General features: G+C 41.8%; 1 protein-coding gene and 4 long non-coding RNA genes across 6 annotated transcripts; 2 read left to right on the plus strand and 3 right to left on the minus strand.

The window, feature by feature from the left end:
• Positions 1-30855: 30855 nt before the first annotated feature.
• LOC118495408 lies at positions 30856-45092 on the minus strand. The gene is made up of 3 exons (XR_004897802.1): positions 44940-45092; positions 42877-42883; positions 30856-30865 (listed from the first exon to the last, which is right to left on the minus strand). It is a non-coding gene; the product is annotated as an uncharacterized LOC118495408 (long non-coding RNA).
• LOC116043532 lies at positions 39994-40757 on the plus strand. The gene is made up of 2 exons (XR_004103496.2): positions 39994-40183; positions 40683-40757. It is a non-coding gene; the product is annotated as an uncharacterized LOC116043532 (long non-coding RNA).
• Positions 45093-45998: 906 nt separating the features above from the next.
• LOC116043538 lies at positions 45999-46970 on the minus strand. Its single transcript, XR_004103498.2, has 2 exons — positions 46635-46970; positions 45999-46073 (listed from the first exon to the last, which is right to left on the minus strand). It is a non-coding gene; the product is annotated as an uncharacterized LOC116043538 (long non-coding RNA).
• A 12020-nt stretch (positions 46971-58990) lies between these two features.
• On the minus strand, positions 58991-145484 carry LOC116043505 (synaptotagmin-9-like). Its single transcript, XM_036003585.1, has 7 exons — positions 145257-145484; positions 141563-141780; positions 140754-141294; positions 90431-90551; positions 81555-81726; positions 77426-77555; positions 58991-60174 (listed from the first exon to the last, which is right to left on the minus strand). The coding sequence occupies exons 1-7, from the start codon at positions 145482-145484 to the stop codon at positions 60097-60099; spliced, it is 1488 nt and encodes a 495-aa protein (XP_035859478.1). The 3' UTR covers positions 58991-60096.
• Positions 99339-101347, plus strand: LOC116043531. 2 transcript variants are annotated; one of them, XR_004897796.1, is made up of 5 exons: positions 99339-99351; positions 100200-100262; positions 100507-100539; positions 100666-100767; positions 101334-101347. It is a non-coding gene; the product is annotated as an uncharacterized LOC116043531 (long non-coding RNA). The 2 variants fall into 2 exon arrangements; XR_004897797.1 differs by lacking the exon at positions 101334-101347 and adding an exon at positions 100864-100893.
• Positions 145485-210000: the final 64516 nt, after the last annotated feature.

The raw sequence follows: 210000 nt of genomic DNA on the forward strand, positions 1-210000 counted from the left end.
ACACACAGAACATTGAGAGGGCATGGCAGACCTACAAGAAGGAGGTATGGCGGTTGCGTGGAAACCGAACAGAAAAGTCTCTGAAAAGGCAGCTCTGCTTCATAGAATGGACCTACTGGTTGGGCAAAAGACATAAACATGGAATCCTTGGTAGACTTTTTAAGGACATAAGATATTCATGAATGGAGACACATTGTAGATATTAGCCATGGTAAAGTTTATACTCTCCTCCTCTTTTACTAACCTCTCCTAACCCCCAAATGTGACTTGTAGAACACATGCAGTTGTTGAGTATCTATATATATATATATATATATATATATATATATTTATGTTACTGATACACTACAAATGTGCTGTTTCAAGCAGTTGTATATCTATAGATATATAGATTATCACAATAAAAAGTGTTGAAAGTTTGTAGATCATCTACAGATTAATTGTTGAATGTCTACAGATATTCAGTTATTAAAGTAGTTTGTAGATCATCTACAGATTAATTGTTGAATGTCTGCTGTTACAGCTCGTGAATGTTGATAAAAACAAAAAGTTTAAATAGAGAGAGTAATGGAGAAAGAAATCAGGCCGTAAAAATCTAGTCCTTGTAAAATGGTTGGGATGGCCCGAGAAATTCAACTCATGGATACCTGAAAAAGATATAGTCGATGTGCAATAAAAGGCATGTGTAAAGCCCCATACGCTGTTCAATTTAACTTGGCTGTGCTCAGTGGTGGAACAATGGTTAAAAATGGGTTCTTTGCCATGTTACCTAGTAATGATTCAAAGTCAGTATATCCAAATAATAAGATTTGGCATTTCAGGATGAAACTGGCTAAACCGATCATATTAAGACAGCCATATGAAGTAGGAGTTATCAAGCTATAATACCCTAGGTTTTGGAATAGAGCAGAACAGAACAGATAGAACATAGAACAGATGATGCTGATGTGATAATCTATGACTCAAAAAAAAACAGTCATATACTATATCCCTATTTGTGGTTTGTTATAATTCATATTTTCCATTCCAGCAAATTAAGAAAATGTATTCATCGGTCAGATACCAAAATATATTATCGTTTTCTTTGTCGATAATGAAGGAAGCTATGCCCACAACCCATTCATTTTGGACACTATGATGCAGAGTTTATTTGTCTGTATGCATACAGGCAGCTGTACCCTGCTAGACCTTTTCAACCCCATTTCCAGAGAGGTCAATACACAAGAGAATATTACCAACTGATTGAATCAACAGGATGCCATTTAAAAGACAGATCCATCGCTATAACCTGGTCAGATTTTGGGGCAGGCTACGCTCTGTTCTGTTTCAAGGTGCAAAATAATTATTTTATGACAATTATTGATAATATATGGGAAGAGGAATTTCCTGACCAAAATTCAAAAGTCAACGAAATTGTTGTACAGACGGAGACAGGAAACAGAGTATTTTTCTTCATATGGTCTTTTGTAATGGTATTGTGTATTATTTTACTTATAAAATTACTGTCCAACTAAATTTTTTGTCATCATTATTCGAGATCTCATTGTGTGGGTTTTACTAAGAACCAGCCTTTTACGAATAGTAAAGGGTTTCAGGCTGAAATAAGATCATTAATTACAAAAAGTGTGAATTTCAACCAGAAGGGTTTTCGTGAAGTTTTTCCAAAGAAAGAAACTAAGACTTATAGTGACGAGTATATTTTAAAATAAAAGTACTTTATCCACGCCAAGATGGGTGGCAAGCAGAGTAACCCACACATCCCAGAGAGACCAATAGTGGATATGATGACAAAAAAATATGGGCCGGAATGTCTTGACTGTCTGGGATATTGGTCATCCAACTCTGGATTTCCTGAGAATGGTTCACTGAGTACAATAAAATTAAAAAAGTTACGACAAGATTTAGAGAGAAAAGAAAGGGAAGTAAAGAAAAAAAAGGGAAAATTAAAGGGAGCGATTTGCAATTCATAGAACTGAACATGAAATGTTTAAGACAGTGGCAGATGGAATGTTACTTAAGACAAAGTAAACAATTGTAAAGTAATTTGACGTGTGTTAAAGTAGAAGTATCAGAGAAGAAAAAAGAAAGTGACGACAGTAACAATCCTTCTGTCTCATTCCATGTATCCGAGTCTGACTGGTGCTGGGATCCTCTCCTCGACATGTGTCATCCAACTCCTCCACCACCACTGCCCTACCAGACGGGAGGACCAAACCCTATGCCCTCCGGGGCTCATGTTGTCCGCCCGGATACTCGCCGCACCCAAGAACAGCTAGACGCTGCCGCAGAGGCTGCACGTGTCCATCCACCCAATCCATTCATCCCCCCCTCACAGCCCAATCCATTCACCCCCAACCTGCAATCTTCCTTTGCTGATCCCGCGAGCTGGACAGGCTTAGCCGGACATGCCAGAGACTTCCTCAGTCCCGGTCCACCTCAGCCGGAATTTGATTCAGCACTCTCTGAGGCTAGTGCGTTACCTATGATCCAAGTACCAGATCCAGATGGAGATCCACATCTGGTATACTGGCCCTGGACTGATGCTGAAGTATGTGCAGCCATAACCCATTTGCTTCCAGCAAGCGCATCTGGGGCTGCATTCTCTGCAGAATTCAAGATCTTCTGCGGTCAGTTCATGCCCACAGGAACAGAAATAAGACGCATCCTGATGAAAAATTGGGTCCCACTGACTTCAGCATCTGTTCGTTGGCGACCCTAGGCCAAAACACCCAAACTTGGATCATGTGATCAACGCAGATTACAGAAACTACGTTGATGCTTTATGTGCAGGCATAACAGCGACCTTCCTAGACAAAGTTGACATGTCACTCATCAACAACACTAAACAACAACCGGGCGAGCCCGTCCATGGTTACTACCAAAGGCTGTTGGTTGTGTTCAGCCGCAACAGTGGTCTACAAAGACCAGATAATTTGGGTGCCAATTAGAGGTCGACCGATTCATCGGTTTTGCCGATTAATCGACACCGATAGTTGATTGGTGGAACTATCGTTATCGGCAAAAATCCATACCGATAGTTTTTCCTGGTTGCGTCCGTTGCTGGAGCGGCTGAGAAGCGCGCGCTGTCATTCATTACACAGTACGCGAGAGCTGAGAAGGGTCTGCTGGCATCATGCATTAGAATAGCAGCCTCTAGAGGCGAAATAAAAACTATCACTGATGCCTCATGTTTATTTTCGACACGTGTTACTGCGCGCTGCACGGAGAGCACATGCTGTGCGGAGAAGACTGACATCAGATGCGCGTTTAAAGCATCGACAGCAAAAAGGTATGTATACAGTATATTTTGTCATATCATTATGAAGTTATTAATTTGTTGAATAGATGCTGCATTAGTAGAGAAAGAACAGCACAACAGTATGTTTGTTTGCTTTCGAGGCTGAGATGACGCTAAACATTAGTAGTAGGCTAACTTACCTCAAGCGGTTAAAACACTGACAAAAATAAACGCAAGTCCGACCCAAATGTCAGAATCAGAACCCTAAAGGATTGTCCACGATCCCAAACGGCACCTCTGATTCATATTTAGATAATTTAATAACAGTTAAACGTAGATACTTACTGATTGCTGCAACTAAAAGCTAACGAGTTAGCCGTCACGGGGGTGTCTTTCTAGCCTTTACAGGTGATTTTCTATCCAGCCTGGAACTTGTGCCTTTAGCACAAGTTAGCAAAAGCATTAAATCCAAACTGTTACATCCAAGATTTATCCACTTGATGTCCATAATTAATCACGTTTTCGGTCATTTCTGCCGCTAACTCCATGCTACCCATAGACAGTAGGTGCTACCGACAAGGGAAGCTCCCATGATTCCTTTGTTTATGTTTTCAACCAATGGGAAGGCAGGTCCGTCACACATTACACCTTATATGGGCATCCAAGTGAGAACAAAGAGTATAGTGGATAGATAGATAGATCCCTCCAGGTCAGAGATCGCCTGTTACCGTTCTAAACCGTTGTACCGAGAAGAATGGCGTCACTGTTTTGAGATTTTACATATTGGGCCTTTTTTGAAGAAATGTAAATAGTTTGTCCTTTATATGAATTATAATGCTCATTATGTTTATTTTTGAACTGGATGACTCCAAATATGTAGGAGAACTGTTTTAGACAACACACATGCTTGTGTAGCATTGCTATCAGTGTAATAACAATAAATATGACATTATTATTTTGATTATTGGCAAAAGCGTCTGGACTTTTTTTGAAACAATGAATGTATTTTGTCAACTGTATAAGTTATAAATACTATCGGTCGATTAATCGGTTATCGGCAAATACGGCCCAACCTAGCTATCGGTATCGGTAAAATCCACTATCGGTTGACCTCTAGTGCCAATGCCGGTGTGTGGGAAACACACCTCAAAAATGCGTTCCTAAATGGCCTTCTGTCCAACATCAGATGGGGTACGGAGGTTTCCTGCGTGGGCCTGGAAGATGCCCGTTTAGCAGAAGCTGTACATCACGCCACTCATATGCAAAAGACTGGAAAGAAAAAACATGAGAAGGAAGACAAAAAGAAAGCTAAGACAGCTGAAAAAGCTCAGCTCACCTTGCTCCAGCATGACTATGTACCAGCGACGGGGCGGCTACTACAGAGGCCGGTTCAGAGGCAGAGGGAGAGGCATGAAGGGCCGTTCTTTTGGGAACCAGGCTGTCTCTCGGGGTGGGCCAGCAAGTGAGAATGACGAATGCTTTGCATGCGGGGGCACAGGTCACCGGGCCAGCAATTGTCCCAACTGTCGAGAGCAGAGAGGAAGAGGAGCTGGGCGGAGACACCAGCACCACAATGATGACGCTCCTCAAGAGGCTTTTGGCTCAGACTGACAGGAAATGGGGGGGCAGGGGGGGAGAACGATGCATGTGGAGGGGAGACGGCTTCCACTCCTATGTCTCAACATAAGGGAAGTGAAACACACACACACACACACACACACACACACACCACATGCTCGCAATGAAGAACACACACACCACACGCTCGCAATGAAGAACAGCTTCCTTACACGCACACATGAGAACAATACACAGCACTACTCAGTATCATCAAACACCTTGAAAAACAGGACCAAGAAACACAAATACAGCAGCAAACACACACCTATACTCGGACGAACCTTTTAAAAGGATGCCAATTACTACTTTAGTCATAAATGGCAAACAAATTCCATTTCTGGTTGATTCGAGGGGCTACACACTCTGTAATACAGAAAAAGTTTTTTTCCAAATCAGAAAATGAGTGGTAGATATGTGTATTCTCGGGGGGCTTCTGGGATAATGGTACCTGAAAGTTTTACAACCCCTATGACATGTGTTCACACCGACAAGACTAACCATGACATCAGAGTAAAACACTTGTTTTTGCTCTCCACTTTCTGCCCAATGAATCTTTGGGGCAGAGACTTGATGTGTGTATTAGACATAGCTCTGACTCCCTCTCCTGATGGCATGCCGGTTGTCAGGCGCACAAACCTTAACTTCACGTTTTCCTCCTCACACAACACGGTCTCACGGCAGTTCGTGTTCGTTTATCTCGTTTTTTTCGTGGTGGCCAGCACGAAATGGGAACCATCTACACGGAGGTTGGGTTTAGGAAAAGATTAACAGGGAAAGCAAACGTCACCCGGGACACGATCCGCGACAACAACAACGGTACGGCAGAGGTTGGGTTTAGGAAAAAAACAACGGGGAAAGGACACCTCACACGCCGGGAGACAGCCGTGGGGGACGCGTGACAATAACGGGACAGTTGTGATTAGGAAAACAACGGGGAATCAAAACGCCACACACGGGTCGCGATCCCCGTACTCCCGGGTGAAAGTCCTGTATTGTTTGACCCATCCACCACCCCGAGCAACCTCCCTACGTGGATTTTTGGCCTTTCATACTACACACTACCGTAGTCGTGCTGTGATCACAAAATATGCTTCCCATTGAAATACATTACTTTACATTTTCGTGCTGGCCACCACGAAAAAAACGTCCCTGTGAACACGAATCAATAGATTAAATTAAAGCTGCAAGCAGCGATGGACGGGCCCTCGCGCCTCTGCGCGCGTCGGGGTTACTGGCGGATGCCCATACTTGCGACCGTGCATTTGCACGGCACTCAGACAAATCGTCACCAATGAAAAGGGAACTCCCTGCCGCGTTCAACAATGAAAAGGGGGCGTGGCTTAAGCATAGGGGGGCAGGCCAAACCATGACCAATAAATAAGAAAGTCTGCTGAGTTCAATGACACCTCAAACAAGGGTCTACATCAAATGGGTCATTAGTTATAAAAGGGGGCGTGGCTAAAGCTTAGGGGGTGGGTCAAACCATCACCAATGAATAATGATGTCTCTGCTGAGTTCAATGATACCTCACACAAGGGTCTACACCAAACGGGTCATTAGTTATAAAAGGGGGCGTGGCTAAAGCTTAGGGGGCGGGTCAAACCATCACCAATTAAAAATGAAGTCTTTGCTGAGTTCAATGGCACCTCACACAAGGGCCTACCTTAAGCGGTTCAAATGTTATGAAAGGGGGCGTGGCTTATACATAGGGGGCGGGCAAAACCATCACCAATGATTAAGGAACTCTCTGCTGAGTTCAATGACACCTCACACAAGACACTACCTTAGTGTCACCATTTATGAAAGGGGCGTGGCTAAGCACAGAGGGGCGGGCCAAACCATCACCAATGAATAAGGAAGTCTCTGCTGAGTTCAATGATACCTCACACAAGGGTCTACCTTAAACGGTTCAAATGTTATGAAAGGGTGCGTGGCTTAACCATAGGGGGTGGGCCAAACCATCACCAATGAAGAAGCAACTCTCTGCTGAGTTCAATGACACCTCACACAAGACTCTACGCCATACAGTTTATTAGCTGTGAAAGGGGGCGTGGCTTACGCACAGGGGGCGGGCCAAACCATCACCAATGAAGAAGCAACTCTCTGTTGAGTTTCGAGCGAATTGGACAATGTACACTCAAGTTACAGACACTTCCTGTTTTGGTGGTGAAACACAAAAAATGGCCGCACCGCCACGGCCATGCCCTATGACGAAACATTTTTCTTTTAACAACTTTTCATCTGTAACTTCTTAAGATGGTACTGACCAAATTTGAAGTTGATCAAATGAAATCTCTAGGAGGAGTTCGTTAAAGTACGACATGTGGAAGTGGCCAAAATCGCATTAATTTCGAACTTTCAATTCAAAATGGCGGACTTCCTGTTAGGTTTAGGATATGGCTCCAATGACGTTTTGTGTGCGTCTTGACTTGATACACGTGAGTCTATGTTAAACGCACTGCAGGGGCTAAAGTTTTTTAACTTTGTAGGGGGGCGCTAGCGAGCCATTTTGCGCGCCTATTCCCGAAACCCTTAAAATACGTAGATTTTCACCAGACTTGATGCGACCGCCAAATTTGGTGAGTTTTTAAATATGTTAAGCCCCTCAAAAAGCCAATTCATTTGCCGGGAAAAAGAATAATAATTAAAGCTGCAAGCAGCGATGGATGGGCCCTCGCTGCTCTCAGATACGACAACGTACACTCAAGTTACAACAACTTCTTTGTTCATCGCTAAACACTCAAAATGGCCGCCACGCCACGCCCACACCGTCTGACGAAAAGTTTTTCTTTTAATAACTTTTCATCTTTAAGGTGTTGGGATGATACAGACCAAGTTTGAAGTACATCGGATGACATCTCTAGGAGGAGTTCGTTAAAGTATAGCACCTTGACTTTTAGGCCTACTTCCTGTTGCCACTAGGGGACGCTATGACTTTAAGTAAATATCGGCCTTTATTTGTCCTCAGGGTTGGACTCTTATGAATCCTGAAAAGTTTCGAGCCAATCGGACAATGTACACTCGAGTTACACCCACTTCCTGTTTCGGCGGCGAAACGCACAAAATGGCCGCCCCGCCACGGCCACGCCTTATGACGAAAAGTTTTTCTTTTAACAGCTTTTCATCTTTATTGTCTTAAGATGGCACAGACCGAATTTGAAGTTGATGGGATGAAATCTCTAGGAGGAGTTCGTTAAAGTACGACATGTGGAAATGGCCAAAATCGCACTAATTTCGAACTTTCAATTCAAAATGGCGGACTTCCTGTTGGGTTTAGGGTATGGCTCCAATGACGTTTTGTGTGCGTCTTGACATGATACATATGTGTACCAAGATTCATGAGTCTACGTTAAACGCACTGCAGGGGCTCAATTTTTTTAACATTGAAGGGGGCGCTAGCGAGCCATTTTTGCGCGCCTATTCCCGAAACCAGACTTGATGCGACCGCCAAATTTGGTGAGTTTTTGAATATGTTAAGCCCCTCAAAAAGCCAATTCATTTGCCGGGAAAATAATAATAATAATAATTAAAGCTGCAAGCAGCGATGGACGGGCCCTCGCTCCTCTGCGCGCGTCGGGGTCACCGGCGGTCGCCGCTCCTTGCGACCGTGCATTGCACTCAGACACCGCAAATCGTCACCAATGAAAAGGGAACTCCCTGCTGCGTTCAATGACACCTCACACAAGACTCTACCTTAGATGGGTCAGCATTTATGAAAGGGGGCGTGGCTTGAACATAGGGGGCGGGCCAAACCATCACCAATGAAGAAGTAACTCTCTGCTGAGTTCATTGATACCTCACACAATGGTCAACGTTAAATCGTTCAAATGTTATGAAAGGGGGCGTGGCTTAAGCATAGGGGGCGGTCCAAACCATCACCAATGAAGAAGCAACTCTCTGCTGTGTTCAATGACACCTCACACAAGACTCGTCCTTAAATGGGTCACCAGTTATAAAAAGGGGCGTGGCTAAATTATAGGGGCCGGGTCAACCCATCACCAATTAAAAAGGAAGTCTCTGCTGAGTTCAATGATACCTCACACAAGGGTCTACCTTAATCGGTTCAATTGTTATGAAAGGGGGCGTGGGTTAAGCATAGGGGGCGGGCCAAAAAATCACCAATGAAGAAGGAACTCTCTGCTGAGTTTATTGATACCTCACACAATGGTCAATCTTAAATCGTTCAAATATTATGAAAGGGGGCGTGGCTTAGCCATAGGGGGCGGGCCTAACCATCACCAATGAAGAAGCAACTCTCTGCTGAGTTCATTGATACCTCACACAATGGTCAACCTTAAATCGTTCAAATGTTATGAAAGGGGGCGTGGCTTAGCCATAGGGGGCGGGCCTAACCATCACCAATGAAGAAGCAACTCTCTGCTGAGTTCACTGATACCTCACACAATGGTCAACCTTAAATCGTTCAAATGTTATGAAAGGGGGCGTGGCTTAAGCATAGGGGGCGGGCCAAACCATCACCAATGAAGAATGAACTCTCTGCTGAGTTCAATGACACCTCACACAAGACCCTACCTTAAACGGTTCAAATTTTATGAAAGGGGGCGTGGCTTTAGCATAGGGGGCGGGCCAAACAATCACCAATGAAGAAGGAACTCTCTGCTGAGTTCAATGACACCTCACACAAGACTCTACCTTAGATGGATCAGCATTCATGAAAGGGGGCGTGGCTTAAGCATAGGGGGCGGGCCAAACCATCACCAATGAAGAAGCAACTCTCTGCTGAGTTCAATGACACCTCACACAAGACTCTACCTTAAACGGTACAAATGTTATGAAAGGGGGCGTGGCCTGAGTAAGTGGGCGTGGTTATATTATAGGGGCCGGCTCATTATCACATGTAGACCACACATTCTAAGTTTCATGTAAATCGGATGATGTTTGTCATATAAGGCGCATTTCCTGTTGCCAGCGGGGGGCGCTATGACCAAAAGTCAAATATGGCCTGTAGGTGTCCTCATGCCTGGACCCTTGTCAATCTTGAGAATTTTCGGGCAGATACGACAACGTACACTCAAGTTGCAACAATTTATTTGTTCATCGCTCAACACTCAAAATGCCCCACACCGTCAGACGAAAAGTTTTTTTTTTAATAACTTTTCATCTTTAAGGTGTTGGGATGATAAAGACAAAGTTTGAAGTACATCGGATGAAATCTCTAGGAGGAGTTCGTTAAAGTATAGCACCTTGACTTTTAGGCCTACTTCCTGTTGCCACTAGGGGGCGCTATGACTTTAAGTAAATATCGGCCTTTATTTGTCCTCAGGGTTGGACTCTTATGAATCCTGAAAAGTTTCGAGCCAATCGGACAATGTACACTCGAGTTACACCCACTTCCTGTTTCGGCGGCGAAACACACAAAATGGCCGCCCCGCCACGGCCATGCCCTATGACGAAAAGTTTTTCTTTTAACAACTTTTCATCTTGAATGTCTTAAGATGGCACAGACCGAATTTGAAGTTGATCGGATGAAATCTCTAGGAGGAGTTCGTTAAAGTACGACATGTGGAAATGGCCAAAATCGCACTAATTTCGAACTTTGAAATCAGAATGGCGGACTTCCTGTTGGGCTTAGGGTATGGCTTCAATGACGTTTTTTGTACATCTTGACATGATACATATGTGTACCAAGTTTCGTGAGTCTGCGTTAAACGCACTCCAGGGCTCAATTTTTTTTACGTTGTAGGGGGCGCTAGCGAGCCATTTTTGCGCGCCTATTCCCGAAACCCTTAAAATACGTAAATTTTCACCAGACTTGATGCGACCGCCAAATTTGGTGAGTTTTTGAATATGTTAAGCCCCTCAAAAAGCCAATTAATTTGCCGGGAAAATAATAATAATAATAATAATTAAAGCTGCAAGCAGCGATGGACGGGCCCTCGCTCCTCTGCGCACGTCGGGGTCACCGGCGGTCGCCGCTCCTTGCGACCGTGCATTTGCGCGGCACTCAGACACCGCAAATCGTCACCAATGAAAAGGGAACTCCCTGCTGCGTTCAATGATACCTCACACAAGACTCTACCTTAGATGGTTCAAATGTTATGAAAGGGGGCGTGGCTTAAGCATAGGGGGCGGGCCAAACCATCACCAATGAAGAAGGAACTCTCTGCTGAATTCATTGATACCTCACACAAGGGTCTATCTTAATCGGTTCAAATGTTATGAAAGGGGGCGTGGCTTAAGCATATGGGGCGGTCCAAACCATCACCAATGAAGAAGCAACTCTCTGCTGTGTTCAATGACACCTCACACAAGACTCTTCTTTAAATGGGTCACCAGTTATAAAAAGGGGCGTGGCTAAATTATAGGGGCCGGGTCAACCCATCACCAATTGATTCTGTTACGTTGTTGGCAGACACTGGCCCCGCTGACTCATTGTCTGTCTCCAGCCCAGCTGACCCGTCGCCTGTCTACAGCCCAGCTGACCCGTCGCCTGTCTTCTGCCCAGCTGACCCATCGCCTGTCTTCAGCCCAGCTGACCCATTGCCTGCCCGGCCCACAGAGGAGTTTCACCTTCGCCGACGGCCTCCAGAGGGGATTTGCCTTCGCGGACGGCCTTCTGACGGGTTTCGCCTTCGCGGACGACCTCCAGAGGGGATTCGCCTTCGCGGACGACCTCCAGAGGGGATTCGCCTTCGTGGACGACCTCCAGAAGGGATTCGCCTTCGTGGACGGCCTTCTGATGGGTTTCGCCTTCGCAGCCGGCCTTCAGAGGGGTTTCGCCTTCGCAGCCGGCCTTCTGAGGGGATTCGCCTTCGGCGCCGGTCTTCTGAGAGGATTCACCTTCTCCGCCGGCCTTCAGAAGGGATTCGCCTTCGCCGCCGGCCTTTAGAGGGGATTCGTCTTCGCCGCCGGTCTTTAGAGGGGATTCGCTTCACCGCCGGCCTTCAGAAGGGATTCGCCTTCGCCTCCGGCCTTCACAAGGGATTCGCCTTCGCCACCGGCCTTCAGAAGGGACTCGCCTTCGCCGCCGGCCTTCAGAAGGGACTCGCCTTCACGGACGGCCTCCAGAGGGGTTTTGCCGTCACAGATGGCCTCCAGAGGGATATCGACTTCGCTGACGGCCGCCTCGGAGTCCTCGGCGTCCTGCTTGGCCGCCTGAGGGGCTCTACCTTCGTCGACCTGTTCGGCCGCATGAGGATCTTTGCCGTCCTGCTCGACCTCCTGAAGGTCCTCGATGGCTTGTTTGGCCGCCCAAAGGGTTCTGCCTTCGCTGCTGGCTGCAGCACCTTGGTGCCGAGGCCACTCTGTCCCCTGTTACCGAGGCCTCCATGTTCCCTGTCCTGAGTGGCCACTCTCTGTTCTCTGTCCTGAGTGCCTCAGTGCTCTCCGTTCTCTGCTTCCCCAAGTGGTCCTCTCTTTCCCCCAGGCCTCTTTGCCCGCTAGTTCCCTGTGCCTTAGTGCCTAGCAGCTCTGTCCCCAGTTTGAGTACCCATGGTCCCCAGTTCCCGCTGTCCTGTTTCCTGGCCCCATATGACTCTTGTGCCTGCCCTCGCCCTCCGGGGTTGATTTATTTTTGTTCCTCCGTTTGTCCCTCCTCCGGTCCCCCTCCGCCCTCCCTGGGTTGACTTTTGTTCGGTTTTGGTTTTGGACGTCTGGGATCCATCCCTTGGAGGGGGGGTACTGTCATGATTGTGATTTTCTGTTTTGTTCTGTTTCCTGTTTTATTTTGAAGTCCGTCTTGTGTCCCTTGTCTTGTCTAGATTACTTCCTGTGTTTAGTTTTCCCTCCCTTGTGATTGCCCTAATGTGTTTCACCTGTTTGCCCAGCCTTGTGTCACCTTTCCCTTGTTAGTCCTTGTTACCTGGCTTATTTAGTTTCTATCTTGTCTTTGTCTGGTGTCGGATCATTTTATTCTGTTGCTGTGTTCTGTGAGTTTGTTTGTGTCTCGTGTCTACCCTTCATCTCTATGTTCCAGTTTTTTGAGATGGTATGTACTTCATTTTTGTTTTAATAAATCCTCTAAACTGCATTTGGGTCCAAGCCATTCCTGACAATCCGTGACAGAAACAACATTACATGTACTCTATACCAGTGGTTCTCAAAGTGGATTTGCTTTGAAAGATAAAGTTGTGCATTATCATTAAGAAATGCTTATCAATGACAATGTAATGATCTAGAATCTAGATAGAAAATCTAGATTCTAAATGCACTAATAAATTAAAACATTAACATTTAACTTTTTTGTGATTATGACTATCAAGTCAATCTGTTGTGAATCACTTGAATCACTTCACTCAGGTCATGATGAACCGTTCTTCCTGCTTCTTAGCTTGGCTTATTTGCCATTAAGATAGCTGATGAACGTGAATAAATGTTTGAGTCAGTCCACATCATTAAGTGATTCAAAATCCAAAGTTAACTAACCAAGTTACACACCAGCTAGAAAACACGGAATAGTGAACCCGGCCATAAATTCAGAGAATAGAAATGGCATCAAAGTATACAAATGGTAGCAAGCATATGCTTAATTGTTTTGATTATGAGGGTGTCCTTGGAAATTGTTCTCCCACACAAAGGGTCCTTGCCACAAACAGTTTTGAGAACCCCTGCTCTATACAACCAATATTCATGTAATGTTGTGCTGCATACTGGTGGTCTAGTAGTTAGCAATCTGGGTTTCAAAAGGGAACACTAAAAGTCCTGACACCCTTCAAAAATAATTATATTGATTGGACACACACAAAACAAAATATGATAACAAAAATACATTTTGACTGGACTCCCTCTTCATGGCCACCTATCCACCTGATCCAAACACTCTCCTCCCCCCTTGGTCGGTCTACCTGTCTCTCCCCACGGCAAATGTAGCCTTGGGGACAAACAGAAACACTCATTTGGGAATGCCACCAAAGGACATAAAATAGCCAGCCGCTCTACAGAACCTGGTCTCGGTCCTACTCCGGTAGTTATGGTTGAATCCTTTCCACTCTTTAATGCGACATTACTATCTCCCCTGTAGTAATTAAAATGCTTTTTTAAGTTGTGGCTTTGAAATAGGACACCTGGAATATAGTCTTGCTTTTAACAACACATATTTTGCACACAGCATGGCTATCACGCATGTTCTGAGTTATTTTGCCACGTCAGTCATGTACTTTCTCTAAAATTTACGCAGCGCAAGGCACTATGAGTGTGAGATGCAATATTCACATGCTAGGGGTGGTAGTGCAAGGTAGTAGCATGTTATCTACTAGGGATGAGCGAGTACAGCATTATCTGTATCTGAATCTGTTAACCATATGAATTATCTGTATCTGTATCTGTACTCGGACTGGGCGGTGCCTAACCCGGAAGTGGACGGGATTTTAACCCGAAGTGGGTCGGGTTGTCTTGAAATGGGCGGGGCTTTAACCGGTATGTTATTGTAAGCATGCAATTGATATGGGTTGATCAGAAATTGATATATTTATTATTATTATTTATTATTATACCACTACTTCCTTTATTTTTTTTTATGAAATACAGCAAGAAAGTGTCAGACACTCAGTGCGTGAAGTAAAAAAAACTGGTTAGAGCCAGCTGACGGTTTAAAAAAGAAAAAAAATCTCCGACAGGCAGAGACGCAACGCGAGTCGCATTCTACTAAGCACCACGTCTGAACAAACCCCACGTTTACCAGAACTCTACTGGTTAATAAGTAAGTACTACAAACCGAAGTAAAAAACAAACCTGAAGCTGAAGAAACCCTAAACGTTAACGGAAAAGACCCGCGAACCTGAGTGACTGAGGGAGAGACAGAGAGAGAGAGAGCTGTTCTCTTCTCAGTGTTCTGTGTGTGAGTGAGCAGAGCGGGACACAGCAACACAATAAATCTATATGTGTGTAGGGGAGGGGCGCTGTGACTAGCCTATCACAGAACGCAGACACAGTCAGCTACCCAATGAGGATTTTTATTCAATCCGAGCACAGATATTGACTCGTATTACTCGGATAATACTCGTACTCGGCAAAAGTGCTTTATCCGTACCGGATACTCGTTTCAGCTGAGTATCCGGCTCAACTCTATTATCTACTTACATAATCATGCAAGACTGGCTTTAATAGTGAGTCTGGGTCTGAATTCTGTGATCTGCCTTTAGCAGAGACAGAGACTTCAGTAACACGCATAGTGTCTAAAGCAAGGTTTTATTTACAACGTAGCAGGTTGTATATGTAAACAAATGTACATGAGCGCCTGGTCAAAAAGAAAGTCCATTCCATGCATGTCAGGCAAATGACAAAGAAATAAAAATCATATGTTACACCGATGCCATCTATGCCTACCTCTAATCCATTCACTAACAGATTAAACTTATTTTTGTAAAATTAGGTCCTTGCCCTATCACACAATATTAATGAAAGTGAAACAAATCATATTGCTTAATGAAATATGAGCATTTCTACTTACTGCAATATGGACAGAGTCCACCACTCTTCCCACATTTCTATTCTTTAGGACCCCTTCCCCCCACTTCCCGGAGCGAGTGATGAGGCGGGCGGCTGAGTTCTGGACCAGTTGGAGTCGGTTGATGTTGGTAGAGCTGATGCCGAGAAGAAGTGAGTTGCAGTAATCCAGTCAGGAGGAGATGAAGGCGTGAATGAGTCTTTCAGCAGCGGGGGGTGTGAGAGAGGGTCTGATTTTGGCGATGTTGCGGAGGTGAAAGAAGGAGGTTTTAATGACATGACGGATGTGGGGCTCAAGGGAGAGGGTGGAGTCAAAGATCACACCAAGGTTGCGGGCCTGGGGAGACGGAGAGACAATGGTGCTGTCAATGGTGAGAGTGGGGTTATTGATTTTGCTGAGTGTGGATTTGGAGCCTATGAGGAGGAATTCTGTTTTATTGCTGTTGAGTTTGAGGAAGTTGTGTTGCATCCAGGTTTTAATAGCTGACAGACAGAAGTTGATGTGGGAGAGGGGAGGATTGTGGGGGGATTTGGTGCTGAGGTAGATCTGGGTGTCATCGGCGTAACAGTGGAAGTCCAGGTTGAAGTGGCGGAGTATCTGACCAAGGGGGAGGATGTAGATGATGAAGAGGAGGGGGCCGAGTACGGAGCCTTGGGGAACACCTTGAGTGACTGTGGCTGTGGCAGAGGTGTGGTTATGGAGAGAGATGAAGTGGGATTTGTTGGAAAGGTAGGAGCGGAGCCAGCTGAGTGCAGTACCTTCGAAGTGTAGCCTTCGATACCGTGAGCCATAACATCGAAGGCTACACTCAGGTCGAGGAGGATAAGGATGTTGAGGGAACCAGTGTCAGCAGAGGTGAGGAGGTCGTTGAGGACTTTGAGGAGAGCGGTTTCTGTGCTGTGGAGGGGGCAAAAACCAGATTGGAGAGGTTCAAATTGGTTATTGGCATGAAGATGGGTTTGTAGTTGTGAGGAGACTATACGTTCCAGGGTTTTAGACAGAAAGGGGAGGTTGGATATTGGGTGGTAGTTGTTGAGGGAGGAGGGATCCAGACCAGGTTTTTTAAGGATTGGGGTGACAGCGGCAGTTTTGAAGGCAGAGGGGACAGTTCCAAGGGACAGTGAGGAGTTGAAGAGGTTAGTGAGGTAGGGGCATAGAATGGGGAGGCAGGACTTCAGGAGTGGAGTAGGGAGGGAGTCAAGAGAGCAGGTAGTGGGTTTGGAAGAGCTGATGAGTTTAGAGATTTCAGGAGTGGTGACCGAGTCAAACTGGGAGAGGAGGCAGTGTGGAGGAGGGGTCGGGAGGTCAGGAGGGATGGGGAGAAGAGGGGCCATGGTAGGTGCTGGAGTAAATCCTGGGAGGTCAGATACAGGGGATAGAGATTGGTAAATGATGTTGATTTTGTCAGCGAAAAAGTGGAGGAATGAGTTGCAGAGATGTGGGAGAGGTAGGGAGGGTGTTGGTCCGAGACTTGATGAAGTTGTTCATTGTGGAGAAGAGGGTTCTGGGGTTTTGACAGGGGTCGGTGAGGATGGTGGAGAGGTAGGCAGATTTAGCAGCAATGAGGGCGTCTTTGTAGGTGTGTACCAGGGTGAAGAGGTGTTAAAAGTGACGGTTTTTGTTTTGATGGGGGCCAGGGTGTTGAGGGATGTAGACAAGGTGGAGTTGAGGTGGTTTGTGAGGTCATCAGGTGAGGTGAGGGTTGAGTCCAGGTGGAGAGTGGTGGAGAGCAGGTCAGAGAGATGGTGGGGATCGATAGATTTAATGTTGCGGAAGGTGATTTCTCTGAGGAGGTGGGGGCGTGGGGTTGGACAAGGTATGGTGAAACATATCAGTTTGTGATCAGAGAGGGGAAAGAGGCATGGATGGAGGTCGAGCACGGAGGTTGGAGGTTGTCCCGGTTAGCAGTACGTGTGGTCGGTGGGGAGGGGGGGTATTGTAGTTGAGGGGGGATAGTGAGCGGATTTTCAAATGATTGGAGAGTAGGTGTATGTGATGGGAAAGCACTGTAGTCCAGTCCGGGTTTTCTGTGCAGCCTGACGTTCAGCCCTATGTGATCCAGTGGGGAAGGCATTCTGATGACCATTTGGTTGTATACACGAAAGAGAGGCACACACGAAGCACAATGCAATTCAGAATATGCGTCTCTAGATTGACACAGGATTATCCAGTTTAAGTACACAACAGATTGTGGCAAAGGATAGATAATCATACAGTGAAAGTGGCAGATGTAGGAGACACCCAGGCTACTCTAATCAATGTTGCCTATGGCGTTTAGTGCAAAACAAGCAATCAAAATTGATATCAACCCAGACGCCTTACATTATCACTGTTTTGGAACACAGTACAGATATCATACAGGGTAATTTAGTAGGAGCATACTTTAGTGTCCAAGTGACCTACTAATGAGAAATGTAGAACATTAAAACCACATATTGGAATATTGGACATATTGCAAAACATTAAACCACATATTAGAACATTGAACATAATGCTCTATTCCACTTTCCCTCACCTGGTTAGGTGCTTCGCAGGAGGGGCAGGGCTTGAACTTCTTTCGAGTCATTTTGAAACACACACACACACACACACACACACACACACACACACACACACACAAAACAACATCAGGTAGTCATGATATATTTTTTAACAGAGAACAGATGAAGAGATTTCACACGCAAAAAGGCTGGCATATACAAATAACACACACACATACACACACACACACACACACACACACACACACACACACACACACACACACACACACACACACACAGTAGGCAACTGCTCCAACCCAAACCATAACCTAACATTTAATACTAAAATCTATCTTTACCCATTGAACAGGCAAATTGCATAGGACAATGTTGTGGGTCAATAAGCACGTGTTAAAAGCACTTGGGGCATTCAGAATCAACAACAACACAATCTCACATATAACTGTCAATAATTATAATTATTATACCATGTTTGATTATACAACCTATGATGACGGTACCCTGTATGAAAATTAATTAGCGGCTACATGTTAGCTAGACTAACTGCATATTTCATTAGGTGCAACAAGTTATAATTCAATGTCTTGATTGATTTCATATCCAGTTAAATTCCCATAATATACTCTACATGATGCTAACAAATGCAAATATGTCTTTGCATAACTCGATTATTTCCTTAAATGCTATCTGAATTTTATTCCTACTTTCTACCAACCTAAACTGTTAGCTAAGGTTAGCAGGTTAACTGTTAGCTAAGTTAGCTTCACTGCAACAACCATGCACTTATATCAGTCTCTATCCCATGTATTTTCTACAGTGCACTTTAGACAGTGTCAACAAATACAACACAACTTATTGGCATAATTGCTTTCTACCAACACAATGAGAACGATTGAGCAGCTAACTTTAAGGTTAAATGTTAGCTAAGTTAGCTTCACTGCAACAACAACCTTGCACTTATATCAGTCTCTATCCCATGTATTTTCTACAGTGCACTTTAGACAGTGTCAACAAATACAACACAACTTATTGGCATAATTGCTTTCTACCAACACAATGAGAACGATTGAGCAGCTAACTTTAAGGTTAAATGTTAGCTAAGTTAGCTTCACTGCAACAACAACCTTGCACTTATATCAGTCTATATCCCATGTATTTTCTACAGTGCACTTTAGACATTGTCAACAAACACAACTTATTGGCATAATTGCTTTCTACCAACTCAATGAGAATGATTGAGCAGCTAACTTTAAGGTTAACTGTTAACTAAGTTAGCTTCACTGCAACAACAACAACCATGCACTTATATCAGTCTCCAGTGTTGGGAGTAACGCGTTACAAAAGTAACGCAATTACAGTAATGTATTCCTTTTTGCTGTAACGCAGTAATATAACGCATTACTAATTAAATTTTGGTAATATTATACTCGTTACAGTCTCAGTAACGCGAGTTACAACACATTTTAACGCAACATTTAGTGGTGCGTTTTTTTTAAGAATTCACCAACACCGCGACACATTTCTTCACAGGAAAAAAAAAAGCCGTATTATTTTCCTGTCGCCCCAGGTGAAAAAGAAATCTATTAAAAATATACTTTAATAAAGTGTACTAAGTATATTTTCTACATTTTGTACTTTTTTCGTCAAATCCAAGTATAGTTAAGTGTATTCAATTATGTATTAACTTCAACTTAACATATATTTGACTACACTTCAAGTGTAAATAGTATGCTAAAATTGAACAACTTTTTTCAAACTTCAAGTGCACTAAAATACACTAATGAAAATCTAGATTCATAAGCAATTAAGCACACTTACAGTACAATTGCATTATATCGCCATTCTAATGGAAATACACTTAAAAAGGCATTGCAGCTCAACTTATAGTTATGTTTAAGTACATTTTGTATATATTGTTATCATACTTGTTACTATAAACTATGTTAATTTAGTATGCCTCTGTAATATTTCAAGTGATCTACAAATGCACTTCCTAACTATATTTAGTGCTTTTAAAGTGTCCCACTATGACACTAATGTATTTGAAGTGAAGTTCAATAACAACCTAAACATCATAGGGGTCAATATATAATTGAGGGAGTTTTCATGTCCATGAGATTTATCTCGCAAACATGCTTATTAAAATAAAATTTTAAAAGTCTTCAGTGTTCTTCATGATCTTGTCTTTACAAATTCCATAGTTAATTATTATGGAAATAATCATTTATTTATAAAAATTTACTAGATATCCCTAAAATGTCAACTAAATAACCGTCCGAAATGAATTACAACCACAATCTCATTACCTAAAAAAACATTTTAAAAACTTATTCAAAAACAGTTTTAATTATATTATTTACATTAAGTTGAGGTAATTGTGAACAATGTGTCTTTTTGGGCAATATGTCACATTTTCAATAGAAATTGACAAATTGAATATGTGTCCGAGAAGTCGCTGTCATCTAAGTTACCCATAGCAAATACACCCCTCAAGGAAGAGTGTGTTTTCCAAATCACATGACCTGCTCCACATGATGTCATTTCCTCCTGAAGAGAAAACTAGCAAGACTCCAAGGTATGTTCTCCGTCCACATTTTCAGTTATTTCACCTAAAGTAGTGCTTGGGGCAAATGTGTACTTATCATATGTCAACAATGTTACTACAATGAATTCATAAATAACTTTGAATTTCAATTTTACTCAGTTGTACATATAATATTTAGAAGAACCTCTCCGTAAAATGCCATGTGGTGTCTGGTGCTAGGCAACCATTTTGATTTTATCCCTAAAAACAGCAAAAATGTCAACTAGGTTACCAGTCACCTATGTTACTCTGCAAAGGTAACTTAGTTGACCAAGAGTAACATAGTTGACATTCATGACATGTTCTTATAGTTTTCAGGAGTTCATTTAATATTCTAATTGTACAGTAACTATAAAATACTTTGCAATAAATATTATAAAAGTAAACTTGTTTTCAGGCAAATGCCACAATTATCTGCTGCAGAAAAGCAGCGCCGTTACCGTGCACGGCGAGATGCTGATCCTGCAAAAAGGGAGGCATACTTGGCAAAAGGCCGGCAGAAATGGAGAGAAAAGAGGGAGCAAGGTGCATACTATAAGCCCATATCTGAACAGAGTGAGAGGGAAAAACGTGCAAAGAGAAAGGCCTGGAGAAGAGCCCAGGAACAGAGCAGACGCAGAAAGAAACAGGCTTCTGCTATTGTTACCCCACCACTGAGTCCTGACAGCGAGGAACAACCAGTTCCACAACCAGGAAGGTTAGAAGGTTATGTAGAAAGAACCTCAAACAGAACTATGTAGGCAGGCTATGTAGAAAGTACCTTAAACAGAACAATGTCTCATGAAAAAGTACTTGTTATTATTATTATTATTATAATGTTAGATTAAAATGCAAAATTACATGGTGGCATGGTGACAATTAATTTCAAATGCTTTAAGTGACACCTGCAATGTTAAAAAATAATTTAAAAATGTCTTCATGTAATTTCAGACAGAGAATACAAGGAAGAAGGACTAGAAGAAGACGATACCAGAAAATATACATTGAGAATCGCAAACTCAAGGAAAAGCTTAAAGCTCAAACAAAAACATCAGACAAATACCGTAAGCGCTATGAACGGCTACTGTGCAGTGTCGACTCTCCTAGGAAAAGAACAAAAAGGATGCTCGGAACAAATCCAGTCAGTAATGATGTGCGGAGAACTCTGGTCTATCATCATGCACTTGTGAAAAGCCTCAAACAAAAATTTCAGCGTGCAGCAAAAGAAAAGACCAGGAACCTAATCGCCAGAATTGTATCTGGAAAAATATTGAAAAAATACAGGTTCCAGAAAATCATTCATGACACACTGGGTGTCTCAGCCAAACGATTCTGCAAGAATGTGAACACAAATGGGGACGAAATAGCCTGTTTTGCCAGGAAGAAATACATATCCACACATTCAAAACTGCAAGACCAGGTTGTTGCCTTTTACACCAGGGATGACGTAAGTCGTTCAACAGCAGGTAAAAAGCAGACCGTAACAAAGGGAAAAGTGAAAAAGCAGAAGCGGTTTATGACTGACACCATGAAAAACCTCCATAGTAAATTCCTGCTGGAAAACGTCTCTAGCAAACTTTCCTATACACTCTTCTGCCGAATGCGCCCATACTGGGTAGTCCATCCAACCATTGCAGACAGAGATACGTGTCTATGTAAGGTGCATGAAAACTTGGAATTTATCGTGGAGAAACTTCATGGACTTAAACTTCTGGAGAGAACAGAGTTGGAATCTCTTGCTGAGGAAACTTGCTGTAATCCAACATTTAAGCCATGCATGTATGCGGAATGCAAGAACTGCAAACTACAAGACCTCAAGATTCAGTCTGGCTATGATGGTCAAACCCAAGTTTCTTGTGTGCAGTGGACAACTGAAACTGTCCTCAGAGAGAAGAAAAGTGGTGACAGCAAAGAAAAGTTGCCTGTGAATATCACCGTGAAGAGGGAAATGGAGAGTTCTTTGGAGGACCTGATTGAGACTTTCCAGAAACAGCTCAAAAAGTTCAAAAGGCACTTGTTCAACATCAAGACCCAGTTTAACTACTACAGGGAATTGAAAAAGAACATGAAGAGTAATGAATGCCTCATACACATTGATTTCTCTGAAAACTACTCTTGCAAGTTTCACAAAGAGATTCAAGCTGTCCATTTTGCCTCTTCTCATCAACAAGCAACTCTTCATACAGGGGTCCTCTACATTGGTGGTGAGGAAGACCACTTGTGCTTCACAACAATTTCGCCATGCAAAGAAAAGGGTCCACCTGCCATATGGGCACACCTCTCCCCAGTACTTAACCATCTCAAGGAAACATGCCCAACAGTGTCAATTATCCACTTTTTCAGTGATGGTCCCTGCTCACAATACAGGCAGAAGGGCAACTTTTACATGTTGACAACTGAATTGTACAACCAGGGCTTCACTGCGGGCACTTGGAACTTTTTTGAGGCCAGCCACGGAAAGGGTGCCCCCGATGGGGTAGGAGGCCTTCTGAAGAGAACAGCTGACAGATTGGTGAGCCAAGGTGAAGACATTTCCACTCCTAAACATCTTTTCAATGCATTGGTAAACACCAATACAGCTGTCAAGATCTTCTACATTGAAGAGGCTACAGTGGAAAAGGCCATACAGCAGATGCCACAACGACTCCCCGCTGTACCATGCACTATGCGGATTCACCAGGTCATCACGCAAGCACCAGGGAAACTGACATACCGTGATGTGAGCTGCCTGTGTTCAACAAGGCAGATTCTGCAATGTCAGTGTTACCAAGCTCAGGCCTTTCGACTTCAAAGTCAACTCTGCTGTTCCTGCATTGCACCAAGAACAACCAGACCTTGAAGTACAGTGGGATAGGGATGACATTGTTGGTCAGTGGTGTGTCATCAGATATGACGATGAGGTTTACCCTGGAACCATTGTTGAAGTGAGTGAAACACATGTTCATGTTAAGTGTATGCACAGAGTGGGACACAATCGTTACTACTGGCCAATGCGAGAGGATGCGCTCTGGTATCCATTTGAGGATGTGCTCAGGTTGATTCCTGCCCCACAGCACGTGACAGCACGTCATGTTGAAATAAAAAGAGATGTGTGGGAAGATATTGCCAAATCATATCTTCATGGCTAAGGACATGCGCACACACACACACACACACACACACACACACACACACACACACACACACACACACACACACACACACACACACACGCTAACAAACACGTGGCACAAGCACACGGTCAAGCACACACACATATAGACACCAGACGTGTATAGTCCAGGTGCCAGAAAGTAAAAATCCTGCCATGTTTTTGGATCTGCCTCTACATCTAGAACAGGTGTTTTCACTAACGAGCTCATCTACCTGGTAGAGGAGCTGGTTTAGTGATGGTTGGGACAGCTGCTGGACTATACACCTCTGATATACACACACGCACAGATAAAGACACACACACACACACACACACACACACACACACACACACATGCACACAAACAAGCACACACACACACACACACACTCAAAGATTACTTGATTGAGCTTGACAAAGTCATTGAAAAACAAACCATAATTGGCCATGTTCTTGGGTTAGAAAATGGGGAGTGTGTTCTGTCTCCACCGGTTTCATGGGTGCCTGGAAGTTGGAGGGTATGCCAATGTTTTACTTGGGTTCTGACATATGAATGTTTTTGAGATACAACTGTTTGCACTATTAAAATTTTGATCCAAGGCAGCACACTTATTCTGTTAACCAACAGAATAAAACACTATTTGGTTATTGTTACTTATTGCAGTGTACTATTATTTTTTGTTCAATACAATGCACTACTGTATTTCATTCCACAAACAAGATTTTCAAAATGTTTACATGGTGGAATTTTTGTGTAAGTGCTGTTTTTGATACTTTTGTTGTTGTTGTTTTCTATGTTAGGATCTCTTGCTTATGATATATGTGCTTGTTAATAAAGTTGTGATTGATCCTTGTAAACTGATGTGCGTCTGTATTTCTCCTTTATGTCATGAAATATTCAACAGGTCTTGATTAAATGCAATAAAAGATTAGCTAACATATAATAATTGATATAGTTTAGGATTGTTTTTGTTAAATACATCATCCTACTTTGTCATGTCCAGTCAACTATGTTACTTTTGTCAACTATGATACTGGGCTGTCAATTAAGTTACCATTATGTTTTTAAAAAAATATATGTATTTCAATGGTTCCCTAATCTCCAAGTAAATATTTAGAAACTGAGTAGCTGTCAAATATATACCTCAGCATAATTTCATCAAGAAAATTATCATGAATCAAGCAGTTTGGAAACAAAATATACAGACCGGTTACTTCAGTACTTGAAATTTGGGGTTTCAATTGAACAAAATGTGTATTTTCTTAATTAATTGGGTATTTTAATTGAAAAGGTAGGTAAATAGACACATATTCTTCCAAGAGTAATGATTTTTTTAAATGTCTGCCATTTACTTAAAGTCAAAACTTATAGGTTTTGTCCGTAACATAGTTGACCAAATAATGAGTAAACTTCTTGTTTTTAAAACTAAATATCTGAAATCAATTATGCCTGAGCTTGGCAATGACTAAAAACAAAATATTTCAGGGATGATTTGTCAGGGAAGATAATAATATTTTGTAAATAAATATATTTTTTCCCAGAATTATTCAAACTCAAAATCTCCCACAATTATATATTGACCCATAGACACATACTTTCAGTGCAATGTCATTATAGTGTTAGCAAGAAATGAATTGTGTTTGAAGTATACTTCATCTGTACTTTTATCCCCATTTTGTTATACTTAAGCATAAATGTTGCTATTATACTACAAGTATATTATACTACAATTAATTTCAAGTGCATTACAACAACAGATTACAAATTGCATTTCAGAAAAGGATCTTTATTACTCACACAAAAGTAACACACAAAATATCCAACTCATTTGAATTAAATGTAATCAAAGTCTGTCTGTCATGGAATATTGCGCAAAAATCAGTGCACATACCATAGGACACATGTATATATACCCCAAGCCATATACAACACAAAACTCCAACATTACAAACTGGGGCAAACAAATCTGGAGAAGTAGTAAAGCCATTTCGAAGCCCGTTTTACGCTTCCAGCTCACTTCTACCCAGGTTGAGCATTACCTGCTGAGTAAAGTTGAAAGTGTTTTTCATGCACATGGGGTAGTCCAGGTGCAGGGCGTAGATCAACCCGAAACGGCTGTGTGTGTGAAACGAAAGGACACAAAAGGCCTGAGGCAGGTTGGCCAGTTCATCCATTACCACAGACCCTTCCAAGATGATCCCTACACTGAATGGGTTGATCTAGGTATTTTCTCAACCCAGGCAGAGAATTCCCACTGGAGTTTAACTGTACGAGTCCTTGTCAGTTACATCCTAATGTGAAAGAAACATAGTGAAAAGGAGAAAACATAAACATGCCAGTTAGACAATGGTGTTTTGTACACCAAAAAGAGATTTCTAAATCTTTTCAATAGAACTGGGACTGAAAGTGGGTAAGCTATCTTTGTTTGGCAATAAATAGAGACTTAACGGAGGCCCTTAAGGAGACACTGATTGCTGATCAAATCAAAATTAGTAGCACTGTTCATTAATGGCTTAAAATGAGACAAATGAGCATGCACCTGCAACATTTACAAAAAAATGATTAACTTATAGAGCATGTCTTGAAGAAGGCAGAAGAATCATCCGCCAAGATGACAGGCAGTCCCCGAAGACATAGGCACCTGATGTGTGTTGGCTCAGGGGTCTGGAAGATAATGGACACAAGAGTAAAACACATCTTGCTAAGGATAATCACATGTATCTATCAAATAAATTCCAGAAATTCCCCACAATGTTTATGTACAAGAGGACAAAAGGGGAGGAAAATGGAGAGGACAGAAAAGAAAATTAGGATATGAAGAGAGGAAAGGACAAGATTAAGGAAGGGAGATTTTATGGGAAGAAAAGGATAGAGCAGAAAAGAAACAAAAGACATAAAAAGAAAAGCGATGAACAGAGAGAGGAAAGAGAGGTAGTAGACTAATGTAGCTAGTCAAACCCACCTTTGTCTGACGTAAAGCTCAGCCAGAAGCTCGCTGGGCAGGCCTTTCTTTTTTCCTAAAGGAGGTCCATCAGCCTTGGAGAGAAACGGTCAAGTTCATCAAAGAAATTCTCTTGCAGACTTTTCCCCACCACTCTGGCGAACTCGTAACAAACCTGAAACAAAACATAACAAAAACGAACCTTTGAGAGGAGGCATAGCTGTATAAATCAGTGATTGATAGCTCACTGCGTAGAGCTGCGGACTCGGGTGTTAGCTATTATTCTACTTGGGCGGCCCGCCCAAGTAGAATAATACTGAAACAGTTGAACTGGTTATGAACTGGTTAAAACAACGGTTTAGGCAATTTAGCTGACATTAGCTAAGCCAGCAAACAGGTGGCTAACGTTGATGTCCGCCGAACTTGTTAAAACAACGTTTTTGACTAACGTTACTCACAAAAAGCCCTCCAGTGAGAAAAGTAATTTAGCTAGCTAGCTAACGGATGGCTAAATTAATGTCCATTGACATCAAACTGATTAACTTTGAATCCTCACAAACAGCCCCCCCCCCCCCACCCCAACTGAAAAAAACTTTTAAACTGTAGCTAGCTAATGTTAGCAGGTGAAAAAAGGGTGCCGACCTAGTTAAAAAATAGCTTCCCACTACTCACCAACATCCCCTTGAATCCACACACAAACACGGAAACATGAAGTTGTCTGACTCCTCAGCAGCTAGCGATAGCTAAACAATGGACAACGGGAGGGCGAGATCGTTACTTAACGTTACTTACCGTCTCTGGCGAGTGTTAGCAGCAACTGGTCTGTCCGGTGGGCGGCGGCAAAGTGACAGCTTCTCAGCCAAAAGCGGATTGCGGCAAAGTAACGGCTTTCACGTTCCCATCGTGCATTGCATTAAACAGTGGAGCGTTGTCACAGTGGCTCATGAGTAGGCCTACAGTTAGTAGCATAGACTGTGGTTAGTAGCTAGTAATTGGTGTTTTTAGACATACGGAAACAACAACAAAATGTGATTTCTCAGAAATTAAATTGAAATTTATGGAAACAACGGCCCTAACATAACCATACTTTTAGTAATATAGCCTACTTTCAGATCTTGCGGCTTCATAGCAACTTATGTAGCCTAGGTAAAGAGATGGTCAGAATTGCCACTCTAAGTATGTCAAATTTAATACACTTCTATACAAAAATAAACTTCTATACAATTTAAAATACATTAACAACAAAGTACACTTTCAAAAAGCACATTTAAAAAATAATTTGATTACTGCTAAATTAGTATACTTACTTTTTGGACTCTGAAGTTGAACTTAATTACATCTATTTTGAAGTATACTTTTAAAAAGTACATATTAAATACTCTTTAAATAAAGCACAACAAGTAGAAGCATACTTGTTTTATACTTCATGTACTTTATTCATATTTCTAATACACTAAAGTATACTACTTTTTTACCTGGGGCTGTATTCGATGGTTGAGTGAGCTATCCTGTTACGGGCAGCTCTCTCCCTGTCCTGTCTGGGGTGTTTTTTCCCGGTGTGTCTGTTTGTGTTTGTGTCTTGTCTGTGTTTGTTTCTGTGTGGAGTGCTGGAGGCGTGATCCGAGATCTAGGTCAAGGGGCGTGGCTGCTTCAACTCTGCTCAGCCGATCTCCGCAGCTGCAGCTCATCATCCACAATCACCAGCAATACTTAACCCGGGCTGATCTTCCTGTCGGCGCCAGTTCGTTAACTTCAACCCCTGTGGTAACTTGGTCCTAGCTCATAGTATTCTAGTTTGCCTTTTGTGATTCCTGCTGTAACTTACCCTGTGTCTCCCTCCTAGTCTTCGCTCAGTCCTGCTGCTAATCTCCACGGCGTCAGCGTGCGCCTAATCTCACCCGGCAGCCTTCAGTCTTCACTTCAGGAACCCACCAGTGATTCTCGCCTCAGCCTGTCTTCTCTCGTGTCCCGAAACTGCTGGACCCCTCCACGTCGGCTCGCCTCCGCCTGGGACCAGTCAGGAGCTTCCCGGCTTTGAATCCTTCGTTTGTGTGTCTCTGAGTTCCCGTAACTTCATTAAACCTTATTTAACTGCTCGACTGTATCTGTGTGTTACCTCTGCGTTCTGGGCCGAAACGGACACATAACATATCCTGTTTCTGTTCCCGTGGTCAGAGCCAGAACCAGAGACGGTACGGACAGCATGTATGTCCCAACAGGTGACGATCCATCAGCGGCTGACTGAGATATAATGGTGTCGGGAATTAATGCTGAGGCTTGCTACACGTAAATATCATTGCATTTTATCAGCCGTAGAGAGTAACTATGCCTGTAGTGGAATGGCTTCGAATGACGACCAAAAGCGCTTGTCTTTTACTGTGACCATTTACTGTTCAATATGTTGCAGTTTTACAAACAAGAAAGTGAACAACTTGAGCCTGACGGACATGTTGCATCTCAGTAAGCTAGCAAGAGTAGGCTACACAACAGACAACTTCCATGTAGCTTACTTCAAAATAAAAAGCACTTCCTGTGACGGTTCGCAATAATACTAAATTACTGTTAAATAAGGTTGTGTAGGCTACCTTTTCACAAATCAGCTGTAAATGAAGTACTGTAAATAATGTAAATAGTGAGTTTTAATCACACTATAATTGAACATTTCCTTTAGAGTGTTTTAAACTAAACAACATGAATTTCTTATTTAAGTGCTATAAACAAACATTTTACAACAATGCCGTACTTTTAATTGAGTATTTTCATTTTCTCCTATATGTTTTACTTATCTATTTTTTTATAGCTTTAGTTACTTTGCATATTTATATTAATTATACAAAATATGAATAATCTATGATGTATTAAAGTGGATTCACAAGCTAGCTGCCAAATCAAACTTCCCCTGTTATTTTGGTAAAAGTAACTCAAAAGTAACGCAAAAGTAGTGTAACGCATTACAATTCAGAGACAGTAATATTGTAATATAACTAATTACTCTCAAATGACAGTAACTAGTAATCTATAATGTATTACATTTTGGAAGTAACTTGCCCAACACTGTCAGTCTCTAACCCATGTATTTTCTACCGTGCACTTTAGACACTGTCAACAAACACAACACAACTTATTGCCATAATTCGATCATTTTTCATGTGTCATTGTTATAAACTTAGCACAAAAAGTAAGGAAATTTGTGTTTGGTAGATTATTTCTCTGTGGTAACAATGCTTTTTGGCAATAAATCTTATACCGTTGGAAAGCCTGTATTTGTGGGATGAGCAGCAGAGCTTATATGTGGGTTGCCAAATCTTCTCTGCCATTGCAAAACAGCTTATTCTGCCATTGACTTGTTTGGTGTTTGGTGGATTGGATGATTGAAGTTTGAAGAAACAAGACATATTGGCAAAAGGTACACCTCTTTGTTAACATGAATGTCTATCTGACGGACCCCCACGTCAAAAAACAACGCAAAAGGTACACCTCTTTCGTTGGAACTTGACGCCAGGGGTATGCATCAGACATTTGACGAGTAGGGAGTGAGACTGTGTTGTTTGGAGTATCTGGAGCTATTGTACACAACTTGTACCTTCTTGTACACTGTGGCATTTTTTAGATGAAACTTCTTTTTATCACGTCTGATGGTGTCTGTCACAGTGTCAGTTTTCCCTCGACTCCTCAGTGATGCTAACAATGATCTACGAGGAAGAGAACAGTTTGTTAATTTAACAATACAGCAACTATGATGCAAGTTCCCATGTTAACTACAACTAAAATATGTTATTGTCTGTACATACACTTGTTTTCTCCTTTCTTTTCACAATAGTTAAGACAAAACAAAAACTCAAAACCTAAGTGATAGACACATAACGAAAACCTAAGTAATAGACACATAACGCACTGCACAATATGTCATTTGTAAAACATACTATCATATAGATATCTATGAAATCCACAGTAAGTTACACTTTTCTTACAAAATAAAAATATGCTGAAACTCCACTGATGAACTTCCGTGTTCTTCTGTCATCTCGTGTGCAATAATAGAGAAAACCATACCGGTAGGGAATAATTGCTGGGTCTCAGATGTGGCCACTCGGCATCTCATATCTTGTGTAGCGTTTACTGATCTCTGTGAAAGATGTTTAGAAAACAATAAAAAAAAACATAATTTTACCTACATACACATAGGAAATCAGCGATCATTGTAAAGGGCTGAGTATTTGCAGTCATGAATCATTACTAAACAGACTGTGTTAATGTTTTCACACAAGTTATCAATATCTTACAATAAAGTCACTGGTAGGTGTAATTTCAAGAAGAAATACTATAAACTAAGCAGTCACCTCTAGATAGTTGTAATTGGGGGGATTTTCCTCTGTGAAGTGCTACTATACCAAAAAAGTATCAGTTCCTTGTAAGCACTAAATGTAAATGTACTTGACTTCATGTTGCTTCATCTGTTACTGTTTTGTACGGTGGCTCTGAAAGGCAAATCACGACAGCAAATAGGAAAACACGACAGCAAATATGAAAACACGACGGCAGATATGAAAACACGACGGCAAATAGGAAAACACGACGGCAAATAGGAAAACACAACGGCAAATATCAAAACACAACGGCAAATATCAAAACACGACGGCAAATAGGAAAACACGACGGCAAATATAAAAACACGACAGCAAATAGGAAAACACGACGGCAAATAGAAAAACACGGCAGCAAATAGGAAAACACGACGGCAAATATGAAAACACGACGGCAAATAGGAAAACACGACGGCAAATATAAAAACACGATGGCAAATAGGAAAACACGACGGCAAATAGGAAAACACGACGGCAAATATCAAAACACAACGGCAAATATCAAAACACGACGGCAAATAGGAAAACACGACGGCAAATATAAAAACACGACAGCAAATAGGAAAACACGACGGCAAATATAAAAACACGACAGCAAATAGGAAAACACGACGGCAAAATATGAAAACACGACGGCAAATAGGAAAACACAACAGCAAATAGGAAAACACGACGGCAAATATGAAAACACGACGGCAAATAGGAAAACACGACGGCAAATAGAAAAACACGACAGCAAATAGAAAAACACGACAGCTAATAGGAAAACACGACAGCAAATAGGAAAACACAACGGCAAAATATGAAAACACAACAGCAAATAGGAAAACACAACGGCAAATAGGAAAACACGACGGCAAATAGGAAAACACGACGGCAAATAGAAAAACACGACAGCAAATAGGAAAACACGACAGCAAATAGGAAAACACGACGGCAAAATATGAAAACACAACAGCAAATAGGAAAACACAACGGCAAATAGAAAAACACGACGGCAAATAGGAAAACACGACGGCAAATAGGAAAACACTTCAATAAATCACAAAACACAACGGCATTAACTTCTACCGGAAAAGGTAGGGCCTATCTAGCAGTGGACGGACCCTCCTGATTGGACAGACGCACTGTCTGTCTTTCGCGCTCCCAAATCACCCACAATCCTATGCGCGCGGCTTTGCCGGCTCGTTAAAAAAACAACAACAATGGCGGACCTAAGTGGGAGTTGGAGCGGCATCGCTAATGGTACAATTAACATTTAAATGTAAGTATATTTAGTGTTTGCCGTACATTTGTTATCACCGTTAATGTGTTACATCAATGTCAAGCGTTACGCATTAATGCTGGTACAAATTGCTATTATAATTAGGTAGATACACCCCGAGCTAATGTTAAGCTAACTGAACCTATCATTTAACATTAGGCTGTTAGCTAGCTAGCTGTGTTGCTGTCTTTTATGCCATTTGTGTTCGTAAAGTTTAATGTCCGGTGGCATTTTCATCTCTTTTTGTAAGCCGTTACTGTATATGCGTAATGTTAGCAGAGATTTAGAAATTGGTGTGTTTATCAGTTGTAGCTGCAGGATTGGAGGTAAAGCTGCACCTTGTTATCTTCACTAGCAACGTTAAATGAAAGCTAAAATGTATGAGTAGTTTCCCATGTAACAAGTATAACATTCCGTTATAGCATTTATAATGGTAAAGATCTTTTTCTTGTGTTTGCTGTCTTTTAACAGGGACTAAGGAACAAATGGAGGCTGCACTACAACGCTGAAGTTGGCATCCGATTCGCAGCTTCCGATTCGGCAGTTAAGGGGAAATTTAAGGGGAACTTAAAACTGTCCGATTCAGCAGGGAAACATAATTTACATCGCTAAGTGACTGATCCTCCGTTTTTTGAACCTCTTACTGTATTGAATGAGTGTTAGTCATTAAGGTAAATTATTAATTATGTCTAAAACACACTTTTAGATTTGTGAAAGCTTTATTGTCTTTATGAGAACACAATAAAGGGAGATTTCACCGTTTTTCTAAACTTGTCAAATCAGGATTACTAAATTATCCCAGAGAGTCTAAGGAGTCTTAAAAACACAGTTTGAGATTTGTGAAAGCTTTATTCTATTTGTGAAAATGCAATAAAGGGAGATTTTACTGTATTTTTCACATATAGACTACATTGGACCAGGTCCAGATCCAAAACCACAATACTTAAGACTTGTCAAATCAGGACTAAATTATCCCAGAGAGGCTAAATAAACTGTTTTATTTTATTGCCACAGCATGGCCTTTGCTAATTGACATTCAACGTACAAGTCCACGTCTCTCCATGTCATTTCTTATATCCATGAGCAGGTCTTCCTTCTCACTTCAAAAGAAAAGTAGAAAAAGTTATTTTTACCTTTTGGAAATCAATCCAAATATCGTCATAGATTTGCCAGTGGTTTAATTTACTCTTCAAATCCTTCTCCTTCAACATAAGTGTTGTTTTCTCACCTTTCCTCAGAAAAAGAGGCAGGACTGAGTATTTATTAAGATTTTTTTTAATTCATACTTTATAGGCCATTGTCTCAGGTGAGGAGCAACCCCACTTCTGGGGAACGCTGGGTCCTGATCTTCTTTGATGATGAAACCCAGCTGGACAGGATTGTGAAATACCTGTCAAACTTCCTTGACAGCTGTGACACACTCTCTGATAAAGTGTGCACCATGGTGTCTTCTGACAGGATCAAATACATCCTAAATGTGTTGCTGTCAGAGAGAGGTCCACAGCAGTTCCACATTATATTCATGAAGACATTTTTTTCTATGACTTAAAGTGGCTATATGTAACTTTCAGTTTGTGTTAATTCTAGCGGCCACTTTGGACAAAAGTGGTAGTATTTTCACCACACCTGCTGTCGTAAAGGTCTTTTCTTTACGGTGCTGTATTGCCCACTGTAGATTACCAAGTTTGCGTTACCGTGTTTACACAAGTACAGGGGAAGACCTGCTCATGGATATAATAAATGACATGGAGAGAGTGAGTTAATTCTTGTCCAGTTTTGACAAGTTTAGGTATTGTGGTTTTGGATGGTTTTGGTCTTGGTCCAATGTGGTCTACATATGCAAAAAACAGTAAAATCTCCCTTTATGGCATTTTCACAAATAGAATAAAGCTTTCACAAATCCAAAACTGTGTTTTTAAGACTCCTTAGCCTCTCTGGGATAATGTAGTCCAGATTTGACAAGTCTAGGTGGATCTAGACCTAGTCTAATGTGGTTTATATGTGAAAAAAAAACTTATTGTGTTCTCATAAAGACAATAAAGCTTTCACAAATCTAAAAGTGTGTTTTAGACATAATTATAAATTTACCTTAATGACTAACACTCATTCAATACAGTAAGAGGTTAAAAAAACAGTTTTAAGTTCCCCTTAACTGCCAAATCAGAAGCTGCGAATCGGATGCCAACTTCAGCGTCATGGCTGCACTAGCGTCACCAGAAGGGAGAGATGAGGAGGAGAGGGAAAGCAAAAGACAAGCAGGGAGACAGAGGCCAAAAGAGATGTTGAATAGATTATTTGCTATATTAGAGATTGCCATTCAAAAAATAAATGCATTAAATTAACTAGTTTGTCTGTGTCTTTTAAGTTTTTGGATGTGTATATAATATAAACTGTTTTTCAATGTTTATTTTTCCATCAAATTATGACCTGGACACAGGAAACTTCTAACTGAGTAATTATATTCAGATGCTACCTGTTTTAATAACTAGTTAGGTATACAAGCTCTAAAAAGACATTAATGAAACGTGTATCTTTATTATAACATTTATTCAAACATTACTATATACTGTACACAAGTATATTCAACATGAAGCGGCGATCAGACTCAGCTCCCGATGATGGTGTTGCTTCCGGACTGCAGACAGAAGGAGAAAGATTAGGTTAGTCCAGTAGTTATCCAACCTGTCCTGGTAAGATTAGGTTAGTCCAGTAGTTATCCAACCTGTCCTGGTAAGATTAGAATTGTATCACAAGTATATTTAAGCATACTGTAACATGAAGGTACTTCATGTAACTGTGTAGTGGTGTAGTTTCTTCATCATGGTCTTAACTGACAACTGTTGACCATTTAACACACTTACACCTACCTTTACTCTATTAGTGGGTGTTTATCAATAGAGGTATTATGACTTTTCATATGTTGGTTGTAGCCTTGTAGCTTGTGTGTTTACAGTACTATTTACCCTTTCTCACTTGCAGTTTAATGCATATCATACTGCCTGTGGTAGCTCATTAGCTGGTAGCGTTTACCTTGTAGTTGCTGATCATATTTTGCACTGCATTTGTCTGAAAGCTAGAAGCTACTGGACAATGAGCTAATGTTGCATACATGCAGTAAACTACAAGCTAATGTAAACGGTTAGCTACTGCAATTCTCCTTACCGGTAAGTGTTATGACTACTGTACAAACATGAACTCCCACGAGTTTTTAATTTATTGACATGGGATAAATAAGACAAAACGACTATTGCTTACATTAAAGCCTATCGGTGTCGGTAACGTTACCTACCTTTGCACGTTGCGAGCAAAGTTCCTGACAGAATATTCTCCTCCTGCAAGCAGACTGACGCCGATTCACCAACAGCACAGTTCATAGTTCCACATCCATTTCGTCCAGTGTTTTGAAATGAGAAACGGCTAGTCCATCTGTTAAAAGCATAGACAGTGAGGCACTTTTATTTTTTCACCTCTCCTTCCTGTCAAAAGACAGACAGTGCGTCTGTCCAATCAGGAGGGTCCGTCCTCTGCTAGATAGGCCCTACCTTTTCCGGTAGAAGTTAATGCCGTTGTGTTTTGTGATTTGTTGAAGTGTTTTCCTATTTGCCGTCGTGTTTTCCTATTTGCCGTCGTGTTTTCATATTTGCTGTCGTGTTTTCATATTTGCCGTCGTGTTTTCCTATTTGCCGTCGTGTTTTCCTATTTGCCGTCGTGTTTTCATATTTGCCGTCGTGTTTTCCTATTTGCCGTCGTGTTTTTCTATTTGCCGTCGTGTTTTCCTATTTGCCGTCGTGTTTTCATATTTGCCGTCGTGTTTTCATATTTGCCGTCGTGTTTTCCTATTTGCTGTCGTGTTTTCCTATTTGCTGTCGTGTTTTCCTATTTGCCGTCGTGTTTTCATATTTGCTGTCGTGTTTTCATTTTTTCTGTTGTGTTTTCCTATTTGCCGTTGTGTTTTATGATTTGTTGTTGCGTTTCTCTAATTGCTGTGGTGATTTGCACTTCAGGGCCACCGTAGTTTTGACTTCTGTTACAAGTGAGAGAACAAATATAGCATTAGCTAACCTAAGATGTTTACAGGTACCTATCTCCCATATTGGTTTACAAGGTTTGCGCAAAAGAAAGCAATCATGTGGTTGTTGTTACCCATTCTGTCCACTAGAGGGACTTCCAACATTAGCCTGGCCTAAAGGGGATATACGTCATGATGCATTGCATTTCTGGCCCACAGCAGTTTACATTATATTCCACCGCGAGCACACAGCAACAAACTCAAATCAACAGAGAACTCTGTAATGAAACATGATCTAACAAGTGTATTGAAGCAGATCTGTTGTGAAGGCTTACTTTACTCTGGTTAGCACAATGACATCATGTTAGAAAACACAACCGAAACGATTTGTCATAAACTAAGTAACAATAGTGTTAGCCCCAATGCTAACAGCATTGAGAAGTAAGCCAAGCGAGGCTGTGACAACTAATTTAGTGATTTAAAAGCAAACTGTTTCTAGCAGATTGGCACGTTACTGAGAATACAGCTGTTAGAAGGTAATCTATGAAGTCGACATTATAATAATGGCCGCTAACATTAACTTTAGCTGGCTCCATGAAACACCCAGCTAAGCTCCTATAACTCGCAACGCAGTTAAGAAACCAGAATGAGCTAACTGTTGATAACATAAGCATTTTGGTTCGCCGGTGGTGATCTTTTTTGACTTCATGTTATTTAATCTGTTACTGTTTTGACTTTTGTTACAAGGGAGAGAACAAATACAACATTAGCTAACCTAAGATGTTTACAGGTAACTATCTCCCATATTGGTTTATAAGGTTAGCACAAAAGAAAAGTGAAAATGTTACATTAAAAATCATGCAGCTGTGTGATTAAGTCATCTTAAATCTACTGTACATTACCTATTGAAACCAATGAATGTCTTATTATTTTATAAACTGCCCTACAATCAAATATCAGTTTGAGACAAGAAGACCGTGGTCCACTCCACACCACACACACACACACACACACACACACACACAGGAAAATCTCTCACCTCAAATGGAGTGGATGTAAAAGCCTTCATACCTTCTTCTTCTTCTTCTTCAACAATCCAGCCTGATTCACAAATCCCAGGGTATACATGGCTGTAAGTTATCCTTTTTTGCTCCAACAAGGATTTAAAAAAGTTCCTGTGGTTGTGGTAGCGATCATTTAGTGAAGAAAACCGGTCTGCTAACAATCTAGCTAACAAAGCTAGCTAACAAGCTGCTTCACGCATGTGGCCTTAAAAAACAACAACATGATATTCTGAAACTTTTGCGCATTCGTGTACACGCACGCGTGCAAAAGTGCGGTCTACTTACTACTATAGTCCAATACAAAAATTGACTAAGTGCATTGAACCAGCCTGATGACTGGATGTGCCAGAACTTTCTTAAATTAAATGAAGAAAAAACTGAGGTGGTTGTTTTTGAAGCAAAAGAGGAATGATTAAAAGTCAGCGCTCAGCTTCAAACGACAATGTTAAAAACAACAGACAAAGCCAGAAATCTTGGTGTAGTCATGGACTCTGACCTGAATTTCAACAGCCACATTAAGACAATTACAAAGTCAGCCTATTATCACCTTAAGAATATATCAAGGGTTAAAGGACTTATTTCTTAGCAGGATTTGGAAAAACTTGTCCATGCTTTTATCTTCAGTAGACTTGACTACTCGAGTCCTCACTAAGACCAAGAAAGTGGAGCTGGTTTATAAATCACTAAACGGGTTAGGGCTGAAATACATTTCTGATCTGCTACAACACTATGAACTACCCAGACCTCTCAGGTCGTCTGGGACAGGTCTGCTTGCTGTCCCCAGAGTCAGAACTAAACAGGGGGAAGCAGCGTTCAGTTTTTATGCTCCACATATCTGGAACAAACTCCCAGAAAACTGCAGGTCCGCCGCAACTCTCAGTTCTTTTAAATCAAGGCTGAAGACTTTCTTTTTTATGTTGCCTTTCTTTAAATAATTGTTAATTTCTCATGCTGCACTGTAACTTTCATTATTGTATTTTATCTGTTTTTAATTTTTTTTTAACTGCTCTTTAATGTTTTATGTAAAGCACTTTGAATTGCCCTGTTGCTGAAATATGCTGTACAAATAAAGCTGCCATGCCTTTTGGATCTCGAGCTGAAAAACTTTGGAAACCTCTACTCTTAACGGGACTTTTCTCTTGTTGATGCATGGAGATGTGCTTTTTGTCAGGGCTTAAAGTTGTGCGCTCCCCAGCGTCCAGACTTATTATGAGGATGTTACTGGTAGTTGTTATGTGGATTTAAAGTGCATTTGCATTTACAGTAATACTTGTGGTCACAATGCGTCCCTAAACACCTCCGGATGTGGTTTGGCTGACTGGATCACAGTCTGTCCTTAATGCGTTTAGGGTGCATTTACACCTGTACTTTCTATGTGGTCAAGCTGATCTGATTTCAATCCGATCACCCAAAACGCATTTTAATGCATGGTGTAAATGGGGCCTGAATGAGAAATGAGACACCTGCAAAGGCAAATAAATATGAGGTTCCGATTGTGCCAAAAATAAGGCGACATGCTATCTGTCTATGCTATGTGTCGTCTTCCATGTTCCGATTGTGCCAAAAATAAGGTAACATGCTATCTGTCTATGCTATGTGTCGTCTTCCATGTCTATGTGTCTTATTAACTGTCTATGTCTATGTCTGTCTGTCTATGCTATGTGTCGTCTTCCATGTCTATGTATCTATTAACTGTCTATGACTCAACTTTTGTCTGTGTCAACTCAACTTACTCCTGTGGTCTGTCCTTGTCATTTGACTGTCGTATTGCTGTGTCAATGCTGCATGTGTCATGACTGTGTTATTTCACTCTGTCGTTGCTATGCGCCGTTGCTATGCGTCGTTGCTATGCGTCGTTGCTATGCGTCGTTACTATGTGTCGTTTCCCTCTGTCTTTACGATGTGCCGTCTTCTCTCTCTTGCTTCGTTGCTTTGTGTTGTTGCTATGGGTCGTTGCTATGCGTCGTTTCCGTCTGTCGTTATTTTATGTTGTTTCCCTCTGTCGTTACTTTATGTTGTTGCACCCTGTCGTTAGTAAGAGCTAACGTTAGCTAGCAAGAGTTCCGGCAGTTGACGTCACGCAATCCCAGCATGCACCAGTCAATATCAAACCACCCTGTCGGTACACGATCCGTTCTGCCTGCACGATCCGTTCTGCCTGCACGATCCGTTCTGCACATGCGCAAGATAATACTGTTTTACGTATCCATACGACCTGCACGATCTGTTCCACGCTAGCCTATGGCTAGCCTCCACCGGGAAGCTAACGTTAGTTTAGCTAACAGCTAATTCGGCTAACCGCTAGCTGACAGCTAGATTCAGTCTAAAATAACGTTAACTCAAACGTAATGGGAAAAGCAGGCTACAGCTAAATTAAGACTTCACAGTAATAACAATAAAGACAAGTATTGAGTGATTGTATTTTAAATGAGCACAAGTAAAGTAGAACTGACGTAACAGCTGTTATATATGTCAACGTTTATTTTCAAGTTTTATTTTGAGGGTCTTTTAAAGTTATTACATGCTGTCTCAGCTAGCAGTTAGCCGAATTAGCTGTTAGCTAAACTAACGTTAGCTTGGCTGTCGACCGGAAGCGTGGAACAGATCGTGCAGTGTCGTAAATCCTCGTACAACCGCGCATGCGCGAACATTTTGCGCATGTGCAGAACGGATCGTGCAGGCAGAACGGATCGTGTACCGACACACCCATCGGAGCTGAGCCAGAGTTAGCTAGCTACGTTACTAGCTAGTTGCACCTATTGTAGATATATAGCTAGCTAGCTAGCAAGTTAGCTAGATAGATAGATACTTTATTGATCCCCAAGGGGAAATCATTTGCTGCCTATTTCAATAAACGCTTTGATTCAGCATGGTGGATAGCTGCTGTGCGCCGGGATGCCAGAACCATCGGAAAAAAGATCATGGGTAGCATTTTATAGGATTCCTAGCTAAAGATCCCAAGAGAAGAAGTAAATGGATTGCTTCCATAAAACATGCTAGAAGCAGACAGAACCAAACCGAGCGATGGGAGCCCACAAACAATGGATTTCGGTTATGCTGTGACCACTTCATATCAGGTAACGTAACAGAAATACCTTATCTGTGCTAGCTAGCTAGCTAGCTAGCGTTAGCTAGCAAACAGGCTAAAATGGTTTCTAACGGTTGAGGCTAGTAGGGATACAGCTGCTAGCTAGCTACGTTCCTTTTCTTTCTAGCCACAACCATTAGTTATTATGAAAAGGTAAGTTCTACTTCTGCAGTATGGCATGGATTGTGTGTGGATTACAAAGGCTAACGTTAGCTAACCTAAAAGAAGCACTGACTGATATTGCACTATTCCTTCCCTCTCTTTTGTATATTTTTTTGTAAAATTGTAAATTCTCATGTATTGTTATACTGTACACTTAACAGTATTTCTTGTTATATTTCTTACTGTCCTCTGTTTGTATTCTTTATATGTTAAGTGAGTGTTGTACTTTAGAGCAAAGATTAACCAGAGTCAAATTCCTTGTTTGTTTACTCAAACCTGGCCAATAAAGCTGATTCTCATGTTGTTTCTATGTACTTATGTTTTAGGGAAAAAGAGTGACAACTCTCTGTCACCTGACTACGTTCCTTCAATCTTCAATCATGTTCCACCCCCGGAGAAGAGAAAAAGAAGAATGAGGTTAGACGTAGTCAACAGAAGACAGAAGAACAAACTTCAAAGAATAGAGAAAGCAGCAAAGCCATCAGCTGCAGCAGTAATGGATCTAACAGATTGTCCTCAAGACAACAGCCAGCGTCCTACTGCAGACCAGGTGAAGGAATCTAACATCAACAAAGAACTTGAAAATGAAAATATTCTCACTTTTCCTGATGAAAATGACGATCCAGAAACTTCTTCATGAGAGAGTAATTTTTTTTTTAAGAAACACATTCAATCTCTTGAGTTGGAATGTCAAGCTCTGATAAATGAATATGTTGTTAAAAGAGAAAATGAATACAACTGCACTGAATGAGAATGGAATACATAAAAAAAAAAATACTGACTGTCTCCTCACCTACACCCGTTCCCGTGATCACATCACTCCCGTCCTTCAGAGCCTCCACTGGCTCCCTGTTTCCCAACGCATCCAGTTTACAGTCCTCCTCCTCACCCACAAAGCCCTCCATAACCAGGCTCCGTCCTACCTCACAGACCTGCTCCACCGCCACAATCCCCCCCATAACCTCCACTCCTCTGACACTAACCTCCTCTCCCCACCACGCAGGACCAAGCGCCGTACCTGGGGTGACAGAGCTTTCACCATTGCAGCCCCCTCCCTCTGGAACTCCCTACCCATACACATCCGTGACTGTACTGACCTGGACACATTCAAAACACACCTCTTCAGATTAGCTTTCCACATACTAATAGTCTTACATTTCTCATCTGATAGTTACTGGTTTTATTGTTTTTAATTGCTTTTAATATGCTTGTTTGATATGTTGGTTTTATTGCTTATCTTTTTTTAATGTGCTATATGTGCTGGTTTTACTGTATGCTATATAAATAAAATGTATTATTATTATATGAGTCTACAAAACAATGATAAAAAGGTTAATATCCTCACTGGTTTACAAACATATTCACTACTGACAGTGTTCATTTTGTAGCTCCCTATCTCAAATGTAAGTCCACCCTAACATTATTTCAGCAGTACATGCTGGCTTTAATTAAGATGAGAATTAATTTGTCTTTTGATTTTGGCGTTGATTTGACCGCTGTTTCAAAGCTTTTCAAACACTGTATTGACGTAATGTATTGCAGATTGGTGCCGATGTGCAATATGCTGTGTAAGCGTATAGTGAAATACTGTGGACTGTTGGTACAGTGTTGGTGAATGTAAGATGCCTAAACCAAGGAGGATTAATTGTTGTAGGGCGATAATGACTATTAGGCAATAATGACAACAAATAAGTATTACAGTAGTTATATTTATTTAAAAGCATTTCTTTTTTTATCATATCACCCCTTGATTTCTTTTCTTCTGCTGTTACAGTTCCCTGTCATGTCACCAAATGTACAACGTTTAGTCTTCTCCCGCTTGTCTTGTCTATTTTTTCTAAATAAAGATTGTGGGCCAACTCCTTTTCTAATCCTCTCACGACTAATTCTTTCTTTTTGGTGAATTGATCACTTTTGTGCAGCTACGACATATCCACTGTTTAGGAATTCTTTCAATGCAAAGGCAAGTTTGGTGAAAATACACTTGAAACTTTGAACTGAACAAAAACCTGACACACAGACCAACATGTTCCATACTCCTGGCTCACTGCAGTAGCACCACTGTTGACCATGATTTTGAAATATTGCTGCTGGTTTTGGAGCAGAAAAATACTTGGCAATTAGCTCTGAAATTATACATTTGCTTAAAAAAATCTTCTAGCCGCTGTGGCATCAGGGCTTGCCAGTGTTATCTCTTCTAAAGCAATTACACCTTGCTACATTAATAAGAGCAATCCGAATATCAGGAAAGTTGGCTAAAAGTAATCTGGGTTGATTTGAATGGGCTACAGTATAGGCTAATTATAAAATACAAGTATTAATGATGAATCTATAGCGTAGTAGTTATTCAAATTGTTTTCACAGAATACATTGAAATAATAGGTCAACAATGTTCATCATAATGTCCATTGTAACAATAGCCGCCAAAAGTCTAAATTTGTTTGTCTCATAACCAGATCTCAATAAATACAGTTTGAGGATTGTTGCCTTAAGTAGTGTTTATTCATCTTCAAAGTTTACTGTACAACTGATGCCAATTTGTTTTAAAAGTTACAGTATACAAAACCTGATTAAAAAGTACATTTGTGACTAGATTTTATTCTATTAAAAAAAAAATCTGGTCTTTGTTTTGTAACCATGCTAGGAAGTAAAGATCTCGCACACAAAAATCTGCTTTGTGAAAATAACTTCCCATGTTACACTAAAGCAGTTATGCTGTATGTATCGTGTTCAGTGAAAAATAAATATTTCAAACAGGGAGATGATTCGTATTTGTGTCAAATCTCCTGTAAGTGAAGTAAAGATGGATGGCACGGGTTATCATGCTACTTATTATCAGATTCCTGCCTTGTTCTTGTTTAAATGGTGCAACATCAATGCAACAAGTTCCTTCCCAAGGTAGCTGCTAGTAAAATCTAGATGATGTGTTTAAATGTCACATTATCAACAAAAACATTATGATAACATGCATGCCAAATATATAGGCTTTATCGAAATACACCATCTGTAAACAAAAAACAAAAAACAAAAACAGAAGTAAGCACATGTAGCAGTTTGGGAGAGCAGTAGTTTTCTTTACTTAACATACTGATGTAGTTTTCCAAAAGAAACAGCACTAAGGCACGGTACTGAATGGGGGTTTTTACATTGAGGTTTTGTTGACTGTTTTAATGACTTGTCAGATCAAAAACATTGTAGAGCTTAAAAGGTGAAGTAGGGTGGAGTGTTAGATTGTGGTCAATACACATCTGTCACTTTTTGAGTTAGTGGCAATTTCTTGTTAGTTTAGCAAAGGGTGGGTGACATCTGTTTTGGTGTGTGCGCCACCTTGGGGCCAACATGGGACTGCTTCAGTTCTGTCAGTAAATTAAGCATCTGACTGGAAAATTTATTTTTACAAAGCAGATTTTTGTGTGTGAGATCCTTACTTCCTAGCATGGTCTTTTTCCCTTCAGTGACTCATTAAGAGCCTCTCTGTAATGTGTCCTCTGCTGATATCTGTCATTCTTTACAGAACAACCCCAGATCCCCCCCCCCCCATGACTGCAATGAGAATATGTTATGAAGACCAGATTTTTTTTTAAATAAAATCTAGTCACAAATGTACTTTTTAATCAGGTTTTGTATACTGTAACTTTTAAAATAAATTGGCATCAGTTGTACAGTAAACTTTGAAGATGAATAAACACTACTTAAGGCAACAATCCTCAAACTGTATTTATTGAGATCTGGTTATGAGACAAACAAATTTAGACTTTCGGGGGCTATTGTTACAATGGACATTATTGATGAACATTGTTGACCTATTATTTCAATGTATTCTGTGAAAACAATTTGAATAACTACTATGCTATAGATTCATCATTAATACTTGTATTTTATAATTAGCCTATACTGTAGCCCATTCAAATCAACCCAGATTACTTTCAGCCAACTTTCCAACCAGCAGCAATATTTCAAAATCATGGTCAACAGTGGTGCTACTGCAGTGAGCCAGGAGTATGGAACATGTTGGTCTGTGTGTCAGGTTTTTGTTCAGTTCAAAGTTTCAAGTGTATTTTCACCAAACTTGCCTTTGCATTGAAAGAATTCCTAAACAGTGGATATGTCGTAGCTGCACAAAAGTGATCAATTCACCAAAAAGAAAGAATTAGTCGTGAGAAGATTAGAAAAGGAGTTGGCCCACAATCTTTATTTACAAAAAATAGACAAGACAAGCGGGAGAAGACTAAACGTTGTACATTTGGTGACATGACAGGGAACTGTAACAGCAGAAGAAAAGAAATCAAGGGGTGATATGATAAAAAAAAGAAAGAAATGCTATTAAATAAATATAACTAGTGTAATACTTATTTGTTGTCATTATTGCCTAATAGTCATTTTCGCCCTACAACAATTAATCCTCCTTGGTTTAGGCATCTTACATTCACCAACACTGCACCAACAGTCCACAGTATTTCACTATACGCTTACACAGCATATTGCACATCGGCACCAATCTGCAATACATTACGTCAATACAGTGTTTGAAAAGCTTTGAAACAGCGGTTAAATCAATGCCAAAATAAAAAAAATCAAAAGACATTAATTCTCATCTTAATTAAACCCAGCATGTACTGCTGAAATAATGTTAGGGTGGACTTACATTTGAGATAGGGAGCTACAAAATGAACACTGTCAGTAGTGAATATGTTTGTAAACCAGTGAGGATATTAACCTTTTTATCATTGTTTTGTAGACTCATATAATAATAATAATAATAATAATACATTTTATTTATATAGCGCTTTACATGGTACTCAGACACTTTACAGTAAAAACAGCACATATAGCACAATAAAAACAGCAATAAAACCAACCATAAAACAAGCATATTATTATTATAATTATAATTAAAAACAATAAAATCAGTAACTATCAGGTGAGAAATATAAGACTATTGTATGTGGAAAGCTAATCTGAAGAGGTGTGTTTTGATAAGTCAGTACAGTCACAGATGTGCATGGGTAGGGAATTCCAGAGGGAGGGGGCTGCAATGGTGAAAGCTATGTCACCCCAGGTATGGTGCGTGGTTCTGAGTGGTGGGGAGAGGAGGTTATGGGGGGGATTGTGGCGGTGGAGCAGGTCTGTGAGGAAGGAGCCTGGTTATGAAGGGCTTTGTGGGTGAGGAGGAGGACTGTAAACTGGATGCGTTGGGAAACAGGGAGCCAGTGGAGGTTCTGATGGACGGGAGTGATGTGATCACAGGAACGGGTGTGGGTGAGGAGACGGGCAGCAGAGTTTTGGGATGTATTCCATTCTCATTCAGTGCAGTTGTATTCATTTTCTCTTTTAACAACATATTCATTTATCAGAGCTTGGCATTCCAACTCAAGAGATTGAATGTGTTTCTTCCAATTTTTACTCTCTCATGGTGGAGTTGCTGGATCGTCATTTTCATTGGGAAAAGTCAGAATATTTTCATTTTCAAGTTCTTTGTTGATGTTAGATTCCTTCACCTGCAGTAGGACGCTGGCTGTTGTCTTGAGGACAATCCGTTACATCCATTACTGCTGCAGCTGATGGCTTTGCTGCTTTCTCTATTCTTTGAAGTTTGTTCTTCTGTCTTCTGTTGACTACGTCTAACCTCATTCTTCTTTTTCTCTTCTCCGGGGATGGAACATGATTGAAGATTGAAGGAACGTAGTCAGGTGACAGAGAGTTGTCACTCTTTTCCCCTAAAACATAAGTACATAGAAACAACATGAGAATCAGCTTTATTGGCCAGGTTTGAGTAAACAAACAAGGAATTTGACTCTGGTTAATCTTTGCTCTAAAGTACAACACTCACTTAACATATAAAGAATAAAAACAGAAAGGACAGTATGAAATATAAAAAAATACTGTTAAGTGTACAGTATAAACATATACACATATAATTTACAATTTTACAAAAAATATACAAAAGAGAGGGAAGGAATAGTGCAATATCAGTCAGTATAGTCTGAGATTTTAGGATTTAAATATGAATACAGTGCTTCTTTAGGTTAGCTAACGTTAGCCTTTGTAATCCACACACAATCCATGCCATACTGCAGAGGTAGAACTTACCTTTTCGTAATAACTAATGGTTGTGGCTAGAAAGGAAAGGAACGTAGCTAGCTAGCAGCTGTATCCCTACTAGCCTCAACCGTTAGAAACCGTTTTAGCCTGTTTGCTAGCTAACGCTAGCTAGCTAGCTACATAGATAAGCTACATACATAGCTAGCTACATAGATAAGATATTTCTGTTATGTTACCTGATATGAAGTGGTCACAGCATAACCGAAATCCATTGTTTGTGGGCTCCCATCGCTCGGTTTGGTTCTGTTTGCTTCTAGCACGTTTTATGGAAGCAATCCATTTAGCCACTTCTTCTCTCGGGATCTTTAGCTAGGAATCCTATAAAATGCTACCCATTATCTTTTTTCCGATGGTTCTGGCATCCCGGCGCACAGCAGCTATCCACCATGCTGAATCAAGGCGTTTATTGAAATAGGCAGCAAATGATTTCCCCTTGGGGATCAATAAAGTATCTATCTATCTAGCTAACTAGCTAGCTAGCTAGCTATATATCTACAATAGGTGCAACTAGCTAGTAACGTAGCTAGCTAGCTAACTCTGGCTCAGCGCCGATGGGTGTTTTGATATTGACTGGTGCATGCGGGGATTGCGTGACGTCAACTGCCGGAACTCTTGCTAGCTAACTTTAGCTCTTGCTAACGACAGGATGAAACAACATAAAGTAACGACAGAGGGAAACAACATAAAATAACGACAGAGGGAAACGACGCATAGCAACGACCCATAGCAACAACACAAAGCAACGAAGCAAGAGAGAGAAGACGACACATCGTAACTACAGAGGGAAACGACACATAGTAACGACGCATAGCAACGACGCATAGCAACGGCGCATAGCAACGACAGAGTGAAACAACACAGTCATGACACATGCAGCATTGACACAGCAATACGACAGTCAAATGACAAGGACAGACGACAGGAGTAAGTTGAGTTGACACAGACAAAAGTTGAGTCATAGACAGTTAATAGATACATAGACATGGAAGACGACACATAGCATAGACAGACAGACATAGACATAGACATTGACAGTAAGCATAGACATAGACATTGACAAATAGACATAGAATGTAAGCATGTCGAATAAATCTAGGAGTTACAGCGGGAGCTGCAAAATGTTGAGGACATGAGGAGTGTACTGCAGAAAACCAAACTAGAGGGGCACTCAGAGAGCTCAGACCTCTGACAAGGCCATACCGTAGAACCTTGCATGGGACTGTTTCCATAATCCCACTCCTGCAAAAAATATGATTTTTATATTTTTTTGCCCTCTTGGTTTTAGTACACTACACATAAATGAATCCATGCTATGTATAGAAGTATTTATTAATAACACCTAAATGGTCAATTTACAGCATTAAGTTTCTAATACATCTTGCATTTACAATTCCATTATTATCTCACAACAGAAGAGATATTTTAAAATGACTCACAGAAAAATGACACATGCACTGTACCCACAGACACATAAGAAATTATCATTGTTATTTTTGACCAATACAAATACATAAACACTGGCTTATTAAAACAACTGCAGGGTGTGGTCTAAATGAATAACATTAAGTCCCATTACAGTTGGATAGGGCTGCTGCAAGTGAGTTTTCAGAATGTATACAATCCAGTCATTTTCATGGCAAAGGAATGACTAATAATTAAAAATGATTCTGAGTGATCATCTTGTTTGTTGGATTTACGATGGCAAAGCCCCCATTAATAAGGCACAGGTCTTTAGCCACTGGTTTGATGTTAGCTATTAAACAAGGCCTTCTGAAGAGTGCAGGGGTCCGTTTCAGAAAGCAGGTTTAGTGAAAACTCTGAGTTTGTTAACCCTGAGATGAGGGAAAGTCTGGGTTTTCTGTTTCAGAAAGGGAGGTTAATCAAACCTGAGAGAGAGGGGTAACTCCAGCCCGTTTCAGAAACCTCAGAGTCAGTTACTATGGTAACTGAGCCTGTGAACCTAACCTGGTCGTGAGCAGGTTTTCTTCAGTAAACCTCGAGTTTCTCTCAGTCTCCTCCCTCTGACGCAGCACGCTTTCATTCATTCGAGTTCCACAGTATTGCAGATGAATGATGTAAAGCCTTTGAAATAAAAGATTATTTTTATAATTCTGTTAATGATGGTGCTGCAGCCTCCATAGGCTACCTAGTACTTTTTCGCCCGCAGGATTGCACCTAAATGAAATAGATTATAGGTTCAATACCATTTCACCCGTAATATTATACTTATGATTAAATATGATATTAATACACTATATTGGAACTTACGCATTTACTCTAGCAGCAATTTTCTCCCACGCAAATTCTCTCTTTTGCAGCAGCCACAAAATACATGTTCAAACTCGCTGTATGTGCGCATGAGTATTTCCGCCGACCAGTTTGTTTGTGGTTGTTACCATGGTAAATCATAGTATCATGGCTCCATTCATGCTGCATTTTTATTGTGGTGGCGCACGCGCCTAACTCCGAGTGAACCTACTCAAAGTTGATTGAACCAACTCAAATCAGCTGTTCTGAAACCGCAAACTCCCAGTTTCACATCTCCTGAGCTTCCCATCTCAGGGTAAATCAACTCAGAGATCAGGGTTAGACTCAGAGTTTGTTAAACCTCCTTGCTGAAACGGACCCCAGATCTGCCATCATCAGGAATATTCTGTTGTTGTTGTTGTTGGCTTTATTTTTCTTGGATTTGTCCATCATTTCTATCAGTTATGATAATCATGTATGTATCATGTATTCACAAGAGTACTAGCCTCTGGAAAATGTCAACATTGCTAAGAAGTCAGGTGGGGCAAAAATAACAAGCGGTCAGACTTCAGACAGGTTGTATACAAGCCAAAGGTTTATCCAGACTAAACCACTTTATTTGGAGCCCAAACCTCCAAAAGATGGTGCACCAGAAATGTATGTGGTAATGTCGCATTCCACAGAAAAACTGTGTGCACACAACTGAGGCAAGTACAGTAGGTCAAAGTTAAACAGGAAGTTAGTCTGAAACTGTTTACAACAGACAGTTTAGTTAATACATTGGGATCGCCTTTCCTCCCTAGGCCCCCAGTGGCCCTGAAAGCTCCTCTTAGTGACAAATTTCCCTAAGATTTGGTGACCAAAAACAGAACTAAAAGGAGTCGACCCGCTTACCCTTATCACTCGTAATAATGGCCAAAACTACAAATGTACATGGGTGGAAGTAACAAATGACTTTACACGCTGCGGATGGGAGAAAAACGTGCTCTGGTTTATTGGCATTTCTTTAAACCAATCACAATCGTCTTGGGCGGCGCTAAGCTAAGGAGCTGCTGCAAAATAGCCTCGTGAAGGAACTTGTTTTGGTGGAACATGTGTACATTCACAAGTTGTTTTAGTAATGCAAGAGAAAACTCAGATTGGACAGATAGTCTAGCTAGCTGTCTCAATTTACCATGCAGATATCTGAGGAGTAGTTAAACATAGTCCTCATAAATCCACCGGACTTTAAAATTCCAACACAAAGAAAGCGGAAGGAAATGGACATCGGCAAAAAGACACGCATCCGGCGGAATTTCCTGTGGCACCGGAGCAATCCAGGAAGTGGAACGTCGTGGATATAGACTATGGGGGACTTTACAAGGCTTACATAATATTCAGACAGGTTAGTACAATAACAAACTCATGGAACTCTCATTGTGACTCTCTCCAGATGAAAATGTCAACAACCACAGCGTTGCCTAACAAGGTAGTGCTTTGTATACACGCTACACAGTGTGCAAATACTGTACAGTTCCCTTTTCACTTTCATACATGTGTTTGCGGGCTGCATAAAACTAAATCTCTATATTTTCAGACTTAGTGATGCTTTATTCACCTGTTAATTCTACAAGAAATGCCAGGCGGTTCAATTTCTGTAGCTTGATATTTCTTGTTGCACCTGGCGTGGTGTCCATAGATTTTTTATTTATTGTCTGTGTTCAGTTTATTTTATTTTGTAGCCTAAAGGTGTTCATTAATTTAACAGATATGTCATATTACATTATCATCACCAATTATAATATTCAAGATGTAATAAACCAGAATGATCCTTTAACTCAGAAGCCAAGAATATCACTGAGAATCATTACTTAGAGATAAGCTTGCCACTTTCACTGCCATCACCAACACCTGGGTTTCCTTTATTTTGACCACACCCAACACAAAGTATGACAATTTAACATGCAGTTAATACAAAAACACTTTATGTTCCCTCTGTCAGCTGCTTAAAACATTCTTGGAGCAAATCCCAGTTTTACCTGTTTGCAGGAAGTGTTCCGTGAGAAAGTCGCCCATAGAGGTCAAACTAAGGCTTACACTAAGAAACTCTCCTTTGTTGAGTTTAAGCAGCACTTTCCCAATGCATTAGAAATTTAAATGTTTAACACATTAGCCAATAAAATGTCCAAGAGCTAAAAACTTTCAGGAATGCCCTCTCTGTCATTTATATTTCTGTAACCTCACCTGTCTAAAGGGGTAAACACACTGAAAGCATAATTACAGTGACATAAACATTCCTCATTTGACAAGCTTCAATTAATAGTCCTCTGGCGCACTCTGTAGGATATATTTTGTGAAAATATGTGTAAAGACTTGAAAGTCATGAATGGCCTCGTCTCTGCTCTTCCTGACTGTCTGTGAGAAAGCCATCTGGCCTGATAAGTCTGAAAGGGATTACCGGATAACCGGGAAAAATAATTAACCTGAATAAAAGACTCTCAGACCAAGAAGAGCTGACAAATAATGCAGCTGTGTGTGAGATGTGTTTCGCAATAAGTAAGAAGTAAGACTCAGGCGTGAAATGACCTTGCTATGCCCCTTTTCTGCTCTGCAGAAGATAAGCACGTACATATCTCAGACAGTACAATACCATTAAACACTGTTGAAACAGAGTATACAATTTGAGACACCTGTCTGATTAACAATAACAGAACTGTCTTCTTGCGCGTCATCATTTAACAATTTTCATGAGAAAGCCGGACCTGGACTACATCCAACTGATAAGTGAAGACACACACCATGGAGAAGGCAGAGCCTGAGATGAATAAAAGCTAGGGTTTTTAGGCTAGTCGGGACCAGTTCCTGAGGAGACTCTGTCTTCACTAAAGCTTTGATATAACTTATCTGAGCGAATCCTGTGTCTTGATTTGATTCTGGTCTACCCTTAAAACTTAAAGGTACATGGTGTAGTGACCACAAATTGGAGTCAGACAGTATCTGGCCAGACCAGAACCGGACAACGGTCACATTTTTTCCTTCATGGTTAGAACCAAAGAACCCGAAATTAAAACCGAACCAGACTTTTTTGGCGGACTTCAAAAAACTCAGACTCTGCTCTCCAAGATCCAAGGGTGGCCACCAAAAACATCAAGTAAGAGATGCCTGTTGTTTATTATGACTGAATTTCTCACATTTGGACTCAAAACTAAATCTCTGTGAGTGTCAGACATCTGGATGTAATTAAAAAATTCCAAAAATACCGTGTATGATATTGCAAGACTAGACATCTTGACTGATAAGTTTGTCTAGTGATCCCAGGGACACGTTTGAGTGATAAACTTTAATTGATTCCTTGAGTGATAAGGATGGTCTACACGTTTGAGTGATAAACGTTACTTGATTCCTTGAGTGATAAGGATGGTCTACACGTTTGAGTGATAAACGTTGGAGAAAGTGCTTCATGCATGATAAAAGTCTCTGATTTGACCGCTACCAAAAAATTGAAATTAGGAGAGATATTGCATCTACCTCTATGGTCAAAATAGCTGGGTGCTCCTTGAAATGATAAAGCAAAACATATGGTCCAGTCCTAGGTGGGATCATATTAAGCCCTACTCTCTACTGCTACCACTTTGAAATCACTGAAAGGACCACCTAGATTTACCTTCATCACACTGTAATAAGGTATTTAGGGTTGTCTGGGGGAGACAGAGCAGGCTGAGGAGTCTTAGTTTCACTGATCCGAAGTGGGGGAGGGTAGTCTGGGCTGCAAAGGGGGTCTGTGTTTTAGACTAGAAAAGTGTTATTAGTGGACTGTCTCAAACCCAGTGAAGAATATATATATATATATATATATATATATATATATAGATTGCATCCCTCAACTACATTAGAGGAAAAAGTGAACTAGACTTATCAGTAAGGAGTCTCCAACCAGAAACCCAACAAAATGGACCGCCACCGTCCATGGCATCCATTTAGACTTCAAGTACTGTGCAGTCTCAGGGGAACGATGTGTGTCCTTTCCACAGTTGCATTAATTATAGTGACACCAATAATATGGCACGACGTACAGCTACTAAGAAACAGGGAAATAGCCAAAATCAATGCTACAAATCCGAATCTGAATCTGACCACTGATCCACAACCGCGCCTACCAACTGCGCCTACCCATCACCATCGACGAGAAAAACAAAGTCACGATACAACCCACTCAATTACATTAACCATGGGCAGAACACAGTCATTTACTGTGGACCCATGTTCAGGCCAACAGTTTGTGTGCAAGGCGAAAGGGAGGGATACCGATCAAGCCTATCTCTGCACAGAATACTGTACTAATTGGGACCATGTTTTCCTACACTCAGATGCCGAGGGTTACAAAGCCGACACCGAGCAGACGTCCAGATGGACATTAATTAAAAAACTGTTGACTAAACAGTCACCTAGGTGAGATAGTATAGTGACCGTGAGGAATGTAAACAAAGCAGACCAGGGTATCTATTGGATGTGTTTAGATGTACAGTTGAGGCCAAAATTATTAGCCCCCCTTATGAAATTAGACAAAACCCTTTATTTCTCCATGGAAATGACCATTAACAAGTGTTTATAGTGTATTTGTTTCCAAAATAACAAAGACAAAATGTCCACTAAGTTTGACTAGGATATTTTATTGATATAGTGAGTTGAAACAATAAATTGTTTAGCCCCCTGGCCATTAATAGTCAATAGTGTACCCTTTCTGAGCCACAACTGACAACAACCTCTTAGAGTAGTTCTTTACTAGGTTGGCACAGGTCTCCTGAGGGATTTTGGCCCATTCTTGGATTCTGCAAATTGCTCCAGCTGGTCCAAAATGCGTGGTTTCCGAGCATGGACATTCACTTTGAGCACCCGCCACAGATTCTCAATAGGATTGAGGTCTGGGCTCTGTGCGGGCCACTCCAGGACCTTTGTTTTGGTATCCTTCAGGAACTGTTGGACCAATTTTGATGTATGCTTTGGGTCATTGTCTTGTTGGAAGACCCAGCGACAACCTAAGGCTAGACCACGAACAGATTTCTGCATATTATCCCTCAAAATTTCAACATAATTTTCTTTTTTCATGATGCCATGCACCCGAACAAGGCTCCCTGTGCCTGAGGCTGCAAAACAGCCCCACAGCATGATGCCCCCACCACCATATTTAGCTGTGGGAACTGTGTTCTTAGGGTTGAAGGCCTCTCCCTTTCTTTGCCAAACATAAGCAACATCCATGTGCCCAAACAGTTCCAGTTTAGTCTCATCAGACCAAAGCACAGACTTCCAAAACTCATCTTTACCTTTCAAATGTTCACGGGCAAACCTCAGTCTGGTTGTGCAACCCGTTCTCATTCCGAACTCGTAAAATACGGAGGTTTGGACAGTGGCTGTCAGCGTCTGATGCAACGAAAAAGGCGTCTTTCAGTGTGTTTGTGTAACAGAGCAGCAGCAGTTAGATAGGATTTAGCGAGTAGTATGTAAAGGCGAATTTCCACGTAAGGAGGTTGGTTGGGGTGGTTGATGGGTCAAACACAGGACTTTCACCCAGGAGACCGGGGTTCGCGTCCCGCTTGTCACGCTTGCTATAGTCGTTTTTTTCTTTCCGACACGTTCTTCCCGCGTGTCACAGAACCGGTTCTTCTGGGACGATGGCCCTGAAGCCCACCACGATGAAGAGCCCTCACAACTGTGTTCCTTGAAACATCAGCTCCAGAAGAGGCCAGGTCAGCAACAATCATCTTGGCAGATGGCCGGGGCATCTTGCTGACATCTGACTATTTTCCTCTCCAGAGTTCTTGAAATCTTGCGCTTACGACCATGCCCAGGTTTATTTCTTACAGAATTTGTCTCCTGTGCAATGATGCAACGTACAGCGGTTCTAGACACTGTGAAACGCTTGGAAATGGCAGTATAGGCTTCCCCTTATCATAAGCCTCCACCATCTTCTTTCTGAGCTCAAGACTGATTTCCTTTGTCTTTGGCATGGTGAGTAAAAGTAGTCCCTCTCAATAATGTGTTCAAATGCCCTGTTTTTTGGAGTCCTTTTATGCTGATTGAATGCGAAGGTGTGGTTTGAAAGCTGATTGGTTAATTAGATGTGTTTTGAAAGCAAAAATTCACATGGGGACTAATATTTTTGACCACCCCATTTTTCACTATATTTGACATAAAGCAAGCCTAAAAATGTTATATTTTATATTCCACAATGTACCAAAAGCTACTAAATAGCACTGGTGAACGTTTGATTATATCAAGTTTTATCAATGCTGCAAACATTGGGAAGATTTTTAGGAAAATGTTCCACAATTTCTGGGGGGCTAAAAGACCCATTTGAGAAAATTGCTATCCGCATACAAGAACCTCCAGTCAATGAACCCGAAACAACCTTTAATTTGCAAGATCAAATTGTCACCTAGTCCACCGATTTGGACCGTAAAGACAAAGCAGCTATGGAACAAATGCATAAGCATGCTCCACTAGGAGGCCACAGTTAGGCCCTATCCATATTGAACAACCAAAATGATGCCACAGGTTTGCAATGTGTCTTTAGTCTGTTTAGCTATGCCTTCTCTAAACCCCACACCTAAAATGGAAGAATACAAAATATTGAGTTTACTGTTTCCTTCAGTAAATACTGTCTTACCACCTGTTGCTTAAACCTTTTCCAGGTAATTACACCTGTTTCTCGAGAACAGGACGGGGAAAAAGTGTGCACTGACTGAGCTCGTATTGGTGTTGACATGACTACTGACATAGGTAACTACTTAGCCTCATGGTTTGTTAATCAAAGCACCAGTAGAGTTGATGTGTGGGGCTGTGTGGAGGCAGTTCGACGACGTACCTTCCATGCTTCACAAACAGCACCCGAACATGTCCCATACCGAGCAAGAAGGGGCACTCCTGGTAGCACTTTCAATGACAGAGTGTGCATGGGTGATAAAACTCGATGCACCCAGAGGCGTAACTACCAGATAAAGTTCAAAGCAGGCAATCAAATTGGCGCAGGGGTTGAGTCATTCTTTTCTGGTGGGCAACAGTAAACAAAATTGTATTACAACAGCGTTTTGCCAATTACACATGGGATGCGGAGAAGGACATAGCTGAACCAGCTGAGACCAACTTCTCTGATGGCTTGAAAGAATTAACTGAAAATTAAAATGTTTAATGTTATATAAATAAATAATAAATAAATTATATATATATAAAAATTAATAAATGCTTAAGTTACGTACATTATGATCCTGTAACCGACTGAATTCATGGAATATTTGGAAGATGAAAGACATGATTATGTCAGTGTTGGTCTTCATAGCTGTGTTTGCTGGCATCCTCATCTACTGTCAGAGATCTCTTCTTTGTTTCACAGCTTGCACATGGCCAGAAGTAGGCCTTTTGATTTGAACTAATGTAACCATGAGCTTAACTTGAGTTTGAAGTGTGATTTTAATTTTCAGTAGTATTGTAGCTGACTACAAGGCTTAATAGCCTTAAGCAAGACAGGTTTGAAATGTAATTTTACAATTCTAATACAAGTAGATGTCTGTTTGGAAGTTTTTGCTGTTCCACAATGTTTAGAGATTTCCACAATAATAAATGTAACCAGCAAGTATAGTCATAGAGAGAAATGTATTATGCAGCTTACACTAGCAGGTAAAAGTCTATATATAGGACACACACACCACACAGCACTGCCCTTTTAATACCAGTATTTATTTATTTTTCACTACTGTTGTTAATTGCCTTGAGCTGTACTTAGTATTTCTAGGTTAGAAAGTAGGTAGTTACACAGCGTTTGCTGTGTAATAAGAGGGATATGACATTTTCCTCATTTATTACTGTTTTACACTTATTATGGTATACACTGCATGAACAGTGTATAAAGAGGGAATTGTAGGATATATTTTGTGAAAATATGTGTTGAAAGTCATGAATGGCCTTGTCTCTGCTCTTCCTGACTGTCTGTGAGAAAGCCATCTGGCCTGATAAGTCTGAAAGGGAATACCGGACAACCGGAAAATATAATTAAGCTGAATAAAAGACCAAGAAGAGCAGACAAACAATGCAGCTGTGTGTGAGATGTGTTTCACAATAAGTAAGAAGTAAGACTCAGGCGTGAAATGACCTTGCTATGCCCCTTTTCTGTTCTGCAGAAGATAAGAACACGTACATATCTCAGACAGTACAACACCGTAAAACACTGTTGAAACAGAGTATATAATTTGAGACACCTGTCTGGTTAACAATAGCAGAACTGTCTTCTTGCGCGTCATCCTTTAACAATTTTCATGAGAAAGCCGGACCTGGACTACATCCAACTGATAAATGAAGACACACACCATGGAGAAGGCAGAGCCTGAGATGAATAAAAGCTAGGGTTTTTAGGATAGTCGGGACCAGTTCCTGAGGAGACTCTGTCTGTTGGTAGGGCGAAGGAGACTGGTCCTGAAGGAGAACTGCGTCCATATGCATATGTATTTATTTGCAATATCATTCACTAAAGCTTTGATATAACTTATCTGAGCGAATCCTGTGTCTTGATTTGATTCTGGTCTACCATTTAACAAACACTTAAAGGGGTGATAGAATCAAAGTCCCATTGACACCTCTTTCCTATGCAAATCTCACAATTTGAAACTGCTGCTGAAAACGGGCGAATCTCAACAAAGCTAAAAGTTGACGTCAACTCCTCAACTCCTACCTTATTTGGCTCTACCTTCTATCTTTGTAACGCCCCAAAATTTACATAGGCCACTGACTGATCTGGGATCAGTTTGTCTTGTGAATCTAGGTTGCGCAGATCTCAGAATTTTTATACATTGTTCGTCTGCTATTTCATCACGAAATCAACTATGTAGAGGTCAAATATGGAAAATTGATGGCTAATTGCAAATTCTGACCGACTGTGTGTCGGAGTTCAGGAGTTCAGGAGTTCCGCAGGCTAACGTGACAGCGGCCGGTGCTGCCTGGGTTGCTGCCTGGGTTGCTGCCTCAACCACCCGGCCTGTCCTCCTTCACAGACCCCGGCCCACTGTGAGCTAGATGGTGCTCCGTCATGGCCGGCAGCCCGCGGCATTCCATACCCGCGCAAAGTCACCGTTTCTGGGTTACTGGACTACCAAATGCAGAGGCCCTGATGGAGCTCCAGGGCCTGCAGCTTGCTGCTCTCCCTCCCCTCTTCCTGCTAAATGGCCAATGTGTGTGAGTGAGAGCGCGGTCAGTGAGCTTGTTACGCCCGCAATCTCTTACCACAGGTTCCAGTTAATCTTATAATGGATATGTCTGTTGAGTTATTTAAACAAACAATTGGGGAAATAAACGCCCCTTGTTCGCGAGTCTCATTGATAGAGCCCGCGGTGAGCTTGATGGAGCTCTATCAATGAGAGCTAGCTAGCCTCCTCCTAACGAGACCTCTGAAATTCACAAAAATGCATTAAATTGAAATCGGACAAAAGTGTTAGCTTTGTAAGACCTTAGGGTAGCTGTGATATAAATGCTGTGACAAAATTCAAACTTTAAATATACTATAGTTATGCCGAAAGTGTAGCGGCGATCTTTTCCCATAGGATTGAATGGGACACTAGCAGCTCCTCCTAACGCGACCCCTCTAATTCACAAAAATGCATTAAATTGAAATTGGTCAAAAGTGTTAGCTTTTAAGACCTTAGGGTAGCTGTGCTATAAATACACATACAATACAAGTAAATATACTATAGTTATGCCGAAAGTGTACCCGGGCATTGTGAAAGGACAGGCCGGACGGCGAGGCAGCAACCCAGGCAACACCAGCCGCTGTCACGTTAGCCTGTGGAGCTCCTGAATTCCGACACGTCTTACCAAATTTGCAATTAGCCATCAATTTTCGTAAAACAGCCCATATTTGAGCTTTATATAGTTGATTTCTCGCATAAAAGTCTCAGAAGTGAATTTAGTAACGAAATAGCAGACGAACAATGTACAACATTGCAGTGTCTGAAATATGAGACCTGCTGTCTCTTCTCCACTGTATGTGTATGTGCTTCGCTCAACCAATCAGCTCGCAGCTCATCTAAATATTCATGAGCATACCATATTTGGAAGAAAAGCTCTCGTTCCAAATAGAGCCATTCCACAGCGATGCATTAGGCCCCATAGAATAGCACCTGGGCCATTTTCAGCCCAACCAATGTTACATACCCTATTAGGAGACCTAAGGAACAGTGTGAAATACCCTATATAATCATTCTATCACCCCCTAAAACTTAAAGGTACATGGTGTAGTGACCACAAATTGGAGTCAGACAGTATCTGGCCATTTTAGGCCAGACCAGAACCGGTCAACAGTCACACTTTTTCCTTCAACTCCCAGCATCAGATTTGAAATGCCAACAACACAGAACCAGCAGTATTTTAGGAAAAGGGCGCTATTTAAGCAACATTTTTGTATAGCCTACTACAGATACCCCCTGACAAAATGACCTGATGACACAGATGGCTGTAACTACACTAACTCAGTCACTCACTGCCTGTCGTGTACACGGCGAGAGAGGGGAAGGAGGGAGACGCTGTGGTGCTGGGGTTATTCTCCGCATCAGTCTGGCCCAATCTAATACATCCTGTTCCGTGACTCTCCCCAGACAACCCAACCCTCCAGCTTTTTTGAAGAAACTCCTAATATCCACTAGCCTACATTTAGCTTGCCAGACTCTAGGGACGGCAGTTTCTCAAATGTTATTATTAAAAAGGTATTTAATTAAGTATTGTCCTCTGGGAAAACATCCTTACCTTTTTATTTCTTTTAGCTCTCACCAAACAGGTACTGCAGAAAAAAACTGCTTCGGTTGCTGGGTCCTCATTAGAAGCTCCAAAATGGAAAAAAGGTCGGAGTAGGCACATCACACACCTCATAATGCTTTTGGTCTGCATTATGCCATTTAAAACAAAAACACACGTGTCAGATGCTTTCAATGTGTTTGGGCCTTATCTCTTCCTACATCTATGATACCTGATCACATACATAAATCACAAGCTACAGCTTCATACATTGGCCTAAAACATAATGATTTTGGTCCACAAAAATTTGTTAAAAATAGCTTGACCTGTTAGATAATCTCAACCTTTTAATACTGTCAGTAACAACTAAAAATGACAAATCAAAGTACTAGTAGTTCAGTTGGAATGTAGTTAAGTGAGTTTTGGTTGTGAAGACAAATGAGGAGGTAAGAAGTGGGTATTAACTTTTGCAGCAGTTTTAGCACACTAAAGCCTTGTTCAGTCTAATGACATAACAGCTTGAGTAATGGCTTTTAGCTGATGCTGCTACTGTAGTTGCTTGTTAGTCACACCTTGCACCTTGTGTGTGTGTGTGTGTGTGTGTGTGTGTGTGTGTGTGTGTGTGTGTGTGTGTGTGTGTGGTCATGGGGATGGTGGTAGCTTCAGGGAATTGGTGGATCCTACTTGGCTTCCATTCCCCGTCGCTCCCTGTCCGACCCACTAGACCACAACAAAGAAGGAGAAGAAAAAGGGAGGGAGAGAAAGACCATCAGGTTAGATGCAAACAGGTTTATTTAATTTTTTATCAAAATTTGATTAACATCATATATGGAAATAATTGTTCAAATATGAGAGCCAATCTATTCAGTTAATGCAGGGATAGCAAAACTCTTTTGATTGTGTGCCATATATACAGAAAAATATAAGAAGTCAAGGGCCAAGCAACAGTAAATGCCTAGTTTCTAGACCAGAAAACCCAATGTGCCATAGAAAATTAAATTTCTTTTAAAATAACTATGCAACACTACTTGAACTTTACAGTAGTTTATGTACTGTTGAGTTTTAAAAAAGTTAAAGCAATGCTGATTTTTGATAAAGTAATTTTGGTTTAGATACATTCAATGCACACTGCAGCTGGGTGAAAAGGATTGTATAAAATACTGATTAGACCTAATTAGCATTTGTCTGCCTCACACCATCCCAAGCTTCTAAAGAATAATTACATCATGTCTGTTATTTTACATTCTGGAAGAAGCCCTATACGCTCTGTGCACAGCGTCATGACAACCGTTCGAAGTTGACAGGAAATCGGCACCTCCACTTCTGGCGAAACATCACTCAGCAAACTCAGCTAACCCTTAACCCTGTCATCGCCAAAACATGAGTGCTACTAAATTTCTTAAAACTGTAAACGGCTCAAAGGAACACTGCTGTGTGCCACTTTGTTCGGCCACAGGCTGTTATAACAGTATGCTTAGTTTCCACTGCTTCCCCAAAAACGCAAGTCTTCAGGCTAAGTGGATTCATCAAGTGCGAAGGACGGGGTTTACCGTAACCCAGCACACAAAGGTTTGCAGTCGGCACTTTAAGCCCCACGAGATGGTGCTATCCAAGAAATGAAGGCATGCTTTGGTAGCAGGTGCTGTCCCTTCATTGTTCGAGTGGAACAATTATTCAACCAAGGAACGAACCAGTGTTTGGGAGTGACGGGCAAGACCACCGAGCCCGGAGCCTGATGTCCTTGAACCAGCAGCAGCGGAGCCTATCACCATCCCTATGGTCATGGACCATGACTATGAAGCATCTCCTACTGTGTGCGTGGATAGGCAACTAAAACAAGAAATCGATGCATTTTGCGAGCAACTGAAAACATGCCATCTGTCCAAATTTGGACTGCAGCGGTTTGCCTCTTCTCCAGAAGACATACAATTTTAGACCAGGTAAGACAGCTATCTATAGCCTTCAGCAATTGTCAAAGTTGAACTGGCTTTGATGCCACATATGTTTATGTATAAAACATGTAAAGCACAGTTACTGTGTAGGCTTACGCCATTCTCCTGCTGAGAACTTACTCTATATAGGCTACAGGAGGTTAGGCTACTATAGCACATTTGTCACATAGTGTAATGGTGAAGATTACTTTCTTAGTTAGATTAACTAACTTTCAAATCATCTTAAAACCTCACAACTCTGTAGGCTTACACACTCCTCTCAAGTCAATCGATTTGTGCTACTAAACGCTATGTATGTTGTTACGCTGTATGTATGTATGTTACGCTAGTATGCTACGCTACCAAATAGACTTTCTGATTCAGTGTATTGTTGATAACTCAAAACACCACCATTTTTGTTCTTTTAATTTCATTACTATACAGTCTAAGTAGTCTTACTCTAACTGCCATACCCTATTAGGTTCCCATCCTACACGCACCTGATGGCGTTTTGGAGCGTTTTGGAGCAACATCAAAAATGATCAGTGACCAGCAGAGCCAGGAAAGCATGCGCCATGAGCACAGTCACTGAGAGCCCTATGACCAGACCAACTGTAAGTATTCCTATCCCGCCATCACGTGTACATATACAAGCACACTGAAGTTTAATTTTAAATAAATCCTTGCACTTTTCTCACCCACTAGAAACTGCTGCCAATAGATGAGCTGTTCCTTTTCTTCACTTACCTGTTCACTGGCTGTACATAAAGGGAACTGTCTCATCGCTTCAACATCCACAGAACAACAGTAGGCCGTATCATAGTCAACTTTCTGTACTCTCTGTTGGGCTCAATCTGTTTTTGGATTTCCCCTGCAGCTGTGAAGACCTGTCTACCTCCTGAGTTTGATGGCAGATACAGCAACACCCAAGTAATCGTTGACTGCACTGAACTTAGGTGTCAGACACCTTCTTCCCTCCTGCTGCAGAGTGAAGTTTTCTCAACCTACAAGTCACACTGCACCTTCAAGGCCATGGTAAGCATGTCCTCTCATGGAGCCCTTACATTTGTATCTACCTTCTTTGAGGGCTCCATGAGCGACAAGGAAGTGTTTCGCCAGTCAGGAATTACATCCCTTTTAACCCCCAAGATGGCCATTATGGTTGACAAAGAATTCCTGGTGGATGACCCGGTAACTGGGACTGTTTATCATCCAGCTTTTGTCACTCAGAGGGCCCAGATACCAGAGTAGGATGTCCTACAGACCCAATCCATAGCTCGGCTGAGGGTGCATGTAGAAAGAATGATTAGAAGAGTCAAAGAGAACAAACTTTTTGATACCACCATCCCCCTGTCCATAACCGGGAGCATTAATCAAATATTTACAGTAGCCTGTCTTCTCTCAAATTTCCAAAATGGACCCCTAGTGAAGACATGGGCAAATGAAGTTTGAAATGGTTTTTACAAATGAATTTGACATTCATGATTTTATGTGGTATCTGTTTTCAATATTGAATTTAATAATAACTTGTTTTACTTCATTAAAACAACAAGAAAGTAACAATTAATTAATTGCTGATATTTATTGTATGGGACAGACACTTTACATGCATTTTTCCATGTAAACAGAAATAAAAACGGTAAATTCTTTCTCTGATGACTTTGCATACATCACTGTCCCTGTAAATCCGCTGAATCAGCAGGTCGTCTTCAGCCGAAATGACAAAATCACACCATGTCAAACCGGTAATTAGCATCTGACCCTGTACCTGACAGTAATATGCATGTGATTTCTTTAGTTCCAAATTGCAAATTTTATTTTAAGGTAAGTACAGTCCACATAACTTTTTAGGTTGGGGCATTTCATTTCTATAAGCCCAAACTGAACTGACTCTGAAGGATCAAAAACAAGTCCGTCTGGACCAGGCAGCATCAGGGTGGATTACAAATCCACAGGGGTAGTGATTGACACGTTTTATTTGGCAGTATTCTCAAATTGCATCAGCCTCAAGCTCTAGCCCTCGCCGCATTGCTGCTCTCTGACGATTACCTTGCAGAATTCTGTGAGCAAGTCCATCTTCTGTTTTCTGTATTTTTCACTAACATGACACACCTCCCTAAACCGAGAGGCAGTCTGGGCCTTCTCAGCTGGTGCCACTCCATGCAGCTACTCTGCTCTCTTGTAGCGGACTCGTACTTGTGTGCCATGTCTCAGCTGACCTGTGGGCACTGCAAGTGGTGCTGTTCTCATTAAGTGGTGACAAAACTGCAGGCTGTTGATTCTAGGTGGTATCCCTGAAGGGATAGAGATGGACGTGGTGGGGCAACATGAAAGGAGCGGTCTCTCCTTGTTGCTGCTGGCTGCTGATAAGACAGTGGGCTTCCTCTTTTGGACCATCCCGAGGCTTGAGTTGGTGAGCAGGACGTCGCCGCTGATGGCCATACTGCAGACTATAGTGCATCAGCCGGGGGGAACTCTTTGTAGGCCTCGGTCACCTGGAGATGGACTAGTATTTTAACAATATACTGAAATACCAAGCAACTACAATTTCACATCACACATGTAGTAATAACAAAAGACCAAATTGGCTATTTCATATGGTATGGGACCCGGGTTCGATTCTGGCTTGCGGTCGTTTCCCGGTCCCATCCCGTCTCTCTCACTCCCATTTGCTTCCTCTGGTCAGTCTCTACTGTCCTGTTCATTAAAGGCATAACCCCCCCCCAAAAAAAAATACTTTAAAAACCATTATCCTTACATGTTACTCTATCCCCACTTACCTGAAGCACAGAGAGATCAGGTAAATCCCAGCTGAGGCCTTTGTACAGTGTGCTCCTGTGTGTGAAAACTTAAGTTACTTGGAAGGTCAGTAAGCAAACAGATTTAAAATTAAATATTCACTCACACATTCAAATACATCTACAATATGTGACTAACTTGACTCCCTCTGTTGTTGCTTGAGTCTTGGGTTTAGCAGAGAGTACAACCATCCTGTCCACTCGGCATGGCAACAGACAGGGCACATTAGCAACGTTAGTGTAAAAATTGATGTCAGCCAGCTGTAAAGGAACAAAAAACATGATTTATTTATTTATTTTTTAAGGGCATATTGGGTTTCAACATATCCCCAATCAGTTTGTAAAGACAGATTTAATAATAATAATAATAATAATAATAATAATAATAATAATAATAACCAAAGTTCTAGGCTTGGGCCATTGTTGTTCTCCCTCAGTGCAGCTTAAGACAGGGGGAACTGCAGACAAATTCAGCTGACTGTAATGCGCCGACTGAAACAACAATGCAACACAGTGGTTGCAAAGTGCTGCTCCCGCAATACATGAGCATCTATCCACAGGGTTTGAATCTTTCAGGACCACCTGCAAAATAAAGTTCTCTAAGTTAATACTCAGGCCTATCTAGGCTTGATCATTCACTGGGTACTTTATGAAAGAGAAAGCATAGCAAGGAAGTAAGAGAGCACTAACCCAGTGGCGATCCAGCTAAATAAACTTACCTGCCTGGCCACTGTTTCTACTAAATTTGAGTTGAGCTAAACTTGTATGAGAGAAAACTACAGTACTGTAGGCCTAGACCTAATACTTTATTTTCATGTACAAAAAATTGCACTTCTACAGTAGTATCTGAATATAAAACATAATACGTTTGTGCTTGTGTTTTATGTTCATCATCATGGACCTTAGCTGAACATTTAGGTAAAGAGATAAAGGTAAAGTAAATGTGAACAAAGTCCAGAAGGCCAGTGGGGACTGGCGAAGTAAAGTCACCAGCTATTTTCAGCCATTCAGTAGTTTATGTACAGTGTTAAGCTGAACTTTATCTGTGCTAAATCCCCGGGAACACTGGATTGTGAAAGTCAGTAACAACAACAACAGATATCTTGTCTAACGTTACCCCTATCCCTATAGCTTCACCATACACTCAAACTGTGCGCTTTCTCCAATTTCTTCATGGACCTGTGACACTGTGCCCTGATGATAACCTCTCCTGACACCTGATCTTTATTAGATACTGAGAAAAGCAATCAAATTATTTTGACATAGTACAACAGTTATAGCAAGTGAGTAAAATAAGCTAGCAGCTAGCTCTAGAGAAGATGCTACCATCAAAAACAACGTAGCTACTTACCCTCATAATTGTGGATATAGGATGAAATGTAAAATTCGAATCCTTTATTCCTCTTGGAGTTTGGAGCCATTGCACAGGAGTCGACAATCCTGTGTACGTCACCGATATTCAGACGTGGAAGGTCTTGGAGGCATCGGCTAAAAAAAAGGCCATTGTTGCTGAGTGATGTTTCGCCGGAAGTGGAGGGGCTGATTTCCTGTCAAATTCGAACGGTCGTCATGACGCTGTGCATTGAGCGTATTGTCCACACAGGAAGGTACCTTTTGTCTCAGCCTTTTCGAGCCGACACCCTGCTGGTGCGGACTAGATTGGAAACAAAGGCTTGTGTATTCCTGCAGCACGAGGGGATTGACATTCACACGTTAGAACCTTTCATCTATGACCTGGGAATTCAGAGGTGTGCCTTATCTCGGGGGACTATGGGCCAATAGAGAGTTTTCATTCAAGGAACCACCCACTACTCCAAAGGAATATATTTGTGAAACTGAGAAATGTTCAGGACTGTTTTATGTGACTCCAGATGGGAGGACCATTTTACAGTCCGCTGCAGCGTTAAACTTTTTTGTCATGTCATTTTCATCATTTTATTATTACATTTTTTTTGTTAAATCTTCATTGGACCCAAGCTTCACTCCTTCCTCAGAAAGAAAAATGCAACAGTACCCACATATTACAAAATGTATTTTTGTATCTGCTGATCTTAGCTCTTAACCATGGGGACTTGGTTTGGGAACGGGAGGGTCGCCAGTTAATCTCCAACAGGTACAGAGTGTGGAATGGTGGAACGATACGGAACCCCCTAATTGACCTATGGCTAAGCCACGCCCCCAAACGCGATGAGCCAATCACAGTGCACATAACTAACATAAGCCAATACACTCGGACATTCTCTGCTTCCACGTCCATTGAAATGCATTGCAGTTAGTCCGTTTTCATTCGTTTTTATATGTATTTTCGTGACATTTTAAGTTTAAAATGGTCAAACGGTGTGCATGGGGTACATGCAACTCCGATACTAGGTATCCCGAGAGGCTGGGCGACGAGGTCTATTTTTTACCCTTTCCAAAGCCACATCTCAACCCAGATAAGTGTCTGCTCTGGATTAAGTTATGCGGTAGACCACAACACCAACTAAACGTGAATAAAATCAACAAGGACGTCTACATCTGTTCTAAGGTAAGTCAACAACGTATTTGAACGTTATCTTTAACATCTCTAGCTAACGTAACGTTAGGCTAACGTTAGCATAACATTAGAAAACATTAGCCTAACGTTAGCTTCTAGCTGCGTTGTACATCATGTCACTTTGTTTCCTGGGAGATCATTGGCCTGTTATATAGTTTTTGTACTTTGGTACATGATTGTTAGCTGTTGTCCAAAGGGCTCTAGTTATACTAACGTTAACTTTTGGAGCTTAACTTCATTAACGTATCTGTAAATAACCGAGATAACAAATGTTAGCAATGTTGTGCTGAATGATTCATGTAAATACTGTAGCACCAAACTAACGGAGAGGTACTCTTGGTAAAGATGGTAAAAAGGCTTGTCCTGGAAACGTATGCAACTTAGACCTGTACATGTTTAATTTGATCATGAACCATTGATTTGTGCTGATTTAGTGTGAGTAATAACTCCTAATAAAATGCTATACGTTTTGTTTAAGCATTTTGTCAATGGAGGGCCCAGCACTGAGTTTCCCCATCCTCACCAAGCTACAAGGACTGGATCTACTGTAGGACAGAGGTGTCGTCCATCTCCAAAAAAGAGGTACCTCAAACGCGTGTTGGGTGCACACATACATGAACACACAGGTTCAAGTCACACTTGATCATTGATGACATAATATGAAGCTGAAGGCAAAAATCAGAAAAAGGATCTGCACACTGTTAAAAAAAAATCCCAGCAGCTTTAATAGCAGAAAACATTGGGTTTTGAGAAACAGGAAGAAACATTTTATGACATATTATGAATCCACTTAATATCGATTAATCCATAAAATAATCAAAACACATTGATAATGAAAATAATTGTTTTTTGTAGCCCTAATGATGTTATTTTTCTTTCATTTACAGGTGTGAATCAGCTCCCAGAAGGACCAAGAAGGACAGAAAAATCAGGAGAGGAGGTGAGATCTATTTCTTGGGACAAAACTTATTTACATGAAATTCATGAAGCTTTGCAATCATTGAATTGATGAACAGGACATCTTTGTGAACTCTCTCAATGTACAGATCTGCTCTTGTGTAAAGGACAAAATCACAGAAATCAAGTCCACTTAAAAGCAGCTGCCCTTGGATTTGATAGTAGCAGTTGTGGCTTTGTTGATGACATAGAAGTCTTTGATAGTAGCAGTTGTGGCTTTGTTGATGACATAGAAGTCTTTGATAGTTGAGGCAGCTTCTTCTATGGTCATGTCTCTTGATCCAAAGGGACACTTAATTTCGAGCAGTCCAGTTTCCCCATCATCACATACAATAGCATCTGGGGTTGCACCAAGAAACAGCAGCTCTGCTGTAGCATTAGGCCAGCATTGTGTACATGTCTAGATGGATATTTCTCTTGGTAGAGCTCCTTTGCCTTTGGCTCACTGGCAGTGCCATAGCTCGTTGCCTTTGAGGTGTAGGGTTTGGGGTAGTACATCGACTGGATGAATTCCTCTGAAACTTTTTTTCTTTTCAATATTTTTCCAAAGTTAGATGCTGTCAGCCTTCTCTCATGATCTTTGTGCCATTTCTCACAGGCAGCCTGCGCCTTTGTCGCCACTTGAATTTTCCTTCCTTCTTCAAGTTTGAAACTCTGATTGACTTGTTCAGTAGGTGTTGGTAGAGAGATGTCTGGGGAGAGGGGCCTGTGGATGTTGTCAGCACAGGAACAGGATACGGGCAGGGATGATGCCGGCTTGTTTAACACTGGAAGCTACAGGAAAAGGAAATTGAAGTTACGACAAATACAGAAACAGCAGAAATTACAATATACTAATAATAACAACATATGAGAGGGAGTGCTCTGTTGTGGTTATTGGCACTGGTGTGCTGCGGTCTTAAGATATGCTATTTAGTCAATTCATAGTAAATCATTCATTTTTCCTTTTTTTTTTTTCTAACACTGTTTTCTCTTCCAAATTTTAAAAGCATTTATGTTCCATGGCTACACAGTTTTCATTGTTTTGTTTCAAATATTATGTGCTCTATCAAGTGTACACTTTAGTTTGAATAATTTTACTGATATGTTGGTTGGTTTGTGACATTTGGCTTGTACCAGAACATCTTTATGTTTTCCTTCATTCATTTTAAACCATAAATTTATATTTGCAGTGCCGCTAGAGGATGAGCAACCACCCGTGCAACAGCAGCCAGAGGAAGTGCCAGAACATCTGGACCAGCATCCGCCACTGGATCTGCCCTCAAGGGAAGTGGAGCAAGAGCTGCTGACATTAAGGACTATGCTGGCCCAGAAGGATGCTGAAATTGAAGATTTAAAAAAAAATCCGACTCTAACAACACTGACACCAGAACTCCTGCACCGCAGCAATATTTCAGACTATTTCCGGTACTGCACTGGCTTCAGTTACGATCAGTTTAACAACTTGTGCACTGTGTTTGCTGTGCCAAATACTTATACAGCTCCACAAACCTTTGTACCATTAAAATATAAGAGGGTTGATCGAGAAATAAATGAAATGCCACTACGTCACCAACTTTTGCTGGTTCTCATGAAGTTGCGCCAAAATTTAGACTTAAAGGATCTGGCTTACAGATTTCAGATACCAGCACGAAGTGCAGGCACTCTTTTCAACTCATGGGTCGATTACATGTTTGATGTACTTGGTGAATTACCTGTATGGCCACATAGAGACACCATCATCTCCCAAATGCCAGATAAATATAAGATCAACTTTGGAACAACTCTAGCAATACTTGACTGCACAGAAGTAAAGATTGAGAGGCCAAGTTCGTTAGTACTGCAAAGTCAAAGTTTCTCAAACTACAAGTCAACCAACACTCTGAAATCACTGATTGCATGTGATCCAAGTGGCGCTATCATGTTTACATCGACTCTTTTTACTGGATCATTGTCTGACAAGGAAATTGTTCAGAAAAGCAACTTCCTAGAGTTGCTGAAAACACTCATGTCTCATAGCTACCTGAACAAAGGTGATGGTGTAATGGTTGACAAAGGATTTCTCATTGAGAAAGACTTGGAAGAAATTGGACTGAGAGTAAATATCCCCCCTTTTGCTCAGTCAAACAAACAGATGTCTGCCGCTGATGTACACAAAACAAAAAAGATAGCTGCTCACAGAGTTCATGTGGAGAGAGCTATTGCCAAAATAAAGAAATTCAAAATTGTATCGGGGAGAATACCCAACATCAGGTTGGGCAACATAAATCAAATTTGGTATGTTGTAAGCATGCTCTCAAATTTTCAGCCTCACATATTATAGGCTAGTTATCCTGTATTTCTCTGTGTTGAGCAAGGGATTTAAAATGTCAAAAAGATGGCTCATCTGAAATAATTTTATCGTATGTGTACATATGTGTAAAGATTTTTTTTGTGACTGGAATAGTTGTATTTGTTGATAATCTACTGTGATTAGCTGTAAGTGTTGCACATTTTGACCTCTGGGGGTCCCGCATACATCATTATGAGAAATGATGTAGAGGAATGCACATTGCTTGAATGTTTTCAAATGTAAATAAAAATAAATTGATACTATTATACTACTTATGTAGATAGATGAATATGAATATTTGAACCATCTTTCCTCCAGATACTGTGCAGTGTGCAGACTGTTAGTGTATTATTTACCTGGTTACTCAAACCACATCCGATTGGAAGTTCCTTTCGCTGTACTGTCACCCTAGCAGCTGTCTGATTGACCAGGTAACTTATTGGGGCCCCGGTCATGTTTTTTATGACATCATATACGTCTGCTCTCATACCTGACTCTTTCCTAAAAAAGGCAAGGTTGTTTTAGGTAATGTATTGCAAGACATGAGCTTCATAGTCACCTCACAATGTTACAGTCATACTTGGATAGTGTACAGTACATGCAGCATCACAAAGATGAAAACATGCTGTTTCTCTGAGTTCATGAAGAGAATATGAATGAATGAAAATAAAACACACAGACTGTTTAACTGCAGAATAAGTACTTTGCCCACCACTGTGTAGGCTACTGTACATGACATCAACCTATGATTACCTGTTTGGGTTGTAGGAGCAGATGACCGGCTTCTTTTTCCGTTTAGCCTTTGCTTTGGCAACCACCACAGACGTGATAGGTTGGCCGCTTGTGATCCGCTTGCCTCTCGGCCGATGCCACTGCTGGGCCTGACTTGTACAGGACAGCTGATCTCTCCCCCGCAGCCGGTCAACATAGTGGAATAGACCAATAATATGGGAGGAGTAACCCGGTTCCCTATGGATTCAATCCCAATGATGTGTCAGATCAATGACATGGAACTTGTTACTGTTAACAGATGTTTAGCAAAGCCTAGTATATTACAAAACGCTGCTTTAGCAGAAGAAAAATCTAGCTATGCTAATACGGAGCTTTAAGCTAGGTTTAGATGAAAAATAAGCTAGTAGCAATTACCATAGCATATTTTACAAGTCACGTCAAGTTAGATTAATAAATTGAAAGTAATAATAAATTAATAAATTGAAAGTAAATCACACTTCTTACCCTGCAGTGCATGAACAATGCTGATCCTCTATCTTGTTGTCTGAGATGGTGATGGCAACGAGATGCGGTTTATCACGTTTACACTGTGACCTGTAAATTTTTGCCTGGAGCTGAAGCTTTTTATCGACCTTCTCAACAATAAAATCATTAATATAACCCTCCAATGCATAGTTAAGGCCCTTTTGGTGACTTCGAGATGATATATAATCTTTCTGTCTCCAAAAATCATCAATTGCCTCCTGAGAAATGTCTCCTACTGTGACAGTTGCCATAGCGCCTGTCACCGAATGTTGATTGTTTGTCCGACTGAGTGGAGGGGGTGTGGCTTAGCCATAGGTCAATTGCTTGGAGCGCCATCCTGGCAGCCCCTCGCTCTGACATCTCCATGCATGGTGAATGTATATGGGTCCTGTTTATGCTTGTGTGTGTTTGTTTGCCTGAGTGACAATAAAAGTGTGAAAAAGAAATGAATTTTACTATTTTACATTTAAACTTAGTGTGTGTGTGTGTGTGTGTGTGTGTGTGTGTGTGTGTGTGTGTGTGTGTGTGTGTGTGTGTGTGTGTGTGTGGCCTCTCTTTTCTGGCTCAACAAGCCAGAGAGATGGAGGGAGAGAAAGAGAGAGAGAGAAAGCAGTGGTCGAGCAAGCTAGAGAGTGAATAAAGAGTCGCGTTGACAAGAACAAAGCAATGAATTAGAGGAATGAAATCTTATTTTCTACTTGTTTCATACTGGTTATATTCTAAAGCACAAACTAGAAGAACACTCAGAGAGTGCAAATCTCCGCCAAGGCATACTTTTGTATGAGTCTATACATAGTTTTTTAGGAAAATCCTTTTAAGTATACCTTTAAGCTTTTCACAAAATATCTTCCAAAATGGAGATCAAATGCCTTTTTGCGTCTGTCATTGCATTTTACTGGAATTTGTATGTGTGTGTGTGTGTGTGTGTGTGTGTGTGTGTGTGTGTGTGCGTGCGTGCGTGCTTGTGCTGACAAATACCATGGGTATATCCCAAGTCTCTTATTTGCATCCACGTTAACAAGGAATTGTTTTTTTTTGAGTGATGAGATGTCCTTTTCTCTGAAACGTCACGTGAAGCGACGTCCGTTTGTGATGACGGTGGCACAGCTGGATTTGCTTAAACACAACATTATATTCACAAAGAAACAATAGCCCCCACCACCTGCCCACTCTGTTTGGACACATTTACTTGTATTGACATTAATTTTACCACACTGATAGGCTAACATTACCTCCTCATTTATTCATTGTTAAGTTTTTATTGTCTGCTTGTTTCTTAGGCAATTTTTGCAGTATCTTGATTTGCAATCTATTACAAATAAAACATAAAACAGGTGTATATAAAAAATGCCTAATGATTTTTGAAATACTGTAAATAAAACTATTAATCTGTGACTGCTGATTGCCACTGACGAGCTGCACTTAGGTCGGGGTGCTACTTCTGGCTCTGGAGTTTGTGCATCTGAATTTAGTAGGGGTGCACTAGTGTGGGTCAGCAAAACAGCACTGAAAGATAGTGTAGGAGTTACGGGTCCCTAGCGTGGTCCCAGGTGAACAGATGCTGGAACACAGGTGTAAAAATGTGTAAACAATAGTAAGTGAATAAGGAACACTGTGTCATTCCTTTTCAGCAACAGTTTGCTTTCTGAGACAAAACTCTCCAGTCCCCAGAGGAACCATGGCTAAATATTATCGCCTACAAAGCTGTCACTCATCTGACGATAGCAATGTGCTTTGTGTGGATGAAGCATTAAGATGTTAAATTTGACTCATTTAGCGGCTGGCTCTCTGCGTCGTAATGTTATCTCGCAATGTTGCTCGTTTGTCTGTTACTGCAAAACCCTGCAAAACCTCACCTACTTAAATATACAGAAATGTATACGTTGCCATGCCAACTGTACACATAAAACCCATAAAACTGGCTGCAGCTCTGACCATGCTGCTACGTTGATTTGAATGGGAATGGCCTTTCTATCCATTTTATTTCTTATCTAGGCTATGGAACAGTGGTTACATAACCTTAGAAACGAGCCTTAACGTCACCATGCACGTGAATGCACGCGTGTCATAGATGCGCTCCGGTACTTAAACAAATAGCACTACACCCCTGATCACCACCCCACACTAGCTCTGTGTCCCATCTTGGCCACCCCAGTAAAAATGTCCTTGATACGCCACTAGTGTGTGTGTGTGTGTGTGTGTGTGTGTGTGTGTGTGTGTGTGTGTGTGTGTGTGTGTGTGTGTGAGAGAGGGATTATTTGTTGAAATGAAAGGGGAACTACGCCCATAAAATTCATACATGTTTTTCTATGGTATTAGATCCAAAAATATCAGTAAACATAAAAAAATCCCCAAATCCACCAACTAGAGTGATAACACTCAGATGTGTGATGCCATTAAGTATAAGTCTGAAATACTTCATAGACAATTCATTTGGAATGATTGTATAGATCACACTGAGGGCACCCAGGGAAATGTTCTGAATATACAGGCACATTTTGTTATAGAACTGAGAACATGACAATAGAATAAAGCTAATTTGGGTATAAAAGAGAAAACAATATTCTTTGGGTATACAAAATCAGTCTTCCATTAATTGTCTATGAAGCAGCTTCAGATTTTATACTTGCTACTTTATACCTGATCAGAAGTTTGACATTTGTCTGGTTTCTGGCTTTGAGAGAGTTAGATTAGATAGCTGTTAACAAAGATTGATAGAAATAATATATTGGAATACTTAATTTAGGTGATGTTCCCCTTTAATCTATTAGTTTTTATGTGGGAATACGTTGCTTGTGTGAGTTTCCCTCAGGACTTCTGTGTAAGGTCATTTAAAGAAACACAAATAAGCCATTAGTCTGGACCTCTGCTGTAGTCCAGTCTGTTGCTAATGGCCTCAGACAGGGCTACTAGAGAGTCTACCAGGACCTGTGGACTTTGTGTGTGTGTGTGTGTGTGTGTGTGTGTGTGTGTGTGTATGTGTGTGTGTGTGTGTGTGTGTGTGTGTGTGTGTGTGTGTGTGTTTTAGTGCTGTACAAATGGCCCTAGAGAAAGCAATCAAGCTTTTCTAGCTTCACCATTCACCACCATCAGGATATTGACCTCCCACCAATGCTGCAACTCATCTGGTAGATACAGTGTGACAGCTAACACTTCATTTACTTTCTGAGTGTTAAACTGGAAGAAACAGGATGCAACTAAATAAGATAATCATGTGGAATAATGGTGTAAAAAGAGCTCTAACTGCCTGCACAACCTGAATTAAAAGAACTAAATCTAGTTGATTATTAGTTTTCTGTTGCTCCTTTCACTCACACACATCGAGTACATACACAAATGAAGTGGAGACCGACCATTTACAAGTGAAGTGAAAAAAATATTCTGAAAGGAGAATACTTAAAGCTCAAGTGCATAACTTTTTATTTATTAATGAACATCCGTTACATTCAAGCCATTGCCAAATGAGTTACTACAAAGCTGATTAAGACTATGAGCTCCACAAAACTCTAACCCTAACCCTAACTGTCTGTATTTCTCAGTATGGCTATGTTTTGAAAATGGTGTCGTCCAGCGACTTTCGCGTGCAGAAACTCAAGTGAAGATACTGACCTCCTCTGAAGAGTCCATCATGTTTTTTTTAATCCTCTGTGTCCGTAAGCAATTGCGTGGAGGATTGGTGGGTGTGGTGCGCAATCACAGAAAGCATGCGTCATGTGGATGCACCGACAGTGTTGTTGTCATTACTTAGAATTCCTCATGGGGGAGACAAAAATTATACACTATAGCTTTAAGGCCTTTTTACATCAAGGGCATAGGCGCCGATACCGTGGGTGCTCCGGGGTTCGAGCACCCACGGAGAATACCGAGCACCCACTGAGCACCCATGTGTGCCAGACTGCCAGTAGGCTACATACATTTTAAAAATAAACATTGCAGTTGGTGCTAAGTGGAGCGTCTGTCATACTGTGATTGGTTATGTTGCTGTTAGTCCCCTGCTCCATATCCTATCCACCAATCACAGCCTCTCTCGGATGAAAACGCTTCTTTAGTGACCCCGCTCCCCGAGTGTTCGATAGCATAGTGGCGGTCTGCCACGGTAAAATTTCCAGCGCCATGGTAACACAAATAGGGCAGACGCACAACAGGGGTTCCGCTATGTACACCGCGCACCACCACTCCTTCAGCTGTTTATGAAAAGTCATAAAGTCGTAGCACCGTCTGCTCTACTGAACTAAAGAACTGTCATCCGCTCTCTCTCCCCCTAGGGTGAGCAGAGCAACTGGAACAGTGACAGGACGTCATCACTCGCGAAGTTATGGCAACCAAATAAACAACAGGGCGAGTACTACCTTCACTCAACAAGTGATTAACAGCGACAAAAGCCGTGACATGAAATCCGCACTCACGCCCGTGAAATATGACAGCTACAGTTTATTGGAAAATAACATTGTGGACACTGAAGTTGATGAATTTACTGTTTATCAGACCCCAGATGAGACAAGAAGCTAATGTTAGCCACGCTGCTGTTATGGCCCCTCTGCCTCGCCGCTGCAGAAGACTGTGTGTATTCCTCCGACACGCTGTAGTAACGTTACTGATTTAAAACCGTTTTCCAGGTTAGTGGGGGTGCATACCCCTCAAAACCAACATGAAAAATGTAGCTAGTAATGTTCACTCAGTGTTTTGTTTTGTTGTTAAACTGTGTGTAAAATGAGAGGTGACGTTAAATCACCCTACGGTACCGTCTATTTTCTGAATGGTTTCAAGGTAACGGTCGGTAGCTTACATTAGCAGATAAGCCCATACTCTGTCCACCCCTCCCCGCCACCGCTGAAAAAAATTCTAGAGGAAACACTGGAAATGCAAACATTTTTGGACTACTTTTTTTTTAAACGGCGTGCACCCGTGAGCACCCACAGAGGAAAACATAAATAGGCGCCTGTGATCGAGGGCAAAACAAAAATTTAAATTTGCATTCAAACCTTTCAACCAAGGCTGACACTAATATTAACGTTCCATGCGTTCCACCCAAAAGTAAAGTTTGGCACATCATGCATTGATTGATTGAATTCATTGTGGTGTTTATTATAATAAATCCACACTCAAATCTACACACTGGAGTCAGGCTCCTCCAGTATGCAATACTGTAGTGTAGAGGTCTTCACAAGTCCAAAGAATTTGTGCCAAGAAACCAGGACCGGACCCGATGATAGGAGATAGACCCGATCGGCACTGATTTTTACAGCTGATTTGCGATAGGTTAACTTCAATTTACAAGTTACCAAAACAAAACTTTGTGTCTTACCTAATGTAACACGAGTAGCCTTCTCCCCTGTGCCTGGCTGTGATGCATATAAGACAGCTCGTTTCAGCAAGAGTTTTGTCCCATCTGCAATAGTAGCCTTGAATGATCTGCCTCACTTGACACTGTTGTGAGCTGGGATGATGTATGCTTTTATTGAGATTTTGTGTACTATATAACTATCTTACTATATTTGTATGTGGCTATGTGTGTGTCTATGTGTTGTTGCTATGTGTACTGACTGTGGAAACAAATATTCCTCTGGGACAATACAGCTAAATCCTCCATGAAAGTTGGTAAAATCCATCCAGGATTTCTGTTATTCCTTTCTTACAATGCTGGTTAAATCAGCATTGCTAATCCTCTTGTTATTTCAGTTTAAAGGTCCACTTGCTGTAGTGGTGTCAGCTTTGCAGTTTTTGTTGCATCTAGCATAATAATGATAACTCTGACTGTTTGCCTCTTTGAACTACTTTAAGAATTGCTCATTACCACGCTAACTTTAGCATTGCTATATTTTTTTTAATATGCTGTAATCTGTGCTCTCAGAGTCTGACCCCTGCTCTCTGACCCTTCACCTGAGAAGGTGCATTAGTTTGTGAAGGTCATTTGGTACCATCTTGTGGCCACAGATGCACTTTGCAGTTTGCTTGCAGTTGTACTAATCACATAGCACTTTGTGTAGAAAAGTTAAAATGTGGTCGCATTTGGATTAATTTATTTTTAATTCATTCACAGGTCTTTAATTCAAGCCGTAATGGTCAGTTATGGTCAGCTTATATTTCCTGTGCTCGGTAGATTTCTCAAGGAAAGACAGTGAGCTTTTGTATGCTTCTGTAGCCAGTAATAATAATAATAATAATAATAAGTGGCCCATACCTCCATTAGCGGGTGCCAGTGTGCAATGGGTTTCCGTGGGTATGTCAGCATCTCATTCCAGTGGTCTCGCCCCAGGCTCTCAGCCTCATTGCCCACCCTGCATACCCCGATCACTTCATTATGTCCGACCCTGCAGGACAGAAAGAACAACACATGGAGACTCAAAAATGTTGCATCATTTAATGTACTGTATATTTAACCGATATATGTAGGTAGAGGTGACAGGTTATTTGGGGCAGATAAAGTTTTAGTGGTACTGAGTAACTTAAAGGTCCTATGACATGCTGCTGTTTGGATGCTTTTATATAGGCCTTAGTGGTCCCCTAATACTGTATCTGAAGTCTCTTTCCCGAAATTCAGCCTTGGTGCAGAATTACAGCCACTAGAGTTCTAGAGTTCAAATTCTCTGGGCGGGCAAAGCAGAGAAAGGGGAGGTAACTTTGCTCCTTATGACCTCATAAGGAGCAGATTCCAGATCGGCCCATCTGAGCTTTCATTTTCTCAAAGGCAGAGCAGGATACCCAGGGCTCAGTTTACACCTATTGTCATTTCTAACCATTGGGGGACCATAGGCAGGCTGGGGGAACTCATATTAATGTTAAAAAACCTCATAAAGTGAAATTTTCATGCCATGGGACCTTTAAAAATTAATATTATTAGGGGTCCAAGCCCGAGTCTGTAAGAACCGGCAATAGCAAAGCTATGCCGTTCGTACAGCAGGGCTGTAGAACCCTATTGTTTTTCTACTGATTTTTCATCATCATCATCATCATAATTATTATTCTTCTCCGCGTAAAACTCAGACTACAGCCTAAACCGTACATGGTGGGGGGTTGCCGTTTTCAGGACTAGTCCCAAACGCCGCAAGGACCTCAGGCACAAACATTCACCCTCTTCCACCACTAGGTGGCGCTATAGCAGAAAAAGCGCGTTTGGCCCTATAACTCCCACACCGTACACCTCACATTTAAAAACCATATATCCACGCGTTCCCTGGATGCAACTGAATCACGTGATATAGGCCACGCCCATTTCCGCCTAGACTTTTATGCGTGAAAAATCGCAATTTATCAAGAACCTACTTTTTCGAACTCCTCCTAGACCGTGCGACCGATCTGCACGAAACTTGGACCGTAGCATCTCCAGACCGACATGACAAAAAGTTAATAAAAAGAATTTTGATAGGACAAAAATTGCGCATATTACGCACGAACAAATTTGTGTAGCTAACTATGAAAACACCAACTTTGCCATATTTCGGCCAAAATAAATGCTATCAACGCTAAACTTTAGATTCTTGTTTGCCATGACCCTCTGGAGGTGCCCCACGCGTTTTACGAAGATTGGTCACTAGGGGACGCTACAAGTACAAAAAGTTTATATCTCATGAACGGCTCATCTGATTTTTACAAAATTTGATGGGCACCATCTAGGGACACTTCTGAGGCCATGTCTAGAGTGGGGTACTGAGGGGTCAAAGTGGGCGTGGCCTATGGGACCCAAGTCTAGATTCACCACTTACACTAATGTGAACAACTTTAAATTTACAGGGTAGATAGACAATGGGTCATGGACCACACCTACCAAAAATTACACATGTGGACCACTAGGTGGCGCTATAATGTTTTTTTGCCTTTATCTCCCACATTACACATCGCACATTAGAAAACCATACATCCACGTGTTCCTTGAATCAAGCTGAATCACATGATATAGGCCACGCCCATTTTTGCTTAAAATCTTTTTCGCAAAATCGCGCAATGCGCAAAACCAACTTTTTCGAACTCGTCCTAGGCCGTGCGACGGATCAGCTCGAAACCTGGTAGGTAGCATCTCCAGATGGACCTGACCAAAAGTTACTCAAGGAATTTTGCTACGTTAAAGTATGCGCATTTGACGACCAAACTAATTTTCATAGCTAGCTACCACACACGTATCATATCATATCTTGGCCAAATTAAAAGTTATCAGCAAGGAACTTGGGATCCTTGTTCAACATGCCACTACGACGCTCTGTACCAAATTTGGCGAAGATCGGCCTTCAGGGGGCGCTATAAGCAACGTTTATTTGTTTTGGCCAATGACTCAATGCATTTAAATGGGAAAATTTGCAATTGCAATATCTCTGCCACGGTAAAAGCAATCACCACGAAACTTGTGGTGCTCGTTCGGCATGTGGCTCTGAGGCGCTGTACCAAATTTGGCGAAGATCGGCCTTTAGGGGGCGCTATAAGCAACGTTTATTTGTTTTGGCCAATGACTCAATGCATTTAAATGGGAAAATTTGCATATGCAATATCTCTGCCACGGTAAAAGCAATCACCACGAAACTTGTGGTGCTCGTTCGGCATACGGCTCTGAGGCGCTGTACCAAATTTGGCGAAGATCGGCCATTAGGGGGCGCTATAATCAACGTAGACCAGTTTTGGCCCTTTTACTCAATTTTAATGGGATATTTGCAATGGAAATATACCACAGACCTTGCAGCTCACACTTCTTAATATTTACTGATGTTTGCCTCCTACCGTTTTTGTTTTCATTTTTGCGTGCTCCTTTGGTTTTTTACAATAAACAAACTTCTTAACCCACCTGACAAAGTTTCTACAACCTTCACAGTGGACAAATGCAACTCTTTTCTCTCACTTTTTAAATCCAATATCAACACCATTCATAGGCGGCGATACCGTGCAATTAAACATTGCAATTGGTGCTAAGTGGAGCACCTGTCGTAGCGTGATCGGTTAAGTCGGTGGCATCGATGCTTAATTTCCCACGAAGCACCCACGGAGGAAAACATAAATCGGCGCCTATGACGCCATTTACAACAACTTGACCGCCTCCCCTGCTCCTTCAACAACCACACCTGCCTCCCCCCTCCACCCTCTCGGTCACTCTCTCATTTTTCTCCGCTGTCTCCCGCGGTCAGGGGGGTTTGTTTGTTGTAGAGCATTCTTAAAGGCGGTCCGTACACGCTTGGAGGTGAACCGTCGACCGCTACATTTGCGACGGCGACGTACCGCAGACGTCGCGGCTCGCGCCTCTCGATGTTTAGCGCCGTTTGCCTCCCCGCCGCCCGGCTTCGGGTTCCGCTTCCGCGCGTTCCCCCGGGCGTCGGGGGCGACTGGCGTGGGAGGCTTGGACCCCGTCATAACTGCTTGCAGTTCTAGTTTTGAATTGTTTTTGCGCTTGGCAGAAGAGCCTGCTATGTGGTGATAGCCCCACGCTCGCAATGTCAAGTGCCCTAACCGTGGATTTCCACTGGATGCGGAACGTCTGCGGACCGGCTCCGCTGCAGAACGGCTGCGTGCTCCGCCATCTGTCAATACCCACCAGGTCCGGATTTGTTGCGTAACGGCTGCGGCCAACCGACCATGCATGATATAACAGGATGTAGTTTCTATAAACAGAACCACAAAACCAACAACAGTTTGTTTCCATCCAGAGGAGTAGAGGGGAAACAACTCTGTGCTGTGTTTTCAAGGTATAGTGCAGGGAAATATGACCTGCTGTGAGCACGGTGTATTTTATTTTGAAAAGTAACTGGATGTTTTATTTTGTTTCTGTGCTCGACTTCCTGTCCCACACAATCTGAATTGTGCTGAATTGCTGCGGAGATCTCCGTCGTCCGTCAAAAATAGAAGCTCTGCGTATCTGCTCCGGAGGGACTGACGGAACTGGGACGGAGTAGGGACGCAGACGTTCTGCAGTCAGTGGAAATACACACATTGACTTTAATGGAAACCTAATGACTCCGTTGACGTTCCGGAGACGTTCCGCATCCAGTGGAAATTGCCGGTCAGTGTGGAAAACAACAATATGCATGCCCAAGTCTTTGGCAATGAAAGCGGGTGGCACAACTTTCAGGATCTCAGGCATCTTTCTGACAGGATTACCAAACATATAAGCAGCAGGACAACGCTATAAAATTGGGCTTACTTTGCAGAGCAAACATAGCTACCCAAATTTGGAGCGCATACAAACGGGGAATTGATCTGTATAACAACAAATTGCGGGAGAACAGGTATGTCCTCAGTCTGATTATTATTATTTTTCTGATTTTGCATCTGTCCAAAGTAGTTGTTGACCCACCATTTTTTCCACCAAAAAGGCATGTAGGTAACTTACTAACCGATCATAGTCCATGACAGCTATGAGCAGGCTGATCTGGTTGATGTTCTCAGGAGGAACATCAAACACAATGGCTTCATTGTACAATGGGTTTAGAGTGTTACGCTTGGTTGATGTCTTCCTCTTCTTTAGCCTCCGGCCTTCACACATCAAGGACACTTTCACATATGGATCTGGAGAAAGGTAACATGTGGAAAGTTCAATAAGGATGCCAAAATGTCTTGGCATGGACAGCCATTTAACAAAATACTATATTGACTATAATAAAGCATGTAAGCACCTTATGTGTATATTAGACTACACCACCTCCCAGTGGAAACATTGCTTTGTTGTTGCGGAGGGGAGGAAGAGGAGGAAGCTATTCTGGAGAACCCCTCCCATCCCCTCTATGATGAACTGGCGAAGATGAGGAGCACGTTCTCATTTCTCCTCAGCACACCACAGAGCGCCTTGGCCAGTCGCCATCAAGCTCCACAACCTAGTGTTGGGTACTCGTAGGTGTACAGATCTAATTATTGGCAAATTATCAAAGATGATTTATCAATATTAATAAAGTTATGAATATGGTTTATATATATATGGTTTACTTTATCAAATCGACAAACAATCAAAACAGGGCACCACCCTGGAACTTCAGGGGCCAATAACTGAACTGTGAAACAGTCTCATTAGTGGTGTTCCCTTTAAAATACAGAGCTTAACTTGGTTAAGCTATCTGATTCTTTAAAGGAACAAAAGGAAGGGTGAATCCGAGCACTGACCTGTGTTCAACCAGCAATTATTACAATAAGTACACAAATAATCACAGACAACTGCTAATTAAAGTATAGTGGAATTTATTAACTTCAAAATTATCAATGGCCAATCAACAATCCTTTGATCAATTAAACCCAATATACCCTTTCTTAAAGTACAACAAAAGCAAAAACAAACCAGCATGTCTCTGAGACACTGTGTGTGTGTGTGTGTGTGTGTGTGTGTTCGCGTGAGAGAGAGAGAGAGAGAGAGAGAGTGCGAGGGGGAGGGGTGACGAAACCCGGGGGTTGCTAGGCTACGTCCCAGATTAGCCGTTAGCTCATTGAAGCTAGGCTAGGTGTTAGCTGCACAAAAGCTATTTAGCCCAAGAGGGCGGCAGTGGGCTGCGTTGCAGCGCCACGTGACTAAGCTAGTCAGTTAGCTCCGATAGCTCTCAGACTAACGTGTGATTGACAACGAGACACACATGTGTGTCTGTGTGTGTGTGTGTGTGTGTGTGTGTGTGTGTGTGTCTGTGTGTGTGTGTGTGTGTGTGTGTGTGTATGTGTATGTGTGTGCGTGTGTTAGTGATAGAGGAAAGGAAAGAAAGATACACATTTAGATCTTAGTTATCGATAATGACCAGCCCTCTCAGTCACTCATGTCAGGACTAATGTGAAATTAGGGCAGACTCTGAGAATTTCGTCTGACTAAGGGGACGTTTATTATAACCACTCCGGTGTACAGTACCTAAACTCCGTGGAAGGAAAATGTAGCATTTACAGTTTACCCAAGCTATATTAATCAACACATCATCAACAAGTATCGTGATCAAATGATACATTCACAGCAAAATAATGGGTCACAGCGGTCACCATCAGATTAATAATCAACCGTACATCAGTAGCACATTATTAATCAGATCACATTAATGGTAACGATAGCAAATTACTCATTAATATGTTGAAAATATTGAAACTGAAGGAATTATTAGGGCCCGAGCGCCGACAGCGGCGAAGGCCCTATTGAAACTGAAGGAATTATTAGGGCCCGAGCGCCGACAGCGGCGAAGGCCCTATTGAAACTGAAGGAATTATTATTTTCTGCAAGTAAATTGGCTTTTTGAGGGGATTAACATATTCAAAAACTCACGAAATTTGGCGGTCGCATCAAGTCTGGTGAAAATTTACGTATTTTAAGGGTTTCGGGAATAGGCGCGCAAAAATGGCTCGCTAGCGCCCCCTACAAAGTTAAGAAAATTGAGCCCCTGCAGTGCGTTTAACGTAGAATCACGAAACTTGGGACACATATGTCAAGATGTACAGAAAACGTCATTGGAGCCATACCCTAAACCCAACAGGAAGTCTGCCATTTTGATCTCAAAGTTCGAAATTAGTGCTATTTTAGCCATTTTCACGTCGTACTTTAACAAACTCCTCCTAGAGATTTCATCCGATCAACTTCAAATTCGGTCTGTGCCATCTTAAGACATTAAAGATGAAAAGTTGTTAAAAGAAAAACTTTTCCTCATAGGGCCTGGCCTTGGCGGGGCGGCCATTTTGTGCGTTTCGCCATCAAAACAGGAAGTGGGTGTAACTCGAGTGTTCATTGTCCAACTGGATCGAAACTTTTCAGGATTCATAAGAATCCAACCCTGAGGACAAATAAAGACCGATATTTACTTAAAGTCATAGCGCCCCCTAGTGGCAACAGGAAGTAGGCCTAAAAGTCAAGGTGCTATACTTTAACGAACTCCTCCTAGAGATTTCATTCGATGGACTTCAAACTTGGTCTGTGCAATCCCAACACCTTAAAGATGAAGTTATTAAAAGAAAAACTTTTTGTCAGACGGTGTGGGCGTGGCGTGGCGGCCATTTTGAGTGTTTAGCAATGAACAAAGAAGTTTTTGTAACTTGAGTGTACGTTGTCGTATCTGCCCGAAAATTCTCACGATTGACAAGGGTCCAGGCCTGAGGACACCTACAGGCCAAAATTGACTTTTGGTCATAGCGCCCCCGCTGGCAACAGGAAATGCGCCTTATGTTACATGAAACTAAAAATGTGTGGTCTACATGTGATACTGAGCCGGCCCCTATAATATAACCACGCCCATTTACTCAGGCCATGCCCCCTTTCATAACATTTTAACCTTTTAAGGTAGAGTCTTGTGTGAGGTGTCATTGAACTCAGCAGAGAGTTGCTTCTTCATTGGTGATGGTTTGGCCCGCCCCCTATGCTTAAGCCACGCCCCCTTTCATAACATTTTAACCGTTTAAGGTAGAGTCTTGTGTGAGGTGTCATTGAACTCAGCAGAGACTTCCTTCTTCATTGGTGATGGTTTGGCCCGCCCCCTATGCTTTAGCCACGCCCCTTTTTATAACTAATTACCCTTTTGATGTAGACCCTTGTGTGAGATATCAGTGAGCTCAGCAGAGACTTCCTTATTCATTGGTGATGGTTTGGCCCGTCCCCTAAGTTTAAGCCACGCCCCCCTTCATAAATGCTGACCCATATATGGTAGAGTCTTGTGTGAGGTATCATTGAACTCAGCAGAGAGTTCCTTTCTAATTGCTGATGGTTTCACCCGCCCCCTGTGCTTAAGCCACGCCCCCTATCATAAATGCTGAACCGTTTAAGGTAGAGTCTTATGTGAGGTATCAATGAACTCAGCAGAGACTTCCTTTTTTATTGGTAAAGGTTTGCTTGGACTCCTATACTTTGACCACGCCCCCTTTCACAGCTAATGAACTGTATAACGTAGAGTCTAGTGTGAGGTATCATTGAACTCAGCGGGGAGTTCCCTTTTCATTGGTGACGATTTGCGGTGTCTGAGTGCCGCGCAAATGCACGGTCGCAAGGAGTGGCGTCCGCCGGTAACCCGGACGCGCGCAGAGGCGCGCAGAGGCGCGCAGAGGCGCGCAGAGACGCGCAGAGGCGCGCAGAGGCGCGCAGAGGCGCGCAGAGGCGCGAGGGCCCGTCCATCGCTGCTTGCAGCTTTAATTAGGGCCCGAGCGCCAACAGCGGCGAAGGCCCTTTTGAAACTGAAGGAATTATTATTAGGGCCCTAGCTCCGACAGCGGCGAAGGCCCTTTTGAAACTGAAGGAATTATCATTATTATTATTACACCAAATGAATTGGCTTTTTCAGGGGCTTAACATATTCAAAAACTCACCAAATTTGGCGGTCGCAAGTCTGGTGAAAATGTACGTATTTTAAGGGTTTCAGGAATAGGCGCGCAAAAATGGTTAGCTAGCGGCCCCTACAAAGTTAAAAAAAATTGAGCCCCTGCAGTGCGTTTATCGTAGACTCACGAAGTCCGCCATTTTGAATTAAATGTCCGAAATTAGTGCGATTTTGGCCATTTCCATATGTCGTACTTTAACAAACTCCTCCTAGAGATTTCATCCGATCAACTTCAGATTTGGTCTGTGCCATCTTAAGACATTAAAGATGAAAAGTTGTTAGAAGAAAAACTTTTCTTCATAGGGCGTGGCCGTGGCTGGGCGGCCCGAAATTTCTCACGATTGACAAGGGTCCAGGCCTGAGGACACCTACAGGCCATATTTGACATTTGGTCATAGCGCCCCCCGCTGGCAACAGGAAATGCGCCTTATATGACAAACATCATCCGATTTACATGAAACTTAGAATGTGTGGTCTACATGTGATAATGAGCCGGCCCCTATAATATAACCACGCCCACTTACTCAGGCCACGCCCCCTTTCATAACATTTGTACCGTTTAAGGTAGAGTTTGTGTGAGGTGTCATTGAACTCAGCAGAGAGTTGCTTCTTCATTGGTGATGGTTTGGCCCGCCCCCTATGCTTAAGCCACGCCCCCTTTCATGAATGCTGATCCATCTAAGGTAGAGTCTTGTGTGAGGTGTCATTGAACTCAGCAGAGAGTTCCTTCTTCATTGGTGATTGTTTGGCCCGCCCCCTATGCTAAAGCCACGCCCCCTTTCATAAAATTTGAACCGTTTAAGGTAGGGTCTTGTGTGAGGTGTCATTGAACTCAGCAGAGAGTTCATTCTTCATTGGTGATGGTTTGGCCCGCCCCCTATGCTTAAGCCACGCCCCCTTTCATAACATTTGAACGATTTAAGGTTGACCATTGTGTGAGGTATCAGTGAACTCAGCAGAGAGTTGCTTCTTCATTGGTGATGGTTAGGCCCGCCCCCTATGGCTAAGCCACGCCCCCTTTCATAACATTTGAACGATTTAAGGTTGACCATTGTGTGAGGTATCAATGAACTCAGCAGAGAGTTGCTTCTTCATTGGTGATGGTTAGGCCCGCCCCCTATGCTTAAGCCACACCCCCTTTTACAACATTTGAACCGTTTAAGGTAGGGTCTTGTGTGAGGTGTCATTGAACTCAGCAGAGTTGCTTCTTCATTGGTGATGTTTGGCCCGCCCCCTATGCTTAAGCCACGCTCCCTTTCATAACATTTGAACCGTTTAAGGTAGGGTCTTGTGTGAGGTGTCATTGAATTCAGCAGAGAGTTGCTTCTTTATTGGTGATGGTTTGGCCCGCCCCCTATGCTTAAGCCACGCCCCCTTTCATAACATTTGAACGATTTAAGGTTGACCATTGTGTGAGGTATCAATGAACTCAGCAGAGAGTTACTTCTTCATTGGTGATGGTTTGGCCCGCCCCCTATGTTCAAGCCACGCTCCCTTTCATAAATGCTGACCCATCTAAGGTAGAGTCTTGTGTGAGGTATCATTGAATGCAGCAGGGAGTTCCCTTTTCATTGGTGACGATTTGCGGTGTCTGAGTGCCGCGCAAATGCACGGTTGCAAGGATCGGCGACCGCCGGTGACCCCGACGCGCGCAGAGGAGCGAGGGCCCGTCCATCGCTGCTTGCAGCTTTAATTGTTATTGTTATTATTATTATTATTGTTATTATTATTATTATTATTATTATTATTATTATTTTTATCTATATTGGTGGGTTCTTGACTCTTACCTCTACTTCTCCTATGTTTCCTTCTCACTGCTGTTGCTGCAAAGTAGGGCTGGGTACCAAACATGGTACTTTTTAGGATACAGACTGAATTACGTCGGTTCTACCAAATACCAATTTGCATTAAATCAATCTGTGCCAAATTTCGGTACCTGAGAGCACGCAAGTGCAAGCTTCTCTCTTCTCTCCTCTCTCCTCTGCATTTTTGAAAGAGAGCGGGCAACACACTCACACGCAGAGCTGCCGTGCAGACGGAGCGATATTTTTACAACTGAAATTAACTTTACAGAGCAAAAGTATACCATTGGCTACTGGCACCAAATTTCAGATTAAAATCAGAACTGTACCCAACATAGTCTAGACGTGATGTAAGGTAAACATACCCATTAAGCCCAGGCACCATTTAAGCCCACTTGCAACTTTGAAGTCAATTTAAAAAAACAGAGGGGGCTGTCTTCTACTACTCTATTTTATCCAATCTAACAAGTTCTTAGTTACACGTCAGTTTTTGTTGAGAACCAATCACATTTGAGTTATGTGAGCCTACATCAGTGCAGTCTCAAAGAGGCTCACAGAAAGTCACCTCAAAACTTTGGTGTTTTGGGACTCCTCAGTCACCTATTTTCAACAATTTAAAACCACTAACTTGATAAGTACATTCATATTATGTAAAATGAGAGATTAATGATTTGATTGTTGTGTATTATCAAATCGTTTTTTGTCAATTTGTACTATTTGATTTCATTTGGAAAGATGAGTTTTGCTAGTTAGCGTAGCGGGCTAATCACAAGGTCAAAATATAGCCATACTGATAGATACACTGCCGAAGGATTAAAAATGTTAAATATGTACACTAAATGTTTTCTGATTTATTTTACATCAATCTACAAATTAAGACACAATAAATGGTTTGGGTGGGCTAAATATCTTTTAAAAATGCCTTTTTTTCAAGGTGGGCTTAAATGGTACAGTGAGCTAAAAAGCAGCTAGCACAAGGCAACTTTGAATAAAAATACATTGATAATTCTGAAAGTTTGGCAACAGAGGGACAACTATGATGGCAAGTTTACAGCATATTTAGGCTCCAGGCATAGCTTTATAAATATATTTAATTTTGGTGTGAACATATCATCTTTATTTCCCATTTTTTTATTATCTTTATTAAGCCCATCTCATCTGTTTCAATAGGAATTGACTGAAATTATGAGTTTGATAGGAATTTTTGATTTTCACTGTAATCCTGTGACTTTGATGTTCTTTTACCTTACTGACTTCAACAAGAGTACATCACAGATCACACACTGGCCAGATGTATTGTTATGTAACCTAATTTGCATAATCATTTGTATACAGTGAGAAAAATTACAACAAAATGGAAGAATTACAACAGTTGTCCTAAAATCATCGAGGCCTGTCGCCTTTTGAGGTTGAAAACATTGAACAGAGGTTCATCCTTTGCCGGGCTAACCTGCAGAGTGCTGGCCCTTTTCACCTGGCAAACCACCAAGAAATCGAAATACTGTACAAAAAGAAACTAAAAGCAATGCAAGTAGGCTAGCCTCTTTGAGCTGTTTTGCAAGTCATGTTTGATATCTGATGTTAAAACGTTATTAGTGCAGGTGAAGAGTTGGCAAAAGCATGCCAACAAACTATGTAATGTAACGTAAATTTTAATGTAAGACAGGTTAATGACTGTTTCAGTGTCTGTGTTTTTACTACTTTAAAAATTGTTATATTATCAATATTAAAACAAACTAAAACCTATGAATGTAGCTTATCAGAATAATAATTGTAGTCTCTTGTTCACAAGCTGCTCCTCAAGTCATGTTTGTGGTTTGTTATTATTGGTTCATGTGACAAATTGGCTAAAGCAAGCCAAACATAAAATTAAATGTTTTTTGTAGATGCTTGTTAATGTAAGACACATTATTGAATACATATTTGGTGTTTTCACTAACTTTAAAATAATATTTTTTTTATATTTTGTCAATCATTTTTAATGTGGGCTTATTTGGAACACATGTGGGCTTAAATGGTGCCACGGTACCAATTAAGCCCATGCCAGACTTTTGACTTTATTCATAAAATATCTTTATTTTGTATGATAAAATATACACAAATAAATTAATTTATTTTCAAATGAGAGATTAATCTTACATTTCAACACATGATTATGTTAATAAACTATGTCAGTATTTATGAAAAATAACTGAACTCAGATTTTGGTGGGCTTAATGAGTACGTTTACCCTACCAAAAAAGTGAAAGTGAGGAGCATTTATGGGTACAAGTCGGGAACCGGCCTACTTTACATATTTCAAGGGTGCTGAATCCAAAAACCTGGTACCCAAGTGAAATTGTGAGTTTTTTACCTTCTAATTTGCATATCAAAATGGCCGCCAAATTGCCTATCTTGCTCAGTATTTGGACCGTTTTCCCCTAGTTTTTTTGTAAGTAGGCAATCAAAGATTAGGAAATTAAGTTTCTAGATCGATAGTCTAGGGTCAGAGCAAGGATATAGTGGAGGCTCAGTGCCTTTTTTATGTATATACAGTGCTGCTCATAAGTATTCATACCCATGCTAAAGTTGTCTAAAAAAAGGAATAAAAAAATCATCTTTTGGAAATTGATCTTAATGCCTTAATTAAAAAAATGAGGAAAAATCCGACCTTTTAAGGACACCAATTTGTTTTGTGAATGAATAATGTATTGTAAATAAATAAATGTTCTTCCTTAAAATATAGGGGCCATAATTATACATACCCCTATGTTAAATTCCCATAGAGGAAGGCAGATTTTTATTTTTAAAGGCCAATTATTTCATGGATCCAGGATACTATGCATCCTGATAAAGTTCCCAGCAACGTTGGCACAGTAAGATGTCCAGACTAGTGCAACATTCATTTTCATTTTTTGCGTCCTGCATATGCGTCAACAATAGTCTCAGGTGAGAGCCAGAGCCCTGAAAAAATATTTTTTTTACTAAAGCAGTAGGCCTAGGCTATATGAAATCAGATGTATTACCTACCACAATTCAGTTGTTTTGTGTTAGGCCTATTTAAAATATTTATAAAATATCTGGTCATGCCATGAAACAATGCAATTACCCACTTCAGCCGCAATTACCCCTGCCCCCCCGCAAACTCCGCGTATGATCTTGTCAGTCATTACCCACCTGAAGCTCCAGTGATGTCCATGGCTTTGAGATTTCTGGCCTTGATCATGGTGATGGTGAGTCTGCCAGCCGTGGGGAGATAGCACAATGAGAACATCAGCTCTCCTAGGTCCACATTGTCCTGTAAAGAAATGTAAAAAAAAAAAAAAAAAAAGCTTTCATTCAGCTATTATTAACATTTAAAAGACAAGAAGTGATGCCTTTTTTTGTGATGGTGGTCTATGGGTATAATGTTTCTTTTTTTTTTGCCGCAGGGGATTTTATAGGTAAAGCATAGTTGGCCACTGGGCAGCAAGGCTGAGTGGCAGCGCCATGCAGCTCTCTTAATACATTACATCCATGGTTACATACATGTTTGCTAGCCAGCGGTCTTATTTCTCCCTGAGTTTTTTGGCAATCATTGCTACTCTAGCACCTCTAGACTGAATTAGAAAATATAGCTATATATCAATTACCTAGGCTCTTAGCACTACAGTTGATAAGACTCACAAGGAGACGTTGCTTTTAATCTCAGCAACACACCATTAACAGAAATGTTTTATTTTGCAATCAAAAATACCCCAAAATAAAATAAAAATTGATCGTTTGTTTGGTTAAAAAAAAAACAGAATTAATTGTCTTTGTAAAAATTGAGAAAATCAATCTAAATAAAAACACATCTAAAGGCCTTTTCAGAGCAAACATGAATAATTTGACCATAATGCCTTGTATTAAAGATCATTATCAGCACATTTAAATATCACCTCATTGGATTCTGTTCAGTTAGGAAATGCAACCACATTCTAACTCTTTTACACAAAGTGCTGTGTGTGTGTGTGTGTGTGTGTGTGTGTGTGTGTGTATGTGTGTGTGTACATGCATGAATGTAGTACAGCAACTGCAAGCATACTGCAAAATGCATCTGTGGCCACAAGTGGGTACCAAATGACCTGCACAAACTAATGCACCTGCTCAGGAGGTGATGGGTTAGAAAGCAGAGGTCAGTCTTGGAGAGCACAGATAACCACAAATACCAATAATACAGCAATGCTAACGTTAGCAGCTGTGGCATCTGTCACTGTGGAAGCAAGTGGACTTTTAAGCAGAAATAACAATTGGATTAGCCATGCTGTTTTCAATATTTTTGGGGGGCTTTTCCACCTTTAATTTTTGACAGGACAGCTAGGTGAGAAAGGGGAGAGAGAGGGGGAAGACATGCAGGAAACTGTCACAGGTTGGATTCAAACCCTGGACCTCAGCGTCGAGGCATAAACCTCTCAGTATATATGCACCTGCTCTGACCAAACCCGGCCACAGCCGAGACAATCAGCTAAAGAGGAATAGCAGAAAACCTGGATGTATATTTACCAACTTTCTTGGCGAGGATGGATTAAAGGTACAATATGTAACATTTCTGCATTAAAATGTCTAAAAACGACCATACCTATGTTATATATTTTTTGAGTTGTGTTCTTACACTATCCCAAATGTTTCCACTAAATGGCAAACCCAGAGAAATCTGTTATTTTATTTTCAGACACGTTACGTTTCATTTAGTTGCCCGTCAGTGGCGTCATAGCCTATAACCTTTCACCCTCTAGTTACTCGTAACTTCCGTCAAAACACGGCACCCAGATGATATGTTCAGGAGTAATTGTAAATCATACAATGTCACAGTAGAAAATACTTGCCATATCAGAGCCAGGCATCCAGTCACAACAGCAGCCATCCACAACGTTAACTGCGTCTCCGTTAGCGCTACCGGTGTTCGTGCCAAAAATCTCCTCCCTGCCGAATTTCTCCCCCCTTCGCGTTTAGCTGTCTTTACAGTTAACTAAATTAACCCGACAAAAGGCGGGTTAAGCACCAAAACGAATAGTTAAGATTACAGAAACGTGAAGGGGGAGATCGTTCTGGGCAACTTGGAGATGTTCTGCTGCTGCACTGCTGGCTAATGTTATCTTGCTGGCTCACTAGCTAACTGGTCAGCCAGCTACCAATACAGATCAAATCAATAAAAACGTAATTATGTTGGGGACAATGCAGCTATTTTCTTAGAATGACGTGAATAAACGTTACTAAACGTAACATGAATAAACTTGAATGGGTGCACTCGCCCGTGAACAGATGCATTCTAACCAGCGATGTGTTTAACAATAAAAACTACAACTCCCATAATTCCACGCAACTTCCCAACGTCATCAAATGTGTGTGTGTTTACAATCCATTGTTTTGGTTGAGAGACCCCTAGTGGCAGAAAGTTACATATTGTACGTTTAAGTGTGTCACAGCCAGGCACAGGGAGGAAGGCTACTAACGTTACATTAGGTAAACCACAAAGCTCTGTTAGTACATTTCTTGGTCTTTTCGGTTTGGGCACACATTTTTCGACTTCTTCTATACTACAGTATTGCATACAATGAGCCCCCTCCAGTGTGAAGAGTTGAGTGTAGAGTTGAGTTTATTATAGTAAACACAACAATTAATCAATGATTGCATGATAGTGCAAAAATGAAGCATAGCTAAGTTCTGGCAGGTCACGGAGTTAAGCTCAGCAGATGAATGAATCTATTATGACAAAGTGGTCCTGACTGAAATGAAGCATAGCGTAAATTCTGGCAGGTCACGGAGTCAAGCTTGGCTATTATCTCAGCTCATAGCTGACAGTTCCTATGCCAGCACACTAGCACTTGCAAGATGTCTGCCACATGGGAAGAACCAGGCTGCTCGCCCTGCGACTCGTCATGTCGACCCACGCCCAAGGGGATGATTCTTGGCGGATTGACTGCGACATCGGTCCCAGCTCCTACAATCCGAGGCCGGGAAGGCTAGCGGTGATGGGAACTCCATTGCTGCTCGCAGTCGCTGGCATGAATTCCAGGATCAAAGTCCGGCATGAAATCAGCCACCCCGCTTCCATCTACCATCCTCCACCGCTAACCCTGCGCTGGTGTCACTAATGGATGATGTCATTCCAGGATTGCATTCCCTCGGAGAACGCTGGGAAGTACAGTTCCAAAGCGCAAGTAGACTTTTATGCAATAAAGGCAGTGATGTTCCCTGTTTACTGTACGAGATTCTCACCACACCTCATAATATAGCTCAAAACACACCGTAATTCTAGCAGTTGGTTCCTGCAAAAGCCCTCAGGAACAGCGCCATGTCTTGAAGCAATGGGCTTAGTGGCCACTGGTGGAATTGCAAAGTCTGACAACCCGCTGGCCCAGAAAGACTTTTCCCATAGATTGTATTTCACGGTGAAAAATGTTTTTTGGGGGGGTACATCAGCTTACCAGTCTGAATACTTGGATGGCCCTTGTTCAAACCATCATGTTTAAAATAAATAAAAAAATGAAATAAAAATACATCGCAATGCTATGCAGGCTCATATGACGGTTCTCCTGAGTTCCTGTAGCTGTAATTATGGTAATAATGGCTGTGGATTATCATGTGTGTTATCTTATGATGCATATGCACATGAAAGGGTAGGAAGTTGTGCTCCGTCTGCCTCATGCTTTCAACGTATGCATGTGGAAGTGCGGTGTTGCTGCTGCCCTCCCTGCTAAGGCTTTCCATGTATGCACATGGAAGGGCAGGGAGGTGTGCTCTCACTGGGTGTTTCAGGTCTTACAACAGACACCCTCGTCCAGGCAACCTGACCGAGGCTGATCAGACCCCGGCCTGTGTCCAAGTGGCATTCTACTGCCCCCCTGCTCTTCCCTCTTTAACCAGAGCCATCTGGATGCTTTTTCTGCTGCTTCCACGTTGTTGTCCCTTCTTTGGTTAGCACCTGTTATGCCCAGCGTGTCTTGCTCAGGGAGTGACTGTCCACCTCTACTGGCATACACCTGGTCCTCCATCCGTTCCTCCGACAATCCTCGGATTGAGGCCTTAAACTATAAATAGCCTGAGCACCCAAAAACTAATGTCTTCCACTGGTGGCTCACGCTGCTGAAGGAAGCACACAAGTGCTTGTGCTAAAAACTTCCATTTCTGAACAAAGTGGATTTAATTAATCCTGGAAACACACATTGTGTTTCAACGCTGCAGAGAGAACAACACGTTCTCTAGAAGAAAATCGGACACGGACACCGTTGTTTCTTCAAAGTCGACTCTGGTTTTTTCCCGCTGCCCTGGGGACCAGAAAGTTTCTCCTTTGCTGCTGACGAGCGACACGGACCCGTTCTGTTTTAGTGTGGAAAGCTATGGACAAACACGAACGGACTGAACACACAGTAAGAAGGCTTAAGGTTTTCTGGGCAGAGGAATAGTGTGTTTTATTAATGTGTAGAGGCTAATGTTGCCATTGTTTACCATTAATGTGATCGATTGATAAGCGCTACAGGTGCACGTTTGATTTATTAATCTGTGATTGTGACCGCTGAGTCAAATCTATTTCTGTGAATGTACTCTGATCACGGTGCATTTGTTGATATGTTGTGTTGAATATGTAGCTTGTTCAGACTGTAAATGCTATTTTGGGCTTCTCCCACTGCTGAGGAGTTTAGTTACTGTACGGCGAGATAATAATCTCCGTCGCTCCATCTGTTCACAGCCGCGAGGCGACGAGAACGCCACCCCACAGTCTGTGTAGACCGGCGGAGCCGTGTTATCTCCGCGGAGAATCAGCTGTTTAGCACACCAGAGTGGTTATAATGAATGTCCCCTCAGTCAGACGAAATTCTCAGAGTCTGCCCTAATTTCACGGTAGTCCAGACCAGAGTGACAGAGAGGGCTGATTATCGATAACTAAGATCTAAGTGTGTCTCTTTCTTTTCTTTCCTCTTTCAATAACCGCTCAAAAACACACACACGTATGAACAACTGCACTCTTTGGAGCGTCTTTGTATCAGCAACACGTTGGGTGGAGAGCTAACTAGCTAACTGACTAGCTTAGTCATGTGGAGCTGAAACACAGCTCACTACCGCCCTCTTGAGGCTAAATAGCTTTTGTGCAACTAACAAATAGCCTAGCTTCAAAGAGCTAACGGCTAATCTGGGCGTGACCAAGCAACCCCCGGGTTTCGTCACCCCCCTCCTCCTCGCATGCTCTCTCTCTCTCTCTCACACACACACACACACACACACACACACACACACACAGACACAGAGAGCGTCTCATCACATGCTGGTTTTTCTTTTGCTTTGTTTTTGTTTTAGTTTAAAATGGGTATATTGGTTTTAATTGATCGAAGAATTATTGATTGGCCATTGATGATTTTGAAGTTAATACATTCTACTATACTTTAAATAGCAGTTGTCTGTGATTATTTGTGTACTTATTGTAATAACAAGCTGTTTTAACAGGTCGTTGCTTGACTTCACCCTTCCCTTTGTTCCTTTAGAGTATACCAGATAAATTAATCAAATTCATTCAGATCGGTATTTTAAAGGGAACACCACCGAAATTAGACTGTTTCACAGTTTGATTATTGGTCCCTGAGTTCCAGGGTGGTGCCCCGTTTTGATTGTTTGTTGATTTGATAAAGTTATTAATAACCATATTCATAACTTTATTAATATTAATAAAACATCTTTGATAATTTGCCAATAATTGAATCTGTACACCTACGAATTCAGAACAGCCTCCTCCATCCTCTCCTCCCAGGGCACTGTCAGCTCTAACAAGATCAGTTGTTTTGTGGCCTCAGAGACCAAGATGATGTCAGGTCTCAATTTGGACTGGGTGATGTGTGTTGGGATTTTCAGCTGCCTTTCCAGGTTGACTGTCATCGCCCAGTCTCAGGCTGTGGAGAGCAAACCTATAGAGCAGTTTTTCGATGTTTTCTCTGGCTTTTGTCCTTCCTTAATGAAGTGAATGTCATTGGCTATGTAGGGGAGGCCCCAGAACAGAGCCATACCGCCAAATACAAATTGCAGATGAATGAATTTATTTTGACAAAGTGGTCCTGACTGAACTATACTTTTTGGTGGAATGCACGGAACGTGAATATTCGTGTCGGGACAGTGTGAAAGGTTTGAACACAAAAAACTGTCAACAAATATTCCATATTTCGGTGTAAATGTACTGCATTTATATAGCACTTTTCTAGTATTAAAGACTAATCAAAGCACTTTTACATTGTACAGATAGCATTCAACACTCACACGCACATTCATACACTGTTGGCTGAGGCTGCCATACAAGGTGGCAACTGCTCATCAAATAAACATTCAAACAGCAATTCTGGGTTCAGTGTCTTGCCCAAGGATACTTCGATATAGGAGCCCCTATCGTGAAAAAAACTTAAGTGTTCCTTATCTGTAATCCAGTATCCGAAATCCGGATGTGATACAGAAGAGAATCCATCACAGCTGGCCGCACTGGGTCCAGTTGTTCCTTCCGTGAAATATCACTCATTGGCACAGGCTTGCCATCGAAGTCAGCATGGTTTAGAAGCAAACTAAACCCAGAATAACTCTTCTCCGTCTTCTCTAACCTCCTTGACCGCTCTAGTCCCCCTCCGCCTTCCTCCCTTCTACCAAGCCACTTTGTCAACTACTTAATACAAAAGATAGATGACATACGCTCTTCATTCACCACCCCACCTTCTGAAGTCAACTTTCCATCCAACACATCATCCATTTATCTCTCCTCCTTCACCCCTCTATCTCCTAACCAAGTTCCTACCTTGCACTTGGGGGAATTAATGGAATTGTTGGGTAGTGTGGTCGAGACCTACTCTAACTGTAAAGCTGCAGACACACTGACCAGACGGCCGACCCTAGGCAGAAAAGGCAGTTGGACTGATCAGTCTCCCCGAGTTGGTCAAAAAAGTACCACGGAACACACCAAAGCAACGAGACATAATACGTCTCCATAACAGCAGGCGGTGCTAATCTGTATTGTCACCCAAAATTGAAAACCAGCAGCTGATTGGACGAACGCGTCACGTGGGTCTGGTTTCTCTGGAAATTCAAAGACAGACTGCCATGGCGGCTTGAAATGAAACGTGTTTCTGAAAACATTTTAAGTGAGAAATAGGCCATGCAGTTGTTGAATCTGTCTTCATTTCAGATCGACAAAGGTCAGTTTAAAAGATTTTTGTCAGATTTTGAGAGACTCTAGTCACGCTCATTCCGCTCCCCGTTTCCGGGTTAGCACTCTACCAATCAGATGGGTCATTTGAGTCCGACTGCTGGCAGTGCCCGCCCCGCCGATTATACATGTCAAATCGGCCAAAATGAAGGGTGACGGCCCCTTGGACGGACGACGGAACACACCGAACAGACTCGAGTCACTGACCTCGCCAGACTGTCCAATGGCCGATTATCTGCTTGGTGTGTCAGCGCCTTAAAGTGTCCTGAGATATTTCTTGTTATGATTTGATACTATAAATAAAACTGAATTGAATACCCTCAGCCTGCCCAACCACCTCCCCCTTTGACCCCATCCCTTCTCACCTTCTCCAGTCAATTGCTCCCGACCTGCTTCCTTATCCCACCCAACACCTCCTTGATTCCCAAACTCTCTCAAAGAAGCAACTCAACGCATCTGAAGTAAACAACTAAAGTTCTGTCTCTCTTCTTCAATCTCTCTTCAAAACACTCACTCACTCACTGCATGAAAAGTGGGATTTTCGTCAGTAAGCGGTTTGTCGTGGAAGTTCAGGTTTACGACTGCACACGACAATTTGCAGGCAACACCGAAAACTGCCGTGAATTGTCAGAAATTGGGCCTTGGGCCTTGCTTGGCAGTTGTCCCCCCATGACCCCCCCCCTCCCCCTAATTCTAGGGGAGGCTTTAACATGTAAATGAAAATGCTGTGAGCTATACAAATGCAAATCAGGGTAGCAGGGGGAGTTTTACCCCAGGTGATATTTTTCTAAAAAGTATTAACTTCATTTTAAGAAAATCTCTGATATAAATAGATCAGGCTCAGTATAGCCTAATTATAGACTATTTTTCATTTTAGCTTGAATTGATTTATTTAATGAAAGTATGCTAGATTAATTACTGTATATGTCATTAGCAATGGAACAATGTTGAACAAAACAACAATGTTCAAAAAAATGAACAAAAGATTCATTTTGGCTAAGGTACACTACTTTCTTCTGCTCCTGTGCTGTCTGCATGTCGGAGGCCGACACACACACACACACACACACACACACACAAACACACACACAAACACTGGCGCACACACCGAAGCCAGCCACCACGTCGCTTCTGTTTACTGATACAACTCGGAGACACGAACTGCGAGGGTAAGATTTAAAGAATATGCTTTCATTCTGCTGTATAAGGAAATAGATACGTTAATAGATATTGATCTTACCCCACTAACACAGAACGTTTAGGGAACGTTTAGGGAACGTTAGTTTCTGGTTCCCTAAAGGTTAGTTCGAACCAAACCACGTTCCCTAAACGTTAAGGGAACCAACCAACTGAAACATTCTCCTGTGGTTGCACTGTACCTCCACTCAATGTTCCCGTTTGGTTATTTTTGGTTGTTCTGAGTGCGGTTTTGAAGTGATTATTTAAACCAGCTCCATTTAAGTTTTTGATGTAGCATATAAAAGGTTTGCAGTCACTTGATTTAGATACACTCAAAAATGATTGGTCTCATAAAATCTAAGTAAGATAAACAGCATAGAAAGAGAATATATTTATTTTTAGGCTGATATCAATTTAGCTAAAAACAATACTTTTGTGCTTGATTTAGTTTTTTAACTGTATTAGGTGAAAATACTTAAAACAAGAATATATCAATAGAACGATTTTCACAACTAAGAAAATTCACTTCTTTCATTTCACTTCTAACAAGTGACTCCGTTCAGTGTACAAATCCAACCGTTACACCCCCACACCAGTAGGGGGAAGACAGTGCCTCTGCTCTCAGATGACCGATTCAAGTCCTGTCCTGACTTCTGTGCTGGATGACCTACTTTCTTTAACTGTCTTTCGGACCATATATGCGGCCTTGCAACCTCACGAAAAAGTAAGTGAAATACGTTACAGTTTCATGATGTTGTGGTTGTAATGCAAGGGTTTGGGGTTTAACCTTAAGCCCTTTCCCTCGTAGGAGTTTGTCATATTCCGGTTTTGATCAGGTTGACCAAAAAGAAAGGTTTTGAACAACTCACTTTAGCATTGTTTTCCCCCTTGTCGCCATCTTGCCAGTGAAGCAGTGAGTTGTTCAAAACCTTTCTTTTTAGTAAACTCTGTGTACACAAACAATGTTCTCAATGCTGAGTTCATGTGTAGAGACCCTGGTGATACTTCGAGCAAAGTTTCATGTTGTGCCTAGCCTTCTTGGTGTTTTAAAAATAGTGATTTTGATGCGCTCATAGTAGCCCCTAGCTCTCCCATTCAAAAGGCCATTTGACCCAAAAACGAGAATACATTAAATCTTATAAGTGGCGCTTCCATCCTAAATAGGCTTTTAAACGAAAGTTTGACTTGGGTACATTCACATTTTGGCGAGAGTTACACTTTAAATGGACTGCATATATATATTGCGCTTTGCATATATATTGCGCTTTGTGTCTTTGTTTGCTGTGCTCGCCGGCCATCTTGCAACGCACTTTGGGCAGTTATCGGCAAGCTATTTTCCTATTTAAGTGAATGAGGAAGCATACAGGAAGGGAGGGAATATGTGTAGGCTACACAGCTGCCTACTGGCTTTACAAACTAACACCATGCTTTTCTATGGATGCTGTGTCTCCCCATTAGAAAGTCTCTGGGCTACAATGAAAAAATCCTGAGAAATTCTGTCACATACAATGTTTACATATATTCAAATATTCTTTTTGCAATCAGTACAAATTGTATGGCCTTTTATTTCAGATGAATCCATTCCACAAGCAAGAAAGCATTCCAGGACGGAGCGTGTGTCCAGAAGTCCTGTCCGTAAGTTAACATTTATGCATGCATTTAAGAAACCAGAGTCATATTTCCTACCATGGAACTACTGACACTCAACCTGGTGCATATCATGTGACTGTTCTGATGTGTACACAACACATCAGAACAGTCACATGATATGCACCAGGTTGAGTAAATAAAAAACTTACATGCAGGTGGTGGAGGCAGTGATGTCTGCTGACCTGACAAAAAGGCAAGAAGAGACACACTCTTCTTGCCTTTTTGTCAGGTCAGCAGACATCACTGCCTCCACCACCTGCATGTAAGTTTTTTATTTTTTTTTTAGCGATTGTCTAATGTAACAGCATAGGGTCATCTTTTGCAATGGCATGTGCAAGAAACCTACCATAAATGAACTCACCAATATTCATATCTACTTTCTTTTTAGATGAGTCAACACCACACAGGAAACCAGTCAGTCGCCCAGAGCTGGATGGGTCTATTATAACGCAAGCTCGGCCTGCCACTTCATCTTGGGACCCGGTTGAAGGTACAGTGGCTTTGATTTTTTCCATTTCCAATTCAATACAATTTCATGACAAGGAACTTGAGAGTTACTTAACTTTTTTGTTGTTGTAAACAGCAGAACTCATCACACAGGAGATGGAAATGAGAGGTAAGAAGACTCACTTAAGTTGTTCACATATGCAATTATATAATGTATTACAACTAAAACTAACACCATTAATTTTTCCATAGCCATGAGGACAACCATTACCCACATGGCACAGCGGATGGATGCATTTAAGGAGAAGATGAATAAGCTGCTCATGCTCTTAAGGAGCTCCCAGTCACCTCCCTCTGTTCCAGTCGATGACATGTTGCTGTCACCCTGCTCGACAGTCACCGAGCTGCATGAGTTCAACATGAGTCTTGGTCAACAAAATGGTAATTAAGTGGCCATAGTCCTGCCCTACCCTGCCATAAGATTAACACTATATAATTGCATAAATTCAAATATCATTATAACTGAACTGACTTCTCTTACAAAATGAGATTGTACAAGCTCTCCACTTTGTTCTACATGTATAATTTGTATTTCTATATATTTTACAGCAACTTTTCCTGATAACCCTTGGAGGTTCGACCAGAGGTACTGCCATCCGTTGCATGCTATTGCGAGTGGCAACCAATGACGTTCTAAAACCGTATAGCCTGCGGGGTAGAAAGGCAAAGAAGGCCTTCCAGGACCTGACAATCTGCAGGGTTATAACAGGCAGCTGTTATTTTATTGTTTATATCAGTATTATGCTTAGCTTGGCTGATAAGAGGTTTTAATTTGACTTGTAACTTTGCTTAATTTTGACTTCTACTCTAGTGGCCTCCCAGAAAATCTTCCCCGCGCTGACTGCAGCAGACGCGGAGGACCCCACAGTGCTCCCCCCCCCCTCCCTCACAATATCCAACAGCCCAGTGTCAAAGGTGGACTCATTCTAGTTTCTGGGCTCCATCATTTCCCAGGACCTGAAGTCCAACATCAACGCCATCCTTAAAAAGGCTCAGCAGAGGATGTACTTCCTACGGCAACTCTGGAAGCATGGCCTACCACAAGAGCTATTGGCCATCTTCTACACTGCTGCCATCCTCCTGCCTCGTCCCCTCTGGCAGGCGCTACAGATCCCTGCACACAAAAACAACCAGACACAAGAACAGCTTCTTTCCCACTGCTATCACTATCCTGAACTGCTGATAAGTGGGGTCATCCCCTCTTTGGCCCTTCACCTACACATTACATACTTTATCATTCCAATATGCATCTTGCACACTACATTTGCACTATTACTTTGCACTCTACTCCATGTGTACTTGTATTGATATTATGTCTTATTTGTATAGTTGTATTTTTTGTATATTATGTGCCTAGATGTATATTGTTGTCTCTATTGTACAGTATGTGTCTATATGGCCAATAAAACTGATTCTGATTATTATATACATTTTTTTATTTTTTGGTACTATGGTTGTTAAAGTTAAGTTACAACGTTAGGGGAACGTTCCATAAAGGTTACAACGTTAGGGGAACGTTCTGTGAACATTCAATGTAACCAAAACCTAAAAAAACAAAAAAATAATATAAATATATATATATATATATATATTATAATGACCCAGGGTGACCAATAGTGACAGACCTGCCAACCAATCACGAGTGATTTTTCTTGTTTAAAAGTAGTGGTTTCAGCCAATACTGAGTGAGGAAATTTAAGCCAGGCCAGACATTTTCCGGCCAGACACGGTGTCGCTGCTATTCATATGCTAATTAGAGCCATTTGCACCTCCGTGCGAGCTCTCCACATACGTCATGGTTCGTTTCCGTCAATATGTGGCACAGACGAACGCAATGTTCACAGGCTGTAAATTGTCATTAACTGCCAAAAATTAGGGAGATTTCCGAGCATTTACGGGGACGAAAATCCATTTTCATGCAATGTTTAAAGCTACATTGTGTAAGAATTTCTCCCATCTAGCGGTGAAATTGTATATGACAACCAACTGAATATTACTTTCTAGCCCCTACCATTCCGAGCACATTTTAACTCCTATGGTGGCCATATTATTCCAAGAAGTATGACTTCGTCCGTGAGTGTTCCTTCTAGTGTAATAATAATTTCACATTATTTTGGTACCATTTCATTGCTAACATCAGCTATCAGATTCCCAAACATATGCAAGCTAATGTTAGTAAAGTATCAGTGCTATCGTTATTCTGTATATTGTATGAGATTAATACTGTAAGGCAATGTTTACAGCGTAGGAGAGAAGCAACGGAGGTTTGTGTTTTTAATATATTTCTCTGAGCAGTATGAACAATCATGTCAATGCTCTTAGTATCTCCATCGTTTACACGCAGCTGTTCTAGCTGTAGCTAGTCTGTGTTACAACTCCATTATGTGAGTTGTCTGCCAGGGAAATCACGACACATGATTATGTTTATGTTACAAGGTAGACAATCCTTTTTCATCAATTACGCGAGGAAAAGTATCCCAGACGTCGTTTCTAGCGTTATGCACATCCATGCTATAGTTAGCCAAGCGACTATAAAACTTTGAATTTACACAAATAGGCAGAATTACCTTTAAAAATTACACAATGGAGCTTTAATCAACTTTCTTCTAATCTTCACCAGAATAACCTTTTTGATCCCCACCAGTCTTGTTTCAAGGCAGGCCACTCAACTGAAACTGCCCTACTTGCTTTCACTGAGCGACTTCACAATTCTAGAGCAGCCTCTCTCTCCTCTGTGGTCATCCTTCTGGACATTTCTGCTGCATTTGACACAGTGAACCACCAGATCCTTATTTCAGCCCGTCAGGATCTGGGTGTCTTCCCTCAAAGACCATACCTACCTGCTTTTCCTTCCAGTGAAGGACTCCCCCACCCATAATCTGGTTCAGGCTCTTGTCATCTCACATCTAGACTACTGCAACTCCCTCCTGGCTGGTCTGCCTGGAAGTGCCATCCAACCTCTGCAGCTCATCCAGAATGCAGCAGCTCGACTGGTCTTCAACCTACCCAAGTTCTCTCACACTACACCGCTCCTCCGCACCCTTCATCGGTTACCAGTTGCTGCCCACATCACCGGTTACCAATTGCTGCCCACATCCGCTTCAAGACGCTAGTACGCATACCATGCTGCGAACGGCTCAGGCCCAGCTTACATCCAGGGCATTGTTAAAGATTAAACCTCAGCCCATCCAATCTGCTCTGCATCGGCCAATCTGCTTGCTGCTCCCTCACTGCAAGGTACTTGATTCTTGCTGTTCGGAGTGTATACCTTCATGGTTGAATGCATGTAATTTGACACTCAGCTACATTCGTTAACCCTTTAGTGACAGCATGTTCTACAAATTGATCTATTACCACCAAGAACTGTAGATCATTGAAATAGCCTGAAACTGATGGCAGTAAAGTGTATTGCATGGCCCTGCTCTTGTACACATACATGTACATGCTTACATGTGTGAATGATATACATACAAATCATGGACCCATTCACAAAAACAATACGTTAGCCTTCAGGGCTTTCTGCCAGAAAGGATTTATTTTAACCCAACAATTTTTTCCTAAATTTAACCAATATATATATATATATATATATATATATATATAGTGCTGCTCATAAGTATTCATACCCATGGTCAAGTTGACTAAAAGGAGGAATAAAAAAATAATATTTTGGAAATTGATCTTAAAGCCTTAATTAAAAAAATGAGGAAAAATACATACATACCCCTATGTTAAATTCCCATAGAGGAAGGCAAATTTTTATTTTTAAAGGCCAGTTATTTCATGGATCCAGGATACTATGCATCCTAATAAAGTTCCCTTGGCCATTGGAATTAAAGTAGCGCCACATCATCACATACCCTTTACCATACCTAGAGATTGGCATGGTTTTATTTCAGTTAGCCTAATAGCTGGTTTGATTTGCATTGATATGGATCTTATCTCAGTTAGCTATTAGGCTAACTGAAATAAAACCATGCCAATCTCTAGGTATGGTGAAGGGTATGTGATGATGTGTGGCTATTTTATAATTATGGCCCCTGTATTTTAAGGAAGAACATTTATTTATTTACAATACATTATTCATTCACAAAACAAATTGGTGTCCTTAAAAGGTCGGATTTTTCCTAATTTTTCTAATTAAGGCATTAAGATCAATTTCCAAAAGATGATTTTTTTATTCCTTTTTTTAGTCAACTTTAGTATGGGTATGAATACTTATGAGCAGCACTGTATATATATATATTCAAAAATAGTTGTATTGCCTAACATTTCAAGCCCTGAACACCAACTTATGCAAAAACATTGATCCATAGTGCTACTAGTGGCCAAAAAGAGGCATTAAACTCTCTGTGTTGTAGTTTAGGTTTTAAAAGGTGTATTTAAAAAATGTTGTGTTGTGGGAAACAAGAAAACGTCTCTTTAATCAAAATCAATCAGTCTTCCAAAATGTTTGTCTCCAGCGTGTGTGGCCTTAAGCATCCATCTGCTTGAGGCTCTCCACCTCTGCTTCCTGAATAAATTCCTCAATCAATCTCCACACACCTGCAATGGCTGGGTTAAATCAGATCAACTACACCACACCCCCTCATGTGATGTGTCAGTCTGACCCTGTCAATCAGCTAACCACGCTCACTTCTCTAAACACCCTAGACTGATATAACACTATACAAGTGTTATATTCTTCACTGTTTCATGTTACTAGATATAACAATGATAACCCAGACAACGACGGACTATTAATCGTTTATTAGCCCAACAGCATGTCTGTACAGCAGCATGGCTAACACCAAAAACGGAAGCTAAATTTACCCACAATCCATCAGGTGTCAACAACAACAACGGATCTAATAGTGGTCCAAAATACACATCTCCTCCCCTCTTACAATAGATGTCCTAGGGAAATTACAACAAAATATGAACATTACAGCATTCTCAACATTCTGTTTCTCTATGTTACCTTAGGAGTGAGGGTAGACTACCTCTAGCCCCTGACTTTGCCCATGGGGATTATTTTGCCCCGTTGACTTGGGTCAGTCACTATTTAACCTATCAATTCAGGCGTGCAGGAGGCTGCTGCTCTCTGGTGGGGTACCGGCGGTCTGCAAGAACATCACTCTTGTTTAATCACATCATGCTTGTTTCTGGTGCTGATGCAAAATAAAGTGTCTCAGTCTCTTTCTCAGCTACATCTGCAACTGGAACGTTTGTCTCTGATGTGGTTGAGTTCTGCACTTATGTAGGTAGGTGTACTGGTGTGTTGAAAAGTGCATCTGAAGAATCTCCACAAGACAGTTCTGCAGGCACTGTAGGCGTCTGTAGGAGTTGATCCACGTGCCTTCTCCAGACACTATCAGCAGTTTGGACTAGTCCAGTTTTTCCAAGAACAGTTGCAGGAATCCACTTAGGTTTGCCTCTGTAGTTCCTGGCCAACACAGATTCTTCAGAAGTGAAAATTCTCTCCTTGGCCTGATGTTCTCTTCGCATAATCTGCTTCTCTTGTTGCTTTTGAACAGTGTCCTTTACTGCTGATGGTTTTAAAGAGATCGAAAGTGGTGCACAGATCTCTCTTAAACATCAGGCTGGCAGGAGATGTCTTTGTCGTTGCATGTGGAATGTTTCGGCTAGCAAGAGAGAGGTCGAAATGCTCTGGGAAATTTTTTTAGATTTTAAAAATCGATCCTGACGTAATAATGTCTGTTTTGTGGGCATCCCCGAGGGTAAGGAAGGAGGCGATGCAGTGCAAAGTTTTCGGGTGAGCTGATTCAGGAGTTGCTGGAGATTGAGGGAGAAATTGAGATCTAGCATGCACACATACACGCACACAGAACCACAGCAGCCCCAGGCTGTCCTGGCAGACCCAGGACAATTCTGGCAAGATTCCTAAGATCATCGGACTGGGACCTGGTGTTGCAGGCAAGGGCAAGCTATCCTGGCAGAATAACAACATAATGCTATTTCCAGACTTCTCCAGTGCGACACACATAAAGCAAGGAGTGTAAGAAAAAGCTTCATGAGATAGAGGTGAGATTCCGAATCCTGTAGGTCATGTCCAGTCTTAAGAAAAAGAAACGCATATGTCGATTGTGGAAAATAATGTGGAGGATGGGTTGGATATGTGTTATATAGTGTGGGGTCTAGCAGGAGTAGAGGGGTTATTACACTGTAAGTAAGCACCTGCAGTTTAAATTAATTAAATTAAGGATACTGTCACGGCCTATCCGTGACTCAGGCTTTAGTGTTTCCTTTTTTGGTGTTCTCTGTGTGTGTGTGTGTGTAGGAGTGTGTGGGCAGGCGTGGCTTTCTCCAGGGTACCTGGCTCTCCAGCACAGCTGCATGTGATCTCCTAATCAAGCTCCAGCACAAGTACTCCTGAGATCCAGGCAGCCAGCGCCAGTTTGTTTCAGTCACCTGCGTGGTAACTTACTCTCGGCCAAACTTTTGAGTATTCTAGTGAACCTTTTGTTGTCAAAGTTTTCCTTGTGTTAACACTGTGTTGTCTCTCTGTGCGCAGTTGTTGGAAGCCCACGTCACCTACACTACCTGCCACTCCACCAGCCCTGTGTTTCGTGCCTGTCTCGTCTACCTCCACTTCTCCTCCCTTTTGGATCACCACCTACCTTTGTTGCAAGATTTCTGTGCAGTTGAGCCTGTTACTACCTGAAACCTCTAGTCGGTGTTCGCTCTTGGGTCCAGACCACACAACAGATACTTCAGGCTAAAATACAAGGGCAAGAACTAATTATGTCTAACATTATATATGCACCTAATGTACACTACTGATCAAAAGTTTTAGAACACCCCAATTGTTCCAGTTTTTTATTGAAATTTTAGCAGTTCAAGTCCAATGAATAGCTTGAAATGGTACAAAGGTAAGTGGTGAACTGCCAGAGATTAAATAAAGTAAGGTTACCCAAAACTGAAAAAATAATGTACATTTCAGAATTTTACAAAAAGGCCTTGTTCAGGGAACAAGAAATGGGTTAACAACGTAAAGCTGTTCTGCAGCAATGGAGGTTGATCAAGCTTTGGAAGTTGGTGCTACCAATTCCCACAGGTGTTCCAACTTGTCTGGATTACTTACAACCCCCTCTGCCTGTATAAAAGTATTGTTGGAACACACTGTGGTACCATACCCTCGTGAGCATTATTTAAACAGTATTGTACTGCAGAAAGTAGTGTGTTGCTATAAAAATGGTGGGAAAAAGGCAATTAACAATGGAAGAGAGACAGACCATCATAAGACTTGTGTAATGTAGGTCTTTGGGGAGATCACGTGACCGACGAATCGCATGGCTGCCAAGGCTAAAGCTCCTCGCCCCATCTCCGCATTTTCATTGAAAACCAGGTCTATTCTTTTTTATTCGATGTCAATCGTTTCATTTGTTACCATGGTAACTTAATGGATTGCCTGCAGGAGCGAAAAAGCAGGCCTCGCTGTTGTTTAACCGAGCACAGAACTCTGCCAACTCTGCTAACATGGTGAAGGCTAGCGTAGATTCTGATGCTAACGCCGACCACGCATGGAGCAGGCTATGACCAGGGTCCTGGAAAAGCAACAAAACAGGCTTCAATCAGCAGTCCGCATCGCAGTAAAGGAAGCGTTAGCAGAAATTGACACCTCGCTACAACACATCAGGACAGAGCTTGAGAGGCAGGGAACTACAGTAAAAGACCTAATACAGTGACTAGAAAGGCGCAGAAGGACAGCAGACAGATGAGAAACACGGTGAAAGCCTGCATTGATGACCAGAGGAAATTTGAGTTGAAGTTGGCTGAACTGGAAGACAGATCGAGAAGAAACAATGTGCGCATCATTGGACTGAAAGAGGGCAGCGAAAAAGATGACCCAGTTGGATTTTTGCAAAACCAGTTGCCAAATTGGATCCCCTCCTTACGGAACAGGGCTACCATCGAAATTGACAGGGCACACAGAATCTACGGCAAGGGTGCACGCTGATTCTCAGGTGTCCAGGACCGTCAGGCAATATCCAGAGGGCGAGACAGTAGGAAGCAGGAAGGCCCGATTCATGATTTCAACACAACGCTGCGCTTTAAGCCTGACTACAGCGCTTTCACCATCCAACGGCGCCAGGAATTTATAGGAGTGCAGCGCAAGCTGCATGCTAAAGACATCCCAAACTTTCTTATTTATCCCCAAACTCTGAGAGTCAACCACGGCGGGAGAACACTCACATTCACTACACCCGAGGAAGCGGACAGGCTCTGTTAGGATCTGGATATGGAGGAGGGGGATGTGGCGCCCACGCGAGGCGCTTTGCAACCGGGCCCGGGAGCTGTCATCGGGCCCGGAGGGCGGCGTGGGGAACCTCTTGTCCGATGCGGTGAGCCTGAGCGGGCGGACCCGACGACTGTGGATTAGCGTATCTGGATCACTGTGTAAGTTTGACTCGAGGACACTGCATGTAAGTTTGGCAACCTGACTTTAAAAGGAATGTTTGATGAGGCTGAAAACATGATGGACATGGACTGCTCACTTTACATAGCCTACTCCAGAAACTGGTAGCTGGGTGGAACGTGGTGGGTGAGTTTGGGAGTCGAGCTGGGGAGAAATATTTGATTAGACCATAGAACATGATAAACACTTACTTATAATCTCTATTTACTACTCTTGCATGGTTTGTTTCCCACACAGCCTATTTCAGAGCGTAGTAGCTGGTCGAAACTATAATGTATGAGCTTGGGAGCCGAGTTATAAGGAGCATTTGATTAGACTGCATTTTATAATCTGTCTACTACTCCTACATGGCTGATCTGTTTTTCATACATACATTTCAGAACTTAATAGATGGTTGGGACTTAGTTTTAAGTAGTTTTTTTTGTGTTTAACATAGGAAAGCATTAGACCTGTTTCAGTTAACCTGTGACTTTAGACAGGAGGGGCAGTTTTGAGCTGGAGTTTTTGTGCGAGCTGCGTTTGATGCTGCCACGTATCTGGCAGAGAGGGAAGGGTCTCTGTGGTCTCGGAGGGCTAGGGGATTTTTTGGTAGCAATTTGGTAGGTTCAAATTACGGCTCGGTAATAAGATGGTAATAGTGGGGTAACAATGTGATAATAAAGAGGTAATATATAGGTAATAACATGTAATTACCAAAATAATAACTGGGTAATACATCACAGTAATAAGATGTAATACTGGGGTAATAAGGTGATAAGAAGGTAACAGATGTAATAACATGCAATTACCAATGTAATAAGTAGGAAAGGGTTCAATAATAACCATATGTATATCTGGGTAATGGTAATATAGTTATATTAATATTGTGATAACATGGTAATAATGGGGTAATAGATGTTGATGTTTTCACAGTACTATAGGCTACTATCAGCGTAATACCTTCCAAATTAGATAAAACTTCTTGGAATTTCAAATTGGTAATTACCATATTATAATGCTGAAATTCATCCACCCTTCATGTTCCAAACATTTCGCTTTTTTTCAGTAATACTTTACAAATTATATGTTTAAAGCAGCCATATTATGCTCATTTTCAGGTTCATAATTGTATTTTAAGGTTGTACCAGAATAGGTTTACATGGTTTAATTTTCAAAAAACACCATATTTTTGTTGTACTGCAGTGCTCTCTCTCACTGCTGCAGATCCTCTTTTCAGCTGGTCTCTGTTTTAGCTACAGAGTGAGACCTCTTTTCTTCTTCTTCATCTTTACTATCTTTGATTGCACTTGCACATGCGCAGTAGCTCAGATGTAGATCATGTCAGCTAGCTAGCTCCATAGACAGTAAAAGAAAGGCTGTTTCTACAACTTCGGTCAGTTACAAGGCAGGATTAGCTGGGAGACTTCTAAATGAGGGCGCACATGTAAGTAGTTCTTTTGTAGATTATGGTGAACTTGTGTGGTGTTGTAGCAGTGCTTTGCTATTGAGAACGAGGTAGCATGCTAGCGTTAGCATGCTAGCGTTAGCATTAGCGTTAGCATGCTAACGCTAACTACGAGCTAATGGTTGCGGTTAGCCTGCTCGTTTCGTGACGTCACAAGCCGTGCCGATTTTGAACAGCTCACCCAGAGACTGAAGGCAGGACACATTCAGAAACCGTATGTCACTCAAAACAGCATGGATGGATTTTTTTCAAAGTTTGTAGGTGTGTGGAAGCACCAGAGACACAAAATAACACCCCAAATCCCAGAAAAAGTGATTTTTTTCATAATATGGGCACTTTAATCTTTTGACTTCTTACCTGGAAACACATCTGGTAGTTTCTGTGTAATAACCATGAATCAGTGCTGCAAAATGCAAAACTGCCTGTTTCTATTGTATTACATGGTAATATTAGAATACCAGAGGTGTAGAGATTACCTAGGAATGATTTTGATAGTTTCTGTTTAACAACCATGAATCAGTGGTGCAACCAGGGCATGAAATTGGCACCCGCCAAATGCGGGTAACTTTTGTGATTGGCGGGTGAAACTGTCAATCTACCTGCCACGTTGGCGGGTAGCCAATGAGAATTGAGTGATTCAGACACCTAACTATCGGTAAGCAGGGTACGCCGTTGCTTACGGGCCTGGTCCAATCAGGGGCCCGCATCACAGGAAGACATTGATTGTCAGCCGGGGCCCCCTATCGCATTTTCATTACTCACACAATCCCAGCAGTCCCATGTGCAGCCACTGACCAAGCGGGAGTGAGAACGGGTAAAGTTAATTTCCTAGTTTCTGATATGAAGACGAGACGTGTGTGTGACTCGAACATCTCACATTTACCAACAAAACGTACAGCGAAAGACCGTGCAAAACATTTCAGACCGTCCTGCCAACATGTATACATTTTAACATCAATGTACGCTGTCACTGAAGCTGCTGCTGTTTCAATACTGTCGGCTCTCTGCAGCGGGCGGGGCTGCTCCGTTTCCCCCGCGACTGACGCGCACACACAATCACACACACACACAATCACACGCAAACACACGCACAGAGACACACACAATCACACACAAACGCACACGGTGGATGCAGGAAAAAACGCAGATGAGACCTACAGGATGACCTAAATTGAGGACAGCTACTCTCGTTTTTGTAAGTGCAATGATAAGTTAAAGTCCAATAAGTACTTTATTAAACCGTATGAATGTGTGTCCCAGGCCAGGATAGGAAATTAACTAACAATGTAAAGATTAACAAGCCACTGACAATGACAGATATGTTCATATTTGATTCATTCAATACATTCTCATTTTGTGTCTTAAATCCACCAGCCTTTTTCATATTTTACCAACATTTGCAGCATCCTGAGCCTTTTTGGTAAGGTTCCTAGGAAATCTCAGCTGAGAGTAATGAATTAATAGTAATAAGTATTATTCCGCCCAAAACAAGTTTCCTTTTTATTTATTTTTTTATTTTTAAGAACTATACAAAAAAAATTCTTGTGTTATGGTGTGCATTCACCAGTGTTTTGTTGTTGTTGTGGTGCGCGTAGGCTACTCCTGATTTTGTCAGTCATCTCATCTCTTATATGCAGTGGCGTAACGAGCCAACACCGGGCCCCTATGCAGGATTATCAAAGCGGGCCCCCATACTACAGCACATGATGACGGCGCAATGTCCACGAGTAGGCTACCATCAATAGGACAGGATAGGATCATAGAGACACAGCAATTCCTGTTTTTCACCTTTATGACACAAAAAAAAAGTGGCTGGTGGTCAAAAAAGTTAACTTCATGCCCTGGGTGCAACATGCAAAACTGCCAGTTTCTATTTCATTACATGGTAATATTAGATTAAACAAATCATCCAAAGGTGCAGAGATTACCTGGAAATGCTTTTGGTAACAGGCAGTTTTGCATTTTGTGGCACTGATTCATGGTTGTTACACAGAAACTACCAGAAGCATTTCCAGGTAATCTCTACACTTCTGTTATTCTAATATTACCATGTAATACAATAGAAACAGGCAGTTTTGCATTTTGCAGCACTGATTCATGGTTATTACACAGAAACTACCAGATGTGTTTCCAGGAAAGAAGTCACAAAATTAAACATATAATTTGTAAAATATTACCTTGAAACAAAAGTGAAATGTTTCGAACATAAAGGGCGGATGAATTTCAGTAATGGTAATTACCAATTTTAAATTCCAAGAAGTTTTATCTAATTTGGAAGGTATTGCGCTGATAGTAGCCTATAATACTGTGCAAACATCAATATATATTACCCCATTATTACCATGTTATTACAATATTAATATAACTATATTACCATTACCCAGATATACATATGGTTATTATCGAACCCTTTCCTACTTATTACCTTGGTAGTTGCATGTTATTACATCTGTTACCTTCTTATCACCAGTATTACATCTTATTACTGTGATGTATTACCCAGTTATTACTTAACGTAATTACATGGTATTACCTATATATTACCTCTTTATTATCACACTGTTACCCCACTATTACCATCTTATTATCGAGCCGTAATTTGAAGTGCTACCATTTCTTTATTTTTTTTTGTTTTCACCACACTGTGCTTAGATCTAACAGCTCACCCTTGCTACAAATGTATCAGTGAATTCCAGTAGGGTACTCGAGACATGTATACGTGTAAATTTTGAAGATGGCTGAACTTTCAATCCTTTCTGTTAACATCAGGGGGCTAAACGGACCGATCAAACAAGCTAAATTCCTGGACTATTTAAGAAGGAAGAACGTGACGTGGCGCATATTTAAGAATCACATTTACGTAAAAGAGATGTAAATCAACTACAAAATAAATATTTCAAAGTTGCTGCTTCATCTAGTGACGACACCAAAACCAAGGGCTCCATTGTGTTGCTGTCAAGGAAATGCACACTCACCATAGACAAAAGTAGGAAAGACCTATCAGGCAGGATATCATATATATGTACTACGATAAGGAGTAGGAAAATAGCCTTCGTTTTGGTATACGCACCTGCTACATATGATGAAGCTTTTTCCCGCGCCTAACCAATGAATTGCTCTCTCTCAATGAATATTCACTAATTATAGAGGGAGACACAAATGCAAATGATTTAAATCAGGCTAGATCAGGGGCCAGTTTCAGAAAACAGGTTTAGTGAAAACTCTGAGTTTGTTAACCCTGAGATGAGGGAAACTCTGGGTTTTCTGTTACATAAAGAGAGGTAACTTAACCTCAGAGTCAGTTACTATGGTAACTGAGTCTGTGAACCCAACCTGGTCGGGGCAGGTTTTCTTCAATAAACCTCGAGTTTCTCTCAGTGTCCTCCCTCTGACACAGCGCTCTTTCATTTCCTCATTCATTCATTCAGTCTGTATCAGGTGCATTTTAGCACAGTTTGTTACTGTATCTGCATGAATGAAAAAACAGGGTTGGTTTATTAACCATGTTACTATAAAACGACTAATAAGACTAAGACTATAAAGTTTTTTTCAAAACATGGCATTTCCTTTTGTTGACGATCCCGTTGATGAAGAAGCTGTATTACTTCGCAGGGTGTTAAACATACGTCGGGAGATGACGCTTTTTAATTTCCAGATAACTACCTATTTGAGCGGTATCGTTTTTCTTCCCAGTCTATCAGGTATGTAGCCTACATAACCTTATCCGTCCTCATATCACTAACGTCACCCATTGTGGACATGCTCTACATCTCAGCAGATTATTTGTGTCGCATTAAAATTTTTTGCAAACAGCAGTTTTCTTTACAACATTGGTGATGCGGAGCATATTAGCAAAGCGCCGTCAGAAGAGTGTGACTCGCTCTGAAACGTGTTTTAAATGTTCTTGTAGTGTTCCCTGGCCACAAACCAGTAAGAGACATTAAAAAGGAGTTCCAAAGTATTGAAGGTAAATGATGTAATGATTGAAATAAAAGACTATGAATTATAATTCTGTTAATGATGGTGCTGCAGCATCAGAATGGGATTAGTAGGCCTAGGACTTTTTCGCCCGCAGGAGTGCACCTAAATAAAATAGATTATAGGTTAAATACCATTGCATTTACTTTAGCAGCAATTTACTCCCACGCAAATTCTCTCTCTTTTGCAGCTGCCGCTGTGTTGCTTTTTTTAACAAAATATATGTGCGCATGAGTATTTCCGCCGACGCGTTTGTTTGTGGTTGTTGCCATGGTGAATCGTAGTATCATGGCTCCATTCATGCTGCCTTTTTTTGTGGTAGTGCACGCGTGTGAACCTACTCTGAGTTGATTGAACCAACTCATATCAGCTTTTCTGGAACCGAAAACTCATCTCAGGGTAAATCAACTCAGACATCAGGGTTAGACTCAGTTTGTTGAACCTCCTTCCTGAAACGGGCCCCAGGGATCAACCACACGAAAGCTCAAAAACACATATCGGACATGTTCAATGCAGTTGTGGAATCCCACCATCTTACAGATATATGGAGGATGCACAATCCTACTAGCAAGGATTACACCTTTTTTTCCACACGTCACCGTCACTCCCGCATTGATTATTTTTTGTGCTCCAGTGAACTTAAAGGAACATGCCGACTTATTGGGACTTTAGCTTATTCACCGAAACTCCCAGAGTTAGATAAGTCCATATATACTCTTCTCATCTCCGTGCAAGTTGTAACTCTGTCCGACGGTTCCACCAGTAGCTTAGCCTAGCACAGATCCTGAAGGTAATTGGTTCCAACTAGCCTACTGCTCCGAATAAGTGACAACATAACACCAACATGTTCCTATTTACATGTGATTTGTATATTCACAGCGTATACAAATAACAACGTCACATGAGACATAGCCATCTTCTAACTGTATATAAACTGGGAACTATATTCTCAGAAAGGCGAAGCATTGCTGATCTGCTCGGGGCTTCTCAGGTGCTGCAAACTATATCACTCCACCCAAGTAGCAGAAGTAGCACTGCTTCGCCTTTCTGAGAATATAGTTCCCAGTTTATATACGGTTAGAAGATGGCTGTGTATCATGTGACCTTGTTATTTATACACACTGTGACTATACAAATCACAACATGTAAATAGGAACATGTTGGCTTTATTTTGTCACTTATTCGGAGCAGTAGGCTAGTTGGAACGGATTACCTTGAGGATCCGTGCTAGGCTAAGCTACCGGTGGAACCGTCGGACAGAGTTAAAACTCACACGGAGATGAGAAGGGTATGTATGGACTTATCTAACTCTGGGGGTTACGGTGATTAAGCTAAAGTCCAATAAGTCGGCGTGTTCCTTTAAGGCAATGTTCCACACGATAACAATAGAACCAGCAATCCTGTCTGATCACAATGTGCTGATAACCACATTCCATTGTGATATGTTAGGAGAAAGATCTAGAAGGTGGCAATTTAATAATTCCCTTCTCCAAAACACAGATTTTGATACTGAGTTTAGAACCAAACCAGCGGAGTTTCTATCAATCAATACTGACTCAGTTTTGGACCCGGCGTACATCTGGCAAGCCACTAAAGGATTTCTTCGAGATTTCACATCTTCCTTTGCGGCAAATTTGAAGAAAAAGAGAGAGGCAAGGATTGTGGAGTTGTAAGAATGTTGTAAATCGTTAGAGCAGTCTCTAAAGACATGCTTTTCTAAATCTACACATACTCTTTTAGTCACAAATCGAGCAGAGCTAACTGATTTGCTTAAAAGGAGAGCTGAATTCATAATGCACAGAGTGAGGCAAAATAACTATTTTAATGGTTGTAAACCAAGCAAATTGCTAGCTCTGAAATTAAAACAGAGTGAGTCCAGAGCTGCTATCAACAGCATCCGCACGGACCGAGGTATCTCAACGAATCCTAAAGATATCACTGCCACTTTCCAATCCTTTTATTCAAAGTTGTATGAATCCTCCTGCAATCCGGATCCGACACAGTGCCAAAAGTTCCTGAAAGAGCTAAACCTGCCTCTTCTTGACCCAGAGGAGGCAGAAGAACTGGGTCAACCTATTACGTTAGAGGAACTCAAATCAGCGTTCAAAACAGCTAAGAAAGGGAAAACACCGGGGTTGGATGGAATTCCATCAGAACTTTTTACTACAGTACACACTAGGACCTATCATTTTACAAACTTTAACCTCGGCCATTGAGAGGGGCACCTTTCATCAACAAACCAACACTGCACTAATTTCGGTCATAAACAAAAAGGGCAAAGGTCCTACGGAGTGTTCGAACTAAAGGCCCATCAGCCTCATTGGGACTGATATTAAGCTTTATTCCAAAGTCTTGGCACTACGCCTAGACTTCATTGAGAAGCTAGTCCACCCCGAACAATCAGCGTTTATACCAAAGCGTCAAGCTGCAGACAGTATACACAGATTACTCCATGTAATAGAAGAAGCCAAAAACCTTCCAACAACGGCAGCAATTTTATCACTGGACGTGGAAAAGGCTTTTGACCGTCTAGAGTGGTACTACTTGTGGCAAGTAATGGAGAGGCTTGGTTTGGGAGCCAAATTCATTGACATGGTATGTACTTTATATGCGAATCCCACGGCCATAGTGTCAACCAATGGCCTGCATTCACAGCCATTCCCTATCGCGTGGGGCTCGAGACAGGGATGCCCCCTATCTCCCATGCTATTTGCGATCTCTCTTGAACCGTTAGCCCAGGCCTTAAGGCAAAATAAAATATGTAATGTCCAGATTAAATCCAATAACAACTCAATATCATTAGTTGCCATCTGTAAATAACGATATTGAGTTGTTATTGGATTTTGCTGTACATATCTGACCTTGAGGACTCTGTTCCAAAAATCCTTAAGATCTTTAACGAATGTGGCTCAATCTCCGGCTATAAAATCAATTGGAATAACTCTAATCTTCTTCTTTTGAACAACAGACAGGTGACATCAGCTATTAGTGACCAACCCAAAGCAAAATTACATATATTACATATATGGGCATCACCATTCACGCATCGCTACAGCGAGTTGTCCAGGACAACTATGAAACTATTCTAAGTAGTGTTCAAAGGGATCTGGCCAATTGGTCTGCGCTGCTGGCATCGCTACAGTCCAGGGTTGCTGTTGTTAAAATGAACATAGTTCCTTGTATGAATTTCTTAAGTACAATGATCCCCTTACCCCCACCAATAAATTTCTGGAAGAAAGTTGATACCGTAATTCGGCAGTATATTTGGAATAATAAACAACCTAGGCTAAAATACTCTACCCTGCAACGTACCACAAACACAGGAGGCCTGGCCCTCCCCAACCTTAAAGTGTACCACAGAGCCTTTCAGCTACGGGCCCTCAGAGTGTGGATGGACCCCTCATCTACAGTCCCATGGAGAGAAATAGAGCAAAACCTCACTGGAAGTCTAAGACTGCAAGACCTTGCCTTTACAGGTGTGTCCAAAAAAGTGTATGCTAGCCTACGGCCCTATTATCACCAACACATTGACCAACTTTAAACAGGTGGAGGAGCAACTACGCTATACCAATAAGTGGCATTTGAACACCCCCAATTTGGCACAACATACACTTAATGTCTGGTAACAAACCTTTTGTTTATAACCAGTGAAGTGACAGAGGTATTTATACTCTACTATAAATACCTCTGTCTCGACCAGCTATTCAATGATGAAGGTATGTTAAGTTTTGAAGACCTGAGAGCTAGCTTTGAGGTCCCTAGGACATCCTTCTTCCTTCATCTTCGCTTAAGATCAGCCCTAAAATGTTAGGGAGTACCATGGGGGAACAGTCTTGAGATACACCCAATCATTAAATGGCTTGTTGATTCTCCTGTGAGAGGATTAGTGTCCAGGATTTATGCTAAACTGATGCAAGTATCCGTAGGAGAACTCCCAATAGTAAAGAAATGGGAGCGAGAGCTGAGCCCAGAGGGGAACGTAATTAATTGGGAGACAGTTTGGGACAACATTTCCCACTGTTCCAAGAACTCAAATCACCAGCAGATCCACTTCAACATATGCCATAGGACATATTGGACTCCTCAGAAGAGATACGTCTCTAAAGTCATTCCTACTCCCTATTGCACGTTCTGCCAACCTGAACAAACTGGAACTTTCCTGCACATGGTCTGGGAGTGTGAACAGGTGCATGAGTTTTGGAATAAAACAACATCAATAATATCTGATGTGATAGGATGTCGAATTCCTACTGACCTGATTGTTTTGTTACTTAAAGGGGTGATAGAATGATTATATAGGGTATTTCACACTGTTCCTTAAGGTCTCCTAATAGGGTATGTAACATTGGTTGGGCTGAAAATTGCCCGAATGCTATTTTATGGGTCCTTAACTACCCTGTGAATATGGCCCTATTTGTAACAAGAGCTTTTCTTCCAAATATGGTATGCTCATGAATATTTAGATGAGCTGTGCACTGATTGGTTTGAGCGAACCACATACAAACACATTGGAGACAAGACAGTAGGTCTCATATTTCAGACACTGCAAAGTTATACATTGTTTGTCTACTATTTCGTTATTAAATTCACTTCTGAGACTTTTTTATGCGAGAAATCAACTATATAAAGCTCAAATATGGGCCGTTTTACGAAAATTGATGGCTAATTGCAAATTTGGTAAGACGTGTCGGACTTTAGGAGCTCCACACAGTCTGACGAGAAAGCGACAACCTCCATACCCAGTGAAAGTCACCGTTTCTCGGTTACTGGACGACCGGGGCTCGGGGCCAGCTGCCGGCATAACTAGAGTATATTTACAGTTTGAAGTTCGTCACGTTACTCAGTGGGGGTTTTTGGCATGGGCGACCCGGGCAGCCGCCCGGGGCGGTATTTTATCATGAGTCATGGGGGTGGCAGATTGGTGCCTACTGCAGCTGCAGGCGCCCTGCTTGCACCCCCTACTTTCACAATGAAATGGACTAGTCCATAATGGGGCGGGGCCCGGCGCGAACAGGAGAACTCTAAAGTACACAGAGACGGAGCAAAACGAGTCTAAACCTTTCTTTTATTACAATGGTCTAAACACGAAAATCAAAAAAAGTTACCCAAGCGGCTCAAATAAAAGAAAAATGCGAAAAGACATGTTGTCGGCAGTAGCAGGACGTATGTTCGCACGATATAACAGGATGTCGTTTCTATAAACAGAACCACAAAACCAACAACGGTTTGTTTCCATCCAGAGGAGTAGAGGGGAAACAACTCTGTGCTGTGTTTTCAAGGTGTAGTGCAGGGAAAATGACCTGCCGTGAGCACGGTGTATTTTATTTTGAAAAGTAACCGGATGTTTTATTTTGTTTCTGTGCTCGACTTCCTGTCCCGCACAATCTGAATTGTGCTGAATTGCTGCGGAGCTCTCCGTCGTCTGTCAAAAATAGAAGCTCTGCGTATCTGCTCCGGAGGGCTGCGGACTGACGGAACTGGGACGGAGTAGGGACGCAGACGTTCTGCAGTCAGTGGAAATACACACATTGACTTTAATGGAAACCTAATGACTCCGTCGATGTTCCGGAGACATTCCGCAGACGTTCCGCATCCAGTGGAAATTGCCGGTTAGTGAGGGTCCTGCGGTAAGCACAACTCCCCTTAAAACACTTTGTCCCTTGATAAAACTGAGCCAAAAACTGAGTGGTGGACAAAACACTACAACAATAAAAGACGTAGGCATGCTTTACTGTATGATTGCATTAGTAGCCTATATAAAAATTTTATTAATTTATTAATCTTGTTAAATTTTGTATTATTGTATATATTGTTGGCACATTTATGTATATAGTGTATATTTATTTTAAGTTCTGATAACCTATACTGTCATATTTTGTGCAGAATTGTGTTCATTGTGGAGATTGTTCACCTTAAAAAGTGTGTTTCCTGTTGTAATCGCAATAGTTAAATAACTGGATTCTCTTAAGTGTGTATTTCAAATGCTCTAATGAAGGATTTGTGCAATTGAGAAATATAATTTTCTCTTTCACTTATGTTGTTGGGGGGGAGGAAGGGGGGTCGCTCGAAGGGGGTCTCGCCCTGGGTGTAATTCAATGTAGAACTGCCACTGACGTTACTTATATTACAGCTACCCAAAGGTCTTATAAAGCTAACAATTGTGTCCGATTTCAATTTAATGCATTTTTGTGAACATGAGGGGTCTCCTTAGGAGGAGCTGCTAGCTAGGCTATGTGTCCCATTTAATCCTATGGGAAAAGATCGTTGCTACACTTTCGGCATAACTATCGTATATTCACAGTTTGAATTTTGTCACGCCACTTATATAACAGCTACCCCAAGGTCTTATAAAGCTAACAATTGTGTTTGATTTCAATTTAAGGCATTTTTGTGAACATGAGGGGTCTCCTTAGGAGGAGCTGCTAGCTAGGCTAGCTATGTGTCCCATTTAATCCTATGGGAAAAGACCGTTGCTACACTTTCGGCATAACTATCGCATGTATATCACAGCTCCCTAAGGTCTTACAAAGCTTAGCTAACACTTTTGTCCGATTTCAATTAAATGCATTTTTGTGAATTTTAGAGGTCTTGTTAGGAGGAGGCAAGCTAGCTCTCATTGATAGAGCTCCATGCAGCTCACTCGGGGACAAGAGGCGTTTATTTCCCTGATCGTTTGTTTAAATAACTCAACACACATGTCCATTATAAGATTAACTGAAACCTGTGGTAAGAGATTGCGGGCGTAACAAGCTCGCTGACCGCGCCCTCACTCACACAAACCGGCCATTTAGCAGGAAGAGGGGAGCTGCAGGCCCTGAAGCTCTGTCAGGGCAGCGGCGTTTGGTAGTCCACTAACCCAGAAAAGGTGACTTTGCGCGGGTCATCAATGCAATTAATACATGAGTCAATACATTCAGTTACAGCTTTTCTAATATAACAGAAAAACTCTTCACTCTAGAGCCTTACCTCCCCAGCTGCCCCCCTAACTTGGATGTTCCAAAAATGGTACTTGTAAAAACAAGACCCTCAAATCCTAGCTATGTCCCTGCATCAAACGTGCTAAGCAGCGTTCGCACAGTCTGGCTCACACACAGCAAGTTTGCTGCGGTGGCCCTGCATCCTGGCAAGACTGAAGCAACTGAGCTGCCCCTGAGCATCTGAACTTGAAGTTTGTTTCCCCTGGTTAAGTTTAAACACACTAATTTAACTTAAAGTTCAATTTGTAATGAATGTAAATTATGCTAAATGTGATTCAGCATCAGCAATAACTGTACGTCTATTAATTAACGTTAGCCAAAAGTAAAATTGCTCCCTCGTGATTTGTAAGAGCATTCTACCATTTGATTAGTTTTGATTGTAGTAAAGACAAGAACAGCTTAATACAAAATATTAAAAACTGTAAAAATCGGACTTCCGGTGGAGCGAGCACCTGAGATGGCCGCATAGCGGAGCCCTCTGCTAAGCTGTTCACGTTCCCCCTCCTAATTTGGTGACTTAAACTACTTATAAACAAGAAATAGCCGTATGACAATCTACTAACACAAATGAATGCAGGCAACTCAGAAGACCATCCTACAATACGACTTGAGATGCCTCAACACATGGCGGACCCTCCAACATCGGGGCTACAGACAGACGCTACAGGAGAGCTAGCTAACATTAAAACGCTGCTACACGGTATCGCTTCTGATATGAGTGGTCTAAAAGCGGGCATGGATGCAGTCCGAACTACCGTGGAGAAGTGGTGGAGGCTGAGACACGGATTTTGGCCCTGGAAGATCAAGATCATGGTAGAGGAGCGGCAATGGAGATGGCGGCTAAAACCATCACACAGCTCCAGGAGAGAATAACTTATCTTGAAGATGCCGGTCGCCGCAACAATGTCCGCATTGTGGGGGTAGCGGAGGATGCCGAAGGATGAGATATGCAGGGCTTTGTGAGGAGACTCATCTCTAATGCACTGGATGTGGAGCTTACCCCGGAGTTTAATATTGAGCGCGGCCGGAGAGGCGGCAGAGACCGACATATTCTTGTGCGCTTTCTGAGGTTCGTAGCTAGAGAGGCGGTGTTGCGGGCGGCCAGGGAGAAGGGACGAGTGACCTGGGAAGGCAAGCGAGTGTTTTTCTTCCAGGATGTTATCCAGAAACACAAGAAGTTTGATGGCGCAAAAAAGCAACTACAGGAGTGTTGTGTGCTGAGAGTGGTTGTAGATAATGTTAGACATACTAACATTATCGCCGGAGGAGGTCGGAGAGTTTCTGTATACAGAGCAAGTTATTAAGAAATGAGAGTCCAGGACAAACTGTGCCCAGGTTGAGCAGCTGTGAGCTATTTGTGAGTTATTTTTGATCTTTGATTTGATCTTTATGTTTGGGTAGTAAATCAGGCTAAGCTACTGATTTATTTACAGGTAAGGTAATGCAGTTGCTCTTATTTTTACATCGGTTTTGAATGCATTTACAGGAATGTATTAGTCTTGAAATATTATATATATATATATATATATATATATATATATATATATATATATATATATATATATATATATATATATATATATATATTGGAGGGGGGCGGGGGGGCTGGGTGGGGACTTATTCACAGACGTATTATTTTTCTGTTTGGTTTCGGAGAATAATATGGTGTACGATACGGTTCATATCAGGTTTTTGAAAGCGTGTAACATTAAACTGTTCGTGTACGGCTTTGTTTTTGTTCGGTTTGCGGAAACACATCACACAGGGTTGCATTTAAATCAGAGTCTACCTTATTATCGTGTTAATGCGCAAATGTATTATGAGATCACACCAGGTGGCAATGGGGGAAATCAATCAAATAAATAAATAACAAAGGTAACAGAGTTTTATGGCAGAAATGCTTAAAGTGCTGTCTTGGAATATAAACGGGGAAAATCTTGCCGTTAAGAGGAAAAAAAATGTTATATTTGAAACAACAGAAAGTGGACATTTGTTTTTTGCAAGAGACTCACTTGAATACAGAGGATTCAACTAAACTTCAAAGAGACTGGGTCGGTAAAATATTTTGCAGTGCATATTCATCAAAGCAAAGGGAGGTTTGCATTTTATTTCGTAAAAATCTTAATATTACTATCCATAACCAACTTTCTGATGGGGAGGGCAGATGGGTTGCTATAGATAGAACTTCTCGGTATCAGGTGATCTCTAATTAATATTTATGTCCCAAATACAGACTCTGAAGACTTTTTTACTGACATTTGTAATACAATGAAACAAATGGGGAATCAGTGTGTAATAATTGGGGGGGATTTCAATCAAGTGAGAAACCTGCACTGGAAAATCAAACCAATTAAATATAAGGCCGGTACAAAAATCCCAATTACCAATCAAGGTCCTGGAAGAGGAGCTAGGATTGACTGATATTTGGAGTCTTCTACATCCTCAAGAGAAAGAGTATACTTTTTACTCTACCCACACAGTACATATTCCAGAAAAGATTATTTTTTAATATCCAAGCAGTTGGTAGGCATGACTGTGAACACATCAATTGGGAATATAGTATTGTCAGATCATGCTCTTGTGGAAGTGGTGCTGAGATTTGGGACTGGGCCTAAAGATCCTATAGGCTGTTGGCGATTCAACACCTCCTTGCTCCATAATGTAAACTCCTGCAATTTCATCAAAAAGGAAATTTTAGAATAATGGGAACTAAATGAAGGCTCTGCTAGTCCAGGCAAAGAGTGGGACGCATTTAAAGCCTGCTTAACTGCATGAGTTCTTGTCCCAGGCCCATCCGCCATCCTTATCAAAAGAATCACAAAAAGAAATTGGAGGGGATGTTACTTTAGTAGAGGTCCAACAGGCTATAAAGAGTCTAAGTTCTGGTAAGTCCCCAGAGGACGACGGTTTTCCTACAGACTTTTGTTGTTTGAAGTTTGGATTGGGCACCCCATTTATAAATTGAGTCAAACTGCTGTATTCCAATCCTAGGGCCTCAGTATTACAAACGGGAAGAAATCCTTAAGTTTCCCCCTCTATAGGGGTACGAGGCAGGGTTGTCCCCTGAGCCCATTGATTTTTGCATTGGCACTAGAGCCGGTAGCTGCTGCCATTAGAAACAATGTGAATATTAAGGGAATCCAGGCAGGAAAAAAAACACAAGTTACTATTGTACGTGGATGACATATTGTTACTGACCATAAACCCAGAAACAGCAGTACCCCATATGTTATCACTGATAGTATATTGTTCCCGTATATCTGGGTACAAGATAAATTGGGGGAAATCAGAGGCAATGCCTATCAGGGGTGTGCCCCCCATCTATAAGGAAAAATTGGCAGTTTAGATGGCTACCTTCCAGCCTGGTGTATTTGGGCATTAAGATCACCCCAGGTTTGAAAAACATCATGACAGAAAACCTCCTCCCCCTCATACAGAAAACTGAGAGCACTTTGCAAAACTGGACTAAACTGGGCTTATCCCTGCTGGGTAAGATAAACATCCTAAAAATGATCACAGTCCCACAAATCAATTATATTACTTATCTACTACATGTAAGCTCCCCTTCCTCATTACAAACAAAGTTTAATAAGGCAGTACATTTTTTTTTGTGGGCAGGCAAAAGACCTTTTAACAGAATAAAACTATATGCAGCTAAAGAAGTGGGGGCTCTCGGCTTATCAAGAGTGGATTGGTACCACTATGCTTTCTCCCTTAACCAGCTGTCCAAAATATATATGGTAGAAGATCAAGCTCCTACATGGGTCTCGATGGAAAGGGAACTTACTGATCCGTTCCCCATACAGGCTTTTATATTGCAAACAGGTGGAGAAATCCCATTTAGGAATCCACTGTTGGCATTTGCGAGAGAAACCTGGAGAGTTTCACATCAGGTGACAGGATTAAGGCCCTCCACAAAAAAATCATCAATGTGGCATAACAAACTATTGAAAGTAGGAAAAAAATCTCTCTATTGGAAGACATGGGTGGAGGCGGGAATTATTTTTATTGAAGATGTGTTCAAAGATGATGTGTTCATGATATTTGAACAAATAATGACCACGTATAACATTCCTACGAAAGAATTTTGGAAATATCTTCAGCTGAGAAGCTGTATAATGTCTATACAAAGAAGATTTCCCCTAACATCTTAGACTCTGATACAGTAAAGATTTCAGGGCGGCCAGCTGGTTGGGGGCGGCGCATCTAGATGTTATGGTCTTATGCGACAGGCTCATCCACCGAGGCTCAGTGGCCTCAAGAGAACATGGGAGGAGGATTTGGAGGTTGGGATAGCTGATGAGACGTGGGAGGAAGTTGTGGGGTCCTGGTATAAGATGTTACTTGATTGATTACTTATAGGATCATTCATAGGGGTTACTGTAAGATGGCGAGACTAAAATTATTGGATTCAGATATATGCTGGTGAAAGAAGCAGAGGCACATTGATGAATGTTATATAAATGTCAAATGACAACAAACTTATGGGAAGATATTTTAACATTCATCAACAAAGTACTACGAGCAGACTTGATACAGAACCAGGCACTTTGTATATTTGGCATAATACCAGCAGGGGTGGGCCTGTCAGTTCAACAGACTCTATGGTGCAGAGTGGCCCTCACAGGTTGTAGAATTGTGCTAAGACATTGGAAAACAAAACACATCATCCCTTTCAATGAATGGTGTGGAGAAATGACCAAAATGGCCCAGCTATGAACAATTAATTTTTAACTTGAACAACAGACAGGATGTATTTTGGAAAATATGGGGCCCCAACATGAATGCAATATTGCATACTTAATGGGGGAGAATTTGTCTAAATGGTTTTAATGTACAAGTCACTACTAAGATGTGTGAGAGATGACTGGTATTGTATGATATTGGTAGAATACTCATCATTTGTGCTACTGGTGTGATATGTGAAAGGTATGGAGACGAGTTAGACCAATGTTTACCCTGTGTATGTATATTTCTTATTTTATTTATCTTTCTTTTTTTCCACTCATTTGTTGTTATCTCTCTCGTTTTTGCTTAGCGATAGATCACTATTGTTCTTGTCTCTGTTTCTATAAAAGGCAATAAAAATGTGAATGACAAAAAAAAACCTGTAAAAATCTTTACAGAGGGTCGCCCCTCTGGTGGCGTTATGTTACAACACAGTACACAGTGCTTGCTAGGAGATTGATTACTTAGGGACCGTTCGGTATTTATGTAATGGACCACCGGAGGAAAATAGGGGAGGGTCATGTCTTTTTATTTTCTGCTGAGGGGAGGGTCATCCAACATTTTTTAGTCTGGGTGGGGGGGTCACCCAACTTTTTTATTCATGAAAGAGCAAAATTTCAAAGGGGCTTGTTTTATCCATGTAGCTCTCAGTCTCGGCCCCCTAGCAGATGGGTCTGACCGGATACGCGGAGTTTGCTGGGGGGGGGGGCAGGAGGAGCACTGCCCCCTGGTGGCTCAAACCGGTAATTGCATTGTTTAAAAAATTTGTGGAATAATTACATCTGGCATGACCAGATATTAAATAAATATCTTAAATAACACAAAACAACTAAATGGTGATAGGTAATACATCTGATTTCATATACTGCTTTGGTAAAAAAATTATTACCTGGCTGACAATGGGAGCAGCAGGACGCAAAAAAACGAAAATTACTGTTGCACTATGTCTGGACATCGTGCCGTGCCAACCTTGCAATAAAGGTTTCCTAAATGCCATGTATATAAATGTGATGTCAGCAAACCCGCAATTGCGGGTTTGCTGACATCACATTTATATACAGACATCACATATTATATGTGTAGATTTGGACTTTTATACGTTTATTCCACTTTGTTTAAATGGCGAAGTGGAGAGGCCTCGTATGTGACGCTCATATCGGCCTTGCTGGATACACTGTATCATTTACCTTTTTGTGGATCTACTGATCGCTGTGGATTACTTTTTTTTGTGTCATTGGATTACGGCAAAATGCAGATCTTTTTTCTCAACGTGTCTTAACGTTTTATGGTGTGACTGCGCTTGGTTTCTGCGTTTGGAGAGGCATCTCAACAGACTGTAGGTCCAACACTGATTGTTCACTGTTACATTTTAGTTGAATTTAAGTGTCTATTGCGTTCCAAAACAGCCGTGCCGCGATTGGATTTCATAAAGGCGAATTGTTAAATTGTTACAATGTAACTTAAAAACTTTAAAAATAAACATATGTGTTTTGGAATATAATGTTCAGCTTCGACAGCTTTACCTATGTGCTAAAATATACAATGATGATAGTGACAAGTCCATAGCAACCAGTGTTGAATTGGTTATATCCCAGCGTCCTTTGCTGAATGGTCTCAATGTTTTATTGTTTTATTTCATATGAATACTAGTTTACTAGAGGAGTAACTTAGTATTTGAAGTAATGCAGTAATGCATGAAGTGTACATTTAGTTTCCATGCTTACTGTGTTTCCACAACAATGTTAGTAAGTAAATCTACTGAAATGGCCACCACACCATAACAGAGGAGTGGGATGTGTAAGATGAGAATGCCGAGGTTAACTCCTGTACATCATGGCTGTAAAAACGGGGACGCGAGGGGAGGGTCATGCCTTTTTTTCAAATCGTTTTGGAGGGTCATAGGAAAATTATTACTGACGAGGGGAGGGTCACGTCTTTTTAGGTTGGAGGCCACAAAACTCCTCCGGTGGCCCCTTAATTAAATAACGAACAGTCCCTTAAGCAGTACTATAAAAATCCACTTGCTCTCACATATGACAGCAATGAGGCTACACAAAGTAAACCAGGTTAGATCCTTTACTGTCAAACTGTGAAAAGAACAAATACAATGGGAATGAGTAGTCCAAACATATCTGTTGTGTGCATGTGATAAATATTTTCTGATCTTATATTTGTTATACTTATTAGCTACATGGCCCTACATTGTAATGTAATAAAAGGATAACCAGAGTTTTTCACATCTTGACTCTTGCAGGCAGAGTAGCTGGAGAGATTAGCTGAAGCCTAAAAGTAAAAAGCAAAGCTAAAAGTGGGGATATTGACAGTCTTGCAAATAATATTCAGAGAGGTGCAAAGGAGGAAAAGAAGGAGGGAAATGACGAAGGAGAAGGCAGTAGGCTCTGACCAGAAGGGTCAGAGCAGGAGAAGGCTACAGAAGGAGAGGAAGAAATAAGTGAAGGGGATGAGGAAAAAGAAGTATTGAATGTGAGGGAGGAAGAGGATCCTGCAGATTCAGATCATGAGGAGGAGGCAGATGACGATGACAGGGAGGAAAAGGGTAGGCCTGCAATTCCCCCTGGACCACATGGTATGTTTGTATTCCTCCATTCCATATAAATTGCAGTACAGTCATAACATAACGTAACATGTCATATCACTCAGTAAAATAACATGTTTTCAGTTATTGGCTATATTTATTCTGTTGTATATGTTATAGGGTTAAGATGTAAAGATTTAATTATATAAATAGATTAGCTAATGATGTTTTACAGTTTATCATAGCATTTGATTTACCTTTTGTTTGATCATAATTACTGATTAAAATAAGACACATTCCATTCTATTTTCTATTCTATTTGTATCTTTTATCAGTAATTATCATCAAACAAAAGCTCAAACTAATTCAATGATAGAGGAAACACTGTAAAACTGCATTAGATAATTATATTTGCCACACAAGCTATTTACATATGTGGGTTCCTATGTATCGTCTTCCCAATGGCACCCTGCCAAGGCCTCTTGCCACCCCTTTTTCTAGATCCGCCATTGAATTTAGCTGCTTTATGTTTCAACAAACACAGTTGCCAAGCAGGTCAACATAACTACCTGATGCGTCTTAAAGCAACACTACAGAACTTTTTATAACTTAAAATAATGTTTCCAAAATCGTTTCAGTGGTTCATCAACTCGTAACAGGGTGAACGGCACTTCTGCATTCGCTTTGCAGCTCTCTACCGGCCTGTAGGATATATATTTGTGTGAGAGGCTTTAGAGTTCATGAACTGACCTTGTCGTCTCTGCTTCTCTGGGTTATGAGAGGCCATCTGGTCTTTTAAAGTAATAAGATATTATAAAGGGAGTACGGGATATTGGCACCCAGGGAATGATTGGAAACTGAGAAAGGTCTCCTCTGACCACGGGAAGCAGAGATGACAATGGAGCAGTGTTTTGCAAGCAGAGAAATGTAGCGCAAGTTATGAAAATGTCCTTGGCTCTCACGCAACTCCCTAGAAGATTAAGAAAATACACAGGTATTCAGTAATATGAACATCGTAAAACATTTTGTAACCAATGTATACTTTTGGTAAGTGGAATGCAACGTAGCAAATCCCAACAATAACAGCTTGTCTCTTTTGACCTGGGAACGGGAGAAGCCAAGATAACATTTTCATACATTGTGCTACATCGTGTTAGGAGCTGGCTGGAGCCGAGAAGATCTGGACTGTATCCAAACTGATGACAGCAACACCAGAAGATGGGACAGAAATGGATAAAAAGACAGGATTTTAACTTAGCGGCATCAGATGCTTGGCGAGAGTTTGTTAGGAGAGATAGACTTGTCTTGTAATATCTGATCCGTGTACACGCACTTGTATTATTGCAATATCATTCTTCACTAAAGTTTGTTATAATTTTAACTGAACGAATCCTGAGTTTTATTTCTGATCTACCAGTCAACAAACACTTAAGATTTGAGGGTGTAAGGTGTAGTGATCTAAGTGGAGTCAGATTTTTTATTTTGGCCTCTTTGGCCAGACCGGTCATCGGTCACATTTTTTACACCAAATCTTACAAACCGCACTATGCAAGTTTGCCAGATCGGGTAGCGGATCTGTAGTTCGAATGAGACATAATGGGACAATTCCGCTTCCAACCTGTAGGGGGACCGAAGCGGGAAAAGTTCTCTAGTGTTGCTTTAATGCATTCTGTCCAATCTGTGATTAATACAATGACTGATAGGGACTGATGGACTTTGTCAGAACCAACCAATTAGATAGAAAGCCTAGTTTAAGTTCAAATGTACTGGTTATACTGGAAAATCATTGTATCCCTTACACACCAATAAGTGCTCCTTCTGATGCTAATTAAGATTAAAGGTGCTCTAAGCGATGTTGGGTGACGTTACTTCTTGTTAACGTTCGAAGTATTTTCAAACAAAACGAGACTAGCTCGCCCCTCCCTCCTCCTCATCCTGTCCCCTCCCCCCTTCTGTGCTTCCGTGCACTAACCCCCCAACCCCCACCCCAAAATCCTTATTGTTGGTTATTGGCTGGGACGCTGGAACACTGTTAGTGTATGTTCTGTGGTGCAGGTTGGCACAGATTGTTTTTGTTGCCGTTTGTCTACAGAGACCGCGTTTTTTTACAGTGTGTTCAGGGGACATGCAGCGCGCGGATAGTGAGGAGATGTTTGCTGTATGTGACAAAAAATGTTGTAGCCTAAAAAATGCGTGACATCGCTTAGAGCACCTTTAAATGGAGTCTATGTGGGCAGCCACACACACACACACACACACACAATAGGAGACTATTGCTCTAGGTCTTCTGCTTAAAATCGCTGAACAAAATGAACAAAATTAGTTTATTCATTATGGATGTCAGCATCTACACACCTGCAAGCACGAAAACACAGGCTCACACACACACACACACACACACACACACTGTCTGACTCTTTGATGAGTTGATTCATCACACGAGCTGCTGAAGCAGAATCCACCTTTGACACAGCATCATATTTATTACTTGAGCTTCAGGAATTAATGATGTGCAGCTCATGATGTCTCCAAGGTGTAACACACATTTTGTACATTTTGGCAAGTACAGGAATCACACTGACATACACAGATCGGATGGCACTCCCACAAACTTTGGCAAGCCCTTCAGCTCTCTGCAGATAATATGATATCCTCCTACCATCCCACACACTCATACAGCACACTTAAGTTTTCAGACAATAGAGTGCCGCTCCCTACTTTTCTGAGCACTCAAATCAAGCCTGCGGTCAAGATTAGGGTCAGTTGTGCTCGACCAATGAAATTACAAAGGTGCTCTAAAGCACTCCAATAAAGCACAGAGAGTGTGGACAGTCCATCTTCTTCAATATAATATTAACACCCTCTCCCTCAGGATCAGCGAGGCTTTATCTACAAGCCTCTTTCTTGCAGTGTTGAATGTTATTATTATTAAAGTGTGCTTTAATAATCCAACACATTCTCACTCCCATCGCATCAAAAAGCGACACTTGGTCAGTTGCCTTTGAGGTTTGTTACGTTGTTAGCGTCATATTTAGACGTGCATACTCTTGGTGTCACTTTTTATCACTCTGGGTCGGGACCCTTTGCGTCACTATTTGACGCTCTCGGGACTCGCGTCTAGCCCTCTAGATTTTTGTGTCGGTATCCGACGCTGAGAGCCACTGACCAAGCGTCAGAATTTTACGAGTTGGGAGTGAGAACAGGTTGAATAATCACAGGCTAACTGTCTTTCTCAATCTTTTTCAGTCCCTCCAGGATTTCGCACAAATTCAACAAATCCCCACGAATATAGCGCGGCTTGCAATTTTGACCAATCACGTAACTTTTCTGCAACTTTGACCTGTCATCGCTGTTTCCTGCAAAACGTCATACGTCAGAAAACTCACTTCCTTGTTTCATTCAGAAGACGCAGCAGACATGTGGTGCAGACATGTGTGCTGAACGTCTCACATTTGCCTACAAAAATAACATTGAAGGACTGTGAAAAGCAGTGTCCAGATGTTCTTTACGAAAATGGGGTTAAACTGTTTTGCAAAATGTGCAATATTGCTGTGGAACATAAAAAGGAAATCGTCTGTTGACAAACACTATGCCACCGCTAAACATATGCAGAGATGACAGAAACGCATTGAGGAAGTCTGCTTGTTTCTTAGGCAATTTTTGCAGTTGTATTTTGCTTTGCAATCTATTCAAAATGAAATATATAAAATTATATGAAACAGATATATCAAAAATGCCTAATGATTTTTGAAATACTGTAAATAAAAACGGTAGCACTTTACATTACAGCACGGTAATAAGATGGTAATAGTGGGATAACAGTGTGATAATAAAGAGGCAATATATAGTTAATAACATTACCCCAGTATTACATCTTATTACTGTGATGTATTTACATAATTAGGCCGACAGCGGCGAAGGCCCTATTGAAACTGAAGGAATTAGGGCCCGAGCGCCGACAGCGGCGAAGGCCTTATTGAAACTGAAAGAATTATTAGGGCCCGAGCGCCGACAGCGGCGAAGGCCCTATTGAAACTGAAGGAATTAGGGCCCGAGCGCCGACAGCGGCGAAGGCCTTATTGAAACTGAAGGAATTATTAGGGCCCGAGCGCCGACAGCGACGAAGGCCCTATTGAAACTGAAGGAATTATTATTAGGGCCCGAGCCTTTTCCCGGCAAATGAATTGGCTTTTTGAGGGGCTTAACATATTCAAAAACTCACCAAATTTGGCGGTCGCATCAAGTCTGGTGAAAATTTACGTATTTTAAGGGTTTCGGGAATAGGGGCGCAAAAATGGCTCGCTAGCGCCCCTTACAAAGTTAAAAAAATTGAGCCCCTGCAGTGCGTTTAACGTAGACTCACACTCACATGTCAAGATGTACAAAAAACGTCATTGAAGCCATACCCTAAGCCCAACAGGAAGTCCGCCATTTTGATTTCAAAGTTCGAAATTAGTGCGATTTTGGCCATTTCCACATGTCGTACTTTAACGAACTCCTTCTAGAGATTTCATCCGATCAACTTCAATTTCGGTCTGTGCCATCTTAAGACATGAAAGATGAAAAGTTGTTAAAAGAAAAACTTTTCGTCATAGGGCATGGCCGTGGCGGGGCGGCCATTTTGTGCGTTTCGCCGCCGAAACAGGAAGTGGGTGTAACTCGAGTGTACATTGTCCGATTGGCTCGAAACTTTTCAGGATTCATAAGAGTCCAACCCTGAGGACAAATAACGGCCGATATTTACTTAAAGTCATAGCGCCCCCTAGTGGCAACAGGAAGTAGGCCTAAAAGTCAAGGTGCTATACTTTAACGAACTCCTCCTAGAGATTTCATCCGATGTACTTCAAACTTGGTCTTTATCATCCCAACACCTTAAAGATGAAAAGTTATTAAAAGAAAAACTTTTCGTCTGACGGTGTGGGCGTGGCGTGGTGGCCATTTTGAGTGTTGAGCGATGAACAAATAAATTGTTGTAACTTGAGTGTACGTTGTCGTATCTGCCCGAAAATTCTCACGATTGACAAGGGTCCAGGCCTGAGGACACCTACAGGCCATATTTGACTTTTGGTCATAGCGCCCCCCGCTGGCAGCAGGAAATGCGCCTTATATGACAAACATCATCCGATTTACATGAAACTTAGAATGTGTGGTCTATATGTGATAATGAGCCGGCCCTTATAATATAACCACACCCACTTACTCAGGCCACGCCCCCTTTCATAACATTTGTACCGTTTAAGGTAGAGTCTTATGTGAGGTGTCATTGAACTCAGCAGAGAGTTGCTTCTTCATTGGTGATGGTTTGGCCCGCCCCCTATGCTTAAGCCACGCCCCCTTTCATAACATTTGAACCGTTTAAGGTAGGGTCTTGTGTGAGGTGTCATTGAACTCAGCAGAGAGTTGCTTCTTCATTGGTGATGGTTTGGCCCGCCCCCTATGCTTAAGCCACGCCCCCTTTCATAACATTTGAACCGTTTAAGGTAGGGTCTTGTGTGAGGTGTCATTGAACTCAGCACAGAGTTGCTTCTTCATTGGTGATGGTTTGGCCCGCCCCCTATGCTTAAGCCACGCCCCCTTTCATAACATTTGAACCGTTTAAGGTAGGGTCTTGTGTGAGGTGTCATTGAACTCAGCAGAGAGTTGCTTCTTCATTGGTGATGTTTTGGCCCGCCCCCTATGCTTAAGCCACACCCTCTTTCATAACATTTGAACGATTTAAGGTTGACCATTGTGTGAGGTATCAGTGAACTCAGCAGAGAGTTGCTTCTTCATTGGTGATGGTTAGGCCCGCCCCCTATGGCTAAGCCACGCCCCCTTTCATAACATTTGAACGATTTAAGGTTGACCATTGTGTGAGGTATCAATGAACTCAGCAGAGAGTTCCTTCTTCATTGGTGATGTTTTGGCCCGCCCCCTATGCTTAAGACACGCCCCCTTTCATAACATTTGAACCAATTAAGGTAGACCCTTGTGTGAGGTATCATTGAACGCAGCAGGGAGTTCCCTTTTCATTGGTGACGATTTGCGGTGTCTGAGTGCCGCGCAAATGCACGGTCGCAAGGAGCGGCAACCGCCGGTGACCCCGACGCGCACAGAGGAGCGAGGGCCCGTCCATCGCTGCTTGCAGCTTTAATTAGGGCCCGAGCGCCGACAGCGGCGAAGGCCCTATTGAAACTGATGGAATTATTAGGGCCCGAGCGCCGACAGCGGCGAAGGCCCTATTGAAACTGAAGGAATTATTATTAGGGCCCGAGCGCCGACAGCGGCGAAGGCCCTTTTGAAACTGAAGGAATTATTATTATTATTATTCTTTTTCCCGGCAAATGAATTGGCTTTTTGAGGGGCTTAACATATTCAAAAACTCACAAAATTTGGCGGTCGCATCAAGTCTGTTGAAATTTTACGTATTTTAAGGGTTTCGGGAATAGGTGCCCAAAAATGGCTCGATAGCGCCCCTTACAAAGTTAAAAAAATTGAGCCCCTGCAGTGCGTTTAACGTAGACTCACGAAATTTGGTACAAATGTGTATCAAGTCAGGACGCACACAAAATGTCATTGGAGCCATATCCTAAACACAACAGGAAGTCCGCCATTTCGAATTGAAAGTTCGAAATTAGTGCGATTTTGGCCATTTCCACATGTCGTACTTTAACGAACTCCTCCTAGAGATTTCATCTGATCAACTTCAAATTCGGTCTGTGCCATCTTAAGACATTAAAGATGAAAAGTTGTTAAAAGAAAAACTTTTCGTCATAGGGCGTGGCCGTGGCGGTGTGGCCATTTTGTGTGTTTCGCCACCAAAACAGGAAGTTGCTGTAACTTGAGTGTACGTTCCAGGATTCATAAGAGTCCAACCCTGAGGACAAATAAAGGCCGATATTTACTTAAAGTCATAGCGTCCCCTAGTGGAAACAGGAAGTAGGCCTAAAAGTCAAGGTGCTATACTTTAACGAACTCCTCCTAGAGATTTCATCCGATGTACTTCAAACTTGGTCTGTATCATCCCAACACCTTAAAGATGAAAAGTTATTAAAAGAAAAACTTTTCGTCTGACGGTGTGGGCGTGGCGTGGCGGCCATTTTGAGTGTTGAGCGATGAACAAATAAATTGTTGTAACTTGAGTGTACGTTGTCGTATCTGCCCGAAAATTCTATCATATTTGACTTTTGGTCATAGCGCCCCCCACTGGCAACAGGAAATGCGCCTTATATGACAAACATCATCTGATTTACATGAAACTTAGAATGTGTGGTCTACATGTGATAATGAGCCGGCCCCTATAATATAACCACGCCCTTATTCAGGCCACGCCCCCTTTCATAACATTTGTACCGTTTAAGGCGAGACACTACAGGTGAATAGGCTAAAATTTTAAAATAATAGATATCTCCATGAAACTTCCTCAGTTGATTACTTACACAAGTATATAAAAAAAATGTATTACAATTTTTTGAAATGTGTATGTTTAATTATGCAAATTATGCATTTTCTCATTAAATATGCGCAATTTTGCATATATTTTCGGTAGATAGATCTGAACATATGCTAAAGCCAGGTGCAAAATTCTTTTTTCATTTTGTTTACACACAAGATGAAAACAAAATTACAGAGGGATTTCAGGATATCTGCTTTCATTACCTAGGAAATCAAAATATACTGTCCATAGCCCTAAAAAATTGATTTTCGCCATGTTTTTTTGCTTAAAATGTTACATAAATCAGGGCAGGAATGATTTATTAACAAATCCCTCTGTAAATATCTTCAGAATACTACTAAGTGTATAATTGGAAAGTTTGGTGTACATAGGTGCTACGCAGGCTGAGAGAATGACAAAAAACTCATTTTGAGAAAACGGCATTTAAAGATTTAAATAGTGGAATTTAATACATTTCTATTGGAAAAATTGCTCAAAAACAGAATAAATGCTCAGGCACTTAGTGATAATAATATAGAATATTTCAAGCTCATGAAAATTGATTATTTAATAAAATGGCAGGCATATAAGGCCTACAACTGCAGTAACTTAATGAATTAACATTGGCGTATCATGCACAAAGTTGCCGACAAAACCCACGCTGGACAGTTGTATGGACACAGAACAAGACCAACAGTAGCTGTAACAGCTTTTTTAAAATCTAATTGTCCATTCCAGCACCATATGTATTTTAGCTGTGCTTAGACTCTTGCGCCTATGTTTTTCACTGGCAGCTGTGACGGCCTCAGCTTTCGAGATCCTGAGCATATCAGTTTCTCTCATTGAATTGACCGTCACATGTGCTCTGAAGCCACAACTTCTCCATAACAGAAAGCATGGCAGAGGCACCTTCATGGCCATACTTGCTGCTGCTCCAGCTTACTTTTCCCACAAAACAGTCCCCTCAGTCAGCTGATGGTGAAGATAACTAACCAGAACCAGTCCCCTCAGTCAGCTGATGGTGAAGATAACTAACCAGAACCAGTCCCCTCAGTCAGCTGATGGTGAAGATAACTAACCAGAACCAGTCCCCTCAGTCAGCTGATGATGAAGATAACTAACCAGGCTCCCATCAGCACTGGTTCATAACACAACAGAACAAAACTAATTATGACTCATTTAAAAGACCAATATTTAGAACATTGGAGAAAGCAAACAAAGTAGACTAAATTATTATTTGACAGATTATCTTCACACTGTCAGAGATACAAAGAAGAGACGGATCCTGACTAAATACAAGCTCAGTGACCACCAGCTGGGTCAGACAGAGATACACTTCCTCCTCCACTGGGAAAAACTATCTTCACTAAGAGATTTACACCTTGGAAAAATAGCCAAAAAAAGTTAACACCAGAAGAGAAGCTGGTAGTTCTCCTAGGAGAGGTGACAGCAGCTCCACTGACAGCTACACATGGATCTGCCTGCTACAGCCTGAGAGACTCACACCACTTAGGATCCCAAAATTACAGATTTGTTTAGTAGCCTATTATATAGTAATTATATTATACAAAACTGTATGAGAGAGAGAGAGAGAGAGAGAGAGAGAGAGAGAGCGTCTGATTACCTACGCTGTCTGAACACTCCTGTTTTCTGAACGATAGTTTAAATATCAACGTACTATGTGATGTCATTTCATCATCTGCTGTCTTAGTTTGTGATCTCCTGTGTCTTCTTGCTAATAACAACTGTTTTCGTCTTCTCTGAGGTGATTTTCGGCCGTTTTCGACGCACTTCTTTCAACATTTTGAGCTATCGCGGAAATGTCAGAGCGCGTCACGTGACCATTCTGAACGAATCACGTTGTCAGAAGTTGGCATCAGCCAATGAGATTGCGCATTTTGAGTTAAATCCCCCCTTTTACTTTCACGATTGGTTGCTGATAAAAAGGAAATGACCATATTTGGATCCGACAGCATTGTACAGGAGAGAGCTTTCCAACCGTATATGTGATGACAGGGTGCAGACAGCGATCGCGGAGCAGCGCGATGATTTAGAACGCCAACTTTTGTTGAATTTAGGTGAAATCTACCGCCGCAAACAGACAAAGTGTAGTAAAATAAAGACCTAAATGTGTATTTCGGACTTTATTTCACCACAAGTCTGAAAGAAGACATGTTATTGAAGCCAAATAGCCCAAAATCTCAAAATTGACCAGTGAAAAAAAAACGATGTTTTTGCCTGCCGTGTCTCGCTTTAAGTTAGAGTCTTGTGTGAGGTGTCATTGAACTCAGCAGAGAGTTCCTTCTTCATTGGTGATTGTTTGGCCCGCCCCCTATGCTTAAGCCATGCCCCCTTTCATAACATTTGAACCGTTTAAGGTAGGGTCTTGTGTGAGGTGTCATTGAACTCAGCAGAGAGTTGCTTCTTCATTGGTGATGTTTGGCCGCCCCCTATGCTTAAGCCACACCCCCTTTCATAACATTTGAACGATTTAAGGTTGACCATTGTGTGAGGTATCAGTGAACTCAGCAGAGAGTTGCTTCTTCATTGGTGATGGTTTGGCCCGCCCCCTATGCTTAAGCCACGCCCCCTTTCATGAATGCTGATCCATCTAAGTTAGAGTCTTGTGTGAGGTGTCATTGAACTCAGCAGAGAGTTCCTTCTTCATTGGTGATTGTTTGGCCCGCCCCCTATGCTTAAGCCATGCCCCCTTTCATAACATTTGAACCGTTTAAGGTAGGGTCTTGTGTGAGGTGTCATTGAACTCAGCAGAGAGTTGCTTCTTCATTGGTGATGTTTGGCCGCCCCCTATGCTTAAGCCACACCCCCTTTCATAACATTTGAACGATTTAAGGTTGACCATTGTGTGAGGTATCAGTGAACTCAGCAGAGAGTTGCTTCTTCATTGGTGATGGTTTGGCCGGCCCCCTATGCTTAAGCCACGCCCCCTTTCATAACATTTGAACGATTTAAGGTTGACCATTGTTTGAGGTATCAGTGAACTCAGCAGAGAGTTGCTTCTTCATTGGTGATGGTTAGGCCCGCCCCCTATGGCTAAGCAACGCCCCCTTTCATAACATTTGAACCGATTAAGGTAGACCCTTGTGTGAGGTATCATTGAACTCAGCATAGACTTCCTTTTTAATTGGTGATGGGTTGACCCGGCCCCTATAATTTAGCCACGCACCTTTTTATAACTGGTGACCCATTTAAGGAAGAGTCTTGTGTGAGGTGTCATTGAACTCAGCAGAGAGTTGCTTCTTCATTGGTGATGGTTTGGCCCACCCCCTATGCGTAAGCCGCGCCCCATTTCACAGCTAATGAACTGTATGGCGTAGAGTCTTGTGTGAGGTGTCATTGAACTCAGCAGAGAGTTGCTTCTTCATTGGTGATGGTTTGGCCCGCCCCCTATGCTTAAGTCACGCCCCCTTTCATAACATTTGAACGATTTAAGGTTGACCATTGTGTGAGGTATCAATGAACTCAGCAGAGAGTTCCTTCTTCATTGGTGATGGTTTGGCCCACCCCCTATGTTTAAGCCACGCCCCCTTTCATAAATGCTGACCCATCTAAGGTAGAGTCTTGTGTGAGGTATCATTGAACGCAGCAGGGAGTTCCCTTTTCATTGGTGACGATTTGCGGTGTCTGAGTGCCGCGCATATGCACGGTCGCAAGGAGCGGCGATCGCCAGTAACCCCGACACGCGCAGAGGTGTGAGGGCCCGTCCAACGCTGCTTGCAGCTTTAATTTCCTTTAATATTCAAATAATATTCGTAATAAATACACATTCAAATAGTAATTTCAGCATTGTTATACTATTCAAATTATTATTATATGTATTATTATATAATATTATTATTATTATTCGGAATTGGTCCGACAGCCCTACTGTCCACTGACACTGTTTCCCAATAAACTAGAAAAGAAGAGTTACTATCCCAAACTGAAACACACCAGACCTTACTCTACAAGACTAGCGAACCATGAGGATTTCCCACACAGGAGGCTCTAACTATCTTACTGAGTAACTCAGTGTACCAACATTGTAGATTTATCTAAGTGAATAATGTAATATAGACAGTACATCTGTATACTCTGTCAAAACCAACCCCATTCTTATGTCAGTGTAGATCTGGGTCACTACCCCCAAGTGTTTTCTACTGCTTTCATTAAACATTAACTGTGTCTAAGTATATTTCTATGTCTCTGCATCTTGAAACCACACGAGTTCCACTTGAGAGGGGAAATAAAATACAAGTCCATTGATATATCTCCCTCCCCTGCTGTTAAAAGAGGGTTTTATGTGTGTTTTTTGTGCTCTTTTTGATTGTTTAAGCAAGTTCTTGACATACAAGAATAGACAATAATAAATGGAAAACATTACTAAGAAATGTAGCATTAGTGGTTTAAAGAAGGACAAGAAAGTCACATCGTGATAGAATTTAAGGAACTAGATAAAAGTTGGTATCTCACCGAGGTTACATAATGTATGTCCCGGCACAGCTTTGTCTCCCGGGGAAAGTCGGCAAGATCCAGGAAGTTGTCCACAACCACTTGGCCAATCAAGTCATGGCGAGAGAACCTGTCAAAGTCGTAGATGCTGAAGTGCAGTTTACGGCTTGACAGCTCGGCGTACGCCACAGGAAAGAGAAACACCTCATCGAACACTGGGTTGAGTGTTTTGCGGTGCACCTTGGTCTGGTGCTTGGTTTTGCGGTCAGGCAGCAGGTAGATCTTGACATAAGGGTCAGAGGTCCCTGAGAAGTCCTTTGCCGGAAGATCCTGAGCCTTGTGGATCTTCACAATCAGCTGCTCTAGGTCAAAGTCAAACTTCAGAACGAAGAGGAGACGCCCACAGTTGTCTGTGCAACGTCCATCTTCTGTATCCACCGATCGCTGTTTGTAGAGTTCTGGTTTGATTCGGCCCAAACCAGACAGTGACTCTTGACGCTGGAACTGAGCAGGGTTGAAGTCTGGATTGGACAAGTTTATCTGACGACGGATGGAGTTGTGCCTGTAAACAAAGTGTAAAATTAGACATATTAGAACATTAAAATGATTTTGCTAGACTATATTATTTTATAAGTCCTTGTTTCTGTGAGGCAACTGCTGAAATCACTTTGTTCCCTTAAGCCTGATGTTTTATATTCTGTCAAATTTGTGAAAAGGTATGTCTAAACTAAGAGGTCTAGGTGTCTGTGACTGTGTAACTGTTTCCATGTGTGTTTAATCTGCCAACACTAAAAGTTGGACAGTAGCTTTGTAGATCAATGTGTACCGACCGTACAGATGAGGTAGGCTCAGTAATCTGCCTCTGGACCCTGTCCCTGGCCAGGGTGTGGACCTGGTTTTTCTCCAGTTTAGCCTGGGTCTCCAGGGGGATGTCCGGTGACGTGTGGCTTATCTTTAGTCCTGACTCTGGGACAGCCACAGCCGAGTGGGGTCCTGAAGGCTCCTTCACACAGTCGTCCTCGCTGTACTCCCTTTCCTCCCCCTCCACCTGTACAGCAGACATCAGTGTTTATAGTGTGTATAATATTATGGAAATGCTATTAAAGGATGGGGAAATTAGGTTGGGTGCCTTAAGGAGTTGTAAAAACTTGAAAGAAAGTTTATTTCAGTTTGACACTAGAAGCGCCATAACTTTTCTAACTACCTATTTTGCATATACCTATATTGTCATAATGACCGAATAGAATTTAGAAAACCAAATAAAGGGGCTTTGGGAGTTGTTTTCCACAAAAACACCCATTATTCGCCAGGAACAGTGCCAATTAATGTTGGTACTCTCCTCAGCCTCTCCTCTGCAGCCGAATAGATGCATTTGCATGACTGCATGCCGTACAGAGCATTAAGACTAAGGGCCCTATTTTAATGATCTAAGCGCACGGCATGAAGAGCATGGCGCAGGTGCGTATAGGGCGTGTCCAAATGCACTTTTGCTAGTTTGACAGTGGAAAAAAGGGTGCGCCGGGCGCATGGTTCAAAAGTGTTGTACTTAGTGTCTTCATAGGTGTGTTTTGGGCGTAACATGCAATAAACCAATCAGAGTGTCATCTCCCATTCCCTTTAAAAGCCAGACACACACAGTACCTTGGCGCATTGCTATTATGATGGCGGATTTGCACCGCAATATTTTTATTTGTAATCTTTTGCATGTTTGTGTGCTGCTGCATAGTGTGCATAAGCCTAGGCGGATTTTACTAATTAGCTGTTAATATAACAATGAAATGCTGCGCAATTGACTTTAGACCAGGTTTTTGGGGTTGGAGGAGAGTTATACTCAGTAAACGTAATACAACTATTTTTCTGCCACATGGCATCATTTTGTCATTGATTACATGCCTTTTTCAAACACAGTAATACAACAGAGACTTTATTTATTAATATTGATTGATTTAACAGCAAAGATTATTTTGTACCTTAAAATAATGTTTCCAAAATTGTTTCAGTGGTTCATTAACTCGTTCGAATGAGACATAAGAATAATGGTAATGGTAACAGTAATGGACAATTCCGCTTCCAACCTGTAGGGGGACCGAAGAGGAAAAGTGCTTTGGTGCCTACTATAAAGGTGCTGGTTGACAAGTAGCTAATGCTAATGCTTGGTCTATAACGTTAGCTAATTCCTGGTGGGTAACATAAGAGTTCAATGCGCTCAATTATTTTTAGTATGATTGTTTTGACCACGGTTTACAACTCTGGGCTAACCCACAAATTCATCAGTAACGTTAACTGTATAGATAGACGACTAATCTAATGGTTAATTTAGCCAGCTAGCACACCCCTGTCTGTCTGCCTCACTCTTCCGGCGCTGCAAGGCTTCAGTCGGGATGAGAGCTGACAACAGCCCCAGCCCAGGGACACATCCACAGTCAGCCCCCAGCCAGCTAGCAGCCAGCCACTATCATTACAGCAATCCAAACCCGGTCAGCACTTAACTCCGGTGCTAAGGACGCTAACGGCAGTTTACTGAACTGTCGGGAAACAGACCCAGGCACTCGAGTCAGAGCAGCAGCCATTCCCCAGCCTCCTTCGCTTTTAGCCGTCTTTACAGTAAGCTAAATTTACCTGACAAAAGGGGGATAAAGCACCAAAACAACTAATACTAATAGTAATTTAAAGATGTGGTAGCATTGTATCTGGACGGGAAGAATAACTGGGAGTTGGAAGGGGTGTGTCGCAATTCTGCCTTCTCATTCTGCGACACAGGTTCGTGGATCTGAGTGTCGCAATTTCGGTTTCATATCGCATATCGTTACAGCCCTACTTCCTGCTGCCTCAAGATAGCAATACGCCCAGAATTCACCTGAGCACACCTCCCTGTAAGACCAGCACGCCCATGGGCGCAGGTGTATTTGCTATTTAAACGGCATGGGCGCTGGACGGGAAATTGACAACTGCGTCGGTCTTAAACTAGCAAAGGCACTTGGGTCGGGCTTTGCGCTGCGACGGGTGCAAGATAGGGCCCAATGAATGAAACTTTGAAACTCGTTACGCCAATATTCACTCACATGCACTTATAATCACACTAAAGCATGTAGGCCAACAGTATTCATCCTTTCATGTGTAACAAATCAAAAATGAAAGCAAACTAATCACACTTACTGTCTGACTATAAAAGCTGTGTACCGACACAGAGTCCTGTATGTGCACTATACACTATAATAATAATTTTTTTAGGAATGTTGTTTATGTGATTCATTTGAACGAAACGTTTCTAAATTGTATTCCTTTTATTGGTTGGTGTGGGTGTGCACAATTAGATGGCAGGTTTTGTATTGAATTTTGTGTTGAATTGAAAGATGCACTGAGCACGGGAGAGATGGAGAGATAAATATAAATGCTGAGGGGTACTTATTGATGTTTACTTTTAAAAAACTCGACCGGCCAGGCTAGCAGTGTCAGCAGGGGACTGGTGAGTTGATTTCCCGATCCTAAAGAGCAACTCGTAGTCATGAGATGGCCGCAGAGATGGTCTTGCTAGCTTGAGCTCTTCTTCTCCACCTTTGTCTTGGTGTTTGCGCTTATGTTTACACTTGAAAACTTAAGCCAGTTGGCTAGCTAGCCTAGGGTAGCAGAGTCGGCAGGAGACTGGCAAGTTGATTTCCCAATCCCGATGAGCAACTGATAGCCACATTCCATCACTGTACAACGTCAATCACATAAAACACAACTTATATTTATAAGGTCAATTCAGTATACATTTTGCGGAGCTGACGGAGAGGCGACTGGAGAGTTTCTGTGCCTTCTAGAACATTGCACATGCATTGGGTGGCAGTGTGAAAATATTTTATCTCAAATAGCACATTTTACTCTACACTGAGTACACCAGTGTTGTGTGGGTTCAAACTGTTAGAAAAGCTTTATGACTGTGTATTGTGTGTGAGGCGCAGCGTGTGTTCTTGCTGCTATAGAGATTAAAGGAGAATTGTGGCCAATTTTTACATTAATCTTGATCGCTATAAATATGCGAAAACTGTCGATAGAAAAAACAAAAATGAGCCGAATCGGTGCGGTCAACACAGAGTAGCTGCAGCTACGTCTACAAGCTTCCACTTAGCTAAAACGGCAGTTGTAGATACCGGCAGGATCGAGACAGGATAGGTGAATTTAAACAATGTCTGAGTTGAAAACGCATCTTGTTGTCACTTAAGGGCCCTGTTCATGTTGCACAGACATTTTAATTGCATTTTGTGTCTGTTAAGAGGCACAAAGGCACTCTAAAATATGCCCCAACAACTGCCGTTTTAGCTAAGCTCGTAGACGTAACTGCAGCAACTCAAGTTTGCCAGCACCGATTCGGGTCGTTTATTTTTCTATCGACAGTACTCGCATATTTATAGCTATCAAGATTAAAGTAAAAATTGGCCGGAATTCTCCTTTAACACAGCACTATAGAGATGGAGAGGGATGATGTACACATTAGCGATAACAAAAAGATACAGATGCTGAAGGTAAGCCTCTTCTCCTTACCTCTGTGAGGACAGGCTGTTGGTCTCCACCCAAGCAGTGCGCCCCCTTGAAGACATTTGGGAGGAAACGGCCACTCAGTGGCACCCAGCATAACTTCCATGAGACAAAGAGGGAGACACTGAATAGAGCCAAACCACAGGTGGTGACCAGAAGGGACAAAAGGCTTACCGATACATCTAGAGATGGAAGAGAGAGGCGGGGAGGGGGGACTAAGTGAACAGTGAACATAGATTTTCCATTAAAAAACACTGGCACAGACAAACCCTGCTCCCCAGGAAGGACAGACTGTGTTTATTCATAATACTAAATGAGAAGGAAAACATATTACTATTTTCTCAATGTACACTGTAAAAAAAAAAATTCGTAAAAAAATGGTAAAAGGTCTGGCAGCAAAGTTGCCAAACACTTACCGTCAAATGACAGTAAAAAAACGTACATTATTTTACAGAAAAATTCTTTTTTTAAATACAGATATTTCCTGTAAACATTTTCTGTATTTTTACAGTCTAACTATTGTAGAATTAAATACAAATCTTGTTATAAAACATTTCTAGAATGTTAAACAAATGTATAAATCTTAAAAAACTAAGAAATATTGCAGAAATACCTTAAAAATTATATGATTTAAATGAAAACTGTTTTCATACGGTTTTCTTTACTAAATTCACAAGAATATCCAATCCATCCACAAGAACTCCCTGTCAAAGTACAGATTTCTGGATGTAAAACACACAAAAATGATGTAAAATGACTTCCGAATACCCTCCTTTAGGCGTTTATTTTATGATTATCCAATCTATTTACAGTAAATTCCTTTTTAATACTGTTTTTTACTGTACAAAAAAAGAAGATAATGGGATAATACCTTGCAGAAACATTATGATAATAGAATTACTTTATATAAACAATATTTCAGAGTATTTACAAGCAACATATAGACCTTCTTTAATAGTTATAAAAAGCAACTATCCAATATAGTTTTACCATTATTGTATGGGTGTTTACTTTATATAAACATTATTTGACAGTAATAACAAGCAACTATCCAATATATCTACAGCCTTTACCTCATTATTGTATGGGGGTTTACTTTATATAAACTGTTCTTTATACTAATTAAAAGCAACTATCCAATATATATATACATACTTTTACCATTATTGTATGGTGTTTTCTTTATATAAACAGTTTTATAGTAATTTAGAAGCAACTCTCCAATATATCTACATACCTTTACTATTAATATATGAGGATACTTTATATAAACATTGTTTTATAGCAATTTAAAAGCAACTATCTGGTATATCTACAGACTTTTTCTCATTGAAGTAGGGGGTTTACTTTATATAAACATTTTATAGTAATTAAAAAGCAACTATCTGGTATATCTACAGACTTTTCCTCATTGAAGTAGGGGGTTTACGTCATATAAACATGATTTGACAGTAATAACAAGGAACTCTCCATTATATGTACATACATGTTTATTTTCTATAAACTTTATTTGACAGTAATAACAAGCAACACCAATATATCTACAGACTTTTCTTATAAGTGCATGGGATTTACTTCATAAACATTATTTGACAGTAATTACTATTACTATCCAATATATGTTCACAACTTTCTCATTAGTAAATGGTGTTTTGAATGTACAAAAACCAAAAGGGCTATGTAAAAGTGCATTTGCATCAACTACTTTTATACTCAATAAATATATACATTTTTCTGCTGACATTTTACAGCATTGTCCAATCCATTCACTGCAGATCCCTATTTGAGATGTATGAGATTTTAAGATGTATCATAACCAGAAAGTATCATAAAATGACCATTTACTGCTTGCTTTACAAAGAAATGCACTATTTAAACAGTGCTATCCTTAAAGTTCACATATGAATAAAGCAAAAACTGTCTTGTACATTGCATTATAGCAAAAGGGGAACTATGGGCAATTTGGGAATTCATACCTGTGTGTTCAAAATGTTAGTGAACATGAACAACTCTCTCCAAAATTCAAAAACTCAAATTTGTGATGTCATCTGATATAATGTCTGGAGCTTTTCCCCAAACAATGAATTGATAAAGATTTTAAAGATGACACTGAGAACACCCAGGGGGATGTTAGGAGGTAACGGGTAGATTTTGTGTTTCAGAAATGAAACGCTAACATAGAATAAACCTCATTTGGGTTTTTTTCTACAAAAATTCTACAAAATTAGTTTCACATTCATTGTTTATGAAGCAGCTTAGTAACCTGATGACATCATAGTTTGAGTCTTACATATCTGGTTTGTGGCTTTGCGAGAGAGTAGCTCTTACTCACAAATATCAGAGGTGAGAGTAAAGACCTTTGCACACCAGGGACGTTTTTTTCCGTGTGATTATTTCACGTCAATATATTTTTTCAAACTGTTGTTTTTGTCACAAGTAGTGTTTACTCATGAGGATCACCAAACAACAACACGGAGGCTGCTGTCCGAACTACAGACTGTACAGTCGGCAAACTTCATTACTCCTTTCAACCTTTACAAAGGCAGCGTATGCCAGAAACATTCTTTCCGTTTTTACCTTCACAATAAGCCCTAGACATATGCTACACTGTTTTGCAGAGGGAATTAAATTGAGTATTAACTGTATACTCAATTAGAGTTAGCGGAAACTCAATAAATAGCTTACAGTAGCTTAGTGTTACAGATATCCGAAACTTTTATTGAAAACTGTCGCAAATTCGCATCGCTGCCGGTGTGAATAGTTTTGATGTGAAATATTCACAGCCGATTATTTTGCATATTCACGTCACTTATTTGTCACGCCCCCGATGTGTAATGGTCTTAAGTCACACACGTGCAAGTCACAAGTCTTAACCTTCACTGTCTTGAACAAGTCCCAAGTCACTGTGTTTAGACTCAAGTAAATAGGGGTGTAACAATGTTACAAATCCACGTTCGGTTCAGACCTCGGTTTGTTTTTTTGTTTACAAGCACAGACCAGGTAAAGCAACCGTTAACAATGCAGATATCATTTGGTACCTCCTTCAGCTGTATGTGGGTTTGTGAACTCCTTTGCTGCCTCCTTCTTAGCCTCTGCTGGGCTCCCTCTTGCTCTGGGCTATCCTGTTCTCAGCCATCTGATGCACCAGTAGAGGAGTCTTCAACTTCACCCAGGCTATTCAGACTGTAAAGCAGGTTCTCAGGCTGGCTGTGGGAGAGCTGTCTGGTCTGTTGGTTCAGCCTTCATTAACTGGTCCTTGGCCTCTTGATCCTTGTCAAACTGAACACAGAATGAGAGCCATAACATGGGTGAGAAAGATGTGGTAAGATACAGCTGATAACGTGTGATACTGTATGGTGAACATCTCTTTACTTTAGCTGACTTTATCTCCTTGATCTTCTTAATCTTGGTACCCTCATTTCTTCTATCTTGCCTAAACAGGGATTTAAGAATTAGGGTGAAATTTGAACATTATTGTAACAGTACTATACATAGATTTATTTGTGGCAGCTTGTCAGCATTGACCTACAGGTATTTATTTATTTAGATTTACAGCAAAAATTAAACTTAAAATACATATTTAATTACAGACTGAGTGCAATTGTCTGGAAGGAGGTAACAGGTAGAGGGCCTATATCTTATTTCTGAGTTTGTTCAATTCCCTGTCCATTTATTTTTATGTGGAAAGCGAGAATGGAAATATTCTCTCTGGAAAGACAGAATGGTAATGTTAAGTTGGACACATTGAATCATGAGTGAAAATAATGATCACGTTCAAATTAAGATGTTGTGGTCCACAAAGCAGACTCTCCGTTTAATGTCATGTTGTAACTTGTTACACTTGTAAATCTTAAATGAAGCAGGGGTAAAATGTTAATTACAATGTGTGGTTCACTGTTCATGAAGTAGAACCGACTTAACGTTAGTCAGCTGAGATAGCTTATGTAAAACTGAGGCATACCTTAGCTAGCTAGCTAACGTTATGTGTCTAACCTTATCAGCCTAGCTAAGGTTAGCTAGCTAGGTGGTAACGTTAAATGGCGGGTTACCGGTTACGTATTTAACAGTAATGTTAACTACCTAGCGTTAGGAGCAACGGAGCGTTATAACGTTTCTTTAATTATTAGTATTAGTACCTAATCAAGCTAACCTGCTAAACGGTATACTACTAACATTACGTTACTTAGCAAGTTAAAGGAGAATTCCGGCCAATTTTTACGTTAATCTTGATCGCTATATGCGAGTACAGTCAATAGAAAAAAAATGAGCCGAATCAGTGCGGTCAAAACAGAGTAGCTGCAGCTACCTCTACGAGCTTCCACTGAGCAAAACCAGCAGTTGTCGGGGCAAGTTTTAGAGTGCCTTTGTGCCTCTTAACCAGAGCTGTATTAACGAAGTAGAACTACTTCACTACTCTACTTGAGTACTAAAAGGCTGTATCTGTACTAGAGTATTATTTTTTTCTCCTACTTCCACTTTTACTTGAGTACATATTTTCGATGAATGAAATACTTTTACTCCGATACATTTTTTATGTGCTGCATCGTTATTCGTTACTGTTGTGAATTCCTCACGCTACGGAGACTGTGTAGGTCACAGTGTGTGTAGTTATGGCTATGTTAGTTACGTACGCTAATTACGTAATTAGCATAGATCGCGTTATGTTTCTTTTCATTACGGTTGCCCGTTCAGAAGTCAGAGACGATGTAAGTTTGTACTCTTTCTATTTAGCTATTGTTGCAGCAGATTAAGCTATTCCTGAGTTGTTTCAGTCTGCAATAAGTACTGAATGTTAACCGTTTTACCCTGTGATGTGAAGCTGCTAGTTTTATCTGTATTTTGCTAGCTTGCTAACTTTCCACTGTTCATCACACATGTTACTAGCTAGTGTGTAATACGTTTTTTGGGGCTTTAATCTTTACTGTGCTGGAGAGGATGTTCATTTTACTTGCACAGTGTGATAATTGTACATTTTATTTCAGTATTTGTTAATATTTGTTATTTTTAATATAATATAATATATTTAATATTTGTTAATTCCTTTGGCTACAGCCAAAGTGTCCTTTAGGCTATACATTTGAAATAATATAAACAATATGATATTCAAACTTTTGACTGCTTTCTTTAATAACTAAATAACACAATACTTGTACTTTTACTTTCAGTACTTGAGTAGTAAATTTTAAAATAAACTACTTGCAATACTTAAGTACAAAAAATGTTGAATACTTTATTGTACTTCTACTTAAGTGTGGTGCTTAAAGAGCACTTAAACTTCTACTCAAGTCACTTTTTTGATAGAGCACTTGGACTTTTACTCAAGTATGGGTCTCTAGTACTTTATACACGTCTGCTCTTAACAGACACAAAATGCAATTAAAGCTTCAAGCAGCGATGGACGGGCCCTCACGTCTCTGCGCGTGTCGGGGTTACTGGCGGATGTCGCTCCTTGCGACCGTGCATTTGCGTGACACTGCAAATCATCACCAATGAAAAGGGAACTCCCTGCCGAGTTCAATGATACCTCACACAAGACTCTACGTCATACAGTTCATTAGCTGTGAAAGGGGGCGAGGCCTAAGCATAGGGGGCGGGCCAAACCATTACCAAAGAAAAATAAACTCTCTGCTGAGTTCAATGACACCTCACACAAGACTCTACCTTAAATGGTTCAAATGTTATGAAAGGGGGCCTGAGTAAGTGGGTGTGGTTAAAGTATAGGGGGCGGCTTAGTATCACATGTAGACCACACATTATAAGTTTCATGTAAATCGGATGATGTTTGTCATATAAGGCTGATTTCCTGTTGCCAGCGGGGGACGCTATGACCAAAAGTCAATATTGTCCTGTATATGGCCTCAGGACTGGACTCTTGTTGATTGTGGGAAATTTCAAACAGATATGACAATGTACACTGTAGTTACAGCCACTTTCTCGTTCATCGCTAAACACTCAAAATGGCCGCCACGCCACACCCACACCGTTTGACAAAAAGTTTTTCTTTTATTAACTTTTCATCTTTAAGGTGTTGAGATGGTACAGACCAAATTTGAAGTCCATCGGATGAAATCTCTAGGAGGAGTTCGTTAAAGTCTAGCACCTTGACTTTTAGGCCTACTTACTGTTGCCACTAGGGGGCGCTATGACTTTGAGTCAATTCTGTAAATGTCCTCAGAGTTAGAGTCTTATGAATCATGAAAAGTTTCGAGCCAATTGGACAATGTACACTCGAGTTACACCCACTTCCTGTTTCGATGGCGAAACGCACCAAATGGCCGCCCCGCCACGGCCATGCCCTATGACGAAAAGTTTTTCTTTTAATAACTTTTCATCTTTAAGGTCTTAAGATGGCACAGACCAAATTTGAAGTTGATCGGATGAAATCTCTAGGAGGAGTTCGTTAAAGTATGACGTGGAAATGGCCAAAGTCGCACTAATTTTGAACTTTGAATTAAAAATGGCGGACTTCCTGTTGGGTTTAGGGTATGGCTCCAATGACATTTCTTGTACGTCTTGACATGCTACATATATGTACCAAGTTTCGTGAGTCTACGTTAAACGTACTGCATGGGCTCAATTTTCTTAAGTTTGTAGGGGGAGCTAACGAGCCATTTTTGTGCGCCTATTCTCGAAACCCTTAAAATACGTACATTTTCACCAGACTTGATGTGCCCGCCAATTTTGGTGAGTTTTTGAACATGTTAAGCCCCTTAAAAAGGCAATTCATTTGCCATAATAATAATTCCTTCAGTTTCAATAGGGCCTTCGCCGCTGTCGGCACTCGGGCCCTAATTACAATGTCTGTGCAACATGAACAGGGCCCTTACGTGACAACAAGATGCGTTTTCAACTCAGACATTGTTTAAATTCACCTACCATGTCTCGATCCTGCCGGTAGCTAGCTCGCCCTGTTAGCTGCTAGCTGTTAGCTGCCGTTCGTGATAGCTAAGTGTGTTCAGCCAGGCTTCTGTGATAATCATCACGCAGCGGTTCCGTGTGTATTTGTAGCTTATCCATTTTGTGTGTGATCGATCTGGTGTTGGTGAGTAGGAGCCTGGCTGAACACACTTATCACGGAAGGAAGCTAGCTGTTAGCTGCTAGCTTCCTTCCAGCTAGCAGCTAACAGGGCGAGCTAGCTTGCAGGATAGAGACAGGGTAGGTGAATTTAAACAATGTCTGAGTTGAAAACGCATCTTATTGTATAGTAGGAGAAAAAAATATTACTCTAGTACAGATACAGCCTTTTAGTACTCAAGTAGAGTAGTGAAGTAGTTCTACTTCGTTAATACAGCTCTGGTTAAGAGGCACAAAGGCACTCTAAAACTTGCCCCGACAACTGCCGTTTTAGCTAAGTGGAAGCTTGTAGACGTAGCTGCAGCTACTCCGTGTTGACCGCACTGATTCGGCTCATTTTTTTTTTCTATCGACTGTACTCGCATATTTATAGCGATCAAGATTAACGTAAAAATTGGCCGGAATTCTCCTTTAACGTTACTAAGGGCGTTTTCACACATACCTCATTTGGTCCGGACTTTCGGACTTTTCAGTTTGATCCGAACCAAAATTAGAGGTGTGAAACCTCCCCCGGACCACGGTCCGGATCAAAAGACCAAATTTTGGTCCGACCAAAAGAGGTGGTCTCGGTCCGGACCAAACTGAACCATGGTCCGGTTCGTTTACAGTGTGAAAGCATTTTTTGGATGGTTCGGACTTTCGGACCAAATAGAAGAAGCTCTGGCAGGCTCTCCTTGTGTTACAAGACCGGGGAATAGCTCCTTTAAGGAATAGCTTGGTGCTTAGTGTGTAGGCTACATGAGAGAGTGAGAGTGACGGTGAATGCGCTCAGAGCAGACAGCTGTCGGCTATCAGAGCAGAGAATACATCAGCAGTTTATTTGTTAAGTGGTAGTAAATGTACAGTGTAGGTTTCCGTTTGTCTCTGAATAAATTCTCCAGAAAGTTCCAGTGTCTTGCTTCTCAACATCACAACAAAACAAAAAGAGCCGCGGCAGTAGGGGAGAGCAGCAGTCAGCTGAAAAAACTCCGACACAGAGAGAGGATACGAGAGGACGGGGAAGCCTGTCTACAAACCAATCAATTATAAGTATCTGGAGACGCAGCTCACGTATGTGATGACGGCAGGACGTAGTTTTGTCACGTATAGATCTTTAGTGCGCTTGCATAACTGCAGTGTGAAACCTTACTGGATCAAATGTATACAATGTAACAAAAACATTAACCTTGGTCCGGACCTTCGTTCGGACTTTCATGTGTGAAAACGCCCTAAGTTAACTGCCACCTGTCTTTGTCAGGTCCGTGTTTGCTCGAGGAAATGGAACGTTGACGTTACTAAATTAATGTTAGCGTTAGTCAACTGACAAATATAATATAGTTAACTGTTATATATTTAGCTAGCTAACATTATGACTGGTGCATGGTTCACATTCAAGGCTAACGTTATGCTAAGGACAGGCACAATGTAACGTTAGCTAACGCCAGACACACTTTGATAAGGCACATAAACGGCAAATGCTAACGTTATCCCTGCTGACATTTTAAAATTGTGAAACGTATGCAAGTGTTATCTTAACTCATGTCCAGTTGATATCTCGTGAGGAAACAACATGTAAATAAAAACAAAAGTATTACTATACCTTTAGTGAAAGCTGAATCTGAATCGTCATGGAAATGTCCTGCGTTACGTTATCCACTGTCTCTGCGTTGAGACGATCTTGACAGGGGGGGCTAACACATTAGCCCCCCCTCAAGTCAAACAATATCATTGGTCAAGATCGATTCCGCCAATGATTGTGCAACATTCAATTATTTGAATCTGCGCACACTTTCTTGATATCTGAATCACTGAGACTAAAGACACTATTTCTGTTTACATTTCTGTTTTTTCAACCATTTTAAGGTCTTACATCGCTTCACCCCCAGATTATCAAAGTTCATGTTGATGCTACAGAAGCCTTGGTTGAACTGTTGAGCCCTAGCATTACTTCCCAGTCTTTCACACATTGCATTTATTGCTAAATTTAAAAAAATATATAGCACACCAATGTAAAGCTTTATTCATACTGTTGTCCTTCCTGTCTTTATTCACCTTATATTACCTCTTTGTTCCCTTTGACCTGTAGAAATCGGGGAGAGGCGAAATTATTTGAGGGAGCAGTAGGACTGCACAAGGACCTTGCATTTTGTTGAACACTGTGACTCACTTTGGGTCTTAATATTAAGAGAAAACAATTTAACAAATGTATCATGCACCTTCATAAAGAAAAGAACATGTATGCTACATATTATATTTCAAGTTCACCAAATACATAAAAAAGAGGTCTGTTCCGCATGCATTTATTAGATTCTGACTGTGGGAAAGTGGAAAAAAACAGTAAAAACTTCCCCAAACTACTGTATTTCTGAATTCTAATTTTCATTTACATTCACTGACCCTCCCCTAAAACAGTTTGGAGCTTCTTAGGGAGGCCTGCCTCCCACTTTCAAAACCTCTGGTCTAACATTGTATTGGAAGCGAGCCTCCAACGTTTTTAAAGTGGATTAACAGCCTTTTATTAAAGGCCTACCCTTTCAGTTTTGAAATGAAATCACAGATCATTTCTCAAATAAGCATAATGTTGCAGATGTCCATACTGTTAGTCAGTAGGCATGACCTTCATAGGAGGGGACACACTTTAAATGGGCAGCCACACACAATTAAAGATTCCTTTATTGTTACATTAAATTACAGGTATAGGACACTATCAAGCAACATCTGACATTACACGTATGGATCTGTTGTGGCGTATCAACGTAGGGTTGAATTAAACTATATGAGGGTTGGAACTAGTGGAAAACAAGTTAGTTTAGTTGGTGTGCAAGTTAGGCAAGCAGGTAGGTATTTGAGGTATTGGTGTGCATGAATATTGATTTTCCACCCCTTATAAAAGTGTAGCATAGCTGTGGCACAGGCAATCCATTTAACATATTAATGTTACACCTAAATGAAACACACATTGCCTAGGCCATATGTGCATCAATGCCTGTGTAACCATTGCAAGTATATGGAAATTGCAGTGTAACTTCAGAGGCAGAGGTGGGTCAGATCACAGAGGTCTTGTCAGGCGCTGGTGAGGCATTTGAGGTACTGGACATGCATGAATATTCATTCTACCCCACATAAGAGGGAAGCTTATGCTCTGAGCTGTTTGCATGACATAGACAGGAACAGACATCAGAAGCCATAGTGGACACAGTATAAGACATCACAAAAGACATCAGCAAAGTAAGCAGTCAATGGAAAAAGATGCTGGACCATGAATCTGAAATAGCCTCATAGGCCCATGGCCTCCATGGAAGTGAAATGAGGAAAGAACATCAGATGCCCCCTAAAATATTAGGATGGTGAAGATGTAGGCTTACCTAGGCTGCAGGCTGCTCTCTGTGACAGCGTGCTTACTCTCTCTATGAATGCCCTCTGTGTACTGTAGGCCTATAGGGTTGTGGGCCTATGTGATGTGAACTGTGGCTGCACGATTCTTTTGTCAACTCATTCACCAGACCAAAACATGATTATAGAGCATATCACAGACTTTGACTAAAACAGACAGCATGTACATCCAAGGCTTGTAGTTTAGGTTGACTCTTGTCTCTTATGCATTCCCTTAACTGAGGCTTTGTTTCCACAAATATTTAGGTGAAAGAATGTTTATTTTTACAAAGACAGATCTAAATACAATTAAATATTGATTGAGAGCCACTAGTTTTTTGAGTTGTATCACAAAATGCACATTTTGTTAAATGTTCAGTTAAATGTTTTGAGAAGGTGGATTTTTATTCATAAAAAATAAAATCTTTGGGCATGAAAATTACTATGCATTAATTTAAAATTAAAATGCATGTTTCATCAGGGATTGTGATTATTGTTGTGATGGTCAGTCTAAGTTCATATTGACCCAAATATAATTTTAGCACTTTATCACTGGCTTATTGAGGTAACTGGGCTGAGGGAAGAGTAAATTTTTACTCGGAAGTCACATTTCCTTATTTAGAAAAATTGGTGTCCTAATCTGTTTAAATTTAATCTAAATTATACATGTGTTCCTTTGTTGTTTTTCACTTGATCAGGCGCGATCGGCCTGATTCTTTTTCTTCTTGTTTTTATTGCTGCCGTCGTATTAAAATGGATGTGTATTGCCCCAGCCAGCCACCGCCCGCCATTTCACTGAAGAAGTATGGACCAAGGTGCTGCATGGTTTCCCGTGTCCCGCTGAAAGTGGTGAGAACTTGATATTAATTAACTAACATTAGCGTATTACACGTTGTGTGCTTGGGTAACGTTCCCAAGAACTATTTACAATGTATGTAACGTTAATGAAACACCGTGTCTAAAATTAGCAAACTACATCGATTGCTCCTCTAGCTAACATTAACGTTACCTAACGATAGCTAGCTAGCTAGTTAGTAGTAGTAGTAGTGGTTTACGCCGATCATAATCCTCTAACTTTTCTCCACTCACTCCAAAATCCAAATCAGCGGCTTATGCGTTGGTGTCTTTTCCTCCAACCCTTTCATTTAGACATACGACATGTAAAAGGAGCTGAAAATACGGTGGCTGATGCCATGTCCAGAGCTATGACTGTTTAAGTGACTTGTTTTTGCCTTCCTGCAGTATCTTTTTCTATCCGTTTTGGTGTTATTCTCTCTTAAATAGCTTCCTAGGTACCAGGGTGCTGAGTGGGTGACCTTGATGGTTAAGCTATGTGAGCGTCTGCAGGTTGTATAGACATGCACAGGTTAACATTGATATTCCAGAGTGAAATTGTTGAAGATCCTAAGTTTGAGTTTTGATTCAACTTTTTGGGCATAATTGTTTTTTGAATGTACTTGTAAAATGTTGGAAGTAGTGAGGACTCCCATCTTAAGGGGTTGTTGCCTTGATTCCTCATGTGAACAACAGAGATACATGAGTCTATAGCTTGAAACAGGAAATATCTCTTCTTTTTGTCTAATAATATAATAATGTATAACAATAACAATAACTTATTTCACTAGTAAATTGCTGTTGAACGACAAAAACAACCACCAAATGGGGAAAGGACATTTATAATAACTTCAAATGCACTACGAGGCTGTAGTTTACCAGTTTCATTGAACGCACCGTTTGTGTTGTTTTTCCGACGGCAGCTACAGGTTGTTACCGGTGTTGAATCCTCTACAGTAAAACATAGTCAAACTTTACACCGTTTAGCATTAGCTGTCAGCATTGTAACCGTGTTTAATCCAGCTACTAGCTAGCGGTAGGCTAACGTTAGCTGCTGTCGAGTATAGTGTTAACTAGCATCACGTGCAGCGGTGTTTGTGTTGCCTGTATTGTCTGTTTCAGAGCATCAGAGAGAAGCGCAGGCATATTAGTGGCACCAGATTTCGGTAGCCACGGTTGGCAGGAAGAAGATTTTTACAAGTAAATGTTCCAATCAATGATTTAGGCAGCACATTCTCGTCTCCCTCCTTCATTTTACAGTCGAATGGTGGCTAGAACGGCTCCAGGTCAAACGTCAATATGGAATGGATTAATCTGCATTATTTTTTTTAACGCGTTATTTTTTCTCAGATTAATTAATCGAAATTAATGCATTATTTTGACAGCCCTAGTTATTAGTCTATTTAATTAAATAAACTACTTTTTGATTAATCTATGTGTGTGTGACCTCCCTTTTGTTGCCGGCCTTGAGCCAGACGTTAACAGTTATTATTACATATTGTTTTTTTGTACAGTATAAAACCAGTATTAAACAGGAATTTACTGTAAATAGATTGGATAATCATATAAAATAAATGCCTAAAGCTTTTAAGATACTATTAATGGGCTTTCAAATAGGGTCATTTTATGTTAATTTGACATAATTTTTGTGTGTGTTTTACATCCAGAAATCTGGACTTTGACAGAGTTCTTGTGGATGGATTGGATAATCTTGTGAATTTACCAAAGAAAACAGTATGAAAACAGCAGTTTTCATTTAAATTATGTCATTTTAAGGTATTTTGCAATATTTTTCAGTGTTTGTTCAGATTTATACATTTTTTTAACATTCTAAATATGTTTTATGTGTTGTGGTTTTGGACATTTCTGTTAGGTTTCAGTATTTTACTTTGTATTTTGTTCTGTTTCTGTTACCTGTATTATTGATTTCTGTATGTTCCCTGTGTTTATATATTTATTCTGTTACCTGTTTGGATATTTCTTTTGCCTTGTTTGTAGATTTCTGTATGTATCTTGTTTTGTATATTTCTGTTGTGTATATTTGTATTCCCTGTTCATTGTGTAGTTTCTGTTTACCCTGTTGACTGTTCTGTTCTCTGTGTATATTTCTGTTTCCTGTTTTATTTTGATAGTCTGTTTTCTGTCTTTGTCATGTCTAGTTTTACTTTTTGTGTTCGTTCTCATTCGTTCATTACCTCATGTATTTAACCTCTGTGTTCCCTTTGTCTCTTGTCAGATCGTTTTGTATCCGTTGGTGTCCTCGTGCCGTCAGTTTATATCCTCTAGCGTCAGTTTGTGTTTTCACCTTGTCTTTTTTGTGCCCTTGTGTTTGGATTCTTCCCTGCGTTGTTTTGTAAGTTTTTCCTCACCAGTTTTTTCCTGTGGTTTTTCCAGCCCCCGTGCTGCCGTTTTTTGTTCTTTCAATAAATCCTCGAGCTCAAACCTTGCTCCTGCCTGCCTCTCACTCTGCGTATGGGTCCACTTTTCCTCGCTCATCACAACATTATGATTACAATTCTTTTTAATTCTACAATAGTTGGATTGTGAAAATACAGAAAATGTACAGTAAATGTCTGTCATTTCACGGTGTTTGGCAACTTTTGCTGCCAGACTTTTTACTGTTTTTTCACTATTGTTTTTTTTAATGTTTCTTTACATTAAATTTAAGGTTCAACTGTAATTTTTGTCTTTTTACATAAAATTCAATGTAATTTAACTTTCAAGACCATTAAGCAATGGAATTATCCTGTTAAACAACTATATTGTCTCATCAATTTACAGATTACAACCTTTATTTAATTTTTTTTTAAATAAAAGTATTTTTTGATGATGATGTTTATGAGATGGCACCGCAGAATGGCGACACGGTGTGTTGGTGCGCTCTGTTTTGTGTTTTAATTCTGTTTCTTGCGATGGTACCCGTATCTCATTCACAAGTGAAGAGCTCGTGAACGTCAGGGCAACAACACCATCAGACTTATTTCCCACTTTTCTTCTCCCTTCACTGGAAATTTTGGACATTCTGGTCAAAGGTGCGCTCACCTTTGCTCACGCAGCGAAACGCCGGAGGAGAGGGAAACGGGCCGGTGCGCTGGTGCGTCTCCGCCAGCGAGGATCACGCACACCGTTACCTGGAATATTCCTCTCTAATGTGCGCTCTCTGCCCAACAAAGTGGAGGAATTACAACTGCTGTTGGGGGGAAACAGGGACTTTTCTTCATCTGCTGTTTTGTGCTTCACGGAGACGTGGCTCTGTGGATTAATACCGGACTCTGCGCTGCAGCTGGCAGGCTTCCAGCTTTTCAGAGCGGACAGAGACACGGACCTCTCTGGCAAAACTAAAGGTGGAGGAATCTGTTTCTACATCAACAGCGGTTGGTGCAACAACGTGACAGTAATCCAGCAGCATTGTTCTCCTGACCTGGAGTATTTCACCATAAACTGTAAGCCTTTTTATTCACCCCGTGAGTTCCATTCATTTATTCTGGTCGGTGTTTACATCTCACCGCAGGCCAACGTGCAGGACGCGCAGTGCATGCTTGCCGACCAGATACTGTGTGTGGAGCGGACCAACCCGGACTCCCTAGTTATTGTCCTTGGTGACTTTAATAAAGGGAACCTCACTCATGAACTCCCTAAATACAGGCAACATATTAAATGCCCGACCAGAGAGGAGAACATTCTGGATCACTGTTACACCACAGTCAGGGATGCTTATCACGCCGTCCCCCGTGCTGCACTGGGGCACTCTGACCACGTCATGGTCCACCTGATCCCCGCCTACAAGCAGAAACTAAAGCTCTGCAAACCTGTAGCGAGGACATCAAGGAAGTGGAACAGTGAGGCTGTGGAGGATCTCCAGTCGTGTTTGGATTGTACTGACTGGGATGTGTTCAGGACTGCTACCAACAGTCTGGATGAGTACACAGAGGCTGTGACGTCATACATCAGCTTCTGTGAGGACTGCTGTGTTCCATCAAGCACCAGGGTGAGTTACAACAATGACAAACCCTGGTTCACAGCCAAACTCAGAAGGTTAAGGCTGGCTAAGGAAGACTCGTTCAGGAGTGGGGACAAAGACAGATTTAAAGAGTCTAAGTACAAGTTTAACAAGGCAGTGAAGGAGGCTAAACGACGGTACTCTGAGAAGCTCCAACGCCAGTTCTCAGCTAATGACTCTGCGACTGTCTGGAAAGGACTTAGGCAGATCACCAACTACAAGCCTAAAACTCCCCACTCCTTCAATGACCGACACCTAGCCAACGACCTGAACGAGTACTACTGTCGATTTGAAAGACAAAAGGACAGTCCTGACACCATCCCCCACGACACCTCCCTACAGCTACAGCCACTGTGCATCACCTCCACCTCGCCCACCTCAGCAGGGTCCTGGGCCCCCCCACCAATGCCCTCCTTAAAGGTCCCCTCTACCTCCACCCCCCCTCCCACCTCAGTGACGACTCTCTCCATTCACGAGAGGGACGTCAACAGACTCTTTAGGAGACAGAATCCCAGGAAAGCTGCTGGACCGGATGCTGTCTCCCCATCCAGCTTGAAGCACTGCGCTGACCAGCTGTCTCCAGTGTTCACAGACATTTTTAACACCTCACTGGAGACATGTCACGTGCCAGTCTGCTTCAAGACCTCAACCATAATCCCTGTCCCCAAGAAGCCAAGGACCACAGGACTTAATGACTTCAGACCCGTCGCCCTGACCTCTGTGGTTATGAAGTCCTTTGAGCGCCTTGTGCTTTCACACCTCAAAGCCATCACCGACCCCCTCCTGGACCCCCTGCAGTTTTCCTACAGAGCCAATAGGTCTGTAGACGATGCAGTCAATTTGGCCCTCCACTACATCCTCCGGCACCTGGACTCCGCAGGAACCTACGCCCGGATCCTGTTTGTGGACTTCAGCTCTGCCTTCAACACCATCATCCCGGCTCTGCTTCAGGAGAAACTCTCCCAGCTTGGTGTGCCTGACTCCACCTGCAGGTGGATCACTGACTTCCTGTCTGACAGGAAGCAGCATGTGAAGCTGGGGAAACACGTCTCCGACTCACAGACCATCAGCACCGGATCGCCCCAGGGCTGTGTTCTTTCTCCTCTGCTCTTCTCCCTGTACACCAACAGCTGCACCTCCAGTCACCAGTCCGTCAAACTTCTGAAGTTTGCGGACGACACCTCCCTCATCGGACTCATCTCTGATGGAGACGAGTCCGCCTACAGGTGGGAGGCTGACCACCTGGTGACCTGGTGCAAGCAAAACAATCTAGAGCTCAACGCTCTAAAGACAGTGGAGATGGTTGTGGACTTCAGAAAGAACCCAGCCTCACCTGCCCCCATCACCCTCTGTGGCTCCACAATTGACACTGTGGAGTCTTTCCGCTTCCTGGGAACTACCATCTCCCAGGACCTCAAGTGGGAGCTGAACATCAGCTCCCTCGTGAAGAACGCACAACAGAGGATGTACTTCCTGCGGCAGTTGAAGAAATTCAACCTGCCAAAGACAATGATGGTGCACTTCTACACAGCCATCATTGAGTCCATCCTAACATCCTCCATCACCATCTGGTACGCTGCTGCCACTGCCAAGGACAAGGGCAGGCTGCAGCGTGTCATTCGGTCAGCTGAGAAGGTGATTGGCTGCAATCTGCCGCCGCTCCAGGACCTATACGCCACCAGGACTCTGAAGCGTGCTGGAAAGATTGTGGCTGACCCCTCCCACCCCGGACACAAGCTCTGTGAGACACTCCCCTCTGGCAGGAGGCTGAGGTCCATCAGGACCAAAACCTCACGCCACATAAACAGTTTTTTCCCCTCCGCCACTAGCCTTATTAACAAGGCCCGGAATCCATCCTGACTCTCTCCACACCCCACTGTAAATACTCTGTACCTACTGTACCTACTCTGTACCTACTCTGCTGTAGCGTTCCTTTTTACTACTGTTTAACTTATTTTACTATTTATTTAATTTAATTTTATCGTTATTAATACATACTGTGTGTATATGTTTATACTTATATTGTTTATATTCTTTTTATCCTTCTTATATTTGTATGTGTGACATGCTCCAACAACACCATGACAAATTCCTCGTATGGCAATAAAGCCCTTTCTGATTCTGATTCTGATTTTCTGTATTTTTATGGCATTAACACTTAATTAATAAAATTATACAGTGACTTCCAGTGAAATAACTTTTTTTTTTACAGTGTAGGCATTAGGCAAGAGTTAATGAAACTCAAATAGTAATTTTTATTTGATTAATTTGATGCATTTGACCCATGTTGTATACATAATATAAACTGTGTATGATCAAATCCAAACCTTTAAAACCTGCAACAATTCAATACAATCACTCTTCCTGCATACAGCCTAGAAGCAGTTAGGAGTTGTTTCACATTGATGAAAAATGTTATACAGCTGTATCAATCTCTTCCATAGTTATCGTTTGTTGCCATCCATTTTCTGTCACTATTTTTTCTATCTAGCTAGCTATGTAGAAAGATACAGTCACACTTTACACTGTTTAGCGTTAGCTGTCAGCATTGTAACCGTGTTTAATCCAGCTACTAGCTAGCGGTAGGCTAACGTTAGCTGCTGTCCAGTATAGTGTTAACTAGCGTCATGTGCAGCAATGTTTCTGTTGCCTGCAATGTCTGTTTCAGAGCATCAGAGAGAAGTGCAGACATATCAGTGGCACCAGAATGAGGCACCGAAATCCGCGTTGCTATTCCTGCAGCAGCAGGATGTGTTACGAGGAAGTACAGCAAAATAGTAGCCTGTTAGGCACGACGCAAAGCCGAATGAAGTGAAAATAAATTAATAAATGGCGGCATGCAATTAATACGATTTAAAAAAAATTAACGCATTATGCTCGGCCCTTAATCGCATCGCAATTAACGCGTTAATGCTGACAGCCCTAAATTAAAACAAACACATTCAAAAGATTGAGATAGAAAATTTAAATAAAGCAATCTATCCATTATTTTGATGGAGAGTGAGGTCATGTGGGGTAGGCCTTTTGGAAAAGGTTGGTTTTGAGGGAGGTTTTAAAGGTGTGTAGAGACTCTATGGTACGGCTGGATAGCGGGAGGGAGTTCCAAAGGCGAGGAGCAGAATGGCTGAAGGCTCTAAACCCCATTGTGAACAGGCGGGCAGAAGGAGTGGAAAGCAGTGAGGAAGAGGAGGATCGGAGTGTAGGGCTAAAGGAGTTCAGAGAGGTATGGAGGAGCGAGATTATGGAGGGCTTTGAAGATGAGAAGAAGAATCTTAAAGTCAATACGGTATTGGACAGGAAGCCAGTGCAGTTGTTTAAGGAGTGGAGTAACGTGTTCAGTTGTTGGTATCCGACCGAATGACACGCTGCAGTCTACCCTTGTTCTTGGCAGTGCTAGCAGCGTACCAGATGGTGATGGAGGATGTGAGGATGGACTCAATGATGGCTGTGTAGAAGTGCACCATCATTGTCTTTGGCAGGTTGAATTTCTTCAGCTGCCACAAGAAGTACATCCTCTGTTGTGCTTTCTTGATGAGGGAGCTGATGTTCAGCTCCCACTTGAGATCTTGGGAGATGATAGTTCCCAGGAAGTGGAAAGACTCCACAGTGTCAATTGTGGAGTCACAGAGGGTGATGGGGGTGGTGAGGCTGAGTTCCTCCTGAAGTCCACAACCATCTCCACTGTCTTTTTGCACCAGGTCACCAGGTGGTCAGCCTCCCACCTGTAGGCGGACTCGTCTCCATCGGTGTGTCCAAAGATGTGTATGCTAGCCTATGGCCCTATTATCACCAACACATTGACCAACTTTAAACGTGGAGGAGGTGGAGGAGCAACTACGTTACACCAATAAGTGGCATTTGAATACCCCAATATGGCACAATTAATATGTGGTAACAAACCCTTTGCTTGTAAGCAGTGGAGTGACAGAGGTATTTATACTTTAGACCAGCTATTCAATGAGAAAGGTATGTTGAGTTTTGAAGACCCGAGAGCTATTTTTGAGGTCCCCAGGATGTCCTTCTTTTTTTTTTTTATCTTCGCTTAAGATCAGCCCTAAATTGTTATGGAGTGCCATGGGGAAACAGTCTTGAGGCACACCCAGTCACTAAATGGTTTGTTGATTTTCCTGTGAGAGGATTAGTGTCCAAGATTTATGCTAAACTGATGCAAGTATTCATAGGAGAACTCCCAATAGTAAAGAAATGGGAGCGAGAGCTGATGTCTCTAAAGTCATTCCCACTCCCTATTGCACGTTCTGCCAACCTGAACAAACCGGAACTTTCCTGCACATGGTCTGGGACTGTGAACAGGTGCATGAGTTCTGGAATAAAACAACATGTGATAGGAGGTCGAATTCCTGCTGACCCGATTGTTTTGTTACTTAATGACGACTCTAAATTACACCTGCTTGGGAGACAGAGGAAAATCTGGCTAGCCGGCTCAACTGCAACCAAGAAAATGATAGCTCAACACTGGCTCCCCCCTCACTCGCTTTGTATAAAACAGCGTTGGCGTATTTTCTAGACATAGTTATACTTGAGCTCTCTACAGCAAGGATTAACAAGGCCAAACCATCGACTATCAACCTATGGAAAAGCAAAGCAGCACAAATATCAGACCTAATGACCTCAACACCACAAGAACTAGAGGAGAGTGATTAGGCAAGGTGTGATTTCTGTTTATTTGTTTGTTTTGTTTTCTTCGAGACCACAGAGGGTGGGGGGTGGTAGAGGGTTTTTGTTCTTGTTCAATTGTGTTTCTCTGTTCTGTATGTTTGAAATATAAAAAGCAATAAAAATGTATCTAAAAGAAACAAAAACACTGTTGCTCTGGATAGCTCACCTGGTTGAGCGTGCGCCCCATGTACAAAGGCTTGGTTCTTGCCGCAACAGCCGTGGGTTCAGTTCTGACCTGTGGCCCTTTGCTACGTGATATTCCCCCTCTTTCTCCTGTTTCATGTCTCAAGCTGTCCTGTCTAATGGAGGCCTAAAATGCCCCCTAAGCCCCAAACCCACCAGCGGGTTTAAAAAAGCTTGTTTTTTGTTTAAAAGATCGCCTAAGAAAAACCATCCATCCATCCATCTACGTCCGCTTATCCGGGGTCAGGTCGCGGGGGCAGGAGCTCCAGCAGAGGACCCCGAACTTCCCTTTCCCGAGCCACATTAACCAGCTCCGACTGGGGGATCCCGAGGCGTTCCCAGGTCAGGTTGGAGATATAATCCATCCACCTAGTCCTGGGTCTTCCCCGAGGCCTCCTCCCAGCTGGACGTGCTTGGAACACCTCCCTAGGGAGGTGCCCAGGGGGCATCCTTACCAGATGCCCGAACCACCTCAACTGGCTCCTTTCGACGTAAAGGAGTAGCGGCTCTACTTCGAGCTCCTCATGGATGACTGTGCTTCTCACCCTATCTCTAACCGTGGATTTCCACAGGATGTGGAACGTCTGCGGACCGGCTCCACTGCGGAACAGCTGCGTGCTCTGCCGTCCGTCAATACCCACCAGGTCTGGATTTGTTGCGTAACGGCTGCGGCCAGCCGACCACGAGATCTCGCGAATTCACGTATGTTCGTGCGATATAACAGGATGTAGTTTCTATAAACAGAACCACAAAACCAACAACAGTTTGTTTCCATCCAGAGGAGTAGAGGGGAAACAACTCTGTGCTGTGTTTTCAAGGTGTAGTGCAGGGAAATATGACCTGCTGTGAGCACGGTGTATTTTATTTTGAAAGGTATCCGGATGTTTTATTTTGTTTCTGTGCTCGACTTCCTGTCCCGCACAATCTGAATTGTGCTGAATTGCTGCGGAGCTCTCCGTCGTCCGTCAAAAATAGAAGCTCTGCGTATCTGCTCCGGAGGGCTGCGGACTGACGGAACTGGGACGGAGTAGGGACGCAGACGTTCTGCAGTCAGTGGAAATACACACATTGACTTTAATGGAAACCTAATGACTCCGTCGACGTTCCGGAGACGTTCCGGAGACGTTCCGCAGACGTTCCGCATCCAGTGGAAATTGCCGGTAAGGGAGACGCCAGCCACCCTCCTGAGGAAACCCATTTTGGCCGCTTGTACCCTGGATCTCGTTCTTTCGGTCATGACCCAGCCTTCATTACCATTGGTGAGGGTAGGAACGAAATTATGACCGGTAGATCGAGAGCTTTGCCTTCTGGCTCAGCTCTCTTTTCGTCACAACGGTGCAATAAATTGAATGTAATACCGCCCCCACTGCACCGATTCTCCGACCAATCTCCCGCTCCATTGTCCCCTCACTCGCGAACAAGACCCCAAGGTATTTTAACTCCTTCACTTGGGTTAAGGACTCATTCCCTACCTGGAGTAGGCACTCCATCGGTTTCCTGCTGAGAACCATGGCCTCAGATTTAGGGGTGCTGATCCTCATCCCAGCCGCTTCACACTCAGCTGCGAACCGATCCAGTGAGTGCTGAAGGTCACAGGCCGATGATGCCATCAGGACCACATCTGCAAAGAGCAGCGATGAGACCCCAAGGCCACCGAACTGTAACCCCTCCCCACCCAGACTACACCTCGCCTACGCAAAGAAAAAACACTTGTATCCAGCTTGTATCCAAGTTAAATCACTCACATTAATGTATTGTGTGAACAGTTAGCTTCATTTAATATTTTATGTGGCGTTTTATTTTGCAAATGTTCCACCAAAACAAGTTCAATTCAATTCAATTTTATTTATAGTATTAAATCATAATAACAGTTATCTCAAGACACTTTACAGATAGAGTAGGTGTAGCCCACACTCTATAACTTACAAAGACCCAACAATTCCAATAATTCCCCCAAGAGCAAGCATTTAGTGAAACAGTGGCGAGGAAATACTTCCTTTTAGGCAGAAACCTTGAGTGGTAAGATAAAACTTCCTTTTAGGCAGAAATCTCGAGTGGTAAGGAAAAACTTCCTTTTAGGCAGAAACCTCGGACAGACCCAAGCTCATGGTGGGCAGTTGTCTGACGGTGCCGGTTGGGGGTACAATGAACAGTGGCAATTATAGCCACAATAAAGATAATGGAACTATGACTAGAAATAGTAGTTGTAGTAGTTCATGGCATAACAGGGCACTGCAGGGCGTAGCAGGGTGTAGCAGGGCGCCAAGCAGGACCACGGCAGCAGCTGCAACCATTAGTTAGGTGCCACACTAATCCAAGGAAAACTGCAAGGCGAGAAAACATATGGACTCCGGGAAATAAGCTGCCCAGAGCTAAATTAGTAACAAGCATTTCTGGGCCATGAGTGCACACAGATGAAAAGAGAGAGGTGAGAGGACCTCAGTGTGTCAAAGGAAGTGCCCCAGCAGTCTAAAACTATAACAGCATAACTAAGAGCTGGTCCAAGGCAAACCTGAGCCAGCTCTATAAGGGTTGGTAGATGAATGTGACGACTATGAAGAGAAGCAGAGAAGAAGTTCCTTCCTGAGACCATTTTGCTAAGCCACTGTCACTGCGTCCGGAGCTTTGCGCCACCCAAGAAGATTGGTTTAAAAAAATACAAACAACCCAGAGATACATTCTCCTATCCTGCATTGTATATGTGGTGGAGCTTACTCTGCAGTGCGGTGGAGATAGGTCTGGCAATGCAAGATTATGTACACAGCGAAAAGTTGGATGTCATTGATGTTCCCACCCGGATGAAAGCCTTTATTAGAAGGATGACTGAGAGAAGGTCCACTTCTGAGACAAAGTGAGACATCCTATACAGTGATGGACAGTACTTAAAATATTTACTCAAGTAAATACTACTAAGTAAAGTAAAGGTCAGGTGGACTGAAATATGACTCAGATTTCGCAATGTTCTGAATGCTCCGCTTTCAATGTTTTTTTCTAATCTTGGCTCTGTATCACATACAGTAACTCAGATCTTGGTTGCTATGATTGGTCATCTGCTCCAGGCAGGCTACTGAAGTGTTTTCAAAAGAGCGTCTAATAAAGGGTAAATACAGGTGCAGCAGCCATTAGCAGAATGAGAAGAAAAAAAAAAGTTTGTTGAACATTAAAACATTTAAACATGTTTTAGTAGTAACACTAAATACAAGTATGAACTTGAAAATGCTATATAATAGTTCCCCTTTAAATGTTGTGGGAAAAAGTTTAGGTTTCATTACACCCTTGATTTCATTTTTGAGTTATTGTTGCCAGGCAACACAACATTATTGGATATTTGGATTAGAAATGTTTAAGCCTCTGGTGATATTCTTTAATCACCTCAATAAAGTTAATGGCTTTCGTCTTCCCCTTTCTTATTTGAAATCAATATATCCACAAACAAAACTGAAAGCATGTTAAAACCTAAGTTGTTATGTTAAAGCATCTCCATTCAAGATAATAATAACTGTACAATGTTTTCCAGGCAGATTTTCCAAATTTATAGACACCAATAGTATGCCAATAGTGTTATTAATCTTGAGTGAACCCCTTTCTTTTGCATCCGATTTTTAAAATAAGAAACATAAGCAAATATCCATTGGTAATAGCCTACTATAACACTTACTGCATGAAAGATTACTACTCTACGTTTAATTCTGGATGGATTGATGCTGATTTGTGCTTAAGGGGAGACACGGCAGGCAAAAACATCGTTTTTTGTGCACTAGTCAATTTTGAGATTTGTCTTCCATAACATGTCTTCTTTCGGAAAAAGTCCAAAATACACATTTAGGTCTTTATTTTCATACACTTTGTCTATTTGCGTCTGTAGATTTCTCATAAATTCAACAAAAGATAGCGTTCTAAATCAATCAATTTCTGAGCGTTCAACAGAGTGACTGCTTGGGGAAAGAAACTGCCTTTGTGTCGGCTGGTTTTGGCAAGCAGTGCCCTGTATCGCCTACCAGAGGCAAGGAGTTTGAACAGATTGTGACCAGGATGTGAGGGGTCTGCAGAGATTTTTGCTGCCCTTTTCCTGACCCTGGACCAGTACAGGTCCTGGATGGAGGGAAGGTCAGCTCCAATGATCCTCTCTGCAGCCCTAATTGTTCGTTCCAATCTGGCCCTGTTTCGTTTGGTGGCTGACCCAAACCAGATAGTGATGGAGGTGCAGATGACAGACTGAATGATGGCTGAGTAGAAAGTGGTCAGCAGCTCCTTAGGCAGATTAAACTTCCTTAGCTGTCGCAGGAAGAATAACCTCTGCTGGGCCTTTTTCTGGACAGAGTCAATGTGGGGAGACCATTTTAGGTCCTGTGAAATGGTTGAACCCAGGAACTTAAAGGAATCCACAGTGGACACTGTGTCATTCTGGATGGTGAGGGGGGGAGTGGGGCGGGGGACTTCTCCTAAAGTCCACTGTCATCTCCACAGTCTTCTTGGGATTTAACTCCAGGTGATTCTGACTGCACCATTGGACCAGCTGTTCCACCTCCTGTCGGTAAGCAGACTCATCACCATCCTGGATCAAACCAATGACGGTTGTGTCATCTGCAAACTTCAGGACTTTTACAGACAGGTTCTTTGAGGTGCAGTCATTGGTGTAGAGGGAGAAGAGCAGCGGGGAGAGGACACACCCCTGTGGGGCGCCAGTGCTGATGGACCGGGTTTTGGATGAGATGCTCTCCAGTCTGACATGCTGCTGCGTTTTAATCAGGAAGCTGATGATCCACTGACAGGTGGAGGCAGGCACTGAGAACTGGGTGAGCTTCTGATGTAGGAGTTCAGGGATGATGGTGTTGAACGCCGAGTTGAAGTCCACAAACAGGATCCTGGCATACGTCCTGGTGGTGCAGGATGTATTGACAGCATCATCCGCCGACCTGTTTGCCCTGTAGGCAAACTGCAGGGAGTCCAGCAGGGGTCCTGTTATGTCCTTCCGGTGGCTCAACACCAGTCTTTCAAAGGATTTCATGACCACAGACGTCAGGGCGAGAGGCCTGTAGTCATTTAATCCTGTGATGGAGTTTTTTTTGGGACTGGGATGATGGTGGAGCATTTGAAGCAGGAGGGCACTTCACACAGCTCTAGGGACCGGTTAAAGACCTGTGTAAAGATTAGCGCCAGCTGTTCAGCACAGACTTGCAGACAGGAGGGTGACACACCATCAGGTCCTGGAGCCTTCTTGATCTTCTGCTTCTGGAAGAGCAGGCACACATCCTTTTCGCGGATCGTTAGCGCAGGTGGGGGGAGGGGGATGGGTATTGAGGGAAAACCTTTTGTGTGTGAGGGGTGTGAAAATGGGTGCTTTTCAAACCTGCAGTAAAAGTCGTTCAGGTCGTCAGTCAGTCTGGGCTTTTCTGCAGGGTAGGGAGATGGTCTTTTGTAATCCGTGATCTTTTGTAGACCTCTCCAAACTGATGCTGGGTCATTGGCAGAGAGATTTTTTTAGTTTCTCACTGTAGCTTCTTTTGGCTACCTTGATCTCCTTTGTCAGCTTGTTCCTGGCCTGCTTATATAGATCCCGGTCCCCACTCCTTTAGGCCTTCTCTTTGGCTTGACGCAGTTTCCTGAGATTAGGAGTGAACCAAGGTTTGCTGTTGTTGTATGTGCAGAAGGTCTTGGTTTGCACACAGATGTCCTCGCAAAAACTGATGTAAGAAGTTACAGTGTCAGTGAGGTCATTGAGGTCTGTGGTGTGTTGGTGCAGTCAAAGCAAAACTGCAACTCCTGCTTTGATTCCCATGTCCATTTCTTTACAGTCTTTGCCACAGGTTTGGAAGTTTTTAGTTTTTGCTTGTAGATTGGGATGAGATGAAGCAGACAGTGGTTGGAGAGTCCTAGAGCTGCCTGGGAAATGGCGCGATAGGCATCCTTTAAAAAGGTGTAACAGTGGTCCAATGTGTTTTTGTCCCTGGTGGGAATCTTGATATGCTGTCTGTATTTAAGGAGTTCCTGATTGAGTTTGGCACTGTTAAAATCCCCAACAATAATGACGAGAGAGTCTGGGTGTTTTTTCTCTATGTCTGTTATCTGGTCGGCTAGCTGTTGTAGCGCGTCTGCTACGCAGGCTTGTGGTGGAATGTAAACACAGCAGTGGCTGATAGTTCATGTAGCACATTTAAATGAACTGATCTGTGGTTTAATTTGTCCTAATTGCGCAGGGACAGGGCTTAAAGTTAGCATTGATCTGCAGAATCATGGGTTCTGTAGCAGTTTACTACTAGAGTGCAGTCTTTGCAAAGAAGATGTGTTCAGTACATCTATGCATCTTCAAGACGTATCGAGGAACGATGTAGCGTTTGATGTGAATGTGCAAATGGTGCTGTCGCTCTCTCGCTCTCAAAGTAGTTTACAGAAATTCATAGCCTACATGTCATATATTAAATATACAGGTGTCACATATATACTACACTGTACTGATACAACACACTTTATTACAAAACAATGATATTACACAACAGTTACAGTTTTGTATAATATAATTACTATACAATACTGAACAAATCTGTAATTTTGGGATCCTAAAGTGGTTGTGAGTCCCCCAGGCTGTGGCAGGCAGATACATATTTAGCTGTCAGTGGAGCTGCTGTCCCCTCTCCTAGAACTTCCAGCTTCTTTTGCTGTTGTTGTTTCTTTTTCTGTTTTTTAAAACATTAGGAAGTTTTATTTTTTTGGCAATTTTTCTAAGGTGTAAATCTCTTAGTGAAGATACTTTTTCACAGTGGAGGAGGAAGTGCATCTCTGTCTGACCCAGTTGGTGGTCACTGAGCCTGTATTTAGTCAGGATCCATCTCTTCTTCGTATCTCTGATAGTGTGCAGATACTCTGTCAAATAACAATTTAGTCTACTTTGTTTCCTTTCTCCAATGTTGTAAATATTGATCTTTTGAATTATTCATAATTCGTTTTGTCCTGTTGTGTTGTTATGAACCAGTGCTGATGGGAGCCTGGTTAGTTAGCTTCACCATTAGCTGACTAAAGGACTGTTTTCAGGATTTGGCTCTTGTGTTTTTAGGGCTTTGAAATGGAATGTGTCTTTTTTGACTTACATTTAGATGTGTCCAAATGTTACAGCTTGTTTCTTTATGTTTAGCAGTAATCAGTCCCTTCAGGATTTTGCGATGTCGCGATCGCGCCAATTCACATAAATTCAACCAATCACCGTGAATTTGGTGCGACTCGCAATTATGACCAATCACCGCAACATTTCCGCAAATTTGACCAATAACCAGAGTTTCCCGTGACTTCAACCAATCCCAGCAGTCCCACGTGCACTCTGAGAGCCACTGACCAAGCGGGAGTGAGAACGGGTTGAAGTAACACGTACGTCGCCAAATTCATTTCCTTGTTTCTGATATGAAGATGAGATGTGTGTGACTCGAACATCTCACATTTACCAACACAACGTACAGCGAAAGACCGTGCAAAACATTTCAGACCGTCCTGCCAACCTGTATACATTTTAACATCAATGTACGCTGTAACGATTTTTCACTTTGCAGCATCCTGAGCCTTTTTGGTAAGGTTACTAGGAAAACTCAGCCCAGAGTAATTTGATTCTCCCCAGAAGAAGTTTCCTTTTTATTTTTAAAGAACTATACAAAAAAAATTGCAACTTTTTTTGCAACTTTCACTATCTCCCGCAACTTCACTGCAAACATGCAAAGACAACGCAACTTTTTTTTCGCAAAATGGATTTTTTCTCATACTCTGAGCCAGAAATCTCCACCCACTTTAGCAGCACTTACATACACCAAACTTTCCAGTTGTATTCCTATGTATATTCTTAAGGTTTTTACAGAGGGGTTTGTTCATATATCACTCAAAGTCTGATTTATACAACATTTTATGCCTAAAAACGGGGCAAAAATTAATTTTTTTATGGCTGTTGACAGTATTTTCTGATTAATGAAGTGATAAAAAGAGATATCCAAATCCCCTTTGTAAAACCCTTTGACTTTAATATGTCAACAAAATGAAACATGAATTTTGAATCTGGCTTTATCCAATGTTCAGATTTCTCTTCTGGAAATATATGAAAATTAGCGCATATTTAATGATATAATACCTTATTTGCATATTTAAACATAAAAATTCTAGATATTTGTTGATATTTGTATTAATGTCAGTAATCAACTGGGGGAAGTTTCATTCTGATATCTATTAGTCTTTTTTTTCCTATTCACCTGGGGTGTCTCCTCTTAAATAATTTGTACACTTGCAGTGGATCAAAAAGTACACATGACTGTTGCAAAAAAGTGAAACCTCCAAAACGTCCAGTATCAGAGAGGAGTAGTCGGGTTTCAGTCTCCCCCCATCCACTCAGAAGGATAGTTGTTTATTTTGGATCAAACTGTCTGCCTGTGTGTGTGTGTGTGTGTGTGTGTGTGTGTGTGTGTGTGTGTGTGTGTGTGCGTGCGCATTTAGAGCAGTGTAATACAAGAGGAAGTGGGTCACAGCTGCTCAGGGGAACCACTCTGGTAGCTTGAACTTCCTCTTCATCATGCATGTTTAATGATGGATTGATGGAACAAAAACCAACATACATGTAAACACACAAGAGAAGGAGAGAAATAAATGAACAAATATGCCTACTGTACTGTATTTACACTGTAACCATATATGCATAAGAAATATAATCAAATGATCATGCTCTTACATGCTCTGATAAGGGAAGTTAGGGATGTTAAAACGAATTCCAGGAGTCAAATATAATTTATAGTGCACATATTATGCTTTTTCCCTTTACTTTATCGTGTTATATATTTTTTGTGCATGTAATAGGTTACAAAGTGAAAAAGCCCAAAGTCCATCTCTAACAGAAAACACCGTTCACAAACTGCTCCAAACAGCTCTATTGTAGTCCAGCCTTTACGTCTGTGACAAACGTTCGTCGCTTTGTAAAACACGTTATAATGCTCGCCTAGCTGCTAGCGTGGCACGTCCTCATACTCTGCTTCTGAATGGGTAGTTGTCCTTACCTAGGTACTGTGCATGTGCGACTCCCAACAAAGATGGAACAGAAGTGAGATGCCTCACTCGGTAGCTAATGTAAACCTATTCTGGTACAACCTCTAAATACAATCATGAACCTGAAAATGAGCATAATATGAGCATCTTAAATAGTCAAGAACAAATACTAATTTAATGTTGAAATTACTATTTGAATGTTTGCTATTCTCGTCCTTACTTTAACCTACCTGCATGTATAAACAAAATGCTTTTGTCATGTCACGTCTGATAAACAATGGGAAATACAGTTTTAGCATTAAATTAAAATTGACATCCACCGAGTCAAACTGCTTAGGTTATTATTAATTAGCTTGTTCTTGTTTCCTCTGTGTTGCGAGTTATTGAAGCTCAACTGAGAGCTTCATGGAGCACGATAATGTTAACGTTTGTTGTTAACTTCTAATACCTGTATTTTCATTAATATGACAATCAATAATGAAACAGTTTGCTAATAAAGCATTCAAAAAGTAGTGACAGCCCTGTTTGGCTAGCATGGTGGCTAACACTGACATTACTCCATTAATAAAATTCGGCTGTGCTTTTAAATATGCTGTTACAACATAGCCTAGCCTATATAGCCTTTACAACAGAGCCGGTTCACTGCACTTGTTAGACTGTTTCATTACAGGGTTCTCAGTTGATTTGTGTTTGTTGCTGTGTGTGTTATTTCGCACGACAGCCGGATTCTACCAATACTGCAAGATAATGATGGTCTGCATCATCTGCAGATGGTTCATCCAATCATCTGCCAGGTATTTTTTTTAATGTGCTTGCCGTTTTCCAAATAGTTTTCATTGACGGCTTCTCAGATTGTTCTGTATAACAAACCACCTGGCTCGTCAGGTTAGTGTGCTTGCGGTTGAAAATGAATGTAAACAAAGGTGTGTGTCAGAAATGCAATGCGCCATGACGAAGGTGCCCCTTCTAGGCTAATGTTGGAATGCACTCTAGTGGACAGAATGTATACCAACTACCACATGTTAAAGGTGGCATTGTCAATGCATAAGCCTGAGTAGTGTAGTAAATATAAATAATAGGCTGAATTTGAGCACTATCCCTGACTAAGTGGTATCCATGTAATACATACATGTAACTATTATGTATGTATAGCAGCCTACAAATGGAGCCTTTTTAAAGTTCCAAAGTGTGCCATAATGTTTTATTCTGACTAATCAGAATATTGCTTCTAATGCTAATACTGAATCCAGCACATCCAGCCAACTAATCCATGCTGGCAGTCCAAAATAACAGGATTAGATCACTGGTTTTAATTGTTTTGCTAGACCCATGTCTGCAAAGTGTTGGGACCTACGGGGAACATAGGGTGGGGCTTTTTCTTTTTCTCTCCAGCCCACCAGAGTAAAAGAGAAACCAAACAAACACTCAAACAGTGCAGTAGCGGATTTGCAAACAAATATACACATACTAATATATATATATAGGTCTAAAAAACTTTGTTAATTCTGTACTAATAGATGCAAGTAACAAGTTCACAGATCACACTCTATTTGCATTTAGTAAAAGGGGAGTAAAGTAAAACACAGTGTGGGGTGTGTTTATGCTACTTCCTATTTGCAGAAAACATGTTTTTCTCTTTATTTTCAGACTGGCCAAAGACTGGTAAAAATCATGTTTTAGTGTATGCACACAAAAGCCATTGATGTAAGCTTACCTTGAATCTAAGAATCATGGACTCAATGTTCAAAGCAAGAGGATAGATTGCATAAAAAGACAGAATAAGGATAACATTTTACATTTCGTTATATTTCTCTTTAATCCCAGTTTGGAAAGTTTAAGATAAGCTGTATATAAAATGATGAGCTGTATATGAAAGAAAATGTTTCTGTTTGGGATTAAAGTCTGAAATCTTCTAAAAATAGAAATTAATTTTGATCAGACCATGAACCTTATGATGAAATCAAACTTGACAATTTGACCATAAAACCGCATATTTCAAATGCTTAAAGGACAGCTGTAAATCTACTTTAAGAGGGAAGATTGTGCCTGACCTGAGTCTGTGTAATGCGGTCTGGCCAGGTCCCTGAAGGAGTAAATGAAATCCAGGCAGTGCTCGTCCTGCACCTCTCCCTTGGAGCACATTTCAGAGAGCAGTTCCAGCGCTTTTCGACAAATTTCATCCTCTTTTTCTGCAGGCATTGCCCTCCAGCATCCTTCTAACTGGTCTGCCACTTCGACTGATCCTTCACCACCTTTCTCTCTCTCTTTCTCTCTCTCACACACAGACACACACACACACACACACGCACACACACACACACCACACACACACACACAGCCTCTACCAGCGTAAAGATGCACCAGAAGCACCACGGCTACACCCCTAGATAGATCCAGTGCATTCAACGCATCCGCAAAATTCAAATTTACTGGAGTTTAGGTCAATTTTGAGTAAAAACTGAAGTGTTCACCGGTTTAAAAAATCATCCATTGCATGGTTTTGTTGTTCAGCAATTTAAAAACAGCTCCAATCCAGCAGGGAGCTCACGCTCTTCTCCTCTCCTTTTTTTCCTTTCCCTTCCTTTTATTTCTTATTGCCTTACTTCTCCCTCTATCTCCGGTCCGTGGTGCTGCTGAATTACTACTGAGCCTCCAGGCTTCAGCAGCGCCAGTGATGGTCCATAAATGAATGCTCGGCTTTCTCTGAGCTCAATTATTTCTTAATGCACTGGGATGCAGAGAGACAGACAGGAAATTCTGCTTCCATCAACCCCCCCCCTACCCCTACCCCACCACCACCATCACCATGCTATCCAAGCACCTCACAGAGCAGTCTTCTGATGAACCTCTTACTGAACATTGTGCAAATGAGCAAAGTCAAAGATGTGATTCCTCTCACGAGATAAACACATGAGTAAAGAATTAATATCCCCATGTGCTCCTGGGTAGCAGATGTTTAAATGGGGTAAGGGACACAAATGCCTGAGAGGGCCCACATGCACAAGCCTAACCTTGACTAATGGAGGTAATGGTGAGAACTACAGATAAATGTCACATTAAAGCCCTGTTGATGGAGCTAATAAAGGCCTCCCTGCCTTAGTCTCACTTTCTCTTTCTGTGTGTGTTTGTGAAATATTAGAAGAGGACCTTTCGGTGTATCAAGAAATAGCTTGACGCACATAAAAAAACATGGATGTAAAGCTTTTTTATCTTTTGGCAGTGTTTCAGCAATATATATATATATATATATAAATATGAGGCTAATTATCAAACTAATGTCAGGTAACTGAAAGAGGGTCCTACTACTGCAGACCTCATGCATCTTAATCCCTGAACCAATTGGGAAAGAGTAGAATTCATTTTTACCACCCCCACAAAAAACTTTATTTGCAGCTGCACTGATCAATATTTTTATATAAACAATTGATCAAATGACTATGTAATATAAAAGGGGTCGCTCGTAGTGACAAACCCACAGAATTAGCACAGATGCTGTTCCCCTCAGCTCTGCAGAGCTGTATGAAACGTAACTGTTTTGATTTACTCTCACGGCTCTAATCAGTGTCAGCCACAGCAGGCACATGTTTTCAGCAAAAACATTTAGCTTGGGTTGTTCTACGCAGTTGGGAGAGGGGTCAATTTCTTACCAATCCCAAAACCAATCAAAGCTGCAAGTAGTGATGGACGGGACCTTACACCTTCTCACGCGTCAGGGACGCAGGACATCGGACAATGTGGCAGTGCCTTTTCAAAATCGTCCAACACTGTGCACACCAGTTAGACTTTTAAACATTAATTTCATGTAAATCGAATGTTTGTAACATAAGGCTGACTTCCTGTTGCCAGCAGGTGGTGCTCAAATGGCCGCCATGCAATGGCAGCATCGACTAAACTTAGACCTTTAATAACTTCATTTTTAAAGTCTTTAGAATGCACAGAAGTCAATCGGGTTAAATCAGTAGAAGGAGTTTGTTAAAGTGCAGTCCATTGAATATAAGGCTGATTTCCTGTTGCCAGAAGGTGGCGCTATGACCATGAGTAAATATAGGCATGTAGTTGTCCTCAGGCCTGAACAAGCTTGGATCCATCCCTCCTCAGCAATTACAGACCTATCTTAAAGCTCCCATTCATATCCAAACTTTTAGAAAAGGTTATTTCAAAGTTTGGGGTCCCCTGCTGGAGCTGCTGCCCCCGCGACCCGACCCCGGATAAGCGGACAAAGATGGATGGATAGATGTTTCAAATGAGCTTACCCAAGCTCTAAACAAACATAATATACTTGATAATTCCAGTCAGGTTTTCATCAGAAGCACTCCACAGAGAACGCTCTTCTCAGAATTTCAAATTGACATTATGATGTCCTCTGATGCTGGGAATTGTTCTGTCCTGGTGCTGCTTGATTTCAGCAGAGCATTCGATACTGTTGATCACCGCATCGTGATAGACAGGCTCAGAGACTGGGTGGGCAACTCTGGGAGAACCCTTGATTGGTTTTCTTCATATTTGTTAGGTAGGAATTTTTCCTTAGCTGCTGGCCCTTATATGTCTGAGTTTGCTGCCTTATCATGTGGGGTGCCCCAGGGTTCGGTTCTGCGATCGATTTTATTCTCCCTTTACATGCTTACTCTTGGGCACATTGTCAGTAGTGGCTGCCTCTGCTGACATTTTTAGCATAACTTTGCATAATTAACCGAATGGCACTTAATGACATAATTTGGAGGCGTCAAGTCCAAAGGTTTTAGATCAGTGTGACCCAGATAGAAAACAAACATTAGGATTGGTGACATTTTGTGACACCTGTGTTTTTTCTGTCTAAACAATATATCCTCTGATTATAGCCATATAATAATTTGCAGATATCCAATATCTATATACCAGTTGACTATCAATATATCTCCTCCAATCTACAGTGACCACAAATCTGGTTGGAAAGAAATGGAATCGGCTATATGACTCTCACATATTTTTCTTTTTTGTAGTAAAATTTTTTATAACATACAAAACAAAAACAAAAATTTTAACAGACAAAAATCAAGAAAAGATTACACAGTAACCACAATATTCAAGACCATTCAACAAAATAGTAACACAATAGACAATAAGCCTGTACTGTTCTCTTTATGTGTTTGCTTCCAAGCGTTAACATAAATAGCCAGCTAAACTCTTTATCAAAAGAGCCAGGAAGTGAGCGTGCTTGCTCCTTTTTGACTTCTTTACAACAGGTAAGTCATGATGACACAATTGAATCGGTGTAAAACTAGTAAAGAAGACAAAAAAGATAACTCAACACTCAGCCAGCCAAAAACAGGTAAGTATGTTAAGTGTAAGGTAAGTACTGTATATTACACTAACATTAACTTTGCAGGCTACAGCACATTATAGCATTTAAATTATACAAACTCATTTAAATTATACAAACTCAGATACATTTCCATAAACGAAACATCAATATAATCTGTTAAACATGTAAAGGAAAATAAATGCTTACAGCCTTTGCTTTCTGAGGGATACATGCGAGGATTGCTCTGGATTCGGGGATTGTTCTGGATTCAACTTCAGGCACTAAGCGAATGCAGCCATGCCACTCCCATTGTTGACAGGTCTCTTAAATCTACAGCCTGTTTCCTGTTCCCCTCTAGGTTTCGTTTCAAAATAAAAGCTCAACAGTACTTTGTATACTTAACAATAAAAGCATATTTGAACAGGCAACTTAGTGTCTCTTTTTTAACACAAACATATTTGGGCAGAACACTCCCCGCTTGGCATTTACTGATGCCACTTGAAACTTGATCATCGTAACTTGGGGTTTTCTCCTAAGAGTTGATTGATGCATGTCTTAGATGTCCCCCGATCCGCAGAAGACCATCACAGATAAAAGGGTCAAGATCCAGGATTGCACTCAATTTAGAGATTGGTCTGTTTTCTTTTAGTGCAGAATACTCTTCAGGAAAAGCGTCCCTTTGGACAGATTTGAGGATGGCCAACTTCACCACAGCCAGCTCTTCTAGGGTACGAAGTTTGTTGCACTGATGCCATCCTTTACAGATGCCTGATGAATCTGCCCTGTATGAACAAGTTTGGTGGACCAAAAAAGAAACTGCTCTCAGCAAAGATTCCCAGGTGGAAAAGCACTGGAACCGTTCTGGAGTAACCTGACCTTCAATTATGTGAGTGGCAAGGGTGGTCAGCTGAGGTCTCACATCTACAACTTTTTGAGGATCCACCAGCTCGAAAGACTCGTCTGCTTCAGATTGATGGTGTTTGTGAAGGAACTCTGGACCTGTGAACCACATGGTGCCTGTGAGCCGAGATGCAGAGGCAGGTGGCCAAATCAGCTGGGTTTTGATCTGTAGAGACATAGTGCTACTGTTGAGGAGAAGTTGTCCGGCGTATACGATGAACACGATAATGCATGTATACAAAGAATCGCTTGTTGTCATTATGTATATATCCAAGTACCACTTTACTGTCGCAGTAAAATTTCACGGCATTGGGCTTGTGGTTGAGCTCATCAAGGATCACCATTTCAACTGCCAGGACAGCACAGCATAGTTCAAGGCAAGGGATAGTGGGCTCTGGTTGAGGAGCTAGCTTTGCTTTTCCAAGCACAAAGCCAACACTACACTGTCCATCTGTTAAGATAACCTTCAGGTAAGCTACCACTCCTATGGCCCAGTTCGAGGCGTCAGAGAACAGGCACAACTCGGTGTATGTGGCACTGGAAAGGGATTGCTGTATGTATGACAGATACCTGTTGTCAAGGTGCTTGTGGGCACTCTTGATGCAGCCCCCCCACACACACACACTATCACCCACCCTAGAACTGGACGAAAGGTGCGTTGTGGGGACCATTGATTTGCTGTCTCACCTTGTGAACGCGAATGAGGTCTCTTCCAAGCAAGATGAGAATCTGCGCTTCAGGATCAATCACTGGGATGTAAGGTGCAATAGGTTTCAAATGAGCATTGGAAAGAGCACCCTCAGGTGATGGAATTTCTTCTCTGTTGCTCATGATCTTGTTACATTCGATGAGTGGGGGTAAGTCCAAACACACTTTATCTGGAAACCCATAGCCTTCCTTTCAGTCATTTCAGTGGTACCAGCACAGGTTCTCATGAGGTAAGGTGAAAGGGTACCTTGGATGCCAAAAAGCTGGAAAAACTCAGATTTGACCAGTGAGCGATTGCTCTGATCGTCAAGAATTGCGTACCTCTTAACTGAGCGTTCTCTTTGTCCTTGTGGGTAAACTTTCACCAAGCATATTTTTGCACAAGATCATGCCGGGAGACCTTCTTCGCAGACCTCAGTGCACTTTGAAGTTACCTCTGGAGGAGAGCTGTTTTCCTGCTCCGTGCATGGATCGGTCGTGGGAGACATCGCTGGTGAGATGGTTCCCTCTGGATGCATGACTGTGCAGTGACGATCACTCTCACACTCGTTGCATTTAAGCTCTACTGGACAATTTCTAGCCATGTGAGTAGCAGAACAGCACCTGAAACGACGTTTGTATTTTTTCAGCAAGTTCTTGATCTGTCAATGCCTTCATCCTGAAGCCTCTACATTTCTCCAAAGGATGATGTTTGTTATGAAGTGGACAATGTTTGGCTGGATCACTGCTATTTCTCTTGTCCATCCCTTCTCTGTGAATCTGCTGTTGTTGACACATCCGTCTTATGGACAGATATAGCAGTTTTAACACCATCATGCCTTGCCGTGGGCTTTTCGTTGCGGTGATGAGTGCAGTTGCTGTGTGTCAAGGCAAAACTAGGATCATTTATTGCCTTTGCCTGACAGCAGACAAAATCAACAAAGTGAGAGAATGGGGGAAAACAAACCTGGTAGTGTTCTTCATAGTTCGAACCAAAAGTGAGCCACTTCTCAACAATGGGATTAATGCCCCGTGGTGTATCAAGGTAAGTAAGCCCAGGTACATACCGAGTAATTCCATGAGAAGATCACCAAGTTCTCTTAGTTTGACATTTTCTTTGATAGTGAGATAAGGAAAGTTGTCCAGTCGCTTAAAGAGAGCGCTCTCTATAACTTCAGGGTTGGCATAGCACTCTTGGAGTCTTCTCCAGGATGAAGTGTGGCTTGAAGGTCAGTAACATGGACAGCTCTAATTCTTTTAACATGTTCAGCTGATTCTTTCCCTAACCATTTTACTAATAAATCTAACTCTTCACTGGCTGTCAGCTCTATGCCCTCGATGGCATTTGAGAAGGAGGACTGGCACGCTCTGTAGCTTTTGGGCTGATCATCAAATTTACAAAGCCCTGTGGTCACCAATTCTCTTCGCGCCAGATACTTAGCAAAGTCTATCATGAGGGCGGCTGGAGTAATTGTGGAATCCTGAGTGCTATTCCTAGGAAAACGATCTGGGCCGCTTGCACATCTGAATGGAATGGTGCCCTGCTCCTGATTGGTCTTATGTGTGGGGTGAGGGTGTGAGCTAGGGTGCTGGGGCAGGTGTGGCTGCTGCTTTGACACAGGTAAATGCTCACCCTGCTGTTTATTACAGACCGGCCCACCACATAAGATCACAATTACCACCCATCCTTACGCTCCCCTGAATATGTAATGTAATGAGTAAGCAAGAATCAGTGAGAGTTGACACATTAAATACTTAAAAAAAGTGCCATTTATTAATACAATAAAACGGTATACTCCTCATAGGCTACTTTAAGGACACAAATGCACAAGCTTAAGGTTTGATGAACCTTAAGATGGTGTTTTGCTTATTATTAAGATGTAGGCTACTTTGTAGAATAAAAGGTAGGTTAAAATAGCCTAATAATAATAAAATGGTGAGAACATCATCAGTCAAGACTCAGATCCGCTACACATAAATATGGGATTCTTACTGTGATTATCAAAATAATGTTTTCACAATAATAGCCTACAACGGATCATCATCATATCTTACGTTTTTAGTGGTCCAAGCCCGAGGGAGCATGGGAACCTTAGGGGTCCAAGCTCGAGGGGGCATTTTTCGATCTCCTCCTAGACCATGCGACTGATTGGCAAGAAACTTGGCATGTAGCATCTCCAGATTGACCTGACATAAAGATAAAAATTGTGCATATTACGCCTTAACAAATTTGTGTAGCTAACTATGAAAACACCAACTTTGCCATATCTTGGCCAAAATAAATGCTATCAACGCCAAACTTTAGATTCTTGTTTGCCATGACCCTCTGGAGGTCCCCCACGCGTTTTACAAGAACTGGTCACTAGGGGGCGCTACCAGCACAAAAAGTTTATATCATGAACGGCTCATCCGATTTTTACAAAATTTGATGGGTACCATCTAACTCCTGAGGCCAGCTCTAGAGTGGGGTACTGAGGGGTCAAAGTGGGCGTGGCCTATGGGACCCAAGTCTAGCTTCACCACTTATACTAATATGAACAACTTTAAATTTACAGGGTAGATGGACAATGGGTCATGGCCCACACCTACCAAAAATTACACATGTGGACCACTAGGTTGCGCTATAATGTTTTTTTGCCTTTAAATCCCACATTACACATCGCACATTAGAAAACCTTATATCCACGTGTTCCTTGAATCAAGCTGAATCATATGAAATAGGCCACGCCCATTTCTGCTTAAAATCGTTTTCGCAATATCGCACAATGCCAATTCCAACTACCAACTTCGAACTCGTCCTAGGCCATACGACCGATCTGCACGAAACCTGGTACGTAGCATCTCCAGATGGACCTGACCAAAAGTTACTCAAAGAATTTTGCTACGTTAAAGTATGCGCATTAGACGACCAAACAAATTTTCCTAGCTAGCTACCACACACATATATCATATCTCGGCCAAATTAAATGTTATCAGCAATGAACTTGAGATCATTGTTCAACATTCCACTATGATGCTCTGTACCAAATTTAGAGGGCGCTATAAGCAATGTTTATTTGTTTTGGCCAATAACTCAATGCATTTAAATGGGAAATTTGCAATTGCAATATCTCTGCCACAGTAAATGCAATCAATACAAAACGTGATCGTTCGGCATGCCGCTCTGAGGCTCTGTACCAAATTTGGCGACGACCGGCCATTAGGGGGCGCTATAATCAACGTATACGAGTTTTGGCCCTGTTAAATACTGTCAATGTTAATGGCATATTTGCAATGGGAATGTATCACAGACCTTGCAGCTCACACTTCTCAATATTTACTGATGTTTACCTCCTACCATTACGTTTTGGTTTTTGCTTTCACGTGCCGCGTGCTCCCCTGGTTTTCTACAATAAACAAACTTTTTAACCCACCTGACAAAGTTTCTACAACCTTCAGAGTGGTGGAAAACTCTTTTCTCCCACTTTTTCAATCCAAAATCAACATCATTCATAGGCACCGATACCATGGATGCTCTGGAGCTCGAGCACCCATGGAAAATACTGAGCACCCACGTGTGCCAAACTGCCAGTAGGCTACATTCATTTAAAATTAAACATTGCAGTTGGTGCTAAGTGGAGCCTCTGTCATAGTGTGATTGGTTGTCGGTGGCATTGATTCTTAATTTCCCATGAAGCTGATTGCGGTTACGTGTCAGTTAAACTTTTTATCTCCAATCCTATCTGTATTTATGAGAAGTGGCGCTGTCCTGAGTTGAAAGCCTACTGTACGGCTTTATTATCGAGTTAATAGGCGTGTGTGTTCGTGTCGGCCACTGTCCATTTCCTAAGGTTCTGAAATGCAAACAATTTTGACTACTTTTTTTTTTTAAAGGGCGTGCGCCTGTGAGCACCCACGGAGGAAAACATAAATTGGCGCCTATGACACCATTTACAACAACTTGACCACCTCCCCTGCTCCTTCAACCACCACACCTGCCTCCCCCCTTCCATCCTCTCAGTCACTCTCTCAGTTCTCTCTGCTGTCCCCTGTGGGGGGTTAAGAAGTTTGTTTATTGTAGAGCATTCTTAAAGGTAGTCTGTATATGCATGGAGATGAACTGTTAACCACTACATTTGCAACGGCAATGTACTGCAGACATCGCGGCTCACACCTCTCGATATTTACTGACGTTTGCCTCCCCATCGCTAGGCTTTGGGTTACGCTTTCGCGCGGGCATCGGGGGCGACTGGCATCAGTGGCTTGAACCCTGTCATAACTGCTTGCAGTTGGTTTTTACTTACTTTTACTCAGCCGGGAAGATATAAAATAACTAGCTTAAAGGTCAACTGATTCTTGTTAACTAGCTGCTCCGACCTTTTGTAACACTGACGTTATGGCTTTCGTAGGTTAGGTAACTAGCCTAGCCTACACCCGCTAATGCAATCATAGCATGCCTACTTTTATTGTTGTAGTGTTACCATCAACAGTTTGTCCACCACTTGTTTTTGGCTCAGTTTGATCAAGGAGCAAAGTTTTTTAAGGGGAGTTCTGCTTACTGCAGGTTCTACACTCACTCCCTCATCTCTGTGCCTCTCCTCCTGAGTCTCCTCCTGTGCATGCCACTGACGCCGACACCGACACTACCACCACTATCATCAGCCACGGGAGCTGATGAAGGTCCTGCTACTGCCGAAAACATGCCTGTCTCTGCATCTCCTTTGCGTTTCTTCTCCATATCAATATTTTAGCCTGGTAGCTGCACATTGAAACTACATGCAGGCAGAAATCCCAAAGAGGGTGCTGTTTAAAGATATGATTGGACCAGCCCAGTGTCAATTGAAAAACACAATGGGCCGCCGATCTAGACCTACCACTTTTATGGCTCGGTTCATGGGCTGGACAAAAAAAATGTACGCGGATTTTCGGCTTTTCAATACTAATCACTACCATAATCGTGCTGTTATCACATAATATGCTTCCCATTCAATACATTAGTTTAAAATTCGTGCTCACCAACACGATAAAACACAGAAAAACGTGTCCCTGTACACAAATCAATAGATTAAATAACATCACCATTTCACAAACTGCCATGAGACTGGGCTGAATATTTTGTATTTTTTATAAATAAAGGGGTGTGCATAGAACTGACATGACAGTTGCCATGAAGATGAAGATGAAGATGAGATGAAGTCTTTGTGAATGTTGACGATTATGCCATGATGCAATTTACATACATATTCTTTTAAATAAAATTATAACTTTGTTGTCAATTATAAAAATACTATAATAGGAAAATGTATAATCTCCGGAAGCAATGTATTTTCATTTACCTATGGTACATTAGCACAGAATTGTTGGTTCTTAATTCTGTTGTACTCTTCTCTCAACAGGTCCTGCAAATTTCACCATCATTATTCAAAAACCAACCCTTTTTGTTTTTCTAAAAACAAAACAACTCAAAGGCACTTTTAAGAGCCATATCTGTCTTGTTAACCTCTCCTGATCTGTGTTGTACCTATTAGCCTTTCTGTGTGTGTGTGTGTGTGTGTGTGTGTGTGTGTGTGTGTGTGTGTGTGTCTCTGTGCTCTGTGTGCTTGCCTTTGTGTTTTTCTTATCTGTCCAACTCTCTGTTGCCAATCTTTCTGTCTGTCTGTCTGTGCGGACATAATGACATGTCCTATGAGGAGAGTGAACGCACAAAGCGGGACTTCAACCTTCTCATTGATGCTTTAAAGAGCACTCTCTCCATGGCCATCTCTAGGTCGTGGATCATGCCTTTATAGCAGGCTACTTCAACTTAACACCTGGCTCCAGTCTACATGCAGCATTCACAATATGGGTTTTATTGACAATTTTCAACCCAGTCTCATGGCAGTTCGTGTAAATGTCACGTTATTTGAATCTATTGATTCGTGTTCACGGGGACGTTTTTCTCGTTTTTTTACGCTTAAATGTCACGTTATTTTCTCGGGGACCACGAAAAAAACGAGAAAAACGTCCCCATGAACACGAATCAATAGATTCAAATAACGTGACATTTACACGAACTGCCGTGAGACCGGGCTGCAATTTTATTGTATTTATTTATCTATTTTGGGAACATGGCTTGCTATTTGGCAGAGATGGTATTCATCCCAATACACGAGGCAACCAAATGCTCTGTGGGAACTTGCGGCATGCCCTGCAAACACAGACTCATGATTGACTGTCTACATCCTGTGGACATGTGCACATGCGCACTTCCACAGACCAACGCCATCCACAGACCAGCTCCATCATTCCAGTTAGAATCAGTAACAGACAAAACAAATTAGTGAAGCCACTATGTAACAACAACTACTCAACTGCAAAGACAGTATCCATTCCTTGTCAGCCACAGTCTGTCACAAAAAATTAGACAGCTAATAACTTCAACACACTGAAATTTGCCCTACTAAACACTAGGTCCTTGGCGGGAAAATCATTTTTAGTCAATGATTTTATTATTAAGCCTTGATTTTATGTTTTTAACTGAAACCTGGTTGGACAATAATAACAGTGCTGCTGTACTCATTGAGTCAGCTCCTCCCAACTTCAGCTGTATAAGTGAGAATAGAGTTAATAAGAAAGGAGGTGGAGTCGCCATCTTGTTTAACAACTCATTTCAATGTACGCAATTTATGGAAATTTTGCTTGTTTTGAATATGTGGCTCTTCAGCTGAGGTCCTCCCCTCAAGCTATATTTCTTAATATCTACAGACCACCTAAATACTGTGCAGTCTTCTTCAAAGACTTTGCTGAACTGCTGTCTGTGATCTGTATTGATTTTGACTGTGTGGTTATTGCTGGTGATTTTAACATTCATGTTGACAACCCCCAAGACAGAGGGACTAAAGAACTATGTTGTGTTTTTGAGAACTATGGACTGACTCAGCATGTGACAGAGCCCACACACAATAAGGGGCACACTCTGGACTTGATTATCTCCAAAGGTCTAAACATTTCCAATGTTGTAGTGACTGATAATAATAATTCACGTACTTTGTTTGCTACTGTTGATAGATTAACAAACCCTCCGGTGCTAGTAGCATCTGAATTTTTATCCGCCAAGGCCTGTAATGAATTAGCCATCTTCTTCACAGATAAAATTCAGAAAATTAGACAAACAGCTAATGCCTCCATATCAGGCACAGGACCTGTGTTGTCACAGTGTCCAGGAAAAACAGGTCCCAATATGACACAATTTCATAAGATTAGCCACAACAACCTGGAAGACATTATGAAACAGGTACTCAAAAATGGAGCCTATCTTTGCAAGACAGTCCTTGGCATATGAGGTAAGTGTGCACCGTGGAGTTAAAATTTCACACTTCTCCTCCTTCTTCTTGTTCTTCTTTCCAAGAAGAAGCAATGGTTTGTAGCCAAGGGCATGGAGTTTATCAAGCTGTAATGACAATTCTATGTATTAAAGAAATGGAAAACAACTAAGCATATTAATTATTAAGAAAACATAGCATTATAGATGACAGCATCCAGGTTAATGTCATTCAGGATGATTTTAACTTCATGGTGAGTTTAGCTTTTGTATAACCATGCTATTCTATATATACAAACAGCAGCAGACAAAATTAAATCTATTATACACACTTTTCTTATCTAAACCAGAGTGGTTGTTTGTTGTTGGACTTCTGTGCTAGTCATGGATTGTCTATAACGAACACCATGTTCGAACATAGGGATGCTCATAAGTGTACTTGGTACCAGAGCACCCTAGGCCAAAGGTCAATGATCGATTTTATAATCGTTTCATCTGATCTGAGGCCGTATGTTTTGGACACTCGGGTGAAGAGAGGGGCAGAGCTGTCAACTGATCACCATCTGGTGGTGAGTTGGGTCAGAGGGTGGGGGAAGACTCTGGACAGACCTGGTAAACCCAAACGGGTAGTGCGGGTGAACTGGGAACGTCTGGAGGAGGCCCCTGTCCGACAGACTTTCAACTCACACCTCCGGCGGAGCTTTTCGTGCATCCCTGTGGAGGCTGGGGGCATTGAACCCGAGTGGACAATGTTCAAAGTTTCCATTGCTGAAGCTGCGGCGGGAAGCTGTGGTCTTAGGGTCTTAGGTGCTTCAAGGGGCGGCAACCCACGAACACCGTGGTGGACACCGGTGGTCAGGGAAGCCGTCCGACTGAAGAAGGAGTCTTTCTGGGATATGTTATCCCAGGGGACTCCGGAGGCAGTTGCAAGGTACCGAAGGGCCCGAAGGACTGCAGCCTCTGCCGTGAAAGAGGCAAAGCAGCGGGTGTGGGAGAAGTTCGGAGAAGACATGGAGAAGGACTTTCGGTCGGCACCAAGGTGCTTCTGGAAAACCGTTCGCCACCTCAGGAGGGGGAAGCGGGGAACCATCCAAGCTGTGTACAGTAAGGATGGGACGCTGCTGACCTCAACTGAGGAGGTAATAGGGCGGTGGAAGGAGCACTTTGAGGAACTCCTAAATCCGACTAATACGCCCTCTATGGTAGAGGCAGAGCTGGAGGATGATGGGGGATTGTCGTCAATTTCCCTGGTGGAAGTTGCTGAGGTAGTTAAACAACTCCACAGTGGCAAAGCCCCAGGGATTGATGAGATCCGTCCAGAAATGCTTAAAGCTCTGGGTGTGGAGGGGTTGTCTTGGTTGACACGCCTCTTCAACAATGCGTGGAAGTCGGGGACGGTGCCTAAGGAGTGGCAGACCGGGGTGGTGTTTCCCCTTTTCAAAAAGGGGGACCAGAGGGTGTGTGCCAATTACAGGGGTATCACACTTCTCAGCCTCCCCGGTAAAGTCTACTCCAAGGTGCTGGAAAGGAGGGTTCGGTCGATAGTCGAACCTCAGGTTGAAGAGGAACAATGCGGATTCCGTCCTGGTCGTGGAACAACGGACCAGATCTTTACTCTCGCAAGGATCCTGGAGGGAGCCTGAGAGTATGCCCAACCGGTCTACATGTGCTTTGTGGATCTGGAGAAGGCGTATGACCGGGTCCCCCGGGAGACACTGTGGGAGGTGCTGCGGGAGTATGGGGTGAGGGGGTCCCTTCTCAGGGCCATCCAATCTCTGTACGACCAAAGCGAGAGCTGTGTCCGGGTTCTCGGCAGTAAGTCGGACTCGTTTCAGGTGAGAGTTGGCCTCCACTAGGGCTGCGCTTTGTCACCAATCCTGTTTGTAGTATTTATGGACAGGATATCGAGGCGTAGTCGGGGTGGAGAGGGGTTGCAGTTTGGTGAGCTGGGGATCTCATCGCTGCTTTTTGCAGATGATGTGGTCCTGATGGCATCGTCGGCCTGTGACCTTCAGCACTCACTGGATCGGTTCGCAGCCGAGTGTGAAGCGGCTGGGATGAGGATCAGCACCTCTAAATCTGAGGCCATGGTTCTCAGCAGGAAACCGATGGAGTGCCTTCTCCAGGTAGGGAATGAGTCTTTACCCCAAGTGAAGGAGTTCAAGTACCTTGGAGTCTTGTTCGCGAGTGAGGGAACAATGGAGCGGGAGATTGGTCGGAGAATCGGCGCAGCGGGTGCGGTATTACACTCAATTTATCGCACCGTTGTGATGAAAAGAGAGCTGAGCCAGAAGGCAAAGCTCTCAATCTACCGGTCAGTTTTCGTTCCTACCCTCACCTATGGTCATGAAGGCTGGGTCATGACCGAAAGAACGAGATCCAGGGTACAAGCGGCCGAAATGGGTTTCCTCAGGAGGGTGGCTGGCGTCTCCCTTAGAGATAGGGTGAGAAGCTCAGTCATCCGTGAGGAGCTCGGAGTAGAGCCGCTGCTCCTTTGCGTCGAAAGGAGCCAGTTGAGGTGGTTCGGGCATCTGGTAAGGATGCCCCCTGGGCGCCTCCCTAGGGAGGTTTTCCAGGCACGTCCAGCTGGGAGGAGGCCTCGGGGAAGACCCAGGACTAGGTGGAGGGATTATATCTCCAACCTGGCCTGGGAACGCCTCGGGATCCCCCAGTCGGAGCTGGTTAATGTGGCTCGGGAAAGGGAAGTTTGGGGTCCCCTGCTGGAGCTGCTACCCCCGCGACCCGTTACCGGATAAGCGGAAGAAGATGGATGGATGGAGATGGATGGACACTTTTCCCAGCCGGAGTTGCTTTGATGGAGTTTGAACAACTGCATCTCAACCTCAGTAATCTCTACTCAGTTTGAGACTTTTAACTCAGCATTACCTTAAAATATTTAAGTATGGGTACAATAGAACTTTTTTCACATTTGTTGCACAGGCACCATCATTAATTTAAAAGTGTAACTGCTGTGCAACTGGACAGTTAACACTGACAATCTATAGATTTATTTATAATAGGCCAGGACCTTTGTGATTCTGAGTGAATGGGTAAATGCTGGAAATTTACAGTTGAGTGCTTTGATTGATATTGCACCTGTGATTCTGTCATAATGTAGGTCTGTATTCCTTATGAACTCAGTATCACATAGATTTATAAAGAAAACATGAATAGAATGATTACAAAAATATTTGTATATATGTGTGATCTTGCTGTGACATGCTCACTTAATCACACATTGTAACACTGAATTTATTTCCATATTATGTGGACAGTTGAAGGAAATATAAAAAATGTACATACCAGGATAATAGCTTCATCCTTGATGGATGCAACATTGTGGTTTTTCTTACGGCCAGCCACCCACTCCTCTTGCTTTTCATCAAACTTGTGGAGCTTCTTTTTTAGGCGCTGCTTCACAGGCTGCTCCTTTTTACAATGGACACAGATTTTCTGTGCGCAGGATAAAATGCCCTGACAGAAAGGACACACCTTTTGGGTTGAACCCCCTGGCAATTTCATTAACACAGTCAGACTGACTGACACAGACAAGACAGACAAGTAGACAGAAATACATTGATTGAAGATTGAAAAATAAGTAAAGACTAAGAGATAGACACATGATGGATAAATATTAAGAGAGAGAGATACAGATTAAAGTAAGAGATGGAAAGAGGTTGGCTCTTAAAAGTGCCTTTGTTTTAAATAAATCAGGACAGGGAAGTTGGGTAGCTGGGTAAATGTACAGGAGCTGCAGGGAGAACAGAAAAAAAAGTTAATCACGTAATGTAGTCTTTCTATGTTTATATTTATCTTGACAGGATGCATTTATATTGAAAGTCTTGTCATAAATACTTAAGACAAATAGAAATTTACGTTTCTTCTATTTCCTGTAACACATGTTCAAAGGCACGTAACTGCACGTAACATGCATCAGGGGATTTAAAGGTCTTTGCAGTAGGCCTAACTAGTAATGTTATTGTGTTATTACTCATACATTACAGTGTGCATGAACCTAAGTGGCAGAGAAAACAGCAAAGTCAAGCGGAGCTCACAGTTCCCCGATACATCCAAATTTGTCTATGCGTTTTGAAGACATTTAACGTTATATGATAAAACTAGCTAGTAACGTTAGCTACGTAGTGTTAGCTTATGTTGGTTGAAGCTAACGTTAGCCAGCCACCAAGCTTGCAGCTTTTTTTCTTTCTTTGCTGATAATGTTGAAACCAACAGTCAAACTATAGCTACATTGTTGCTCTAATATGTAAATAGTGTGAGTAATGACAAAGAAAGGCATCAATTATAACATTTAAGCAAAACATGCAGCAAACTATTATGAGTCACGGCCTACCTGTTGAGTGGTTTGATCGCAATGAGGAAAAAAACGGTGGCAGTTACGAAACGAGCTTTTGCCACCGGGCGGTGCTGCGGGTAATTAGAATAATGCAAGTGTACAGTGTCAGCCTTACCTAAAATAAAAACGTTTATTCCTAACTTCAAAACATCACATACAACGTTTGATAAATTAATCAATATTATCTTATGTATTAATTTATTTCGGATGTGCGGAGCTGTACGTCACTTCCTGTGAGCCCTGCAGGTCAGAGACCGTGTAGCCATGGATCGTAAATTATGAGAAAAACTAAGCAAATAGTACAACGGTTGACGGTGACAAAATCACTCGTTAAATATATAAATTGAAGCTATATTGGCGTTACAAAGCTGCCTGGTTGCTGTCCGATTGTCTGATATGAATGACCGCATTGCATTAGAGGTCGACCGATATGGGTTTTCTCTGGCCGATGCCGATGCCGATCTTTAGAAATCAGGGTCAGCCGATGGCCGATTAATGCTGCCGATTTATTTTGGCCGATACTTGGCCGATATGTGCTTGTTTTTAAACCTAAAGCGGAAAGATAAAATGTAACACTAATATACACAGAATTTCTCAACAAAAACATTTATTGAACACTTCACCAATCTACACTTGTATACTTCAATTAAAAATGTATAATGTAAAAACATACTGTAGCCTATATTGTATAATGTATGAAAAATATATTAAATAAACGAAACAGGTAAGAAGAAAATAGCAGCATTTATTAAACTTCTGAGAATACAAATCTGCAAGCTTCACAGAAAGTGACATGTTCTTATTAATCTCAACACTATTTCCTCCTAACTCCTGTTGAATCACATAAGACTAGGGCTCTCTATAGTTAATTCTTGTTCACCTTGTTTGTTAGATCATTGTTCATTTGTTTGTGTGTTTTATCTGTTTTGGGGATCCTACTGTTACATGTCCTGTTGCACTCATTAGGATCTTATCTGAGCAGATTTCTGTCATTCAAACAACTCTTGGTTGGAATTTAAAACTCGTCCAGCCAATTTAATAAAATTAAGGGTTTTATTCGTGCTCGAGTCCATAGATGCAGTTAATGGATACAGGCACGGAGAACTGAAGGCTCGGTTAGCAACGATTAGCTCCGTTAGCTCCGTTAGCGGTTAGCTAGCTCCCGTTAGCTCCGTTATAGGAGTGGATGAGACTGCCACAGACAGGGGTAACACCCAGACTCTGATAAATGACATTCGGGGAGCTTCCACATCGATGTGACCGCGGTGTTTTGTACGGTTTTATTAGTACGGTTTTATTAGTACGGTTAATCCCAAGGCAAGAATAGCAGCAACATGCTACTACTAACGGTAGCGTCTGAGCCTGTGGTGGCTGCGCGAGACACAGACACACGGCAAGACTTCACGAGGGGAGGGGCTGGAGGCAGCTGGTCTGGGTACGCTGTAAAAAATGTCGCCTATTCATGTTTTTAACACTAGGCTGCCCGCAGATGCGCCTGCCTATTAATCGGCTTGATATAATGGGATATTGGCCGATGCCGATTATGTTAAATAATGCCAAAAATCGGCCGATTAATCGGTGAATGCGAATGCTGTGAATGTGCTCCGCTTATAAGGGTCCTGTAATATAATATACTGTAATAATTATATGGAAATTAGATTGACATAATAACATTAAAATAAGTAAATAAAGCCATGATAGCATCTCGTGAATACATGTTGATTAAAGCCTTGTGGTCCTAAAATAGCAATAACAACAATAAAGCAATACAGCTTTCTTGGTATTAACATGGACACATGTAGGCCTAATAACAATAGAATAAATACATAAACCCATGAAAACATCTCGTAAATAAATGCTGAATAAAGTAGCAGTTGCAGTTTGAAAAATATAGCTAAATCATAACAAAGCCATGTGGCTTCAGCCCCGACTGAAAGACTGAGAAAAAAACGTGATGGAAACACGAAATAATGCTTCCAATTGAAATACAGTAGTTAGGAAACGTGCTCTCCAACACGTAAAAAATTAGAAAAACGTGTCCGTGTACACGAATCAATAGATTAAATAACGTGACTATTACACAAACTGCCGTGAGACTGCATGGGTTGCAATATCAAACCTTCCATTTTTGAGTAAAATCATTGAAAAAGCGGTCTTTCAACAACTCACCCTTTTCTTGTTAGTAAACAATAGTTTTGATGCCTTCCAGTCTGGTTTCCGCCCATACCACAGCACTGAGACAGCTCTTGTTAAAGTCTTTAATGGCATCCACTTAAACACAGATAGTGGCAAAACCTCAGTCGTGGTGTTGCTTGATCTTAGTGCTGCATTCAACACGGTTGACCATGACATATTACTAGAACGATTTAAAAACTGGGTTGGTCTTTCTGGCTCAGTTCTAAACTGGTTTGAATCCTACCTAAAGAATAGAGACTACTTTGTGTCTATAGGCAATTATGTATCTGAGCAAACAAACATGGCGTGTGGAGTTCCCCAAGGCTCGGTTCTGGGACCTCTTCTGTTCAACATCTACATGCTTCCTCTAGCTCGTATTATGGTAAACAATATAATAAGTCACCATAGTTATGCCGACGATACACAACTTTATATAACTTTAACACCAGGAGACAATACCGAAACTAACTAGGTGCATTGAACAAATCAACAACTGGATGTGCCAAAGGACGAACGATTAAAGGTCAGCACTCAGCTTCAAGCGGCAATGTTGAAAACAATAGACAAAGCAAAAAATCTTGGTGTAGTCATGGACCCAGACCTGAATTTCAACAGCCACATTAAGACAATAACAAAATCAGCCTATTACCATTTTAAGAATATATCAAGGATTAGAGGACTTATGTCTCAGCAGGACTTGGAAAAACTTGTCCATGCTTTTATTTTGTAATGGTGTCCTTACAGGTCTCCCTAAAAAATCAATTAGACAGCTGCAGCTGATTCAGAATGCTGCTGCCCGAGTTCTAACTAAGATCAAGAAAGTGGATCACATTACTCCAGTTCTCAAGTCTTTACATTGGCTTCCTGTGCCTCAAAGAATAGACTTCAAAATACTTCTGCTGGTATATAAATCCCTAAATGGCCTAGGGCCAAAATATATTTCTGATCTTGCACTATGAACCACCCAGACCTCTCAGGTCTTTTGGGACAGGTCTGCTTGTCGTCCCCAGAGTCAGAACTAAACAGGGGGAAGCAGCGTTTAGTTTTTACGCTCCATATATTTGGAACAAACTTCCAGAAAGTTGCAGGTCAGCCGCGACTCTCAGCTCTTTTAAATTAAGGCTGAAGACCTTTCTTTTTGATGTTGCCTATTCTTCATTTTTATATTGAACTGTTAAATTTTTTTGTATTTTATCTCGTATTAATTTTATACTGAACTGTGAATTTTATTCTTGTATTTTATCTTGTATTATATTTGTATTCGTCAATATTTTTTTTATTTTTTTATTTCCTATCTTGCTCTTTGCTTTTTAATGTTTAATGTTTTATGTAAAGCACTTTGAGTTGCCCTGTGCTGAAATGTGCTATATAAATAAAGTCGCCGTGCCTTGCCTTGCCTTGTGTCTCTGCCCTTCATCATGAGCGATTCAGAACTGCAGGATCTGCTTGGGGATAACCTGGCTGATGAGTTAAAACTCAGTGATGACCTCCAAAGGGTTGACGACTTGCTTGGTAAGCTGCAGAAAGAGCAAGCAGCATCAACTGTGGCATGTTGCGTATTTTTTTGAATTTTTGAGAAAGGTGAGGCTTGGGTCCAATGAAGATTTAAACAAAAAGATTCATATGAATTTATATTTATATAGAATAATGAAATGACATGAGTAAAAAACGTTTTACGCTGCAGCGGACGGAAAAGATGCTTCTCCCTTGTGGATTCACATTAATCAGTTCTTAACAACCCTTTGCTTGTTTACTATATTCTCCTGGACATGTGGGTGGTTCCTTTTCCCCACGTGGATTAAAACCATTCCCACTGGTCCGTCGTCGCCCAAAAGAAGGCGTCACTTCCAAATCCATGTGTCCTGAGGTTACTTCCTGTCACAAGATCCCACCATGTGGGTGTCAATTCTTTTCAAGCTACAGGAATAAACATTCTTTTGTTCTAATCTAGTCTGCACGACAGCAGGGGTTGGCTCCAAGATGGATAGACAAAAGGTTTCTTCCTGCCTTGAGACAAAGAGCTCCCTCTTGTATGCTAAGTGACAGACATGATCTAATTTATCTTGAGAAACTTAGGAATCAGTATGAAACAGAAAGATATTGATTAGGTCTAACAGTATTGCTACAATCCTTTTCGCCTAACCCAGCTGCAGCGTACATTGTGAATACACTTAGTACATTGATATTAAAAATCAACATTGTTTTAACTTTTTTAAACTCAACAATCCCTCCTTTCACACCATTTATGATATGTATGTATAGTGATACATGTCACTGAAAATAAAGTCAATACATAAACATAAAAATATAACAAAAAATGTATAAAAAATAAATCATGATTTATACAAGAAATTCATCTTTTTCTCTGACCTCACTATCTGACTCCTCATCTTGCATCAAAGGTGTTATTTCTCTTAGCACAAACTCCCCCTCATAAGGAACAATGGTGTACGTGTTTTCTCTCTATTAACTTCTGGCATGGTGCCTAATTGGGGTGGGCTGAGGCACAAGTAATACAGTCTTACATGTGTATTTTTGCTGAATATTGAATCCAATCAAGCCAAGTATGTATGTCAGTGTATCTGTTGTGATTGCTTGTCCTGGATTATTATTATCTAAATAGGTTGGTGTGGGTTCTTTCTACCGAGTGGAGTTGTGTTGGTTGTGGTAAACAGTGGGCGACTTGAACTAAAAAAAATGGTGTTATTTTGTGTTTGATGTAACAGCAAGTTTCACTCACAGTGATCAAGCAAATGTTTTGTTGTAACACTCCACTGAAGCAAAAGCAGACATACTTAATTAAATCAAGAGACACTAAAAGTTGATCAGGTAAAAAGCAATGGGAACTTAAAACAGTCAACAGGAAAAAAAGGATATCAGGAATAAAAGAAAAATCAAAGAAAACACACATTATTCAATATATCCTGTATGTTTCCTTTCCAATGGAGAGAGCACAGAAAGTAGCTGTCATCAATGTACATTGTAACAGAAGATGCAGACTGGGGAAGATAGTCTGAAGTCCAGATTTGGGCACCTGTTAGTTTGCTGTTAGTTACTTGTTATTGGAGAATGCACAGAATTAACGTTTGAAAGTTCCATGTTGTGACCACCTTCAGTGCTTCAGATGCACTGTTTTAATGGTCGTGGAACTTTTATGGCCTTTTCATGTCCCTGCATGTCTGACACATGCTTGTGGATGTCATCACAAGTGTAACTGGGGACAGTTCATGCTTGTAATATGTGTGTTTGTGTTTAGAGTATTGTCCAATCTGGAACTGTGATACATCAGTATTTTCCTCTCTCCCTCCTTTTTCTGAAACAGGACGGCATTCACAATGCTTCCTGTTTCTGAAACATCAAGATGGACTGACTGGGTGTGCTGCTTGTTCTAGCGCTTGTATCCTTAGCCCTTTTTTGGTGTGTCAGTGGTTTCAGGGTTAGGAAGGGGATTCTGGTCCCTTTGTTTTATGCTGGCAGTGTCAAGAAGCCACCGCAGCAATAATCCGTCACAGAAGTCAGCAGCAGCGATGTTGGTGTTCTCTGTTGAGCCCGGGTTCCTTTTGGCACTCTGCTGGGCTGTTGATCTTATGCAGTGTGAACATGGATCCATGTGGGGCATCCTTCACACTCTCTTAGCTCTTATCCCCCAGAGTTAGTCCATACATACCCTTCTCATTGCCGTCTGGTCAAAACAGTAAATGTGCGTGCCGGACAGCTAAAAATGTACCCCTCACTTTTTCATTCATTAACTTCTGAGTTGTTGAAAATGTTACTGTTATGGCTGTGACTAAGACCCAGAACACAGAGGATCACAACACGACACAATGAGGAAGGTTTTTAAGTGTCTTTAATTAATGATCACAAAAGAAATCAACGAAGGAAGGTCAGCATGCAGCGCTGGCGGTGAGGTCAGGATTGCAGCGGACGAAGAAGGATGTCGTGTGTCCGAAAGCTCACAGGGATCCAGGCAGAGGGTGGCACGGCAGAGAGGCGAGGAGCTTGTTGAATGCTCACAGGTATCCGGGCAGAGGGTGGCACGGCTGAGAGGCGAGGAGCTTGTTGAACAGCGGCAAACGGTGAACAGGTGTAGATGTTAGTCTGAAGCAAGGGAAGAGGAAACAGATAAGTACTGAGCTCGAGGAACAACAGCACAGGCAAAAAACACTCACTAGAATTACTACGAGGTATAGCAGAGAGCCAAGTTACCACTATGGTAAACGAAACGATCTGGCGCCGAATGCAGATTCCAACGGGGCTAAAAACTGCAGCCGTAATTAAGAGAATCTGTCACAGCTGAGCGGCAGTGATGAATAGCCAGCAGCCGTAAAGGTAGGTCGCTCGCCCGGCCACGCCCCTTGACCTAGATTCCGCTCCTCCGGCAAGTCAGACACACAAACAGGGAAACAAAAAGGGGAGAGAGGGAAAACAGACAAAAACAAACACCCCCAGGACAGCTGTCCATGACAGTTACATGCTCATCTGAGTTTACTTCAGTTATTACTTTGCAAGCAATAGCGAGTAATTTGCAGATTTTTTCCCTGGGACTTTTCAGGCAACATACAGGTGAAACTCGGAAAGTTATAATATCGTGCAAAAGTTCATTTATTTCAGTAATTCAACTTAAAGCAGCCATATTATGCTCATGTTCCAGAATAGGTTTACATGGTTTAATTTTCAAAAAACATCATATTTTTGTTGTACTGCACCACTCTCTCTCACTGCTGCAGATCCTCTTTTCAGCTGGTCTCCGTTTTAGCTACAGAGTGAGACCTCTTTTCTTCTTCTTCTTCTGTACTATCTTTGATTGCACTTGCACATGCGCAGTAGCTCTGATGTAGATCATGTCAGCTAGCTGGCTCCATAGACAGTAAAAGCAAGGCTGTTTCTACAACTTCGGTCAGTTACAAGGCAGGATTAGCTGGGAGACTTCTAAATGAGGGCGCACATGTAAGTAGTTCTTTTGTAGATTATGGTGAACTTGTGTGTTGTAGCAGTGCTTTGCTATTGAGAACGAGGTAGCATGCTAGCGTTAGCGTTAGCATGCTAACACTACGAGCTAATGGTTGCGGTTAGCCAGCTCGTTTCGGCTTGTGACGTCACAAGCCGTGCCGATTTTGAACAGCTCACCCAGAGACTGAAGGCAGGACACATTTAGAAACCGTATCTCACTCTAAACAGCATGGATGGATTTTTTTCAAAGTTTGTATGTGTGTGGAAGCACCAGAGACACAACATAACACCCCAAATCCCAGAAAAAATTCTAAATGAGATGCAAAATTTGCTCTCATCAGAAAAGAGGACTTTGGACCACTGAGCAACAGGCCAGTTCTTTTTTTCTTTAGCCCAGGTAAGATGCTTCTGACGATGTTTGCTGTTCAGGAGCAGCTTGACAAGAGGAATACGATATTTGAAGCCCATGTCCTGGATCCGTCTGTGTGTGGTGGCTCTTGATGCAGTAACTCCAGCCTCCCCAGATAGCAGACACATTTGGGCCAAATTTGTGCCACTTTTGGCACTTAAGGCTCAGTTACGGCAATGGCAAATGTTGAGTGGGCCAGATGTGGCCCACTTGTAATCAGCCACGCCTGACTTGGGTTACGGCAACTGTCATGTGGGCCAGATGTGGCCCAAATGGAATGAGCCGGCCCCGACCTGGTTTACGGTGAGTGTCATGTGGGCCAGATGTGGCCCAAATGTAAGGAGCCAAGACTGACTTGGGTTACAGTGAGTGTCATGGGCCAGACCTGGCCCAAATGTAAGGAGCCGGCCCCGACCTGGGTTACGGTGAGTGTCGTGTGGGCCAGATGTGGCCCAAATGAAATGAGCCAAGCCTGACTTAGGTTATGGTGAGTGTCGTGTGGGCCAGACCTGGCCCAAATGTAATGAGCCAAGCCCGACCTGGGTTAGGGCAACTGTCATGTGGGCCAGATGTGGCCCACATGTAAGGAGCCGGCCCCGACCTGGGTTATGGTGAGTGTCGTGTGGGCCAGACCTGGCCCAAATGTAAGAAGCCGGGCCCAACCTAGGTTGCACCGACTGTCAGGTGGGCCGGACGTAAGTGGCAAATGTAGTTTGGGCACATGTGCTCCCAATGTAAAGAGCCAGGGTTACAGCAAGGGCTGTGTGAGCCAGACCACATTTTATGGATGAAGTATGCTGGCCTGTCTTGTAGAGCAGATAGCCTTAATATGATACACTGGGCAAGAGTTATGTGGAAGTATATAGTGATGTTATGAGGCAAATAAATCTAGACTATTTATTTGATATTTGATTATTAGTGGGAATGCTGTTCAGCAGCATTCCAACTATTGTTATCCTGTTCTTTATTTACTTTTCTTATATCTTATTAGTGGGAATGCTGTTCAGCAGCATTCCAACTATTGTTATCCTGTTCTTTATTTTTTATTAGTGGGAATGCTGTTCAGCAGCATTCCAACTATTGTTATCCTGTTCTTTATTTATTAGTAGGAATGCTGTTCAGCAGCATTCCCACTATTGTTATTCGGTTCTTTATTTTTTCTTTTTCTTATTATTATTCTGTACGTTTTTTGGCTCTCTGTAACTTCTGCATACGTTCAGCTATTAAAATCATTCAACTTTTAAAATGTTCAGCTCTTTCAGCTAATGATGGGACTTCTTCAACTTTTTTTCTACTATTTATACTTTTTAAAATATTAAGCTTTTTATGACTTTTTTTTTAAACATTGAAATCAATGAGAGCATGCTTCAAATCCTTAAAATCTTCTTCCGCTCCCAAAATTTTCAGCTCCTTCATACTTTCACCTACAGACGCCAAACAAACTTTAAAATATTCACAAAATATTCAGGTATTAGGCAATATCTTTTCAGTTTGATATCTTTTACAGTTTTTGTGAAAAAACTGTTTAAGTTTAGTGATCATTTCAGGATTTTTCTGCGTTTCTAGTGAGTGTGTGTGGCGTCTGGCAGAGTGGATGATGTCATCGCTAGAGTGCAGCACCTTAGAAAAAATATCTTTGTCCCCTCTCTATAAATTGCTCTCACGCCCACAATATCTACTTGTCATACACAATTTATACATCAAAACGTAGGTATTTTTGTCTAGTTTCAGACAATGTGCTCACTTTTGCGATATGCCTTATACTGTTGGCTCGATGAGCTTCCAAATGACAACAATTCCAAATTCCAAATTTTCTATTCCTCTCTCTCTGTCTGTCTATTCCTTCCTCTCTCTCTCTCTGTCTCTCTGTCTATTTCTCTCTCTCTCTGTCTGTCTAATCCTCTCTCTCTCTCTGTCTGTCTATTCCTTATTCTCTCTCTCTCTGTCTCTCTCTGTCTGTCTATTCCTCTCTCTCTCTCTGTCTATTCCTCTCTCTCTGTTTGTCTATTACTTATTCTCTCTCTCTCTCTCTCTCTGTCTCTCTCTCTCTCTGAGTCGGAGCTGAGTGTGTGAGCGTGTGTGAGTGAGCTGCAGTGTTTGTAGTTTTTCTTACTTTTCTTTTTGTTGTTTTTGATAATTTCATTTAGTTTTGGTTAGTTTAATGGTATAGGTCACTTTATATTTAATTTATAGTGTTTTTTGGTGGTTAGTTTGGTTTATTTGGGTGGATTTGTCTCCTGCCGGCGTCTCGCCAGTCGGCGTGTGCAGCCGCCATGGTGAATGGAGAGGGGTTCTCCACGCTCACCAGGAAACATGGCATTAAGATCTGTCCTTGTTTCCCGTGCAGCGTGGAGGACATTAGTTTAGCTGTGGGGGAAAAGGTCGAGTGAGTGAAATGTTTGTTCAGGTGCTACCGCTCACACTACCAGCCACCAAGGTAGTCCTGTCCAATGTCCCACCGTTCATCTCTGATGGCTTCCTCAGCAGAGAGTTGTCCAGACACGGGAAGATAGTCTCCCCCGTTAAAAAGATCTTGTCTGGATGTAAATCTCCGTTGTTGAAACACGTAGTGTCTCACCGCAAACAGCTCTATATGATACTGAACCATCGGAACGAGGAGCTCAACCTCCGCTTCCATGTTAAAGTAGATGATTATGAATACGTGATTTTTGCAACTTCATCAGGGATGAAATGTTTTGGTTGTGGAGAGGTGGGACACATGGTGAGAGCCTGCCCGAGATGAGGTGATCCGAATCCTCCCGGTCCGGGAGGGGTGGCTGGTGCCGAGGCGGGGCCGCCCCCCGCTCCCCCGGAGGTACCGGGGGTGCCGGCCAATGCCCACTCTGCATGCCGCACAGCGGCGTGGTGATGCCGTGTCTGACCAGACGCACCGGGTGAGTACTGTAGATACACCGGGTGTTAGTGTGAATGGTGTGAGAGAGAATGTGAGTGAAGATGAGAGAAGTGTAGTGGGTGAGGAGGAAGAAAAAGAAAAAGAAAAAAAACAAACAGGTGAAGGTGTGTCTGGGGAACAGACAGGTGAGATCAGGGACACGCAGGAGGGACAGTCAGGGGAGACAGGTGAGGTGCAGACTGATGAGGGTAATGAAACAGTAAATGACACGGGTGAACAAAGTGTAAGGTGGAGTGAACAGGTGGAGGAGGTAGTGGAGGAGGAAGTGATGGAGGAGGTGGAGGCAGCAGTTAAATCTAAAACTGCTGCTAAACGCAGGAGGAAAGCAAAAGATACCTCCAGTAAGCTAAGACAAGCAGAGTGAGTGAGGAGAGTGTGAGGAAGGTCTGCACGGAGGGCAGTGAGAGTGATGAATGTGTGTCGGATGAGAGTGAAGTTCCCAACTTCAGCAGCAGTCAACAAAGACAGCTCTATGCTGCTGATAAAATTAAAAGTTTCCTAAAACAAACGAAAAACCAGCAGGGTGTAAAAATAGAAGAGTTTTTTCCAGACTTGGTTCTGTTCTGCTCCTCAGTCAGATTTCATAACAGCCAAAAAGAAGTGTCTGAAATCACAGTCCAAGAGGGTTTTAGATTGAAGAAACTTGTGCTTAAAGCAAAAAAACAAATACGTCTTGATGATGGATTATGCTCCAATGTTAATTAATTTATTGTTTATTATTTTTGCTTTTAACATCTCACTTAATATGGATGTAAAGTTGGGAGTTTAAATGTAAATGGAGCCAGAAATGTAACAAAAAGAGCCAGTATTTATGAAACTATAAGAATGAAGCACATTGATGTTTTATTTTTACAAGAGACGCACACTGACAGCAGCAACGAGGCCGACTGGAGGAGAGAATGGGAAGGGGAAGCCATCCTGAGCCATGGCTCTTCTCTGAGTGGAGGGGTGGGCTTCCTCTTCTCCAGAGCTTTCTCTCCGGTCTCACTGGAGGTCAAGCATTTTATCGAGGGGAGGCTGCTTTTAGTCAAAGCTCGGTTTGATCATTTTACGGCTGTTTTTATTAACCTGTATGCCCCAACAACTGGTGCAGAGAGAAAGATCTTTTTAGAAAAGGTAGGTGGGGTTTTAAATGACTGTGCATCGGAGGATTTTTTATTCTTGGGTGGGGATTTTAACTGTACTGCAAATGATTTTTTAGATCGTAATCATGCAGAGCCGCATCCAGCTTCCCAGCATGCTCTGGGGCGGCTGGTCTCCACCCATGGCCTGATGGATATATGGAGAAGGATGCATGCAGACTGCCGACAGTACACATGGTCCCACCTCAGAGAGAGTAGGATCTCCTCAGCCAGATTAGATCGTATTTATTGTTTTAAACAACATTTTAATATTTTTAAAGTGTGTAATATTGTTCCTGCTGTTTTTACTGATCACTCTTTGGTTTTATGTCATGTTTTTATTAGGGATGTGAAGCCGAAAAGTGCCTACTGGCATTTTAACTCGGTTTTAACTTCTGACAAAAAATTTAGAGAGGTGCTTATTTATTTTTGGGATATTTTTAGACAGAGAAAGGGTGATTTTAGCAGTCTTAGGCAGTGGTGGGACCATGGTAAGACAGAAATCAAGCTTCTATGTCAACAGCACACCCTCAGCGTCACACGTGACATCACCAGATCTATGCAGGACCTGGAGAGTGATATAGTGGAACTAGAGAAATTAAGTGAGTCCACAGGAGATCGAGGACATTTTGAAGTCCTCAAAATCAAAAAGCTAGCTTTAGCCGACCTGCTGGACGTTAAAGTACAGGGTGCACTGGTCAGGTCCCGATTCCAGACCATCTCGAAGATGGATGCTCCCTCTAGCTTCTTCTTCGGCCTGGAGAGGAAGAATGGACAGAGGCGGGTAATCCACACACTGCTTTCAGACACAGGGCAGGAGATCATGGAGCCGAGGCAGATAAGAAGGCGAGCCGTAGAGTTCTACTCCTCCCTCTACTCAAGCGAGTATGAGGAGCAGGAGGCTCTGCAAGAGGAGTTCCTGAGTGGGCTACCTCAGGTCTCTGCGGAGACCAACTCCTGTCTGGAAGCGCCCATACAGTTGCAGGAGGTCCACGCTGCCCTGCAGAATATGCAGGGGAGACGTGCCCCAGGCATTGATGGCCTCACAGTTGAGTTTTTTAAAGCCTTCTGGGACATTTTAGCACATGATGTTTTAGATGTTTTTAATGAAAGTCTGTCCTCTGGCTCCATGCCCATGTCCTGCCGCAGGGCGGTGGTTACGCTGCTACCAAAAAAAGGCAACCTGCAGGACATTAAAAACTGGCGCCCTGTGTCTTTGCTCTGTGTGGATTACAAGCTTCTGTCCAAAGTCTTTGCCTCCAGGCTGGGGAGAGCTATGGAGCAGGTCATCCATCGAGACCAGACCTACTGTGTGCCCGGCAGGTCCATGGTGGACAATGTCCACCTTATTTGTGATGTTTTGGAGGTCTCCAGCTCATTGGGGTTTAACACTGGTCAGATTTCTCTGGACCAGGAAAAGGCTTTTGACCGCGTTGAACACAGCTTCCTCTGGAAAGTAATGGGGAAGTTTGGGTTCAGCGCTGGTTTCATAGCCAAGATCAAGGTGTTGTACAGTGAGGTTGAGAGTGTGCTGAAGTTTAACGGCAGTCTGTGTGCTCCTTTTAGAGTGTGTAGAGGCGTCCGGCAGGGCTGTGCTCTGTCCGGGATGCTCTACGCACTCTCCCTAGAACCCCTCCTCTGCAGACTACGCAACAACATTGAAGGTCTGGTTTTACCTGGTTTTAATGAGAACATGGTTTTATCTGCTTATGCTGATGACGTCATTGTTTTTATTAAGAGCCAGCATGAGTTAGATGTTTTAGAAAACACTGTTTCTGGTTTTAACATCTTATCTGCAGCGAGGGTGAACTGGAAAAAAGTGAAGCCCTCGCTGTTGGTGAATGGCATGACGGTCTCCCGGTTCTCCCCCAACATCTGGCCTGGAAAAGAGACGGCCTGAAATACCTCGGTATATTCCTCGGTAATGAGGTCATGGTGCAGAGAAACTGGGAGACCGTCATGGAAAAAATTGAAAACAAAATGAATAAATGGAAGTGGCTACTCCCTCAGATGTCATATAGAGGTAGAGTTTTAGTCTTAAATAACCTTGTTGTATCCCTTTTGTGGCACCGTTTAGCTTGTGTGGATCCCCCGTCAGGTCTACTGGCTCAGATACAGCGGAAGATGGTAGATTTTTTTGGGGGGGGTCTACACTGGGTGCCACAGGGGGTGCTGTTTTTATTAAGAGAGGAGGGGGGACAGGGCCTTGTCCACCTGGCCAGCAGAACGGCACCTTCAGGCTTCAGTTTATTCAAAAGTTTCTGACAGGGCCGCCTGACTTGGTGTGGAGGAACGTGACCAGCTGTATCCTCAGACATGTGAGTAAACTGGGGCTGGACGCTGCTCTGTTTTTAACTGATCCTAAGTTAAGTGGGTTTCCTCCTTTTTATCAGGGCGTTTTTAAATCTTGGGCCCTTTTTAACTGTACGTTGAGTGATGGGTCTAACTCTCTGCACTGGTTGTTGAAGGAGCCTTTGATCAACGGGAGCAGACTGGACATCTGCAGCGGGGTGCCCGGGCTGCTGGCAGCCCTGAACCGATCCGGGACTCTGAGCCTGCAGCAGCTGGTGGAGGCAGCAGGGCCTGAACTATCGGGGACCGGGGATCTGGGCTCTCTCCTGGGAATGACCTCTATCCGGGTCACACAAAGACTCCTGGCCTTATGGACACGAAAGCTGAGACTCCTCATGGAGTACAGCCGGGGAGAGGATAGGCCAGATCCCACAGACCCGTTCCCAGAGATCCACCTGAGCCCAGAGTTTGGAGAGGAGACCGGCCCCCTGCTAGCTGTCAGTAGCCCGGGCAAACTCACCCTGCACGGAGCAGACAAAGCAACATTGTACCAGAACTGTGTGAAAGCCATAAACAAAAAAGGACTGAGTGACAGACCCCCCACTGTCTGGAATGACAGGTTGGGGGGGGGGACATCCTCGTCCCCAGTGGAGGGTTTTATACAAGCCTCCCCTCAAAAAACGAACCGCTGACCTCCAGTGGAGGATTTTACATGGTGCTGTCGCCTCCAATGCTTTTATCTCTGTTCTTAACCCAACTGTTCTTAGCCAGTGCCTTTTTTGTAACCTCCGAGAGACTGTGTACCACATGTTCACTGAGTGTAAGAGACTCACAGAGTTCTTCTCTCTTTTAACATTGGTTTTTAGTCTTTTTAATGTAGTTTTTACTGAGAGGGTTTTTATTATGGGAGCTGCCTACAAGAAGGCACAAAAAGAAAAATGGCAGCTCCTGAACTACCTTTCAGGTGAAGCTAAAATGGCGATTTATATAAGCAGGAAGAACAGGGTGGAGAACAGAGAGGGGCAGGAGGCCAGGGCAATCTGGCTCTGTAACATCAGGGCCAGACTCTGGTTAGATTTTAGGTTTTATAAACACACTGGAGTCATTGATGCTTTTAAACAGCGTTGGTGTTTTAATGACATTGTTTGTTCTGTTGTTGATGACGAGCTGGTTTTTGCACAAGTTTTTATCAGATGATATTCTTTTTTTTTAAATAAAATACTGAGATTTTAATGCATTAGCATTTTATTTCATTGTGAAGATGCACAAATGATAAATATGTAAATAAAGTGTTTTTGTAAAAATCAAAAAAAAATCTCTCTCTGTCTGTCCATTCCTCTCTCTCTCTGTCGGTCTATTCCTCTCTCTGTTTGTCTATTCCTTCCTATCTCTCTCTCTCTCTCTCTTTCTCTCTCTCTCTCTCTGTCTGTCTGTCTATTCCTCTCTCACTCTCTCTGTCTATTCCTTCCTCTTTCTCACTCTCTCTCTCTCTCTGTCTGTCTATTCCTCTCTCTCTCTCTCTGTCTGTCTGTCTGTCTGTCTGTCTATTCCTCTCTCTCTGTCTGTCTATTCCTCTTTCTCTCTCTGTCTGTCTATTATTCTCTCTCTCTCTGTCTGTCCATTCCTCTCTCTCTCTCTCTCTGTCTGTCTAATCCTCTGTCTGTCTATTCCTCTCTCTCTCTGTGTCTGTCTATTCCTCTCTCTCTCTCTCTCTGTCTATTCCTCTCTCTCTGTCTGTCTGTCTGTCTGTCTATTCCTCTCTCTCTTTCTGTCTGTCTATTCCTCTTTCTCTCTCTGTCTATTATTCTCTCTCTCTCTGTCTGTCTATTCCTCTCTCTCTCTCTGTCTATTCCTCGTTTTCTCTCTCTCTCTCTCTCTCTCTCTCTCTCTGTCTGTCTGTCTGTCTGTCTATTCCTCTCTCTCTGTCTATTCCTCTCTCTCTCTGTCTGTCTAGTTCTTATATCTTATATCTCATTCCGTACATTTTTTGGCTCTCTGTAACTTCTGCATACGTTCAGCTATTAAAACCATTCAACTTTTAAAATGTTCAGCTCTTTCAGCTAATTATGGGACTTCTTCAACTTTTTTTCTACTATTTATACTTTTTAAAATATTAAGCTTTTTAACACTTTTTCTTTTAAAATTGAAGTCAATGAGATCATGCTTCAAATCCTTCAAATTTTGTTTTGCTCCTAACATTTTCAGCCCCTCCATACTTTCACATACAGTTCTAAATAAAGAACCTACGGTTCTCTCACACTGTCTATCACTCATTAGCAGGTGTGGTGATTAATGATCAAAGACAGGCTTTATAAGTGCTAAAGGAACATTTGTGACCCATACAGATGATAGTGTAGTGGATAGGGCAAGTTCCTTTGGTGTGAGAAATCCTGGTTCAAATCCCAATGGGGTACTTCAGTCAATGTGTCCCTGATCAAGGTGTTATTTTGCTTTTTCAACTATTCTCACTACTTCAACTTATTGTTATGTATTTAAGCTATTCAACCAGTTTAGCTTTAACAATTCAGCTATTCATGTTTTATTTTGGCTCTCCTCTCTTTCTCTCCTCTCTTCTCTCCTTCTCTCTGTCCTCTCTTTCCTTTTGTTCAGCCCCATTCTTTTTACCTAATATATTTCACATCTCATATCAGCTAGATTGATGCTTTTTCGTTCTATGCAGTGTCTGATAATAATACAAAGTATTTCTTCTTTCAGCCGTTTTAGGTAATTCATTTCAACTTTCATCTTTGACAGTATTACAGTTCAGCTTCAAGCTTTTCTAACAATGTATTTTAGCTCTTCACTTGGGTAATCCAGTTTAGCTTCCAACTCTAACAATTTTCCTAATTTTTTTAGCAATGTAGTGCATTTGAGCTTTAAGATTTTTTGTACTATTTGTTTCATATTTCTGCATTTGTGAGTGATTATCAGTTAGAAAATATACTCAGACCTCACAATGTTCTACGTCTTTGGTCATTATTCAACTTTTGAAGCCAACAGTTCAGTTTAGCATAAGCTTTTAACTTTTTAAGGAAATTCATACGTATTAAAACGATTTCCACGTTTTCAAATATTCTCACTACTTCAACTTCTTCTTACTGATTTAAGCTATTCAACCAGTTTAGCTTTAGCAATTCAGCTATTCAGCATTCCCACGCATTTTCCGCAGGAAATGCATTTTCTAGTTAGTGGGAATGCTGTTCAGCAGCATTCCAACTATTGTTATTCTGTTGTTTATTTTTCTTATTAGTGGGAATGCTGT

This window comes from Sander lucioperca, chromosome 7, assembly GCF_008315115.2.
Source record: "Sander lucioperca isolate FBNREF2018 chromosome 7, SLUC_FBN_1.2, whole genome shotgun sequence".
Lineage (NCBI taxonomy): Eukaryota > Metazoa > Chordata > Actinopteri > Perciformes > Percidae > Sander > Sander lucioperca.

Bases quoted from the DNA above. Each gene is read 5' to 3' on its own strand.
- LOC116043505 (XM_036003585.1), bottom strand. From the start codon at position 145,484: ATGTTCACTGTTCACTTAGTCCCCCCTCCCCGCCTCTCTCTTCCATCT. The intron at 141,295-141,562 runs GTCGGTACACAT...CTTTGTTTACAG, and splicing joins GAGCCTACCTCATCTGTACG to GCACAACTCCATCCGTCGTC. The intron at 60,175-77,425 runs GTATGGGCCACT...GTTGTGGTCTAG, and splicing joins ACTGGCACCCGCTAATGGAG to TGGGTCGGACAGGGAGCGAC.